Below are 265,295 nucleotides of genomic sequence, written 5' to 3'. Positions count from 1 at the left end.
AATCTTAACTGATTTTGATGAAACCTGATGGGGTGACATAAATCTATTGGGTATAAAGTTTTATTGACTTTCAAGTGAATTGGTTCACAGGGACCAGAGATAGAGCCAAAAAACAGAGTTTAAAGGTACAATTTCAGCATCTTTTTGATCAACTAGGCACAATTTTAAACCAATTTTGATAAAACTTAGTACAATAATGTAAACCTAATAGAAATAGAACCCTGTAGATTTTCAAGGGAATCTGTTCATAGGAACCCCATTTAGAGGCAAAAAACTGAGTTTTTGGGTATATTTCATTGTTTTTTATGTTGCAACTTGAAGAATGGCAAATTAGAAAGTCAAAATTAGATCTTTGCAAGCACCACTAGGTGCACGCTATTTTCTTAATACCTATAACATCAAATTTCTAGCCCAAATCAGATTTTTATGAGCAACGCCAGGTGTGAGCTACTTTTGCTCTAATACTTCAGTTTCACAATAATCCAAAATGTGATCTGATATGAAGGAAATAGGTTGGTGTAAAAAAAAATCAGTTCTGAAGTTTTAAGGGTCAATTTGAACCTTTTATGTTTTGTGTGCATGGCTCCAAAACCAAACAAATTTTGGGTAACAGTATCAAAGTGGGGTGTTGGCAAGCAGCAGTGTTAAGCAATGCAGACATAACTCAACAACTATGTGAGAAAGAGGAAGGAAAAAACACAAATATACAAGTATAATGTATTCACTGGAATAATACAAAGCACCCACAGTATTTTAAAAGAACACATGATAACATCATGAAATAAAAAAAAAAAAAAAAAACACTAAAAGCTAGCTAAAAGACCAAAAGCAATAATGGTTTGGAAGCAAGAGTGGTTTGGAGCGCAGCCTGTTTTAATTCCGCCTCATAAGAGACGTGTTTTGGCAATTGATGATATTTTAAGTTATATTTGGCTTTTGGCAGGTGTTTAAAAGAATCTTGATAGGTTTTAAGTGGTGTTACATCTACAGGTGTCAGGCCGTACTTCTCATATAGGTTTTTATATGTAGTGAGTGGTGTAATTTGGGTTTTGACCAAATTACTTTGCTTGTTGCTTTGCTGGTAACTGTCTCCCTATTGCTTACACACTCATCTTGAATGTTCAGTGAAAGAAGGACAGTGGACATGAAGAGGCTCCATTTTTGTCTAAGCCTTCATAGCTGCCACCAGGGTGGATTTAGCAGCACCTGTTATTAGTCTCAGAGCAATATTCTGGACAAGGTTCATCTTATATGCAGTTGTGGAACCGGCAGTGACTGTCACCTCACTTCTGTATTCCAGGACTGGTCTAATTTATGTTTTATACGTTGTCATTAACACTTCCTGGTTAGCTCCCCATTTTGCAGAAGTGAATCTTTTCAGAAGACAAGTCCTTTTCACTGCTCTTCCTATGCATTGTTCAACAACACGTGGTTTCCAGGTGAGTCATCAGTCCAGGGTAACTCCCAAGTATTTAGAAACGTTGCTTTCTTCCAGTACTTCACCCTTGTAGGACAGACTTATTGCCAGTACTTTTGTGGAAAGCGTGAACAGTTGGAATGTAGTTTTTGTGGTATTAACAGTCTTAGCGTTGCAGATTGTACAGATTTCAAGATTCAGCAATGTCTTATTGAGGCATTCTTCCAATGCCTTTACTTTACTACTAGTAGCCCAGATGAGATCATCTGCATACAGGAGGACTTCGACTGCTTTTACTTCTTTGATTGTGCCTGAGATGTCATTGATTATAATGTTGATTAGTGTAAAGCTCAGAACAGCACCTTACGTCAGGCCTTTCTTTTGACTGCGGAATTTGGAAGTACTGTGATTGTGGCACACTCGGATTAATCTTTAGCAAAGAAAAGATTTGATCCATTTGAATAAGCGTCCAGAGATATTTCATATGGTCAGTAAGGAACGCTACATTTCCAAGGTAACTAACCTATTGACGTCAGAACAAAATCAGGTGATTGAAGACCCGGTTCTTGCGTCTTGGCAGGAAAGGTGGGATGAATCTCCTAAAGGTCGCTGATTTAGGTGTGATTGGATGGGTCTCCCCAATCGGTATATTACACAGTTTCTGTAAGAGAATGGTGCCTTTCGGGCGAGTTTGGTTTGGTTTCGTTTGGTCAATTCGAGTCAATGCTCGGATTGGGAGACTGATGATACAGTGGACCACGTCCTCTACGTCCGTCCCCGATATGAAGTCGAACGTTCACGAGCTCCAAGGGAACTTGAGAGAATACATTCCTTCTTGGATCTCTGTATTAATTGGATGATCCGCGAGGAGCAGTCTATAGTGGCTGGTTTTCTCCGCGCCTTTGCGGTATGTAGATCTGCAGAGGGAGTTTAATCGAGGTACTCGACCACAGTAGAATCCCTAGTGGCTAGGGTTCCAATTTAGGCATTGGATTGGTTGGAGGTAGGCGCATTGGCTGGTGGGGGTGGCCGCACCGCCGGAAAAAATTCAACACATTGGAGTTAGTCATGGTTGACATATGGAAAAATCGGCAATACTTCACAGTTTTTGGCTTGTACAATCCTCCAGGAAATTGTTCTTCCTGTGAACCCTTGGCGAGAAACATTGAACCGAATACCATTCTTGTTGGAGACTTCAACAGCCCCTCTCCAAGATGGGGTTACTCAAGACTGATTCCGTCCAGAAAATGCCTTTAACTGATGATTGATAACCTTGTGGACATTTAGATACACCACCTTTCTTCCTCTCATATTCGGGACAACTATTTGTTATCCACCCACATTTGCCTGAAAAAATCAAAGCCCACTTGCTCGACGATGTTGGTGGATGTGGTCACAGATCGCTTCTAGTCATGGTGGCCACAACAAAGGTGCCATACAATGAAAATCGAATCCCATATTGGAATTTTAAAAAGGCAGATTGGGATAAATATAAAAAGCTTACTGATTCTGTTCTTCAGGACTCTGTGATCGCAGCCTCCCTGAAATAACTATTGCAGCTTTAAACTCAGCCATCTTTTGGTGTGTTGGCAAGTGTATTCCCCGGGATCAAATAAAGAAATTCAAACCTTTTTGAACTTTAAGGCTTGTTGATCTCAAGAAAATTTAATACAAAAGCTGCCATAAAGCGGAAAATCTCCAAGGCCAGTGAGAACCTTATAACCCTTAGAAGAGACCAAGCAAGACTACAAAAAGAAATAATAAGTGCCAAGCATGCTGCTTTTAGGAGCTTCTTATCCACATTAGACTATCGAAAGGATGGAATAAAAGCGCATCGATATATATCACATCTAAATAATGATATTATTTGGAAAGTACAACAACCATTACAATGTGGTATGAGATCCCACAGTGATCCCAGAGATGTTGCTAATGCTTTATGTAAGCATTATGCCAATAATAGCCATAATATAAAAGGAGACAAATTTGTGGCAAAAACACTTCTGAAGCATCCAAAAAGCTTATACACGATAGGAAAACCATTGAACTTTTCGAAAATTACTTTACCACCCAGGAATTGGACGATGCTTTGTCCCTAACCAAGCCAAACAAAGCAGTGGGATCTGACGGAGTATTTCCAGAACTATTAATCCACCTTGGGGGAAAAAGCTAGGAAACCCTGCTTGGCACTATAAACTTGACATGGCAGGGTCATGTTTCGCAGCAATGGCGAAAGGCAGACATTATCCCAGTGTTAAAAATTGGTAAAGACACCAGTCTAGCTGAAAGCTACAGGCCTATATCCTTAACAAGCTGTTGTTGTAAAATGGCAGAGAATATGGCTGTCAACCGTCTAAACCAGTTTATTGAAACATACTGAATCGCAGACAGTGCTCAAGTTGGCTTCTGCAGACATCGAAGCCCTATGGAATAATATTATTGAACTACTCATATTCATTTAAACATTCACGTCATCCAATGGTTTCTGTTTCAATTTTCAACAAGGGACCAACATTTTTTCACCAAACATTTCTTTTATCTCATCTTCCTTGTTAAAATTCATGTGAAGCATAATCGAGGATGGTTATTATAAACCTTCCTTTTATAAGAAATTTGGGCTTTTATTTTTTTGTATCATTGCATCTCAGAATTAAATTTCGATATTTACCTTGCAGTAACATCGCAATTAATGACAAACTACGAGATCGAAATGTTATGTAAGTTAATCAGTTATCTTAACTTCTGCCAAGTCTTCTTAAAGTGCCGGCCTCCGTGGCGCGAGTAGTAGCGTCCTGTCCTTTCATCCGGAGGTCCTGGGTTCGAATCCCGGTCAGGCATGGCATTTTCACACACGCTACAAATCGATCATCTCATCCTCTGAAGCAATACCTAATGGTTGTCCCGGAGGTTAAAAAAGAAAAAAGTCTTCTTAAAGTAATATTGATTTTTTTTACTCAGTTCACTAATGGAGAATGAATCTTATAATGTTAAGGAATAAAAATTGTACTACAGGTAAACAAACAATATTTTCTTCTTATGTAGATTTCATTGAGAAAGAGAATGTACTTTCATAATAAATTGTTGACGTTAAATTGGCGCGTCGTATTTGGTAGCCCTGTTTTCACAGCGCGTTATGTCGTCCTCTAATACTTCTTTTTTAAACAAAGAAGCATTGTATATCACTATTGAATATTACAAAATAAACAGATAAGACTTTATATAAGTTTTGTTTTAAGCTATTTTGGATTACTTTTTTGTATTGAAATACCCGATGTTTCTTGGGAAAATTGATTTTTTAAAGGGATATTATTTTTTGTCTAGTTGCTATATCAGCTGTAGTGGTAGTTGATAATCGGGAGTTTGAGTGTGAGGAGTGATGAGTTTATTAAGCTACTCCGTATTATTAGTGTCTTCCAGTTGTATGCATTTTTAACCAACAGAAAAATGGAGTGGGATGATATTATTTATTTAAGTCTTCTTTTATTTTGCATTGGATTCGGACATGTTCTTCGTCAAATTAGTGACAGAGAAACCAGAAAATGGGTAGCTTCCGGCGTTGGATTTGTTATTGTTTTCTTAGTTTCGGGAAAACATATTTTACATCCAATTGTCTGTACGTTTGTAAATGCTGTTATTATTATATTTGGTGATAAAAGGTGAGAAAATAGACGACAGTCTATTTTAGTTTAATAATAAAAGAATTCTTATTTATAGATTTTACTTTTTAATTCATTGTTTTGTATTGCAGAAACTTATTATTCCTTTTTTATTTTATTACTTATGTTTATTATAAATTAGAGAATGTGCTTTTAACAACATTACTCCTTTATATGCATGCATCTTTTAATTATGTTGGCCCACTCGTTTGTATTAGATTTCAAGGTTAAACTAATAAAAACATTAACAGGAACCATTTAAATGAATAATTTATTAAGTTGTTTTAAAAACTCTGTTGTCATGCCATATTTAATTGCTTGTTTTATAAATTGATACTTAAAACTAAATTCCTGAGTATTTGATTTAATTCACTTATGCAATTTATTTGAATTGTTAAATTTTTTCTTGCCTTCTTATATAGTTTAATATTGTTTTAAACTTTTCTAAAATATGTGTAGTTTTCCTTAGAGTTTTCACTATATTGTCTGTTACGTGAAGAGCTATTTGTACTGTTGTTTTTTTTAATTATTTGGGCCTTAATGTATATATATATATATATATATATATATTTTTTTTTTTTTTTTTAATATCAGTGTGTGTGTGTGTGTGTGAATTTTTTCTCTTGATAGTAATGATGTTTCCCAGTTATAGTGGTATGTATAGATTAAGTCCGTCCTACAAGTTTTAGAATCAAAAATCTTGTGTTTCCATTACCAAAAGGTTACGGCAACACAAAACCTACACTAAAAATCAAACAAATATGATTTATCTTGAGTGTACAAAGTAAACTGTTCCAACTATAATACGTTTTGCACAGAACAAACATAATATACATTTCACATTATAAAGAATACATAAAAGCATTAAACTTATCATTAAATCCACTCTTGCCAACCACCTCATTGAAACCATATGTAAATACATAAACATTAACATGACAGTCATATTTATAAACAGCAAAGGATGTAAACTAATACAGTCGTCAACTCAAACTATACAATTTAATGAAAACATTTTAAATGAACAGACAGTTGACATCGCTTAACATTTTGAATACATTACAGAACAATTCATCAATTCCAGTGCTATCCCAGAGTGAAAGCTGGTCAAGCAGAAAAAGTGTTTTCAATTTTCATGTTAAAATTAAGTGTACTAGTAAATTTTTAAAAACTTTTCAAACTGCAATGCAGGTTCGGTTAGTTAAGGTATTGAAAATAGTTCACACATGATCTGTTAGCAGAATCTCTTTTATTTTTATATGTTATTTGATGAAAATTTGTGCTTGTCCATATTGATTGAAAGATGTTTTTAAAATCACACATTTCCAAAATATTTAAATTTAGATTAATTTACAAATTTTATTTAGTTTTTCATATCAAACAATATATTGTAAATAATTGAAAAAAAAATAATAATAATTGAAGTCTGTAAGTTTACAGTCACATAAAAACTATTAATTTTCTAAATATAAAATTTGATTTTGAAAGAAATTATACTAAATTTTTTTCCTAAAATTATTCTGATTACAAGCAGTAGAGAAAGGATTACATATTAAACTGTCACATGAAATTTAAAGTATAAAACTTTTCTATTTTGTTTTATTTTGGTGGGGTAACTTAGAATTACATTTGTTTATTCATTAGATTTTAACTTTAATTTTGTATTACTGTTTTTTTTTTCTACACAATTATTATAATAATTATACAATTACTTTTTATTAAATCTGCATAACCTAGGAATCAATTTTGCGTTTGATTTATATTCAAATTAATACTATTGCTAGATCATCAAGAGTAAATCAACACACACGCCACAGGGATGCGTGTGTAAGCATTGATATCTTCTAAATTTTCTAAATCAGGTTGTGTATGTTTTTTTAAATTATAAGTTTCTGGCACAAGATATTTATTTTACATGTAAAGTAAATTTCTTATGTAGTTATTGTTTGTTTCAATTTGGTCATTAGCATTTCTTATTTTCTTCAGTTAATAAATTTGTTAAAGAAATTGTGGGTATAACTAAATAATGTTTACAAGGTATTAATTTTTTATTTGTATGTATTTGAGAATGAAACTGTAAAATAATTATTATTGCCGATTAGTTACAATCTTTTATTTTAAAAGATTGTTAATTGATGATTTTTTTTTATCTGACAGTTATGATAACTAAAATGAACTTTGGGCTGCAGTTATCTAGTCATTTACATCCTGTAATTATTGACCCAGGCTTTTAATTAGCAGCTATCAATGTTTTGTCTAGCCATGATGCTTCTTGGTGTAATCATTTTTAGTCCTTTTATTTCATTTTTAATCCTATTGGGCGTCAGTGATAGTCTGTTAGTTACAGTTATTAACTATTTACACAAAATTGTTATCTAACAGTCATTTTAAGCCTGTAACTTTTCTAATTATTATTAAATTATTTTATTGAAAAATATTATTATTGTGAGTGTCTAAAAATAGAATGAGTAAAAATATTTTTACAATTATTTTACCTTGAACAAGATCACAGAAAAAGAAATAGCCTACAGATCCAAATTCATCCCAGTCTAGCGAACTGCTTGGGAAGAAAGTTAATAAACCAGGAGGAGGCTTTAGTACGGGTAAAATGATTAATATAAAGCTACAGTGTAATGAAGGTTCAAGGATCCAGTGGCACATAATATTAGCTAAATTAGGTCAAATAGATAAAAAGTTAGAAAATTTGGCTGCTAAGGAGGATCTTCAAGTTATTTTGTCCGAGATTCAGGTTATTACTATTCAAAATGTTGCTTTGCAAAATGAAGTAAAGCAGTTACAGGAGCATAATTGTTTATTGAAAAATCAGTTAGTGAATTGGAAGACTCGAATTGTAAAGATTTATTTTTAATGGCCTCAGGTATAATAAAAAGAGCAGTAGTAAGAAATTAGTTTGGGATTTTTGTATGCATGTCCTTCAGACTAAGGATAATATTTGATGTAGTAGAGCGCACAACTTGACAAAAAAAGGGAAAGTCAACTCGTAGTAACTCATTTCAGACAAGATATTGAACAAATTTTATGTAACATAAATAAGTTGAAAATTGTTAGAAACAAAATAAGTTGGATATATTGTTCAAAGGGACTCTTCATTGGAACTAGAAAGAAACAGGCAGTACTTGCAAAAAGGAACAGTTGGCAGAGATTACCAAGAAAGAAGAATTATGTCACATTGGACCAAATGATGTTGAATTGCGTGCATTTATGCTTACAGATGATGTGAAGTTAATTTGTCAGAAATGGGATGGTATTACAAAACTCTCAGTTGTGTGGAATGAATGTATCTAATTTATTTGAAAACATTTTAAAGAGTGGTGCATACGGATGTGTTGTGTAGTTTGGTAGGGGAAGGGGTATATAAACGTATTTATATATAATTTGTCAAGTTTAGCTAATTAAAAATTTCAACTGAGATTTTGGAAATTTATTAAGAAGCATGAAATTTTTTCTTCTCTGTAGCAGTGGGGTTAAGTATTTTAAGGCCAAACTAAAAGAATTTTGAAGGCTCCAGTAAATGGGAAGGCACAAAACTGGTTGAACTCAATGAAAACTTAAGTTTGGCCACCCTTAATGGACATATACATTGGGATGAACAGAGAGTACACATTTTTAGGTTCTATGTGTACGTCAGTCATAAATTTTTGTTACATTATGTTGGATTTGAGAAAGTTAGTTCAGGAATTGCGTGTTATTAAATTAGCTCATACCAATTGTTTTGACATTAATAATAGACGATTACTTATAATGAAAATTACTTCTGTTGTTACCAAAACTCAATTATTGAGTTAAGGTGTTTTAGAGATCAGATGTGATAAAGGAGAATGTATATGCAAAGACTTATCAGCTACTGCTAAATATAAATGAAAATATAAGTGTGGGTGTATTTGTAATGCTATTGACAATAAGTCCAGTGTGAATCATTCACAATGTCCCAAAATTAAACAAAATTGGTTTGATCCTGAATGCAGGAAGGAAATCTTATTCCTCTTTCCTTCCTGCAGTTGGGTTTTAGGCTTTTAAATTTACAATGGTAATAATTCTGTTCTTTTAAAACAGGAGTATTATGATGGTAACAAAAAAAACTTAATGTTGTAAAAGTGACTCAGATACACTCGAAGGTACCTGGTAGTTTTACTTGTTAAAAATGTTAAGTCCGTGGTTAAATGCACATGTGGTAACAAGCCTATGTTAATCACTTAAAATTTCCATAATGTATTGGAAACTTCTGCCTTAACAAACTATGCTGTAGCATTTAATCAAGATCATTTATTGAATGGCTCAATTGATAAGAAAGGATTACAGGCTTCATTAAAAAAAAAATAAGCTCCCAGCCTGGATGGGTTCCAGGCCATTTTTAAACAGTTGTTGCCTAACAAATTTTTTGGGTTGGTGGTACTAAGTTTATTTAATTAGACTTTTAAATTTTGATAACATCTGTAGCAAATTTATGGAGTTGTACTAACTTCCTCTTCATAAGAAGGATTTTTTGAATTTGTTTGCTAATTACAGAGGTATTTATTTCATTTCTGAATATCTTTTTTGGAATCCTTTAAGGAAGCCGGAATTGTGTTCTTGTAGTAATAGTATAATTTATGAATTCCAGGCTGGTTTTCACAAAGGATCCTCTGCTGCTCATAACAATTTCAGTCTTCACCATACAATAAATTTAAAAGTTCGTGAGGAAGGTGTGTGGTTTGTTTAGTGATTTGAAAACCATTTTTGATAATGTTAATAGGCAAGAGGTCTTCTTTAAACTGTAAAATAATAAAAAAATGAGTTATATGCTGTTCTAAAATAACGATATTAGTGTGGCATGTAAGAGCTGCATTTGCCTAAAGGAAAAATTTATTTGCTGAGTTTTAACTACCGAATTTTAAAAATAATTTTCATTAATTATATCCATTTAATTACCTGGAATAATTTTATATGGCCTCCTCTTAACAGGGGAAGCCATTATAAGGGATAACTCTGTGCTACCACCTGATGTATGCTAAAATAGGGAAGAGAAAATATGGTTTTGTTTTGAATATACCATCCATGGTAGTAGGAGTTATTCTATAGTTTAATTTTTTTTTATTTTATTTTAAATTTGTGCCTTTTATTTATGTATTGTCTGCTTTTGATGTATTATTCCAAATCTATAATTTACAGTTGTCAAATAATGGATTAATTGTACTGGAAGTAAATAATTTTGTTTTCTTGTGTGTTGATATTTGGTGCCTCAATCTGGCAGGTGACCATTTGGCCATGCCTTGTGTATGGAAGTTCATTTATTTGATATAATAGTTATTTTTATTTTTTCTATTTCAATTTTATATAATGTTGTTTTTACTTTTGTCATTAAATAAACACACTATTATTATTATTATATATTTTTTTCTTTTTTTTTACATTGCTTTAAGTTTCTGTTTTCTATTGAAATGTGCCATCACTGAATATATCTTATTGTTTACTGGTTTGAGAAATAAATAGTTGTAGCATTTTGAATGAATGTGCTTTATAGAATGCATGATAGAAAATTGGTGTATAGAGTTGCAGTAATGTTAGGCTATATTGAAAATGCTGGCAATGCTGGTGAAATTTTTCAGCAATTGAATAAAATTTTAAAAAAATATTATGCTTAGCTAATGGTATGATTGAAAATCGTTATTATGTTTATATTTATTTTCATATCTACAGAAAAGGGGGGGGAAGACTGATTTAAAAATTCTAAATTTTTTTTTCACTTTGATTTATTTGACGCGCTTCTCATTCCTCTTTAGTCTATGCAGTCTTATAATAAAACAGAATAAAGAATCTATGTTTTTACTTTTTTTACTCCTAGAATCAAATTCACTAAACCTGTTACATCTTAGTATTTCACCCATCAACTTTGTGATTTTTGATTCAGCCTTGTGACAGAGCCTGCCCCAGGTTTTTTCTTTGTTTTTTTTTTACAGCAAGTCTGCCTAATTTCTTTTTATCTTCCTGTATCACCACATTTACGATGTCTTTGTTATTTGATTTTCTGATTTCCCTAAAGTCCATGTGCTACCACTTCCTATAAATATTCTTAGGATTTTTTTTTAAATTCCAAAATCACAGTTATCAGACGATTTTGCCTGTATTTTGTAATTTTAGCTCATAAATTACATAAATTTGTGACATGTGATGTATTTTATTCTTCTATCTTAATGTTCAGCTCTCAATATTGTTATTTATATCATATTTGGTTATCTTTGTTTTAACTCCTTTTTTTATAATTTCAAATTGAATTTATCCCTGAGGAATTAAGTTATACTGATTCATAGTTTCATCTAAAATTAACGAATTTTAATATTAAAAAATTTTTTTTTCACTGGATTGTTACTTTGCTCTCAAATTTTTCTTTTTACTTTATTGGATTTTCCATACCCAAATTAAAAAGCTAAGAGGTTACATTTTTTTCATTCCTGTACTGCAGTTTATCTTTCTTCATTTTTCCATCTGAATTATAGTTGATTGTTGTTCAAATGATGAATAATTGTTCTTTCCCTGTATTTCAATCTTATTTTAATTAAAATATTAACTATTCATTCAACATTATCAAATACTTTTCAGGTTCAACAAATGCCATTTATTTATGTGTTTTCCTTCAGTTTGAATTTTAAAAGTTAATCTTTAAATTAAAATTGCCCTTTGTATTTCCATACTTTTTCATAAACAAAATTAGTCTCATCTATTCAATCTTGTTTTGGAAACATGAGATTTTGAAGTTGTAGTTTTTAATTCTAATATTTATCAGCATATTTATTGCATTTTGTTGGTATAGTAAATAAAATATTGTTTTTTAAACCAGTAAAAATTAGTATAAGTTTAAATCTGTGCTAAGATAAAAAATTATTTAAACATTGAAAACTATTTCATCCAGGTAATGAAAATTCCTCATTTATAACACCAAGTTTCAAATTGATCATTTAAAATTGAAAACATGCATATGTAAAAATTATTGTAAGTCCTAGGTCTTTGAAGTCATTTCCACCTCATTAACTTATTCATCTGATTTTATGAAAAACTTAACTTTATCAGTGCCTGATTATACAAGTTGCTGCATCAAATGAGTTACTATAACAATTTTTGTGAAAAATAGATAATCCATTATAAAGATAAAAATCAAAATCAAGTGTGGACCCATGAATACTTTTGTAAGTTGTTTTATTTTTAGAAATGTCTGTTTCCTGACAGGTACCTCAGAATGATCAAATTTGAATGATCATCATATTCCCTCCGTATAGTTGGAAAGTAAAAACATTTCACGTAATGAACATGAAATTATTATTTTTTTTATGTATGAAATATTTTATATTTTTATGTGCGTGTATATAATTATATAAAGTAACAATGTGTATGCTGTTTTGTGTCTTGAATCAAAATATAGTGGGAACTACATTAGCAATTTATTATAATTATTCTTTACTTACATTGTATATGTATTTTTTTTAATTGTTTTTTTATCAGAGCAGACAACTTAGTTATTGCTTTGTTAGGTAATGAATTCATGGAAATAGGAATAACCTTCTGTATTTTAATAATAGATTAACATAAATTAAAACATTAAATTGTTTTACATTATGTAATTTTTTTAAATGATTGAATATTGTGTCGGATTTATAATCAAATTGTGTCATTCATTTTGTTTTATATATATATATTTGTAAGTTTAATTTTAAAATAATATTAATTATGTATTTTTGAGTACACTTATTTATTTTTTTTTTTTTATAAAGTTGTTTAAATTAAAATATTCTGAGTTAATATTTTATGACCTGTAATAGTACAACTATGTTTCTGATAATATATTGTGTTCAGAAAGTCACTGTGCAGTATGCATAAGAATTGTGTGGTGTATTTTCTGTTCTTTTAGCAATAGATTGGCATTGCTCAGTTATAAACCAAGACATCAGTTGTTGAGTATTGATTGAACATACTTAGTTTTGTTTATCAGAATCAATAATTGTGAGAAATGTAATAGTTCTTTTGATTGAGGAATGCGTTTTTCTCGTTTTATCATGTCTTTCGTGAAGGTGACAAGTATACAGTTTAGTAAAGCACAAGTTTTCTGAAAAGTTTTCTAATACTCCTGTTCCTCACTGCATTGCAGTTCAAACTCTTATAGAAAAATTTTGAACAACAGGCTCTGTTGTAGACGCTGATTGAAGTGGAAAACTAAACAAAAGCTGCTGTATATTTTGGATGCTGTTGCCGAAAAGTTCGTCAAAGTCAGTGTGTAAGTTAGTACAGCAGAAAGGTGTCAGTGCTGCTGCAGATAAAGCTGTAAGGAAAGAACCGAAATTTATCTCTCACAAAATAATGTTTATTCAAGAACTGAAACTTATAGATCATGCCAAAAGCTTATATTATTGTCAATAGTTTAAACATTCTATTAATCAAAATTCTGTAGGTATCCTTGACTTCATGTTTCTTTACAGATGAAGCATGGTTTCATGTGTGCGGGTGTATATTAATTAAAAAATATACGACTGTGGTTGACAACTAACCCCCATGAATTACACGAACAATCTTTACACAAAGCAAAAATTTGAGTCTGGATCAGTGTGAGTAGAAAGCACATTGTGAGTCCAATCTTTTTTGAAAATATAATTAATTGTGATCATTATTGTGCTGTTTTAACAAACTTCATTAGTCAGTTAATAGAAGTGGAAGTCAATCATAGTTGGTTCCAACAAGATGACACTGTAGTTCATACTGCTAACAGATCTTTATGAAACTATCTTTAGTTATGAAACAGACTTTATGAAATATCTTTGGTGAACCAATCATTTTGAGGGGTTTGTGGTCTGCACAATCGCCCTGTTGTGACCTGCACGATGGCTCTTTTCTGGGGAGGGTGGTTGGTGATGGGTGAGTGGATACTGCCATTGGCGATGGACTTTGCCCAGTTGGGAATACTGCTTTGCTCCTTTTGCGGGGATAGCTATCAGCATAGCAGTATTAAATCCTTTCATACAACAGACACATCAATAATCTAAGCAACTTGTTTGTACCCCATAAATACACAGAATATAACCAACCTTCACCACTGAATATGAAAAAGAAAAAAGTAAAATCTTGGATTTTGTATGGACACAGATACATTCAAAATCTACAGAAAAACTACCTCAACTGATAATCTCACACACTTGCTTGGCTTGTTGCTTGGCATTAATCATGCCAAGCAACAAAAACCTTCAGCACTCAGAAGCAGACACGTGACATTTCACTTTTCATAAAATGACTAGATAAATATTTTAATTAAAATAAAAAAATAAACTGGCCACAACATTGTATTCAGAACCATTATTAAACAAAATACATATTCTCAAACAAAAATTCACATGAGCAATTAACAAATTTTATACACCTAGTGTTACGAACTTCATTACTTAACCTGTCACAAGTTCTGTATAGGACAAATGAAGAGCTGTTTTTCATAATGATAGATAATACACACAAAAGTACTTCCACCATTGTATCCATTTTCACAAACCACTTCATTGAAACAAGCATTGCATCACAGCATTAACTGTGTGAAAATTGTAGACATAAAAATTACACATGAATGAAAAATTACTATTTATGTTGCATAATTTTTTTTTTTATAATTCTATAAACAACATAAATCCATCAAACTAAATCAGTCACCAACTGTACATGCTGCAGCACAATAATAATTTCAACATTTCCAGTGACAATGCTGAAGAAACTTGATTTAGAGCAAGAAAAATTGTATTTGTAAATTGTAGTCCGATTTGGCTCTATTTAGAATATATATATATATATGCAAAAACTATACCCGCTAGGTAACACCTGTGTCAAGATATTTATAAAACAAACAAATATACAGACTCTCTTCTTCTATATAAATATATATATATAAAAGGCAGTGTTCATATGTGTGTCTGCTATAGACTAAAAAACTACAGGACCAATTTACATGTGGGAAAAAAGGACAAGGGGAAAAAGAAAATGGAAGAGGGGAAAAGAGATAAGTAAAACGTTAATTTTGTGAAGTTATGTAATTTTCATTTTTTTAATGTTTTATCAAACTTTCAGTTATATTTTTTTAATATATATGTATATACATACATACATACTCAAATCTAGCAATATTAAAGTATAATATATTTGCAAGAAGTACACAAGAAAATTGCCATGTTATATGGTCTAAGTCTAGGTTTGAACTAGGTCTGAATTAAATCTGATAATTAAAATTATATGTGGTTTTAGTAAAAAATAAAAAATTAGTAAGGTTATTCAGTGATTGTCTGAAAGATGTTAAATTTAACCAGTTGGATTCATTCAGTAAATTAAATATACTTTTTTCCTGTTTTTTGTTTCAGATCAATTCATCTGTTCAGTTTTACGTTTACATTTTTGTATTTAATATTCTTCAGAACTACAATATATTTTGGTATACCATATCCCCCGCCACATACTAATTTAATACAAATGATATTAACGCTGAAAGTAAGTAATTAATTATTTGTTATTAATTCAGTATATTTTTAATTTTTGTTTTATTCCGTAATTTAGAATCAATTTGGTTGTGTTATGGTGTGTGTTTTCATCACTCTTCAATGCAAATGTCAGAGGCTTCTTTCTATCCCTATATGTTGCGTATTTTTCATTTGACTGTTATGAAAAAGAAATGTTTTACTTCAAAATGGTATTTTTTTTTCAAATAGTTGTTTTCTGAAGGAAAGTTTTTGTTTGAACTTTTATAAGAGAGTATGGAAAGAGTTAGAAAAATAATCATTTTTAATTCATTGGATTCATAATTAGATATAAAACAACACATGGTCTTACTGAATTAAAATTAATTAATAATTGTATAATTTTGGTAAGAAACTGTGTTTGAAAATTACTTTTGAAAAATTAATCTCTAAAAAACCACTCAACAGTAAGATTTACAGTTATATTAACTATGCAATACCTATAGGAAACAAAACTGTTTAATTTTGTACTGTTAGTTTTGTTTTGATTCTATATAACACTGATAAAAAAATTAGTCATAATTAATTATGGTATCAACAATTTTCATTGATTACTAGTTTAAATAATGAATGATTGTTTTAAATATGATCTTTATTTGTATATGTCTATACCTAATTATTACTAATTAGTTTATTTTTTTGGCTGATGTTTTTATTGGCTAATTCTTTGTTTGATAACATAGCAGACAGCTTTCTCTTGATATCAGAACTATATCAACACATACACAATGAATAAATAAAATACTTTTTTTAAGATGAATATTTATTTCCTGTTATTATTCATTTAAAAAAATTGTTTTTCCTATTATTGAAGTTATAACTTTAGTGTAATGATTCCAACTTTCATGATTACAATAATTTGGGATTAAAAACTTATATTAATTTCTTTAAATCTTATACTAAATTTTATTTTTTTTGTATTTTTTCCATGTTTTGAATAATGGTTACTCATTCTATCATTCATATGTTTATTGTTTTCATTTTTTCAACTGCGTAAATACTGTTGGAACTATTTTCTAAAGAAAAAGGTACAATTATTATTGCTTTATACTATATGTACCAGCATTTCTTATGGCTTTAATGCATGTAAGATATTAAGTGGGAATATTCAGAGTTGTCCATGAGAATATTGATATTCACTATATGCCTATGGTTAACAAAATGAAAGCGTCACTGTGACATCTTGGATCAAATATTACCTGCAATTTAAAGGTTTTGGCTGGCTGTTTAGTACATTTATCTTAGTGAAGAAGTTAATGGAAAACCTAATAACTTGGCATTAGATCTTGTTATTCCAAGGAATGGCAGGGCAACTTTTGTAAGCAATTTGTGTTTTGTTTGAGGTTGCTATAATCATTTTGTACGCATTATTTTAATTTTTCTTTTCTCTTTTGTTTATTTCAGCTTATTGGTCTAGCTTATGAGGTACATGACAGTGTAGCAGCTGCTAGAGAAAAAGATTTGAATGATGATTCACCGCATTCTGAACTGGAAAGCAGTCGTATTGCTACACCAGGTTTTATTGATATCTTCCAATATGCTTTTTGTTACATTGGTGTTTTAACAGGTCTGTATTTACATATTTCAGTTTTAATAATTAATTATTTTCTTACCAAATAAAAATATTATTATTTTTTTAAATTAACATTTGCAAAATAACTGTTACTTCAAGAAAAATTTAGGTCATTTTTCAGATTAATTATTTACTTATTAGTATGTTAAATAGTGAATCAACTTTTTTCTTTTTAAAAATAATAAATTACATGTTATAGAAATATTGTTGTAAAAATGATAATAAATAAATAAATTGCATTACATATATGGTTGTATTAAATATAATGATTCATTATATATTAGATTAATGGTAGATTTATTGAAGTACCAATTTTTTTCTTAAAAAGAAAGCATTAAATGCGATTAAGATTAAGTTTAATGAACTATTCTTAATACCTGCTTAAAAATTATGAATCAGTGGTATTTATCATTACTTTATCTACTTTATTTAACATTTAGTTATTGATTTAATAACAGTTAAAATTTTATTTTTGAAATAATGAATAATAAAATATATGATTCAATGTAGCCATTAATTAGAATTATATTTTAATGATTACAGAGCAAATGAATCCAGTTGTTTATGTTTAGGTGTTACATTTGGTATTTGATAGTCTTTATTACGTTCCTAATTAAATTAATAGTAATACCGAAGTAGTTCTTGCTGGAGAATCAGATTGTTTTTATTAACCTTTGCAGATCATGTAGCCTTGAAACTGGTTACGTACGGCGTCAGTTTTAAAACGCTGTTACAAAATCATTTTATATCACATCTAAGTCGGTTATTTTTTTTTTACAGTTTTATTACACAATTTGAACAATGTTTATACGATGTAAAATGTTTTATTTAGACCAGAAAGAATATGAACATTTTTTTCTCAGAAATGTGCTTGTGTGTGTGTGTGTGTGTGACTTGTGTATTATAATTGCTATGAGGATTACGGATTTACTTATTATTTACAAAAATAGCTTATCTTACTAGCAACCGATGTATTGAAACACATAATAAATTATGATTTACGGCACACAAAAAAAAAGGAATTTGTGGTCATAAATACGTCACATTTACTTGAGGTCTATAAATATCGTTTCAGACAAATGATATCGGTAAACATGTAACACATATCAATTCGTAATGAATAACAGTATACAGTAAAAATGGTTTTTTGTCAATCTGAATAGCCTTTTGAGTGGTGGGGATTTTTATAAAATGTAGTTTTCTGAATCTACTTTCAATTATACTAACATATGTTACTAATCTGTGATTTATGACATGGGTTTTTCATCATATTTTGCCCAATTTTCAACCGATTTGCTTGAAAGTATTATTTTTTAAATCAGCAAACTTTGTTTCATAAAGACAAAGCAAAAAAAAAATTTCGCTAATAAAAAACGCGGTAGAAATTTGCAAAAAAAGTTCTGCAATTAAATTATCGTAATTTTTGTACTTTTACAATTTTTTTGTTACAGTCATAAAAAATATCCAATCGTAATGGTTTTTTCTTGTCAGAATCTGTTAAATCTCTTTAATATACTGTAATATTTTGAAATTTTTTTCACGAGGGTAGCATAAGATTATGAAGGGAGGCAATATCAGATACCAACATATTTTCACGGAGCGCTAATCAACCATGGATCATGGTGATGGGAAAAGGTTAAAACAGATAATGATGAACTCGTCCTACCAAACAATGTTCTTTTGGGTTTTATTAATAAAGATTACCCCCCAGATAAGTCCTAAGCCTCAAGTACCAAGAGTGCAATCTTTCTACAGATTTCCATATTCTCTTAGTCTGGATCCATTGGTCATCCAGCTTTATTCTACAGAATACCACCTTCAAGAAAGTGATTAGAGATAATTAACGAGAAAAGATTGATCTCAAGAGTATTACCATGAAACAAGACGAAAACTCTATCCAAACTAGTTCTTCAAGACCTCTTCATTTATAGAAAGCATCCATCTTATTCGCGATCTATTGGAATCTGCCTTTATTCATGATGAGAACAGAACAATTAGTAATTAGCAAAAAATTGATTTTTGTCCAATTTCTGAAGTCCACTTGAAGTGAGTCTTAGGTTTCCTGAAGAGAAACAACTTTCACTAATGCCTATTATCATGTAGTGTGGGAATGCATTTAACTGATCTACAAACTCTTCAGCCTGAATCCTACTACAAGTTTAGTATTAATATGAGGGTTTTCCAGAAGGAAACTGAATTTTATAAAATTATTTTTTTTTTTTTGCTATATAGGTTATATCAGATTTATCCCCTTCAAAGTAGTATCCTCCACTGTTAATTATACACTGCTTGCAATATTTATTCAGCTGTAAAAATGCATTGCTATTTCATTGAAGAGTCTGTAGGTTCTACAGACTCTTATAATAGCTTTTATTGCCTAGAAACAACGTCCTTTTCCAAGATAGTGTTCATATTCAGAAATAGAAATAAGCCTATTAAAGAAGCTAGAGTAAAAAAATTATGTTATATTTCACTAAAAATCTCAAATGATAAACAGTTCAAACATATGGAAGCATTGTCATGATATAACATCTTTGCTTTAGCTTGCCCATGCATCTATCTTATTTCTTCTTTGTTACTGCTTCCCTCAAATGCTGCTACATTACTTACAAATAAAAGTGTTATATAAGACTATGTTATGACTGCATGAGTTTACTTAAAGACAGTGATATGATTCTAATCAAAAAAAGAAGATAGTCATAACACTGTACAGACTAAAATTCTTCTGCATACATTTTTGGCTACATTTTCAGAGTTTCTGGAAACATCTAGCAATATGAAGTAAAAGTTGCACAAACATATTACTCTTCTAGAATCTTCTTTTTCTTTACTTATCAAATTTGTCTGAGCACCAAATACAGTGTCACTTAAAACGTTTACATCCTGTTTATGAAACAACAAAAAATGAATGATATGTGGCAAGTGGTATATTGTTTATAAAGAATATTACTACTTAGTTTCACTAGCCAATAGTAATAATGAATGGTAAAACATTAGCATTAGGGGCTATTTTATTAATGTTGTTAGGTTTTTTTTTATTATTATTAATCTCATATATTGTACTATTTTACTGAAATTAATCTTTTTAGGATTTATATGATTTCTGTGTACTTTTAAATTCAATAAAAATAAACCATTTAGTACAGAATATTGAAATAAGACATACCTTCCCATGAAAGTACTTTGGCAGGATCCTGCATCCTCAGTCATGATTGAAATATTATATTTCAGTTTATATTCTGGTCAGTTATATATTATTATATTTGGTTAATACCCTCTACTCGAGGTTTATGTTTATTGAATTTAAAATATAAATAATGTCTTATTTACATACTTTACATAAGTTAGTTTATAGTTTCAATTTACAAACTTTGACAGTGTTTGTTTTTATTATAAGTAAATACCAGTTACTACAGGAGAAAAAATGTGTGTTTAAAATTAACTAATCAAAGTTCATGTATATCCATAAAATTCAATTTATAATTGGCAGAAGCATAAACCATTTAGTATCACTTCAAAGACAAGGATTATTAAAGAAAGAAGTTAACTGTTTTGGTAATAATTGTATAAAAAATGTTCACTAAAGTGAAAGTGTTTATAAAGAATTGTACTAGAAACATACAAATAATATAATAATTAAGATATTAAGGGATGAATAATGTTGGAGATTTTATTATGAGAAAATTAAATCTAAGAATGAGGCTATGACATTTTAAAGACACAACCATAGTAATTTTCATTAAAGTTTATTTATATGTTGCATACAAATAGATGTATTTATATGTGTGTATTATTTTGTTTTCAGGGCCTTATTATAAATATAGAATGTATTGTGATGCATTCAATACTCCGTTCTCAGAGTATGCTGATTGTTTAAATGAAACTTTTAATAAATTAAAACCCATTCCATTCTTCATTATCTCATTTTTGATATCTTCTTATTACTTCCCACTTTCTGTAAGTAGATTGTAATTGAATATTGTTTTTTTTTTTGTGTGTGTGTGTGTGTATATATATATATATATATATATATATATATATTTGTGCATGTTTTATGTGTCTGTTGAGTTAGTAAGTAGTATATGTTGACCAAAGTAAAGTCTATGATAAGTTGAACATTTTGTTCTTTTGTGAATATTGGTTGATAACTTTCTGATAGAGTGAGATGTCATCATCTGTACTTTACACTGAATTTTATTAAAAAATTAATTATTTAAGAAAACTATTGTGGTTGTATTCAATTAATTGGATTTATGTGCATACGTGCTTGGATTGTCTATTCAATAGAGTGCAGAATAATTTTTAGTCTGTCCAAGAAAGGAATGATTTACATAATAGACCATACGTGATGTAAAATATATTCACCTTGAAATTCAACAAACTTGCCATATATTTGAAGTTTATTTAATACTTCCAAAATTAAATTCAGTTATTCGGTCCCTAAAATACTACTATACTACTGGTATCATTTTAGATGATACCATATATCATCTCCAACAATATTTCTTAATGATTGGAGAATTGTTAAAAACAAATGTTCTTTCCTTTCAAGCTCTTTAATATTTGGAAATTAGAAATAGTCAGATTGAAGGAAAAACCTTGTAGTATGGATGTTATTTGCACAAAAACTACATTTTTCAAAGGCGCTTTATCTAGCAGTTGTTATATGTGAATGTATATAAGATACGATTACCTTAAAGTTAATACAGGATGGTGCACAATAAATTCACACATTTGAATTTTGGATTACATATTTATTTTTAAATTTAATATAATTAGAACTTTATTTACCAAATACATTGTTTGTGGAAAAAATATGTCATTGCATGACATGTTCAATATGGTCTCCAGTTACGCCTAACAACTTCTACAAGGTGAATGTGTAAGTTTCTGATAACTGTGAAACAAGTCCTCTTGAATCTGTATACACAACTGAACTATCCATGCACACATTTCTACAAGGCAGGTCTTAATGGAAAAATTAACAGCAACATTTTTCTTAAACATCCCTGTAAAAAAAAGCCACAAGGATTTAAATCTGGGCTCATAGAAGGTGGTCAAAAGAAACCTCAATTGTAGCAGCCCAGATAATGATTTGATATGCAATTACCAAAAACTGAATTTAAAAAATCCAACACATTAGTAGCATGAGGGGTTGCACCATCTTCATAAACCATTGAGTATCTATAGGCAACTCAATCACAGGCAGAGTTTGAGTAGAAAATCATTCCTTAACATATCCAATTAGCATGGAGAATTAACTGTATCATTGAAAAACAGTGATCCTGTCAATCTCTTACTGGATAAAAACTGCCCACTTTGGCACATGTTGTAGTTTTTCATGCATGACTTGTAGTGCTGCTGTCACGCAATTGTGGATATTTTGTTTAACAGTCCCATGAGTATGAACATAGGGCTTGTCTGAAAACCAAGTGTTGAACGAACAGAACATCATCTTTTTCTTCCGATCACTGTGTGAACTCCAATCTTTTTTGTTTGTTAGGTTGTGTTAACTTATGCAGGACAGTCAGTTTGTATGGAAACAGCTTGAGATCAGTGTGTAACATTCTTTGTACTATACAACGAAATATTCCCATTTCTTGTGAAGCTCACAATGTAGACTTTCTTTGATTACATTGCATGGCAACTCGAAGTGCTTTGATATTTTCTGGAGAACAAATGAGAGCTGCTTTAGGTTATTCTCTTCTTTTATGTTGCCTTCTTCCTTAAATGTATGGTTTAAACAGAGAGTGGTGTTTCTTTATGAGAGTCCATCAAGTGTTAAAATGAGATTGAAATTGTTGCTTAGTCACTGTAACAATTTTGATTCAGCATAGTAAAGTACAACTTAACTATGCTGTGAATAAGACAAATATCTGTGATCGGCCATAGCCCAACAATATCTGATGTGCTGCGGAATCAGAAGCAAATACAAAGGCTAGGCGACAACTCCGGTATTTCCAGAATGTAGGGATTATGCGTGCACAATGTAAAACACCGGTAAAAAACACTTATTTATATTCGACTTTATAGATTTGTCAATCTATCGTGTGCCACCCTGAATATAAAAATAATATTGCTTTTTTGCAGCTTCCTTTGTTATCTTTCTTTCAATACCTACTTTAATTAACAAAGAAATTTATAGTAATATCTTGAATTAACTGTTTGTATATTTGAACATCATTTACCTTTCCCCCAAAAAGTTATGGCCATGACCTTGGTTGTTGACATTTAAGTCTTGGAGATGTGAATTATCTAAATGATACCACTGGAAGAATTATTATCTGAATGATTAGTTGTGTAACATGTACCTATTCATTCAAAAAAATATATTAGATTTTTAAATTTTGAAAATTTTAATTGAAAGTGTTTCCTAGTTTATAATATTAATCTTACATATTCCATTGATATCTAGTAGCTGGCATTATTTGATCTGCTAAAATTAGTTCCTGAACATGATCTACAATTTCATAAAGTGACACTTTTGAGGAACTTTTAGATTTTACTGCATTTTGGGTCTCAAAATCTCCACTCTGATAGATCTCACAGTGCTTCTCCCACAGTTTAGTATAAACTAACTAAATCTGGACGGTTGGTATGTGGTTAGTTAACTGCATAGCCTTTTCCTTACAAGATTTTATTATAAATTTCTCTTCTTTTTCTATTAATCTTCACATACCTTTTCATTTCATATTTTATCAACTCCCATAATTTTCAGCATCCTCCTATTATTAAGGCTGTATTCATATTCTTACAGTTTTCCTTATTGTTTATGCTTCACTACCATGAAGCAGTGCACTCTGCCCTATACATATTTTTAACAATGTATTATTATCCTACATCTTTCTAATTCTGTGATCCATATCTGATTCTAGCAGACTTTTATTCTAAATGAAAGCAAATCTTGCTTCTCTCTGTATTTTTAGTCTCTGCTTTACTTTGTTTATAGTTTTTAATTTTCTTACTACAAACAAAAATTTGTGTAAATTCTTACCAGAAGAGTTCTATCATAATAATATCTACGATTCCTTTTCTTTATATTTAATTGCTCATTTTCTTCCTTTCTCCCATACATCCTTAAATTTCTTTCAATTATATCGATTTTCAAATTGTCTTTTTCTCTTAGTAATAAACTCATATCATTCAGAAATTCTTCTTCCTCATTTTTGTTTTATTTTTTCTTCTTGGATACTATTTCATTATCAATTCTTTAATTTCTGTATAATTTTTTCTATATAGAAGAAAAAAAATGGCAAAATAGTAAATTCTTGTTTCTTGTTTTACTTCTTAATCAGAGCTTGCCTATTTTCATTTTCTGCTCATTTTTCTAGTATCTGATTTCCCTCTTTTCTTTTATTACAATCCAGTTTTCCTTAAAATTTTAAACATTTTGTTCCATTCTACATTATCAAGTGTAGTTCTCCAGATTTATGTTATATTCCACTCCCAGAAATAATAATTCTTGTATATGAAATTAAAATACATCTTTCATATAGACTGTTCTATTCTTCTTGTTCTCCCTTTTAATATTAGTCTTGAACCAGAATGGCTTTCTATATACCTTTTTTCTTTCCTAGATAAGTTATCATCACCTAATAGTGCTCCATCAAACATTCTGTTCATCTGTAAATGGTGGGTATTTTGTGTGTATGATATTTTATATTAACATTGTGTAGTTCTCACATGTATCTGCTCCTGCTTTCTTTGGTATGGATTTATATATTCTCATTTATTTGTATCAAATTCACATTTTTAATTCTTAAATGATGTACATGTGTTAAGCGTTTCTATCGGATCGACCTCTGTGCTAACTGTTCAAGGTAGTCTGGGCCAGTCGCCTTCGAGATGCCGACTCAGACAGTCCAGTGCTGTTACTAAACGTATTTCTTAAATCTAAACGATATGCTGTTTCTTATACTGTACTCTTTCAATAAATACAACTTATAACTTATTGCGTGAATATCTATTTCACCTTGCCTTAATTCTCAAACATTTTTTGGTGACCCAACGTGATTATTTAAACGATTATATTAAACAAAGTTTCGAAACACTTCGCTTTCAAGATTAAGTGTGTATTTAAATGGAACTGTATTAAACTAGTTCGAGATTTTCCATATAATTAACTATTTAGTCTCGAGTGCTGTGTATATACGTGTTTACGTTCACCATTTACGCAAAGATAAACGTTCGACGTATGGATATTCAAAATCTGATCTTCCAGCAACATCATCTCAGATCGCATTTTGTTTCTACACTTATGTCTTCATTTATGCTTCCAGACATTCGCAACACATAGGTAGTCAAATCTTTCTTCTACTTACGTTAGTTTGGCCAACGTGTCAGGTTCTGGTGAGAAAAATATGCATTATTCGACGCAAGTCATGTCATATTTTATAATGTATATCTGTAAGTAATGAAAGTTAATTTATTGTACCTTAACATTGACGCAAGCCACTTACGTAAAGTATTTATATTTAAGCTTATGTTCAGTATTGTTTAAATATTCTATTATTTCTAGTTGGAAATCTGTTGTTACCTAAGTTTTTCACATTTCGATTTTTATTATTTACTTGTCTCCGTATACATTTTTGTTTAACACGTTTGTTACATTTTCGTTATTGTAATTTCAAGTTCTACCTTGTATGAGGTCAAGTCGTTTATTAAATATTAAGAGTTTAATGCTACTTAATTGTTATTGTAAACAGATTTTATTTTGTTTTTCTTAGTTTTTTGTACACTCAATTAATTTTAACGACCTAAATTTCTCTTATCAGTGTTTATCTTTAAGTAATGAAATCTATATTTTGGCTTCTATGCTAATGTTTATGACTCATGTTTATTATGTAATTTCCATTTTACAGTCTTGGAATTTGTGTATAAAACTTTCTTATCTTTACTTAATTGATCTTTTCCTAGAAATGTTTAGATGATGGAATTTTATTGCATTTAGAATAATTATTCTCTACTGAATATAAATTAAATGCTTTCTTTAAATAACATTTGCTATGTACCTATAGATATCAGTCTATTTTGTATTTCTTGTATTATTACTATTTAAATATTATTGAAGCGATAATATTTATATATTATAATATAATATTTTTTTTGTTTTTTGACGTATGTAATTTAATATATTCTCGTAGCTAGGTTTATGCATTGTACTATTTAACATTTTCTTTATCATTAATCATATATTTAGTGTACCTAAGTACAATTAGTTATAATTTCAGTTTGTAATATCAGTACTCTGTTGTTATATCTTTAAACATGTCTTCAAATGAGGAGAGCGAGGAAAAGGTCTCGGAACGAAGCATGAGGCTCTTAAGAGCTAGGTGCAGACTTGTAAAGGCACGAGTCACTCGCATAAAGACTTATCTCCTTACCTTTAATGCAAAAATCCAATCCTTATCCAATTTAACTTCGAGACTACAGAAGCTTGAAGAATGCTGGACCGACTTCAACGTCATCCAAAATGAAATTCAAGAAATTGCTATTAGTGATTATAATAAAAATGACGAAGCTGAGTACATCTCATTTGAAGAGAGTTATTTTGATATCCATGCTAAAATTGAAGATATTCTTTCAGCCCGTAAAATTCCTGAAACAAGTAATCCTTTTGAGCTTTCTCCTGAACAAACTGACGTGACTGGTGTCATTAAACTTCCACATATACCTTTACCTTCCTTTTCCGGCAATTATGAAGATTGGACAGATTTTCATGATGTATTCGATTCTATGATAAATAATTCAACAAAACTGACAAAAATACAAAAATTTTATTACCTTCATTCTTGCCTTACAGATGAAGCTCTACGGACTATCAAGGAAATCAAGGTCTCAGCATGTAATTACGATTCAGCTTGGTCATCTCTCAAACAAAGATTTAACAATAAGGGATTAATAATAAAGGCTCACGTACAGGGAATACTTAAACTTAAACGGCTAGATAAACCTTCATCATCTGGATTAAAAAACCTATACGATACTATTTCGAATCATTTAACTGCTTTACGAAATAACGGCGAGCCTGTAGATCAGTGGAGTACACTTTTATTGTTCCTAGTGGTAAACAAATTTGATCTTGAAACTAGAGACCGCTGGGAAACTTATAATACTAAACGAATTATAAACGAAAAAATTGAAAACTTAAACGATATTACAAATGAGACATCTTCAAGCGTCCTAAAGTTACAAATGACTCCATATGCCTTTAAAGATTTAATGACGTTTTTAAATGGTCGATTTGTCATTCAAGAAGTACGGGAAGAAAATCATCTATCTAAACCTCTCATCAAAGGAACATTTAAGACAAACAGTTATAAAAACTCTCGTGTCACTCAATCAGTACAAAGGACTTTCTGCAATACAAATATCAATTCTTTTAAACATGTTTGTGCCATTTGTAAACAAGATCATGCAACCTTTTCTTGCAATCAATTGACTACTTGTTCTTCCTCCCAAAGATACGCTAAGGTAAGAAAGCATAATCTATTTTTTAACTGCTTGAAGGAGGGACACAAGACCATTCAATGTAAAAGCCCATATTCTTGTAAACAATGTAAAAAACGACACCATAGCATACTTCATATTGAAAATTCACAAAAAAATATCTAATTCCCAAGCGATTGAAAGGGAATCCGAACCAAGGAATGCGCCTAATGTTGTAGCTACCTGCTCAAGAAAAAATCAAGAAGTAATTCTAGCAACAGCGATAGTGTTGGTTGCAAATTTTCAGGGTAATTATTATCCGGGTCGTGCCTTACTAGATAGCGGTAGCCAATCAAATTTCATAAGCCAGTCACTTGCTGCTGCGTTAGGCATTCAACAAGTCAAAACCTCAACATCAATAATTGGCATTGGGAACTCAAATACATAAGCTAAATATTCTATACGAACTATATTAAATCAAGGTTTGGTAACTTTGAAGAAGAGCTAGAGTTATTGGTGTTGAAAAGGATAGCCCATGATCTTCCTACATCTTCAATACACAAAGAATTTAATATTCCAAATGAAGTAAATTTGGCTGACAAACACTTTTATAAGAGTAGAGGAATTGACTTACTTATTGACGCTAGTATTTTCTACAATACAATAATAGAAGGACAAATCAAGCTTGGCTCTAATTTACCAGTTCTTCAGAATACAGAGTTTGGTTGGATTGTCAGTGGGACAATTACTTCAGGTAAATCACGAGAAATTGAAACTGCTTCCATTACTACTATTGCTCATTGCAATATTGCTGCATTAAACGATTTAGAAGATCTTATATCATCTTTCTGGAGGATAGAAGAACTACCAATAGAAAAGTCAAAAACGTATGAAGAAGAAGCCTGTGAACAACATTATACTAATCATGTTAAACGTCAATCTGATGGCAGATTTATATTCAGCTTACCATTTTCTACAGATCCTACTATTGCTTTAGGCGACTCAAAGGAGCATGCGATTAAACAATTAAGGTCTTTGGAACAAAGATTTAGTAGACAACCAGAGTTGAAACAAGCTTATACTGAATTTTTAAACAAATACTTGGAGAGTGGTGAGATGGAACAAACAACCAGCCTTCATGAACCGCCTTACATACTATTTGTCGCATCATCCGGTAATTAAGGAGGCATCTCCCAGTACACGGCTTCGCGTAGTTTTTGACGCATCGTCTAAAACATCTACCAACAACTCTCTGAATGATGTACTCATGATTGGACCTACAATTTAAACGATATGCTGTTTCTTATACTCTACTCTTTCAATAAATACAAGTTATAACTTATTGCCTGAATATCTATTTCGCCTTGCCTTAATTCTCAAACAACATGTTTTAATAATTGATATTTTTTAATGATTTTTTTTTTTTCAGTATGCACAATCAGATGAATTTTATTTCGAAAGATCAGTTTTATACAGGGTGTGGTACTTATATCCATCCTTTTTTATTTTCCGTATGAGAATGTATATTGGTATGCTGTTATCAGAATGTGTATGTACTATGTCTGGACTTGGTGCTTATCCTTTATTAACCGATCCAAAACCTGGTGAAGGACCTACTAAGGAACATGCAATTCTTGCTAGAATGTAATTATGTTAATATATATTTTTAAATTGTAATCTTATTAATTATTTATCAATATACTCATCGATTCTACTGCTTAGTACTTTTTATATCAGATACTAGAAATTGTCAATATATTAATGATTGTTATAAAATTGTCTAGCAAATTATATGACAATTTATCATAAATTGATTATATTGTAGTCTTTTGTAAGAATAAACAGCAGCTTACATTTTTCGTTCATATTGGCATACTCTAGTGCTAGTAAATTTATAGTTATAATTATAAATTTCCTACTCAATTATTAAAATAAAAAACCAGTTTTAATTTTAACTGTAATATTCTTTTGAACAATGTTAAGAAATTTCATTGCTGGTTTAATTTCTGATGTGTTGTACAGTAATAATAGTAATAATCATGGTTAAAATTAAAAAAAACCATTGTAATTTTGGTAAATATTGAAATACATTTTTTATCATTTAGATTTATACTAAAATTTTATTGATAAAACAGATTCCAATATTATTTCCTATAAAATCGAAGTATTAACAGTACAAAATAAATCTAAATTATTTTGAAACTTTCAGTGAAGTTCCTTCTTTCCTTAAAGAAATGGCTGATGGAGCTTATTACAAAATGTTGTATTACTATGAAAATGTGAATCGACAACATTTTTTATAAGTCTCTTAAGATTTAAAACATTTTACCTTATTTTGATAAATGATAAAACTAAAAAAAAATTCAGATTGTCTTTTAAATTTCTCTTATTGCAACAATATATCTATTTATGAAAGAATATTCTGTAATAAGAAATCAAAATATACCTTTATAAAAAGTGTTGCTTTAAAAAAATGTTCTGCCTTTGCTTTAAGTGTACTACTGATGATATTAAATAGTTGTCTATAGAAATTTATGTCTAAAACCATGTTTATATTTTTATAAATGTAGTTCAATAATGTCTCGTTATTTGCAGTTTCGCTTCTTTTCAGTCGCAAAAATTTTATAATAAAGCCCTTAACTAATCAAGTATAAGAGTATAATGACTACAAAGTTTCAGTTACTCTTATTAACCTTAAATCACTGAATGAGATTTTTAGTTTAGGGTTAACTACTAGTTTCTGAAATAGATCCTTTTCTAGAACATTCTATCAATTTTAGACATCAACTTGACATGGCATTGGCATTGTACCATGAAGAGTTTAAAGAACTTGAAAAAAGAAATAAATTAACAAACATTTTAGCAAAAAATGAGACAATTAGGTTGTTTTTTGTTCAAAAATAAAATTTTGTTAACATTAGTGTTACTAAATTTAATTTTAATCTTTCATAGTAAAGTTAAATGCAGAAATTACTGTAAGTAAAATCTTTATTTTATTTGCATATATTTGTAGTTAGCATCTTACCATTTTTTTTCTATACATAACACTCCAGTTGTTTGTTAATCATTTCAGAACGTTAACCTACTTCTTTCCATAAAGGTAACATTTCCATATTCATGGTTGCCACAAATGTAGAAAGTTTGAAGAATGTTAATACCTTTGAATAGCTTCAATTATCATCAAAACATAACTCACTAGATCACATCGAGAGTTGTAACTCAGGACCTAGTCCCACACAGGTGACCCCTTGACATTTGACCATGAAAGATCTTTTAAGAAATACTCTACCACTGGACCAAGCAACACCAGAGTTCAGGAGTTCAGAAGGCTTAAGTTGACTTCATCAGCAAAAACCTTTTCCTAAACAAGAAAGTGAACTGTTGAAATATGTATTATATTTGTAAAACCATTTATATTCATGAAGTATGCTTCTAAAACATTGCCGTAATGTATAAGGAAATACATAGTTCTGGTGCCACAGTGTACAAGGGAAAACCTTGTCAGGTTTTAACAAATAACAACTGTTTTTAATTTTTAAAGCATATTTTTCTGTGTATATATAGTTAAAATTTAATATTAACCTCAAATTAAAAAAAAAAAAGAAAGTGCACTGGTGCTATTCACAGCCTTGTAATGATGCACATATCATTCGTGTGCTATGAGGGTCACTGGCATTATTCTCCCAATTAATTTCTTCTAATAAAATTTAATCTTTTATTAATGTTGGGCTTAAAATTACAATGAACATATATATACATTTTCGAAGTAACCAAAAATAGTAACATTAACTACATACAAATAACTCTCTCACTTGACAACTGTAAGTTCATAAAATATGAAATTGAAGTGTCAGAAGATGGCGCCACTGTGCAGTCACATTGTCTGACATTCCTTATAAGTCACACACAACGTTTGTAATGGAAGCTTGAGTACCGCCAGCGCATCTCACGACTTATATATAAATCAGTCTTGAGTAATGACAACAGCAGCCAACATGTTAAGATATTTTTATGGCAAAAGTTTTACTAATGTTTATAATGTAAAATCAGATTATAGGTAATTTTATATAACATGATTTTGGGTATACAAAACTTGTTTATTAAAGCCATTTAAATCAGTAGACTACTGTATTAGTTTAAGAGATTAGAGTAAGAAGTGACTATAATTGCAAAACCTGTTGATGGAATGACAACTGCACTGCTGATGGGCATGGGATACCATGCACCCATGAGGTGTAGCGGCATCTCGATGATGGTTTATGAGGTGAATGTTATGCAGGACTCTGCTATGTAGCCGAGTGGGAGTATGAGGTCTGTCCGCCTCTCCCTAGTGGACCAGACTGGAGTCCTTAGTTTAATCCAAGTCTGGGGTTTGAACTAAAGTTGAGTTTACTAAGGGAACTAGGGCTAAATTTCATTGTTGCGATCAACATCTTTGGTGGTATGTTGTGATAGTTTGCCTCAAATTATGAGACATTCATGAAATTGGCTCATAAGTAGAACTAGGCGCAGGGTTTGCGCTTCTGCGAGCTCGGTTAACTAGTTCAGATGGATAGGATGTAGAACATTCAAGATGTTCAGACGAGGCTTACAGCGAAGGCAAAAACTGAGTTAATAAATCACCGATGCAAATGTCTACCGAGGCATTTACATCGGTGGAATCCCAACTAGGCCAGGCTTTTTACTATGAGATGTAAAAAGTCATAGACAACTCCCGTTAAAGCCCAACAGGGCTATGAAGGGGGGTGTCTTCCCTTAAGGGGTTGGGATGTACTTTTCTTCAAATTGATTGATTTTGTTGAGTTTTTTTGGGGAGGGGAGTTCATTTGGTACTTATATGCAAGTTTTTTCAGAAATCATAATAGCAGATTTACTTTTAAAAAAATGGCAACACCTGCAGAGATAATTAAAAATTTTTTTTGGTTTTTCTTCATTACTTATTAGTATGTATGTTTTCATTACTTATTACTTATTATCATTATATAATGATACTTGCATCCCTGTTGTGACTTTACCCGTGGTAATTGGTTACTTGCCTTTCCCATTACGGCCAATTTGTTTTTTATTTTATGTTTTTTTGTACATAACCACAGGCAGCTGCAGCCAATCGCATTGGACATATAGTAACAATGGCAGTGCTGGTTTAGCTACTGTATTGTATACCTTCTCACCCCTTAAAAAATCAAAATTAAAAAAACCCAAAAATTGGCTTTAGATATTTATCTGAAGAGTATTTGCAAGTTCAAATCTAATGATACCTTGTTTAGTAATAGTCAAAATGAGGAAAATTTGCATCATTATTCAAAATTGTTATATCTGTATACACCTCTTTCAAGATCGAATGTAGAAAAATCTAGAAATTGGTTTTTAGATATTCACTTGAAGATTATATACACCAATAATAATCAAGTTGATATCTTCATTTGTTATCGTGAAAGTAAAAAAAAAAAATATATGCATTGTTCATTAATAATTAATTTACTTATTTTAATCAATTTATTTAACTTCTCTTTTTTTGTTTAGTGTTGCCGATCCTGATTTAGCTAAGAAAGAAAAATATAATTTTGAAGCTATTCATAACATTGATCCATGGAATTCTGATTTTAAACCAACAATTAGAACTTCATTGAAAGCATGGAATATGACCATACAACATTGGTTAGCCGTAAATGTATATAAAAGATTCCCCATTAAGGCTTACAGGTTGGTATTACAATTTTTATTCATTTTCTTAAAAAAATATTATTTTTTTAATGTTTGTATCAATTTCAGTTTTCTGAATAGTTTATATTACTAACATTTTTGAGTCAATACTTTAGCAGAACTTGAAACGACACATTTTATATTATGGATATATATGAAGAGCATCATGTTGTTTTTAATTAATCCTGAGGTCCTACAGAATTGCGCCAACAATTCTATATTTAAATAGGCTAACAATTCATTCACTTAAAAAAAATATCAATAGTTTTTCACTGCTTAGAAACAATATAATTTCCTCTTCCTACAGAAGAGGGTGGTGTGAAATGAACTTGTTTAGTTCATTTCACACCAAACAGAACTATTTTTCACTTTTAATTTTTTTAATATTAGTGGAATATTATGAATAACTGTAGAGTATTACTATTATTTTAGTTTTGTTTATTTGTATATTAAAATATCCAATAAAAGTGAATAATAGAAGTATGGAATTAAAAAATTGATCTAGGGTAGGTGCAGTTTTTTTCTTCAGAAAAGTAATCTGTGAGCTCTTTCCATATATTTAGAATTCTTTTTTTTGTATACTTAATTAAAGACCAAAAACCAGCCTAGTTCATGAAAATAGGTCAATTTTATAGCATTTCATTAATTTAAATGAAAGAAAATGTTAATAAATTTCTGGGATATTTAATAGTTTACATTTCATAGATTTTGGTGTTTTGAGCTAATGTTTTAAAATGATTTAACTCTTGTTCTTTTTTTCAGGATGCCTCTAACATTTGCTGTATCTAGCGTCTGGCATGGTGTGTATGCTGGCTATTATTTGTGTTTATGTTCTGTGCCTGTATATTTACCTGCTGAAGATATGTGGAATAAAAGATTCAGAGATGTCACCTTTCCTGCTATAGTATGTATTTTTTTTTTTTATTGTATATTAGTTTTTTAACTTCTGCAAATTTTCTCTTTCATGTATACTTAAGATGTAATATTTTTTGTTCCTTAAGGTTTAACCTCTATCTACTTTGCTTTTTAATTATTACTCTTACCTAACTATCTGGCCATGGATATATAGAATATAAAGTCTGTTATAATGTTTCATAAAAATTAAAAGAAAATGTTATTAGTAGGAAAAGATTATTAGTGTGAAACATAAAAAAATTAAATTAATTTACATATTGATGATTCATAAACAAAAAAATTTAATTTTACCATTATATACTTTCCCAACTTTCTTTTGGCATTATTCAGTTGCTATGATTTTCCAATACTAATTAAACTCTATTTTCTTTTCCGTGTTCAAAAATAAAGAAGTCGCTGAACTGTGAAAATGATATTGTTTTTAATTATAGCTGACCTGTTGTTCTAAGGTTGTTGGAACAATAAAACTATTTGTCATCATCATCTAGTTTTTTGCCTTGCGGCACGTCCCCCACACCACTGTTGACGCCATCCATCCTTATCCCAAGCCTTCTTCTTGTAGTTTCCAATCTTCTTCAACTATTGACTTGCCCTTCTCTCTTGCTTCCTTTCTTCTTTTATTGACCCTTCCAATGTAGTTATCAAGATTCCACTTCCTCTAACCACATGTCATTTTTACTATATTTTATTCCATTATATTTCTTTTGTTTAGGTGTAGCATGATTATTATTAAAATTGTGATACATAAAGCAGTTTGCTATGATTTATCTTTTCTTTTTTTTTTGTCTTCAGTCATTTGACTGGTTTGATGCAGCTCTCCAAGATTCCCTATCTAGTGCTAGTCGTTTCATTTGAGTATACCCTCTACATCCTACATCCCTAACAATTTGTTTTACATATTCCAAACGTGGCCTGCCTACACAATTTTTTCCTTCTACCTGTCCTTCCAATATTAAAGCGACTATTCCAGGATGCCTTAGTATGTGGCCTATAAGTCTGTCTCTTCTTTTAACTATATTTTTCCAAATGCTTCTTTCTTCATCTATTTGTCGCAATACCTCTTCATTTGTCACGTTATCCACCCATCTGATTTTCAACATTCTCCTATAGCACCACATTTCAAAAGCTTCTAATCTTTTCTTCTCAGATACTCTGATTGTCCAAGTTTCACTTCCATATAAAGCAACACTCCAAACATATACTTTCATATGATTTATCTATCAAGTTATTTTGTATAGAAATTATATTATCTTATTTTTAATTTCCTTCAAAAGGAAATACATTTTCTCCACCGGATAGGTAGCTTCTTGATCCTGTCATCAAAAAAGTATGATGACTGCCTCAACAACCAATTACACGCATAATGTTCGACTACAGCATCATCTTCGAATCTCTTCCCTCCTAATGCTTCTTTCAGCATACCAAATGTGGAAATCACATGGTGACAAGTCTGGACTTACAGTGGATGTTCAAGAGGTATCCAATGCATTTTGGAGAGTTTATCGATAATCTGAGTTGCTGTACATGGCCATGCGTTGTGGAGCAGGATGTTGCGAATTGGTTGCCATCATAGTTTGTTAATTAAGCAGCCCTAAGGTTATCCAACAACCGGCAGTAGTATGCCATATTTACCATTCTTCATTTGTGCAGGAAATTAATCAGTAACACACCCTTTTGAGTCCTAAAACACAGTTGCCAGAACTATTCCAGCTGATAAGCATTTCTTGGCCAGTGACAGATGTCTTTCCAGACATTTCTCTGTGTTTCAGTGAGAAGATATGGAACCCACCTTGCCAACACTTTGTTGCAACCAAGAGTGCCTGACAACACTGTATGCACACTCTGTACACTTATGCCATTTTCGTAATTTCAGCAACGATTATGCAGTGGTCACCTTCCACAAGATTATGAATGAATACCTTGAATGTTGTCATCATTTACGCTGGTCTGCAGATGACATTTGTGATTTTCATTCTCCACTGCATTGTGGCCACTTCAGAAATTTTTGGTCCCGTCAAATACTTTAGTTTTGTCAGGATATCATCTCTGAACTGTGTTTGGAGTTGTCATAATTTTGGAGGATTTAACAACGTAGTAGGCAAGAAATTGGTTTATGATTCATTGCGCAACAGACGATGGTACCTCCACTCAGACTGCTACTGGTGTGGGAATTTGACCTACAGGCATGGCTGTCCATTTGCTCCCCTCCACACTTATCCACCTAACTACCTACAGCACCCCACCACATTTACTCCTCTTCTTCAGTCATAGCAGCAAAATTCCAGTTTATACTTGAGTGACCTCATACATTACTGTTAGTTTTATATTCGCAATTGTGTTACAATTTAAAGTAATTTGAAGTTGAAAACAAAAATATCAAGCGTGATTATTATACTTATAACACACCTTGCCAAATCGTACATATATCTAACATATTCCTGCTGCCATTTGTCAATCATTAAATAACTGATATCCATGCAGAAGTATAATTTAAGGCTTTATAATTTCAGTTCTTCATTTTTTTTTATATTAAATAAATATCCAACACGGTTATTAAAAGTTGTCAAAAATAGTCTCAAACAAGCTTGTGTTGAGTACAGAAAATGATATCATTACAGTCATGAAATTTTAACATTGTTCTTATGAGCTTTAGGGGCAGGAAAAAATACCATTAGCTAGAAAATTGTAAGAACTGATAATGCTAAAAACAAATTATACTTTTTACAAATATATTCTCGCCAATCTTCTCCAAGATACTGCCACAAGCTGATTTTTACCTTCTAATTCATTTTTACTTAGAATATATTTTTAATTCATTCATGTGTATTTGTAACAGAATGAAAGATGCAATTATTTTGGGTCTAAATGATTAATGCAGAGACTATTAACCTACTCCCATTACTTCTTGAAAACCTTTTGACCAGTCCAGAAAATGTTTTGAATATTCTATATTTCTTCGTTAAATATGGTGCATTATTTCTTAATTTTATAATCATATCGCCATACACTTCCTTTATCTACCTAAAAATTTCTAAAAGGTGAGCTTTTATATTAAAAAACTGATATACTTTGTGCTACTCACAAAAAACTTTACTTTCTTTATGCCCCTTTTAATATAATTATTTTTGAGACCTACGTAAGACTATATATTATGTCAATCAAAAATAGTCCTGTGTGATGATGCCGTCTTCCATGAATGAGTGTTATGCAAATTGGGTTAGCCATTACCCTGGTTCCATCTGGGATGTCATGCTTGTACGTCTAGTTGCTTTAATAGGGTATAAACTCTGTGCTCGTGTAATTGTCCGAGAACTCTATTTCCTATTTGGTCGTTGCACAAAAAGCCAAACAGCTTTTCACTAGTGTTCTCTACTAGGTAAAGCCAGGCTTCTTAAGCCTCATAAAATAAACAGTCTATTTTACTGTATAATAATAATTATGTGTATTTTATTTATGTCTGATTAGTACTTTGCTTTACACTTACTTATCATAAATATCTGTTTTTAATTAGTTAAATAATTATATTATTCATGCTACTTAACTGTATAAATGTCTAATTATATTATTCATTAATCTTTTGTTTTCATTTTTCAGCTTGATAAATTTTGGATTTTTGTTCGTTACTGGTGGAAAATGCTATATTTTTCATATTGGTCAATGGCATTTAATTTACTACGAGTTGATTTATGTTTCCGTTATTGGAGTTCTATTTACTTTTTACCAAATTTATTAACTGTTGTTATGTATATAATTGGACTTACATTGTTTAAAGGTAAAAAGAAATGTGTAGATGGCTCATCATCCAGTAAATTAACTTCTGAAGTTAAAAAGATTGAATAATATTAAAATGTTTGTACTTATTTCTTTCTGTGTAACAATTTTAATGAGACTGGCAGTCATTTATTAAGGAATTCTCTTTTATCGAACAAATATTTATCGGTAAAACTGTCATTATCATTGTTATCTAAAATTTATTTTTACTTATGTGTGTGTGTGTGTGTTTACATATGCTTGTGTAAATGTTTGTTTATGTGTTCATTTATATCTAAGTTTCTTGATATTTTTTTTTAGTATTTATTGATGGAAGTTTGTGTTTTTATACTAATAAAAAAATAATTTACAAGTGTTTTGGAAATTTTGTAGATACTTCAGGTTGTTTATGTAGTCATAAAACTAGTAGATGTATATTTGGAGGACCAGGCATTGAAAATGCCATGTAAATAGTCTATAAATAATAAATTGTATTATTTTAATTAAATATTAATAGTAGTGTACCTTAATAATGAATGTGGTGTTCAAACTAATAATGTATTTTATTTAACTAATAACATGTTTTAATATTCTGCAGTATGAATTTAGAAAATTAGGTTTCTCATGGTAGTTGAAGTACTCTTTTGATTGAAATAGACTGGCTTGTAGAAGTATAGCATTCATGGAAATGGTTGTATTATAAGTACAAAATTGGCTTTTACAAAGAAAAGCACTTGTAGATGGTTTTGTAATGTTGATTTTTTAGTTTTGACACATTGGTTGTGTAGTAATATATAGAAACGTCCTTTGGGAAGCTAGACGTGTAAATCAAGTAGCAAATTATTGTGGAAAGCAAATAAAAAATTCTGCTTAATTTTATATTTAGTCATGTTTAATAGCATTTGATTGTTCATATAAATTTTGATTGAAAAAATCATCTTTAATATAAAAGTGTTAATTTTGGTGGAATATACAGGCTAAGCATATTAAAAAAATGAACTCTTAGAATATAGTACCAGTGAAAATTATGTACTTCCATAAGTAATTTGTTTTTTTTAATTTTGGTGTCACTAAAGTGATTTCATATAAAATAAATTTTATATTGATGACATTTATAGTTGTAATATTTGCCCTTTTTTTACTTATATGCTATGCAAAAAAGACTGCACAGGATTTTTTTTTTTTTTTAAAAGAAGGCAACTTAATTAATTTAATGTAATTACTGTAAATTAAGGGATTTGTTAAAATAACTAAATAAATTGTTTAAAAATAGGTTTTAGAAGCTAATTAAAATAATATATGTTTAAAACTCCAGTAGTTTTGTCAATTGATGACAAAATTCACATTTCACTTAAACTAACTAGAAACGCTACAATATTTCTTTACCTATTTTAGCTGAATTTAACATACAAATGAAGTGGAATATACGTAAAATAACTTTAACTTTGTTTTTTAATTTAAAATGAAGAAAAAAGTTGAGACACAAAATCATGTCTCATAGCAACCATAGGTGGGCTTATACCCTGAGACATAGACAGTATGACTCACTGAAGAGATCTTGACAAATTTTAACAAGAAATCAATATACAATAATAGAAATAGTAAACTGAATTTACTTACCAATATTGTGGTGATCATATCAGAATTAGTTTTCAGACATTTTCATCACTCTTTCAGTTTAAAAATCCAAATTTGTTACACATAAATTATATTCACTTCAGTTAAAAGTAAAAATTCACTTCAATTACATTTGAAAAACTAAACTTCAGTTTAATTGCAAAGAATACTTCGAAAATATAAAATATTAGTCATGGTTTTACATTTGTGTAAAATATATATATATTAAATATTGCAAAAAAATTATTTATTGGAAAAAATAATAATTTCGGTTTACACATTGTTTTAACTTTTTTATGCTTTACTGAGCGGCAGCCCGTTCAAAAAAAATTTACTTTTTTCTCATAACATTGCTTGTAGCGTGATGATTTCTCTGTTTTAATTATTACATATAACTGTTTAACATCTTTATCTAGAGTTTCATCAAAGAGGACATGAACTAGTTCCTCTTTGAAGGCAGTAATTTTAGTTTTTTTGCCAGTGACAGCAATAAATGCTTAAAGCATTAGTAGTAACAGTTGTGCATATCAATAAATCAAACGCTACTTTTCGGTACCATTTTATGGTTCTTCTAAGAGGACTATGATAAGAACCCATTTGGTCACTTAAGTCAATTAAGGAATTACCTGATCGTAATTCAAATGATGATGGTACCTGATTCAAAGCCATATAAATTATAATATCAAGGAACTTCAACATTTCCCTAAAATGTACATTTATTTATTCTAGCATTAGGTTTTATATTACCCTGTAATATTCTTTTGCTGTTGAGCACACCAATTGGTCTTGGTAACCAATTTTTGAAAAATTTCTTCAGTTACAAAAAGGTTCCAGAAATCAAATTTAGAACAGTCAACCATTGTTTGAATAACATAAGGATTAATACCTAGCTTGTAATTTCTTTCATTGTATGTAATATTTATTAGATCATTTTTATTTTTAACGAGCCCCATGTTTGACTTAAATTTTGCAATCTTTCACTCAGCAGAATATCATCAATTGCACAACTTCAACATCTCAAACTACCCCTACATTCTGTTCATTCAAATCAACTTCATCCTCATTGCAAAATACTCATTGTTAGCAGCTACTGTTACAATCCTCATTTAAATCAACAACCTTATTATGCCCTTCATTATTGACAACTATAATGCCATCACCCAGTTCTTGTGAAACAAAATTATTACCAATACTTCCAGATATATCATCTTCAGAATTGCTGACTGAGTAATTAAATATTTCCAAATTGATATGAGGAATCGTAGGCAATACCTCCTTCAAAAATACTCTCTTGTTCACTTAACTGTGAGTTAGAAATATCCAGAATTTCTTCAAGTTTTTGTGCTCATCCATTTTGTAATAAAATTATTTAATTATGGAAACGATAGGCCTATTAATATTTATAGATGAAAATAATTATCAAAATGTTACAAGAACGCTTACTGTACTTCAATAAAAAAATCAAAAGAAGCCAGCCAAAAAAAAACATAAAAACATAACATATCAAAACCTTTGCCACGTTGATAAATTCACATTTCTAATAGTTCTTTCATACAGAAATAATAATTAAAAACATAGTTAAAATAAATGAAAAAGAAGAGTTTTACCATATTATAATGTAAACTAATAAAGCACTGACAAAACTCGCACAAATCGCCAACAAAAAAAGAAAAAAGCAATATATATCACATGAATAACTTAGGCTAGAATGACAAGAAAACAAGGAAAATAAGCTGCCAACTATATAAAGTAAAATTATTGTAAAAGTGAATGAGTTATAATTTAAAATATGTTAAATGTTTAAGATACAGACAAAATTGTCCTTTAAAATGAGACGTAGAAATATGTCTTAGATAGAAACATTGTTCACCTGAGACAGAGAATTATGTTTCACAACGTTCATGCAAGAGCAAGCGAGACATCAATTCATGTCACATAGTGGTCAACCTGTTAAGACTTTATTACACTATTAAGACCTCTCTGCAGACCCCTGCATGGTATTTTCTCATCTGTCCTGTTGTCTAGAGGGATGGGGCTAATTGCCACCATTTGTAACTTGGTTGCAGTGAGACTTGACATTTTTTATGTATTTTATTTATTCTTTAAGAAATTGTTTTTGTTGTAAATTAATGTAACCTGTTTTATAAAAATTGATCATTTTAACTTGTATTGGTTAAATGTTAAGTTTGCTTTAACATTTTGTTTATGTGTTTCTGTAGCTTCTATTTCTTATAAATTATATAGTGGTGAAAAAATCAGTATTGTAGAAACTATAAATAAGGTAAAACTTCTAAGATTTAATTAGTACAGGGGGGAAAGGATAAATGTCAACTTACTTTTGTTTGGAGTAAACAAAATTTTAATTTTTTTTTTTGACTGATGAATTAATTCTTCAAAGAAGCTTGTGCATGGGAACATGAAGATGGAGATTTGTAGCATATAAAAAATGTCGTGCTTGTGTCGGATTTGAACAAGACAAATACCAAAAACATTCACTTAGATTTAATAAGGCATACACAGTATATATAGCCTACTTAACAACACAAATATGTTGGACCTTCATCCTTTTTACCCTCATAATTGTTGGTACTTTCATCTTTCTTCTCCTTTACACCCATTTTAAAATTGTTAATATTTTGATACATCTTGACCCCATAGGGAAAGACCCCCTCCATGTGATACTTGCAGTCGCCATGCCACCCCCTCCGTACCTAGCCCTTATTGGTTTTACCAGAGGTCATCTTCAATACCTTGGTTATGATATCTTCCAGTCTTAACCTCAGCTAGGTTGGCACATATGTGAATGCCACAAACAACATTCACATCAGTGTACTACGAAGAATTCTAATGAACAAAACACATCTCAAGTCTTAAACGAGACTGAAAACTAACAAGTGAAAGAACTGAAACTACCTGCCCAGAATAGGTTAATTGAGTTTAACATATAACAGACAGAAGATAACAATAAATAACATAACACTAATGAAATAAAACATAAAATAAATATCATTGTATATCTTGACCCCATAGGGGAAGACACGCTCCATGTGACTGTTTCGGTTGCCATGCTACCCCCTTTGTACATAGCCCTTATGGGCTTTACCAAAGGTCATCTTCAGTACCTCGGCAATGACATCTTTCAGTTATTTTTCTTTGTATTTTTAAGAACAAGAATGAATTAATTCTACATTCCAAAGTATATATGAAGGAATTGAGATTTTGTAATAACCATAAAATGAACCCTTATCCTTTTTCCTCTGTGCTCTTCATTTCATAATGATACTAAGAGAAGGAAAATGTAAAAGTATATCTAATAAAAATGTTAACTTCATAGGTGGGTTTATAAGAATTTTAGGTACAACAACAGAATCAAAAACAGTTGAAGAGCTAATGTTGGGGATTGTTAGAAAGGATGGTCAGAAACTTCTGTACAACTACATTTCTACATCGCAAGTTTTTTGTTTGTTACTTTTTTTGTAAGATTTATTGAATTTTGCAATATATGTCCATGTTGATGATAATTTTGTAATTAAGTTTGAAAAGCATGATGATCCAGTGTCAGTTCGTACTAGGTAATCCCAAGCAATCTGATTGAATTTTAATAGTAGTCTTTTTTCATCATTCTTGAAAAAAATGATCATTATCTAACTTACAAAAGCATTTCACTAATGTAACTTAATTTCATTTAAATTTCTGTAGCAGAATTATTTTTCATCATTAAGAGCTGATTACAGCTTGAAATTTATTTTTAGTAATATATTTCAGTGTTTATTGTATAAATTGATATTATAGTGCTTGTAACAATAACACAACTGCTAAAAACTAACACTAGATAACTAGTGTAAACATAGCTACTTTTAATATAGATAAATATTTTATATGCCTATCTTGATTTCAAAAATAAATTTTTAAATTAGATCTTGCATAAATAAAAACACACTTTTTGTATGTTAATAATTGTTGAAATTGTAGAGAAGTATATTTTAGAAAAATTAATATTATAATTGTAACCTGCCCAAATTTTAAAACTGTGTTAAAATATTTTTCTATTATCTTATATTTAATTGCCATTAAATTTGTATATTTCTATGAAGTGTTTCTTCAAATTGAAGTGGATAGCAATAATGTGATTTCATTTACTACGATTATTTCATTATCCCTTGAAAACGTAAGGAAAAGAAAATGAGTAGTTATTGGTAACTGGGAAATGTACTATTGCTTCAATAATTTGAAAGAGGGGGACACAGTAATGTTAATTTTTACGCTAAGTTAATAAAATAAATCATGGTGTGTATTTGATATCACCGTATTATTTTGTGCTTTGAATCTCTAACATGCACTTTGCTGTTTTTTATTCTCTGATTTACTGACTATTTTGTCTCACAGTTTGTTAGTCTTCCAAGTTCTGAACTTCCATCTTATGGCGATTTATTGTACTTTATGATTTTCTTAAAAACTTCACATTGTTTCAGTCGAAGGAGTCAGTTATGTAGTAATTCTGAAGTCTGTGGAATACATATATCTGGATTTAGGATAATTGACTGACTAATTATGTCTTATTTCCTTGTGGAAGGTCCTGATGAATCAGGATTTTGTAGTATTTGTTAAATTTTAATTCTGTAGTTTACTCTGTTCTGTATTATAACCAGCTGATTCATAATTAATAATTCCTGTTCTATTGAAACAAGGATGTACATCTACAACTATCACTTTACCATAAGAAACATAGGTAGCTCTACAGGTTAGGACTTCCATGGTCTGAAGTAGATAAAGTTAATCAGTTGCCTGAAGGTATCTGGATTTATTTAATATTCCAGAAGTCTCTAGATATCTAGTGCAGCTTTCTTGTTTCAGGAACTGTAGGCAGCTACACCGCATTCCTTCATATAATATACCTTTAGCTTGCTACATCTATGAATCACCAGCTAGGATGTGAGCTTAATGTATATTTAGGTACTAGTACATTTTTAATTATAAAATTTAGATGGTTGTTTTTTAGGTGAATGTTAAAAAACTTTCAAATAATTACTTTTTTTTAAATTATGCAATATTTTTTTTTGTGCCTCTACCATTAGTGAAAACATCTGCTGCTTGTGTTTTTCAGGTGGTAATAACTTAATCGATTTTTATCTATAAAATCCCTTTCCATCTCCCCTTAACAAAAAAAAAGATGATAGGATGGTGGCCAGGAAACAGGGTCAAGATGCTGTTAGCATTAAAATATTTGGATTTTTATAAAACTCGTTCAATCTATACAACATAAAGAAGTTTAGTAGATATTTAGAAGCAGTTATTTTTGAGGAAGTTTCTTCTTGAACAGATATATTCTCCACTAGATTCTAGTTTCAAGAACCCTGTTATGCATTTTTTTTTTTTTTCATAAATTGTGTAAAATTTATCCATTTGGAGGGAGGTGTATGATATAGAACATCTGTTGACAAATGCTTATTCATATTTTCATACAAAAATAACTTTGTTCATTTCAATTTTATGAAATAGTCAATCATAGACAAATATTTTTTTAGTACACAAAAAACAAATGGAAATTGAAATGGAAAAATGGAAGATTGATAAAACACCTAATAGTTATAAAATCATTTATTTACTTAATAAAATTTAAATTATATTAAAAAATGACAACAAATGTATGAAAAACAAGGTACTAGTATTTGGCAGCAAGGCTATTTCTTCTTGTACATAAAAATGTAGAAAAAGTTTGAATTTGTAAACTACATCTTTTTTTTATGATGTAAGTAAAACTATTGATTGTAAAATAAAGAAATAAAATCAGCTTCTATAAACCATACAACAGATCGGATGCTGACCTTTTCTGGTTAAAGTTTGCTGCATTTTATATTGTATCGTATTCCACAAATTAGATGAGGTATAAAGGCATACCTGCTAGGCATACTGGTATAAAGGCATACATTAAAGGCAATCTACACATACCTTGGCCAGTATTTAGATTTTGTGAAATACTGGGTAGGACAGAATAATTTTCAGTGTGCTCCACAAACTGTGACAGTGGTTTTTTTAAATTCATTTTATCTAGCTGGGAAGAATAAATAAAAGGAAAATAGTGTTCAAGCTATGGAGGGATCATGCTGAGAGAGTTACCATTTTCTTCAGACCCATAAAACAAATCTACCTTAGATTGAATCTAGAATTTGATGATTATTCCAGAACAGTTGTAATATATCTGGGTGAGTGGTTAAATTCACTTAATGATTAACTCTTTGTTAACAGTGTACTTAATTTTCATGTCTTATTTTTTAGTACTATAACTGTTTCATATGTACTCTGAGATATAGTAGATTTATTTGTATGTTCTATAAGGTTTGTGGTTCTTTAAAATATATGATAGATTATAATTTTTTTTGTTTTAGTCGCTATCTAGATTTTTTAATTTTATGTGACTGATTAATTTTTCTTACATACATAAGTGTTGTTATTGTTAGGAAATGGCCTTTGTTTAGATAAAATTATATTTAATTCACTATTTTTTTATATTGATAGGATTGGGTTAAGAATGATTTGTATTAATGAAGTAGCCTTGTTTATATTGACCAAAAAATCTTTATTAATGATGTTGCTGATTAATTCAAAATGTTTTTGTCAGTTTTCCAAATCTGCAAATCAATTTTGTCAAATTATTTAAATTACGAACCATCTACAGTCCAATTCAAGATGTCATCTTTCTTATATATTTAAGTGAACAACTTGTCAAAAATGATTAATCTCTTGTCTGGCATTAGGTATGAACATTTAAGGTTAACTTCAAATTCAAAAACTAATAAAAATTTGTATATTTTTTCTTGAAAAATTCTTTTACTATTTTGCACGCTGTTTTAAGAAGTTCTGAGGGTCTGGGATTGGGTACCGATTACGAAGGAAAAAATAATAAAATACATCATCATTCAACTGGCGATCCAAAGTTGTATACATTTTATTGACACCACACAATTCTACATTCAAACAAACAGTATTAATAAACAATTCAAGATTACAATCTAATTTAGATTATGTAAATGCAATTTAATCATTAAAAATAATATTAAAGAAAGGCCGTTACTAGTCAACGACAAAAAGAGTTCGTCCAAAAAAAATATAATATAAAAAAGATTAAGAGATAATAATACCATAAACAATAACAAATTCATTAACCAATTCAGTTTGTAACATTTTTCTAAAACAAAAAAGATCAGCTGATACCAGTCACTAAAAACAAAGATCTAATAGCCTTGTTTTCAAACCAAAAAGTTAACATTTAAAGCATTGTCTTCAGAAAAATGGCAATTACAGGAAAATTAATGGAGCTATCAAACAGTTTGCTCTTGGCTTTTTGATACATATGATAAATGTCAGTGTACGAGCAGTTTTATAGTAGGAGAAACTAATATGCCACCTCTTATCTGCCGTTGTCACTTGGACACAAACAGTGTGTTTAAAGAGTATTATCACAAAATTGCAAAAACTTCACTTCATGTAACATAAAAAGCAATCATTAAAAAAGCATTGTCTGTTAACATTAGTAATGATATCCCAGTTTACATCGTCATGGTTATTGCTGTAAGAGAACAATGCTGTAAAAAACAAAACATTTTAATCTTGTGGACAAATATAAAAAAATCAATTATCACTTCCTAATAATGTCTTCCATCAGGCTATGTTAAATGTAAATAAAAAGGCAAAAACTGCAGACAATAATAAATATAATTATTCCTTCAACTATTCTTCCTTCTTTTCCACAGCTAATTAATAGGATAGGTGTAGTATGAAAAGGCTCAAACTTATTGTATCCAATTATAAATTGATGCTTGGTTTCAGTACATTTAGATAACTGATTGATTTGTAAATAATTAACACTGATATCCAAAAAATATTTTGAGAAAATATTGCCAAAAAGTTATTACAGATTTTTTTTTTTTTTAATAACTATTGTTATGTTAATGCTGTGTCATGACACATAATACTGTTCCTGTGGTTTATAGAAAAATAACTATTTATAAGTAGTTGTTCATGAATATTTCTTTTAATTTAGAGTATTTTTGGGATAAAATGAAATTATAAATTTTAATAGAATGAAAAAGTAATAAAGAAGAAACAATGTTTTCTTTTTTAAAATAAGATTGTAGAGTTTTTAAACATTATTGTTATTTTAATTATGATTTATTTAAACTATACTACAGAAATCTTATATTGTATTGAATCCATGACTTAAATTATGTTTTTAATTAATAAATGTGTAGAAGTTTTTCTGATAATAGTTCTTTGAATAAAGAAGTGTAAATTGATTTTTTTATTGTGCATTTGCTTGCTTATACATGTTTATTTATTTGTAGTGTACCATCATTGTCTCTGTTTATCTTGAAATCAGGTTAAAAACTTTATATCGCTTGACGATTAAAAAAATGTGTTCATCCATAATTTGTGTACTAAGTGTAAACAAAATATATATATTTTTTAAATTAAAACATATTTTGTTTTGTTTTTTGTTTGTGTTTTAATAGACAGAGTAGGAGGCCAAGCTTTAGGGTTTAGGAAGCCCTTTGATTACTTCCTTCTCAGTTTTATAGATATTTGAACTAACCAAATTCCTTTAATATGTATCAAGAAAGAAAGTAGGAGGGAGCAATTAACTTGCAAAGGAAGGTACTTAAAAAACCTGTTTGTTAGTTCCATGTGCAACAAATGAAAGTAAATTTATTGTAAGTTTAGCTAAAGAAAACGAGTAAATTAATATTAAAATAAAGTTTATTAATTTCGGTAATTAAATGATTTATAATTGGAATTACTTAAAGCAAAATACTTTCTTCTCACAAAAGATTTTGAATTAGTTTATCACTAAACATGAAATTTATGCTGGAATTACTCTCATTTCAAAAAAGAAAAAAATTAGGTATTACTATTTTTAAAAAAAAATCCTATTAAGAAATAATTATTTTAAAATCTATGCTTTTTATCTTTGAATTTTTTTTAATTACTTAGTTTTTGTTTCTATTCAACGTAAAATCATTCTTAGTATTTTAGAAAAAAAATTGTCTATTTTCACCACGGATGTTTGTATTTAAAAAGTGTGTAAATGATTCCAAAGGCTTATTAAGAAATGCTGTTTTTGTCATGTAAGAAATACACCACAGTGGTGTAGAATAATTATAAGTGGTTCTTTCTCAATAAATAGTATATTTCAGTAATTATGTTATATAATGTTAAGAAAAAATAATATATAGTAATGTTTTTGATTTTAGATTTTTTATTTCATTGATTTAATTAAATGTGATGTAATTATTTTAAATTTATTGTTATCAGCTGTGAACAAACGCTAATTATAGTTTCTAAATATGTAACTAGCAATGATTCTATTGTACGAATATATTAAATTATACAGCGATTACATAAAACATGTTTATTTTGAGAAGTTCAGGAAAATTATACTTTGTTGGTGCCATATTGATATACTGAAGTAAATAAATATTATTATCACTACTAAATTGGTTAAAAATTCAACAGGTTTCAAAGGATAAAAATATGATTGTAATGTTTTATCTCTTGTTTTTGGTTTTTATTTATTAAAATTTGTGATTTCTAAAAATAAACTGCTTAAAAATTAACTTTTTAAGTTAATTTTCTATGGTAGTAATAATTAATATAATGGTTCTAAATTAATCTTATTTTTATGTAGAGAATTAATTAGAAATTTTAATACTTCCCAATATTGGACACAGCTCAGTAACAACAATTGGTCCATTATTTAGAGACAACTCTATTCACAAAAATATGAATACAATATTATATTGTTATTGTACAGAAAAAAAACACTGAATAGAACAATATTATTGCGTGTGTGTGTATTTATTTTATGTAAATTAAAACTAAAAAAAAACATTAGTTTCTTATTAAAATGACTTGTAAAAGTTCATATTTTTTTTAATTGTTTTTCTTAAAATAAAACATTGATCTCTACATTTATATTTGAATATACTACTGTAATTGACCAACAAAATAAGAGAATTAAGTAAATTACTGTACTATACTAAAATGAATTAAAAAATAATGTAAGTACATAAATATTGATCAAAACACTTTTACAAAAAAATTATATGAAAATCAAAATACGGATTTGTACAATTTATTTATATGTAGATGGTTTAAAATTGCTGTCTATTTTAGTTCAAACTAAGTTCTGGCACACATTTTTTTTCAATAAGTGATTGCACTAATGATATTAAAATAACACCTTCTGGTAATCATTTGTGTTAGAAATATTGCTTTAATTTTCTAACCTTTTTGGTTGCTTCCTTACTCGTGATGGTAAATCCAGGTTTTGATAAGTATCATAATAACATTTTTTAACTGAATTTTAAAGCTCTGAGTGATCGATCCACTGAACATGGCTGACATACTGCAGTAGTATTTGGGGAAAGAAATGTCAATTTTACATTTTCTGAGCTAGCGTTAGGGTGGGATTTTGCATTATCCAAGAATAGTATAACTTTCCTATTTTGCTTTCCCATTCTATGATCAATACTTAATCATTCCATCATTATGTTTCTAGTCATCCAAAATGTTATATTTGAATACTATGCAGTTTCTGAGAATTTATGTTCATACCCTTAAAACATGGCTTTGCCAATTATTAATTGCTTTTCAAATTCACCTGACATATTCACAGCCAAATAACAGTCAGTCTTTTTTTTTAATATCTTCCTCCCTGTACATTTTTCCTCTTTCAAACACATTGTTTTGTCAGGCAAAGCTCAGAAAAAAAGACGACACATTTAAAAACATTTCTTTCATTACAACTCATGTGTATTCCATTAAACTTTTCCATCCACTCAGAAAACCCTAAAAATTGTTAAAGAACTCAATTACAATGAGTTCAAAGCAAAAAAGTAAGTATCAAGTAAGGGAAGTATCACTGCAAATTTTTTCACAATCTTTTTATTTTACATAGGTAGAATTTAGTTTAAACTAATAATAGTCGTGTAATAAATTATATTAATGTGTCTGTCCTTAGTCATTAAAATATAAATGTGCAAAATAAAATATGTTAAAGATCATAGCAGATTGTTCACATGATCTTTTGACTGCCTTATGAGCTCTCTCTTTATTTTTTTCAATTTAGCCTCAGATCCACCATAAGATATTCCTTCAGAGGATGATATGTATGAATGTAAATGAAGTATAGTCTTGTAGTCTTAGGTCAACTATTCCTGAGATGTGTGGTTAATTGTAACCCAACCACTAAAGAACATCAGTATCTGCGATCTAGTATTCAAGGAGCTGATAATTTACAAAATCAAAAAATTAAAGTTATGTACACATAAAATTAATTACTGTACATAATAATGGAGTTTGTTAAAAAAGAGATACATAAAATAAAACCAATCGCATATTTCTTGATTATGTATGACCTCATATTCTCTAGAAACAAGTAAAAATTATATTAAAAAAAAAGTCTTTGTAATAAATTTTAGTTTTGTAATCCACTAAGTAATAAAATTATACCTAAAATTGTATCAAATTCAGCAAATAATAGTACTGTATATTATAATATTTTTATTTTATTTTTTTTAACTGATGTACTGTAAAAAGATTTTTCTATAAGTTTTTTCAGATTGTTGAAAATATTCTTATCTCTGCACCATTATGCTGCATTGTTTGCTGCTATTAACGTATCAGAAGTTTATTTTTAATTTGTTATTGTTATCAAAAATATAATTTTTTCTGAGAATAGGTAACTAGATAGATAGATAGATCTTTTGAAACATTGTTTTGTATTTGTCACATTTGAGTTTTTTATATCCTTGAAGAATATTTAGATTATTTCTCAATTTCCTTTTTTTATTTTGAATATCAGGCTGATTAGTATTGAGACTGTTGTTTATTGAACTCCTAATGATCAGAAAATCCTAGTAAATATTATCTGGATTGAAATCTAATTAAAAATAACCCTACCTTAACTGGATGTAAGCCAAGATTCATTTTAATTAATCATAAACTTGCCAACCTAGCTGGTCTTGTAGTTATCATACCATTGTCACTAAACTGATTTTTGAAAGCGTAGTATGATGCTACAGGAGTCTTGTTTATTCTTGTTAAATTACATGAAACTAGATATTGAATGACCCATGCCCAATTTATTGGTTAGGAAAGGTAACATACTTTTCTCTGTAAAACATTATGTGTAATATGATATAAAGAACAAAGTATTGCATTATTATTATTTTTTTTAAAAATCCAATTTTCTGCTTTTTCAACTTTAATAATATTACACTGCTGTAGAACAATAAGTCCACTATCTTCAGATTTTAAAATTTAAACATTTAATTTACATTAATTAATAAGTGTAAAAAAATTGTTGTATTTAATATAACTTTTAAATCATATAAATGCTGTGATACTAACTCTTAATATAAAATTTTATTTAAAATAAATGTTTTTAACACTGATCTCTATATAACGGCATAGATTATCCTTTTGCGTAAAATACAATTAAGTGTTCAATATTGAAGCATACACCAGCGCTGCAAATGACCATTGTATGCTTGCACAACTATAATTGTGATGGGAGGGATGTTTATTTTACTTGTCAGATAACCTAAAGAACAGTAATTTTCGCAACAAGCAGATATTTATGGACAGTTGTAGAAAATTTATCTAGAGATCAGATATATAGTTATATAGAGATCAGTGTTCAAAATACAAAATCAGGACACTTCTATTGTATCGGATTAAAATGTGGTTTTATCCTTACTCTTACCTCTGTGCATGCGCCATTTAATTTTATTTAGTTCTAGCCATTCATTTGGTGGCGATAGTTTTTACCAGTTCCAATACATGGGAACCTCTATCCAGTTTTTTATTTATTAGGATTTGTGGTTTTAATGTACATCTACAGTGTCATTTAGATCTCTGCATCTGATTTAATGTTTAAAAAAATCTTAACAAGATTTATCATGTTAATCAATTTTCAGAAATAATTATATCATACTGTTAATTATTATTATTTTTATAAAATTAATATTAAATCTGTTGTAACTGTATTTTTCCTTTTTTAATGTAAATAATATCTTTATACATTTTGTTATTATTTTAATATATAACTAATCAGCAGATTTATATAAATGTTAATATGTTATTACCTTGAATAAAAGTAATTTATATTTGTTATTTTTTTTCTCAGTTATTATAGTAGTTTACCTATTCATAGTTTTATAGTTGATGTTTAATATACCAGAATGCCTGGATGAAGTGATAAATTGTACCTCTTACTAATGGTCACACAATAACTGGAGTATCTTGGAAAGTATTTTTTTTTTTTTAAATATTTAAAGTAAGAGTAAAATTTCCAGGAGCCAATTTTTTTCCTAATTGGCAAACTGTCAGAAAGTTTGTTATCACCATCAATGTAGATCTACTAAAAATTTATTTATTTTGAAAAAATTGCAAGCAGCAGTATACAAAGGGAAAAATAAAATATGCTAAGGGATTGAAAAGAATTCCTCTTTAGTGAAAACAAAAATTGATTCCATTGAAGATTGATTTAAAAAAAAATAGTAACAAGAAAATATTAATTAAAAGTTGATATATTCAAAGTAAATAACCAATTATGTATAAACAAAAAGTAATCAACTTGGAGTTTTAAGGGTTATCGCGTGAACGAAAAAGATTAAACTTAAATTTAGACTAGCAGATTTGGAAAATTTAAACAGTGTGTCTTCTCTAGTCACATAATTATCCAGAACACCTATTCTTAAAGCTAGTTATATTCTTAGTTAAATCACACAGTTAAAAAAAGTATGACAAATGTGCATGTTAATTAAGCATTGGACATATGACCAGGCCATCAGATGATATGGGCTAATCTTAGAAAGTATGCACAAGCAGAGATAAACATTTGTAACCATTCTGGTTTAATAATCTATCTTATAGTATGTTTACCTCGTGCAACTTATTTTTGACAATAACCAACCATGTATTTGGCTATCTTCTTTTAATCTGATGTGATGATGTAACCTATCTTTCTTTTTCTGTTTAGCCTCTGGAACCTCCGTAAGGTATTTCAGAGGATGAATGTAAATGAAGTATAAATCTTGTAGAGTCTTGGGTCGACTATTCCTGAGATGTCAACATAGGGAGAAGATCATGCGTATAACGCCCACACTGTCTCATCCCATCTGGCCTACCACAGGGCACCATGTTGTTGTTCTATCTTCTTTATTTCTCTAAAGTCAATTCACCAGATTTCTTAGCAACATAACACTGTTGCCTCTCAGATGCAATAAAGTCTATTGGTTTTACACCTGCGATCACAAAGATAGCCTCTCCTGAAATTGTAAGATAACCACCCATTACCATTAGCAATAAAAGGTGTTGTACCTGTAACAAAATATCCCAATAGCTTTTAAATTTTAGTTCACTGAGCTGGTCTAGTGGTTAACTAATTATTGCAAATCAGCTGATTTCAAAGTCAAGTGTTCTAAGGTTCAAATCGTAGTAAAGGAAGTTGCTTTAACTAGGATTTGAATACTAGATTGTAGATACTGGTTTTCTGGTGGTTGGGTTTCAATTAACCACACTTCTCAGTAATGGTCAATCTGAGACTGACAAGACTACACTTCATTTACATCCATACATATCATCCTCTAAAGTAATACCTTATGGTGGTTTCGGAAGATAAACAGAAAAAAGCTTTTAAATTTTAGCCTATCTGCCAAAACAAGCGCCACATAATAGCATAATTGCATTCCAGACACCCTTATACAAGATACTCATAGTCTTAAAATTAAGACTCTTTAAGGTGCTTCTTAAACTACAATTTCTCATCAAGAAACACACCGAGGTACTTTTGAACCTGAACATATCTAATATATTGGTGTGACATTGATATGCAGACTCACAGCCAAACGGCCTTTGAGGAGCATCATTGTAGTCTTCTCCAGGCTAAACATCATCTTATGTTGATGACCCCATATCTTGAGCATCTTGCATGCTTGAATGGCTCGGACTTTCAACTCCCCTCCGCAAACCTCCTTTGACCAGCAGGAGCCCATCGTCAGCATAAGCCATGATGCAATTGCAAGCAGAACTGCTGGGCAACCTTAACCGCAGAAATGAATTAAACAACACCACCCACAATAAGGGACCCAACACGCTGCCCTGTGGACAATCCTTGGACAGTGTCTTCCCCCCATCATGGCTGCCCTCGCAGAGCAGCACTTCCTGATGACTGAAGTAACTTTCCATAATCTGCAACGTACAGTAAAATCTCTCTTCTGTAATTGGTATATAGGAGAAGGCCACCATAGGTTAGTAAACACCCCAGGACATATTCCTCCTAACTGGAGGTTACCAGACAAATCACACCAAAGTATGGCGTCCTCAGTACCCTTTCTGGGATGAAACCCATACTAATTATGCATTAGTAAACCGCACAAGGTCAACCTCTCATTTATGCGAAGGTTCAGAACCTTTTCCAAGAATTGACAGTAACATCAAGGGCCTGTATGATGAACAGACAGTGGGATCCTTGTTACCACCTTTAAACAATAATTTCACAATTCCCCTTCTTCAAAATTTATTAAAAATTGTGGCAACTCCCATATCTACTCCTGAAGAAGCTCCACTATCCCATCAAAGCCAGGAGCATTATCTAGACAACAGATAGTTTGATGCATCTCAGCCTCAGTAATCTCCAAGAAGACTTGTTTTTCAGCTTTAGGATTATTGTGAGTGGTTATTTATACTGGTAGAGCTTTTTGTTTGCCAATCCGTATTTTAAGTAAAGATTTATAAATAAGATTATTGTTTTTTTATTTTGTAAAAAAATAAAGAATACTTAAAAACTTATAAAATATAGTTGGCCTTAATTAAGGGTTTTTAAGTATTCTGTAACAACAAGTAAATACTAAAAAATTAAAAAAATATTACTGCCAAAAAAAAAACCATTACTGTTTAATGTAGGATAACTATTATTACAAAATAATTATGAGCATGCAAGTGATAATTTTATATGTACTATTTGTATATATATATTTTTTTTCAAATTGTTTTAATGTATTTAAACATATATATAGCCAGTGACACTCAAGGTAACGTAAGGATTCCAACGCAGGGTCATACATCTAAATTGGTTCAGCCATTAAGCTGCTATAGTGGAACAAACAAACATACATACACCCTAATTACATTATACTTCTTTTTGGGCAGTTGTGTAATAACCATGATCTGTTAGATTGAGAGTGTACTTGATGCATGCAAAAGTTGGCCTTCAACCTACTAACAAATACCCCGTTTGAATTTTGAAAATCAGTAATCATAATTGTTTGCAGAGATATAATAACAATATCCCACTTCAACTCCCAAAATAGCACCCCATTGACAATGATGATGATTGGTCACCTTGACTCTTTGTCTCATATGCATTCCCCATGGGAAGCCCATTATTATTAAACAGAAATTTATTTTATTTTATTTTATTAAATATAAATTTAATTCTATTATTTTTTTAATACTGTGATTATTTGAAAAGGTACCACAGTTATTATTCAACAGCTATCAGTCCTGTCGTATTTCTGTTTGTTGACATGTATACCATTCTCGGTGGGAACCTTTGTAAAATTATTTTCAAAGGGGTGGAATCCTTCTCTTCTACACATACCTCAACTCAAAAATCTTAAATGGCAATGGTAATATTTAATTACATTAATTGATAACCTGAAAAAAGTAATGATTCTTGGTGAAAAGAAAATTAAAATCCACCCATCTGTTCCCTCAGAAGGTGTGAAAAACCTACAGTTTCATTTGGGATAGTACGTTTTTAAATTTCAGTCCAACAAAACTAACTGTAAAATTATGATATTACTTCTTAAACCATTTGAAATAATCATAATCTGTGGATTAAGACTGTGAAAAATATTTTTTAAATTACCAACACAAAATTTCACCCTTAAATGTTTTTTTAAATTTTCAAGGGTTGAAAACTTATTTTTTTTAAATGAGACGATGTTGTGACACCTCATTGGAAGGCCCTTTGAATGACAAATAATTTGGTTCAAATAAAATAAAAATTGGATCATTGATATTAAAGTTATGATTAAAGATGTGACTTTTTTATGTTAAGTTGAGATACAGTATATTACTGACCCAAAGCATTAGTTCTGAAATCGTCCATCCTTATTAAAAATATGGGTTTTAGGTTTCTCCAGCATTGAGAAAATGTACCAGTAAACACAGCATTATAATATCAGTTAATACATGGAGAACCCATCACAAAAAAATGATCTCAAGTACAAATAATACAAGATGTAGTGGCATATACCTCTCCGAACTAACAAATGAGATACTTTTGATTACAGCATTTGTAGTAGTTTTACAAGTTGTCTTTCCAAAGAGACTTATTGTTTGTAGATTATTTTATTATGAAGCAAGTCTTTTATTAAGCTTCAAACAACTCATTAGCAAACATGTATTGGGTATAATTTATAGATAGGATTATGATTTGTTTTGAAATAAAAATATCATTACAGCCTATAGGAAAAGATATAAGATTTACTCATTTCATGATTCTATAATAAACTTAAAACATAGTAGTTTGTCACAGAACTGTAACTATTGTAGTTCTGAAATACAGTTTCATGACAAACAAACAGAAATAATACAGTAATGATAACTTGAGATAATAAATAAAACTGTTCAAATATCACAGTTTATTTTATAGGCTTACAGCTCAGTATATTACTTACTCCTTTCTTAACAAGAATGAAAAATAAAATCTATTGCTCTTATCTGTCATAATTATTTAAAAAAAAGGTTATTTCTTTTCTGTTTCATAATAAATTAAAACTTGCAGAAGATCTAACAGATTATCATTATGAACTTTTCACATCTAAAAAAAAAGTAAATTATTATTAAAATGTTCCCACAAAATATATCTGTAAAAACCAGTCCACAGTAAACAAATGAAAAATGTTTATACTTTCCATGATCCAGTTAACATTATCAAGGTTAACTTCATGTCTGCTCATCTAGTGTGAAGTGTTCTTAACAATCATTTACCTTTGTATTTACATAATATCATGTGTATACCATAATACATTTATTCACAAGTGAAAGTGGAATTGTCATTTGTTGCTTTATACAGCGTGCTCCAGTCTTTCTTATTGCTGTAACACTTTAAAATGTAATGCACCAAAGCTGCAGAATTACTTTCTCAGAGAGTAATGATGTTTGCTATCCAATCATTCCATGTGGTAAACAGAGTGAAGTGAATATAACATAACCTTTGGTTATGTTTGTTTTGTCACAACCATTACAGTTATTGTTCTTAAAAATAAACAAAACATTCACATTAAAACCATTTCTTTATAATAATGTTACTATCACTCTTGAGATTCATTAATCATTTTGATTGTTGTGTTAGAGCTTTTTGAATTTCATTTATAGGGCTGAATTACCTAGCTTTACTAATGCAAAAATTTCAGAATAGTGTGCTACATGCAATAACAGTTATAGGTGACCTGACCTAAATCACTGGCATGATCATTTTTAAGAAATAATAAGCCCACTATGCCAGGATTAATGAGAAGGTGTAGAGTGAATTAGTTTCATGTTTGCTTCTTCACTGAATCAATATATTTCTGCAAGTCAGCAAGATAAATTCCCTGAAATTAATATATTCATTGCTAAAAGAAAAACTTTCACTTTGTTCACCAAGTGAATTGACAACATAATTAACATCATTATTCTTATAGAAAGCACATCTATTGTTGTCTAAGGTGCTTCACAAGTCTTAATGGTTATAAGAAAGACTGGAATAGATAGTATTAAACAACATATTAATACTCCTGTTTTTGTTGGGAAATAATTTTACTTAGTGTTTTAAATATAACTTCAATCAGGAAATAAGTGAAAATATAAAATTATACATGGGGTTTGCAGCCCTCCCCCCAAAAATATATTTAACAAATACGTTATTTGAATTATAATAAAGCTAAATTAATGATGAGAATCGGTATTGTAGCTCTTAAAGGAAACGAAAGGTTTATAAGAGGTTATTCCAGATAAATGTTCAACAAAAAATTATTTTACATATACTAGAGATAAATTGACTTACAAATGAAATAAATATTTATCACAAAATTAAAAAAAGGAAACAAATCACAAAAAAAGAATCTATTAGTAAATGATGGACATGTTTACAGTAAGAAAAATATAACAGAAACCTCGTTGGGTTTTCGTATAGCTAGTGAGATGTCACGTAATACAATAGTTCCGTGTCTCGTTAGTCGCCAGCTGAGTAATTAAAAACAAAATTTTATTACTGGGCAACACGACCTCTGTCAACAAATTACGAAAACAGTAGTATCCAGACATTACGTAGCGAACAGCACGTGTAGTTTAAATGAATTTTGTGTTCAGTTTATAATACGTAGATAATGTAGCCATGTTCAAAATCATGGTGTAATAACATAGACAGATCATAAACTAATTAGGTAAGTATTATAGAATATGTTATTCATGTGTAATTGTGTAAAACTTATAATTAAAATTAGTGATTCTTATTTCGTACATTAGGTTAGAAGAGTTCGATTTTTACATCTTAGTCAACAATAGCAACTTATCTTAGAAACATTTTTGTGCCACTTATTCAAAGAAAATGTTTTGGTTTGAGATAGGCTATGTCTGTTCATTTTTCAGGTTAATTGTTATTAGATTTAGTGTAATTCTTTTCTACTTTGGGTTATGTTTCGATTAAATTTACTTTTTCCATTCCCCACAGAATCTATCATCAATTAATAATTGTTACTGGGCATTGACTACTGCTGTGTTATAAATAAAATTAATACTGTTTTGTTGTAATAATTTTATTTTGTTAAATAAATGATTTGCATAAAAGTATAGCCTAGTTTATGATACTTATTAAATTGTTTGTCACACAAAAATGCTTTAAAACGTAGCTATATTGAGTTTTTTGTTTTTAAACTTTGCTATTATGTATCAACTACCTACTACAATTTCAATTATTTTTTTATTAATATGTGCAAATTGTTGATTAAAAGAATGTTGTCACATTTAATTTTAACAATTAATGTTCAGTGATAAGTAGATTTCATAACAAAAGCTACCTATTGTAATGGGTACCATGATTCGACTTCCGGAAAATTTCGATATATCTTCGCGTTTAACATCCCCTCTGACCCCAAAACCATCGTCAGTTCAAAAGTTTATATATACAATTATATATAATTTACTTTCTTGTGGATACGATAACTGCCGTAATTTTGCGCCAATCACATAAAATATAACGATCCAAAATCTCGGTCGAGTTTGTTAATGGACAAAATCGGACCATGGAGTGGAAAAATTACATTTACATTTACACATGCTTTTTTATTATTTCAATACCTACCAATATAAGGTTGGGTTGCGTTTTATATGGGACACTCTGTATGTATATATAGCAAATATGCGTAGTAGTGGAGATTTGTCAGTTGAAGAACAAACTTTAATGAATTGAATTAATGAACTGTAACCGTGAACCTCTCTTATCACTGTGAGTTGGGTTTGAACGAATGATTTGAATCAACCGAATGAATAATGTTACAAAAATAATAGAAAATAAATTTGAAGTTAAATAAAATAAAATAATATTAAATAAATTTAAAAGAATTTCTGTTTAATAATAATAGGGACTACGTGTGAGGCTAGAGTAGTGAGGTGATGCGAGCATCTCGTACAAGGCTAGACCAATCATCATCAATTGGTGACAAACGGGGTGCCCCTGGGGCGCTGTTTTGGGAGGTGCAATGGAATCTTATAATACATCTGCAAACAATAGTCCGATTTTCAAAATTCAAACGGGGTATTTGCTAGTATGATACAAAATCACGATGGAACCAAACTTTTTTTTAAAGTTTTAATATTTATCTCTTGTTTTTTTTAATTTTTGTACTATTTATTATATTTTTACACAATGAATTTCTTTAGTTTTTCGTTTTTACTGGTGTGTGCGCGTGCGCGCACACATACATACACACACACACACACACACACATACATACATACACACACATACATACATACACACATACACACTATAGTATAATAAAATTAGTTTAAACATGTTTTAGATTGTAACTGCTGAGGTTGCATAATATACTATCAAAAGTGTTATAAAAAATAATACTTTCTCTTTTGAAGGGCAAAGTAAAAATGCAGGCGTTTAAAAGGAAGAATCCCACTGTTTTTTTTTATTTTTATAATTTATGCCTTTTCTATGCAGTAGTAAGGAGCTTCTTGCTATTTATGATAAACTTGTTTATAATTCTTTCCATGCATTAAAGAACGTTCATTTATGATGCTGCATCATTAAATCATTTAACCTTTACACTAAACGGTTATTATCTTTTTCAATTTTACTATGGTTTGTTTTCTAAACTTTATTTAACTTAACATAAATCCAACCCAGTCTGTTAAACATCGACAGAAAATTTCCATTTGCAATTAGTTAATTATAATTAATAAACAGTTATAATAATAATTATCATTAATTATTTAGTATAATTAATATTTTAATTATTATACGTCAAATATAAAAAATACAGGTTTTTTACCCCAATTTATTGGTTTTCACCCCAGATTTCTCAAAAACTATTGCATATATGGTTTTGGGAACTATTTTATTCAATTCTTTAGATCAAAACCCATAAGAAATCACTAATTGTTTCCCATAATTAACGTCCTTAAAGTTTCATTTCGACCTCATTTATCCAGGGTAACTGAAATCCGAGCGAAGTATTTTAGGACATAAGTTTATCTAAACTATTTCAATTATTTTAACGAATAGAATAGGTTATGAAAGTCTCGGTAGAACTTCGTGATACATTATATAGAATGATGCGGATTGCCTTTACAAATATCATTAAACAATAAAACAAAAATCAGGAAAAATGGACTTAAACTATTTTTCTCTTAAAATATTAAAGCTCATAAAATTTGAAAAAAAATTTTCTTGTAATTTTACAAACAGTTCTGTCAGTCCTTCGGTTAAATATCAAATATACAGGGCGTTTCATAATGTTCTTCGGAGTTTCGAAAATTCATAATTTATTTGATAACTTTTAAAATAACTGTTTACTCATTAACTCTGCTGATTATTTGGCAAAGTGTATTTTGTATTTGTTTGTAACCTTGTTATATAACATTTTTCTTATAGTTTGGCCGAAAGTGGTTATCTTAGGGTGAAAATTATTCGTAAAAATCCATGTTTTATTTTCATCTCTTTTTGTTATATCATAATTTGTAAATAAAATGTTCCTTTATCAGAAATGATCCCCCCAAAAAATGAAATCACCTGAAAAATCAATATGCTTCTCAATCGGTTTTTTGCTCTTAGACCAGGAATCAGGAACACTTAATTGTTGAATAACTATCATTTTATCAGTCTGGAAATGTAAATTAAATGCAAAATTCGATCAGAAGTATCTAACGAAGCACCACGATATAGGGAGATATTTAACGACGGGGTCTTTTGACAAAAGCAGAGAAGAGATGCAGGTAGAGGATATGTGGGCTTATGATTCTCGTATCTCAAAATTTTAGTCAAAGAGTAGATAATTTTTTACTTCCGGGTACTTCGTACTAGAAAATATTGTAATCGCGAAAAATTTCGGTTTTCAGATTTCAATGGAAATGTCCATTTTGACCATCTCTGAATCCATTTTGACTAGTTTCGGTGTTTGTACGTATGTATCTCGCATAACTCAAAAACGACTAGCCGTTGAAAATTTGGATTTAAGACTGTTGTAACATCTGGTAGTGCATCTCCCTTTTTGATTGCAATCGACTGAACCAAAATTGTAAAAAAAGACCTAAAATCCAAAATACGTTGAATTTTGAATTTTTCTTAACTGTATTAATGCCCATTGAGAGCTTTTCAATGATATATCACAAGTGGTACTTATTTTCATTGGTTCCAGAGTTATAGCCAAATGAAATTTTAATTAATGAAATATTTGGATCTTAACAAGAGGAAGGTACTTCGGTTCAAATCCGACTTCATCTTCTTTTTTTAATTTTTTTTTTTTTTAATTTAAAAAAAAATATTTATTAATTAACATCTGATTGTAAAAAAGTTTTACAATAAATAATAATTCAATAAAAATATAAAATATGAAAAAAATATCAGAAGTTATTAATGAAATAAAATTTTATATACTTTTCATTTTTCTTAAAAATGTGTATATGTAATTTAATAGACGTACAAGAAAGTCACGGTGGTGTCTACATCAGATTTTTTAAAGTAGATTTGTGTCCAAAAACGCTTTCAACATGATGGTACCACCGCGAAAAACAGCTGCGTCGATTGCTACAAGATTTATTTCATTCGGATTAATAGGAAAAACGTTATGTGCGAACAAAAAATATATATATAGCTAAAAGACAAAAGCATTATATTTAAACAAAAGACAGACAAACGACAAAATATAACGAAGAGGGCGTTTAAGGATGAAGAAAAGAAAACAAGATCTGAACGGATGAAGAAATACTGGGTAGCTCGGAAGAGTAAAATAACACACTTTTCTCAGAAAAGATCCAACTAAAATTGACTTAAGTGGTCCCATGTTGGCCGTAAAAGCATAATAATAATAATAATATGTATATATACGGGTTGAATATATAACCTCCTTTTTTAAAGTTTGTTAAAAATAGTTAAACAAGTTTTTGTTTCTTTTGTTATAGGCATTTTTTAGGATACAGTGTAAGTTATTCAGCATGTGAAATTTAAGTCGGGTACCTGTACAGGCTATATAAGATGGGGACTTTAATGGCTTCCACTTTTTTAAGACTAATGGGCACCCGAATACAACATAAAATTTAGAAGTAATATTAAATTTTATGTCGCTGATTAACTTACTGTATCCTGGAAAAATGCCTCTAAGAAAAGAAAAAAAATTTGTTTAACCATTTTTTGTTCGTTTTCATAATTATTTTTAGTAAATGTGTATGATCAAGTCGGTCTTTTTTATTTTTAATAATTATTTACTTAAATACTCTAATGTTCCACTTAATTTTCCTCGTAAGGCGAAGCCCTCAGTAGCCTGGCCAAGCCGAGAAAGTTATGCAACTCTTTACTAGCTTTTTTCAAGTTAGTTTTAAAAAAATTGTCATTTTTATTTAGTAATACAAACGGTGTATTCGTTTAATTATTAGTTACCAATTAGAGAATATACAGTGATATTTAAGTGGAAAAGAGCTTTATAGTACATATCTGAGAGAAATTTAGAGGCAGAAAGTAATTGGGGGGGGGGGGGTCTATTTAAATAAAATCTATATTATGGTGTAGATTGTCCGCCATCTTGGATCCGCCATTTTGAATCACTTAATTTTTTTAAACAGGAATGTAGACATATGACATATGATTTCGATTTAAAATTTTACAAGAAAACCCGTTTTTCTGTTAATGTCTTCGTTATCAAAGAATTCAAAGTTGCAGTGACGGAAAAGATCGTGGTAAGCGAGGTAAAACGCGCTGTATGAACAATTTTATTGCATTTTACATTCATAATGCATACAATAATGAACTTTAAACAGTGTTATAATATTGATAATAATAAACAATAACTAATAATTAACAACACAACAAATTAAACGGCTATATCAACTGATCACGGAGTTCGTTAGAACTTCGTCGGTAAGAGGCGACGAAGTCAACGAACTACGTTTTAAATATGACCTAACCTAAAAGTAAAATGAAAATGGAACAAAGTAATCGTGAAAACATTATATTTCAGTTCAATTAGATTAGTAATAAAGAATACTTTCAAAAAATACCTCTAACTTTGTTAGACAACGTCATTTTTCCCATTTGATGAACCGCGGGACCCGATTATGCCATTTTATTCATTTTTTTAATGTACCTTTACGAATCGCACCACTAGATAGCAGTACTTGATAGTACTAGGTAGCGTACAAAAACTTGATAATGTACTTAAAGTTTAGTGGTGTCGTATCTAATTTCTTGTTACTTCTCTTTCTTTTTCTTTTTTATTTATTAACTTTTGTTTTGTGGACTATATGGTGCTGAAATTATTGGTTTGTGATTTATGACTGAGCTTGAAATTTCATATTGAACTTTAAGTTTACTTGCAATTATTTATTGTGTATTACTTATTTTGGGGGTTTCTTAAGGACATTCTTATCACGTGCTTTTGTCAGGCAACTTACTTATAGCTCCGCAGGAGAGCCGATTGTAATTATAATTGTTATTAAGCAAAAAAAAATTACAGGTTTGTTTTAACAGTTAATGCTGTTATGTAAATAAAAGTACTGAAGATGAAACAATTTTTTTTAATTCTCAACACTTCTTTAAAAAAATAAATAAAAATTAGTTTACAAGAGATTATATTTTATTAAAAAAGGAATTTATAGAACAGATATAAATTCGATTGGTAAAATCGAGGGTTACACTTAAAAACTAATAAGTGCAATATTACATCACTGATTTTCGATTCGTAAAAGTCATAATAGTTTTATTAAAAAAGCAAAAATATGATATGAAGTGAATGATATGACTATCAACAAAAAAAATTGGCCGTGAAATTCAATTTGTTTGTTCTAAGGCAATAAATTTTAATAATAAATCCATAAGATAACAATCAGTAATTCATAAGAATAACAAAAGAATAAGCCAACAAAATACAGTAATATGAAAAAAATGACAAAGAAATTGCAAACCGTACGGTAAGAATCTCGCAGATATCATTTCTTCCACTCAAAAAACGAAACTTTCTGTAATATAAATAAAACTGTTTTTAACAAATTATACTGATATCAAAAAAGGTAAGCCACTGCATTTCTACGATCTAGGATCTAGTATCTAGATCCACGATCTAGTATTCAAATCCGTATAAAAGTAATTACCTTTACTAGGACTTGAACGCTGGAACTCTCGACTTTCAAATCAGCGTCTTGGGAAGACGCGTTCACCACTAGATCAACCCGGTGGGTTTTGTGTTATTAACTTTATCTAATAATAACTTAATCTTGTCGACGCGTATCATAAATGTAGTGTATATATCAATAAGTGGCATACGTGTTTGAACTTTTGTAACAAATGTGTTTATTATATTATAAAACATACATACATCGTGACTTCTTTATTTGTACCCTGTAAAACGCGCAGTAACAAATTTATTCTTGCTGAAAGGTTCTTTAGGATTTCTGTAAATTTTGGAGCCTTTTGGATTAAAATACCTAAATAAGGGGACGGCGAATTTGGGCTACGCCCCGGGCGGCTGAAACCTACGCTACGCCACTGGGTACAATTTGGACTTCATCAAATAGTAAAATTTGATAGTGCTAGTAAAAATTAATTACAGGCTTAGTGGTTTAATTTTTTTTTTGTGAAGGTTTTATTATTAGAATTCTCGTTCATTTTTTAGTTTTATTAAATATTAAATCTTCAAATAATAATTAATGCTTTCTTTATGTAAAACCGAAAGAATAACTCTGTTGATGACATACGGGTATTGTGACAGAGTTCGGCTTTTACAAGTATTTAATAATAGTTTTCCAGACAGAGAACCAATAAGTAAATGGACTGTGATCAAGACAGTACAGCGATTTGAAGAAATCGGTATTGTAAAGAATCGTCCTTACATCGGTAGATCAAGAACTGTCACAACTGATGCAGTCATTAGATGTATTGCAGACCTTTGTTTAAGACCCTCATTCATCGATTCGGAAAACTGTGGTCCAACATGACATCGGTTATTTTTCAGTTCAAAAAATTCTTAAAATAAATAAATTTCACCCTTCTAAGCTACACCTGGTTCAAGAACTTTCAGAAGATTATTTTGTCCGCTGAGTTGAGTAATATGATATTATAATGCAAAAATTAGACATAGACGAAAATTTTTCGAATTCAATAATATTTACTGATGAAGCGACTATTATGTTAAATAGTAGCGATGTGAATAAGCAAAACTATCAATATTTGAGCGATAATAATCCCAGATGCATGTTGGAAGCTCATACACAACACTCTCAGAAAATGAAGGTTTGGGCCGGAATCGTTGGTCATTCTATTGTAGGGCTATTTATTTTAGATGACTATATTACAGGAGATGCTTACTGCAACTTGTTAGCCGATAGGATTTTACCGAATATCCGGGAAAATGTTGGACAAGAATTAAATAATAACATATGTTTTCAGCAAGGTAGGGCACCAACTAATTATTATCTAACGGTCCGGCAAATTTTAAATGAACAGTTTCCAAATCGCTGGATAGGTCGTAGAGGAGCCATAGAATGACCTGCCAGGTCCTCAGACCTATCTCCTCTTGATACTTTTGGTGGGGGGGGGGGGTGGGTGCCTGAAACATAATGTTTACAAAACAAAACCTGCAGGCATTGACGAATTCAAAAGAAGAATAATCGACGAATCTGCTCATGTATCACCAGATATGATACACCATGTTGTAAACGGATATTACTTGAGGTTGCCAAGCTATAGAGGGGAAGCATTTTGAACATTTACTGTAGAACGGTACGCTTTCAAAATTTATTTCATAAGTAATCTACAATCGAAAATATTTATTTAAAATTTTAAAATAAATATTGTAGTATTTAAAATAAATATCAGTTGATACAGCCGTTTAATTTTTAGTTGTATTGCTTGTTTATTATTAGTTATTGTACATTATTATCAATATTAATATTATTATCAATATTATATCAATAGTATATATTATCAATATTTGAACTTCGATATTGAATGCATTAATAAAATTGTTCGTGCAGCGAGTTTTACCTCGTTTTGTTGTTAACACGATTTTTCCGTTATCGGAACTTTGAATGCTTATAACTCAACAACAAAGGCATTAACAGAAAAACGGGTTTCACCATTGTTTTTCTTGTAAAATTTTAAATCGAAATCGTGTGTCATATGTTCACATTCCTATTTAAAAAAATTAAGTTTGATTCAATATGGCGGACAAATATTAAAAACCCACCATAATGCAGATTTTTAACTATGTAAAACCCTATTTCTTTTTGCTTCCAAATACCTCTCAGGTATGCAATATAAAGTTATCTTCATACTTAAACATCACCCGGTTTAAATAATACATAGGAACTACCGTTAGAGAAAATACAATAATCAAATTGAAGTATATGTTAAAACGTCTTTATTTAAAAGTTTGATTTAATTCAATTTTAATTTTTAAGTATTATTTACTTCTAAAACTTTTATAAAATATAAATTTATTATATAATATGGTAAAAAAGTTATTATACTGAACTTTTTCAGTATAATAACTGAAAAAGTTATTATACTGAACTTATATGAACTTAAGCTAATAAAAAGCATTTTTTTTATTTAACAAACTTATAACGGGATTGATTATAAACTTAACAATGTTGTTTATTTTATATAACTTGATTTGACCGCTAAAAAACTGTAATGAATTTAATAGTTTATTTAATAAACTTTCATCCTGCTCTAACTCACGGGATTTTTATAATTAAACAGTCATTACAAAGTATAATTACCTCACATAAGCATGAAGACACGCAATCATTTTTGTATGTATAAGTTAATTTAGATGGATGGAGAAATTTGTTTTTTGCTTCTTGAGAATTGTTAAAGTTAACACCAGTTTATTTTTAAGTAAAATTAAATTAATCTGTTTTATCTCATAAATTTATGTATATTAATTTATAGTTAGAGAAAGAGAGAGTGAGAGAGAGAGAAATCAACCATCCCCCCCTTCGATTCTTTTGCTCTGCTCCTTTCGTTTTAAATATTGTTTTTAAATTTTCATATACAGAATGATTCAGGAGGATAAGGCAATACTTTGACAACTCATTCTAAAGGCTAAAAATAAGAAAAAAGTTAATATAAACATAGGCCCGAAAACGTTTGTTTTTGTTGTTTGATCTTTTATTAATATGTGGGTCATTAAATATAATACATTTTTTTTTTTTATTACATGACTGCCCAAAAAGGAGTGTAATGTTTTTAGGATATATATATGTATGAATACGTTTGTATGTATGTATGTTTATTCCTCCAAAGCAGTTCAACGACTGAACCGATTTAGATATATGACCCCGCGTTGGAATCGTTACGATACTGGGAGTGTAAATAAGTATATATGTATGAAAATTTGATACTAATGTACAATATTAGAATTAACAATAAATAAACACAGTTAATATTTAATCGAATTGAACGTAAAGTGGAGAACATGAAAACAGACACAAAATTACAACATCAATTTTCTGCCATAACTCTGCCATAAATCTTAAAAAATAAGATAAATAAAGATAAAAGATAAATAAATAAAGATTTAAAAAAATAAAACATCATTTTGTTCAAAATAAAAGGCTTAATATTTTAGCCATCACATACATTTTGATAAACCTTATATTTATGGAGATATAACGGATTGAAAAATAAAAATGGCCTCCATTTTGTAATTTGCGAAGGTATTTAAGTACTAATTTTTTTTTTAATTTTAAAATTTTATTACAAAGACGCTTACAGAAATATGATTTCTCTATCCGAACTAGAGATATAACTTTTTATATAAAAATAACAAAATGGCGGACAGCGGGAGAACGAAGGAGAAATTTCCATTTTTCCTAAGGATATTTTTTGTTTAGTTTTATAAGTAGAATCCGAAAAAGTATACCCAGCCCACCACTTTAGAAACACTTTGTATGTATATATATATATATATATATATATATATATATATGTATAAATTCCCGGTAACGTAAGAATTCTAACGCTGGGTCATACATCTAAATCGGTTCAGCCGTTGAGCTGATACGGTGGAACAAACATACATACACCCGAAATACATTACACTTCTTTTGGGCAGTCATGTAAATAAAATAATGGTATTATTAGTTAATATTTATATTAGCAATAAGTTTCGCCACAAAGCGGATCAATGGTGGTGCGCCGGACGGTTGCACACTGCTCCTTTATGGCTGTCTTCCACTAGTAGCATCGGTTGACAATTAATTTACAGATTATTTTACTTAATTTTTAAGCTAGATTATTTATTTATATTTTATATTTGTATTTTTATTTATTTATTAATTTCATTAATAAAAGAAAGGAATTAATTTTTAGCATTAAAAAGAACATGCTTACATGATCGAACATAATACCTGTCAAAAAATCATATGATTTTTTTTCTTAATTGTTTATAAACAATAAATAACAGTAATAATAATTATAAAATAAATTAATAAATCTTACTATCGTACGTAATTCATTCATTCAATATCGTAGCAGATCTTAAAACACAACTATTTTCTATACAAATAAATCGATACTGAAAATATTATCGATTTATAATCGTATATATAATTTTTTTTTACTTGTATTTACAATTAAACATAAATATATACATGTTTATATAGCCTATAACACTCCCCGTAACGTAAGAATTCCAACGCGGGGTAATACATCTAAATCGGTTCGTTCGGTCGTTGAACTGCTTTGGTGGAAAAATTGAAACTTTGATTCATTTAAAAAATATATTAATTCCAAAAAAAATGTTATTTTGTCATCTGAAATTTCTTAGGATTTATTTGTAAGAGTATAACTGAATCAAATTTAGGTATGAATTGGATTTTATCTTGGTCTTAATCTATAGTGGGTCGAATATTCGTTGTAAAGATTAAAATTATTTAGATTAATTAATTATTAAATTATTATTTATAATAAATTATTTAGATATTAATTAAATTATTCCTAAATAAAAGATTAAATTATTCCTAAGGCAAGATAATGAAAAGATCCTTAAATTTGATTGAATCCAAGGTATAGGACACGTTGACAGGAAAGAAAATTAATGGTATTTGTACTATTTAATTTGACCTAATATCCACTTTTATTTAGTCAGAAGCCATTGAAGGACACTTTTTGAGGGATGGATTTTAATATCCAACCATGATGTAAGTTTCTTTTGTACATAATTAATACAGACATCAATTATACCAGAACAACTACTCCTGTTTTTTGATGAGGGAACTAGCAAACCTCCTGTCTTCTAGATGGTTTGTTATTTAACATTATTAGAGTAATAGAGCAGTAAATAACTTTTAGATAAGGTTACCTTGGTCATTTTATTCTTTACAATCAGGAATGTTTAATTTCCAATTCATGTAAATAATCACCTCCACCCCAAATTACACTGTTATAATGTTTTATAATGTTTAACTCTTTCTATAATATTTCTCTTAACTAGCTTAATAGAAATTATAGGTCGTTTATTAGATTGATTTTACTTTATATCATTAACCTTCACATTTAATCTGTTATTGTCAACTATGTATACAGTTTGTTCATTGTTTTAGATTGAATTAGGAATTACTAGAATTTAAATCTTCTTTATTAATTTATTCGTAAATATTCCTACCCTAAATGCATTTATAAGAAATACTTTAAAAATATTGATTTTTTTTTTTAATCTGAGTTATATCATCAAGTATACAAAATAATAATTAAAATAGAATTAAATTAAAATGTATCTTGAACACTGAATATGTAATGTGTTAGAAGGTTTGTAATTATCAGAAGGTACTGTCTTCTTGGTCTGTAACAAAAGTTTACAAACCAAGTAGCTATAGAGATTATTTATAGAAGGTTGGTGTAGTAACTTATTCTGTATTTTATTATAATTAATTCTCTCTAATGGATGATGAATGGATTCATATGTTTCAACAATAAGTGATGATTACAGTATTATTAAATCTTTTTGAGACATTCAACTAGTTATTTAGTACTTCACTATTTTTAACTACTTTTCCTGTTGACAAACATATTTAATTTTTTCAAATGATTTTTGTTTGATAATATCAGCAGTATTTTCAAACAAAATAATTAAGCTTTCATTGCATTAAGTTTTTTCTGCCTTCTACCATTTCAGTATGAAATTTATATTTATCTTCTTACTAGGTTGTGAAGTTGCTTACAGTCTTAAAGTATTTATTTTGTAGGAACTTCCGTTACTTTTTCATCATCAAGAATCTTATCATTTTCTTCATTGGCTAGTAATTACTCTCTTTCAACTGATTTAATTTATCACATTCAGAGGCATCTTGCTTCAAAACTCTCCTAATGGATGTATTTTTTGGATTACAATTCTTAATATTAGAAATAAATTAAAATCGATCATTTTTATAATAAAAATAATAAATTAAAATTACTTAGATAATATAGAAGTGTTCATGTGTTATCACGTGAAGTGATAATATAGAAGTGTTATCATGTAACCTGTATAAATGCTGTATAAGTTGGATGAATTTACTCTATAAAGAGTTCAGTGCACTTTTGAAATAAATAAATCAAAATGTCAGCTAAATTATTGAAAAATACCTGAAAGCACAAAGCTATGGCATGCACTCTTAATAAATTAACAGGAAAAAATGTAGTTTGTAAAAAAATACAAAGTTAATGACTAAGGGTTAACGTGTAATGGTCTACCCTTGTATGTAACCAATATTTTTGTTATTGAGAACTGTGTAAATAAACTGATGTCATTTGTACAGAATATCACTTCATTTCATAGGTTGACATCCTGATTTATAACATAATTGTCTCAGTGAAGAAGGTAACTGAGAACCACTGCATTCCTCACTCTCTTTAGTTAGCTTTATTAAAGTTTGAGTATTTGATATTTTTGTCATTGGCTATGCAATTTTTTAGAATGATTGATTCATATCAGATTTTCTACAAACATATTGTGGTTGTAGTACATATATTTAAAATTTGGCTGAAAAATGGAAAAATCAATGAAATTAATTCACAGTTTTATTAAAGGAAGAAGAATGATCATTTTAGAAAATTTAGAAATCTTCAAATTAAAAAGTAACAATAAAATGATCATTAATGTAGAGATCAACTATCAAGCTATGTCCTTTTCAAGAACCTCAGTTTACTGAAAACAGGAAATAGATAAATAAAATCCAAAGCTAAGTATAACTGTTAATAAAAAATAAAAAAGGCTAGATAAGGCATGACATTATAAATAAAGGAAAGGGCATTGACTAAACGTTATATAAAGACTAACAGAAATTTAAAAGTACCAGTACTATAAGTTTTGACAATGGAGTTGTTCTGTTACACATCAACATATAATAAAAGAATTGAAGCTAAGAGGTAAACAGTACTCAACGTAGAAAAAATAATATAATCTACATTATCAGTTATTTTTTGTCCATACCAGTCTCTGTATCTCCCTGCAATTTTTACCTTCTTTATATTACTCAATTAAAGAATAACTTATGATTAAGCATCACAGTAGGAGAATTATTATAACTATTAGTCAAATAAAATGAAAAAACAAAATACCAGTAAATGTTCTTGTTTATTTGATTGATAGTTATAATTCCTCAATTTTCATATTAACTATACCTGGATTTTTTGGTACTCAAAATCATCTTTACCAGATTCTGCCACAGATTCTCTCATATCCTTTTAAGATCTCTTCTTCATTTTAAATTTTATAAACCCTTACAGGAAGATAATCTTCATTATCTTCCTGTAACACCAGTCCTGGCCTATAGTCTTTTTTTCTTTTTCTGATAGTCTTTGTTTTACTACCACAAAGATCTACACTCCACACAATATTTTCAGGAATTCTGTTTTAATTCTAAGATTTATTTGTGGTTAAGCGTAACATATTTTTTGTATAAAAGCTCTCTTTTCATGTATTAGTCTGCTTTTGATATCAAACTTAAAACAATCCTTTACAATTTTTCATAAAAAATAACAAAATTCCTCAGTTTTTGGTTTGTTGTGTTCCCTCTTTCTTAATATTTAATTTCTCAATATGTTGCTAATTTCATTAACATAATAGTTACATCTCTGCCTTACATCCAGAGGTTCTGGTTTCAAATCTTACTCAGGCATTGTATTTTCAAAGTTCATAATTTTAAAAAAATTGTATGTGCGAGTCAGGGGGTTTGTCTTCTTTCTGTTACATTTCATTATGCAATTAATTTCTTCTAATTAATTTTTGGTTATTGTCAAAACAATAATACAATCTATTTTAAGAATTTTATTTTTTCCCTTGGGTAGTTACTCTGCTCACATATTATTCCTTCAGATTCTGTATTGCTTCTTCTAAGTGTGATTTGAAAAGGAAAAACTAGTTTTTCCCTGTTCTTTCATCTTTTATTCTTATAACTGGCACTTTATTTTTAATAAATTGTAAATAACTATTTTTTCCTATATTTAAGTCTGATTTTGCTGAAATAATTTTTTTTTTTATTCCTTAGTATATTATTAAATACTTTCTCCATATCTCGAAATGCCATGTAGGCTGTTTCATTCTTCCTAATCTGATATTTATAATTATTTTGTGGAATAGTGCTCTTATACCATTCTCTTTCTGAAATATAACTACTTTTCATCTAATACAACCACTACCATAAATTCCTTTTGCCAGTAAACAATTTTTTGAATATTTTTTTGTGTATGAAATACTAGATTGATAGTGTACTATTTTTAACATTTATCTAGCCCTGCTTTTTTTATGATTTTGCTTCCAATTAAATTATTTTAAAGATCAGAAGGTATTCCTGCAGTCGCAAATTTCATAGTAACATAACAAATATAAATGTTTGAATTTTATACCATAATTACTTTTAATATGGTATAAAAATGAAAATGGTGTTGGATTGAAAATGGTCCTGGTGGGTACAGTTAATCATCTGCCAACTATATTTGAATTAAATATAAAAGTAATGAAATGTTTGTTGATAACAATGCATGCATAAAAATGTTATGTATTTTAAACTTCGTAATATCTTTTATCATTTGTATTATTTAATTTTATAAATAAATTTAAAAAGTATATAATAAAAAGTAATAAAATTCTGTTGTCAATTAGAAAGGAATCATGTTCTTGCAGCTTTAGCAGCTGGTTAATTCGTTATTAATAATCCTGTGCTACCCCTTTTTCATTTGGGAGACCCAACAGGCCTATAGTAGATTATTTCCTAATTATCTTGAGATAAAATTGATGGGGGGGAATATCATGAGTCCCAAGAGGGACTCACCATTATATTCTTTTTAGGATTGTGCTCCTATTTTATGTCTCTTGCTTCCAGGAGAGTCTACTCTCTCTCTCTCTATTTCCTCTCCTCCTTTTCTTATCCTTGTTTTCTTCTTCCCGATAATATAAAAAGGAAGTACTAATTTCCAGGGTAACATTTATGGCAACAAAAGGTCCACTCTCTCTAGGCTTGTATAGTGTGTTTATGAAAGACACTATAGTGTATTTTATAAATGCACTATAGAATTTCATAGCTCTGGACTATGATCCTATCAGTATAACACGTTATAAAAACAGTATCATGTTAATAACTTACATTACCCCTTTACATCCATTTTAAACATTCACTTTGAAATAGTACAATTTTAAATACTTTTAATGCAGATTGTGGTGTCTAGTTATGGATATTAACACATTCTTACCATTCTAACCAATTTCATTCACGTTTACTTACATACGGTTTAGGAATTGAATCGAAGGATCTGATAAGAATAATGTGATGGAGGAAGAATGTGAAGAAATCCTTGCTATTCTCTTAAATGAAGTTTTAGATTATGATAATAAACAAAGGTTGCATTTAGAAAATAACCTCATGTTAGGTAAATTACTCCACAGGTAAAAATATGAACAGCCTAAGCATTATGATGGAACAAGAGAAACTGTGGAAGAACCTTTACCAGAATAGAATTATAAAAAACACAATTAATCGCAATAAGAAATACACATATATTTTTTCTGGTAGTTGGAGCAGTGTATATAAAACCTATTACTTCATTACAGAATATGGTGCTCTAATTTGTTATTTTATACTACCTGTTTTCCTTAAGGCTTCTACACATGGAAAACACCCATCTGAAGTTTAAAGGCACTAGTCAGGAATTTATTTCTCTGAGAGTAATAATGATCACTATACACACAGTCCCATTGATGTACAGAGTGAAGATGTCAGTTGCAGGGACAGATTATCACTTTTAATTCAGTTGGTTTGGCCTACTGATATGCAACTGGTATATTTAGTTTGGTAAAGAAGAACAGGAAATCACTTTATTTCTCATTTTCCTTAACAAGCCTAATATAGGTTGTTTGTTATTCTTAGGAGTGGTTTGTGACTTATGTCAGGTACCCTAAAACTGTTATATTTATATTACTTAATTTATTTACATACAGGTTATTAAATTCTATATTAATACATAAAAATAATCAATATTAGTATATAAAGTAACAATAATAAATATGTGAAGATATAGAAATAAATGAAACCAATGCAAAAGTAAAACATTACTTAGATGACAATTATAATGATTTAGATTGTGGATAACAGGAAGTGACATTAAAACACATATTTATTTCTTTCATTTGTACATGTTAAAGAAAAATCTTATGTGGACATGACATGCCTTCTTTGTACGCTTATGAAATTACACATACACATTTTTTTTTAAATGAAAAGTACATAAATTTTATTTCATTAATAACTTCTGATATGATTTTTTTTTTATTGTTATTATTGAATTATGTATCATAAAAGTTTTTTTTTCAATCAGAGGTTAATAATTATTAATAAATCAATATATTTAAATTAAAAAAAAAAGTTAAGAAAAAAAGGAGATGAAGTCTGATTCAAACCGATGTGCCTTTCCCTTACAAGATCCAAATATTTCATTAATTAAAATTTTATTTGGCTACAACTCCAGAACCAATAAAATTAAGTACCACTTATCATATATCGTTGAAAAGCTCTCAATGAGGGCTTATTATTGTAGTTATGGAAACGTCTAAGATCCAAATTTTTTTGGATTTTGGCTTTTTGGACACGTTTGGTTCAGTCGACTGCAATCAAAAGGGGAGGTGCACAACTAGATGTTACAACAGTCCTAAATCTAACATTTCAACATCATACGGCTAATCGTTTTTGAGTTACGTGAGATATATACGTACGTACTTACGTACATACATCCATGCATACATACATACAAACATACTACGTACAGACATCAAGCTGAAACTAGTCAAATTGGATTCAGGGATGGTTAAAATGAATATTTCCGCTGAAATCTGAAAACCGAAATTTTTCGCGATCACAATACTTCCTTTACTTCATACAAGGAAGTAAAAATGATAAAAATTGAGATTTTTAAATAATCTTATTTATTAGTTTTTTTAAAACTTCATTTTTTTAATAAAACGATTCAAGATTTTCAACAGTGTTATGTGACTTTATAAAAGAAAATATTTCATTTTAAATAAATTGATGGAAAGTTCTTTATATGTAATTAAATAGGTATTAATAAAATAATTATATATGCATATAAACCTGCTGATTTTTGAGGGATAATAATTAAACTGTGTTTCGTACTATTAAAACATTTAATATATCAAATTAAGATCAATTTTTGCAATTTATAGTGAATTACTTACATAGTTTTTTTTATTTGAATATTATGTCGTCCAAATGTTTTCCATTACTCCTCGTACACTCACTTAACCTCATTCTAAAATTTGACATTGCTCTCTCAATCATCACTTGTGGAACTGCTTCAATTTCTCGTTGAATGGCCTCCTTGAGTTCTGCAATTGACTGTAGTCGACTAATGAAGACTTTATGTTTGAGATACCCCCAAAGAAAAAAATCACAAACAGCCAGATCATGTGAACGCGCTAGCCAAGGAATGTCGCCAAATCGGGAAATCAAACGTCCAGGAAAGGTTTCTCGCAGAACATCCATTGCGATTCTCGCCGTATGGGCGGTTGCATCATCCTGTTGAACCCAAATTTCATGTCCTTGAAAGTCATTCAGTTTCGGTCGCAGAAATTCATTCAACATGTTTACGTATCGATGAGATGTTACTGTTACTCTGCGATTTAACTCCTCAAAAAAATACTGGCCAATTATGCCGAACTTTGAAACCGCACACCACACTGTAACATATTGACTGTGAAGTGGTTTTTCAAGAATTTGCCGTGGATTATGCGAAGCCCAATAACGGTAATTTTGTTTATTCACAAATCCTGACAGATGAAAATGCGCCTCGTCACTTAAAAGAATAATGGCATCCTGGTGGGCATTTTCGAGGATGACCTCGCAAGCTGCTTTGCGAGACGCCCAATCATTTGCATTAAGTTGCTGCACTAACATCATCTTATACGGATGGAATTTCAGGTCGGCATGAAGAATTCGTCGTGCACTTCGATCAGAAACGGCTAGCGCAGCAGCATGTCTCGCTGCTGAACGTCGTGGAGACCGCGTAACAGCTAACCTGACAGTGTTAATGTTTTCAGGCGTTCTCACAGTCTGTTTTCGTCCTGTTGGTTTCATTTTTAAAGTAGACGATGTGTTCCTAAAATTCTTCACCCACAACAATATCGTATTCCTACTAGGAACAGACGCGTGTCGATTTAAATTAAAATGTCTGCGAAATAAACGCTGTGTTACAATAATCGAGCCATTATTTTTAAAATAAGCTTCAGTCACAAACGCGTGTTGTTCACCCGACCACGACATACTGGCTACTGAAATAGTATGAATAGACCTGTCGATGTACAACACTTACGCCTTCTCATTTTCAGTGGTGCCAACATACAATTACAAAAAATTTGTTAGATTTATATGCCGGACCCTGTGTATACTTACACCATAATGGAGTAGTAGCATCTCTGCCTTTCATCTTGAACTTCTGGGTTTGAGTTCAGTAGGCATGTCCTTTTTCATATTCTTAAATATATGATTTATAATCTAACACAGTAACTGTTACTGGGCATTAGCCTGTTATTGCTGATAAATAAATAAACAAATGAATAATAAGCCTCTTTCTTCAGCATATTTTCTCATGCTTACATAAAAATAGTTCTGTTATATGATTTTATAGAGATAGATCTTGTAATTTTTGTTAGGACTTTTTTCTTTTCTAGCACACGTCTGCCCAAAAAGGAGTGTAATGTATTTAGGGCATATGTATATGTGTATGTATGTTTGTTCCACCGTAGCAGCTCAACGGCTGAACCGATTTAGATGTATGACCCCGCGTTGGAATCCTTACGTTACCGGGAGTGTCATAGGCTACATAAATATGTTTTATATATATATATATATATATATTTTTTAAATAAATTTAGAAAATTTGAAAATCTATCAGATGAAGGAATAGTTTTTTAATAACTCGTATCTCAACGGTTCATTCTGAACGATTCGGAAACCTCGTATCTCATATGTGTGAAGTTGTTGTCTTACTAGTGTTTTTACATGACTGTCCAGAAAGTATTTATTGTGTATGTATGTTTGTTCCACCGTAGCAATTCAACGGCTGAACCGATTGTCACCCGCACGCTCTATAATTATCCTATATTAAAGAGTAATGTTTTTTTTTACTTGGCAGTCGTGTTTTTTTTAATTTTTATATTTATCTCTTGTTACATTTATTTATAAATAAACGTCATTTAGTTTTAGTGTGTTATTTCAAACTCTTAAATATTATAAATCAATTCATTTAATTTTAAATATTTATTTCATTAGTAACCAGGTAAATTATTCATTTCATTAAGAAAAATAAAATTTAAGTAACCGCAATTTTATCTGGGCCCTTTGCTGACAATTTTCTTCATTAGTTTTACTGCTTAATTTTTTTTTCTGATGTAACTCATGAAGTAATGGTACATACTAGTAGGTTTTTGTAATTATAATTAAAGTATGAACTCTTGCTGTATTCTGAGCCTTATGGGAAATTCTAAGGATGAACGAACTGTTTACACGTTTGCAGTCAAATGATCTTAACATAATTGTGTTTCTCGATTATACTTGTTCTGTTAAGCGTTTGTTAAAATCTGTACGTCAAAGCACGTGGCTGATCTTATCTAATCGTGGCTAAGTTGTCATACATTAAAGATATTTTGTTACCGTTGAAATCGTCATTTGAAATCATCGTGAGGTAGTCGTTTTACCATCTAAGCTTAGAGCTTATTATACATTTCACAATAAATGGTTAGATCTTTTGTTTCATTATTTTCAGAATGTGAATTCTTTTACAGCCTTTCTTCGGCTTGTCGGTATAAATTTCTGTTACAACCAGATCAGTCCCCTCCGTCGAAATATTATTGCTGTGTTCCTCATATTTTTTAATGTCAGCAACAACGCTACTGGGACTTTGTGTAAAAATACAGAATTTTCTTCTTATTTCCAGAATCTTTCTTGTTTTACTCTAGAAAATCTTTCTCCCAACTTTTCAATTTAATACGTTTATTTCCTGTTAAATTTCAGTCACTTTTCTTGTGATTAGTAATTAATCTTTTTATTGTTAGAATTCTCGTTAAATGAACTGTGCTTACTGTCTTCCCGAAAATATGACTATTGCTAGGTTTTCCCAAGCATGCTTTTTTCTTTTAAAATACCAGGTATTTTAGATTACTATAAAATATTTAAACCATATCAAAATAAGCTGTCTAGGATTTGCAGATGAACTAGCGTTTCTAGCCGATAATATCGTTGAAGGTAGAATCCAAGTAACTTCATTGGAAGAACTAGTAAGAAAAATAGTCCTAAGAATATCGTATGAAAAGACTAGGATAATGGTCATAAATTCCATGGTATTGAACCACGTAATCAAAAACGAACATAAAGTCGAGCTAGTTAAACAGGAGAAAATATCACACATGACCTCAAAGAAAAAATAAACTTGAAAGAATGATCACAAAAGCTCAATTATGCACAAAGTACCACCAAAACATATAATAAAAGATGCATCTCAATAAATACCAAACATTACAAAACTGTAATCAGATCTATAATATCATATGGAACGAAACACTTCAAACTAAAATCCAACATTTCCTACTCAGCAGAGATGCAAAGAATAGAAAGAAGAATTCTAAGAACATGCATAATTAAGAGACGACTTGCTGATGGGGAGAATGGAGACTCATAGCAAACCAAGAGGTACATAAAGATGGAACCAGCTCTAGATTACTTTAGAAAGAAGAGAATCTCCTTCTTTGGACCCATAATAAGAACAGAACCGAACAGGCTCGTCAGGAAACTGGTGTCAAGAAATACTGGAAAATGTCCAAAACACCGACCTGGATAGCCGAAATTAAACAAGATATGCAAGAACTAGAAATCACAATAGAAGATTTACGAAAAAACTGGCAATATAAATATACTTTTTTTTTTTGGTCTTCAGTCATTTGACTGGTTTGATGCAGCTCTCCAAGATTCCCTATCTAGTGCTAGTCGTTTCATTTCAGTATACCCTCTACATCCTACATCCCTAACAATTTGTTTTACATATTCCAAACGTGGCCTGCCTATACAATTTTTTCCTTCTACCTGTCCTTCCAATATTAAAGCGACTATTCCAGGATGCCTTAGTATGTGGCCTATAAGTCTGTCTCTTCTTTTGACTATATTTTTCCAAATGCTTCTTTCTTCATCTATTTGCCGCAATACCTCTTCATTTGTCACTTTATCCACCCATCTGATTTTTAACATTCTCCTATAGCACCACATTTCAAAAGCTTCTAATCTTTTCTTCTCAGATACTCCGATCGTCCAAGTTTCACTTCCATATAAAGCGACACTCCAAACGTATACTTTCAAAAATCTTTTCCTGACATTTAAATTAATTTTTGATGTAAACAAATTATATTTCTTACTGAAGGCTCGTTTCGCTTGTGCTATTCGGAATTTTATATCGCTCCTGCTTCGTCCATCTTTAGTAATTCTACTTCCCAAATAACAAAATTCTTCTACCTCCATAGTCTTTTCTCCTCCTATTTTCACATTCAGTTGTCCATCTTTGTTATTTCTACTACATTTCATTTCTTTTGTTTTGTTCTTGTTTATTTTCATGCGATAGTTCTTGCGTAGGACTTCATCTATGCCGTTCATTGTTTCTTTTAAATCCTTTTTACTCTCGGGTAGAATTACTATATCATCAGCAAGTCGTAGCATCTTTATCTTTTCACCTTGTACTGTTACTCGGGATCTAAATTGTTTTTTAACATCATTAACTGCTAGTCCATGTAAAGATTAAAAAGTAACGGAGATAGGGAACATCCTTGTCAGACTCCCTTTCTTATTACGGAATCTTTCTTATGTTCTTCTATTATTACTGTTGCTGTTTGGTTCCTGTACATGTTAGCAATTGTTCTTCTATCTCTGTATTTGAACCCCAATTTTTTTAAAATGCTGAACATTTTATTCCAGTCTACATTATTGAATGCCTTTTCTAGGCCTATAAATGCCAATTATGTTGGTTTCTTTTTCTTTAATCTTCCTTCAACTATTAATCTGAGGCCTAAAATTGGTTCCCTTGTCCCTATACTTTTTCTGAAACCAAATTGGTCTTCTCCTAACACTTCTTCCACTCTCCTCTCAATTCTTCCACTCTCCTCTCAATTCTTCTGTATAGAATTCTAGTTAAGATTTTTGATGCGTGACTAGTTAAACTAATTGTTCTGTATTCTTCACATTTATCTGCCCCTGCTTTCTTTGGTATCATGACTATAACACTTTTTTTGAAGTCTGATGGAACTTCCCCTTTTTCATAAATATTACACACAAGTTTGTATAATCTATCAATCGCTTCCTCACCTACACTGCGCAGTAATTCTTCAGGTATTCCGTCTATTCCAGGAGCCTTTCTGCCATTTAAATCTTTTAATGCTCTCTTAAATTCAGATCTCTGTATTGTGTCTCCCATTTCATCCTCCTCAACTTCCTCTTCTTCTTCTATAACACCATTTTCTAATTCATTTCCTCCGTATAACTCTTCAATATATTCCACCCATCTATCGACTTTACCTTTCGTATTATATATCGGTGTACCATCTTTGTTTAACACATTATTAGATTTTAATTTATGTACCCCAAAACTTTCCTTAATTTTACTGTAAAATATTTTCATAAAAATACTAAGAGAAGCAAACTCCAGATTTAAAATTAAAGAAAAGAAAACGACAAAAAGGGTTTGTTCAGAAGAACTCAGAAAAGCAAGATCTGACAGAATGAAGAATTATTGGGAAGCAATCACGAAAAAAAAGAAAAAGAAAAGACGAACCAGCATTGACTAAAGTGGTCCACTGTAACCTAAAAAAAAAAAAAATCTTTCCAAACAAATGTCAGATTTTCTTTCAATTTCAACCTCTTCTCCGTCAGATGATGACAACTTAACGAGAACGGTTAAAGAGGGAATCTGCAATTGACATGACAAAACACAGTCTGTGCGTTTCTAGTAAAGACCAGCTGACTCGAGAAACAGGCGAGCAATTATATCGTCTAGCAACCAGTACCGGATTAAGCCTCTACCGGGCTCTAGACAAAATTTTAATTTGGGGTTCCATTTATATAAGTTACGGATAATTCCCAATGCTTTGAATAATTCCACATTTAATCCATCCACCCCTGCATCCTTTCGGTTCCTCTTGGAACAGATCGAGTTTGTAACTTCCTCTATCGATAATAATATAGATTAATATTTCTGATATAGCCGGACTCAAAATTTAATCTCTCTAAGACAGTGGTGTTAGATCCCAACTACATTGTAAAAATATATAACTTAAATATACTAATTAAGATTTTGAAAAATATCATTCTTCCTTATAGGATGTAGAAATTTTCTAAATAAAGATTATTGCTTGAATTTCTTTACAAAAAAAAAGAATTGGAAAAGTGGAAAGGAAGATACTAAGAAAAATTCATGGTCGGATTCTAGAGGAAGGAATCTATAAACTTAGAAAAGGAGATATTTACAAAAACTGAGAGAAGATTTGACATCTTTTAAGGAAATTAAGATTAGAATTTTACAATCATCTGTATAGAATGAAAAACAGAGATTAACTAAACAAATAATTAACTTCTTTTTTAAAAACAGGTAAACTAAAACGAAATGGTTTTAAGAAGTGTAGAAGAATCTTAAGCTGCTTAAAATATCAAAAGAGCATATACTGGACAGATATATTTTCAGGACGTTGATTTCAGAAGTTTCCAGAGGAAAAGAACATCTTGAAAAGACTGGCATGGACAGTAGAAGCACCGAAAAAGTGTGATTAAATGTTGGAAGAACAGGAGATTGAATGCTTAGACATTCGGACATCGTATTCTTAGGTGATCCAAACGAAAAAATTAATTAAAAAATAAAAATTATTTATTATTTATTTATTAATTTATTTAAGTACTATTATTTACAAAACTATTATCTAATATACTTAATATTATTATCTATTAAATATTTCATTCACTCCTTTTAACAGAACAATACTACAAACAAACAAATTGGTACATATAAACAAACCGCTACTCATACGTAAGTTAAATATTTTTTCTACTAATATTGGAAAAAATATCAGTATATACAAATTTATTTTCCATGGTCATTTAATGGGATTATTATTATTATTAAATTATTTTGCACAGACGGCGAATTAGATTAAAGAATATCTGACCTGATACCCAATTCGAAAGTATTTTACTTAAAGGTTTCCCAAACTGTTTATGTTGCTGTATCTCTAGATTTCTATAAGAATTAAGAAGTTTCTTTAGACTTGATTCATGTGAGATATATATATATATATGCTGTTTTTTTGCCGGAATAATTAAATGAATGACGTTATTACACAATAACTGAAAGACAACCTTTACAGTCATTCCTAATTACTATTATTATTGTTATTTTATGTTGATTACATCAAATACCATCGCCTAATATGGACTATTACTTTCATTTATCTAGACGCTGGTTCACACAGAGAACGTTACAATAGTTGTGGAGAAGTGTTAAAATGAAATTGAAACTGCAAAATAGGAATAAGATTTATTTTACAAAGCTCACGTATTATTAAGCCATTATAAAATGCATAAAGTCCTAATAACATAATTTTGAAAGAAATAATAAAATTTTGTAAGTAGGATTTGTGATTAAAAATATTAGTAGAAAAATCTTACGGGCAGCGGTCCGTTACCACAATAATAATAATTTTATATACAGGTCATTGAAAAAGGTTGCAGAAATTTAAAAAGATTCTATCTCAGAAACTAATAGAGATAATCAAGCGAGTATTTTTTTATAAAGATTCACCAACTCAAAAAGTTTTTTTAGATACCATAGAATGTTTCAATATGAGTTCCGCTGGTTGCTCTGCAAATATCCAGCCGATAATAGTCTTCTACCCAGGTCCACTGGATCTTCGCAGCAGTAACTGTGGCAATAGCAGCGATGATCCTGTTTTAAATGTTATATATCCCTGATTTTTTCACTATAGACAATTTTTTTAACGTTTCCCGGTAGAAAAATGTCTAGGGGGTGTCAATTCTCCCTGAAGATACCCTACAAATCCTATTACAAGGTGAGGCACAGTGGAAGACTGTGGAAAGATTCGTCAGGACGGTCATGAGGAAGCTGCAATTATATGAAGAGTCCCGCAGAGGAGAATGGCGCCGTAGGGCGCGGGGGCGGACAGGTTCTCGGCTGAGCGCCTAGGGGGGTCGTCTGGGTGCGATGAGGCCGGGGACACTGTTGGTGGCCACTGGTAAATGGTGTGACTATTTGAGATTTCTGTCTTGATTGCTGTGTGGTATGGATGTTAGAAGCTTTGTCCTGTTTTCTGCAGGATTCTTGTGTGATGTCGTTGTCGATGTTTATATTTGACGGGCTGTATGAGTTGTTTCCAGTGGTGCTGTTTGTGTGGTGTGACATTTGTTGGTTTGTTATGACTGTGTGTGTGAGGGATTTGTCGAAGGGACGAATCCCTTCTTCTGATGAAATGTTTTTATAAGCAGTCCCAGGAAGGGGGAAGCTAGGGGTGGAGGTTTAGTCGGTAGTGTGCAAGTGTACATACGCCCTTGGTTATAACTGGCGGAACCTTTTAGCGAGCCCGACACTTTTAGCTTAGACTCCCGTAAATGAGATTTCTCCACCTCTTAAAAAAAGGGGGTGTCAATTCTGGGCTTCTCGGAGGTCAAAACACAGGACCGATCCACAACAATTATGTTGGGAATCATATTCACATACTGGGAAATTTTTCGATAAAAGCTCTCGAACGCTTTGGCTAAAGTGTGGGGGCGCACTACAAATATTGCAACAATGTTACTTCCTTGTTCAATGTCAACTTATGAAAAAACTTAAAGTTGTAATATGTCTAAATAAACATTCCCTGTGTGTTAGTAGGCTCATGAAAAACGAATGAATGGGCCAATTACACGATCGGACATTAAACGTTTATTTTTGAAGAATATCTTACATACTGGAATAATTTCATTGGGTTGCTGAGATCCCCATATTCTACAATTATGCCAAAACATTTAAGAAGACAGATCACCGCTGCTATTTCCACAATTACTCCTGAGTTGATCCATCTGACCTGGGCAGAAGTCGATTATCGGCTGGATGTTAGCGGAACTCATATTGAAACATTGTAAGATATCTAAAAGACTTTTTGAGCTGGTGAATTTTTTTAAAAATACTAGTTTTATTATCTCTTTTAGTTTCTGAGATACGATATTTTTTTTTAAATTGTTGCAACTTTTTCGATGACTATATATATATATATATATATATACATACTGTGTATGTATATTCATATACATATACGAATTTAGTATACATATATTAATAAATTATACATAATCATAGTTATACTTATTAAAAACTAGAATATTATGTATTATATTATTATTAATTCTATCATCTGTACATATATGTTTGGGTGCGCATACGTTTAGAATACATTGATATTATTTTGTAATATTTTTTTATAGTGAATGAGCACAAGCATCAAAATATTTTTAAATGGGGGTTTTTGGTTCTAATAATTAGCAAAACTATTAAATCAAAACGATAACCTTCATCTTTGAAATTATTTCACTTATAAATATGTCACGTATTGAAAGATCTTTCAGATCGATTCTTGATCTATTCGTTCTGATGAACTACTACTGAATCAGGTTGTGTAAAAGCAATTTATTTTGAAAACAGACTATATATTTAACATTTCATTATCATTTTACAATATGGAATTGTGGTTTCGTTATTCTTTTAATATACTCGTATACATCGCCTCAATATTTTTTTTTTTTTTTTGAAGGGTGTTATTTGAAAATTGTTTTATTCTTAACAAATCAATTACAACTCGTACATAACAAGAGATTAAAAACACTGAACAGGAAATGCTCTATCGAATGTTACATCGAGAAATATATATCGATTAATTGAAAGACTCAAATTTTAAATCAACTTTCAAATTTAATTTAATTCCACCCGTGCGCGATTGTATGTGAAGACGAGCACGTGTAATCTAATGGTAGCTATTTATATAATTTGAGTTTTGTTTTTTTAAATAAGAGCTATTAATTTTATAATCATTATGAATTTGTCTTTTCAATTAAAATTTCTTTCATTTCTAAGTAAGTTTACGAATAAAGTTTATTATTTAAAAGTGATAACTTTTTATTTTATTTTTAAAACCGTTGTCTCTGCTCATCGAAGGTAAATTATGATGATATAATTACCGTATAATTTTTATATGTGTTTTATGCATTGTAATTCTTAATATTACGTAAAAAATTTCTTTAATATTTTTGGTAACTATTGGTAACATAACGTCAAATCGAATATGTTTTGGTAACCTAATTCGACTATTATTTCATAATTAAAATACGTATACTGAAATTTATTTTTGATTATCTTCCAAACCTGAATCTGCCTTTCCTGGATCAAGGGAACAATGGAAAAAGATGATTTATCTCTTTCAGAAAATTTAAAATAGTTAAAAATAAAAAAAATAAAATAATTTAAAAATAAATAAAATATTCAAGCCTGGTAATTTAAAAACCTAATAATGATAAAATTACAAAATCTCCGTGACTGTCTCCGTCTCGACCTTTCATCCGGAGGTCCCGAGTTCGAATCCCGGTCAGGTACGGAAATTTTCATTTTCACATTTATTCTTACAAGCTTCTTTTTGTAAGCTTCTGTGGTGAATTAATTTATCAGTCGAAAAATAATTAAACAATTGAGCATATTATAGCATAAATTTTTAAAATGTACGTATATAATTTTTGTGTGGTTTCACCTTCAAATATTGTAAATGAGATTATTTTTTGGATGAATATCATTATTTATTTTTTTCTAATTTGTTTATAGGTATATTATTATTGTATCATTTTTCGTATTTTTTGATAATACATTCGAACCCCAATTCTATTTACCTATTTATTATTATAATAATAATAATAATTTGAATTTAAATTCAGCAAGCTTCTTTCTTTTTTCTTTTCTTTCTTTTTCCTGTTTAGCCTCTGGTAACTACCGTTTAGATAATTCTTCAGAGGATGAATGAGGATGATATGTATGAGTGTAAATGAAGTGTAGTCTTGTACATTCTCAGTTCGACCATTCCTGAGATGTGTGGTTAATTGAAACCCAACCACCAAAGAACACCGGTATCCACGATCTAGTATTCAAATCCGTGTAAAAATAACTGGCTTTACTAAGACTTGAACGCTGTAACTCTCGACTTCCAAATCAGCTGATTTGGGAAGACGCGTTAACCACTAGACCAACCCGGTGGGATAAATTCAGCAAGCTTATAAAATGTGTTAACTAACTTTCGGTTATACTGATTTTATTTAAAAGTGGTAATAGTTTTAAATACGACTAAATATATTTGTCGAATTCAATAAAAAACATGCTTCAAGATAACTTTTATTTTAACTTTATTTATTCGCTTGGTTGGTGAGATTCATATTTTTATTTCTTTCTGTGTTAATTTTTATTTTTTAACGCAGTGATGGCACCCCGGGGAGTCGAGGCCTCTTCACAGGGACGCCGCGAAATTTTGTAAAAGCTTCATAATTAATTGAACCATAACATTTATAATTACAAATTTAATTTTAATAAAGTAAAAAAATAATGAAGATACACGAGTCTTATTTATTTTTATCTCTTAATTACGAGTAGTCATACTTTTACTTAGGGAGGGTAGAGCGCCATGGAAAATTTTAATTGTAAAAGGATGCCGCGACTTGGGAACGTTTGGGAACCACTGTCTTAACGTATTTCATGACTCCTACATTTTCAGGTAATTTCTGAAATTCCTTTCATTATTAAATTAACTAATAATTTTTGAACAGAAGAATTCAGTCGTTTAATGTTGAATTCATCAAATCGAGCTAAATGACGAAAGTAAATCAATAAATAAAAACTAAAATCAAGTGTAAAAATGAACAGAATTTTTCATTATTATGACAAATTTAGTCAAAGGCAGTGTTAGTATATTAGCAGTGTAATTAGCACGGTTTCAAGGGACATCAGACTACTGACTGACTAATGGACACTTTAGAAAAGGATCTGCTACTATATCCTTGCGTTTTTTTTTTTTTTTTTTTTAAATTTATTATTATTTTGTGTGTTTTCTTTCCTTTTTTTATTTTCAAATTATTTTTTAAAATATGTTTCCGAAGTAAAATAAAAAAAAATTTTATAGAAAAATAACGATTAAAACCTAAATTCTAAGATTTATTATTTAATTGTGAACAGAGAATGTTGTACAAAAGTAGAAGTATTCTTAAGAGAAATGTTAGGCTTAAAGATCGAGTAATACGTGGAAAAGTAATGCATAGCCGCCGAGTAGATTGGAAATGATATGTGATAACAAAAGTAGGTTGTACCAAATTAAGAGGGGAGAACACACGGGTATATTCAGTCTGCGCAGCAGTGTCTCGACAACGTAAACTTCTCCCTCCTTCGCACATCGTCATCTCTTGTCTAAGAAAGACAGAAACCACCAATTTAAGTCATGAAACTTTATGAAAAATTCATCTCATATACGAGTATATACCGTTTCGCCTATTAGTAAGGAACCTAGCCGAAAGAAAGTATCAAAGAGTCGATAGTGTTAACATGTTCTCAAACTATCAATATCCAACACAAAAGGATTAGCGCCAAATCGTTGCACAATTTATCAATTTGTTATTTAGATAATTTTAGCCTTTTTAATGTTAATATACGATTTCCGATTTCGGATTTAGAAATAATTTTACGTATAATTTTAAAAATTATACGTAAATTATTTAATGTTTGTGAATGTTATAGGGAAACATGTGTCACCAGTTCCTTAGGAACGTTGTATGGTCGAATTGTAAAGAAAAAAAAGGAAACGAATAGTTATAAAGGACAGAAATTGAAGTAGTAGTAAAAATGGAGGAACAGAGTAAGTCCTTTCCTGGAAACTTTGGATATTGATATTTTTTTGATTGAAAAAAGTAGTTAAGAACCGCACAGAGAGAACCGTCCCATCAGTATTTCGATTTGTAGAAATTGTGGTGTAATGAAGCTGTAAAAATTATTTTTCAGTTGTTGGAAAGTGGTGATGGTTTAAAGTTATTCACAATTTCACAATTTATATAAGATGAGATATTCGGCAAAAATAGGAGTTTAAATAACAGAGCATTTCCAAGCCTAAAATATTATTGTTACTTTTTTCTCTTCTACGCTCTAAATTATACGTGAAATAGGTATCAAAATAATAAGAACAGAGAAGATATTATTGTTCGTAGATGACCAAGTAGTTATAACTACTAAAGATGAACTGGATTTAACGGTTACAGTGACAAAATTTGAAGTAGAATTTCGAAAACTTTGGACTGAAATTTATTAGAGAATTCGGAGTAATTGATGGACGAGTCTTCGACTGATTTATATTGTGTGGAAGATACAGGTCAGATGCCAAGTATAATTATTTTAACACTTATTACAGACGATGTAAAATCCGTTAGTGACATTTTCCGAAGATTCGCTTTTGCTATATGTGTAACTAGAGGTCTTAACATTCATAGATCTTTAAAAATTAGAAGTCGAATTACATAAAAAAAGAGTTACGTAAAGTTGTAGGCTATGGTCAAACCATTAATAATCGAAAAAGTGAATGTTGAAAGCCTTACGAATGGATTACCTGTGACTTTCAGGTGATATCTCACGGCTAATATCATCTGAGTCAATGAAAGATATGTGTAAAATCGAAAAATTTATCGTTAACAAAATTAATGGATGTAAGCCGGTATGGTGTGTGGTTGTGTTACGAGGATAGAAGACACTAAGCGGCCTAAGTATTGCTATACGGATCCTATAACGCACTGAAAAAGAAAAATGGTAGTCCGTGAATGGGTCTTTGGTGAACAGACTCAGGTTTCATTCATATTATTTAAAATTCACTGCTGATGAGAACCATTAATTTTAATTTAAAATAGGACTTTTAAAATTTAAACTTTTATAAATCCCACCAAAAGTAAAGTAGGATTATAAGATTAAATTATTTTCTGAAAACTTGGATTGCTTTTTTCATTAGTTAACCTTAATTAAATAATATTATTAAATAATCATAGTAATTTATTTATCTTTTTACGAGTAATATATACTCAATAATAATTAATATATATTCATTTTTACACATAAATATTTAATACACAAATAATTATCATATTAAAAATTATTATAATGGTTAGAAATTTTAAAAACGTTTTTTTGTTTAATCTAATTTTTTGATTTATTTTTAAATTATTAATATTATTATGAAATCGCTAAGTTGTTAGACTTCTACCAATATTTCCTTGTTTTCTTAAATTATCCCACCAAGATAAAAACCAGTCTCTTATTACTATACGTGGTCTTCTAGTTTCATTTTTTTTCTTTTCAATTTTCTTGTTAGATGTCGTTGTTGAATTTTTTAATGTATCCTCTAATATTTGATTTGAATTTAATAATGCAATATTATTATTATTATTACTATTACTATTAACTAATGTTGTTTGTTTATTATCTTTGGTTATTATTTTGCTACTATTATTATTTTCTAAAGGATTGTTTATATTATTCGTTGTAGAAGTTAACATTGAATAGTTATTTTTTAATGGAATTTGTTGTGTATTATTATACACTACCAAACTATTTGGTAATCTGATAATTCTTTTTGTTGTTGGATTAATAATATACTTATTTGTCGTCTCTTCATTTGTTTGTTGTTGTTGGTATAGATATGATTGTTTTTCACGTCCGTTGTTGGTTAATAATGAATTCTTCAGTGAGGTATTCTTATCGTTGTTATTATTATTATTTGATTTATTCTGATTGGTTGTTTGGTCGAAAACCTGCAACAAAAAAAAACAAATTAAAAATTTATCATGTATTTTAACCACTAAGAAGTAAACCGATTTATTTTAACAAAACTGTTATTTTTATTCTAATGAAAAATTTCTCCCAATCCGATTTATGGTTGCTTAGTAGGTTCACTGGAATTTTTCCTGCATCTTCCTCTAAGTTACACAGCTGCTGGTCCGGATGAAATCCATTATAATATGATCAGGCAGCTGAATACCACTGCAAAACGCAGATTATTAGAACTTTATAATCGAATATGGCGGGATGGAATGTACCCGCAGCAGTGGAAAAAAGCTCATGTTGTTCCAGTACCAAAGAAAAATAAAAATTTAACAGATCCCAATAGCTACCGTCCTATTTCCTTGACGTGTGCCATGGGGAAAATACTGGAAAAAATGATTAATAATCGACTCGTCTGGGTTTTAGAAAAATAAAACCTGATATCACCATATCAAGAAGGTTTTCGACAGTACCATTCCACCACTGATCAAATGATCAACTTAGAAAATATTATATATAACAGCTTTATTACAAGGAAACATTGTGTCGGAGTCTTCTTTGATCTTCAGAAGGCTTTCGATATGACCTGGCGTTATGGAGTAATGCTCCAGATATATGACTGGGGCATTCGTGGCAATCTGCCAGTACTGCTCAGCAACTATATGAATGACCGTACCTTCCAAGTACGCGTCAACAATGAATATTCATCTGAAAGAATCTTGGAAAATGGCATACGGCAGGGTTCGCCGTTGAGCGGTACCTTGTTTACCATCGCCATTAACAAATTGATATTAGCCATTCCAGTAGAAATCAGCAAAAGCGTCTATGTTGATGTTTTGGCAATTGTGTATGCCAGCAACAAGACTGCTATGATGAAGTACAAATTGCAACGAGCGATCAGTGCTCTAAATGAAGTTGCAAGGAATAACGAATTCCAATTCTCACCAGAAAAAACGTGCTGTGTACACTTTTGTAGGAAGAGAATTCCTCATCAAAGGCCTGCGTTGACAATTGATGATAATCCAGTACAATATAAAGACAGCGTAAGATATTTAGGACTAGTATTAGATAACTCCCTTACATGGGGATTACATATACAGGACTTGAGTGATAGATGCAAAAGAGCCCTAAACATTATAAAATGTTAAATAATGTTATATAATGTTAACTTAAATTGGGGCTCAGACAAAGAGACATTATTGAGATTGTATAAAGCATTGGTTCAATCTAAAATAGACTACGGATGTATCGTATATTCATCCGCTAGAAAGTCGCATTTAAGAAAGTTAGACGTAGTTCATAATAGCGGAATAAGATATGCAACAGGCGCTTTCCGCACAAGTCCGGCGGCTAGTCTGATGTCTGAAGCCGGAATAATGCCACTACATTATACAAGAGAGATCCTTTTGTTAAGATACGCAGCAAATGTATGGGCTTTCCCTGCTCATGTAAATAATAAATTGTTTACGAATCATCCTATGGCTGCAGTATATGAACACCGTGCTACCTATTCCAGACCAGCCGGAATTAGGTACCACGAATTAAGAAGAAAATACGAAATTGCTATACCAGAGACACTAGCAATTTCCACAAGAGAAATACCGCCATGGCTCTTGCCAGCGGTAAATACAAGGTTCGATCTCTCTCAAGGAGAAATAAAAAAGAAACCAGCAGTGATTATCCAACAGGAATTTTTGGCGACCGTCAGTAGTTACGAAGAACATTAGAATTTATACTGACGGTTCTAAAACCGAACGTGGTGTTGGATGCTCAATATATGTAAATGGAGAAGCCCACTTTTGGAAACTGCCAGATGTGGCCAGTATCTACACGGCAGAACTCACTGCAATTCAGCAAGCTCTTCGCTACACTGAACACTATTGCGAAGAGAGAGTGCTAATATGTTCCGATTCTTTAAGTGCACTTGTCACAATTCGGAACAAGAACATTAAGGATGTCCTAATTGCAAACATCCTGTCCATTTTATACGTTCTATATCAACGAGGCCAGCGATGCGTATTTGTATGGACTCCGGGGCATGCTGGTATTACAGGTAATGAAATCGCAGACGAAGCTGCCAGAAAAGCAACAGTCTGCGATGATTTGGATGCATTTCCTGTAAGAGTGGCAGATGTTAAAAACCGTCTAACAAACATAGTAAAAAACAAGTGGAATGCTGAATGGAGGAGTTAAAATACAAAACTAAACTCAGTAAAAACTTCTCCATATAAATGGAAAAGCGACTTTAAGTTGACTCGCCGTGAACAAGTAGCGGTGACCAGACTTAGAATCGGTCACACGCGATTAACAAATTCATATTTGTTAACCGGCGAAGTGTGACCAATGTGCGGTGTTTGTAATAAAACACTGACAATCAAGCATCTAATAGAAGAGTGTACCATATATGAGGACCTCAGAAAGAGGTTCCGTCTAAAAAATGACATTACTGCTGATCTGGATAATGGAAATGAACAAAAAATAGTTGCTTTTTTGCACGCCAGTGGACTTCTTAGAAGTCTGTAAAAGTTTGAAAGTTTTAAACAGGTGAGAGAATCTCTAAGATGGAAATTTTATATGTATGGGAGTCTCGAAGCGTGGCACGTGTAGTAACGGAGGTAGCCCTCTTGCCTAGGCCATTTTGGCTCACCTGCACTCAAGAGCAGTGAGTCGGGGTGTGTCCGATGATGGCATGGGGGACCCTCAAGGGTGGATTGAGGGTGCGAGGCTATGGGTGTGCGCGGTGCATACCTGTAGCCTGTTTATAAGAAGGATTCAACTGCCACAGCACCCTGGCGCGACTGATATACTGCTCAACGGCGGTTCTGGTCGCCCCAAGGTTGCTTAAGCAAACTATAAACGAGACTTGTAGAAGAAAGAAAGAAGGATGTGGTGGTATAGATTGGTTGAATTTTTAATTTCATGGTCTTTTGAGAACCTTATCTCAAATTTTAATATCGGGGTCCTTTACACCCCGTAAGTGTTGTGTGTTGTACTTGTCTTTTGTGTTTTGTGTCTTAATGTTTTGTGTAGTTTGTGCTTTTAAATAAAATGTAAGGGCCCTTTACACCCTTACATATGACGATCCAGATGGTGATAGTAATTTCTTTTAAAGATTGTGACGAGGGCAGTCGATGCCCGTAAAAATTCAGATAAAAAAAAAAAGAAAAGTTACCTAATAATATTGGATACAATAAAATATGAAAAAATATCAGAATTTATTAATGAAATAATATTTTATATATTTTTCATCTTTTTTAAATGTGTATATAATTTAATAGTCGTACAACGAAATCATATGGTGTCCACATCTGATTTTTTACTTTTAATGCAAGAGATGGACATTAAATTAAAATTGTTTAAAAATAAAACCTGAATTTTATTGTTATATACGTTACCTCCTTGTATAGTATTAAAAATCGCTTAATTTTATTTTGTAATTTACCATACTCCCGGAAGAAAATTTGTCTAAAAATTATATTATATAGTTTTTAAACATTCGATGCACTCTCTTTTTCTGTTTAGCCTCCGGAACTATCATGAGGTATTACTTCAGAGGTTGAATGAGAATGATATGTATGAATGTAAATAAAGTATGGTCTTGTACATTTTTAGGTCTACCAATTCTGAGATGTGTGACATTCGACACACTTAATATTTTGTAAACTACGGCACAAAAATAAGCCTAAATAGAAATTTAATGAAATAATGCATGAAGGAGATTGTTTTTTCACAAGCTATATTTTAAGAATGAATAAAAATAGAATTTCCAAGAAAATCCTCACTTTTTCTGTTGAAAGAAAAACTAAATCGTGATAAAAGTAGAAAATACTTAGCGAAATTAAAAATTTTGGATTTAAAATTTGAAATTAATTTAGAAAAAAATTAAAGAAATTTTGCAAGAAGGCTTAGTATTTTCTACAAAGAAGAAACTCCCAAAACAAAAAAAAAAGTGGTAAAGGAAGAATTCAGTAGAAAGGCAAATAAGAGACATAAAAAGTACTGCCAGGAAAGGAAGAAGATGGATGTTAAGAAAAACAATAAACTTGGTCCGTAATTGACCGTAAAGAAAAAGAGTTGATCAAAATTAATTTATTAATATTAGAAAAAATTCCTAATAATTGTGTTTAATAAACAACTTATAACTAAATGAAAACTTATAATTATCCAAGTATACATCTTATTAAATTTATACATCATGATTGAATTGTTGAAAATATTGTAATTAAAGCTTTTCTTTAACTAATTGAAAAACATAGAATTAAAAATTAATTACTGTTTTTATTTAAATGTTTTTTATCGTTATTTAATATACACATATAACTGGTTTCGTAACAAGTTTTGTGAAAAAAAAATAAATGGACAGTGTTTCTTATGTCTAATTTTAATAATTTATTTACTTGCTGATAAATATTTTACATTAAAAAATTATAATAGATCTTATTTAAAAATAAAATAATAATTTTTTTATGAATATTTTATTTAATTATTTTATGTAAGTAATAAAATAATTAAATTCAGTGTAGAAAGTTCCTGGTATTCCTGATTCTTTTGATAAAGCTATTGAATAAAACATGTTCTGAAATTACTGTATTTATTATTTATGTATTTATTTTTAATGATAAAGTCTAGATTTAATATAAAGATAACACAATTACTTAACGTATAAATTGTAGTTTTGCTTCACCCAGATCTTTCTTATTTTATACAGTATGCACACGCTCACATCCAGAGTTGCATAGAGTAAAATCTTTTTAACGTTTCTTATCAATAAAAATGAAAGCTTAACTCTTTGTTAAGCCAGCATTTTTTAAAAGTTTACCCAGTTTTAATGAAAACGAAAATTATTATTAATCTGGGTTAATAGAGGTTCTTTATAATAGCCACCAAGATCAACGAATTGTTTATAAATGATAGGCTAGAATTAAAATTACTACATAGGCTAAATTAACAACAATAGAAACTATGAGATTGAATTTCAGTGATAAATATTCTGAAAACTTAGTTTTTCAATGTTTAAGTGTGTGTCTTATATATATATATATATATATATATATATATATATATATATATATAAAGCCTAAAGTTTGTCTGTCTGTTAATTTCTTTGTTCTGGCATCATACGAAAACCAACTGACCGATAGCTTTCAAATTTGCAGGATAACAGTCGTGTTATCCCAGGGAAGGTTTTAAGCCTTAGACCAGTGGTCTCCAAAAAGGGGTACTCCAGAGGGTACGCAAAGTGTTACTTGGGTACGCCAAAAAAGTAGGCTCACGCTCATTTGCGTGTGTATGATCGTGTATTACATGAACGCAAGGTTCTGTCATTGTTCACTGTGTCTGTTTTCACTAGCGTCTGGGGAGCTCGATACCATAAATGCACCGGCTTTAAAGCGCATGCGCATGAAGAAAGAAAGCAAAGCGCCCTACCTTTCGAGGGAAGATACCTCTTAACGTTCAACAAGAAACTGGTATCTTCGTACGCATGCGCTTTAAAACCGGTGTATTGATGTTGAGCTCCCCAGACACTAGTATCTCGTTTCACGTCCCGGCCGCTCAGTGCCCCATTGTGTATGTGGTTGGTAGGTCGTGTATTTGTATCATCACCCAGAGAATTATATGAAATAGATAAACGGTTAAAAAAATTACCCGTAAAGAAACCGCGGGTTGAAGATTATTCTGATAGTGTTTCTACTTTTGATGCGCACAAGTAAGTAATAGTGTTGATACTGATAATTGTTCAAGTTCGTTAGAAGTCATTCCAAGAGATAAAAATATTAACGATATGGCATGTACAAAGAAATTTTACCAGAAAGTTTGAAATTATTAAGCCGACTACTTAAAATTTGGGTTTACATCAAACGTAGTCACCAATGAATCTCGTGGTACATATATATAATTTAAGATGCTATCTAATGCTTGTGTGAACCTCTAATCAGAAAAGAAGAAAAAAAGACAGATGTTATCTTGAATAAATAATATCTTGAAAATTGAATAAATAAAATGTTCTACTTTATTCTACTATAATTTGCTTTTTTTACTTGCATACCTAAGATTCAACACGGGTCCCTTCGGATCCAGGTCGGTATTCATTATAGGTTGGTATTGGAGTGTTAAGGCATTTAAAAATTAAACATCCGGAACATGAACCCCTCCAATTTTTTGAACAACGTTTAAAAGCATGCAATACTCAAGCTAGTCATTTTAAAAAAATTCGTCACACTTAATGATAAATAATTAGAAGCCTCTTGAGCTTTCTTTCTTAATAGTAAAAGATAGAACGCCTCACACCATTGGCGAAACAGTTGTTCTTTCTGCTGCAATAAAAATGGTGCAATAATTCACGGAGGAAGATATTCTGAGAAAGAAAAATGTATTCCCTTGTCAACCAATATCGTTTCTAAGCGTAATAAATTATTCCCGATAATTTAAGGAAACAATTTTTAAAACAAATTACTCAGTGTGGAAAATTTGCTATACAACTAGATGAAAACACAGATTTCGCCAACTTTGCTCAATTAGTGGTAATTATTAGATATTTTTTTAATAATGAATTGTGCAAAGAACTAATTTTTTTTACTTAAAGAACGATGTACAGGAGAAGAATTTTTTTTTTACAAATAACATTTTTTGGGAAAACTGTGTAAGTGTAACCAGTGACGGACCAGCTGTTTTAACCGGAAGAAAAAAAGGATTAAGGCAAAGTTAATTGAAATAGCACCCCGAATGAAATTAGTACACTGTATTATCCATCGATAAGCTATTGCAGCAATGAAATCGGAGCCAGAAATAAATCGTGTGTTGTAGAATGTTATCAGCTTAGTTAATTTTGTAAAAACAAGACCCTTTAATAGTAGAATATTTCAATAATATGCAACGAAATTGGCAGCAGCCACGAAATCACCTGTACCGCACAGAAGTTCGCCGGTTATTTCTGAAGAAAATGCTAAAAAGAGTTGTTGAACTGAAAGATGAATTATACATTTTTCTTTTGGACAAAGATAAGAGTTCAAAGTTTGCCTGTTTTTTCAGTGACGATGACTGTTGTTAGTATGTTACTTAGCTGATATTTTTGAAACAGTAAACATGCTCAATTTGTCTCTTCAAGGAAAAGGTGACATTTTCACAATAACTGAGAAAGTAACTGCATTTCGAACAAAAATCGCGATATGGAGGGAAAATGTAGAAAAGGAATGTTTAGAAATGTTTCCATCATTATTTGATTTTGCTTCTGAAAATGAACTAAATGTGGAACAAATTAAAAGTCTACACATTTAAAAACATTGGAAGCAGAATTTTACAACATACTAGCAGACCCGGTAATGCTTCGCTATTGCTAGATTTCAATTGTGTTCATTTAATCTATATATATATGTATAGATTAAGTGAACACAATTGAATGTTTGAACTTTACAAAATTTTTCCTTTCACTTTATCCATTTTTTCCCTACTTTTCTCTTAGCCTTTTTGCCTTTTCCCCTATTTCCCTTTTTCTTTTTTCTCTTCTTTCCTATTTCCCTTTTCCCTGTTTCCCTTATTCACTATTTCCGTTCTTCCTTAATTCGATTATTCCATTTTTCCCTTTTCCCGCGCTAAATCGGTCCAGTACGTTTTTAGTCTACAGCAGACACACATACGACCGTTTCCTTTTATACATATAAAAGAAGAAAGTCTGTTGTTTTTTTTTTTCGTAAATATCTCTACACCGGCGCCACCTAGCGGGTCCATTTTTCTAAAAATATTTCTTTTCACGTAACTAATATGTATTTTGAATATGAGCCAAATCAGACCATAAATGCAGTTTTTCCAAATATCTCGACCCCAGCGCCATCTAGCGGGTCCATTTTTCCATATAAGTAACACATATTCTGAATATGAGCCAAATCGGACTATAAATACAATTTTTCAAATATCTCGCCACCAGCGGCACATAGCGGATCAAAAACTAATTCAGAAATCTTCGCGGGCGTACGCACACAACTCACCAAATTTTGTCGCAGTCGGATGATTGGTATAGGAATGTATACGGGACAAACAAACATTCACTTTTATATATATATATATATATATATATATATATATATATATATATAAAATATTTACAGATATTGCAGCTCAAGAACAGTTAGTTGATATGAAAGAAAGATCAACGTTACAATCCGGATTTAAAGGAAAATATCTTCATAATTGGTGGTGGGATTGAAAACCGAATATTCAGATTCAGTAAGCACAGCACCAAATGTAATCTTACCACGTGGATCTACATAACTGTGTGAAGTAGTATTTTCAGCAATGACAACAATTAAAACCAAATATAGAAATAAATTAGAGTTAGAATCAGATCTTAGAATTGCTTTAACACAGGGCATCAAACCCGGTATTACTAATCAAATTCAATCGCATTGCTCACATTAAATTTTAACTCAAAATGTAAATTGTAATTTAATTTAAATGTATGTATATTATTTAAAATAAATAATTTTAATTTTGACTACGCGCGCTCTCTCACACACACACACACACACACACACACACATACACACACACACATACATATATAATATTATATTTATGTGGGGTATAACTTATAACTATTTTCGTCTTAGGGGTACGTGATCAAAAAAATTTATTCATTAAATATTCATTAAAGAAAAAAAAAGACTAATCGTTTCCTCGGGATCGACTCCGACGTTCGGTTAGGCTGACTTGGACCCAGGAGTTCCAGGAGGCGGAGCCCCGACCGGCTAGTATACGTGTGTATATATATATATATATATATATATATATATATATATATGAGTTTGAAATTCTAGTCTGATTAAAAAAGAGCTCGTCTAATGTTCTATAGAGGACATATAAAATAGAGAGCAGCAGCTTTAAATTACGACACTCATAAAACCACTTCATAGAATAACTTAAACGTTTGTTATATAATCACTACTCATTGAAAACGGTCGCAAAAGTTACTTATTAAAAACTTACTACGCGTATTTTAAAAAAATTTATATGAAATCAAATTCAATTCGGTCTGTCAATAAAAATTGTAAAATATTATAATACTCTTAGGATAAGAAATCTTAGGAGTTGGGTTTAATTTATTTAATTGTTTATGCCTTTAATCAGGAAGTCCCGAGTTCGAATCCCAGTCAGGCATCGCATTTTCACCTACTTGTCATTCATCTCTTCCTTTGAAGCAATACCTAACGGTGGTCCCGGAGGTTAATAATAAAAAAAGAAACAAAAAGAAAGAAAATTGTTTATACCTTGTAATTTTATACAAAATTACAAGGTATAAACAATACCAAGGTAATTACACCAAGGTAATCTCTATCATTAACTATTATTATTTTTAATTGATATTTCGAAGAAAGGTATGATATTATTTTCGGTTGCATGGTGAAATTAAGGGGGGGGGGGTGATAATGGATTTCCGTTACGTTTTGAGGTATGCGGAGTACGAAAATACCATTCACTTAAGTTGGGGTTTTCTTATATATGTATAGGCCTAATATAAAATTTTGAGCTGGAAAATCTCCAAAACTATTGAATAAATTTCATTGAAATTTAGATACGTTGTAATAGTGTATCTGGAGTTGTGTGTGTGAAAATTCTATAAAGATTGGTTGAGTCGTTCTTGAGTTACACTCAATTTAAGATTGAAAAAATTTGAGCGGGGCTGGTTAGAAGCGTGGTTCGTTTTGATGCTGCAAGTTGGAATGTTGATGTTTCTTTAAATGTGTTATCTATTGTTAACAATATTAAACCAAATTAAAAAAATATTTAAACCAAATTAAATTAACGAAAAGTTGATCTTTATAAGTTTTATTATAAGTTGACTTGATAAGAAGTCTTTATTACAGTAATAAAATTGTTTATAGCAAAAATGAAAAAAAGAAACAGGAAATATATAACAGTTTTGACAAATTAGGGAATAGTTACGTCGTAAAACACGAATATAATTACATTAAAGTACAGTCGTACCATAATAAAACATAAATTACTTAATAATGTTATTTTAATTACGTTTAAAAAAAAGTTATAGTATTCTATTAATTCGTACAATTACCATAATAAAATTACGTGTATTAATATAAAGCTGTACTGTAAATTTTTTTTTTAAGTTCAAATTTGAATAATTTCCAATTATCAACCTAGGCATTTCTTTTGCTTTTATTGTTTGTATAATACAATGGTTTCGTAGCCATAAAGTGGTTATGCTACGGATCGGAACGCAAGGATGTCGGAGGAAATTTTATCTCCCTATTCATTGCAGAACCTAAAACCGATGGACCTTTCTATTTATTTGGGAATATTTATTTTTTTAATAGCGGTTATGTATTTATTTTTAGTTTAAGACGAACGGAGTTTCGGACTGCATTTCGATCCTTTGTAAATGGTGTATGTAAAATATTTTTTAGTCTGGTTAATCCTTAAGCGATTAGTAAGGTATTTGCGTCCTTCTTCCGACGCGATTCTCTTTCAGTCCATCTTCTGAAGGCCTTTCGCTGCTAGTGCCTTTTGGTCTAGCAGGAATTGGGCCTTAGTTTTATGGAGGGTCCGATGCTGTCCCTTTGCAGAAGAAACTCACACATTGTATTTGAAGGCGGTTGCCTGATTATAGTATTTATACGATGTTTGAAGGGCTTACGCTATCATAAAATTGAGTAATTTATGTTGTTTTTTTTTTACAGATTTTCCTTTATATATTGACCTGCTAAATGTCCTCTGACCGTGACGGGAAACGCAAGTAACCATATAGCGTTGGCAAAGCTACGACGTGGATGATAGTACTGAGTAAATATATACAAATTATAATACGATTTTATGAATTTTCACCTTTTCTTATTACCAGCTTCTGCCTTTTACTGACAAGGATTTAGGCGTAACATTTTTCTATATATATATATATATATGTATAACAAATAAAAATAAAATTAAAAAAAGAATTAAATTATATAAAATAAAATTATATATAAAAATATTTCTCCTTCGTTCTCCCGAAGATTTATAACATAAAATTTATATTATTTTATAAAATATTAAGCCTTTTATTTTGAACAAAATGACATTTTATTTTTCGAAAATCGGTTAACAAATAACCGAATTATGGCAGAATATCGATGTTGTAATTATGTGTCTGTTTTCATGTCCTCCACTTTACGTTCAATTCGATGAAATATTAATTGTTTTTATTAATTGTTAATATTAGTATTGTAAATTAACATCAAATTAAGTAATAATTTTCTTATAATAATAGACCTAATAATTATGACACAAAATTACAACATCAATTTTCTTCTATAACTCAACTATTTGTTAACATATTTAATAAAATAAAATATCATTTAGTTCAAAATAAAAGGATTAATATTTTAAAAACATAACATACGACATAAGTTTAGATAAAACTAATATTTATTAGTTTTAACATTTTCTGATCATGTAGCCATTAAACTGGCTATGTACGGCGTCAGTTTTAAAACGCTGTTACAAAATCATTTTAATATGGTATCTAAGTTTGTTATTTTGTTTCATATTCACAAAGAAATCAGTTTTATTACACAATTTGAACGAGGTTTATACGATGTAAAATGTTTTATTTAGACTAGAAAGAATATGACCATTTTTTCTCAGAAATGTGTGTATGTGTGTGTTGTGTGTGTGTCTGAGAGAGAGAGAGAAAGAGAGAGAGAGAGAGAGAGTGAGAGAGAGAGACAGAGAGAGCATTATAATATAGCATTATAATTGCTATGAGGGTTACGGAATTATTTATTATTTACAAAAATAGCTTATTATATTAGCAACATATCGATGTATTGAAACACATAATAAATTATCTTACACGGCACAAACAAAAAAAAAAATGTTGTGGTCATAAATATGACACTTTTACTTCAGGTCTAAAATATCTTTTCTGACAAAGATATCTGTAAATATGAAATGCATAACGATGCGTAATGAATAACAGTGTACAGTAAAAATGGTTTTTTGTCAATCTGAATAGCCTTTTAAGTGGTGGGAATTTTTATAAAACGTAGTTTTCTGAATCTACTTTCACTTTTACTTTTTTTTTTTTTTTTTTTTGTCTTCAGTCATTTGACTGGTTTGATGCAGCTCTCCAAGATTCCCTATCTAGTGCTAGTCCTTTCATTTCAGTATACCCTCTACATCCTACATCCCCAACAATTTGTTTTACATACTCCAAACGTGGCCTGCCTACACAATTTTTCCCTTCTACCTGTCCTTCCAATATTAAAGCGACTATTCCAGGATGCCTTAGTATGTGGCCTATAAGTCTGTCTCTTCTTTTAACTATATTTTTCCAAACGCTTCTTTCTTCATCTATTTGCCGCAATACCTCTTCATTTGTCACTTTATCCACCCATCTGATTTTTAACATTCTCCTATAGCACCACATTTCAAAAGCTTCTAATCTTTTCTTCTCAGATACTCCGATTGTCCAAGTTTCACTTCCATATAAAGCGACACTCCAAACATACACTTTCAAAAATCTTTTCCTGAGATTTAAATTAATTTTTGATGTAAACAAATTATATTTCTTACTGAAGGCTCGTTTCGCTTGTGCTATTCGGCATTTTATATCGCTCCTGCTTCGTCCATCTTTAGTAATTTTACTTCCCAAATAACAAAATTCTTCTACCTCCATAATCTTTTCTCCTCCTATTTTCACATTCAGTGGTCCATCTTTGTTATTTCTACTACATTTCATTACTTTTGTTTTGTTCTTGTTTATTTTCATGCGATAGTTCTTGCGTAGGACTTCATCTATGCCGTTCATTGTTTCTTCTAAATCCTTTTTACTCTCGGCTAGAATTACTATATCATCAGCAAATCGTAGCATCTTTATCTTTTCACCTTGTACTGTTACTCCGAATCTAAATTGTTCTTTGACATCATTAACTGCTAGTTCCATGTAAAGATTAAAAAGTAACGGAGATAGGGAACATCCTTGTCGGACTCCCTTTCTTATTAGGGCTTCTTTCTTATGTTCTTCAATTGTTATTGTTGCTGTTTGGTTCCTGTACATGTTAGCAATTGTTCTTCTATCTCTGTATTTGAACCCTAATTTTTTTAAAATGCTGAACATTTTATTCCAATCTACGTTATCGAAAGCCTTTTCTAGGTCTATAAACGCCAAGTATGTTGGTTTGTTTTTCTTTAATCTTCCTTCTACTATTAATCTGAGGCCTAAAATTGCTTCCCTTGTCCCTATACTTTTCCTGAAACCAAATTGGTCTTCTCCTAACACTTCTTCCACTCTCCTCTCAATTCTTCTGTATAAAATTCTAGTTAAGATTTTTGATGCATGACTAGTTAAACTAATTGTTCTATATTCTTCACATTTATCTGCCCCTGCTTTCTTTGGTATCATAACTATAACACTTTTTTTGAAGTCTGACGGAAATTCCCCTTTTTCATAAATATTACACACCAGTTTGTATAATCTATCAATCGCTTCCTCACCTGCACTGCGCAGTAATTCTATAGGTATTCCGTCTATTCCAGGAGCCTTTCTGCCATTTAAATCTTTTAATGCTCTCTTAAATTCAGATCTCAGTATTGTTTCTCCCATTTCATCCTCCTCAACTTCCTCTTCTTCCTCTATAAAACCATTTTCTAATTCATTTCCTCCGTATAACTCTTCAATATATTCCACCCATCTGTCGACTTTACCTTTCGTATTATATATTGGTGTACCATCTTTGTTTAACACATTATTAGATTTTAATTTATGTACCCCAAAGTTTTCCTTAACTTTCCTGTATGCTCCGTCTATTTTACCAATGTTCATTTCTCTTTCCACTTCTGAACACTTTTCTTTAATCCACTCTTCTTTCGCCAGTTTGCACTTCCTATTTATAGCATTTCTTAAATGCCGATAGTTCCTTTTACTTTCTTCATCATTAGCATTCTTATATTTTCTACGTTCATCCATCAGCTGCAATATATCGTCTGAAACCCAAGGTTTTCTACCAGTTCTCTTTATTCTGCCTAAGTTTGCTTCTGCTGATTTAAGAATTTCCTTTTTAACATTCTCCCATTCTTCTTCTACATTTTCTACCTTATCTTTTTTACTCAGACCTCTTGCGATGTCCTCCTCAAAAATCTTCTTTACCTCCTCTTCCTCAAGCTTCTCTAAATTCCACCGATTCATCCGACAACTTTTCTTCAGGTTTTTAAACCCCAATCTACATTTCATTATCACCAAATTATGGTCGCTATCAATGTCTGCTCCAGGGTAAGTTTTGCAGTCAACGAGTTGATTTCTAAATCTTTGCTTAACCATGATATAATCTATCTGATACCTTGCAGTATCGCCTGGCTTTTTCCAAGTGTATATTCTTCTATTATGATTTTTAAATTGGGTGTTGGCAATTACTAAATTATACTTCGTGCAAAACTCTATAAGTCGGTCCCCTCTTTCATTCCTTCTGCCCAGCCCGTATTCACCCACTATATTTCCTTCCTTGCCTTTTCCAATGCTTGCATTCCAGTCTCCAACTATTATTAAATTTTCATCTCCTTTTACGTGTTTAATTGCTTCATCAATCTCTTCGTATACACACTCTACCTCATCATCATCATGGGCGCTTGTAGGCATATAAACGTTAACAATCGTTGTCGGTTTAGGTTTTGATTTTATCCTTATTACAATGATTCTATCGCTATGCGTTTTGAAATACTCCACTCTCCTCCCTATCTTCTTGTTCATCACGAAACCTACTCCTGCCTGCCCATTATTTGACGCTGAGTTAATTACTCTAAAATCACCTGACCAAAAGTCGCCTTCCTCTTCCCACCTAACCTCACTAATTCCTACTATATCCACATTCACCCTATCCATTTCCCTTTTTAAATTTTCTAGCCTACCAACCTTTTTTAAGCTTCTAACATTCCACGCTCCGACTCGTAGAATGTTATTTTTTAATTTTCTGGTGACCCCTTCCTTAGTAGTCCCCACCCGGAGATCCGAACGGGGGACTATTTTACCTCCGGAATATTTTACCAAGGAAGGCGCCTCCATTATTGCTATGTGAAAATGCAGAGAGCCACATTTTCTTGGAAAAAAAGCAGCTGTAGTTTTCCATTGCTTTCAGCTGCGCAGTACTCAGAGGACTGAGTGATGTTGATACGGCCGTTTAAGTCATTGTGACTCACGCCCCTAACAACTACTGAAAGAGCTGCTGCCCTCTTTCAGGAATCATTCCTTAGTCTGGCTCTCAACAGATACCTCTCCGATATGGTTGCACCTTCGGTCCAGCTACTCTGTATCCCTGAGCACTCAAGCCCCCTCACCAACGGCAAGGTCTCATGATTCATAGAGGAGGTCACTTTTACTAACATATGTGATTTATGACACGGGTTTTTCATCATATTTTGCCCAATTTTCAAACGATTTGCCTGAAAGTATTATTTTTTAAATCGGCAAACTATGTTTCGTAAAGAAAAATTTCGCCAATAAAAAACGCGGTAGAAATGCGCAAAAAAATCCTGCAATTAAATTATCGTAATTTCTGTACTGTTTCAATTTTTTTGTTGTTACAGGCATAAAAAATATCCAATCGTAACGGCTTTTTTTTGTCAGAATCTGTTAAATCTATTTAATATACTGTAATTTTTTGAAATTTTTTTCACAAGAGGGTAGCATAAGAATATGAAGGGAGGCAATCAGATACCAACATATTTTCGCGGAGCGCTAATCAACCGCGGATCATTGTGATGGGAAAAGGTTTTAATAATTAATATTTATGAAAACTTCAATATTTTATTTGATAAAACGGATTGAAAAGTAAATATGTCCGCCATTTTGTAATTTTCGAAGGTATTTAAGTCCTGATTTTTTGCTAATTTTAAAACTTTATTATCAAGACGCGCTTACCAAATATTAATATGATTCGTCTATCCAAACTTAACATATAAATTTTTATATAAAAACAACAAAATGGCAGACAGGGAGAGAACGAAGGAGAAATTGCCATTTTTCCTAACAATATTTTTACTTAGTTTTACAAGTAGAATTAGAAAAAGTAGAGTCAGCCCACCATTTTTCTGTATATATAATGAAAAAAATTCAATAATTAAACATTTAAAAGTATTTTTACCGGAAGATAAACAAAGAGGAAGTATATCAGGTTCTTCTGAATTAATTTTTTTTTCTTGCTGAATTGAAATAAAGTTATGAGGATGATTATGTAATCTTTTTTTAGATAAAAATATATATTCATTAATTTCATTATTATTATTATTAACCTGAAATTAATTAATAATAATAAATAAATTAAGATTTATAACAAAAATTAGAAAAAAAATTTGTTGAATGATTAATACGACACTTCGATTTTATAACAAATATGTTGTGAATATTCTTTACTTTTATCAACAGCGAAACTATATATAATTCGTATACAAACCAAAACTATTTAATTATATCTTCTTGTACTTCAGTTAAAATACATTATTTTCAATTTATCTTAATAATTATTATAAATTAAGCTTTCTATAAAACACAGTAAATTATGTTACGTGTTACATTAACTGATTAAAAGTGTTAGTCTAAACGTGTTACGGAGATTAAAATCAGCTGTTCTTTGAGGTAGTCGTGTGTTTGTGTATTCTACCTAAAATTTATTTTTTTGTGTTATATTGAGTTATGTTCCGTTCTGTTTTATATCTGCCGTTGCGTTTTGGAAGTTAATTCTCATTAGATGTAAGTTACTTTTTTTTCCAATTATAATCTTGGAAGATCTTTTCGTTTCACTGCTCCGTTGTAAAAGAGTGTTCTTTGTTTGTTTACTTTTCGCTTATTTTTTGTTTACTTTTTACGGTTTCTAGTTTCGTTTATGCTTATGTACTCTTAGTTCAAGCACGATATAGATCAGCTGCCTTCATCAAATATGGTAGACGATGGCCATTTGACATTGTAGGTTGTCATGTACCGTCCAGGAAACGTCGTCCTCTACCGTCGTTGGGGACAAGAGTCCGGGAAGAGCCCAGCAGAGATGCGTCCTGGAGGAAGAGCTTCTACTTAACCGTTTTCCTACATAACTTACAATTAAATCAAATTAAATCAGCAATTGCGACTTCCGGAGAAGGGGGCGCATTGCTCCCTCCAAATAACCAATGCCCCTTTGTAGCGTGTTCCTGCTAGCCAATAAACCGTTAGTGCCGAAAGGACTTCAGTGGACGGACTGAAGGGGAATCACGTCGGGACCACGGGTTTTTAAAAAAGCTTAGCCTCCTGCGGAATGACCCAGAATTGGGTGTGATAACGCTGGACATGAACGGACACGGAACGCTATACTAAGTCCGTCCATAAAACTAAAAGAAACCATTAAAATCATACCCGACATTAAAATAAACCCATAAACACGCCCGAATAATAGATAGATACAGCAGCAAGGGACATTGTTCAGGCTCTGCGTTCTCGAAGGGAGAAATGAAACTTCCGCCATCTTTGCGTTCCTTTCCGTTCCGTCGTTGGGTAGGGATCCCAGGGCTGCGCGCAAGAAGCTTATTAGAGACGACTTGGCGAACAATCTGTTAGGTGCTTCGAGTGATAACGAGAGTGTAACCATGGAGTCCCAGCCTATTACTAATCAGTGGAGGACGATAACTGTGCCAAGGAGGCAAGTAGTGAATCGTAGTCCTAGCAAATGGCGACTTACCACTATTCAATTGGTTCAATGGCCTTCCACTAGAGGATACGGATGTTGTAAACCTACGTGGGAGTGTTGCTACGCGGGTCAAAACTTTTATAAAAGTAATGAAAAAGATGTTTCTCACTTTGGATCTGGAATATAATATAGTTGCCAAAGCTACATTAATTTTAATAGCCCTTTTAAGTAAAGAAAACCACCAAAAAATTATTTAATGATAAAGATTAAAAGAGCTAAGCGACAATAGACAAAAAACATAATAATTATTTTCAGATATGGAGAATAAATTTTAAGAAAAAATTTCCCAAAATATTCATATAATAGGTTAAGCTTAACAGCTTAACAAAGTTTCTTAAGTAATTTTTTTTCTATACTTAATACCCTCTACAATAAAGACTAAAATAAGAAAAATAAAATTTCCCAAAATTTTTCTGCATTTTAGATCCGGGATTTACAATTTTTAAAAACTTATAAACATTTCTTGATAGCTCGTTATATGAAGAATAAAATGTCAAAAAAATTTTTTAAATATTTAAACCAAAGTGTGATAGAGCAAAAGAACAAAAACATAACGTAATAATAGATGGGGTTGATTTTTTAAAAAAGGTTTATATATATATATGTATGCATTGTAGATAAATTCGCTTTAATAAACTTTATAATGTCTGAAGAAAATCAAAATAGGTTTTTCGGGATATTCCCCTAACCGCTTAACGAATTTTGAAAAAAAAAATTAATATGATCAAAATTCCCTGTATACAGAAATATTTCAGTCAAATTTGAAGAAAATCGTTGTGGTCAATCCTGAGATATAATGTCACAATTCAGTGTGAGCGAAAAGTCCCTTCTTACATGTTAATAGAGTAGTACAATTAGATATGTGTATAAACATTATTATGAATACAAAAAACAGTATTTTATCATTTATGTCTGGTTAAAATTAATATTTATTGTGAATAACATTGTTACAAAGGTTCAAAGTTAATTTGTTGGTTTGGAAACAGTTCATTTATCCGTGTGCGGATACTCACAGCAAAATGTGGTGAAGCGCCGTCTTCTTGAAGTATAACTATGTCATCTATGCCTCTTGTCGTTAATTCTGGAAGCAACCACGTGTTAATCATGTGAAGATAGTTGTGCTGCTTAACAGAACCATCAAAGAAATACGGTCCAAGCAGATAGTCTGCCGTTATCCCTGTCCCAAGTCATAACATGCGGCGGATTGTATTCGATTTCCTCATAAAACTGCAAATTGTCTTTTGCCCAAAAAAAGACGTTACGATTTCATGAGCTCCGATAAATTGCACACTCATCACAGAACATCACCTTTTTTTGATCATTTGCATGTGGAAAGCGTGCTAGCAGCATTTCACATGCACACACATTGTCTCAAGTCACGATCACTCCTCATTTACTGAGGATGGCCGAAAACATGAAACATTCCAAGTCTTTCCGCATATGGTTTCGCATAGTCGGTCGCGGGATGCCTAATTCTGCAGACTGCTTACGGGTTCACTTTATCGACGATCGTTCAATTGATTCCGCCACAGCAACACAAGTTTCAGAGCGAGTCGTAGACCTTCTGCTATGTGGTGCATCGAGAACACTTAACCGTCGCAGAGGTTTTTTCTCCCATACGAATAACGTTGGTCGCGATGGCGGCGGTTTTCCAAACCGCACAGCGAAGTCCCGAAATGACAGACATTTTGATGTCTGTCATTGTCTTCTTTGTGTTCTGACGTTCGTGAACCCACACAAAAGCCACCAAACGCCCTTCAACACTTAAAGCACTTGTATACGCTATGGTTTAACTCGAAACTGTCAGGTCCTTCCCACATTAACCGAAGTGACATGCGCAGGATTCAGCTTTTGGCGGGAAATTATAATAAAGAGTCAATCTGCTCAACAATAGTAAAAAATATACCGTTTTTTGTATTGTTTTTTATTCATAACAGTGTTTATATAAATGTCTGTACTGATCAGTTTGTTTACAAAGAGGTAAAGGAACCTTTCGTCCATACAGTACATACTTACATATGTAGGCACGTAGATACACATACATATGTTGTTTTGGTCTAGGTAAACTAGTTAAGATTCTGAAACATTAGAATTGAAAAACCGGCAATACCCTATTTGTGACATGATTACCATACGTCACCATAACTCCCCCAACTCCGTCATTTATCATTTGCATTATGCGATCATAAATGCCTTTCTGTTCACGCGTTAATTTGGGAATGTTTGATTGGACATATGACTGAAGATCACCAATGTTGTAACTCTGTTAACGGCGTAAATCCACAATGAAGCAATCGCAGCTCGGGTGGCTGCTGGCATTCCCAATTGGCTAAGAACTTTATTTGCAATAGCTAAGCACTTGTCTTCAATATTTATCAATGCTTCGTTGTAAATGCCTTCTGTAAATTCCATGGTCATATTGGTATTTTCTAGGCGTACTCTATGCAAAATATCCTCAGCCATATACGATCGATATCTTTCCCATAACTCTGTGGGAGATGAAGGGAAGCAAGCGGTCAATATAATTGCGAATAATGCGCGAATTTGGTTTGGATGTGCAGTGTTGCACGCGTCATTAATACATATATCCCACTGTTGGTCGTTTTCTTATAAATTCAGAGCTTGGTGAAAGGCGCAGCTCAATCATGACACGATCACACAAAAGTACCTTGATTAAAGTGAATATTTAATTCAGATTGTATAATAATCTGAATCAGATGCAAGTGGATACATGTTTTTTTTTTTTTTTTTAATAAACAATGTAATTGGGAACAGGTATTGTTTCACATGTGACTGCGGTTCGTAGGTCACAATTGACCTGCACCCGCAGGTCAATTGAGAAAAAGAGGAAATTTTGATAAAAACGCGATCGTAAAAAAATTACACGAATTTGAATTATTTAGAAATAGTTTAGCGGTGTATTATGTCCTTTGGAAGAGAATTCGGTTATTGTCTTCGACAACGTTTCTTATCATTAAAGGAAAAGAATTCCAGCCGTGTTATAGAAAAACAATGATATCAAAATGTGGCTTAGTTCAAAAGGAATAATTTTTGAAGAGGTTTAAGTTAATGTTCAATCATTGCAAAGGGTTTCGCGTATTAAAAGTAATTATAGTCCGTATAAAATTGGTTTGACACACAACGCCATATTGGTAAGTCGTGTTTTTATTCGGCTCCTAACGAATATGTTTGCCGGCCTCCGTGGCGCGAGTGGTAACGTCTCGGACTTTAATCCGATGGTTCCTAGTTGGAATCCTGGTCAGGCATGGCATTTTCATACGCCATAAATCATTCATATCATCATCTGAAGCAATGCATAACGGTGGTTTCGGAGGTTAGAAAAAACAAAAAAAAAACGAATACTTAGTTGTGTGGTTTCAGTTGTACTATTTGGGAATTTTGTTCTTTGCTTTTACATAGCAAAGAACGCTAAATGACCAAAAAACGATTGTTTGGTCATATATATGGAAAAAATAACCTAGCAAAGGATTTTTTGGTCATTATGTAGGGATATTAATTTTCTGTGTATTTGGTTTTTTCGACTTTTTTTGTTTGCATAGTCTTAAGTCTATCTGGGCTATAAGAAAGTTGGGTGTTTTAATTTATTTACTGTAAGTCATCGGTGGCTTTTCTTTTTGTTTTGGTGTTTTTTTTGTTTTTTTTAATAAAATACAATGTTTTAGCTGTTAAATATAATTCAAAGAAATTTGTTACTTAATCAGTTGTGATTTTGTTTACATTGGCAACGGTCATACGGGCTCTTTGTGATTGGTTGTTAAGTTTCTCAGCGGCCATCTTGCATTGATCTGATTGGTTTTTCTTTATTTACATTTCCATCTGATTTATTAGCCTCTTATTTATTAAAAAACTGTACAAATTAAAAATATATAGATGGATTTATTAAAAATAGATGAAAACAATCTTTGATGCGGGTTATATATCGTGCTAAAATTTGAGCTCAATCGGTGCAGAACATTTTGAGTTTTTGAAGCCGTACACAAACGAACTTAACATTTATATACATATTATTAGATATATCTTACAAATGTATTCTTAATCAATAAATACTATATCGATCACGTAAAATACCAACGGAAAATAACATTAAAATTTGTATAATCCTAAGGTAAAGGTAATAATGGTTTTTTTTTAGATGTATCAAAAACTTGGTTTATAAATCCCTTTCAAGGAAATGTATATATTTTACTGGCATACCCGGCAATCCTTCGCTATAACTAGATTTGAGTGTATGTTTATATATATATATATATACAAATTAAAAGTTTGTTAAAAGATTAAAAAACTGAACATTACAGAATTGCACAAAATTTAACCTTTCACTTTATAAAAATCATAATCTAAATAAATCCAATTGGAAAAACAACAGCACTACCTATCGCATTTAAATCAAACTACTATCTAAACACAGTAGTCGGTTCAAAATACCCCTAATTTTCTTTCTACTGGTCAGATCGAGGATTTCAATAGCTTTTAAAACTTCTCCGGACAACCCGGACCATTTTACAAAAACGCGCGCGTAAATCGGTTCAGTAGTTTTTTAGTTTATAGCAAACACATATACAAACATTGTCTCTTATGTATATAGAAGAAGAAGTTTACGTATTTGTTTGTTTCATAAATATCTCGACACCGGCGCCACCTAGCGGGAATAGGTTTTGCAAAACTGTTTCTTTTCACGTAACTAATAAATATTCTGAATATGAGCTAAATCGGTCCATAAATACAATTTTTCTAATTATCTCAACCCTAGCGCCAGCTAGCGGTCCAAACTTATTCAAAAACCTTTGCGGGCGTGCGCACAACAATTCGCTAAAGTTTTTCGCAATCGTATGAATGGTATAGGAACGCATAAGGGACAAACAAACGTTCATTTTTATATGTATAGATTTATTGCTAATAACAGTACCGGGCTTCACAGGGTTGAAAATATCCGTATTAGCCTCACCTCTTAAAAAAAATCTGACAACAAAGTTGTAATACTTTTCTGGCAATGGCTATCATTTATTTAGTGGAATAATGGAGATTCTTTGCAGTGAAAAAATAATTATACATGAAAAAGTTACCTATGATTTGTTTTCTGGTATGGGATAATTTATGATGTTTTGTTTTAAAAGTATCATTATATGATTAAATAAATCAAAAAAAGTTTTAAAAATTCAAAATATTTTTATTTTTTTCGACTCTCCCACCTCCAAAATAATTTTCTAAGAAACGTTTTTGATTTTTCTACGTTTACTATGTTAGATGGAAGATACTAAACAAATTCTTCTAAAAAAATGTACAAAGAAAAATAGATTGCTTAAGATTTTTTTTATTTATTTTTTTTTTTTTTGGCAGTGGGTGGTGAATTATGATGAAATTTTATTGTAACATTACTAAAATTAAACGATTTTAACTATTAAAAGGTTAAATAAACCCAAAAAAAGATTTTAAAAATTCAAAAAATTGATTTTTTTTAAACATTGATCGGCTCTCCCATCACGAATATTTCCCGCAAAGTATTTTATGCAATAAATAAAAAGATCGGTTTTACGATTTTTGGAAAAGGGGGAAATCTTTTTTTTTTTAATGATAAGATAAACAGACACGCACGTACTGAGCTTAACATAAAGTGTTAAAAATTGTTGTTTGCAAAATTATGACAAAATTAACCCCCCAAAAACCAACCCACCTCCTTAAGATATTAATTCCAGATTATACCAACAAATTTTCCCATGTACACGAGCCTCTGTACAAAATTTCATCAAAATCGACTACGTACGAACACTACCCCCTAACCCTTTTTTTTTTGTTTTTTGGGATCTCTGGGCCGTGAAACATCGAGAAATGCAAAAAAAAACCATACCCCATTTTTTGATTGATTACCATACTTTGCTTCTTGTAACATAGCTCTACAGCATTGATTCTCAAACCTTTTTGCCCAACCGCCCCCACATTGAATATCAAAAGTTTTTCTAGCGCCCCCAAAACTTTTTAACTTACCATCTGTTAAAACTAATAATACAGTTGCTGTTTTTAAAATGCGCTCTGAAGAACAGCAATTGCAATTATTTGTTTTAAAGTGGCATATACTATTTTATTTCAATATTTATTATTATAGTATTGATTTCAAAAAAATTACAATTGGATCTATGTAGCTATATAACGACAATAGTGATATCATATTCAGTATAACAACACAATAATTAAAACAAAGCTTTCAATTGAAAACTTACACTTTCCTTAATGTGAAGGATGAATCTGATATGCTTTAACGAGTTTGTTTAATATCAGGCTCGAATTTACTTAAAAACAGCGTAAGTCGCCGCGTTCGGTAACGTGCAGCCGATTTCATAAAATATAAGTGTCACTTTCATTTCTTGTACTAATGTAGTAGATATTTAATTTTAGTTTGAAATATCAGGAAAACAAATTTTTTAATAAACCATCGACTTTCGAAACCGCCTGAACGCCCCAGGCCAATTTTCTGTGGGCCTTCTACCCCCCCCCCCCCAATCCCGAAAGGGTTCCAGCTCCCATAAAGGGGCGTTATTAACCGATTTTAGAACGAATGCTCTAGAGCTATGATGTCAGTAAAGTAAAAATGTTATAATAATATTCTTGACGAAAATAATCTAATAACTTTTATTATTGAAAGAGGGAATTTCAAACCTCTTTAACACTAATATGTTATTTTACTTGTCCTTTAAGGTAGAATTTATCGTTTTGAAAAAAAATACAATTTAAATATCTATATAATCGCTTTTCATCGACTAGAAATGCTAGAAGGTGATATGGAGGTGTATACACAACAGCTCAAAATATTACATTTTTACTGAAGCCAATAGCAGAATTTTTTTTTATAAAAGAAAAATTAAGTTTCATTTCATATAATTTAGAAGTTTACATTACCTGGTAGGCAATTCAAAAAAACAACGCTACTTACTTTTTAGTTTCCCATCTAGATAGCGCTATAGCAGAACTATAGCTCTAGAAAGGAAATTATTGTAATCGGTCCAGTTTGGGCATATGCGGTTATCACCGGATCTCGATGTTTTGGCACCTAAAGAACCCAAAAAACTGAAAAACCGGATGGATTTTCCGGATGTTAATGTTTGTATATACGTGTGTGTGTTTGGTGTTGGCCTCTAAATCACCTTATATATTCAGAACTACTGGGCCGATTTTGACAAAACTTGGTTAGATTACTTCTGTATATGGGATATGAATACAATTACATTTTCAACTTAAAAAGTCAAGGAAGTGAGACCAAGGTAGTGCAAAGTCACACTTAGTAACTCGAGATTTCGCCTAATTAAGGTCATATTTTTCTTAGGCACATTTGTTAAAAATTAAAAATAATAATATTTGCAAAAAAAGTTTTACAAAATCGCCCCTCCCCAAAAAAAAATCTCTAAAATTCTGCTAAGTTGTAACGTCACAGATAAGAAGTGAAATTAAATAAATGAATAAAATTTAAAGTATAAAAACGTAACTCCGTTTGAATGAGTTTCGAACACGATCGGCCGATTGACTCGGTACCTGGTGCTATAAGCCTCGCGGGTATACCACTCTGCCGACTGTACAAGCGAAATTTATTCTATGTAAGTAGTGAAATTACATTAGTTTAGTTAGTGCCGACCGTCACCGCTAGTACCGCCACACCCGCACAAATTAAATACGGTATGTGCGCGCGCTGTAGTTAAAAACATGAATTAAATAAACGAAAAAATATTATATTTAAATAAAATTATAATTATTTTAGATTAAGTTGTGTGTGTAAGCCGTGCAATCAGAACACCAATGCTTTCTTGTAAGATTTGCAAAAGACGGAAATTTACTAAGATGATTCAGCTTTTTATATTTTTTTTAATGTAGAATGTATATTGAAAAAGAACGATCAATAGTATTTCATTTTGTTATTTGAAGAGAGAAATTTTCAACCAAATAGAGTGCCTGTGGGGGGATAAAGGAACTCGAATATTTGTCATATCATTTTTGAATTTTTTATTTTTACACTTTGACGAGCAGCAAGTCGAAAATCATTAAAGTTACTGTTGCCAACCTAATTTTTCAAAGCTCTAAATTTATGGTACTAAAAACAATTATTTTTGATTTTTACAAATTCATAATATTTTTCTATTAAGTTTTGTTTTTTAATAATAAAAGTTGATTTTTTTTGTTCTTCATAGACTTATTCATCAATTTTCACAGAATTTAATTCTCTTCAAGTTTTGATATTAACGTGTACGCATTTATTAGGCATTTAACAAAGATTTTGTACTAAAAACCTAAAAAAAAATGTGTTTTTATCAGAGTTTTTCTGTTTTACGTTTAATATCATTAAAGCCATCAGATATACAGTTCTGGGACTTGTTTTATTCGATTTTCAGTTCAAAAGATGTAAGAAACAATCAAATTTATCCCTTAAATAACGCCGAAAAAATTCAATGTGTCCTCATTTCACCAGGGGAACAGAAATCTCGGCAAAATTTTCGCTAGCCAACACGATAACAAAGCGTTTTCGGACATATGTTAATATGAACTTATTTTATTTATTATAACTATAGAATTAGCTCCCAAATTAATTCCCCTTTCCTTATGAATCACTCTGTTTATTATATATATATAAATATACACTAGCAGACCAGGCAATGCTTCGCTATTGCTAGATTTGAGTAAATATGTATATATAGATTAAAGGAACACAATTGAGAGTTTGATAAGACATTAACAAAATGTACTTTACAGAACTTCACAAAATTTAACCTTTCCCTTTTCATTTCCCCTTTTCTCGTTTTATTTTTTTACCATATTCCCTTTCCCCTTTTCTTCCACCGTTTCTTTTCCCCTTTTCTTCCACCGTTTCTTTTCCCCTTTATTTCCCTTTCCCTCATCCCTTTTCTTTTATATCCTTTCCCCTTTCCATTTTCCCCTTCTTCTGTTTATACCTTTTTCGATTTTCCCTTTTCTGATTTTTCCCTCTTTATCTTTTCCGATTTTTCCCTTTCTCCGCACGCGTCCAGTAGTTTTTTAGTCTGTAGCGGACATACATATCGAAAACATTGAAGTGGAATACAGATAGCACTCTTTTTCAAAAAAGCATGTTTTACTTGTCACAGGTGTGACATCTTAGGTATATAAATAGTAGGTATATAAAAAACACCCGCGTATTCGAATGCAACGTTGTGCCAAAATTCCAAAGCCATCGTTGAAGAACTTCTGGAGATTTAAGATTTTGACCAAACGAACATTTACATTTTTATTTATATAGATATATAAAAAAAGGAATGTTTGTTTGTTTGTCCCGTATGCGTTCCTACACCATTTATCCGATTGCGATGAAACTTTGGTGATATGTTGTGCGCACGCCCTCAAAGGTTTCTCAATTAGTTTGAACCCGCTAGGTAGCGCTGGGGTCGAGATATTTAGAAAAATTGTATTTATTGATCGTATTCATTATACATTAGTTAGATGAAAAAAAAAATGTTTGCAAACACTATACCCGCTAGGTGGCGCCGGTGTCGAGAAATTTACGAAATAAGCAAACAAATATACAAACAGACTTTCTTCTTCTATATACGAGGGCTATTCAGAAAGTAAGGAACGTTTTGGAATTTTAAAAAACCAAGTACAAGAAAAACGATTTTATTATATACATGTTAAAGAGGGACTAAAATACTACTTTTCAACATAATCACCATACAAATACAGGCACTTATCATAGCGGTGGACAAGCTTTGAAATTCCTGTGTCATAAAATTCTGCCGCCTGTGATCTCAACCACTCAGTGACGCACCCATCTTGCACAAAATTTGTGGTAGCCTAGCTTCTGTGAAACAATTTCAAACAATAAAGTCCGTGAAACTTGTGGGAAACATAGAGAAAGCTCAGTTATTGTGAAACGGCGGTTTTCACCAATCTTTTCGTCAACTTTGGGGACCAGATCGTCAGTCACAATGCTCGGACGTCCACTCTTTTCTTTATCGTGAACGTTTGTTCGGCCATTTTTTAACTGAATGCACCACTTCCTGACAGAAATTTCATTCATTACGTTGTTCCCGTACACTTCACACAGTTCCCGATAAATTTCTATTGGTTTTAAGTATTTTGCCAACAAAAAACAAATGCAGACCGCACCTCACAACTGGCAGGATTTTCGATTGCAGCACACATTTCAAATTTGTATATAAAAAAATGGGCAGTGCGGAGATGTTCCCGTTGTCACGGCTGGACGCTGACTGAGGTGCCGGGCACGAGCACGAGCACACCAATATATACGCGATTGGCGTGCGCCTGGCGGCGTCAGGTGGAAACGTTCCTTACTTTCTGAATAGCCCTCGTATATAAAGGCAATGTTCGTATATGTGTCCGCTACAGACTAAAAAACTACTGAATCGATTTAACAGTGGAAAAAAGGAAAAGGGGGAAAATCTAAGAAGGAAAAAGGGAACAAGGGAAAAAGGAAAAGTCGAAAAGTGAAAGGGGGAAAGGTAAACGGGGTAAAAAGGAAAAGGGGAAAGGGAAAATGGCATGTAGAAAGGGAAAAAGGGATAAAGTGAAAGGTTAAATTATGTAAAATTCCGTAATGTTAAGTTTTTTTATATTTTATCAAACTTTCAGTTGTGTTCATTTAATCTGTATCTGTATATATATATATATATATACATACATACTCAAATCTAGCATAGCGAAGCATAACCGGTTGTGCCAGTATCAGATAAACGTTGTATTTTTAATAATAATTTAAGTACGAGTATAACCAAAAGAGTGTTGCTTTTTAATTACACATTGATATATTAATAACACACATAAAAAAGTATTACAAAGTAGTATTAAAAACATACCATGTTTGACGATGATGTTAGCTTAAAGATTCATTTTTTAAATGATTTTCTGATACTAAATTATAACATCGAAATCTGTATTACAATTTTTTCTCTTTACAGATTATTCGTTCCCTCTTAACACATTGTTCGTTAATTATTTATTCTTATTCATTTTTTTTTTCTTTTATTCTACACCAAATTAATTTTTTAACTACTTCCTTATGTTATTGTGATGTACAATTTTAATAAATCTGAAGAGCCATCTACTAAAACTATGAAAGTAGTAACAAGTATTTTTAACTGAATTTTTGTATGAGATGTGCAGGCATTAACTGATGTGATCATGCAGCCCAAATGGAAATTTGTAGCGTATGAAAAATTCTATGCCTGACCGGGATTCGAACTCGAGGCTTGGAATGTAAAGCCGAGACGCTACTACTCGCGCCACGGAGGGCGGCAACCGCTTACTTCTCAGCTAAACTAACTGAATTCATTTATACCATAATTTTCTTCCTTACAAAATCGTACCCACACTTTAAACTTAATAAATTCTTAATAATGGTCCCCGCTAAGTAAAAATGTTTAAAATAACTGCTGGCACTAAAATGAAAACCTCTTACTGTTTAAATTTCATGATAATTTTAATAAATGTAGTAGTAATTCATTTTTGTTAATTATTTTTCTTTTAAGTTAAAAGTAAATTTAAGTTTGAATATACTCGTACGCGTGTTACAGCACAATTTGATGATGTAAATTTCGACTATAAATAATACCTCATATAATGTTTTGTGCTTTTACGCTTCGTAAATGTTATTTAGCGTGACAAATAATAAATTTGAGATATAAAAAAAGAATAATGTTGCAATTTAAATTACAAAAAATTTGAATAATAAAATTTACATTTTTTAATTAAAAAAAAATTACAATATGAATAAAAAAAATAATAACTTATGATATAAAATAAGTATATATAAGATATAAGTATAAATAATAAGTATAAGATATAAATAAGTCATTTAATATTATGAATATTTGAGCTTCCAGCAATCATAATACGAAATTATTTTTATCTTAATACAGGCAGTTATTGGTCGTTAATAAAAGAAAGTTATATCTGATGACTTATTGGATAATACATTTAGGACTCAATTTCTGGATAATTGAGGATTATCCAGTAAAATCTTCAATAACATTCTACGATCTTTATTCCACCAATTATATTTCAATTTTCGTTAACATAGTACGACTTCAACTATTATCATAGATAACTTTTATCATAGGTTTAAAGTAAACCTTTAACAATCTGAATACTGTCCCTCTTTATCTTTAAATATAGCTGCGTCAGTAGAGATTTAAACCTCGAAAATATTTACTTCAGAAAAAAATTATTAGAATTGGTTAGGAAAAAAAGTAAAATAAAAGTAATACCCTAGAGGATATGAGCGATTAACTATTTAATTTGATAATTAACAAATTAAGGAAAAAAATTTAGTTTTTGCTAGTAGCGGCTTTATTTTTAATCGCATGTAAAAATAAAAAGCACCAATAGATAGCTGAAGAAATCTCATAAAAACCTTCCAGGTACTTTTTTCTACGAGCAGACTAAGGACATTCTCATAGTCTGCATATGTTATGCGGCGTTGCGTCATAAATTTAATCTACCCAGAAACATCCGTGGTATCTTGTACAATAATAACGAAATTTTGAACCGGATGTTTCTGTTTTTGCGTAGTACCAGGTTACTGCAAAAAATTTAATATTATCATATATATTTTTATGCTAAAAGAGTTTTTGATCATTTTTTCCTTTACTTTAAATTTTGATTTTTTTGGTTCTATGTCTTTAATTTTATAATCCGAGAAGGAAGCCTTTTGCACAACCTATCGGAATTAGGTAAGTTTTATACAGTTTCTATTTTCTATCATTTTCTTTTATATTTTAAAGACTCCGTCTGTGATATTAGTTTTGAGTTTTATTTCACTTTTAAGGCTTTTGTTTTAATAAATTTTTATTATATGATTTATATTAATTTTAAACCTTGTAAGTTTTATTATTTTAGAGTTATTTTACCTTTTTATTAAAGAAAATTCTGGGCGATATCGCACAGGCGTTTTTCGCCCCCAAGCAAAAAAAGAAAAAAAAAGGACTAAGGGTGCTAGCGAATTTTACAATAAGCACCATAATCGCGCAGTAGTTATCATACATGGGTACCATAACTCGTGGGCGCTAATAAATAAATTTCCATTGAAACTCTGTTCCTATTAAAAAGGGATAATGATAATTTAAAAATTCAAAAAGGTACGGATTCATAAGACCCAAGAAAAATAGTCTAATTTTTAATTTCTGAAAATTTGCAATTTGTTGATAAAATGCCTATAACAGTAAAATTGAAAAAAACCTGATGTGGACACTACATACTTCCTTGTCCGCCTATTACATTACATATACACATTATTAAAAATATATAAAATTTTATTTCACTAATAACTTCTGATTTTTTCATTTTTTTATTGTTATTATTAGATTATTATGTATTATGACAATTTTTTAACAATCAAAGGTTAATAATAATAAATAAATCAAAATATTTAAACAAAAATAAAAAAAGGAGATGAAGTCTGATTCGAACTGATGTACCTTCCTTCATTATTTCATTAATTAAAATTTTTTCTAGAAATTCTCCAGATTCCAGAAAAAAACCGATTTATTTTTGGATTTTGGGCTTTCTTGGACACTTTTGTTTCATTGGATTGCAATCAAAAAGGCAGGTGCACAACTAGATGTTACAACAGCCCTAAATCCAAAATTTCAACGCCCTACGGCTAATCGTTTTTTAGTTATGCGACGTACATATGTACATACAGACGTTACGCCTAAACTAGTCAAAATGGATTCAGGAATGGTCAAAATGGATATTTCCGTTGAAATCTGAAAACCGAAATTTTTCACGATCAGTTTTTTTAATTCGTACAAGGAAGAAAAATTAAAAAGTCAATATTGCATTCTTAATCTTACTACCTACTAATTCCATAAGGAATATCTCTATATCTTATTTAATTGTTTATTTATCAAATTTGAAAATAGAATTTTTAGAAAAAGCGTCTTTTGATGCCTTTTTTTACCTCCGCATTTACCGTTAGGCATTCTTCAGACGATGAGATGAAATGATTTTTAGCGTGTGTGAAAATGCCATGCCTGACCGGGATTCGAACCCGGGACCTCCGGATGAAAGAACGAGAGTGTTTTGGTAGCTTGGCTAATGCTGAAAGCACATCATTATTTATTTTGTCTTTTCAAATATAAAAATATTTTAATTATTATTTGCAAGGTAAAGCATGTACTTTAAAATAGCAGAGATGATTATTCGAAAACTTTAATTTTTCAATGAGTTGAGGATACTTCGTAAACACATGGAAATTACGCTATAAACAAATAGTTATAAAAAATTAATGAAAATATTAATAAAGATATTTTTATTTAGTTTTTCGAACATGGCGCCGTTTGATATAATAACTATTATATATAAAATTTAAAAAAAAACAGCTTACCAAATTCCAATTTGATTTTTTCAAGCACTTTCGGCTATTCTGCCATCTTCAGGAGGATAATTATGATTAACATATATAAAACTATAATCTTACATAATTAAATTATATATATATATATATATATATATATAACAATTAATCGTCATTTTGTTAAAGTTGGTCAAAAGTTAAAGTTTCAAGTCTTAACGTCACTAAGTAAGACGTTTGACGTCTTAAATAATTTACGTCCTTATGGACGTAGAGACTACGTCCGTATTGTAAAAGTTTCTCAATTGTTATCTTTTAACAAAATGACGATCAACTGTTATATATATATACATATATATATATATATATATATATATATATATATATATATACATATATATATATATATATATATATATATAAAATTTAATATGTAAGATTATAGTTTTATGTATATTAGTATAATTATTCTCTTGAAGATGGCAAAACAGCCGAAAGCGCTCAATGAAATCAAATTGGAATTTGGTAAGCTGTTTTAAAATTATATATAACAGATAGATATTTTCATGCAACTTCAAAGATGGCTGTAAAAATACGTCACTTATCAATTTACGTCAACTTATCAAAATTTTTGTTGTTAGTGGAAAAAAGTGGTTTTTTGAAAAAATATCTAGTTTTTCGTACCAATATTTTTTTATTTTTAATCTTACGAAAAAATAAACACCACCAGTAGAGAAGTAAGATAATTTTGCATAAAAATGCTCTCGAACCTTTTTTTTTTACGGGAAAAATTAAGAAATTACGTATAAATTATTAATATATCCGTTTAGTCTTACTGTATACGAGAAGGTACCCAGTTTTCAAGCGCCCAGTCTATCGCAGCGCGATTTTGGTGCTTATTGTAAAATTCGCTAGCGCCCTTAGGTTTGCTCGTACAAAAAAGTACCCGGGAGATTTTTTATGAGAAATTTCTTAAGCTACATATTGGTGCTTTTCATTTTTACATATAATTAAAAATAAATCCACTATTGGTGAAAAACTAAAACTTTCTCCTTAATTTCTTAATAAACAAATCAAATAGTTATTCACTCATGTCCGTTAGGGCACCCTTTTGTTCTACATACTTTTCCGAACCCATTCCAATAATTTATTTTCTGTAATGAATTTTTTTGAAGTTAGGCGTTTTTGAGTCTCTATTCACTCAGCTAAAACCAATTTTTTAAGCTTGATCGTTTTGATTATCATTTCAGTTCTCCCTTGTATTATTAACATAATGTAAAACACATTAGTTTATATAATTAATTTTATTTAACCGAAAATCTGTTTTAAATGAATCTCATCCTTTTATAACATATAAATCATAAAGCCATAATCCATTCACGCTTTTGACTCTAACCACCAAACTACGTGCGCCAGCTATTGCTGGAATATCTAGCCGAGCAGAGGACCAGCCGATGCGATCTAGCCGCTAAGAGAACACTCATCAGATTCTTTGGCATGAGGAGTAGTTAACATTTAAATATATATATATGTATATCGTATAATTTTAGAAGTCCACTAAAGTATCCACAATCAGATGGAAATGTCCAAATTAGGCAACCAGTCCAGAGCACTGGAGTCACTTGATATAGAGCCCCCAGATCACCGTCAAACGCTCGAAGTGGGCACTGCGTAACAATATGTCCTATTGTTTGATCCTCTGTAACGGTTCGTCACTTATTAATTGTATACTTTATACCGTTTGATGTAGTTTTAATTAGCTGCAGTTTAGCGCCCGCAGAACTGGAGCCTATTTTATGTGTTATCATAACCGAAATTAACAAACATTTAAATGTTTATCAGTTATGTTTTTTGTTTGAATTGTTATACATATTTAATCGTTGATCCGTTAAATAGTAGAAGCGCTACACAGTGCTGTTTTAATTAGATTATTTCCTTTAACGTAATTTGTGTGTGTTGTGAAAGTTTTTGAACGTTTTAAATTAGATTTTTTACTGATTATTTTTAAAATAGTAGTTGCGTCAATTTATATCATTGCTTTTCATCGCTTCTTTGTAAAAAAAAACTTGTAAAACAAGTTTACTTATTGGTTGGTTTGTTCTTCTAATCCTGTTTTTTTTTTTTAACTTTTAATTCTTAAATATTTAATAACAATTTGGAACTTCCGTTTCGGTTTATAATACGGACAAATTTTAGGAAAGAATGAAAAACCTGTTATTCTTTGTTGAAGTATAACTTCTTTTTATAAAAACTACTTTTTCACAAAGGCAGACTAATTGTAAGTAAGTAAAAAGTAAATATCAGTTTGATCATATTACATTACACAGATGATTTATTAAAATTTGTTTACAAATTTATTTTTAGATATTTTAATAATTTTTATTAAAAAGTACTGATTGATGATATTGCTCTACACATTTATTTTACTTAAAATTTGAAATTAAATTTTGTAATTTAAAAAAAAACATTCTAAACAAAAAATTTACACAGGTTTTCTTAAAAAAGTAGTTTTAAACACGTATTGCTGTTTTTTTTAAAAGTATTGTGATATAGGAAGTATTGTGATCGCGAAAAATTTCGGTATTCAGATTTCAACGGAAATATCCATTTTGACCATCACTGAATCCATTTTGACTAGTTTCGTCGTGAAGTTTGTACGCACGTATGCATCTCGCATAGTTAAAAAACGATTAGCCGTAGATGTTGAAATTTTGGATTTAGGACTGTTGTAACAACTAGTTGTGCACCTTCCCTTTTGATTGCAATCTACCGGACCAAAAGTGTCCAAAAACCTTTCCTTAACTGCAGCAATAAGACCTCAATGAGAGTTTTTCAACGATACATCATAAGTGGTTCATATTTTTATTGGTTCCAGAGTTATAGCCAAATGAAATTTTAATTAATGAAATATTTGGATCTTAGAAGGGGAAGGCACATGGGTTCGAATCACATTTCATCTTCTTTTTTTTAACTCTTTTTTTTTCTAATTTAAATATATTGATTTATTAATAATTATTAACCTCTAATTGTAAAAAAAAATTACAATAAATAATAATTCAATAATAACAATAACAAAGAAAAAGAAAAATATCAGAAGTTATTAATGAAATAAAATTTTATGTACTTTTCATTTAAAAAAAAAAATATGTATATGTAATTTAATAGGCGTAGAAGGAAGTTATATGGTGTGCACATCAGATTTTTCTTACGGTATAAGTGCACACTAAGCAAGGAAATGTTGAAATTCTGAGTTTAAAGAGTTAAAATGGAGTAACAATGAAATTTACTTTTTTTTTTTTTTTGTTTTTTTTTTTAATTTCTCTGAAGCAAATGAAGATATAAACTAGATTTTTGGTGTTGTAATCTTCATACGAATACTTAAAAATTAATTTCTAGGTTTTTGATATTTCGACTTTAAAAGGTTTGAAACGGATTTTTGAATTTGTTTGAAACCCGGCTATTTTTTGAGTTTCTCGGTGACAAACGAAGATGTCAACTTGATGTTTGCTGTGTGTAATTTTCATATAAATAATGTAAAAACCAATTTCTAGATGTTTCAATATTCGACCTTGAAAGGGGTGAAGAAATGTAAAAAAAATTTGAACAATGACTTAAAATTTTTGCTATTGCTAACTATACTTAATGAGATGTTCACTAGATTGGGGCTTGCAAATACTCTCCAGATAAATATCTAAAAACCATTAACGAATTTAATTTCGATTTTTTAAGGGTTGCGACTATGTACGACGCGGCGGCTCAACCAACATAGCCACTGTTAATGTGTACGAACTCGACTGGCTGCACCTTCCAGTCCGGAAGGTGACTAAAAAAAACATTATATAAAAGTAATTAAAAAATTGTTTTAAAAAAATGAGGAACGAAGTATGGTCTCCTCCTAGTGGTGTTTGTTGGGTAACGCTGACAACCGGACAAAATACATTTTTACCCGTACGAAGTACGGGTAACCAGTTATAACTAATATTTTTAAGATGAAGGCCGACTGTTTTGAAACCCACATTCTTAAATCACTCAAATTCGGATCCTGTACTGACTAAACGTTTGCTCTGTAGAAATTGCAGTACATTGATATTTTTATAAACTGAACAGGTTTTAATTTTTATTTATCATTATTATTCACAAGCATGGGTTTAATGAACATTGGGGGGTCCAGGTGGCAAAGCCCCTTGACTACAAGAGAAGGGAAAATAAAGGGAGGCCTGATCGACTAAACATCCCCTAACCACGACGGGAATTGCAAATAACCGTATAGCCCGAGCGAAACGGCGACAGGTCTACCAGTTATCTATTTAAAGAATATGCCATGAGTGAAAATTTATTAAAATTTTTATACACGTTCTTCTTACGGTGTAAATATACAAAAGGGTTAAAATGGATTTATGAATTTCTTTGAAACCCGGCTATTTTTTGAATTTCTTAGTTACAAACGAAGAAGATATCAACTTGAATTGTAGTGTGTGTACCTTCATGCGTATATCTAAAAACCAACTTGATGTTTTGAAATTCGACCTTGAAAGGGGTAAAGATTTGTAAACAATTTCGAACAATGATTGTAAATTTTCCCATTTCTTAATTTACCAAAGGATATATTGACTGGATTTGGGCTCTTAAATAACTAAATAACTAATAAATAACTAAAAACAAATTTCTTTTTTTTTTAATCTACTATTTTAAGAGGTAAAAAAAAATATATATATTTTTTTTCATTTCTGCCGTTCTGTTGAATTAATCTATCAGATTTGGTAATTTGGTAATTTTATGGTTTACAAATTTATTTTTGTAATTCTGATTATGTATTTTGCGAGCGAAGCCGTGACGGGAAATCTAAAAACCAATTCGTGAGTTCTGAACTGACTAAATTGCTCCGAAGAAATTACAATACACTGATAGTTTTTATAAACTGAACAGGTTTTAATTTTTATTTATCATTATTATTCTCACAGTTTGAGCTTATTGAACGCAGTAGGATCCAGGTTGGACGGGAAGGGCTCGCTTCGCTCGCCTTGATGGCGACGGAAAACGCAAGTAACCTTATAGCCCCGGTGAAGTCCCGGCAGGGATGCTAGTATTATATAGTATTACAAATACACTTCCGTTAAGATTCCCTTTACAATTTTTACCAGAAGGAAATATCACGTTTTATTTAACAAATTTCTGAGTGGACTTAAGTAAAAACAGTTAATTATGATAATTTATCTTAATTTACGAAAAAATAAATTAGTTTTGATATAAAAATTAAAGGAATGACAACTTCATAATAAAAAAAATCTGATGTGGACACCATATGTAATCCTTGTACGCCTATTAAATTACATAAACGCATTTTTTTTTTTTTTTTTATAATCAGATGTTAATAATATTAATATATCAGTATATTTAAATTAAAAAAAAAAAATTAAAAAAGAAGAAGATAAGTCTGATTTGTACCGATGTACCTTCCCCTTGTAAAATCCAAGTATTTCATTAATTAAACTTTTATTTGGCTATAACTCTGGAACTAATGAAAATAAGTACCACTTATGATATATTGAAAAGCTCTCAATGAGGACTTATTATTGCAGTTAAGAAAAAGTCCAAAATCCAGTTTTTTTGGATTTTGGGTTTTTTTTTTGGATACTTTTGGTCCAGTCGATTGCAATCAAAAGGGGAGGTGCACAATTAGATGCTACAACAGTTCTAAATCCAAAATTTCAAATTCTTATGCCTAATCGTGTTTGAATTATGCGAGATACATACGTACGTACAGACGTCACAACGAAACTTTTCAAAATGGATTCAAGAATGGTAAAAATGGATATTTCCGTTGAAATCTGAAAACCGAAATTTTTCGCGATTACAATACTTTCTTTACTTGGTACAAGGAAAAACAAGGGTTTTGATGGTTACGAGGACTATCGAATTTCGATACCGATCCCAACTTCTCAGACTTGTAAAATGTGATCTAGTAAATCAAATCTAATCCTAATGTACTTACTATAAATTATCATTTGCCCGGCGCCGTGGCATGCCGATGATTAATTTTTTTTTTAAATTTTAATCCGTCTTTTTTATTGATGTTAATAACGATAACATCATTTGTAATGCTTCAAACCATTATTGCACCGGAAAAACCCTTAAGTATCTCCGGAAAAAATAATCAACAAGATAACCCTGAAACTGCAGTCAATAAGATAAGACGTTTAAAAACATGTTGAGTTTTTAATCTTGATCACTGTGGCGGAATGTTAGCTTTTTGGCCTTTCATCCGGAGGTTCCAGGTTCGAATCTCGGTCAGGCATGGCATTTTTTGCACGCTACAAAGATTCATTATCATCTATCAGTAAATTAAGTAGGCGTAAGTCTGTTGCTGCTGCTGTATAAACAAATAGATACAGATTAATATTGCGGGAATCTCGACCAATTTGTGAAAAGATTTAAGTCTGTACAGTGTTTTATTACATGATATGATTATTATTATTCATAACTTTTATTAAGCTTAATACATAATAAAATATTAATTCTTGTTTGAGATAAAGTCCCAATTGATAGAATGAATTATATATCACTAGTTTTCTAACTTTCACTGACTTTTTTTCCCCCCCACCACTATTATTTCGTGATTGTGGCCTTGAATGCGTATCGTGTTCAGCGCATTCCAAAATATTCTTCAAAGTGGTATAACTGTATTTATAAAATACAAGTTCTGGTATGCATATATATACAAATTACTGTCGTATAAAACATGTTAACCTTTTTTTTATTATTAAACTTAAGTCTTTATAAGTACTTTAATATTAGGCTTTATGCAACTATTACGTAATCATGTACATTACATATAAATTCAGTGCCGTATTGCAATGACAAACATTTAAATGTGTATATATATATATATATATATATATATATATATATATATATATATATATATATATATATATATATATATATTAGTTTAATTTAAATTAAACTTCCTGTTAGATATATGAACATGTAGCTATAAAATTCGTAGTAATTATTCATTTACAAAATTTTTTTATGTATTTTAATTTTAATTATGTCCGTCAGGTGTAACATATTACTTTTTTTGTAATCTAGGTCATGCTGTATGTTTTTTTTATTCATTTCCGATTTCATCAATGAAATATTGTTTGTTAATTAATTAAACTAATTCCGCAGTTAATTAATTACTTGGAAATTCAGATCCGGTGTGTTACAAATATTTCTCATTGATTTCGCGTTAAGATAATTTAGATTACAGATATACTTATCTTATATCTTCTTTAAATAATAGGTTAATAAAATTTTAATGAAAATAATTATGCATTTCCATTTTTTTTAAATACATATTTCCCGTGATACGAGTACGTTAAACTCTCTGTTAATTTGATTTAGTAATAAGTAAAAAAAAATTAAATTTGTTTAATTTCAATAACAAACTCAGATATTACCTTAAAGTATGTATTTTTATAAATGTTGTTTATTAAAATTTTATTAACGTATTTTATGTAGAATATGTTTTTTAATGTTTACTAGGAAAAAGGCTGGCCTTCGCCGCGAAAATATAACATGGTTTGTTTCATTACACTTGATCTTGTTGAATATTTTTGACAACTGCAACTAAATAACGTTAATGAATTTACCGTACTAAAAACAAAACCTTTTACAACGAAAAGCTTCCTTTACAACGAAAATCCTGAACAATTTTATCTGTTTCTTGAATTTTGATTTTTTAACACAGATTTAACTCAATTTTTTACTTTTTTATCCCCAAAATACAAATATAATTTTAGATGAATCGTTCGAAAAGTATAAATCGTTCGTGCGCTGGGCGCAGCCGCCCTGCGCACCACCATTGGGTTCGTTTTGCGCCAATAGCAGCTAAAATAAAATGTGAGTACATATAACAAAAAACCCACGCACCCCTTTTTTGATGGGAAAAAGGTATAAAACTATTTTTTGTGTTTTAAAATATATGTTCTCATAATATCGAACTTTGGGAATATTTATTTAAAATAAAATCACTTTCTGAAAGTAACAGAAATTTTTATCCTGAATTGATCACCGAGAAAAAAGTGATTTCTCTTTTTATTAATTTTTCTTAATTATTTAAATAAAAAATAAAATTAAAATATGATTTCTAGTTGTGATTTATTGTTTTATTTCTTGTTCATAAAACGAATTTTTAATTTTATATTTTTTTATTTTATTTTTATTTATAGCAATGAACAATTAAAGTCATTAGTGACTGTAGTTTAACTAGAAATGTACCGGTAAACTTAATTTTAATTTATAAAAGTAATATGAAAAGGTACATACATCTAAATTGGGAAAGCGCCATTAGGAATGTGGTATATAGATATTAAAATTTAGCATTTTAGTTTAGTGAAAATAAATTTGCCGACAAATCATTTATTCTTTAATAATATAAAATAATATGGTGTCCAAAAAGATTCATATCATAATTTCTAAAGTAGAAATTTGTTTTTTATAAGTTTAAATGGCATTAATACTACGGTCATTAGCCATTAATTACACAAATAATATGCAAGGAACCTTTACCTCCAGTGCTATTTAAATTTACCGTGATATAAGGAAATTGTTTTAGTAAAGCTGACCCAGCGTTGGCATTTTGTTTTTATTTAAAATCTTTTAATTTCAGGGAACCGTTAGGTTCCTGTATTACGGAACCGTTAGGTAGTAAGGAAGTAATTTACTTTCTACCTAAAATTAAAAAAAAAAATATGTTAGACTTTTTTTTAAATTGTTATAATTTACCTGCTGTGAAGTTGTTTTTCCCAAAATATAATTTTTTATTTCTCTCTATCTTTTGTTTCCTACTTTATCTTTTATTATTCCCCGATAATTTTTTATAAGAATACTCGTACATATAAAATTCTTATATTTTGGAAAGTAATATAAACACGATTTGGAGAGCACATCTACTGTACTCCATCATAGTAGCTTCTCTTTCTTTTATGAATTGAAATGTTTCACCGACCAAATTAATTATAAACACTTAACTTTGAATTCATTCACTCATGATTATTTAGAAAATAGTAGGCTTTATATTTCATTTTTTATTACATTTTAAGTAAAAAAAAAGAAAAACTTTTTATCTTGTTTCCAAACTACTTGTACTCAACGCGACTACCTAGAAGGACATTTCTCTCAGGTGAAATATAACCAGGAGTTGTCCACGTTCTTTGAGATCAAGTTAGGAGTCCCTCAGGGCTCTTCTTGTGGTCCATGTTATACTCCATCTTTACTGCAGACCTTCCGACTACAGACGAGATTACTGTTGTTTTTCTTTGAGATTATTGTCGCCTTCTTCCCTGCACTCGCTATTGATGCCAGCCCAACTACATCATCGAATAACCTACAATTTGTGTTGGATTTCATAAACATTGAGAATCCTTGTTAACCAGGCAAAATGAAACCACCTTACATTCACGATGAGGAGCGGTGACTGAATGCGAGTTCCCTTTGATGGCGTTGTAATTCCGCAAAGTGAGAGTATGAGGTACCTAAAATAAAAAAGATCCTTTCTCTGTTATAAAATTCAACTGTCGACTAACGTGGAAAGTTCATATAAGAGAGAAGAGAAGACAATTTCATATAAAGTTCAAGGAAATGTTCTGGTTGTTGGACAGACATTCTCGTTTGTCATTGTCTAATTAGCTGCTAGTGTACTCAACAATTCTGAAACCTATCCGGGGACCTACGGAATCAAAATATGGGGCACCAAGAGGAGAAGCAAGGTCCAGTTTCGTTTCAATTCAAAGTACGAACAACGGCTTAAATATCTCACAGATAACTTGGCAATAAACCAACTAGACAATGGGAATGACATTAGAAGGTTGAACTGACTGCACATTCTAGACCTAAATGTCCCTATACTGTTTTAATATGTCTACAGTAAACTCGGATGTGAGTATTATTCATTACCTATTTGACTTTTAATTTCAAATTGTTGCATATACTTTTTCCTTTGGTTCGTCTTTTTTTTACTTTTTTTATATCTTATTTTGCTTTCTGTTGTTCTATTGGTGTTGAATGTAATTGATAATTACTTACTGTATGTGCTTGGCATAAAAGTTTTTTATACTAATGTATCATTTTTGAGTTCTTATTACTAAGGATTCCTTATCATGTGATTTGGGATGTGATCCAATTTACTAAAGATTTAATTAGTGTAACCGATTATAAATAACCTTTGAAACAATAAAAAAAAAGTTGTTCCGGTTAGTGTTGGGAGAAGTAATTAATAATGAATTGAGGACGAGATTGCTCGATTAAAACACGTGAGCTTTGTCTTGGAGTTTGAACGCAGATCCTCCTATCTATTGGGAAAACATTAATTATACTTTCATATTAATCGTCAGATCGATTATATTAATATGATTACTAATTTTCGGTTATCATAATAAATTTTCCAATAAAAATATCTTTAATAAAACATACCTTCTGTCTTTTGGGCTGTATATAATTGAAACCCCAATTCCTTGAAGACGATGGACGTCTCTTTGATGCTAATGATGGAGAAATAGTTGAAGTCGACACATGCCTTCTAATTCCAGGCAGTGTATCATCTACATCAGCTGATGGGCCCGGTCCAAGTGGTAACGTATTTGTCTGGGGACCCAGTTCAACTAGGAACTGAAAATCAGCATTTGGTCCTACGCGGAAACCCGCACCAAACCTTGAATCTTTACCTGTAACATAAATATAATTTATTTTAGTCTAAAGATATCATTAATAATTTTTATTAAATTTTTTTTTTAACGTTTACGTCTTGTATGTTAAAATAATTGGGCTGTAAACTATTTCCAATCAGTGTGAGAGTTCTACTGGATGGATTTGTTTTATTCTGCTCAGAATGACCTACAGATATGTCATCAAGTGCCATCGGACCCCAAAGTTGAGTCTGCTTTGAGAGATCCTCAACAAATTCTTATTTATCCCTTAATTGAGGAACTTTCCGAGGTTATTCCTCAAGGAAAATTATTTTGAAGGTCTGTCAATGTTTAATGACATATCTTCGGGCTACTCCGAGCAGAATAATAAAATATCAGTGTTATCATTCTAGTAGAACATCTGGAAGAACTGGAAATAGGTTTTGAGCACACATTTTACCTGTGATAGGAAAGGAAAGAAAAAAAATAGTAATCCAATCCAGTAGTAGATAATCCATTCTTCCATCATCGATTTTATTTTTATTTTTTTAAGTACTTAAACCTTAATGGAATGTCCCGAGATTAAATTTCCACCGCACGTTATGATTAATTTTCACCGCCTATGATTACTTTTATTGTGATGTTAATTCAAATTAAACAATACAAATATTATATATTCTAATTTATATTTAAAATTAGTCAAAGACCGGATATATCACTCTTCAACCTAAATATGGGGACGAAAACTTGAATTTTCATACACATATATTTGGTCAAAATCTAAATTTGTCATAATAGTATTATTAATTATAAAATGTATTACAGATCAGATTTATGAATTATTTATTAGACAATTTTTCAGTATATCTTTTGTAATCAAGTAGTGATTTTACACATATGAAAATAAAAAGAAAAAAGTTAGAATTAAAAGAGGAATCATTTAAAATTTTATGAAAATTTTAATTTTTGATATTTTTTTTACAATTCAGCAATAAGACGGGTAAATTAAAATAAATGTCGTTTATGTTTCAAAAAAGACTCCAAAGGGTAGCTAAAATATTTTTTAATAATGTTTAAAGTAAGTTCCAGCTAAGATTTAATTAAAAGTCGTTCACATTTTATACTTTCAAAAATAAAAGTATGTTTTATATATAATTTATTGATTACGAATCTAAAATAATTTGATGGATTTTGATTCCTTTCACTTTATAATAACTCATATTTCTTCGTAACCTTAACTATAGTAAGATAGTTTTCTTTATTATAAAAATTACATTGGTCTGTTATAAAATGTTAACATTACTTTTTTTCTTAAGTAATGATAATAAATTACATTTTTAGAAAAATTTATCGTAAACTAAAATAAACTATTAAAATATGACACCGTTAATAAATAATCCCTATTTATTACCGGTTGAGTAATTTGAACGTTTTTTTTATTATTATTATTATTATACTTTACCTTTTACTTGGGCGATAACAGATTTCATCCGACCATCTATGGAACATTTTTTATATTTATAATAAATGTAATAAATTATAAAGAACGTTACTTTTTTTATTTAAAATAATTTGTTATTCCTTATTTAAAATTAATATAATTAGATTAAAATTAACGTATTTCAATATAAATTGACACGTATAACTTAAATTGGAATGTAGTTCATACAAAAGAATTAATTAACGATTAAATTCTTTTGAGTTTAATGAAGGAGGGCATACATTTTAACTATTTTTTTTTCCATAAAGACAGCAATCATTATGTCGAAGTACGGGTAAATTGTTTTCATGTACCCATTTTAAGATTTATCAATACATAACATCTAAAATTTATCAATATGTTATTAATTATTACTGGAAAAACGAAATTAATGTTTTTTTTTTTTTATTTTTAAAAATTACTATATATTTTTTTTTTTTTCAGCATTATTTTCAGAATTATATATTTATTTTATGTGAAATTTAATTATTTTTGTAAGTTTTTATAAACATTTTTTAAGTTATGAATTACCAATCAAATAGTAGTGATGTTATTTTTTGAAACAATCTGATTAACGTAAAGTTTATTTTTTACAGATACATTTAAAAAAGTTAACTAAATACTAAGTTTAAATGAGTTTTCTAGACCCAAAAACGGATTATTAGATCATTGTTTGGCGCTCATAAAGTAGACAAGACGTTGTTAGGCGCTTGTCACGTCAAGACAATCATGGTATGGCGTGACGATATATATAGATGGGCATATCAATAGACTCAAAACAACTAACCGGTGGGCCGACCTGCCATGCCGGACATACAGCCGGTAGGTAGGAAGGCCCATTTGAGTACAACAGGTACTCCCCTGGGTGGCGCAATACCAACCAGTCGGACCAGCCCAGGGGAGGAGAGTCAAAAAAAAATTTAAAAAAAGGGTATTATTATTTATTATTATTAATTAATTACTATTTTACAGATTTTCCTTAAAGAAAAAACTAATCTGTTATATTTCTGTTACATTACTAATATCATGATATTCTAATTGGAGATAATGAACAACTCTATAAGGTACAAATAAATCTGCAAAGTTTTATTAAAATCTGTCTTGTGAATTTAAATAAATTGCAGTTTAGTTAAATTCTCGATTACGAATTATCAGACACGAAAATTCAGATAATTAAATATTATAATTTTTTAATATGTAACATATTATTGTAAAAATCATGTAATAGTTAACTAAGTGGTGGAATTTCATTACATTCGGACTCTTATATCGATCACGTATTAATTCGTAAATGGAGTGAAATAATAATATAGTTGTAACACGGAAAACCTTATTGCCTCAAACCTTCCGGTATTATAAGTACAAGATTTGCATTCATTTAATTGAATAATATTAAAAGTTTACTTTATAACAAGTAAACACACACACACACACACACACACACACACACACAAATATATATATAATTATCAGACTTCTTATTTAAGTTCCACATTTATATAAAAATAAAATTTCCTTTCATGGTTATAATTTTCAGGCCATTTTAATTTAATGTTAGATCCTTTCTTTCCAAATCAGGCCAAATTGATGCTTGATTTTAAATTAACTGGACTGTTTTGAATATATAACGGCTTAATTTAATGTTTTATTATTTTATTACTGTTTTGATAATGCTAAAATTAAATTATGCCAGTTTTCATTATAGAAAGTAAATTAGCTTTAAACGCGGCGTTTCTTATATAAGACTCTTGTTTGTTTATAGGTAATTAAATGAAATTTTAACTGATTAAAAAATTCCAAGTCCAAGCCGGTTACGATTTTGATCAGAAGAACCTTAAGGCGATGCTTTACCAGCTAAGTAAGAACTATGCGTTCCTTCCAGAAGGTGAGATTAATAATTTTTTCTTTCTATTTTGAAGATATTCCATTTTTAATTTTGTGTTTTTTTTAAATTATTAATAATAAGTAGGAATACTTATTATTAAACAATGATCAGAAAGTGATAGAACTGTTAACCGAATTTAATCCATTTCAACTTGTTAAGATCAATTGTATTGCTACGGATAATTACGTACGTATTTTGTTACAAATTAACAAAGAAATTTTAAACTTTCAAGGAAGCAATTAAAAGGGTATATAAAATATCTGTAAGTGTATATAAAATATACATATTCCCTTGTCAGATGGGATGCATCTGACAAGGGAATATGGACATACAAGTTAATCAAATGTGTCATGCCGGTAGGAGGGGATTTAGAGATCCCTCTAAATATCATAGAGTAGGGATTTGGAGAAAGAAACTATTTCCTTACTCTCAGTTCCTGTCGGGTTATGGCTGCACTAGGAGGCGAAGAGAAAACGACTTGTTCCCGTAGTGCCCGTATTGGGGCGTCCTTGATGATGTCCATTACGTGATTTTCGTATGCGATAATATCTTTAAAATAAATTCTTTCTAATTCTTTCAGTTAGTTAATTTTGATTTTTGATTTGGTGTAGTCATAGAACTTTATTTCATTTTCTCTTTTAAATAAAAGTTGACTTTATTAAATTTTATTTGATTAACATAAATTTTAAAAGAATTAAACCACTAAAAATGGGTTAGTAAGTTTTATTAAATTTTATAAAGTTGTATCGAAGTAGCACAGATAGTTAGTGCTAATCTTTTCGTACTGGAAGATGGTTGAGCCCAGCCAATAAATTATATGTTAACGCGTAAGGCTCTTCGATTCTGTCCTCGGAAAGATTTTTTATGGGTTCTAATTAATAGCACTTCCTAGTTCGGCTATCCAGGGATGTAACAAGCTACAAATATGTTCATTATATGAACAACAGACAGATGGCTTTTACTCTTGATTTAGATATCTAGCGACTTTTAGAATACCAAACGAATCAGTCAGTCTGAGCTAAAACTACGAGTAAAATCGTGCGTTATTCGACTATTGTTATTTGTCCTTTAAAAAAATTTATCGGAAACATGCAGAAGATACAGTTGTGTAGGAAATCTTTATTTTATGATAAATATTATATAAAACCGCTCGCTTTGCCCTATAATTTATGAACGAACAAACTTAGTGTAGAATTATTTTATCTTTGAATTAGAAATCAAGGAAAAACTTTTCGATAACCGGAACTCAAAAGAAAAGCGTTTTCAAGTACATGTTTGCTTGAAAACATGGACGACTGTTATCGGGGAGGGAGGGAGAATAGGGCGTCCTCTTACGGTGTTCTCCTACACTGGTGACAGTCCAGATGGGATGCATCTGACAAGGGAATATGGACATACAAGTTAATTAAATGTGTCATGCCGGTGGTAGGGGATTTAGAGATCCCTCTAAATCTCATAGAGTAGGGATTTGGAGAAGGAAACTATTTCCTTACTCAGTTCCTGTCCGGTCATGGCTGCACTAGGGGACGATTGTGGCGTCCTTGATGATGTCAGCACGTGATTTTCGTGTGCGATAACTAACAGATCCAACTCATCAGGTTGGTCTACTGGTGAACTTGTCATCACAAATCAAGATTACATCAGTCAGCTGATTACGAAGTCGAGATTTCTAAAGTTCAAATTCTAATGAATGTAGTTACTTTTATACGGATTTGAATACTATGTCATGGATACCGGTGTTCTTTGGTAGTTGGTTTCAATTAACCACATATCAGGAATGTTCGACCTGAGACTATACAAGAATACACTTCATTTACATTCATACATATTCTCATTCATCCTCTGTATTTACTACCTTACGGTGGTTTCGGAGGCTAAACAGAAAAAGAAAGAAAGGTGAACAGATCCAAAGGCGTGGTAAGGGCCCGCTAGACACGAACATCATAATTGGTATCATGCTCGGTAGCTGCAAGAGGTGGAGTGCGGTCTTCGAGATGCATCATTGCGGTGAAGGGGGCTGAGGAATAGAATAGGGGCAGCCTGCCGGAGTGGGGTAATCCATCTGCCTCAGTTAAATTAGATTAGGTTAGATTAGACCAGGTTGACTTAGGCCCGGACGCAGATATGTGTTACCTCGACACCCGTGGGACTCCGCATAGTTCCTTGCCGCCCCTTTCTGACAGGTTATCTTGCGATTCCCACCGGAGTCTGTGTTTTACTTATGGCGTGTCCGGTCTGCGCGTGTCGTAGACGGGGAAGAGGCTTTAGTGGATAAGAGCCCGACCCTACCATCTGTGCGGGCGGATGATGTCTGATTGAGATTTCCCCTCTTCCGACGTAAAAAAGTACATATTTACTTTTCTTCAAAACACTCCTGGGAATACCTTCTAGGAGGTGATAAAACTTCATGAATTACCTGTGTATTTTGTACGTAATACGGCCACCTTTAAATAACATTTAAACTTTTAAATATAAAAACGTGAAACACAATAATTCATCTGCGTGAAAATGCATTTTTTCGGTATGAGACCACAGCAAACATCCAGAGAATCTCACGCGGGGAACTCAGGAATTTTAGAAATAGCAAGAGTAGAATCGTACCCATCATTTTAAAGGCCAATGAAAAACAAAAATTTTTGATGTTATAAAACAAGGGGCTACAAGTTTTAGTAAAGAGGCGGTCATTTAATATTTTTAAAGTTATTTTCTTAATTTTCTGCGGTGACTTAAATAACTTTTCAATAGGGAAACACCAAACAAATAAAATTTAGGAGATTTTTATATTTTGAAACGATTTAATCGTTAAGAGACCAAAACACAATGTAGAAGCTGTAAAAGGGAATTAAATAATTTTAGATGGAATGAGTGGATAATGATATATCATTATCATGATACTGTATTATCAAGTTACTGTATGTCATTAATGAAAATCAAACAATCTATATCTATATATATATATATAAAAATGAATGTTTGTCCTCTATGCTTTCCTATACCATTAATCTCATTGCGATGAAGCTTTGGTGAGTTATTTTGAGCACGCCCGCGAAGGTTTCTGAATTAGTTTGGACCCGCTACGTGGCGCTGGGGACAACATATTTCGAAAAATTGCATTTATGGTCCAATTTGGCTCATATTCAGAATATATATTAATAACGTGAAAAGAAAAATTTTTGCATAAACTATTCCAGCTAGGTGGCGCCGGTGTCGAGATATTTACGAAACAAACAAATGTACAACAGACTTTTTTCTTCTATCTGTATATATAAAAGATAATGTTCTTATGTATGTCCGCTATAGACTAAAAAATTACTGGACCGATTTACGCGCGGATTTTTAAAAAAATGGTCTGCGTTGGCCAGAGAAGGGTTAAAGCTATTGAAATCCTCGATCTGACCAGTAGAAAGAAAATTAGAACTATTTTGAACCGAATACTGTGTTTAGAGAGTAGTTTGAATTAAATCCGATAGGTAGTGTTTATTTGACAATTGGATTTATTTATTTAATTGTATTTAGTTTTATTAGACTTTTATAAAATGAAAGGTTAAATTTTGTGAAGTTCCGTAATGTTAATCTTTTCAATCTTTTATCAGACTTTTAATTGTGTTCATTTAATCTACATATATACTCAAATCTAACAATAGCAAAGCATTGCCGGGTCGGCTAATTTAACATAAAATATATCTGTTAATAACAAACCTAACCAAAACGGCAACCGTTTACTCTTTTTCACAACTAGTTTCAAAAGCGCACCATTACTTGGAATGTATCATAAGCCACTTTAAAGCTAGCTGTGAAATATTCATAATTGGCCGTAATTTTAAAACTATGTCACAACTCTACCATTTCCATTTAAAATTGTTGAATTGCTCTCTATAGAAGGTCCCTGGTTATTTGGAGTGTGGTTAACCCAGTGTTCTTCACTGGCGATTCACCCCGTGTTCTTTGGTTGTTGGGTATCAATCGCGCATCTCAGGAATGGTCGACCTGAGAGTGTACAGAACTATACTTCATTTACACTCATACATACAATCCTATGAAATAATACCTTACGGTGGTTCCAGAGGCTAAACATTAAAAAAAATAATGTCTCATATCGAAAAAATAAATTGTTCGTTTTCTATCATTTACATTTGAAAGGTTATTGAGGAATTGTTAACTTTATAATTTATGAAAACTGTATAAAAATATAAAACACCAACACAAACACACCATTAAAAATTCAGCCCGTAGGAGCGATGTATATTTTCCTAACAGATAGTCGTAATGAAAATTTTCTTCCCTATATAATCCTTTATTTATCAATTGTAAATTAGAATTAAATACGTAACGTAATAATGTGATAAAATAAATCGTTCAATAAAAAAGTCTCTCTTTACTGAGAACCGAAATATACTTTTTTTAAACAATTGCTATACTGAAATCTCAGTATTGTATAAAAAGACAGTCTTTTTCGTCGTTCCGGATAACCTGAAAATTACTGAACCAATCATTATGAAATCTTAACTGTAACTTTTTATGATCCCCTTAATCTTTACCGCAGTTCAAACCTCACCAGTCTCACTACTACATGAATCGTTGATAAAAAAATGTATGCGTAGTTCTGAGCAACAAAACCAACGTTTAGTTTCCGACGCCTTCACTATTTTGTAGTCATAAATGCACTGATTTTCTGGGTACAACCCACTACATACTTTCGATTAACAAATCGTTCCTACACAAAACCATCAAGTTTAGACTCGCTCACCACTGTTACTCATTGCATATTGCGTATGAAAAATACACCAATACAAAGTCAACGTAACCTCAAGTTGAAATTATGTTGTCTGTTGTCGACCTTTAATTGAGCATAACTGAGGATCGTCTTAACCAATCTCCCTCAAATTTTCACATCCAAAACTTGAGATTTACTAATATAACGTATTTAAATTTCAATAATAGTTCTGAAAATTTTAGGGCCACAAATTTTATACATAAGTCTCTCTCTCTCACTCTCTCTCTCTCTCTCTCTCTCTCTCTCTCTCTCTCTCTCTCTCTCTCTCACACACACACACACACACACACACACACACACACACATACATACATACATACACATACATATATATATATATATATATATATATATAAATGAGGATTACATATTAAGTGAATGGTGTCTTCGTACATCAAAACGTAAAGAAAAGTCAATCTTACCCTACCAATCCTACCATGTGAAAAAAAGTAATACCGTACTTTTGTTCAAAACGTCGGTAAAAAATGTATAAATAATTAACCTTGAACTTCTTTTAATAAATTTAATGTCATGGTTTATCTCGATAGCTATTATCCTTATCGATCATTTTCTATGTCAATATCGACTTCTTCAGACAAGTTATGTATTTTACTGAATGTAATGTCAGAGTTTAATGTGGTTCTAGCGGCTACCACGAGAACTAATCCTCACGCGAACAATGTAGCACTGTATAGATTTTATATCCTGAACTAAGAAGTTCCATCAGGGTAAAGCACACACATAATTTGCATAGATTCGATTTTCAATTTAGTATTAATAATTTCATCATACCTATGTCGTTAAAGTCACAGATATGAAAAAGAACTTCTTTGGCTACTAGAATTTATGATGGTAGGCAATGTGAACATACCCCAGAACGTTCTCAAAAACTTGAAGAGCAACACTGAAAGTGTTCGAGAAAATATGTTAGGTTTCAAATCTGCATTTGATTATCACTCTAAAATTGAGTATGTGAATTTATTCACATAGCTAAGAACATTAAAATATGTAACCGTTGTAATGCTAAAAAATGGAATGATGAAACTCCTGGATTTTTGTTGAGATAGGAGCAAATAGTTTTTTAACAACTTCAATATCCTTCTGATTTCATTGAAAATTTGCGATTACGGGAAGAAATTTTTTATCTAAACAGTTTATTTTACGTGTTAAGTTGTGAGTAGCGATTAACTCTGATAACAATAGTAGTCCACATTTAATTAGTAAAAAAAACTATTTCCAGTTTCTGAAATTCCTTCTTTTTTTTGAACTCTACTCCCCTGGGCCGGTCCGACTGGTTGGTATTGCGCCACCCAGGGGAGTGCCTGTTCTACTCTAATGGGCCTTCCCACCTACCGGCTATAAGTCCGGCATGGCAGGTCGGCCCACCGGTCAGTTCTTTTGAGTTCTTTTGCCCCATCCGTATATCGCCACGTCACGACAATACCAGCATTGTCGCGACACGGCGATTGGGACTTCTCAGATCTTGATATTAACCTAACGATGAAACCCTTAGGAGTCCCCAGTGGATCATCAAAACCGACACACCTCGGCATGTCAGCCCTCACCACTGAGGCTGTCCACCCTGCCCTATGCTAAAGTTTAAAAACCTAGTCTCCTCTCATCATTGTTTTTCTGCGTAAGTATTCTTTTGATGACCAACTCAACTTTTTTCAAAGTTTCTTCACTGTTTATCATGTTATTGATTAGTCTCCCAGTTCCATCAGATGACAGGTCAATACCGTCTGTCTCTTCCCTCCATTATGACATACAGTGAAAGTATGTTCGACATCATCATCACAGTCACAGTACATACAGGCTGCAGTTTCCCTTCTACCGACTCTATGCAGATAGTAATTAAAACTACCGTGTCCTGTAAAATACTGTGACGTGTAAAAGTTTATTTCACCGTGTTTTCTATATATCCAGTTCCTTAGATTGGGGATTAGCCTTCTGGTCCTGTCTCCAGGGCCTGCTGTGCTCCATCTCTCTATTAGCCTATGCCTCGCTTCATGTACTTCAACACCTTGATCTCTTTCGACTCTGAAATGAGCCATAAGGTCGATCGGAGGCACTCCTGATAAAACGCATAACGCCTCATAAGAGACTGTCCTGTACGCGGAAACCACGCCTAGCAACAGTCTCCTATGGGTCCTAACTAAGTGTGCCAAGTTCTTCTTTATCCGTACTGAAGGCCACCATACCGGGACAGCATAGAATATCGATGACATAACCGAGGACGCAACAACCCTCCTTTTTAGACGCTTTAGGTGCTCTTTGAGAAGTCATAATAATATTAAGAGATTTAGTCATCTTATCAGCCCTATTGCAAACCTCATGTATGTGTTCCGTAAATGCACCATTTCTCTGAAAGGTGACCCCCAAGTACTTTAATCTATCTGTTTCTGCTATTACTTGTTCATTGACCTTGATATTTAGCCCTTCGATGATCCTTCTGCCAGTAAATGTAATAAAATTACATTTACCAGTATTTAGCGTTAGATTCTATCCGAGACGGGATATGCTAGTCTTTATTAAATAAAATGTTATCAGTTTTATTAGTATTCCAATTAAAATAAATTTCCTTACGTAGTTTTACAAGCGAACACTAATTCACTTAATTTAAATTGATAATGGCTATCCTTTTTAGTGTTATTTATTATTTCTTCAATAATGTCAATTAATTAAAGTTATTTAATTATATATATATATATATATATATATATATATATATATATAGTTAAAATGACTATTTGTGAAATATATTTGTACATTTATACACACTCAAAAAAAAAATTACTCGTATTTGCTTATATAGTCGTGCATGATAGAAACTATCATGTAGCTAACAGATTTCACAACACTACACATTTATCTGCATCTGAATATAGTAATATTAGAATAATCACTTTCTACTGATGCAAGAATATGTTTTGCCGTGTAGCGATGTAATAATATAGTTTTGCATTTAAATTATTGGAAAATAATATATAAATATAGTACATAATATCATGCTTTATATTATTGTACAGTTGTTACAAACCATATACAAACTTATATTTTTCACACACATATATATATATATATATATATCTACTAGCCAGTATGGAGGTTTCATCCCTTGGACTCCCATTGTGTTCATTAGCCTCATGCTTGTGAGAATAATATTGACAAATAACAATAAAAGCCTGATCAATGTATAATAACTATCAGCGTATTTTATTTTTTCAGAGTAACAGTTTGGTCAAACTGTCAAACATAATTTAAACATGGTTTAAATTTATCATCTATTATTCTTTATCTTTTCAAGAAATCTTTTTATATAACCTTTTCGTAAAATTGAATTCATCAATATATCGATACATGCTTTTATTAAATTTCGAGTGCGGTTTTAGGAGTAAATTTATCCAGATTCATACATTATTGCTTGAGCAGTAATACTATTATTATAATTACATGTATTTATATTTTTTTTGATTACTAAATTTACATTACGTAAAAAATAAAAAGATCATGGGTGATTGCGAGGGAATTAATGAAGAGTTCAATGTTAAACAGACATATATACAATTTCAGAAATGGAAAGTCAATTTCGTGGTAAAATTACAAAGGATTCGTGAAATAAAGTCCACTAGAAATAGAATTTTTTAATTTTATCAAAAATTAAAAAAATTAAAATTTTAAATCAGGAGAAAAATCTTGGAAATATTTATGTAGATTGTAATATTTATAATAATGAAACTGGAAAAAGAGTTAGGAAATAATGAGACCTTTATTAAAGGTGGATATAGAAAATAAAATGAGGCAATCGTCCTCATATTCGCTCAACGTAATGTAAATGAAGAATCATGCCAATATCATATGATTAAATTTCCCATCAATGTCAACAACTAATTCTATGAAAATGAATAAGCTGAAAAGAGTAAATAACATGCCGGACGGGTTTACTTGGGATAATAAAAATTGAAATTGAAATTGTCTCCGATTGGTTTTTGTTTTAGATTAACGAGAATCACTGAAATATACTTCATATTTAGCTGTATAAATAAAACTGGACTCTGTTGATCAGAAAAACCTAGTTTAATGAACCAGTAGTGCCGTAGGAAAAAAAATACCTAAATGAGATTGTTACCCACCTCCGCGATCAGATTTTGTGTTTATAAAAGATAATCTTCTCCCTCTCTTTTCTAGGTTATGGCATTAGCTTCAGCCATCAGACTACATGAAGATTCCTCAATTTTAATATTCTACTACTATTAGTAGTAGAAGTCAAAGAAAACCTCATTGCTCCTCTAAATTAAGCGTAAAAATTCAGTAATTGTTTATCTTTTTTTCTGGTGACTGTAATGATATATTGGTACTTTATAGTAAAGGAATTATTGAATATTTTATATTTGTAAAAATAATAATTTCTTTAGACTAAGATGTGATTATGGCAGATACTTGCTTAATTATTCGATATATTACTGAATACAAAAATTAAGTTTATTGTAAGTGTAAGGATCAGTAACCATGAAGGGCGTTCTGAAAGTTCACGGCTGACAGAAAAACAAGATTTTCTTAAAATATGTAATAACTTTGTTTTTTCATGCGGTCACCTTGCAATTCCGTTTCACAAATCACATTTAGACCGATGATTTTTCATATTTTTATACTCTTAATATCATGCTATTTGTCCAACTCTGGGTAAAAGAAAAAAATTGGGCGAGATTAGTTTCTGTGGTCTTTATTCATAAATTTTACTTAGAATTAATTGAGAAAATTAATTCTCTACAAGTTTTATTAAAAATAATTTTTATGTATTATTACCCACCTGTTTTAACAGTTTTTTTTTTTTTATATTCCCACCTACTCCTCTGGAACGGATCTACAATCAAGTTTGACTCGCGCCAGAGGAGTGTCCTTTACTCTAGCTCGCCTCCCCGCCCGCCGGCTGTTTTAACAGTTATTTTACGCCAAACATACTATAGTTTTTATCTGATTTTTATCCCATATTTCTTGAAAAGTGCTGAAAATAAAATTTTGGAAGCTGTTTCAATAACTATCCATTTATGAACCTCTGTTTATAGCAACTTTCTTCTTTGTCCTGAAAGTTTGTTACATTATTTACGAATCATACCATATATAGTGTTTTATATATACCAAATGTATTTTAAGGCCTGTCATATTCCTTTCATTTAATAAGTATTGGTGATCTATTTTTCTTACAGTACATCACACAGAATAAAAGACATAAAACAGCACCACCACAGACATTATCACCACCACCACAGACATCATCATCACCACCACAATCACCGACAACAATACACAATTGCAAACTACACAAGAAAACAACAAATTACAGTAAGTTACTTAGTGATGTGAAATTTAATATTACTTTACATTTTATGTTGTAGTCTGATAACTGTTTAGGCTGTATGAGTTAGTGAATTTAATGGCCTCCACATTTTTAAGACTAACAAAACTTGTTTAACTTTTTTTCGTTTTTCATAATTATTGAAGATAGATTTGACAATTAGTAGTCGGGTTTTTTTCGTTTTTTAATAATTTTATTTCTACAACTGTTAATTCTAGTACAATCAACCTGCCTAAATCGAACGTCCTTAATTCGAATAACTCCCTAAATTGAATATTTACTTTGTCCCCTTGAAAATCCTCTTAAAATCGAATTAAATCAACTCTTTGTACGAAAATTTCAAGGATTTGATGTAGATATTATTTCTTTGGTGAAAACGGTTTTTAAACGTACACGATTTCCAGAGAAGCATAGATAACAGTAAATTCAAGTTAATGGTGTATAAAATCAAGATGAATTTTTAGACCCTTTCTCAATTTCAGAACAAGAATAGTGTAATTTTTAAAAACCTTTAAAATTGGCATGGACGAAATTTCATTTTACTTGTTCGAACATGTTAATGATGATATTGCAGTTAGTGTCGCTCCAATCGATGACGATATCATCGCGTCTGTGTTACATTCAATCACTGGTAAGGATTCTGAAGAAGACGAAACGGAACAATTACAATTACAGATAAAGACGCGGAATCGGCAATAAATAACCTAATATTCTTCGGAAGGTCAAGAGAAGTAGAAGAGTATATTTAGTAAATCTTAGAATTAAAATTAAATTAAATTCTGATATATATATCAGAATTAAATTAAGTTTTAATTAATCGTTTAATAAAGTTATTGAACTTCAAACCTAAATAAAAACGTATTTTTCGTCAGCGAATATTTCATTTTAAGTTTGGTATCATGAAAATCGCCGGAGATAGTTTTGTTTTATTCGATTTTTCAGGTTAAAAACCATAAGAAATCAACAGTATCCTTATATAATTCCTTAAAAATTACTCATTTCACCGTACTTCGCTCGCCGTAATTCGATAACAAAACGTTTTCGAATATATGTTTGTATGAAGTTTTTTCCTTATTTTTAGTTTTAGAACCGGTTCCCAAATTATTTTTCTTTCCTCCTGAATCATTCTGTATATACAGAGCGAGTTCAGATTGCCAGGCAATCTTTCAGGAGATGATTTCTATTGATGATTTTAACTGAGATGAGTATGTGTCAATATCCACTGAATGAGTTTGTGTCAATATTTAAATTTAAAATGTTAATTTAAATAATTATCTATCATTAAATATAAAGAAATAAACTGCTGAGTTTTGAAAAAACATACCATCATATTTGTAATCATTAAACATTAAATATTTCAAATATAATTACATAATTTATTTTGACATTAAAAATAACAGTAATTTTTTAATGAAATTACACAGTAATTAACACACAATTATGTGCAATTTAATGTTAATATATCCGACACTTTAATTACTAATTAAATTGAATATTATTAAGGTCAATAATACAAAACTCATGGTGTTATATTACGAAATAAAAACAAAAGTTCACTGTTAAAAAACTTTCACCTGCAATTGGAAATCCCATTAAATCATCTTACCTAATTGCAATACTGGTGTTTTTTTATTATTTATTTTTTATTTTATTTTATTTATTTACAATTTAAAACTTACATGATCATCCGTCAAACCTAAGTCTGTCGACAGATATACTTAAATTATTATTATTACATTATTAAGTGGTTAATGCAATAACCAATTTTATGTAACAACTAAAGATATTATTAGTTTTTATAATAGTTATAATAGTAGTACAATTATAAAAATTAATTTAACAAAATTAAACTATATATTTAAAAACTAATGAAAAATTATTTCTTTAATATTTGTAATGTATTAGATTTAATAACAAAAACTATATTCAAGAAACAAAACTATACTTTAATATTTGTAATGTATTAGATTTAATAACAAAAACTATATTCAAGAAACAAAACTATAATACTTAATTACAACAACGAATTACACAATTAATATCTTGTTGCAACAATTACATTAAGAAAATAAATAACTAAGCTTTAACCATTCAACAATACATTATTTATTGATTAACAATAATTATCAACATTAAAATAATAACTATAATCATGTTATAATTTTCTGGACTGCCAGTATAAATCCAACATGAATCCTGTTAGTACCTATTACGTTATAGTGATTCGGTAAAGAATTAAGTAATGCAGGAACAGCGTACTTCTTTAATCGTTTACCGTAAGTATTATTATATCTATCTGTAATAAAGCTCATTGCTCTCAAATTGTATCCACTTTCTACATTTACCCTGTATTCACTGTTGTAAAAGTTCTTAAAAATAATTAAGAATTTAAATAGACCTCTAGCTGACAGAAACCTTGTAAGATTATTTAAATTAGTGTCATAATTGTTATCAGAATCATAAAGAGCAATATCTTTGAGGACCCTATTTTGTATTAAATTTATTTTATTTATGAGATAATCTGCGGCTGATCCCCATGCTGTCAAGCCGTATCGAATAACAGATTCAAACAAGGATGAATAGAGTAAACGTTTACAGTGAATTGGTAATACATTAATACATCTGTTTCTTAGTTAAAAAGAAATATTATTGGAAATGTTTCTGTCATGTTTATTTTTTGTTATTTCGATAGTGGGCGTTAGAATTAGTATCGATATCAAAAAATATTGAAAATGATTTTCTCCAGTTATTTCGATAGTAGGCGTTAGAATTAGTATCGATAATCAAAATACTTTTCACCGGTTATTTCGATAGTGGGCGTTAGAATTAGTATCAATATCACAAAATATTGAAAATGATTTTCTCCAGTTATTTCAAAAGTGGGCATTAGAATTAGTATCAGTATTTAAAATGCTTTCTTGCCGTTAATTCGATAGTGGGCGTTAGAATTAGTATTAGTATTAGTATTAGTTAGAATTAGAGCTGATAATCGACTCGCCGAGTGAGTCTAATGGTGAACTCTCACCGTAAACTCGAGAGTTACAATTTTTAGTAAAGACAGTTACTTTTATACGAATTTGAATACTGAATCGTGGATACCGGTGTTTTTTGGTGGTTGGGTTTCAATTAATCGCACATCTCAGGAATGGTCGACCTGAGACTGTTCCAAGACTACACTTAATTTACATACATACATAACATCGTCTGAAGTAATAACTTTTAACAGTTACTTTTATACGAATTTGAATACTGAATCGTGGATACCGGTGTTTTTTGGTGGTTGGGTTTCAATTAATCGCACATCTCAGGAATGGTCGACCTGAGACTGTTCCAAGACTACACTTAATTTACATACATACATAACATCGTCTGAAGTAATAACTTACGGTGTTTCAGGAGGCTAAACAGAAAAAGAAAGAGTTGATAATCATTATATGGCGTCCCTTATTCTGTTTTCTCTACCCAATTTTGTTTTCTCTACCCAATTTTGTTCCAACCCTTTTCCTTGTCCCCCTTGAGAAATCTATTTGGTTTTTTAAGAATGGCTGACTAAGGATCATGTGAAGCAACTTTTTTATTCGTTTCTCTTTCTTTTGAACGTTTTTTTTCCTAATTCTTCATTTTTTCATTTCTTCTGATCAGATATGATTTCGTTTTCTTTTTTCTCCGTCTCTTTGAAAATATTGAAATCTTGAACAGTTTTCTGAACGTTGTACTGTTTCTTCTGATATTTTCATTTCTTTAGGTGCTTTTTTTTTAACCATTGAAATCGATTGATTTTCATTCTTTTCATGAATGTGTTGAATATTTGTTTTGTGAGCCTATTTATCAATCGTTCTCGTAAAGTGGCCAAATAATTTGAGTTTACTTTTCTGATGGAATCTGACATTGCCACGGTTTCATTATATTTTAAAGATTTATTACTTCTGAATTTGTATTCAGTTTTACTTATTTTTATTAGTCCTAAGATTTTTCTCAAAATTTTCCTTTTTTTTCTATTATAATGATTTCACTTCATTTCAAACTAAAAATGCATTCTGATGGCTATGGTCTTTCCGGTTAGATTACTCTTTCATAATGGCCTTAGAAAAATTTGGCTTTTATTGATATAAAACTTGTAAATTTTTTGTTAATAGCTATACCATTCTTATTTAATTGGCTTCTTTATTTCTAAATCATTATTGTTATTATGTTTCCTAGTTATTTGGATTTATTGATGTACAAATTTTTTTTTAGCACTTTAGTATAGTAAGCTTATTATAATCAATTTTATTATAATCAATTATAATCCACTTCCATATCCCATATCGTTTAATAACCAGTCAAAATCTGCCATATTTTGATATGTTTTGTTTAAAATAAACTTCGAAATCTTACGTTTGTATTTAGTTTCTGTGAATTTTATGCATACCATTTATCTTGAAATCAAATTCTCTACAAATTTTATTAAAATCTATCTGTTTGTTACCTATTTAACAACCCCAATATTTTGTCATTTACCCACATTTCTCTAAAAATATAGTTCTGTGACTTTTTTACAATTTTTTTGTCAGATTTCATATAAAATCATTAAATTTACCCCATAGTTTGGGTTTCAAGAAATAGTCTCGATTAATTTACCAAAGGCGGAGAAACCAGGTCAAAATCTTTTGCCGGTCGACCCTTTCTAACGAAACGTTTCCGAACCTGGTGAATACGGGCTGGGCAAAAGAAATGAAAGAGGGGACCGACTTATAGAGTTTTGCACGAAGTATAATTTAGTAATTGCCAACACCCAATTTAAAAATCATAATAGAAGAATATACACTTGGAAAAAGCTAGGCGATACTGCACGGTATCAGATAGATTATATCATGGTTAAGCAAAGATTTAGAAATCAACTCGTTGACTGCAAAACTTACCCTGGAGCAGACATTGATAGCGACCATAATTTGGTGATAATGAAATGTAGATTGGGGTTTAAAAACCTGAATGAAAAGGTGTCAGATGAATCGGTGGAATTTAGAGAAGCTTGAGGAAGAGGAGGTAAAGAAAATTTTTGAGGAGGACATCGCAAGAGGTCTGAGTAAAAAAAATAAGGTAGAAAATGTAGAAGAAGAATGGGAGAATGTTAAAAAGGAAATTCTTAAATCAGCAGAAGCAAACTTATGCGGAATAAAGAGAACTTGGTAGAAAACCTTGGGTTTCAGACGATATATTGCAGCTGATGGATGAACGTAGAAAATATAAAAATGCTAGTGATGAAGAAAGTAAAAGGAACTATCGGCAATTAAGAAATGCTATAAACAGGAAGTGCAAACTGGCGAAAGAAGAGTGGATTAAAGAAAAGTGTTCAGAAGTGGAAATAGAAATGAACATTGGTAAAATAGACGGAGCATACAGGAAAGTTAAGGAAACTTTTTGGGTGCATAAATTAAAATCTAATAATGTGTTAAACAAAGATGTACACCAATATATAATACGAAAGGTAAAGTCGATAGATGGGTGGAATATATTGAAGAGTTATACGGAGGAAATGAATTAGAAAATGGTGTTATAGAGGAAGAAGAGGGAAGTTGAGGAGGATGAAATGGGAGAAACAATACTGAGATCTGAATTTAAGAGAGCATTAAAAGATTTAAATGGCAGAAAGGCTCCTGGAACAGACGTAATACCTGTAGAATTACTGCGCAGTGCAGGTGAGGAAGCGATTGATAGATTATACAAACTGGTGTGTAATATTTATGAAAAAGGGAAATTTCCGTCAGACTTCAAAAAAAGTGTTATAGTCAAGATACCAAAGAAAGCAGGGGCAGATAATTGTGAAGAATACAGAACAATTAGTTTAACTAGTCATGCATCAAAATTCTTAACTGGAATTCTATACAGAAGAATTAACAGGAGAGTGGAAGAAGTGTTAGGAGAAGACCAATTTGGTTTCAGGAAAAGTATAGGGACAAGGGAAGCAATTTTAGGCCTCAGATTAATAGTAGAAGGAAGATTAAAGAAAAACAAACCAACATACTTGGCGTTTATAGACCTAGAAAAGGCATTCGTAGACTGGAATAAAATGTTCAGCATTTAACAAAAATTAGGGTTCAAATACAGAGATAGAAGAAAAATTGCTAACATGTACAGGAACCAAACAGCAACACTAACAATTGAAGAATATAAGAAAGAAGCCCTAATAAGAAAGGGAGTCCGACAAGGATGTTCCCTATCTCCGTTACTTTTTAATCTTTACATGGAACTAGCAGTTAATGATGTTAAAGAACAATTTAGATTCGGAGTAACAGTACAAGGTGAAAAAATAAAGATGCTACGATTTGCTGATGATATAGTAATTATAGCCTAGAGTAAAAAGGATTTAGAAGAAACAATGAACGGCATAGATGAAGTCCTACGCAAGAACTATCGCATGAAAATAAACATGAACAAAACAAAAGTAATGAAATGTAGTAGAAATAACAAAAATGGACCACTGAATGTGAAAATAGGAGGAGAAAAGATTATGGAGGTAGAAAAATTTTGTTATTTGGGAAGTAGAATTACTTGGGATGTCGCTTTAGAATTACTTGGAATGTTTGGAATGTCGCTTTATATGGAAGTGAAACTTGGACAATAGGAGTATCTGAGAAGAAAAGATTAGAAGCTTCTAATGTGGTGCTATAGGAGAATGTAAAAATCAGATGGGTGGATAAAGTGACAAATGAAGAGGTATTGCGGCAAATAGATGAAGAAAGAAGCATTTGGAAAAATATAGTTAAAAGAAGAGACAGACTTATAGGCCACATACTAAGGCATCCTGGAATAGTCGCTTTAATATTGGAAGGACAGGTAGAAGGAAAAAATTGTGTAGGCAGGCCACGTTTGGAATATGTAAAACAAATTGTTAGGGATATAGGATGCAGAAGGTCTACTGAAATGAAACGATTAGCACTACATAGGGAATCTTAGAGAGCTGCATCAAACCAGTCAAATGACTGAAGACAAAAAAAAATTATTATTATTATTATTATTATTATTGTTGGGTAAAGTTAACTAAAAACACAGCTCGTATTTGCCAAAAGAAATTGGACTTTAATGAGAAAGAAAAACAACTGAACTTATGTTAAATTATAACCTTAAAAACTAAAAAGAAATTATGAAAATAACATAATATAATGATACATAAGAATATCAACTGAAATCAGCATCTGAACAATGATGTTAAATGAAAAAAAAATACATGAATATACACTTTTAAATACAGATTTTGACAATATACATTTTTGACAAAGCCTGAAAAACAAGAGAACATGAAACACCTTAATTTTAATTGTAAAACTGGCAAACAGTTGTACTACTGCCATATACTATAATGTGACAAATAGCAATGAACGGATGTCATTAACTTAGATAAACGAATTACAATAAATCTTAATTAGCACTGGCCTTTTCTGAATTAAGAACATCAACAAACTTAACGTTAAATAATTAATACATGTAATTCTAGTTTAGTGTAGAAAAAAGGCCACAATGATATTCTAGTACAAAAAGAGTTAATAACAATAATCAAATTGTGATAAGTAAACATAAAAATAAAGAGTTAATTACAATATAATCGCATTGAAATTAATTGAGCACGTAAAATAGGTTGCAGCTGAACAATGACAACCATATGTAAGTAAGCAGTCGTGACTGTACTTAAGTGAAATTGAAACTTGAAAGGCATAGGAATGATGAACTGAATGTTCCACAAATTTTAATGATAACATAACGGTTTAACGTAATAAGTAATGAAAAATTAAACTTGCCTGTAGCACACAAATATTTGTAAGACAGGAACTCATGAATGAAGGTAAAACGAATACATACAGTAATTCCTGGGTGTAGTCCGCCGTGGTGTATCAGGAACGCAGGGGTGAGACGTGGTGTAGAGTTAGACTAATACGTAGTAGATATGTAGCAACGAAGGGATGCCGTTTATAATATCTGGCAGGAAAGATGGTCGCAGGAAGCTGTGGGTCGATGGACGAGAACCCTCATCCCCATCATCAAGCCATGGTTGTCGAGAAGATTTGGTGAGGTTGATCATCACCTATCGCAGTTTTTTACAGGACATGGTTCCTTCAATAACTACCTGCACAAAATAGGCAAGAGAGAAGAACCAATTTGCAACTACTGCAACGAGATAGATGATGCTGAGCACACCTTTTTTGAGTGCAATAGGTGGGACACACTTAGACATAGTAAGGCACTCACAGGTATAACTCCAGAGACAACAATAGACTACATGCTAAGAAGCGAGTCAAACTGGAATAATTTTGCTAGTTTTGTTAGACAAGTTGTTCTACAGAAATACTCCGATGAGAGAAGACAAGGTGTTGGCTAGAATAGGACTGGGTGGACAGCCTTGCTGGTGAGGTCCAGCATGCTGCGGTGTGTTGGCACTGATGAGCCACCAAGGACTCCACGGGTAACAGTCAGGCAAGAGCACACTGAATACTGAAGGGACCCGGTACCGCGTCGCGGCGAACTGGGTCTGGCGTGGTGTATTAGTATTGCCCTTTTGGGTCCCCAAGGGGCCAATATTTATAAAAAACTCTCAAAAAGAGCTAACCGGTAGGCCGACCTGCCTTGCCGGTATATAGCCGGTAGGTGGGTAGGCCTATTTGAGTTTAAAGACACTCCCCTGGGCGGCGTAATACCAACAAGTCGGTTTGCATAGAGCATTTAAAAACAAGATATTAAATCTCAAAAGTCCATTCGAAGTTTCATCTTCTACAAGTTGCCTGGTTTTGTGACACCTTTCATTCCGAAGGATGCCACTGAAGAGGCGCGTTATGCATTCGGTGGCCCTAATGGTAACATAAACAGCCTCTTATGAGTTATTAGGTCAAAACCAGGAGCCTTGTTGACGCCTTCTACTTTCCCGATCCCTTGCAACACTTCTGCATGTGAAACGTCGTATAAGACTTTCCAGGTAGTGTTTGATCATCTCGTTTTCGATAGCCTTTATCAGCTTTTTTCAGTTACGAGCACCCCTATTCATAGTTGACCTATCTTCAGGTCTCATAATTGCCATTTTCACCGAGCCGAGATTTCCTTTAAATGAGAATAAGAAACATTGCTTCTCTTGGATAGTATGTGATAAACGTCAGGTTGCCTCCTGCGTAAATAAGGTAAGTCGTGGGTCCCATCATCGATGTAATTTGGATATTTCAACTATAGGCAGCCTGTCCCCCAACCAACTACGATGATTCTCAATCTGTGTCATTATTATGCATTAATGGTGATTTCTTCTTTATAAACATCTAATGGTCAGAAAAACTGGAAAATGATCGGATTAGTCGGGCACCTTTGTTACATCTGTAGGCCAGTATGTAGGCTGCAGTCCAGAAATTACATTACAATCGCTGGATGTCAATAATAACCTTCAAGGTCCTCCTTTCAGTCCTCATAAGCTGAGAGTACGTGTTTTCCATTCCAGTCATGACCCACAACAAAACGGGAACCCATAGTTGCGAAGAATTCCAAAAATAAGCCATCTGTGATCGCCTGACAAGGTGGACAATAAACTGCAGACAATATGATTGGTCCAAGCCAGTCGAATATTTCAATCAAGGTCGCTTGAATACGGTCCATTTAAAACTTGGAAGGAGGTGATACCTTACAGCAATCTTAACCAGAACCGTATTACCGCCATGTGTTTTAACATCTTGGTGATTAGTGGTGTAGACCTTGTAAACTCAAACACAGAAATAGTTACGGTCAGTGAAGTGCGTTTCGGAATGTTTAAAAATTCCGTAACTATCAACGCCTTCAATTCCTTCCTTCGACTTACTAGGCCACTGACGTTGCAGGTCAAAATTCTTCGATACCTTGCCATTAACAAATCTTGATAATAACTTTCGTCAGTAGGCTTATCAGACTACCAGTTTGTTGTAACAAGAATTCAGTCTTAGCTACTAAATTATCTATTTTATATTTGCCATCAGCACCGAACAAACACCAATGGTGATCGTCAAATATATAATATAATCAAATTGAGTGTTTATGAAAAGTTAAACTTTTACCGGTAAATTAAACCGGAAAAATTTATCGGTTAAAGTAAACAAAAATTCTGATGTGGACAACACATGAAGGAACTCATGAGTTGTCCACAAGGGGAAGGCACATCAGTTCAAATCAGATTTCATCTCCTATTTTTTTTTTTTAACTTAAATATATTGATTTGTTAATAATTATTAACCTCCGATTGTAAAAAAATTTACGATTAATAATAATTCAATAATAATTAAAAATGAAATAATGAAAAAATATCAGAAGTTATTAATGAAATTTAGTGTTATGTACTTTTCATTTTAAAAAAATGTGTATATATAATTTAAACAGGTGTACAAGGAAGTCATGTAGTGTCCACGCCAAATTTTTTAAATTAATTTTTTTTTTTTTCCAGTTAACTTTACATTTAGACAGGCGCACCCAAAGTACTACACATACAACAGAAGAAAGAATACAACTAATACAAAGATTAAGAAAAACACAAACACAAGTAGATGGTACAGAAAGAACAAAAATAAGACAAACAGGAAAATTCAAAGTTCGCTGGACGATAAGTATTTCTTTTTTTTTACCTTTTTCTTAAGTAGTCTTGCATCACATAGAAACTAGCATACATAATCGGCATAGATTCGGTTTATGTTGATAAAACACAATGTTTTCAAATATTTGAAATCCGTTAAAACATGGTTTAAATTTATCATCTATTATTCTTTATCTTTTCAAGAAATCTTTTTATATAACCTTTTCGTAAAATTGAATTCATCAATATATCGATACATGCTTTTATTAAATTTCGAGAACGGTTTTAGGAGTAAATTTATCCAGATTTATACATTATTGCTTGAGCAGTAATACTATTATTATAATTTCATGTTTTATGTATATATTTTTTTTAATTACTGATTTTACATTACGTAAAAAATAAAAAGATCATGGGTGATAGGGAGGTAATTAATGAAGAGTTCAATATTAAACATATATACGATTACAGAAATGGAGAGTCAATTTCGTGGTAAAATTACAAAGGATTCGTGAAATAAAGTAGACTAGAAATAGAAGATTGAAGCGAAGAATAAATCTATTAAATATTTTAAAAAATTAAAATTTAAAATCAGGAGAAAAATCTTGGAAATATTTATGTAGATTGTAATATTTATAATAATGAAACAGGAAAAAGAGGTAGGAAATAATGAGACCTTTATTAAAGGTGGATATAGAAAATGAAATGAGGCAATCGTCCTCATATTCGCTCAACGTAATGTAAATGAAGAATCATGCCAATATCATATGATTAAATTTCCCATCAATGTCACCAACTAATTCTATGAAAATGAATAAGCTGAAAAGAGTAAATAACATGCCGTACGGGTTTACTTGGGATAATAAAAATTGAAATTGAAATTGTTTCCGATTGGTTTTTGTTTTAGATTAACGAGAATCACTGAAATATATTTGATATTTAGCTGTACAAATAAAACTTGACTCTGCGATCAGAAAAACCTAGTTTAATGAACCAGTAGTGCCGTAGGAAAAAAAATACCTAAATGAGATTGTTACCCACCTCCGCGATCAGATTTTGTGTTTATAAAAGATAATCTTCTCCCTCTCTATTCTGGGTTATGGCATTAGCTTCAGCCATCAGACTTCATGAAGATTCCTCAATTTTAATATTCTACTACCATTAGTAAAGTCAAAGAAAACCTCATGGCTCCTCTAAATTAAGCGTAAAAATTCAGTATTTGTTTACCTTTTCTTCTGGTGAGTGTAATTATATATTGGTACTTTATAAAAAAGGAATTATTGAATATTTTATATTTGTAAAAATAATAAATTTGTTTAGCCCAAGATGTGATTATGGCAGATACATGCTTAATTATTCGATATATTACTGAATACATAAAATTCTGAATACATAAATTACTTAATACATAAATCAGTAACCACAAAGGGCCTGCTGAAAGTTCACGGCCTGACAGAAAAACAAGATTTTTTTAAAATGTGTAATAGCTTTATTTTTTCATGCGGTCACCTTGCAATTCCGTTTCACAAATCACATTTAGACCGATGACTTTTCATATTTTTAATACCCTCAATATAATGCTATTTGTACAACTCTGGGTAAAAGAAAAAAATTGGGCGAGATTAGTTACTGTGGTCTTTATTCATAAATTTTACTTAGAATTAATTGAGAGAATTAATTCTCTACAAGATTTATTAAAAATAATTTTTATATATTTATTACCCACCCGTTTTAACAGTTATTTTATGCCAAACATACTATATCGTTTTTCGACACCCGCCTTCTGATTCTTATCCCATATTTCTTGAAAAGTGCTGAAAATAAAATCTTGGAAGCTGTTTCAATAACGATCCATTTATGAACCTCTGTTTATAGCAACTTTCTTCTTTGTCCTGAAAGTTTGTTACATTCTTTTTTAATCATATCATATATAGTGTTATTATTATTATTATTATTAATGCATATATCCAATGTATTTTAAGGCCTGTCATATTCCTTTCATTTAGTAAGTATTGATGATCTATTTTTCTTACAGGCAATCACGTCGAAGCAGAAGTTGTCCATAACACAACGTTTCCTGTGTTCGTTAACTGGAATGATAAAACAACATCAACAGCAGCATTCATGGTATCAAAGGCAAACGCTCATAAAAATGTTTTAACAACAGAGTTGTCTTCAGAAATACCAGTAACACCATCAGAAAAAGCAAGCATTTTACCTCTACTACCACCAACAACATCCTAAGCATGATGAACCTATCCTTCCTATCCTAAAGATAGGAATAACATCCTGAGATGTTATTCCTATCAAATACAGGTTTTTGGGGTGTAAAGCTAGTTCGCCTCCACGTGGTGCACCCTGGGTAATGCTAAATGAGCTAGTAGATACTGGCAGTCAGACAAACCAAGAAGATAGGTTCTCCTAACCACGCAGACACAAAGCTTACAGTATTATTTCGGGTGTTGCTTAGCGAAAAGGTTCGCCCTGATTTCTGCAGCTTCGGTAAAATTAAGCCAGACTGTATTTCTTAAGATCCAAAATTAAGGTCTCAAAACTATATTTGTAGTAAGTTTCGATAAATCTGAGCTAAAAGACAAAAGATTGGGGGTGGAAAATACAGTATTTATTATAAATAAAATAATTTTGTTAAATAGGTAATAAACACATAAAAGTTTTAAACAAAAGTTGTAGAGAATTTGATTCTGAGTAAAATATTAAGATTAAAGTTCATGTGGCAGATTTTGAATAGGTATTAAACGGTACAAAATTAACTCCTTAGTTTGGTCCCAAGGATTACAATCTGCCTCAATTTTACCGAAGACGCAGAAATAGGGAATCTTTTGCCAGCCGACGCTCGCTAACTGGTTTTGAATTAAACATTTAAATTACGTTTTAATATTTTCAAACGTTAATGATTATATTCTGCCTCAAAGTATGACAATTCTAAATATAATAAAAATAGAAATACAGATTTCACTAACTGAATTAAATTAAAATAATAATTTTAAAGAATATAAATAATAAAAGTATTTCATTATTTTATCACTATAAATATGATTTTTGTTTCAGTGAAAAGAGTATTATGCATCTTTATATTCTCCCCTCCAAATTATAAATACTAGTTTGTTATGTTTTATTATTTTATCTCTCCTCCTGTTATATTTTTTAAATTAGTTATGCTTAAAAAGAATCATTAATGATCGTTAATATTTTTGAATCATAATTTTTTTTTGTTTTATTTACAAGTAAGTTAAAATGCAAGTTAAATATATGTAATATTTCACTATAAAATAACTGATTTTTAATCATTTTAAAAGTTATATTTCTTTAAAAAAAATTATAATGCTAATTTTTAAAAATTATTATTTTTTTAATAAATTATTTTTCTTAAAAATAAAAAAAGTAATTTATAATTAATTTCTTTTTAAATTAATACCTTTATAAAATATATATACAAAAAATTGCGGTGAAATAATAAATGTTATTAATAAAAAATTACGTAAAATATTTCATTATAAATAATAATTTAATACAATTATAAAATATTTTTCTTTTATTTACTCATTTACACATTATTTAATTATATTATTAAGTATTAATAAAAATGTTGATTATTTTGGATAAATAAAGGAAAATTGCATAAATTTAGAATTGTGAAATTTTATTCAACGTATTATATTTTGTACAAAGATATATCATGCAAAAATGCATTCTGTGTATTCATAGATTAAGAAATAAATAAATTAAGAAGTAGCAGAAAACATAATTATTGTTGTTAACCTAGAAGAAATAAATGATTTAAATGTAGTTTGCATAATTTAAATGCAAAACTTAACGAAGACACTTTGTTACATTCCGTAATAAAAATTGGAATACGGCTTTTACTGAGTGAAGTTAATTTATATTTATGGTTAATAAATTTAATATTTACTAACTTTCGTGTTGTATATCGTTTTCATTTAACATAAAATTTAACTTATTAATTTAATAATTAGTATGATGTTCCTCCACAGATGATCAGAACTAAGATGGTATAAAGAAATAAAACTTCACCTCCCCAGATTTGACTGGGGAGGTGGATTAGTTTAAATTTGTTCTCAATTTTTTCAGTGAAATGCTATACTAAATTTCTTTTCGATTATAAAAAAAAACACGAATAAAGAGTGTTATAATAGACAATTTTTTAAGTAATTAATTGTATCGGTAATTAATTAACAAGTATATTGTTTTAATTTGCAACCTTTTTCTTACGGTGAAATTAAAAAAATAAAAATATGCTTACTGTATTAAAGATATAAAATATGATAAATAAATTTGACAATAAATAATAAGTAATTGAAAACAAATTGACTTTAAGTAACATAAATAATTTTAAAAGATTAAATTTAGTGAATAACACAAATAAAGAATAAAAAATACACTAAAACCATATTAAGTATACTAAATCCGAGACACATGTCTTCCTCAATATTATTTAAAGTTATATTAGGTGAAGGATCAATTTCAAAAACCACCAATAAGATCAGCCCATATTTATTTTAATTTCTATTTGTAACCCAAAAATATATAGCATAATAATCTTAATATAAACTAACAACATAACCATCTTTTGGTAGCTAAAATGATTGCATTATGCTCGTTTTCCAAGAAAAACAAATTTTTAAATAAATAGCGGACATACAGAAAAATATGCGTTTTCGGATCTATGTTCGATGAACATTTTTTCATCAGTTTATTAACTAGAATCACTTCCTAGAGTGTGGCCTCACCTTTAAAGGTGTGTATAGATATACTTATGTATAGGTACTTATATATAGGTACTTATATAAGTACTTATATATAGGTACTTATATAAGTACTTATATATAGGTACTTATGTATAGGTATAAAGTATGTAGATATACTTTAATGGAAAAACCGAAATTACTTGTCTACTAAACAAAATCGTCTACTTTTCCGAGCAGTACTACCAAGAAAGATGAGAATTAAATTACAAAAAAAAAAAAAAATGAATGATGAATAAATACTATTTCTTGAATGTAGAAACTAAAAGTTAACGTATCAGTTAGAGTATTTCAAATATTCTGATGTACATAAAGCGATATTTTCAGCGAGTTCTAGATTCGATAGAAAAGCGTAGGGCATGCTCCCAAAGCTCTAAAACCATTTTCGAATACTAAAAAAATAACCGTCGGTTAAAAAACAAAAACTTTAAAACCAGTTTAATAACACTGCCTTCAACAGTTTATTCAGAGCAATTCTTCAATACTCGTGGCTTAATTTGCGACAAGAAAAGAATATCCAATAGGTGAGATACATTCCAGACAATTATTTTATTAAAACTAACTATAAAAGAGTATCAAAAATTAAAATAAAAAGATTTCTCTAAGTTTGTTTTATTTTTTATTTCTTAAGAACGAGTATATAACTTGTTTTTTACAAGTTTAAAAAAAAATTGTTATAAACAAGATATGTATATCACAAATAAAACACAATACAGTAAAATCTCCTTATTCGTGGGGGTTAAAGAACGTAAGAATGCTACGAATATAGAAAACCGCGAATATAAAACGTAACTAATATTCATTTAAGGAAGAATGGTTAGGTTCTATGTAAAATGAAAAAAAAATCATGCTACTTACTTAGGGCGATGTTATTGATGAAATACAGACGGCGACATCAATTATAAGCGTTGGTTTAGTACAGTACATAGGTACACTACACAAAAAATATTTAACAAAATATATTTCCTAATTTTTTCGTAAGCACTTACGGAACTGTTTGATTTAAAAACTCGCTATAGTACATGTATTAGAAAACTATATTACAAAACTATTAGAAAACTATATTACACGTTCAAATCGTACTCGGTAATCGCCTTTAAAGTCAAGAAAACAACACTGCAGTACTACGTATGCTAAATCTAAAATTACTGTAAAGGAAATTTACTAAACTAACCTACAGTATTTCGGATTGAATTTACAAAAGTTTGTAATTTTCCTTGTCTCGATCTTATTTTTAATCCGTGTGAAGTTCAGTGTATTCTTGCATGGAATCTTCAGTTTTTCGGTTAAAGACTAATCTTCTATTCAAAGATGGATCAGCATCTATAAAAAAAACCGGTTAAGATCATGGGATAGTTTAATGTCTTCGGCAAGCGTTTTGACATTTAATTGTTTTCAAAGGGATCGTATCTTCTATCTCTTTACGTTCATAATCCACCTGCGCCGTTATTCTTCTTGATAAGAACGATTTGTCTAAAATTATATTTGTGTTTTGGGGAAAACATTGAGTCGAATTAGAGTTGTGTTAAAAAATCACACGTCAATAAACAGCTAAAAATGCTCAGGATTTTGAAAAATTTTTCGTTGTAAAAGATTTTGTTGTTAGTACGCTAAATTCATGAATTTTATTTAGTTACAGTTCACAAAATCATGTGTATTGAAACATATACCAGGTAACATTTTCGCGGCGGGCCTCAGGCCTGCCTTTTTTTCTAGTAATTGATAAAAACAAAAATGAAAACTTAAAAAAAATACTCACGAAGGAACTCAATAAGCTTTACCACCTTTTATAGATAAAATATTAAATGAAACACTGAATGTTCAAACGGTAAATCAATCATATCTCATTTAAACAGATAATTCTTATTAGTAAACGTAATTCGTTACAACTGATTAACACAATACCAAATTTTATCTCTAAAGAAAAAATTTTGTTTGAAGACTTCCCTATCCTACAAATCGCTTAATGGAAAAAAATTAATTTTATGTAAAATTAAATCTTGTTCTTTCATCTGATTTTTTTGATTTTTTTTAAAAGTTAAATTTTTATGTCCATAAAAATTACGAAAATTATAATTCCATTTTAAACGGGGATATTAAAAAGTTTTTAACCTGTTTTTCCGGTAGTGTGTTTTAATCTTAGTTCTTTAAGAAATTTTTTAAATAAATAAGTTTCGTAACATGTTTAGGAACAGTTTTATATCATTTACGTATTTAAAACATTTTTCTGATGGTGTTTCAATACGGCGAACGTTAAAGAAAAATTTTTATTTGATTCTTATTAAAGTAGCTACTTTTACTAGAGCTATAGCTCTATCTAGACGAGAAAGTATTGTAATCGGTCCAATTTGGATATATGCGGTTTTCAACGGATTATGACGTTTTGACACCTAAGGAACCCAAAAAACCGGATGGAAATTTTCCGGATGTTAATGTTTATATGTACATGTGTTCGGTGTTGCTCTCTAAATCACCTTATATCTCCAGAACTACCGGACCGATTTTGACCAAACTATGTCAGATTATTTCTATATATGAGGCATTGTGCCATTAAATTTTCGATTTAAAAGGTCAAGGGAGTTAGACTGTAGAGCAAGATTACCCTTAGTATTTCGAGATTAAGCCTAATTAAGGTCATATTTTTCTTAGGTACATTTGTTAACAATTAAAAAATAATAATTTTGCCAAAATCCCGCACCCAAAAAATGCTGTTAGAGTCGTCTGCTATGTTGTGACTCCACAGGTGAACGGTAGAATTTAATAAATTAATAATACTTAAAGTCTAAAAAGTAACTCGGTCTGGCTGGATCTTGAACTCATCGCCCGGTTGACTCGGTACCTGGTGCGTTAAAGTCTCAAGGCTACACCAGTCTGCCGATCGTACAAGCGAAATTTGTTCTATGTAAGTTATGAACTTACATTAGCTTAGTTAGTCCCGACCGTTGCCGCTAATATTGCCACAATCGCGCTTATTAAACACGTTATGCGCTTGCGCTTTAGTTAGACTCGTTGAATTAAATAAACAAAAATATATTATATTTAATAAAATGATAAATATTTTAAATTAAGCTGTGTATGTAAGCCGTGGATCAGAAACAACCCACAGTTGTAGGACTTCCCGGGAACGCGGCTTAGCCGCGTGACGGGAAAGTCCTATAACTGTGTTTAGGTAACTGTTTATTTTTTTCTTTACTGAACTATTTATTTTAACAGAACTATAGTACGAACGTACTTTCATAATTTCATTGAATAATAGGAATGGTAAAGGGTTCTGAGTGAGAGAATTACTAAGATTAATTTGAAATTTTAAACTTTTGTGAAAAAAATACTCTTTGCTGTAATATTTATTAACTAGTGTTTTTTTTCTCATTGGCATCAGCTGATGTTATTTCTGGTGTTTTTTTTGTCCTAATTAGGCAAACACGTATTAAGAAAATGATCGAAAAGTGAGTTAGAATTGAATTTTTTCTGTTCACATAGTTATTGTATGTTATAATAAAGGATATTTTACATGAACACACAACAGGATTGTTTTTAAAGCAACATTTAATACGAACGTGGTTGCTTAATTAAAACAAAAAACTTGTCAGCAATAACAAAGGCTGGCACCAATGTGAAAACAAAATCTAGCACTAACTTGGTTGGAAATATTTTGAAATAAGTTTAAAAAAATTCTATGATAAAATTTGTTTCGGTTTGTTGTAACCAAAGTTTAAAATTCAAAGTAATATCATCGCCATCCGACGCAGATTTACAAAATTCGTAACATAACTTAAGAAAGAGTTCACAATATTTAATTTTATAAATCCTTTCGTGAGAAATTTAGTTATTTGCTTAGCACGATCAATTTTAAATTACATCTGGTGAGAACTGATAATCAAATGTGTGAAAATATGTTACCTTACAACATTTTTATTTATGCATACATACCACATTAACATTTATTTAAATAATGCATTATCATATTGTGATTATAGCAATCGAAGTAATTTATTACTGAATTAATTGATGTATTTATTAATAAATAATTTATGTATTTAGCCCTCTCTCACACACACACGCGCGCATACATAAACATATTTTGTTAATTAAAGTTTTTATTCTACGAAAATGAGTTTAAAGTTTACTGTATCTATTCTCAGGTCGACTAGTCCACATAAAGCGCCTTATTTGAGACATATCGATTAAAAAAGAATTAATACTGTCATTGTAATCAATATAGAATTAATAACTGAAATGATTGGATATATTAAAGCATAAAAATTTGCTATAAAATTAATATCGTTAACTTTCATGAATAATATAAATGTATTTTTTCTTATTAGGATTAAAATTAAAAAAGAAAATTTGGAGTGAAACGACCGGAATCAAAAATTGTTATTAAAAGTAATAATTTGATTATATATATATATAATTTCGCTTAACTTAAATAATTATTTTCTAAAGATCCAATTATAGTGATAATAAAAAAAGTAAGAAAGTTTCAAATACTAATAACTTATATAATTCTCGTTTAAATAATAATTTTAAAAAACACAACAAAAAAAGACTAAAAATATAAATTTCAAAAAATTATTATTGTTGACAAATAATATTATTAAAAAACGTTTACCTTTTTTTAGAAATGCGTTAAAAAACATTTTAAAAGCCCATTAACGTTTAACAAAATAAAATAATAAGTTTTAAGAATTTAGAAATCGACTTACACATAAAAATCAATAAAATCTAGATAAATTTTTCGAAACAAACCGGGTTGGTCTAGTGGTGAACACGTCTTCCCCAAATCAGCTGATTTGGAGGTCGATAGTTCCAGCGTTCAAGTCCTAGTAGAGTCAGTTATTTTTACACGGATCGTGGATGCCGGTGTTCTTTGGTGGTTCGGTTTCAATTAACCACACATCTCAGGAATGGTCGAACTGAGACTGTATAAGACTACATTTCATTTACACTCATACATATCATCCTCTGAAGTATTATCTGAAAGGTAATTAGCGGAAGCTAAACAGGAAAAAGAAAGAAAGCAGATAAATTGTTCGAGATATTCGACAGTTTTAAATACTTTTAAAATTGAACTACGAACTATACAGATTAAAGTATGGAAACGGCTTCATTTTTCAAAACAGAGGTACAAAAAGGTAGAAAGAACCCCGGATCAATATAGTTGCAATATTACTACTATATGGTGTGTTTTAAATTTGTTTGTGCCATCTTGAATCCGCCATATTATATCAAATTTTTACGTTTTAAGAGAAAAACGATGGTGATAACTGTTCTCGATAGATGCCTTCGTTTTAAGTTATATTCAATCGAAGTTGTAAAAACAGAAAAATTACGGTATTAATAAATGCTTCATAATAATTATTTTATTTGGTATTACCCTCAAAATAACATCTAGTTACAAACTTTAAACAGTTAATGTTTCAATTAATGGCCCAAACACTAATAATAACAGTCTTCACAGTAATAAATAGCATTAATAATAATAAAACTAATAATTTTCAACACTGTTTCAAATTAAATGGCTAAGTCAATTGATATTATGTACTTTATCACAATATTTAATTTTAAAATTTAGTTAAATATTATTATCGATCCTAAATTAAGAGCTGGACTTTCTTTTTTTTGGGCGGTTTTGAGTTCAGGTAGGCAGTTTTACCATCATTTCGAGTTGTTGATTTTAGTCCGACTCGAAGGCCAGAAGGCTAGAATTTCCGACGCTGCAGAATTTTATGAACAATAACAATACTGGAACATGTTATCATGAAATTGGATAATTTCCTTTGGGCGTGAAGTGGGAAAGTCTGAAAGAAATGATCCTTTACAGTTTTGCTAGTTATAAAATTGTTTGAAAAACAATTGCTACGTTAAACGTAGTAGTCGATTTAAAAACGGAATAGTTTATGTGCAAATGATGGAACTTTAATGAGTCTTAAGTTGGTCGAAGAAGAAAGGACGATCCTTGAAAAAATTTGTAATAATTTAAGAAACTAAGTGAGCAGTTAGGTGGAGAAAAATATATTACTCTCCCTATAGCAATTATTGGTGTAAACCTTTTGTTGAATAAAATAGAAAGAAAGGTCCGGAAAATGAACCAAACGAGGATCATTCCATGCAGATGAAAGTTGGTTCTCCGATTCCAGTAGGCTAGAAATAAAATTTTAAAAATAATAAAAAACCAATTGGATTGTGTGGAATAATTTTAACAATTGACTCCAGAAGCTTTCGACTTTACACTATGGGAACGAATTTGAAAAACGAGTCTCTTCAGAAGTTCTAAAAAATTGTAAAACTACTGTAGCAGAAGAAAGGATCGAATTTTCGGATTTGGAATCCGATAAGAAAGACCAAGTGGATTTTGCTTCACTATAAAAAAAGGATGAAAATGAAAACTAACTACGATAGCAAATTCCTCGATTATTTAAGAATCTCACAAAGCGAATGCACTCAATTTTTTGAAGAAAAATATTAAGTGCTGCAACCACTAAATGTAATCCTGCTACACCAGTGCCATTGAACAGGCTATTTCCAACAGCCGGTCAGATTGTAAGAAAAAAAAGAAGTAAGCTAACACATGAATCAACCCGTACTTTATTGTCCCTCATTGCGTGAGTTCAAATTTCTTTTCTTTAACGCAAATTAGAAACAAAGACTTTTAACGTATTTTTGAATTCAATTATTTAAGAGTAAAGTTTTTATTTTGATTCTCTGAAGCCTGTCTCTTTAATTCCTTTTTAAATCAGGAATCTCAAAATGGTACCCTAATACGAGGTGAATTGGGACAGCTGGGGCAAATTCGGATACTGCTATACAGAATATTCGATATTTGCACGCCTATCCCAGATTCACTGCAGCTAACCTAATTCATCCCCAGTTAACGATACATCGGAGCAAGCTTTTCTTTAATTTTTTTTAAGTTGAAGGGTTTTGATTCAGTAAATGGATGTTTTTTTTAAAAATAAACCCGTTATTAAGATGGTGAATTCAGATTTTCATATCTTGCATTCTCAAATCTCATAATTTCCAGGAATTCTTTCTGAAAAATTCGCTCGCGAAAAGTTGAGCGACACTATTTAAATTTGGCTCCACCTTAAAACAGACTAGATGTAATAATCTATTTTTTACTTCAATATACAAGTGCATCATTCAACTGTATCTAAATTAATTATGTATTAAAGAATTAAGTTGTACTGCTTTAAATCTTTGTTCTCTAGTGCAATTTTTATTATTATTATCTTTACTATACGCAAGATCAATAGGGTCAACAGCTTCAAGTATCTTGGAGAAAGGATTCAACCAAATGGATTGAATAAAACGGCAATGCAAAAACGGATTAAGAAAATGGAAAAAGCCTATGGAATAACGAAGAACCGGTAAAACAAAAAACATATATCCATACAACCGAAGATAAGGTATTACAACACTGTCATCAAGCCCGAAGGATTTTACGCCGTATAATGTTTATCCGTGAACAGAAAAATGCTTACGGAACATTTTAGGATCACGGTAAAAGAAACAAAAACAGTGGCGACTACGGAGCAACAAAGAACTCTACTAGAAAACAGAAACTTTCAGAACGACGGCAAGAAAACGAAGAGCTAAATTTTATGGTCACCTAAAGAGAATGGACACAAACAGTTTGACGAAATTGATTTTTGACTATCCTGAGAAAATCAGAAACACAGCAAATTGGATTAAGGAAATCAGAAGTAAATTGGTGGAGACGGGCATCCTGGAAGAAGATATAGCTGACAGGGATGTTTTCAGAAAAAAGATAGATAATTGGAAGCAATTTAAAGAAAAAAACAGGTAAAGTGGAAGAACTGGAAGAACAGAAGTAGGCTTGTAGTGCGTGAATGAAGAAAATCTGGGAAAAAGAAAAATGAAACTCAGAAAGCCAAGGTTCATCGTGGTCCAAAGAAGACCTTAACCCTTCAACCAAGGTTAATCGCGGACCAGAGAAGATCTTAACGCTTCAAAAAAAAATGGTCTTTGTTTACTCATTTAGATTAATCAAATAAAAATGCATTCTTTTAATTGAAACCAAAAGAATACCTCTGTTGATGAAAACGTTAAACACTGTGAAAATTAAAGTAAAATTATTATTATTATTATTCTCTTCTCGATGGAGGAACTAGAAGGAGTCCTACGGTCGCTGAAAGGCAAAAAGCCCCTGGTCCCGACGGTATACCGGCCGAGATACTCAAACTAGTGGGACGCTGCAGGCACCGTCTTGTACTAGACGTGTATAATGCATGTCTGAAGGCTGGGTCTTTTAGCACCAGGTGGAAGACCGCGCGTCTTGTGATAATTCCCAAGGGAAAAGAAAACCCAGAGTCGCCGTCCTCCTACCGCCCATTGTGTATGCTTGACACAGCTGGGAAGGTATTGGAGAAGCTGTTAAAGAAAAGACTGGTTGCGGCGATGAATCAGGCAGGTGGCCTGTCACCTAACCAGTACGATTTCCGGCAGGGTCGGTCGACCCTAGACGCAATTCAGGAGGTTGTTGAGGCTGTGCGGCGAGCAGAGGATCACAATCATTTTTCGCGACATGTGGTCTTCTCGTTACGTTGGACGTAAAAAAAGCGTTCAACTCCGCACGGTGGAGCGATATGATTCGAGCCCAGGAGCATTCGTTCAATGTGCCTCAATACCTTCTCAGAATGGTAGAAGCATACCTGAGGAACCGCGGTCTCATTTACTAGACCGCAGCAGGCTGGCGTAGGACTACGATCACGTCAGGGGCGGCGCAGGGGTCGATTCTCGGCCCCGACCTTTGGAACGCCATCTACGATGGCTTGCTGAGGCTGGAGATGCCTGAAGAATCTGCCTTGGTTGGGTACGCTGATGACGTTGCGCTACTTGTCGCAGACCGCGACGTGGAGCGCGCCCAACTGAGGCTCAGTCGAGCCATGCACAGAGTCGGTGCCTGGCTGGACGACCATGGATTGTCTCTAGCCCTCAGCAAAACGGAGATCGTAGTTCCCACGAAGAAGCGTATCGGCACCCTTCTCTCCCTGCGGGTCGGGGTAGAGGTTGTCGAGACCAAGCGGCCGCAAAGTACCTCGGTATGATGATTGACCGGAAACTCAGCTTTGCTGAGCAGCTTCGTACAGCCGCCGACAAAGCTGCGAGAGCCGTAACTGCTCTCAGCCGGCTTATGGCGAATGTTGGCGGACCGAAGGGCAGCAGACGGCGATTGCTGATGTCCACGGTGCATTCCATCCTGTTATACGGGTCGGAAGTGTGAGCCCAAGTGTGAGTTGCAAGAAACCGGAAGCGGCTCGCGCAGGTGCCTTGCGAGTCGCTTCCGCGTATCGGACGGTCTCCGAGCCTGCAGTACTTGTGGTCGCCGGCGTCATACCCATTGCTACTTTAGCAAGGGAGCGCAGGTGATCTACAGGAGGCGACAGGCAGGCAGGCGGGTGACCATTGCCAACGAGGAACGCACTCGCACGTTCCTCGCATGGCAAGAGACCTGGGACCACGAGACCAGAGGACGATGAACCGCAAGGCTTATCCCTCTGATCAGACCGTGGATGGAGCGACGGTATTTGGGTGGAGCGACGGTGGATGGAGCGATGGTCAGACGGAGCGACGGAGAGGTGGAGTACTACATGACCAAATTTTTAACGGGTCACGGGTACTTCCGCGCTTACCTCCATATCACAGGGAAAGCGCCGTCCCCCGACTGCCTGTATTGCTCCGGTGTATGGGATGACGCTGAGCACACCTTTTTCAAATGTGCTCGATGGGAGGCAGATCGAGGGACACTAGAAGCGGATCTCGGAGCACTGAGTCCCCACAACGTGGTTGCGATGATACTCCGTGACCTGAGCAGCTTGCTGGGAAAGTGTAGCCCGATTCGTCGGCAACATTCTCAGAGCCAAAAAGGTTGACCTGAATAGTCCTGAAAATTAGGTAGCACCTAATCAGGCTAGTATAGGAGGACTCGACCGGAAGTAATGTGTTAAACGATTCCGGGTCGAGTCCTGGTAGAAAGGGTTTTAGTCGTTAGTCTGCTGATAGTGATTGGATAATACCATCAGCGGGAGCCCGACACTACGTGCGTCCCTCCGCAAAAAAAAAAAAAAAAAAAAAAAAAAAAAAAAAATTATTATTACTATAATGTTACTTATTTTTGTGAAAGCTGTTATTATTAATTTGAGCCATTCATTTCAACATTAGCTGCTTAAAGTTTGTTATTGGATGTAATTCTGAAGGCAATACGAAATAAAAATGTTATTACAGGGCGTTTTACCTCGTTTTATTTTTACCTCAACTTTCCCGTTTTTGCGCCTTTGATTACTTATCTCAAAGCAAAGGCGTTTACAGAGAAATGTTATTGCCATAGTTTTTCTCGAAAAGTCTAAAAGCTTAATATAATGTGGTGGAAAAAAATTTCAAGCAATAATAAGCAAAAATAAAGCAATAATTTTGTAACTATGTAGATCCGCACTTGTTTCTACCTCCTAGTATCCTTCAGTTTTGAAATATGAAGCCGTTTCCATAATTTAAAATCACCTACAGTATATGTATAAATATACAGATTATATACTCGTATTAGATAAATTAATTTGAAAGGACATAGAAATGAGTTTGCCAACATAAAAAACTGTAATAACACTATGAAACTGATCTGTCAGTAAGTAAATTGCCTTGTCTGCAAATTGTAATATGTTTATATTTATATATATTAAATAAATATTAGAAAAGAAGAAAGCGTATTAATAACTTACAGCGCCTATAAAAGTTATTAGAAAATTGTGTCAAAGAAGAAACAAATTGTTTTAGTAAGGTAACAAAAGAGGAAGTGAGAGCGAAAATATCATATTACACTATCAACATAATATAAATAATACATCCAGCTGATAAGTATAAAATAACAGAAAACTGGTTTTTCTATTGGCAAAAAATGCATAATGCGAGATATTTTTTTATTCACCTTAATTATAGAAAAAAAGAACAACGTTCGCTTATTAGAGGATTTTTTCTGAATAATTCTACAAAAAAAAAACTATATTCTTGTATATGTTGCCTCATTTAATAAGTACAGCACTTTTTTTTATATATTAATATATACGAATATATATATATATATGTATATACGAATATATATATATATATATGTATATACGAATATATATATATAAACTTTTAATAATCATTTTTATTTAATTAGAAACAAGTAACGAATTTTTTATGAATAATTATTAATATTAATATCTTATATAAATTCAATAAAAAATTAACTAGTAGAATGTAAATAAATATAGTAGCGGCTCCTGTGTTACGTGGAAAATTACTTAATTTTTTTTAATTAGAATAAAAATTGACATTTTATTTATTTATTTATTTACAATTTAAAACTTACATGGTCATCCGTCAGACCTAAGTCTGTCGACATATTTAAAAATATATTACCGTAGTTATCTTAAATCTTCTGTATTTTAATTATTATAAATTAAGCAATTTCACCAACAATAATCATTAGGTTTCAAAACGTGTCTTGCACGTGTCTTTTATTGAGGGAGAAAATAGACCGAACGGTTTAGCCAGTACATTTTCAGAAATATTCACATATTTTTGTTTTGCAATGTTTTCTTTCCCATTAATTTTAGAATGATCATCCATGAAATTGTTTACTTTGTGTCTTTTTACTTCCTTGATCGAAGTAAAGGAAGTATTGTGATCGCGAAAAATTTCGGTTTTCAGATTTCAACGGAAATATCCATTTTGACTATCCATGAATCCTTTTTGACTAGTTTCGGCGTGATGTATGTATTTCGCATAACCTTTTTTTTTCTTTAGTTTGTTTTACCTCCGGATCCGAACTCAAGCAATTCATTCCGCAGAGCATGAAATGAATTTTTTGTAGCGTGTGTGAAAAATGCCATGCCTGACCGGGATTCGAATCTAGGACCTCCGGGTGAAAGTCCGAGATGCTAACACTCGCGCCACGGAGGCCGGCATCTCGCATAACTCAAAAATGATTAGCCGTAGAAGGTTGAAATTTTGGATTTAGGAATGTTGAAACAACTAGTTATGTACCTCCCCTTTTGATTGCAATCGATTGAACCAAAAGTGTCCAAAAAAAGCCCAAATTCCAAAAGAATTTGGGTTTTGGACTTTTTCTTAACTGCAGTAATAAGCCCTCATTGACAGCTTTTAAAGGATATATCTATTATACGTGGTACTTATTTTCATCGGTTCCGGAGTTATAGCCAAATAAAATTTTAATTAATGAAAATTTGGATTTTAGAAGGGGAAGGCATGGTTCGAATCAGACTTCATCTCCTTTTTTAACTTTTTTTTTTAATTTAAATATATTGATTTATTTATAATTAACCTTTGATTGTAAAAAAACTTTATAACAAATTTTTTTTTAATATATATATATATGAATAAATAACAGAAGTTATTAATAAAATAAAATTTTATGTACTTTTCATTTAAAAAAAATGTGTATATGAAATTTTATAGGCGTACAAGGAAGTTATGTGGTGTCCACATCAGATTTTTTAAATTTACAAAGGATTTTATTCTGCTAAAGGTAGATTTGTTTTATACTGGGTACACTCACTGGCTTCCGGGAACATTCGTCTAGAGCAACGTTTCTGATACTGGTGGTCGCAACCCCCGTGAAACTTTACACGTAAACAATAATGAAATCATTTTATGAGAAAAAAATAATTATTAATAAACATTTTACTTGTACCTAGTACCCATGTAAAGAAAATAAATTTGTGAGATTGTTGTATTTGTTTTTCATTTAAAAGTTTTTCCATACGTAGATTTATATTAAACACACACAAAAGAAAATTGTTTTCAAGTGATAAAAGGCGATTCCTATATTTAGTTTTTAGCGCAATCATAGATGAAAAACCCTTTCCATAAAGATAAGACGTGGCGAAAGGGATTATTTTTTTCAATGATTCTGTGTCTAAATATCCATATTTACTTTGACGGGCAAGACAAAATGTATCTAAATCTTCAGATATGTGAATGTTGTAAAATTTTATCGGCAGACATTTCGATGAGCTCATGAATCTCAACAGGTAAGTAGCAGCTGTAACATTTTCACTAAATGTAACATTTTTTCATTTCTTCGAGTAATCATTTATCTTCCGGGAAATACTCCGCTAACTGAATTTTTATTTCGCGCAAATGCATTTCATGCTATCCAAATTGTAATTAATAAGTGTATTTTTCTTAATATAATCGGAAGTGAGTGAAAACATAAAATCAACATTTTAAGGAGAATAATCCAGATATCAAGCTTGAAAGCATGAACTTTGTCTGTCATTAATAAAATGTTTTCATCATGCCTTGTAAATTTTTAAGTAGTTTAAATGCGAAAATACATCAGCTTAGTAAGCCAACGGCAGAATTATTCTGTAAAAACATTGAGAATGGCGTTTGTTTACCCTAAAAAAATACTATTAATTTATTTACCAATTCCAATAACCGGGTTAACACTTTCCCCCGTGATAACCATCTGACTCCTGATGGAAAAAACCTTTTTCTTTTCGCCCATTTTATCGCATAGTTTAGCTAACAGTCATTCTGTAATGGTTGACTTTAATAAAATTAGCCATTTTTACAACTTAACAAAGAATTTGTTTGAGATTTTCCGGCATATTTTATTTTTGTGGCAAGATCATGTCTGTGAAGGAAGCAGTGCGTCCATTCTGCCCTTAGTATAAGAATTTTTTTTTTTTCAGAAATTCCATACAGAAATGTGTTCTTTGTACCAATCAGATAAAAGGAGAATAACTAGAAATTATTGTAATAAATGCAGCAGAGCTACTTGTGTAGAACACTGGACAAAATACTGTGTAATTTGTCCTGGAAATAATTGACGTGAGCAAAAAAGTATTTATAATTTCGAAAACTTTCTTTAAAAATCATTATTTATTCAATATTTTTTTGTAAAATAGTTGTTTTGTAATATATTTTCGAACTGCCTATATTGTATTGTTAACGGATTTCCAAAACAATTGGAAATTGCTACTGCGCCCAGTCATTTTTTTATAAATATGTATGTATCTTTAAGATTTTTTCGTCCGCTCTACTGGATGCATATTATCCGATTTTGACGAAACTTGGTAAGGTGATTTAAACCTATTAAAAATAGATCTCTATTGAGTTTTTAGGCGAATCAGTAGACAGGAACCAGAATTAAAGCCAAAAAACGGAGTTTGGGAACATTTTCAGCTTTTTTTTCGCTCTACTAGGCGTAATTTTTAACCAAATTTAATGAAACTTGGTAGGATGATGTAAACCTAGTAAAAATATAATCATATAGATTTCCAAGCAAATCGGTTAACAGGAACGGGAGTTAGAGGTAAAAAATTGGGTTTTTGGTTATGTTTTCAAGGTTAACTAAAATTAGAAATCCACCTTTGTGACGCAGTTACTGTGACAGAGTTTTGTTATTATTCTTTTTTCAGTATTAATAAAAAAAAATTACAAAATGAGAAAACCAATTAAAAGGTTTATAACTATTCAGAAGAATACTTTTTTTAATTTTTTTTTCTATTTCTAATGTGTTCATTAGGAAATCATCAGCTCACGATTCTGGTCTAGTGGTAAACTCGTTGTTTCAAACACTTGTTTAACAGCAGATTTTTGAAGTTGAAGGAACTTAGGTTCAAATCCTAGCAAAATCTGGTTACTTTTATATAGATTTGAATACTAGACAGCAGATTCCTGTGTACTTTGTAACTTAACTTGGATTTAAATTGTAACTATTAAAAAAAAATCACTGAAATAAACTAAGAAAGCATTTATGCCTCTTTCTATATACAACATTTTTGTCTTGTTCCAATACAGCCATATATAATCTTTATATGAAATAATTTAATTAATTGAGTTATGTTATTCTTGTATATATTGCTATTACTTAACATATTTATTTAATGTAAACTACTACATAGAATATGTTTATTTATCACAATTATTGATTTATTTGATAAAATGTTGAATATATATTTACATCCAATAAAATTCAACTTCAATACGTTTGGATATTAAGAGACATGGTTACCTTATCATGCTATTAAGAGACAAGAGGATATCAATCTCTCCCAGCTAACAGAATGAAATTTCTAATTCATTCTTATTTCACTTCAGTAATGTAACAGCTGACTAGATTTGATTATTTTCTATTTCTTTCAAAAGAAACGTATTTTTAACCTGATATTGAAAACTTAAAAAGGCTTGAGAGAAAAACCGAAATATATTTCCAAGTGCCTACTTACTACTAAGTAGTAAACCTAGCCTACACATTTACTGGGTACTATTTTAAAACCATATCTATACTAATATGAAAAGGGAGAAAATGTTTTATTTTACAGGACTGTTGCAACAGATATTAGATCTAAAAATAAGCAGTTTCTCACCATTTAGTTCTGTAAGCTGTTTTTCGTACTAACTGCGTGCGATTATTTGAAGTCATAAAAAAAATTCTGAATAAATTTTATAAACAAATTTTAACTTTAAATTAGCCAAGCTCTGGTGGAGTGGTGAGCATCTCTTGCCTTTAATACGGAGGTTCGGACTCCTTTCTCTGCTTTTCATCTGGAGGTTCTGGACTCGCATCTCTACTTTCATTCAAAGGTTCTGAACGGAGTCCCAGTTAAGCATGACATTTTTTCATACACTATTAGCGACTTATCAGTGTAGTCTTGAACAAACACAGGCCGACCATTCCTGAGACGTGTAGTTAATTGAAACCCTACCACCACAGAACACTGGTATCCACTTTATTCAAATTCAATTAAAAACCATTAACTATCTTTTATTAGGATTTTAACCTGAGAACTTCGACTTCAAAATCAGCTGATTTACGATGACGAGTTTACCAGTAGACCAGCTTGGTGGGTTACGTAAGAATTTTATTTGAGATAAAAATAAACATTCAGATATTTGATAGATTTATACATCCTTTTTTTCTATTTTTTACTTTTTTTTGTATTTTGTAGGTTTCAATGTTAAAGGTTCATGTAAGGACAGAATATAATTTATTCATAGGTTTAATTTATAGTGAAACTCTAATAAAACTACTTCTCCGCATATATCTTAATCTATGAAACAGTGATTGCGTATACTAGATACAGGAGTAAGGAATTCTTCGGCACTATAAAGAAAATTGTGGTGTAATCTAACGTCCAAAAGATTCTAGGTTTAATTCTTGGTCAGGCTTGACATCTTTTCATATATTGCAAGGTTACATTATAAAATGGAAGTTAATCGGTGCAGAACATCAGTTAAACAAATAAATTATTGTGTACACTAAGTAAGCTACGTTTAAAGTTTATTTGATGAGTTAATTACGTTTACGCTCAATGATAGTTTAGAAAAAGTAAAAATAAAGGTTTATATCAGCAGTTATTTCTGGTAGTATCAGAATCCTATTTCCAGAGATCCCAGATCCAAATTTTATTCTCCTTGTTGCTGCGGGCTGTCAGCAGGTAGATGGACCGGTACGCAAATAGACATACATACTGTACCAGACGTATACATTACTCAGTATGTGTCTGACTGCAAATATACATCAGGAGATTTTTCTTTTTCTGTTTAGTGTATGAAACCACCTTAAGGTGGAGGCTAACTGGAACCACCGCTTTGGAATCAGGAACCGAATTCTGGAACCAGAGTAAGGTAGTTCCGGCAGAGGATGATACGTATGAATGTAAATGAAGTGTACAGTCTCAGGTTGACTATTCCTGAAATGTGTGGTTAATTGAAACCCAACCACCAAAAAACACCGGTATCCGCGATCTAGTATTTAAATCCGTATGAAAGTAACTGCCTTTATTAGGATTTTAACTTTAAACTCTTGACTTGAACCCTCGAACTTTTGATTTTGAAATCACCTGATTTGCGATGTCGAGTTAACCACTAGACGAGCGCGGTGGGCATACATTAGGAGATCTATATCTGATAAATATTACCCTTAATATAGCATCTATTTATTTTTTGTCCTACAGATAAAAATAACAAACCTAACAATTAAAATAAAAAACATTATACTGTTAAATCGTGGTGAAATAGCTGGATCAATTCAATCGTATTTAATGAAAGAAAGTTATACCTCTTTACCATTTAATATCTCCATATTTTATCATACTTTTTTAATCTAAACAGTTAGTTTTTTTTTTTTCAAATATGTATTTGCAGGCCAACGTAAGAATGAAAAGCTGTATTGTACTTAGGTATCCTTCAGCCTTCTGATACTTTACAGAGTATAAATTTACTGCTTCGTATAAAATATTTTATGCAATATTACTTTATTATTATAAATTGAGCAACATTTGGCATGATTTATAATTTGGATAACATTTTGGCACAGACATCGATCTGCAGACCGGCGTAGAAACACGGCTGAAAACACAGGCCGCTCCGTTCTTTGACGAGGGTATTGGAAAGTTGGTACCACGCTACGACAAATGTCTAAATCGGAGTGGCGACTATGTAGAGAAATAGCGTAACTGTGCAAGTACTTGTTACAAATAAAAACTTTTTTATTTTCACTGTGGTATTAACTTCGTGACCGATCGGACCTTGAAAAAAAATAACCCTCGTATTAACTCCTTAAAAATATCAGTATTACCTTATTTCACTTTAGGGAACTGAAGTCCGGACAAAATACTTTACTACCCGTAACTTGATAACAAAGCGTTTTCGAACGTATATTTGTATGAACGTTTTTCCGTATTTTAAGTTCTAGAATTAATTCACAAATTATTTCCCTTTCCTCCTGAATATTTCTGAATATACTGAATGATCCACGAAGAATATAAAAAATTTCCAGATATGTTCTACTGGTGAAAATAAAGAAAGAAATTTCATGTAAACATAGATTCGGAATAGCTTCGCTAGCGAGTGACGGTTGGCGAAAGATTTTCCTCTGTTAGCGCTTTCGGTAAAATTAAGCCAGATTTTAATTCTTGGGATCCGTATTAATAGGTAAATTTTGTGGTTTTATTTGAAATCTGACCTAAATAATTAAAAAAGAAAGTCCCAGAACTTTATTTTTAGTAATTTTTGAGAAACTTTTTTTAGCATTTCGTAACTTTTTTTTAATGACTATTTTTTTATCAGTTTCATTGTAACTACTGATGATTTTTATTAATAATTGAAATGAGCATTTAATTCCTTTTTTTTCAGATAATATAAATAATTAGTATGTTTAGTTTAGTTGTTATGTAGATAAAGGCATAACACAAATTATTTATAAGAAAACTAATTTGTAATTTAATGTCATAAATCATTTATTTCATTTATTTTTCAATTTTAAACTCTTGGAACTTTCATCCAGTTACTTAACTACTTAATAGCTTAATTACTTTTAATTTTCTGTTTTTCTAATTTACGTTAAAAATTACTCTTTTCCCGCTTTATCATTTATTTAAGTTGCAACATCTTTAGTAATAAATAATTTCATAATGTTTAATTCTTATATTAATTTTAATGGTAAAGAAATTTTAATGAACTTTTTCTTCACTTTTTATTTGTCCTACATCCGTAAAAGGACTCAAGCTACTATTGGTGAATGAAGATGAAGGTAATTTGCCAAATATTTTATTGCTGTAAACAATATTTTTATTTTATTTTTAGCTCAACATACTATAAAAATAAAATAAAGTCTAGTATTCAAAGAATTATAATGTTTCTTTTTTTTTTTACTGCTGCATTTTATTCAACGAAATCTTTTTATGTAAGTATAATAACAATTTATATTACAGTAATAAAACATTAAAATTATACAGCTTCGTGTATATAATTTTTAAGTATTATTTTATGACACAATTAAATTTATTACGTCGTCTGGAATTTTGTAACTGTATTATAATAATGTAAACTAATAAGAAAGACCGTATTCTGTTATATTTTTCTAAATCCGCACATTTTAAATATAGTAAACAATAATTGCTCTTCATCATCGTACATCTGCTCTGAGATAGATCCCTTTTATCATGTCCGTCTCCTGACATGATACTTACTCCTAGCTAAACTTTTAGGCGATCCTTATAATTCCTAACTCCTTTTAGATCAGCTATAATTTTAATTATTTTTCGGTATTTTCATTTTTGCACCTTCTACGGGTCCTTTTAACATTAATTTATCAACCCTCCTTTTCTTAATTATTTCCCATCCATTTAGCTTTTTTCTTTTGAATATTTCCTTAACCCTTCTCATTACTTCTTTATTCTTTCATTCATTTGCCCAATTCGTTTTGTCTAATTTCCTGTATATCAACATTTCAAATGTTTTAAGGCTTTACTTTTTTATTTTTCTTACTGTCCATATAAAAATATACTTCAAAGACAGCACTTCACAAGGCGTTTCATTCACTGTAACTTTATTTTATTATACAGAGTGATTCAAAGAAACGGGAAATTTTGAAAGTGTCGTTGGTAGCCGTGGGCGATTGGTATCACTTGATAAGTGGCGCCAGCCTCTCTAACCTAACCTGCCATTTAGTTGTCATGGATCCTTGGAGTGGTGCACAACTTACATTTGCTATTTCAGCTTTTGACAAAAACAATGACAGTGTGGAGGGAGCGCGTAGAGAATTTCGCCGTCATTTCAATTTGGGACGGCACGACCGTGTTCCATCAGCACAAGCAGTTAAAACATGGATATCTAATTTTGAGGAAACTGGTTCGGCAATGAAAAAGAAACCTCCAGGCTGTGAGCGAGCGTCCGTACACCACAGAATATTCAAGCTTTACAAGATGCTGTCACACGAATTCCACATCGGTCAATCCGTCGTCTCTCAGCATCTTTACAATTGCATAGTTCAAGTGTTCGAAGAGTGTTAGTGAAGGACTTGCAATACCATCCATACAAGTTGCAGATCGTCCAGGAACTGAAACCGAACGATGCAGTTGTGCGAGCACAATTCTGTAATGTAATGCTTCAGAAGATAAATGATAACGAAGAGTTTGTTCACGAACTGTGGATGACAGACGAAGCGCATTTCCGCCTCAGTGGATTCGTTAACAAGCAAAATTTCAGATACTGGGCACAAGAAAATCCTACGCAACTACACCAGCGTCCGTTGCACAGCCAGAAAGTCACCTTGTGGTGTGCTATGTGATCTTACGGTGTTATAGGCCCTTATTTTTTTGAGGATGACAACGGTCTTGCGATTACAGTGACGTCGGCTCGTTACGTAGCCGTGCTTGTTGTTCCACAACAAAAGAGATTTCCACCAATTCTTAACACAGCCTGGTTTCAACAAGACGGAGCAACGTCACATACTGCACGAATATCGATGGCAGCTGTACGCCGATTGTTTGGACAACGTGTCATTTCACGAAATGGTGATATTAGATGGCCTCCTAGATCGCCTGATCTCTCAGCTTGCGATTACTTTTTGTGGGATCACCTTAAAAGCAAAGTGTTTGTTCCACAGTAGACCTGCTACAACGGAAGAACTGAAGGCAAAGATCCGAGATGCAATTGCGGAAATTCCAGTTGAGATGTTACGTCAAACCATGAACAATTTAACGAATAGACTTCGTGAGTGTTTAGGTAGAAGAGGAGGTCACCTGGAAGATGTTATCTTTAAAAAATAAACTAAAATGTATGTATCCTAAAATGGCAACATTTGTACAATTACATGAAATAAAATTACTATTTTTCTTTACCATATGACGCGTTAGTAGGATTGGAAAGGTTTAATCCTTTATATAAGGTTTAGAAGTAATAAATCCTCCTTAATAAAAACCCCTAATTAGAAACCAAAAAACCCGGCTACAAATTATACACATCTACCTAGAATAATTATGAAAAACCAACAAAAATTTTCATTTATATTCTTACAGGCATTTTTTTAGGATACGGTTAATTTATGAAAAATTGTAAGAAGGAAAAAAGAAAAACTTGTTCGTATCTCATAATTATTATTGGTAGATGTGCACGTTTGGTAGTCGGTTTTTTGTTTTTCAATAATTATTTTATTTAGCGCTTTTTTATTGTGTACATAACTTTACCATTCAATATACTAGTCATCTAGATACGATATTGGTATAAGTCTTTCCCCTTAGAAAGTTGTATTATTTAAGCAGAAATTATAATTTCAATGAATGATAAGGTATATGCGTGTAACGGATGTATGAGCTAGCCAGCCACTATGCATTTCTGCTTTCTTTTTTTGAGCAGATTTTTCGCTTTTATCTCAAGAACGATGAATTTTTCGAAAACATTACAACAGACAAAAAACATTTATTTTTTATTGTTTTATGGAATACATCATTAAAATTTGAAAGTAGTTACTATCCAAAATTTGATTGTAATTTGTTGGATTTGTGAAGCTACAGAACGGAACAACTGGCATGACAGTTAAATACAATCCACTCCTGTAGAAGAGTCGGCCAAAAGAAAAAAAAAAACAAAAATTATTAAATCTTTAATATATCATCCTGACAACTTGAGTATTTTCTGATTTTATATTTTCCTAAATTAAACGTTAAAGAGATGAAAGAGTTTTCAAACTTTATTTAAGGAATAGATGGTAAATTTTAATGAATTAAAAGTGTTTTTTTTACTGGAATGAATTCATATTAATTTCATTTAAAGTGTTTATTTTAATAAATCTTTAAATCATTTAAAGCAAAATAATCGATACTTTCCTATTAAATAATCGATATTCCATTTTTGTCATACTGCTGCATATTGTATATTACAGAATTAATATTTTAATTTTATAATACACCTGCTAAATTTATTACATAAGTCAATCGAATTTTTATAAATAATTCTACGTCTAAATTATATTAATTTAAGATTAACATTCCACACTGTGTCCATTTTATCAAGTTGAATATATAATTTCATAACGATTTTATATATATATATGTATTTTATTTTTTTTTTTTACAGTCAAGCAATTTAGTAATTAGCTAACAAAATAAGTTTTCTTCACAATAAGATATAAGTATATAAGATATAAGATATAATATATATAGATATATATATATAGATATAAGATATAAGATATAAGATAAGTAATAAAAAATAATAGTTCGAAAAATACCAATTTAATCATAATTTAAATTATAATTCGAAATTTTTAATGTGTGTGTGTGTGCGCGCGCACACACACGCACAAATACTTTGAATGGCAGATGTAATATTTTGATTACAAATAGTAATTTTAGTTATTAAATAACCAATTTCGATTGACCAATTACGAATGAAATACGTAATTTATATTTAAGTTCAAAGATAATAATGTTAATAAAAACAATAATTTTAATAATAACAACAATAATTTTTTTCTGAATAAACTGTAAATTACATTTTAGATTTTTCGTATTTTTATTTAATTGGACGTCTGAAAAGTATAGTATTGCATTTTGTTTTGCTAACACTATTACTTAAATTGTTTTTTTTTAAATACACTTTTATTTAACTTTATAGGTTAATTCATTTTTTTTTTTTTTATATAACCACCACTTAATTTTGAATATTATTCTGACATTTTTTCTTTTTAATTTTTTTTTAATGAAATATATTACAAAGCAAATCATATTGCTTTAAAATAATTTCCGGTTATTTCTTATAAATATAAAATGATTGATATGTATGATTAAAAAAAGTTGTTCTTGTCAGGAAAAAATAAAGTAATTTTATTATATAAAGCTATATATATATATATATATAAATGCGAAAGTTTGTGGCGGGTTCTGTCTGTATGTTTGCAACAGCATCACGCAATAATCAACCAACCGATTGCTTTCAAATTTTCAAGATACATTTGTGTTATCTTAGAGAATGTTTTAAGCCATAAATCGACAGTCTAGCCCCCTTGGGGATGAAGTTATGGATTTTTCCTGTTGGACGACGACCATTTTACCACAACAATATTTTTGATTTAGTTTTTCGACGAAAAAATAATACACTATGCGTTTTATAACATATCCGATTTTCAGCTCTCTACCTTTATTCCTACCTAGATATTGGGCGTTCTAGAGAAATAAAAAGTGAAACCAAAAGGAAAAAGTTCGTCTATAACAGAAGCTTCTATGTCAAGAACGAGGGAAACGATGGAAGAAAGACAGATTTTAAGACGTTATTTTGTTATTTATCGGTATTATTTTCCCAACCATGAAGATAACGAACACATCGGTGGTCCAGGGGACGGAGCATCTTTGCTAGAGTATCGTACTGTTAGATAACACTTAAATGCGACTTCTTTAAACAAATAGTTTGGACGTGGCGGACCGATCAATTGAACCCACCGGATTGGTCTAGTGGCGAACGCGTTTTCCCAAATCAGCTGATTTGGAAGTCGAGAGTTCCAGCGTTCAAGTTCTAGTAAAGGTAGTTGTTACTTTTATACGGATTTGAATACTATATCGTGGATACCAGTGTTCTTTGGTTGGATTTCAATTAACCACACATTTCAGGAATGGTCGAACTGAGACTGTACAAGACTACACTTCATTTACACTCATACATATTATCCTCATTCATCCTCTCAAGTAATACTTGAACGGTAATTCCCAGAGGCTAAACAGGAAAAAGAAAGGACCTATCAACTGGCCTCGGAGGTCGCCTGACTTACCATCTCTGGACTGCTACCTGGTGTGGTAACAGTCAGAGATAGTAGATCAATATATCATTATATATGAATTAGTTTATCAATTATCATTAGTATATGAATTTTCAGTGCGGTAGAACTAACGTGAAATAACACTGTTAAAATGTGAAACCCCACCAAAAAGGTTGTTCGTCGGGCGGAGTATTATATCCACTATAACGGAGGACATTTTTTACAGTTTAATTAATTATTTGTAAGTTGGTTTTATTGTTTGTGTTAGTATTTATTATTTAGCTAAATTAATTTATTTGTTTTGTAATATTGAAAATTTTGTTTCATTTATTGCCTGATTAAATCTACCACATAGTTATATTTTTGTTTTTAATAAACTTCCAAATTCTTATATTTGTATTTAATTTCTGTGGCCTTACTAAGAATTAAATTGATTGTTGATTTTATTCTAATTCAAATTCTCTACAAGTTTGCTTAAACTTTTATTTGTATTTTATTATCCATTTAAGAAAGTTATTTTACGCCAAGCATAAAATAGTATGACCCCAAATTTTTCGAAAATTAATAGAAACAATATAGTTTTGAGACCTATATTTATTTTTTTTTCAGATCGGATTTCAAGTCACTAAATTTATCCCTTAATTACAGTTAAAATTTGAATGATTTATCGTTTCTTAGTTAGCAAATAGTAATAAATCAATTTGAAATATTTTTACCTACGCGGTTGATACACAAGTTACAAAATCCTTAATCTATGTGTTAGCATTAATTTTGCCTGATATTTCAGAAACGGTTTATCACAAAATTCTGTTTGTTAGATTGTGTATTTTTTGAATTGATCCTATAAACCTTTTTAATGGAGAAGGGATTGGGAGAATTGAAGGCCGATATATGTTTTAACTTACATAAAAAAAAAGCTCTCATAGATATTACTGACCTTTCCTTGCATTTACTTTGAGCTTAAATTTACCTCACCTCAGTAACAAAGTAGAAAATTATCAGCTTACTTATTCATTAATTCAGTGATAGTAACAAATATCGGTTTTACTTATTATACTTATTTTACTTATTATTACTTATAATACTTATTATACTTATAGTATATAAACTATATACTTATTTATAATACTTATTTTACTTATTATTATTACTTATACTCGTATGTATCTCGCGTAATTCAAAAACGGTTAGCCGTAGGATGTTTAAATTTGGATTTAGGACTGTTAACATCTAACTAGATGCACGTCCCCTTTTGATTGCAATCGACTGAACCAAAAGTGTCCAAAAATGCCCAAAATCCATTGAAAGAGTAAAACAAAAGTTATAAAAACCAAACTTTTACTGATGGGAGAGTTTAGAAAACTTTCTTCAAAAATTTTTAATGGAATTATTTTTTGATAAACTAATTTTTTTAAGAATAATTTTCATGTTTACTTTTTTATTTTAATAGAATCAACATACAAGCTGCCGCATAAAATTTCATTACTACTGGATAAATGTTATCTGAGCGTTTTAATATAATATACAATACTTAAATGAGTTTTCAATCGTTTAACGTAAAAAAATTTAATTTAACAAGCACCTATCTCGCAAACGATCTGTTTTTCGATATGAAACTACCACTCTCTAACCCCCCTCCCAAAAGGTCCCCGTGGCGGAAGGGCAAATGAAAACTTTTATATGAAAAGGGTAGAATTTTGACACATTATTTTAAAGGTCATTGAAAAAATAATTTAGATGTAGAAATGTCCGGCTATAAAAAAATTACCAAACTTTTGCCCATTTAATGTTTTTCATAGTTAGTTTTAAAAATTGGCGTATAGAGCATCTTAGTTAACTCCAACTAAATTATATGACACGAGTAGTCGGTTTTCATACCGATAAATAGATTGTTTTGAGGTAGGAGTATATGTTAAATTCTATTTTTCTTGCGTTTCCCTGTTGAACAGTTATTTAAAAGGTATTGGAGACCAATTTTGAAACTAGCTGTGAAAAACGTTAAATGATCGCTATTTTTATTGTTTGCCTTAAATTTTTTATGTCAAAATTTTTATTTTTCGATTCCCTTTAAAATGATATTTCACAATCTTCCATTTCCATTTATTTTTTTTTTAGTTTTCCCTGCATACTTCCTCGGGGCTTAAATGGAGTGAAAATTATATCGTTTCGAGGTAAGAAAATTTGATAAATTATTATTTTTTTTATTGTTTAATACTTCAAAGATTATTTATATTTAAATACTTTAGAATCGGAGTCTAACCACATATAGAGTGACCAGTAAGGGTATCAGCAGTACGATTCGTGTATAAATAAAAAACTTAAAATTTCTTTGATCATTTATTTATGAAAAAGTAATGTACAGAAAATGTAAATTTATGAGCCGAAAACTATATTGTCTAAATGATGTCCGTTGTATCATATGCACTCTTCAAATCAAGAAGGAAGGTTATTGAGAACGCGTCCACACATTTCCCTCGAGATCAATCTAATTTGCGCCTCGATATTTGCCTTTAATTGATTTGTATCAGTTGGATTATTCTCGTAGACCTTTCTTTTAAGGTAACCCTACAGGAAATAATCAAGAGGCGATATGTCGGGGCTCCTAGGAGGCCATTTAATTAATATTGCCTCTTCTTGAAATCAATTTATTTGGAAATAATTGAACAGCTTTGACTGCCTGATTTGATGTGTGACTTGTGACACCATCTTGCTGAAACCAAGTTCCTAAATTAAAGCTTTGAAGGTCTTATAGAGATGGCACAAGAAAATCTCGCAACATTGCACAATATCGCTGGGTATTAACGGGAAATGGTCATTCATTATGATTCTCAAAACGAACGGTCCGATGATGTCATTAGAAAATATAGCAGCCCATACGACCATCTTGGGGCTGTTCAGTGGAAGTACCACTGTAGAACCAATAGCTTCAAACATTCGGGTCCATTTTCTAATAACATCAGGGTTAGCTAATCTCGCACAACTGGTATTCTGCGCGATACTGATGGCGTATTGTCACGATAGAATTATTGTTTTGGTAAAATGCCAGTACGCAAAAAGCGCATTGCTCTCCGGTAAACGGCTCCATTGCAACTAAAATTCCTTGTACCGCTTTACAATTCGACCCCCACCACGACTGCCGCTGTTCCCGCATTTTGCAGTAAATAGTCAAACAAAGTGCCGATACCCTTTTTTGTTACCTGTTGTATATGTACTGAAATGTAGTAGAAATAACAAAGATGGACCACTTGAATGTGAAAATAGGAGGAAAAAAGATTATGGAGGTAGAGGAATTTTGTTATTTGGGAAGTAGAATTACAGATGATACTTTACAAACTTTCGTTTGTTTCCTATAGGGAGTACTGAATTATAAATATCGCTATTCTAAAGATAAAAGAACTATGACTAATATTCTTCTATCTTAGGTTTACTTGTGCATTGTGTTGTAGTCATAAGAAATAGTAGGACGTATAAGAGTAAAACAATTAACTGTCCCTTTTTACTGCGAAAAAATGTGCTATCTGCATACCTTGTCTTAACTAAGCAAGAGAAATCGCACCTAGACTGCAATAAAGAGTTTGAAGAATAAAAACATGAAAAAACATTGTTTTATACAAATGGATTTCTATACGAGTTTTTTTATACGACTATAAAAATTCTTTTATACTTAAAATTTTCATACTTGTTGGGTTACATATTTTTTATTTAAAAAATATTTAATTATAGTAATTAATAATAATATTTATGAAATTAAACGCTATTTAATACTATCATAAACGTTGTACGCTTCGTGCTTTTTCATTTATAATAATGCAAAACATTTACTTTAATGAAGCTATTCCTCTTGAGTTTCATTTACTTTTTATTTTGTTCAACGATTCTACTACTAGATGTCCATTATTCTCTCTCACTCACACACATACATAGGTATATACACACTCACACACACACTCTCTCTCTCTCTCTCTCAATCTCTCTTTCTTTCTCACTCGCTCTCTCTCTCTCTCTCTCAACATATATATATATAAATACATGAATTCCTTCACGTTGTTTATTTTACCTCCATTTCTCTTTATTTCTTTTTAAATTACATTCGATGTTACGTAAATGCCAAAAAAGTTATGTGAAAAAATACACTAAAGATTATAAATGTTTCTCCTTAGATAAAAATGCTAATATTGTATATAGTATAGAAAAAAAAATCATAAAATAATCTCATATAACCGAATCAATATTAATTGGAAGCCTGATTAATCGAACTAACTAACATATTACCTGAAAATCTAATCAACCGAGAAGCTATGTTTAAGATTTTTTTTACTTTTTTTTTCAAAATCATATAGTCTCATAATTTCAGATGTAGTTTGATGGTTGATCCTATAATTTTAGATCAATTTTCATTAAATAGTATTATTAATTTAAGCCCAAATATCCAAGTAAACAGATAGAAATAAAAATCACAATAACGATTAACTTTCACTGGAATTGAACCAACCAGAATTTTTTTTTTTCTTTTTAACCTCCGGATTACAGTTAGGCATTCTTCAGAGGATGAAGATGAATGATTTGTAGCGTGTGTAAAAATGCCATGCCTGACCGGGATTCGAACCCGGGACCTCCGGATGAAAGGCCAAGACGCTACCACTCGCGCCACGGAGGCCGGCTGAAACAACTACAGTTTGCAGTATCATAAAATAACTGAATGATAATTCTGTTATTGTGCAATTACACTGTTTGCTGCGGTGGATTGGTTATTTTATTATATTTCAAATTTTTGTGTAAGATATTGTAACATCGAGGTTGTGTATACGTTATTTATGAAAATGTTCATTATTTTAACCGATTTCAAAAAAGGAGGTTATTAATTCGACAATGTTTTTCTTTTAATATATGTTACGCAATATCTCCGACGTCAGTAAACCGATTTTAATAGTTTGTTTTTAATCGAAAGCGTATACATTCGGGATGGTCCCATAAATTTTAACCAAATCCGATGATAATCTGAGAGAAAAAAAATCCCTTTCTGCACACCGTAAGACGGAGATAGATCTCACTGGTGCTAAGTAGGGGATAAAAAATGTTTCCACCATAAAGTTAGGAAAAACTTCAAATTTACTCAATACGACAATAATTGCATGTGAAAAAAAGTTTCACATATTTAGCATACGACAAGTATGTATCTTCTTACAATTCCAGTAATATTTTGGTCATCCCTTGCCGTAAAGGCTGATCATATCAAAAATTGTTTCAGACAAAAGTTTTAGATAATATTTGGAGGACTAACGACCACTTTAAACCGATTCGATACTGTGCCTATTAAGGGAGTTATGATTCTTTTTTGTCTTCGAAACCCCATTTTTTCAATCCCCTGGGCCAATGGTTGGTGATATAAAAAAATTTACTTAGTTAAGTTTTAGGCCCTTATCCAAAGAAAAAGAAATTAAACGAATTCGATACTTAATAAGAAATTTATAGCGACATTTTGTTTTTTTTTCAAAAAAAGCTTGTTTTTTTTATATCGTGACTCACTTGATAACTAAATCAAATTTTCTGATTAAAATTGCTAAAATTACCAGTTTTAATCAGAAACCACGGTAATAAATCACGACAATGAAAAACAAGATGGCCGCCATATTGGTTTAAAACTATGTTTTGCAGTAACTCTATTGTTTGTCGTCGGATTTTTACGACTAAGGTATCGTTTTGTTCACAAAAAAAGTTTCATAATTTTTATAACACAGTTTGATAAATCTAATAATTACTAAGATATCTAAGATTGAAAAATTGACCGCCATTGAAACGACCGCCATTTTTAAATTTATCAGTGAAGAGTATCGTTAATATTTTTCCTATTAAAAAATTTTAGTTTAAAATAAAGTACAAAATTTTACTGCGTTATCTGCAACCGTTCTTTGAAAAATAATTTATTTCTTAAGAAAAAACAAAGTTGTGGACAGACAGAAAAATATGCGTTTTCGGACCTATGTTAACTGGACATTTTTTCTTCAATCTGTTATGTAGACTCACTTCCTGGAGTTTGGTCTCACCTTTTAATGACATCCTGCATATATAGGTATTAGATACCACTAAAATATGTGAAATAAAATAATTTAAAAAACAAAAACCGACTTCAAAAATTAATAGTACTAAAATGTTACAAATAATTATATTTTTATTTATTATATGAAAGTATTTACAAAAAATAACTAACTATTCTTAAAGTCGATGCTGGCCAACACAGATTAAACACAAAATTAATAATAAAGTTAATACCTCAACCGACCGCTAGGCGGCTAATAGGGATTCCCACATATAAAATGGGATCTCAAGAGAATGTAAGAGAAAGCATTTCACGATTATACCTAATCTGGAGTTCACTTAGGCATATACTTGGTGATAATAAATATACGTAAGCATCTATAAAGTATTCTTTTATCATATTTTTGTATGTCACATTTTATTGTTGTATTATATTTTTGTAGATCTCATTCTATAGTAGTAAAACTTTTATTACCAATTTCGCATTGTTTGAAGTAGGATTTGTTACTATATAGATCGTAAGTTTTTTTTTTAACTTGTGTTGGTCGGCACCGACTTCAGGAATAGTTGTTGCAAATACTTTTACTTAATAAATAAAAATACAATTATTTGTAACATTTTAATGCTATTATTTTTGAAGTCGGTTTTTATTTTTATTCTTTAAATTATTTTATTTATTTTTAAATCTGGCAACGATGTCGCTGAATTTCACCGGCCATTTGATTAAAGCAAAAAATTAAACCCTTCCTGAATCTTCTAAGATAAAAATTTCTTTATTATCTTAAAAGACGAATTATTTTCTTATATTTTTTATCTAAGTATTTTCTTGGCAAAGCAAAATAAAAATAAATAAATATTTGTAGTATTTGTTATATTAGTAAAAATTAAATCCTGTTTAAATTATGCTATTTTTATCATCATAAAATATGTTTAAACACATTTCAGATGCAATTTTAAGTTATTTGAATAAAAAATTAATTTTTGGAAATATTCCAAAATTTTCTCCAACCTCATTGATAAAGTCTGCAAATAAACTATTTTCATCTAAATATATAACACCTTATAAAAAAAATTAATGAAAAAATCTCAAGTTAATAGTTTAAAGGAAGAGAAAGTTAAAACAAGCTGACAAGTAGTTGCATAACTTTCCTGGCTTTGCCCTTGAAAGATTTGTATTTCAAATACGCCATATGGTTTTTAAATATTAACAAATTAATTATGTAATATTTAGGGTACGATAACGAAAAATTCGAAATGTTAAGGCAAAAAGATTTGGGTCCGATTTCATACATTAGAGCAAATGATGATTTTAACTTAAAAATTTTGCAGTATTAAAGTATATTTGAGAAAAAAAAATCAAAATTTTAGTAAAGAATTTTGCGTTCTAGTTGATGAACCCCTTGACGAATTTTATCATAAAAATTATATTGTATTTAGAATATAATTTCTAAAAAGAAATATATAAACTTTTGGGTCCCATTTGAAGACCTTTTTCTCGACAAAACTTACTGTACAACATTAAAATCATTCACTGAAATCGATTCGTTTGATGAAAAATTTTAATGTATGTTAAGAAACAAAGTATACAGGTTGAACAAGAACTTTTTCTTTTTTGAAGTCGGATAAAAACTGAATAGTAAATTTTTATTGAATTAATAAAATAAATATTATTCATCATGTAATAAGTTCTGAAAGATTCTCAAAGATTACAGGTAAACAGGACGCACCAACTAATACTTTCTTTTCCTTCCTAGATCCTCAATTTCGTTTGAAAAGTTACGTAGCGTGGGATAATCCTTTACGAGAAATAGCAATGAACGTGATCCAATACTAGCTGCAGCAAGACAAATTTTACGAAGTGATATAATTCCACCAGCGCTGTGACGTCATGCGATTATAATACCTACTCTAGTCACTCAATAAATGTGAAAATTACTTTTCAATTTATTACTTATCAAATTTTCGACGCCAATAATAATTATAAATTATCTGTAAATATGGTATTTTATGCTATTAATATAAAAATTACTTACCGACACGAACTGGTGGAACTATCGAATATAATAGTGAAAGAAATGAAGGTAATTCTTCTGGAATTAATATACCGCATTCTGCTGGAGGATCTGAAAATTAAATAATTACGTTATTTTGAATTATTATACTTTTTTCTCATTGTTAAAAAAAGTACATTTATGCATTAATTTTCAAATACTGTAAACCCTGATTAACTCTATTTTATACACACACACACACACACACACACACACACACACACACACTCACACACACACACACACACACACCCACACACACTCACACACACACACACACACACACACACACACACACATATATATATATATATGTAGTGATTTCTGTGGGTTTGTTACTCTTTCACACAAAATTACTCAACCAATGAGCTGAAAATTTGCAAGAACATAGATTTAATACTTAGAAAGAACATAGGACTATTACCGTTACGAAATGTTTCAAGATGGTGTCCGTTTTAATGGCTTGCGAAAACAACGGATTCTGTTCCTTGCCGATATTCAATTTTATTATGGACAAACCGTTCGTCAAATCGAATTCAAAACCACTAGCAACCTGAAACTAAATTTTCTACAGAAAATTTTTTTTCAATATCTCTTTCAGTTACGAGAAAGTAGCTTTAAACTTTCGACAGTGTATGGCATACATTCCTTTAGACTTGATCTTCACTTTTAAGAGTCACCAGTTACCACTTAAAGTCGCTTTTTCGATTACAATAAATAATTCACAAGGTCAGATGCTTCAAGTGGGTGGTCTCTTCTTGAACATCCCAACCCCGTAGGAGAAGACACCCGCTTAGTGACGTTCCAGTCGCCACACCACCTCCCCCCCATTCCTACCCCTGTTGGGCTTTAAGGGGAGTCGTCTATCGCTCCTCTGACATTTTACATCTCATAGTAATAAGCCTGGCCTCGTTGGGATGTCACCGATGTAAATGCCTCGGTAGACATTTGCATCGGTGATTTGTTAACTCAGCTTTTGCCTTCGCTGTAGGCCTTGTCCGGACATCTTGAATGTCCTACATCGTATCCCTCTGAACTAGCTAACCGAGTTCGCGGAAGCACGAACCCCGCGCCTAGTTCTACTTATGAGCCAATTTCGTGAATGTCTCGTAAATCGAGGCAAATTAAACACAACATACCACCAAAGATGTTGTTCGCAACAACGAGATTTAGTCCTAGTTTCCCTTACTGAACACAACTTCAGTTCAAACTCCAGAGGTTAAATTATGGACTCCGGTCTGGTCCACAAGGGAGAGGCGGCCAGACATCCTACTCCCACTCGGCTCCATCGCAGAGTTCCGGGTAACAATCACCTCAATAAACCATCGTCGAGAAACCGCTACACGTCACGGCTGTATGGTATCCCATGCCCTCGGCAGTGCAGTCGCCATCCCGCCGACAGTGTCGCTTGCTCATTCTAATCTGCTCTTGTCAAAACGCCGCTACACCTCACGGCTACTTGGTATCCCATGCCCATCGACTGTGCAGTCGCCGTTCCGTCGACAGCTTATATAATTTTAGTCACCTTAAATCTAACTAACGAGCTTTGGCTCGCTGTCAAAGCGCCTACCTTTGGCCAGTCAAACTGTCCAGGCGAACCCTAGTCACCCGGGTTCCTACTCTACTAGATCCACTCGGCCGTCTTGCGCAGGGCGAGGAATCGAAGGAAGCCAGCAATAATTGCCCAATCTCTGCGAGTCCTCCAGTTGACTCGCAGATCAAAGGAGTTTATTCTGTCAATTTCCCTAACAACTCTGGTACGCTCAGCTTCGTACTTGGGACAGACATACAGGACATGGTCCACCGTGTCATCGACCCTACAGTCCGGACACAAGCCGGAGTCAACCAACTTAAACCTAGCCAAACTATCCCTAAAAGCACCATGTCCCGAAAGAAATTGAGTAATATGACGATTGGGGGAATCCCAGCTAATCGCTTGCAACTCCCTAACATTTGAAAAAATACCATGCGTGTATCGACCAGTAGAAGAATCATTCCACCTAGCTTGCCAAGAGTTAAAACTTTGGTCTTCAATTTCTCGCATACGCCCTGACGTTAGAAGGCCTCCCTTCTTGGAAATATACCGCTGACTACGTTCCGTAGCTAAAATGTCAAGGGATTTTATGCCGGCGATCACAGTGACTGCCTCTCGCGAGACAGTTCTGTAGCAACCGACAACAGTTAACAATAGAAGACGCTAAAATCGCAAAAGAATACCCCTATAACATAGGAATTGTAAACGATAAGCCCAGACGGTCGCAGTGTACAACAGTATGGCCTCACAGACACCTTTGTAAAGAATTCGCATGGTATGATAGTTCAACCCCCAATCGGGATGAATGACTCTACGGACACCGAAGAAAGCATCGATGGCCTTCTTCGCTACAAACTGGAGGTGCTCCTTGAAGAGAAGTCTCTCATCAAGAATGAAACCCAGATACTTCTGAACGGTAACATAACTAATCGGAAGGCCGTCCATCACAACCCGCAGATGACGGGTTGCGGCTGGACGACCCTTCAAGAACATTATAGTGGTTTTCTCCGCACTGAAACCCATGCTGAAGACTCCACAACCTTAATACCTTACACGCCTGTGTCGCTCTGAGCTCTATCTCGGCACGCGAGTTGCCCTCGACCAGCAGCAGCCCATAGTCGGCATATGCCACGATGTTTCCTCTTGGACAGTCAATGCTTCTCGCATGGGCAATTAACTTGCTCTATTCTCATGTGGAAACAATTTGTGTATATACACACACACCAGAGAAGAAAGCTGTAAATATTTTATATAAGTTCTTTCTTTAGATTATCTTATTCCACAAAAAAACCCAAAAAAGAGTTAAAATCACGAAATAAAAAAACATTAAAAATTTATATTTTTTAAAAAGTGAGAACTGATTACGGTCACCTCCTGATAGAATTATTGGATAACGCTAAGAACCGTGAAAAATACGTTTTTACTCGTGCGAAGGACTGGTAACTAGCTATTTTTAAAATGAGGCCGACTATTCTAAAACCCGCACACTTAGGAATGTTTCGCGTCCTGTGGAAACCAAACTTGCTCTGAAGAGATTACAAAATACTGACAGTTTTTTTATAATTTGAACAGGCAAATTGATAAATTTATCAGTATTATTCACACAAGCATAAGGATAATGAACACAGTAGGACCCAGGGGGCAGAACCTACTTGCTATACAGGAAGTAAGACCGGCTAGTAAGAAATAATTTTGGTTCAGAAAACTGTATTAACTCCGGCCTACCTGTTTAGTATTAATCAAATAATTAGCTATTTAAATAGTTAATACCTTTAACAATTTAAATAATATCTTTATAATTACCTAATATCCTTTTGTTTATATTGTTAAACGTATGCGATGAGACAAATTTTTTATTATTGGATTGGAGAGATTCGTTAACTGTCTTTAGACTGTCTTTAGGATAATGTAATTATTTCAAGAAAACTTAATTATATCCATAGTTGTGAATGGCTATATTTGCGATGAATCCTGATGTTTCATGAATTTTATATAATTAATGTAACTGTAAAATTGTATGAAACTGTTGTTTCGTCTGTGAAGTCAACTGATACAATTATTTAAAGTAGTTGGTATAATTTTAATTACTTTTAAGAGAATTTTTAAATTTAAATTGGCATGTTTTTGTTTTACAGTATTCATTATGGATTTATTATCTTTTAAATTAAAAAACAAATTATTCGTATTTGCACAACAATGGATTATTATACGTTTGAATTGAGTTCTACTTAAGAGTTTTTATAAATTTATTTGCTGAAATGAATGAAGGTCCCTATATAAAAAAAACAATTAAAATATATGTTACTGGTAAACTTTATTGTAAAATAATTACTGAGTTAAAGCAGTATATCTAACGGATTAATTTTTGCATCACATAGTGTATTTCAGTCTTCTTGTGTGTTTGATACAAATAAAGCTCGTAAGATAACTTATTGCTTTCTCTTAGAATAATAATGAATATATAACTCCAGTTCGTGTGGTTAAAAAAGTGAAGATGTCAATAGTAGAATTGTAGTTTTTTGGATTTTCCCTGCCGATATGCAACCATAAATTAGGCAGTTAGGAAACCACTTTATTCCCAATTTTCCTTTGTAATCCTGGCATGAACCACTGATTATTCTTGAAAAAGACTATGACATTAAATTTGGAACACATGTTAGGTTGCCTAGAACCATTACAGTTCTGGTACTGAACATAAATACAAAATATTAAGAAATAATCTTGGGATATTAGTAAAATCAAGGACATAACCAGCCAATTACTGAGACGGGTGTTTATTTACTCAGTTCCGAACATAAATGAAATGGACTTTGAAATTTATATTTTTTTTAAATTTTATTTTTGTAGATATTATGTTTATTATTTGGATAATTAAACTTATGCCTGGATCTTACAATTAGAATTTATTCCAATATTTATATAAATATATTATAAAAAATATATTTTATGAATGAATAAAAGTAAATTATTTTATGAAGTAAAAGTAAGTAATAGTAAGTATGTTTTTTTTTTTTTAATAAAACACTTTAAAAAATCAAAAGTCAAATTTCTAGCAAATTGGACACAATATCTGCTACGACCCGATGAGATGAGGATAATACATATGACATAAATGAGATGTAGTCTTGTACAGACTCAGGCCGACCATTCCTGAGGCCTTTGATTAATTGAACCCCAACCATCAAAGAACATGGATATCCACAGTCTAGTATTCAAATCCGCACAAAACAATTAACTATTACTAGGATTTAAACCTCAGAACCTTCGATTTCTAAAATCAGCTGTTAGCAACTGATTTACGCCGACGTGTTAACTACTAGACCAGATCGGTGGGCAATTAATTAATGGAAAAAAAATCAATAATCCGTTTGTTGATATATCAGCTAATTCACTTGATTTACATCTGATCTTTCAGTGAATTAAATTCATTGATCCTATCATTTTTTATGTACCATTCGAAGTATAATAAAATATGCCTGTGATCTATTTACTTTCATATTATTATAATAATTATAAAAAAAGACGCTGTGATTTTTAAAATTAATAAACAATTTAAATATATAGCATAACCTTAACTGTTCGGTTGGGGCCATTACACTGTAATAAAATCATTTATATGTAATATAAATACAGAACAACTTTCTATTGTTTATGCTGATTCAGTTTAAATAGGTTCTTATAATAGATTATTTCTCACAACTTTATAAAACACATACAGTTATTTCAAAACATGAAAGTAATAAATATTGAATCATTAAATATTACGCCTAAAATCTGTGTAGTTTTAAATAAAAAGTAGAAATGATTTAATCCAGGAAGGAAATTTAATATTTTTAAATCTCAATTAACAGGTTATACAAAGAAAAAAATTTGTTAAGTGTAACACATTCTTTAAATAAATAATGTATGCACCATATGCAAATTAGTGTTTATTGGGTTTTCTTAATATATTCGACAAATGTTGCTATAAAAGTCTTAAACTTTTTTTTCATAATGAGATAAAACAAGAAAGTTATTCAACAAGTAATGTAATAAACTAAGTTTTACTTAATACAATAGTAAAATTTTATTTAAACAATTATATATATTTTTTGTAGCTGGATCTTTGTATATAAATTATTACAATATCAGTAGAACTATGTTTTTTTCATTTTTTATTATTATTACTATTATTATTATTATTCTGGTTATAATTCATTAAAAGAACTTACTACATAATAATTCAGTTTAATGATCATTGAATACTAGATCAAGGCCTGTTTCTATAGATTTACAACTATTATTTCTTTTTTAATCACCCGGTTTCTTATATTTAGTAATCCGTAAGTAAGAAAGTTTCTCAATAGTGTATTGGATGTAAGATTGATTGTTAGTTTTTTATTTCTTTATTTATAGAGTTACTTTTTATTCATTCATAAAATATATAATTTATATTATATTTATATAAATATTGGAAAGAATATTTAGGATATTATTACTAATATATTAAATAAAATTAAACTATAATTTTAAGAAAAAACTATAAAAATAAAAAAACAAAATATGTGGTAATTTGGAAATGATGACAAACCTAGAAGACCAGCCAAGCGAAACAGAAACAAAATTTGGGAAAATTAAAGCCGTGAAAAAATTTAAATATCTAGGCAAATTAATTCAGAAAGTGGACTAAAAATAACGTATTTAGAAAATTGGGAAAATAAAATAAAATGATTTTCTAACCAGAAATCTATATAAATAAAAATGTAAATGTTCGTTTGTTCAAAATCTTAAATCTCCGAAATTTCTACACCAATTGCTTTGAAATTTTGACACAACGTTGCATTCGAATACGCGCGTGTTTTTAAATGTCTACTATTTATATACCTAAGATTTCGCACCTGTGACAGGTAAAAACATGCTTTTTTTTAAAAAACAGCGCTATCTGTTGGACGTAAAAGCAACACATATTATACTAAATATTTTACGATTCCATTACAGTGTTTCCGATATGTGTGTCCGCTATAGACTAAAAAACTACTGGGCCAATTTACGCACAGGGAAAAGGGAGAAAGAGAAAAATCGGAAAAGGGAAAATTCGAAAAGGGAAAACGGGGAAAAGTAAAAACGGAAAAGGAAATGAAAAGGGGAAAGGACAAGACAAATAGGTGAAAGAAAGGGAAAGGTACAAAATGGGGGAAAAGGAAAGGGAAAATGGTAAAAATGAAAATAGGAAAAGGAAAATGAGGAAAGAGGGAAAAGGTAAAAGGGAAAAAGGGAAAGGTTAAATTTTGTGAAGTTCCGTAATGTTCATTTTTTAATGTTTTATCAAACTTTCATTGTGTTCATTTAATCTATACATATAATCAAATCTAGAAATAGCGAAGCATTGCCGGGTCTGCTAGTCTATAATAAATATTCGATTTCTTACTCGGATAATACAACACGGTTATAAAACCTGATCGTCACGCGGCAGAAACTTTAAAATTAAATAATCAAGACTAAAGAATATTTTGAATAAAGAAAGAAAAGTTCTGAGAAATATATTAGGCCCGAAATATGAAAATAATAAAAATGTTTAAGATAAAATAAGGAAATTTATAGAAAATTTCAAAACATGATTGTCACAATTAAAAAACAGAGATAATTTTACGTTGTTTAAAAAAACAATAAATTAAGAAGGATTGACGAGAAAGATTTGATAATTTCAAAAACAAAAACAGTTGGCTGTACAGTAGGAAAGAGATCAAAATAAGAGAAGATTTGATTTTAGGCAGGGAAATTTTTAAGAAAAAAGGTTACAAAGGTTATACTTTCAAAAGAAATTTCCAAAGAAACTTTTCTACCTCACCCTCTACATTTATTGATCCCAAACGTTTACCAACAAACCCCATACAGACGATATTCTGTACCAAATTTCATCAAAATCGGTGTACCCAGCCAAATGTTATTAAGGTTCAAACACGCCAACTATAGTTAGTTCATTTATAGATTTTTATATACGAACGTACGAATATTACCCCCACCTTTTTTTTGTTTTTTGGAGTCCCTGGATCATGAAACTTCGAAAAATGTAAAAAATACCCATACCAATTTTTTTGTGACTGATTACCAAAATCTCTTTCTTGCAGCATAGCTTTAGAGCTATGAAGCCAGGAAAATAAAAGTGTATGTGTTAAAAAAAATTGAAGTTGCTCAAGACGGAAGAGGAATCAACGAAAGAGAATACAGAGAAAGATTAAGAAAAATGATGACCGAGGAAGATGGCAGAAGAGAAAAGCCTCAAAGAAAAAAATAATATTTGTTCACGCGGTCCAGAAATGGCTAATTCGAAAAAATGAATGCTATTCAATTCTTTTTTAAATTTCAGTTTTTCATTTTATTTTTTTTGTAATCGTGAAAAATGTCCGTTTTCAGATTTCAACAGAAATATCCATTTTGACCATCCCTGAATCCATTTTGACTAGTTTCGACGTGACATCTGTACGCACGTTCGTAAGTACAGTCGTACGTACGTAATGTATCTCACATAACTCAAAAACGATTAGTCGTAGAATGTTAAAATTTTGGATTTAGGACTGTTGCAACATCTAGTTGTACACCTCCCGCTTTGATTGCAATCGACTGTACCAAAAGTGTCCAAAAAAGCCCAAAGTCCAAAAAAATTTGGATTTAATATTTGGATTTCAATAACAAAAAAAAAAAAAATGAAAAAATACCAGAAGTTATTAATGAAATAAAATTTTATGTACTTTTCATTTTAAAAAAATGTTTATATGTAATTTAATAGGCGTACAAGGAAATCATGTAGTGTCTACATCAAATTTTTAATGGCTTGTTTCTTTTTTAAATGGCTTTTGATTTTAAAGAGCAGTATTTTTATAAGCGTATCCAAATTTTAAATAAAATTAAGATAAATGAAAATGCAATAAAAGATTAAAAATTATACGTTTTTTCAATTCTTGTTTATTATTTTTTTTTTTTTAATCGTATGATAAATTAAAACAAACAATTTACATATTTGGCCCATATTTAAAAAAGTTGTTTGCAGAACTATAATTTTTCACTTTTTATAGCTGTTTTATTTTCTTTTTTTTAAATTTAATATTATTTTACTTTTTTTAACGACTTCAATAAGATAATTATTAAAAAACTAACAATCCTACTCCTAATATCAAGGTACATACCTTGAATAATTATAAAAAACGAACAAAAAATAGCTAAACAAACTTTTTTCCTTTTCTTACAAACGTTTTTCAGAATATAGTAAATTAGTCAGGGATGAGAAATTGAATATTACTTCTACATTGTATGTTGTATTCGGATGCCTGTTAGTCTTAATAAAGTAGAGGCCATTAAAGTCACCATTTCATACAACATACGAAGGCACTCGACTTAGGGATGAAATGTAAAAATATAAAATTCCTACTCCTGTCTTGGATATTAGTAAAATTAAATAGGAAGAAGAGTATCTTTCTGAAACAAGAACGGAAGAACAGAAAAGTGGAATCTTTCGATTGGAAAGGAAAAAAGTATGTCGAAGGAATTGTGAAGGAAGAGAAGAAACGATTGGCAATTCTTTTAAGATTTGAATCAAGAGTATTTAAAAAGTTTTAAAGAAATTTTAAAAGTATTTAAAAGATCCCGATTATGTAAAATACCGGGATTTGATAAATAAGAATTAGGTATGTTCGAGTTGCTTAAGATATTGTCATCTGAAGAGTTTTACCAACGTTTCATGTTACTTTAGGTCATAACCTACCATAATACAGTATTAAATTTTGTATTACATTTTATTCGTTTAACAAATTAATTTTAATGTTATTTTAATTAATAAAATAAAAGTTGTTAAAAGTAATAATAATGTTAACTTTATTTCTGAAGGAAAAATAAAATTTCAACATCTTTGTATATGATGGGAAATTTTAGTTAAAATCATTGATAGATTTTCTTTTTACTGACTTTTCGAAGAAAAGAACTGAATTACTTTTGGTCGATTGGGGGAGTAGGGGTGAAAATGAATTTTCTTTACGTTTTTAGGTATGAAGTTTACGAAAATATGATTCATTTAAAATGGGGTCTCCTTATATATTTATATACTTGTGTACAAACTTTTGTGGCTCGAAAATTTCCAAACCTATTAAATTAATTTCATTAAAATTTAGATATACTGTAGTAATGTATCTGAAGTTGTGCATGTGAAAATTTGATAAATATTGGTTGTGTCGTTTTTGAGTTACGCTTAATTTAAGATCGAAAAACTTAGAAATTAGAAGCATGGTTTGTTATCATGTTGCAAGTTGGAACGTTGACGTTTCTTTATCTGCCGTATCTATTGTTAGCAATATTAAACCAAATTAAATTAATGAAAAGTATGTCTTCTTGCGTAGATATGCGCAAGAGTATTTTTTAATTTTATTGTTCTCAAAGATTACGTTGAAGTAACGGAAATTCAAATGTTAAATTACACGTATAGCCCATTCATTCAAAATCAGGATGTTGTATTCATTTAAAATATACCGAAGAAGGAAATTTCTTAATATTTTAGACAACACCGATTAAAGAGGACGTTCACGCGAGAGTACAAGTTTCATATCGTAGTTTATCTCTTATTCAATCATTTTGTATTTAATAAAGAACACATATGTAAGTTGTATCTGGTACTGTTATCTGTTAATGTTACAAATATTAAATAGTAAGTACGTGAACAGAATTACAAAAATAAAAATGTACGTAACACACTCATCAATAAAATATATAAATGAAATCTTCATAATTTGTATCCAAATACATATATATATATATATATATATATATATATATATATATTTAATTGCGTAATTTCATCTAGTCGAAGTTTTTCTCAATTTGTAATTTTAAAGATACTATTTTACTGAAAATAGCGAGATACTGTTTTAACGACCTTCTGTCATTTTTTTCTGTTTGTAACGCTGTTATGGCCAAACGCCTTTTTTTTCTTCCTTGTACAAAATAAAGGAAGTATTGTGATAGCGAAAAATTTCGGTTTTCAGATTTCAACAGAAATATTCATTTTGATCATTCCTGAATCCATTTTGACTAGTTTCGGCGTGACGACTGTACGTACGTATATATCTCGCATAACTAAAAAACAATTAGCCATAGAATGTTGAAATTTTAGATTTAGGACTGTTGCAAATCTAGTTTTGCACCTCCCTTTTTTATTGCAATCAACTGAACCAAAAGTATCCAAAAAAGTCCAAAATCCCAAAAAATGTAGATTTTGGACTTTTTCTTAATTGCAGTAATAAGCCCTCATTGAGAGCTTTTCAAAGAAATATTATAAGTGGTACTTATTTTGATTGGTTCCAGAGTTATAGTAAAATAAATTTTTAATTAATGAAATATTTTGATCTTAGAAAGGGAGGCTCGTCGGTTCGAATCAGACTTCATCTCCTTTTTTTTGGTAAAAAAACTTTTCTTTTTAATTTAAATACATTAATTTATTTATACTTTATTAACCTCTGATTGTAAAACAAAATTTTACAATAAATAATAATTCAATTAACAATAAAAAGAAAACATGAAAAAAATCAGAAGTTATTACTGAAATAATATTTTATGTACTGTTCATTTAAAAAAAAAAGTGTATATGTATTTTAATAAGCATACAAAGAAGTTATGTGGTGTCCACATCAGATTTTTAAATTTTAATAAAATCTAAACGTTGTTTCTATTAGTCGAAAAACAATTTTTATAAAAAAATATTTAAACATCTCTAAAAATTTTCAGTTTCAAAGTGACCGCAAATATTTTTCTCAGTTAAACAGACATGTTGAAATTTCCCACTGAAAATCCACGTGAACTAATTATTCGTGACGTCCCTCTTTTTTACTATTATCTCTCAGACACTACTTGTTTACTCTTCATGTTTTAGTCTTATTTATTAGATGTGTCTAAAACCATTCTCCTGCTAATTTATATTACCGTACCTTTTTCACTAAGTTGTTTAATATTTAATCTTACTTTGGAGTTCGATAAACTTGTTTTATTTAACCTTGTTCTTCAGACAAAAAACATGGTAATCTAGTGTAGTGTAATTAATTTTATGACATCAATCATTGATGAAGTTCGTTGTTCGTAAAAACAATACTTACTAAATTGCTAATACATAAAGATTATTTTTGGCACAGATTGTACCTTTTACGATCAATTAGTATCGACAGTTTCGTTATATACTTTATTCTAACTTTCACTGTATTAATTTAATTTCATTATAGAGTATTTCTTAAACTCAGTACAAATGAAGGAGGTCAAATGTTCATGTAGTCGCTTGTTAAACTTTTAATTTACGTGTGATTTACTATAAAATCTAATTAAAATGTTTCGCCTTTTTAAAATATATATATATATAAATCAAACTATGATTTTTTCCCCTCTCCCATCTCGCGGAAAGAATTTTCTTTGATTTGCAAACTGGGAATGTATTTTAATAAACTTTTCAGGGGATAATAATTTGATAAAATTTGAAATAATGTTTATATGAAACATTTATCGGATTTTGACGTATAGTTTTCTTCCGGAAAATAAATATGAACTGGTTACCGGTGGACATCGAGTAAATAGTTCGTATACGTATTGGGCATGAAATGTTTTTCTAATAGTACTATTTTACTTCATTATGGTATTTAATTAACCTAAATTGACTAATAGATAAACAGCAATAAAATTTACGCACCATACGAGTGAAAATACATTCATACATATTTATATTACGTAGATGAGAGTGAATGGGAATTAATTTTAAAAAAAAGAAAGAATGTTAGGAACATACACCGTCCAGTTCAGTAGCCGCTGCAAAAACAAGAGCATCGACCATTTGGTCAGGGACAAACCTGTTTTATGTCCTAATTCTATGAAACCAGTCTTGTTAGTATTTAATTTACACCACACTATTTCATTACAATGAAATTCTTTAATATATTTCATAAAAATAAAATTAGTTAAATTTATTCATAACATACCGCCTTAGGAAAATTTATCCTTTAATTTCAGAAAAAATTACTAAAAGTTGTTGCTGTTAAGAGTTAATAGAAAAAAAAATTAGTATTTTTATTTTACCTTCGCAATCGATTATCTAATATTAATCTTCATTCAATTTTTAATTTATTCAATTAGACGCATTTGTCATTGCTGACAGCTTAGCTAATAATATAATATTTTATAATATACGAATTATGTATATAAATACCTTTACCTCCTCTTTTTAAGGGAAAAAGAATTTTTTTCTTTTAGTTTTCCGGCAAATATAGCGAGAACAGTTGGTTATATTAAAGGGGAAAAAAAATCTTTACGTATTAGGATCCGACTAGTTCATCTGTAACAAAACAACATATGTATGAATGTATACAGAGTGATTCCAAATTGCATGGCAATCTTTCAGGAGATAATTCTATAGCCAAAAATAAGAAAAAAAAAGTTCATATAAACATAGGTCAGAAAAATTTTCGTTAGCGATTATCGGCTCGCGAAATATTTAGCCCTGTTTTCTGTTCCTCCTGTGAAATTAAACCGTATTAAAATTCTTGGGACACAAATCGGTGGGGTAAATTTGGTGCTTCCTTATGGTTTTTAATCAAAGAAATAGAATAAAAGTGATCCCAGACCTCTATCTCACTTAGGTTTTAAGAAAAACGGGATAAAACAAGAAAACGCCTTGTCGAAAAATACACATACCACATGCATATATATATGTATACACACACACACACACACAGAGAGAGAGAGAGAGAGAGAGAGTGATAGAGAAAGAATGATTCACGTAGTGTTACCGGCGCCTTCTGAGCTCATTCCACTAGCAAAAATAATAAACAATTTCGTATAAACATTGTCCGGTAACGCTTCATTAGTGAGTTACGGCTAGCAAAAGACTTCGCTCTGATTCCCTCATTTTTCCCTGATGAGTGAAATAAAACCACATTAAGGGATAAATTGGTAACCCACCGGGTTGGTGAACGCGTCTTCCCAAATCAGCTGATTTGGAAGTCGAGAAGTTCCAGCGTTCAAGTCCTAGTAAAGTCAGTTATTTTTACACTGATTTGAATTCTAGATCGTGGATACCGGTGTTCTTTGGTGGTTGGGTTTCAATTAACCACACATTTCAGGAATGGTGGAACTGAGACTGTACAAGACTACACTTCATTTACACTCATACATATCATCCTCTGAAGTCTGAAAGGTAATTTCCGGAGGCTAAACAGGAAAAAGAAAAAGGGGTAAATTGGTAAAATTTGGTAAAGTATGGTTTTTGACCAGAAAAAATTGAATAAAATATGTTTCATAACCATATTTCCAATAATGTTTATAATATCCTACGTAAAACAGAAAAATTTGTTGCCTACAGATACGTTTTTTTTATATTTATAAAAAAAAACTTTGTTAAATGACTAATAAATGCGTAAAATTTATTATGAAAACTTGTAGAGAATTGCAACAAATTAAGAAAGTAATTTGTACCAAAAATTCTGTGGTAACCTAAAACTTATTTTTTGGTTTCCATATCTAGACAATTCACGTATATATTGCATAAATCCTCTATTAACTAAGAGGTAATGTAAAAAAATGCAAAGTTTCTCCGGAAAAAATGATAATTTTTGGCTTTAAAAGCCAAACATTTACACTTTTGGCTTTTACTCCTGACCTAGTCTTTTTTTAAGGCGATGATGCATGTAAAACACTTAAAATACAAGACACACTAGTTGTTTTCTTTGAGAGTATTGAATAGAATAAAGATGTAATATGCGGTTGAATATTATCTACATTGAGACGGATTTAGCAAGCGATGTGCAAAAATAGTTAGTTTCAGTAATGAATGTTAAGGAAAAAAACAACTTTCACTCCCTCAGTTTGGTTAGTAAACTTGGAATGAGATATTTTTTAACTTGAGAATGGCTTTGTCAGTTTTACGGATGGATTTCAGTTTCAGGTAAAATCGTCTACAACTGATTTAATTACATACATAACGTATAAAATGTGTATGCGTGTAAGTGTTTGTATTGCAAAACATGAACGTAAAAAAACTTATTCGTTTTACGTTATTGTATTAAAACATAATTATATCATAATTTTTTTATAAATATGATGATGTAAACATTTATATTATTTTTGTGAATTATGTAATAACTGAAATGCAAATGCGGTCAACAAAAGAAAACAGACAACAGTATTTCAAACAGTTAAACAAGCCCGGTCAGGAAGATAAACACAGATTGTTTTCTCTTCTTAAAATGCCTCTACATAAAAGCCCTCACGCAAGCGCACACACATATTCACGTATTCAAAGATTATACTGCCGTAATGATGGAAACTGCTGTCTGGTATATACATATAACAGCAGTCATATTGGCAATCTTTCATTTTATATTAATATACTATTCTCATAAATGTAAAAGCAACCGTACTCGAGTTTAAAATAATGAAAATAAAAAGTGTGACGCGATTTGTAGCCCTACTATAACTGTCGTTAAAATCAATTTAATAACACTAATTTAAAAAGACCACAAAAAACTAATTAGTTTAATATTATATTAACAAATTTTTTTTGTAACATTAAAATGAAGAAACGTGTTGAAATTTAATTTAAAATAATTTTAAAGTAAATGGATTTATAAATGTAAAGAACTAAGCAACATATTTTTTTTAAACAATTAACTGTGGTTTATAAAATGTAAATAGAGATATGTATAAACGAGTTATAATTACATTTTACTAAATTAAATAAAATAAAATTAAATCATAAAATAATTAATGTAATTCGACTGTATTTTTTTTTTTTTTAATGTATGTTACGCAATATCTCTGAAGTTAGTAAGCAGATTTTGATAATTCTTTTTTAATCGAAAGTGTACACTTTCTGAATGGTTCCAAATAAATTTTAACCAAATTCCATTGATAACCTTAGGAAAAATACCAAAAAAACCGAACAGCTTGACACCTTTAGCCGTTACCGTTCGCACCAGTACCGTGTTGTTCTCTTCCCTGTATGAGTAGCATATTAATAAGTCTATATTATCGTTATTCACTGTGAAAAAATGCCAGTAAGAAAATAAAAAAAATTTAACTATCTTTTTTTCGTTTTTCATAATTATTATCGTTGTGTACAGTTAGTAATCAGGTTTTTTTTTGGTTTTTTAATAATTATTTTATTTAACACTTTGTTTCCATAATTCTATCATTCAATAAACTAATCATCATCTAGTTACGATACTGGTATAAGTTTCTTTTTTGTCTTTTAGAAACGTTGTGCTATTAAACAGAAATATGAATGTTAACAGCTCAATGAAACTCATATGAGCAACATACAGTACAGGTGACACTAGTTGCGATGCATTCCTGATTCCTTTTGCTGAGTACATTTTTCACTTATATCTCGAGAACGATGAATTTTTTGAAAAAAAATCACAAGAGGCAAAAGGTTTTTTTTTATAGAATATTATCATTAAAATTTGAAATAGCATAATTTTTAAATTTCCCCTTCCAGTGTAGTGCTTCCCCCTTTTTGGTGACCTGAGTAGCGAATTCCTATCAATTAAGAAGAAGTAGAAAATATAATAATGGGAGGAATCCAGAAAAGGACTAAAAGAAACTCTTTTGGTAAAGGTAGCATGTTCGTCTAACAATCGTCCTTTGTAATATGCTGCCCACTGACACACCTAAATAGATTTTTTCCGTGAGAAGAGTTACCAGGCCAGAGGTTAGGAATTTGATAAGGATATGTGAAGGCGGACGATCATTCTCACGCTTCGTGTTGGGTCCGGTCTGGCAGGTAAAGAGGATAGGAGTTAAATACTCCGGGTAACACCAGTTGAAATCAGTTTGCGAGAGAGTGTTACGATAGAGTTCTGCGAAAGAGTATCCTGCGAGGAATTATTATGCGAGTTGTTCGACGCGATTAAGGTGATGTTACAAGTAATTCCAGTACATGAAAACAAGAAGTAGTTCGGTGAGTTACTGTTAGACTATAAGTGAAAGAGATAATGTACTAAATTTCATTCCTAAATGGTTAGGGTAGTTTTATCTGTGAACAGCAAAGGTATTTGCTGTGAAAGAATTTTATATTTCTCTTATCTATTGTACTATTGTTGTTAATACAAGACTAGTTGTTAAGAGACTAGCTATTAAGATTAGCAGTAATGCTAATGTCTTTTGTTAATGGGACTGAATTCTGGTTTTCAATATTTAACCTGTGAATAAATCCTAATCGTTACTTTAAATTTTGCTTTGTATGTAATCACTGTCTATTATTTTTATTATTATTATTATTATTATTGTGAGTTGTTTATTATTAATATTACTGATGTCATTATTGATTTGTCTTATTTTATTTATGTTCTTAAACAAATTTTAATTATATAAACATTTCCAGTTGTCAATTTCTTAATATCCTGATCGAGCCGCAAACACGAAACAATATACATATATTGTGACGCGTAGAGAAGCTTCTAGTAATGGAAAGTTCGAGAAACAAAAATAGAGAGAAAATGAACAAAGCAAACCAACAGATAAATTTAAATAAAGAAAAAATCCAGAAACAACAGTAAAGAGGAACAATGGAAAAAATTTCAAGAGTAGTATGAAGGTTCGGATTATTTATATGTAATGGCTTCGAAAAATCCAAATCCGAATGAATCCGAACATATAAATGAATTAAGGGATTGCGATTCCTGTTATGACAGAATAAACTCTAGGGCCTACCATAAATAATAAATAAATGCTGTAGAGAGTCAGTGAATTTATATCGCTTATAACATACTCGCCGTTTAATAAGCAAGATCTAGACACAAGGAATAAATTTATGTCTAGGCTGTCCGATGTATAAGGAGTAAAGCACAACCGGCAAATTTAAGTTTCGAGTGAGAGAGTACGATAACATTCGGTTTGCGTATATGAAAAGAGTGCGTCATAATGTATTCCAATTTGCGATAAAAGTGCGATAGTGTTCTGTTCTGCAAATAAGTTCGAGAAACTATATGTTGTGGAAGAGCGAAGTATCGAGGTAAATAATTTTATTTATTCATTGATGAAATTATCCCCCAACCCCTTCTCAGACACACGTGTGTCTGAAGGTTAAAAATTACGTGGAGTGAATAATTACTGTTTACTTCTTTCCAGAAAATCGCCGCCCCAAAACCGCGATCGCGAATAGGTATCACCATCTGTAAGTTCCCTATTACCTTCCTTTCCCTTCAAGAAAGAAGAAAGAGGGAACGAGCCCAGCAGCCATCAGCCCAGCAGCCACCTGCCCAGCAGACACCTGCCCAGCAGCCACTGACAGCACAGAAGAACGAAGAAACCTGCACTTTCCCCCGTTCAGCCCTTCGGGGCCCCGGGAATTTCAAGGTTAATGGTATGTAACTTCGGTTACTACCAATTCTTGGAAAGTGCAGGCCAAAGAAGAACGAAGAGGTCTTCGGAAGAAGAAGAGGGAGAAGATGAAGATGAAGAAGAAGGAAGACCAGCCACTCGTCTCAACATCACGGACTGGAGTCCGGAACAGAGCCCAGCAGAGATGCGTCCTGAAGGGCAGCCATACCAGAAGCGGATGAAGAGCTTCTACACAACCTCTCCTATTTCAAAACTTACAGTAAGATAAAATAACCTAGCAATTGCGACTCCTCCGGAAAAGGAGACGCATTGCTCCCTCCTTACAGGTAGTGCCCCGTTGTGGCGTATTCCTGCTAGCCTATTAAAGAGTTAGCACCGAAAGGACTTCAGTGGACGGTCTGAAGGGGAATTACGTCGGGAGGACAGGCTTTATAAGCCTAGCCTTCCGCGGTCGGCCCATGAAATGGGTTCGATAACGCTGGTTTAACAACGGATTGGAATGCAATTAAATCCGTCTTAAATTCACTAAAATAATAATAGACAAAACTTGAAAAATTATATCCGAGATTAAAAATAACCCTTTTAAAAACAAGCCCGATTAGAATGATCCAGCAGCAAGGGACTCTGTCCAGGTTCTGCGATAAAGTAGGGAGTAATAGACTCCTGCCAACTTTGCATTCCATTCCATGAAATTATAATGTAGTTTCCTTTATAAATAATCCTTGTATAAAATTTATTATAGATCTTAGAATTGTAGTCGCACTGTCATAAAAACTTCTTAATTTTAATTAATTTTTATTAGTTTTTTAATTCTCATAATAGAATCAGAATTATTATTTGTGACATAATTATCTGTAAATAATAGGTTACTTAAGAAGAAATAATATATGTTAGTAAGAATCTTAACGTTGTAATTTCTCCTCAGTATCGTTTATCGAACCGATAAGATGACAACATATGTATACGTGAAAGTACATTATTTTTTGTCGTGTGTACTTTTTAATAATAATTGTAAACTCTGGCAACACTGAGTGTTTTACTTATCCTTAAAAGGTTTCCTGGAAAAGAACTTTCAAATATTTCTTCCCTTCTATATTTCTTGTTAGGGAGTTATGGAATATAGCCCAGGTTTATATCTTTGTTAAACCTGGACAACATTTCTTTTTTGGATTCAGAAAAATTTATCAAATTTCATGGATTGTGATGAACAAAGCATAAAATACCTTTAAGCCTAATTATTATTTTTAAAAACATAAATCAAATATATATAAAAGACAATTACAATTTTTTTTTTTAATGTGAACAGTTTTAATTATTATTCCCAAAATCGTCAATATAAATATATTTTATCTCATTCTAAAACTTATTCACTAATTTCCGAAAACTTAACGTAACTTAAAAAATTATATTAAAAATTACTTGTGATGATGTTAAGAAGGCATAAATAACTCTCTTACGCCTTTAAGACAATTTTTTTTTGCACGTTTATCACCATACAAAAAAATCTGATGTGGGAACCACATGACTGCCTTGTACGCCTTTTAAATTACATATACACATTTTTTTAAATGAAAAGTACATAAAAATTTCATTTCATTTCATAATTTCTGATATTTTTTCATTTTTTATTTTGTATTATTTTTTTAATTTTTATTATTGAAATATTATTTATCGTAAAACGTTTTTTACTATCAGAGGTTAATAATTATTAATAAATGAATATATATTTAACTAAAAAAAAGTTAAAAAAAGGTGATGAAGTCTGATTCGAACCAATGTGCTTTCCCCTTCTAAGACCCAAATATTTCAATAATCAAAATTTCATTTGACTATAACTCTGGAACCAATGAAAATAAGTACCACTTATGATATATCGTTGAAAAGCTCTCAATGAGGACTTATTACTGCTGTTAAGAAAAAGTCCAAAATCCACATTTTTTTTTTTTAATTTTGAGCTTTTTTGGAAACTTTTGGTTCAGTTGATTGCAATCAAAAAGGGAGGTGCAGAACTAGATGTTACAACAGTCCTAAATCCAAAATTTCAACATCCTACGGCTAATCATTTTTAATTAATGTGAGATAAATACGTACATACACACATGCATACGTAGGTACAGACGTCACGCTGAAACTAGTCAAAATGGATTTAGGGACGGTCGAAATGGATATTTCCGTTGAAATTTGAAAACCGAAATTTTTCGCGATCACAATACTTCCTTTTCTTTGTACAAGGAAGTAAAAATAATACATTTTAGAAATTTAATGTCAAGATATCACATAATAAGGATACATGACGGATTGTATAACACTACTTTACTAATTTACTAAAAAAGGAATGTACATAGTTGACTTCTTGCGTAAATTTTTACTTTTCACGTGAATTCATAAAAAAAATATATATATTTTATTGCATGCAGTGTTAACAATATGTTCGTTCTTTTTATTAATTATATTTACTTTAAGTGATATTCGTGAGATCTCTCTAAAGATATTTTTTTCTGTCATTTTTTAAAATTAATAGCCAATTGTCTTAATCTTTTATGTATTCTTGTCACGTATTTTTTTTTTTTAGATTTTTTTCCACTTTCTCGTTTTTTTTTCGCGCGCGCGTGTGTGGTTGTGTAAAATTTATTTTAATTTACTTAAAATAATTTTGTCACTAATAAAACTACTTTTAAAATAATAATAATAACTACTAATAACATTTTATCGCAAATGTTTTTTTGTGGGGCGGAGGGGAGAGAGATAACGTTAATTGAAGGTCTTTAACAATTATTACTTATCATTTTGTTTATTGATACAGACAGTGTAAACTCATGTTTACAATTGATACTAACAAAATGTTAAAAGTTTTATAATTTTATCTAATCGGATATTAACAACGCATTTTTATATCATTTTAAATTCACTTATCGTTTTGTTTATTGATACAGACAGTGCAAACTCATGTTTACAATTGATACTAACAAAATGTTAAAAGTTTTATAATTTTATCTAATCGGATATTAACAACGCATTTTTATATCATTTTAATTCGACCATTAGTGTAGAATGATATTAATTAAAAATAGTAATATTAAAAAAAAAATTTAATTTTAACATTTCGTATTTTAAGTGTAAGATAAAATTAATTACTAGCTGTAACAGATTAAATATAATTTTTTTTAAATAGGGTAATGTATGTTTTTTAAGGGACTATACTATGTACCTGCTAGATAATTAATAAAAAAAAACCTTTAAAATGATTTCATCATTAAATATTTCTTGTTTTACTTTTCCGGCGAATATTGCTAAAATTAAACGGGGAAGTATGATAATCATGTCAGAAATGGGGCATCGGGTTTTTTTACGCTTTAGTTTCCAACTGATTCTTCTAGATCAAAAAACATACGTACGTATGTGTGACACTGCGTTTGGCCTTATATCTCATGATTGTCCAAACCGATTTTCTTCAAATTTACCTCAATTATACGTGACATTGTGCATATTAATTTTTTCAAAATTTGTTAAGAAAGTGAGGGATATCGCGAAAAAAGCAATTTCGATTTTCTTCAGAGGCATTTTAGAGAGAACTTAATTAAAGCAAATTTGTTACCTACAATGCATACATAAATTATACAAAAAATTATACAATCAGTGGTTAACAATTATTAATAAATTAATATATTTAAATTTTTTTAAAAAGTTAAGAAAAAAAGTCTATATGAAGTTGGATTCGAACCGATGTGTGCATGGTTACGATCCAACACGTTCTCACTTACACCACATACCTACCTGAGTTTGTTGAAACAAAATTAATATATAAACTAACATAAGGAAATTTTTGAGGTCATTCTTCTTGAGTATAATTGAATATTGCGTGTTAGTATTTTGTGATGAAGACACGTAAACGGTAAACTATTCACACACGCAATATGGTTCAAATCGGTGCCCCGAAGCCTGTGCCTTCCCCTTGTTAGCTATACTAACAAAGGGATCTTAGCTGCTTTATACTGATTAGATAGATATAAGACGTTACATTTACTTAAAAAGTAATAAAGGGATTCTATCCTAATATTTCAGGTAAGATTGTTGAATTAATAATTGTATAAATATTTGATGTTAATAAAAACTAATATTTTAGCAATTGTGTAACCGTCCACTTTATTAAAGAATTGGAGGATCGTATATCACTTTCAAATGAGATAAGTTTAAATGAAGTGCAATAAAAAATGTGTAAATATAATTTAATAGACGTACAAGAAAGTCATGTAGTGTCCACATCAGATTTTTTATTTTATTTTCAGGAAAAATTTAATTATAAAAATAGTTCGTTACTTACGTTTATAATGAATTACTTACTGTTTTTTTTTATATTTCTTTCATATTTAATTTTATAACAGATAAATCGGCTTATAATAATCAAATATTTTTGCTTTTTTGTACGAAGGAAAGGAAGTATTGATCGCGAAAAATTTCGTCTGTACGTACGTATGTATCATAACTCAAAAACGATTAGCCGTAGGATATTGAAATGTTGGATTTAGGACTGTTGTAACATCTAGTTGTGCACCTCCCCTTTTGATTGCAATCGACAGAGCCAAAACGGTCCAAAATCCATTTTTTTTTTTTTGGATTTTGGTCTTTTTCTTAACTGAAGTAATAAGTCCTCATTGAGAGCATTCCAACGATATAATAAGTGGTACTTATTTTCATTGTTTTCAGAGTTGTAGCCAAACAAAATTTTAATTAATAAAATATTTGGATCTTACAAGGGGAAGGCACATTGATTCGAATCAGACTTCATCTCTATTTTTAACTTCTTTTTAAATTTAAATATATTGATTTGTTAATAATTATTAACCTCTGATTGTAAAAAAAAATTACGATATATATATATAATTTCATATATATTTAAAAAAAATATATATATATGAAAAAATATCAGATGTAGTGAAATAAAATTTTATTTTCATTTAAAAAAATGTATATATGTAATTTAATAGGCGTACAAGATGTCATGTGGTGTCCACATCAGATTTTTTTAAATTTCTTTTTAAGTTACATCAAGTAAAGTCTCTAAAGTCATTAGCGACTACGATGAGATTTACTAGTTAAATATATTTTGGATTGAATCTAATATTTTTATAGGTAGTGAACATTTAATAAAAAAGCTGTAACAAATAATGGTTTTTTGGGGTTTTTTTTTACCGAATTATATTCACATCATTTAGATGTAATTAGAATAATTTCTGAAGAGCCCTCAACAGTATCCGTTGTTATCTTATAATTTCTAATTTGTATGAACTTGTGATTCTAATGTTGTGCGTAGAAAAACAAAAAAGAATAAAAATTTTAATTCGTTGAAAATAATACGTTCAACATATGTTTTACGTAGATCTTGGAAACTAATATTTGTTTTTCTGTTGAATGACTAATCGATTCGTGTAATATTTCCTAAGTCTCAGATATATTATTCAGCTTTTCTGCTTCAGTATTCCTGGATAACTGCGTTCCTTGTTTGTTTAATGAACGTATTTATGAATTATTATCAATTATGGATCGCCAGATCAGGTTACGTAGTCAATTACAATCCAACAACAGAATAATGTTACAAAGATGGTAAACGTTACAATATTATTGGTTAGACCGAAGGTTGAACACCCACCGGGTTGGTCTAGTGGTGAACGCGTCTTCCCGATTCAGCTGATTTGGAATACGAGTGTTCCAGCGTTCAAGTCCTAGGTAAAGTCAGTTATTTTTACACGGATTTGAATACTAGATCGTGGATACCGGTGTACTTTGGCGGTTGGGTTTCAATTAACCATACATCTCAGGAATGGTCGACCTGAGAATGTACAAGACCACTTAATCTACATTCATTCTCTGAAGTATTATCTGAACAGTAATTACCAAAAGCTAAGCAGGAAAAAGAAAAGGCCGACCCTTGAACTATCAACGTCCCACAAGGGAAGAATAGTGTTTATCTACCTAAATCAGTCCGATTTTTGCTACATTTTTAAACGGCTTGTAAATTCTGATTAAAATTAAATTACAGATTTTAGAAGTTATATATTTTTTTTATTATAGGTTTTTTTAAGGGAAGTATCTAGTTAATAGATATGTTAATCTTTTCAGTTTACAACTCTACATTTACTGATAGATAAAAATTATTACTGTAATTTAAGGAAAAGTTATATTTTTAGTTAGGAATTTTGGAATTATTTATTTATAAAAACTATAAATTCATTTCTTATAGATTATTAAAAAAAATACTTTAATGTTTACGGATGTTTGAATTAAAAAAAAAACTAATTACATTAAGGAAGACATGTCCACTTCTACCCGCTAAAACTTCCTAGCAATATCTACTTTCATAAGACGAGTTATTCAAGCCAACATTATTCCCACTTACGAGTATCTGTATCTCAATTACTTCTCTCTCTTCCAATAAATACGCATATGTAAAATGGTCACGTATGAAATTATATTTAAAAGTAAATCAACCGTGAACTGGATTTTTTTTATCTATTATTTTTTTTACTTTTAACATATTTGTTTAGATTAGTAAGAAAATTGGAAAGAATGTATCCACTACAAAGTGAATTTTATTTAATAAACATGATCATAAAGAACAGTTGTAGGTTGTCTAAAAACGTTACACTGTTGGGTAACGTATCGGAGAAGCACAGATTATTAGCTATAACTTTCCCATGCGGGAGGTTGATAATTCGAGACCCGTCGAACCAGTTTATTTTTATGCTAATGACTCTAAAATATTGTTCCAGGCGGCTATCATTCTGTTGTTTAGTTCTAATTATCCTGGTCTGATAATTCATGAACGAAACTAGGGTATACAGATACACTCACTGCACGAACAAGGGACTCAGCTGCCAATCGGGTCCGATTCAAGAAAGTTTCATATATCTGAAGTAATATAATTTATCCAAAACATCATACCAATTGATATTAGTTATTGTCAGTTAAAATATAAATATCTATTAATATGTTATTATGGTAACAGCGTTAGATTACTCAAATTTTTATTTTTGAAAATAATTTTTTAAATTATTTTATTATAAATGCATGTAATGAATACTATCAAAAAAATTCTTGACAACTGAAATCTGAACCAGAATTATTACTAATTTGTTTTGAATTTTATTTCAAAGAAGTATTTTTTTCATGGTTACCTTGGTGCAAAAATTAATAGTTGCTCAATCAATCAGCCGTAGGTTGCTATGTTTCCATTCACAACTGATTACCTTAGGCATTATTGAAAAAGTAAATATCCTAATTTAAGTTGTCGTAATTTTGTAAAAAACCATTACAATAAAAAAAATTAAATATTGTGAAAAAAAATTAAATAATAAATCCCGTTCTTTCCCCACTTTTATTTTGTTACAAACTCTTTTATACAACAAAAAAGCATTTATATTTTTTTTTTAAATTCAGAAAAATGATTTTTTCTCCTTTTATTCAAGCATTTTTTTGCATAGTATTGCAACGATAAGTAAAATATTGTAATATCCCATTTTTGACGTAATTTCACCATACTTTCCTTTTAATACAGCTATTCTATCTATATTCGCTTGGAAATTAAAAATAATAATTACAAAAATTCGTGCAAATTTAACACTGAACTCTGTCCTACAGTATCAAAAACGTGTACTTAAAACACTTCTAATCCCAATTTTTTAGCTATTTTAATTTTAAAAGATCCTGTGATAGAGGTTAAAAAGTTAATTCCTTAAACGTTTAATACTGTAAGATGGGAAAAAATTAGTTTCCATTCAATTCTTTTGCGAAAATGAAAGGTTACAAAATCTGAAATAACGCTTATTTTTTTAGTGGTAGTTTCTTACATGACCAGTACATTCCGATATAGCAAAACTTTTCCTTTTAATAACAGTTCAATTCGAGCTTAAATCGAGCGTAACTCAAGAACGACACAACCAATCTTCATCAGACTTTCACGTGCACAACTTCAGATACATTTCTACAGCATATCTAAATTTCAATGAAACTGACTTAGTACTTTTGAAGATTTTCGAACCACAAAATGTTATATACGAGTCTATAGATATATATATATATATATATATATATATATATATATATATATATATATAAGAAAACCACAACTTAAATAAATGGTATTTTCGTACTCCTCATAACTCAAAGCGTAAAGAAAATTCATTTTCACCTCTCACTCCCACATGCGACCAAACGTAATACCGTATTTTTCTTAGAGTCGAAAAATCGGTAAAATGGATGAAAAGATGCATAAATTTGACGGACTGCAATATCTTAAAGAGAGTTAGACCTAATTAAATTTTTTCTCGTGCGTGAATTTTAGTTTGTCAAAGAAATACTTTTAACGAATACTATTAGAAATAATACCATTAAAACTTCTTTTTTTTCTAGATGATTAATTCACCGTATAAGCTTCGAAGCTTTTGCATGGGAATATGAAATTGAAATTTATAGCGTATGAAAAATGCCATGCTTGACCGGGATTCGAACCCGGGACTTACGGATGAAAGGCCGAGACACGATCACTCCGCCATTGGCGGAGTAAAAATGTAGTTTATTAGTAACCGTTATCGGAAGGTCAGAGTGTAATAAAATAATTAACTTTTAAATAATTCTATTAGTCTTTTAAACTTATGCCGGTCGAACAACTAGAATTTACGTCCAATTTAAGGTTGAAAACTCTGGAGCGGGGTAAGTTAGAAGCGTGATTCGTTATGATGCTGCAAGCTGGAACGTTGATGTTTCTTTATTTGCTGCATCTATTGTCAGCAATATTGCTCGGCGTATTCAGGTAGCGTTACCTACTTTGAAGATCATGATGACTGGACATGTGTTTTTTATCTACAGGTTAGGTTGTCTATATAGTGTTATATTTTTCATACACGCTTATGCAGTGAGTCGCAGTGTTGAGTTAAAACTTGATGGTTTGTAGAGTCTACTAGTTAATCGAACATATATATTGCATTTTACTCTGAAAATCGTGCGTTTTTTTAACGGGAAATAATGAGGGCATCTAAATTAATCATTTATTACTAATTTTCTTGTTAGAGTTTATTAAAATTATTTTTTTATTTATTTATATTTGTGTATAGTTTTATTTTAATTTTATTTTCGATTATTTATTTATTTCTGTTTCTTATTTACTTCTTAATTCGTTTTCTTTTTAAAATTTTATATTAAAAAGAATTGAAACTTTTTCAAAAGGAAACAAAATAAAATAAAAAAAAGTCGGTTTCTTGCGCAGAACTGAGCAACTTTTTTTAAAATTTTAATAGAATCAATAAACGGCCTCACAAGGTACCACAATAACTTTCCCGATTATAGGTTAAAACGTTCCTGAGTTATAAAGAAAACTGAGGAAAATACCCATACACAGTAAGATTTTTACTGTTTTTGAATTCAGGTTACCTCAAAATATAAAGAAATAAAAAATCCCCTGAAGGATCTTTTTTTCGGTAGCACACTTATAATCCATCTTTTATGAAATCTGAACTGTTCGGTGTTCCTGCGGGAACATTCTTATTTATTATCCAAAATAAATCCTCGTTCAAAATTCCGAATGCAATTTCATACAAAAAGTGTTTTAAATATTATTTTTTATATCATTTTATCCTCCCTCACGATGTTTTTTTATAAAATTCATTCTCAGCATGTAAACCACAAATACAACTTTTCCCGTATGATGAAAAAGGAATCATTTTAAAAATATAGTTAAAAGAAGAGACAGACTTATAGGCCACATACTAAGGCATCCTGGAATAGTCGCTTTAATATTGGAAGGACAGGTAGAAGGGAAAAATTGTGTAGGCAGGCCACGTTTGGAATATGTAAAACTTACTGTTAGGGATGTAGGATGTAGAGGGTATACTGAAATGAAACGACTAGCACTAGATAGGGAATCTTGGAGAGCTGCATCAAACCAGTCAAATGACTGAAGACAAAAAAAAAATATTTGAAGTGAAAAATTATAAACATTTCAAAGAGTTCAATAAATTATAATGTCTAATTAAAATAAATTCATTTACCAAGTTTCATTAAAATAGGTTGTCTTCTTTGCGTAATTACGTACACATAATAAAGTAGTCGCACAGATTCAGGTAATAGGCTCACAAATTAAAATAAAAAAAATCGATGGAGGTAAAATTCTTTTTTTGCATTAATTAAAAAAAAAAAACTTAGATATAACATGAAAACGAAATGCATCTTCCCAATTACTTACAGATTTATTTTTTTTTCTTGTAAATTTCATTTGAGGGAACTATAAAATTCTCTTTTACAAAATATTCTCTTATTCAAAATAATATTCGAAAATTACAAAGTACTTAGGCTTTACTGCTCACCCACTAATGAAATTTTCTGGTTATCCATAAAATCATCTTCAATAAAAAAAACTGGTAAAACCATAATTCAAATCGGTCCAGCGGTTTTTTTTTTTAGTTTTAAGCGAACAACGGTACGAACATACATGCTATGAATTATTTTATAGTAACAGCCAGGAAAACAATAATCTATGTCAGCATCTACGTTGTATTTAGAAGTCGAGAGTTCTAAGGATCAAATCCTAATAAAGGCAGTTACTTTTATAAGGATTCGAATACTTGATCGTGAATACCGGGGTTCTTTGGTGGTTGGGTTTCAATTAACCACATGTCTCAGGAATGGTCGACCTGAGACTACACTTAATTTACATTCATACATATCATCCTCATTCATCCTCTCAAGTAATACGTTACGGTGGTTCCGGAGGCTGAACAGAAAAATAAGCATTTACGTTAAACTTTTTTTTTATCAAGCACATAAAATTATACCCATTTATAATATTTGTATTTCAAAAATGTATAAATTTTGAATATACTTACAAAATGGTATAAGTAACGAAAATATCCAGCAGAGTTTGAGCATTTCGCCGATGAAAATTTAAGTAAAAAAAAATTAAACATACAACTTCACGTTACAAATAAAATAACAATATTAAATTAGCATAATTTTTTTAATAAGATTTAATAATAAAATAAAATACACTTAACACTTTGTGTTTATTATTATTATTTTTAATTTATAATTTATTTTTTTAACTTTAAATAATAATTCGCAAAGAAAAAAAAAGAAAAACACTACACTTAAAAACTAAATCACTTTTAACTTATTTTTTAACGAATAAATTGCTAAATAAACTGAAGTAGTCGCGTCTGTTGTCCACGATACATTGTGTAACTGTGTCTTAGGTTAGAAAGATACTAAAACAGTTGTTTGTCCTGCTTACTTTCTGTAGAAGAGGTATAACTAGTCCTTCAGTAAGAACTAATAATATAAAAGAGAGGGGAGGATAAAATTATATCCAACTTGTTATTACCATAGCAACAGGACGCTAAAATATAATCAGTATAATAATAAAAATAATAGTTAAGCAAAACTTGCACTTTCTAAACACATGCCTTAAATATACGTATGTGCAAACATCTTTAAATAAATATATTTTTTAATACTTTTTAATGGAATACATCCACAAATTAGTTTTTATAAATAATTAATATGAATAGTCTTTTTTTTAATAAATCCTAATCCAGTTATCAGGAAGTCCATTTAATACGTTACACAAAACGATTTTTATTCCCAAATAGATTGTCAACGTGTCTGATACGCAAGATCTTCCCTTTTTAGTTAAAACTAATCGAGTTTTCATTTAAGTAGAAGTAATTATCTATTTTAAATTTAGGTTATCTCTCTCTCTCTCTCTCTCTCTCTCTGAATGTGTGTGTATTGTGCGCGTGCGTGTTTTATTTAAAGCAATGTCCTTAGAAGTATGAGAAAGTCATTGTGGTTATATATTATGTCACATCGTAATTTTCAACGAAATTGATTGAGATTTTGGAATCAATAGTATACTGTAATTGGAATAAAAGAAAACAGAAATTAAAACATTTTAAATGTTAATATGTTAATTAATTAAAATACAAATTACCATATGTATACAAATTAATTACAAAGGTGTTTCAGTCATATGAATAAGAACTGTCTATATATAAATGATAAACAATAAGAATTAAAATTTATTACCTACTGGATTTAAGTATAGCTTCCGTCAATTCTAAGGAAACAATGAAGAGATTTTAAATTCCAGTCTCGAAGAAGTGTTAAGTCTGCTTCTTAGAGTTGTCTGCCTATTGATTTAATCAATGATGCCACTTTGTGTGTGTATGTATGTATGTATGTGTATGTGTATGTGTATGTGTGTGTGTGTGTGTGTGTGTGTGTGTGTGTGTGTGTGTGTGTGTGTGTGTGTGTGTGTGTGTGTGTGTGTGTGTGTGTGTGTGTGTGTGTGTGTGTGTGTGTGTGTGTGTGTGTGTGTGTTTAAAATATTTTGGGTCGAAAATCTCCAAAATCACTAAATAAATTTCACTGAAATTTAGATATGCTGTATCTGAAGTTGAGTAAGTGAATATTGGTTGAATTACGCTCAATTTAAGATCAAACAAATTTGCGGTTATGTTGACAGTCTAGTGGTGTATTTTTCATACCCGTTTAAGCAGTAACTCACAATGAGTGAGTTGGAATTGTTTTTTTTTTTTTTATTGTAGTACTTTTATGACAAACTATTTTTTTATAGGTGTTTTTTTTAAATCTTAAATTAGAATGAGCTGATACTTTTTCAAAAGAAAACAAGATAAAATAGCAAAAGATGGATCTTCTTGCGCAGAACTGCGCAAGAATTTTTTTTAGTTTTTGTTGCCGTTATTAAAAAAACCATTAATATTATAAGGACCATGATTTTGAAGGGACGAAATTAAATCTTGCAGAATTTTCCTTCTGGGGTGTGTTACTGTCATTATTTTAATTCAGCAGAGTTGAATAACGCTAAATATTAATACTTTTTAAGTTGCAATGAAATTCAAATAAACAACGTCCTTTGAATCCTAAGACACGATAGCCTACATAAATATGCCTATTATGATTCTTACAGAAAGAGAATAGAATTAACTCCGATAATTGAATAATTATACATTAAATTTTAATTTTTTGCAACCAAAAATGATTGTCTTGTAACATAATAATGAACAATCTTAGTACTAATAAAGGTCAGAAAAGTAAGTTTAGTAAGTTATGAGAATTACTGTTTGATAAGATAAGCAGTGCTTATCAGTACGCCTAATAGCGAAATATTAATCACTCTCGAGATCATGGACTCGAGTAGTTCGTACAATCTGGGTAATAACTGTAAACTTTCACTTTATTTGTATAGCACGTGAGCGCGTAATAAAGAACGAATGGATAAGTTTTTAACTAAACACAGTCCGCACTAAGGACATTTTTATCCTTAGAGCGGGAATTTTAATTTAATTTTCAATATCAATTTTTCATTTCAATAAACTTTCAGTTTTTACATTTCAGTATACTAATCATTTTTTTTAATAGCAGAAGGTAATGTCAAACCAGTACAATTCATAGTTATCACAAAAATTTCAGAATATATTTTTCACAACACAGTTTTTCTTACAATATCATCTTCTGGTTTGTTACCTTGATTACCTGGATTTCTTTACTACCTCCAAGGTAAGATTTCTGTGTAAGGACTTTTCATTTTGTTCATATGTTGGTTGTTGTTTTACATTCTCCTAGATTTTTACATTAAAATAAAAAACAGTAAACCTAAATTTGTAGTGAAAATACAATTGTGGTCAGTTATTAGAGAGAGAATGGATATTTGATGGTATTCAGTGTGACACTAAGAATTGTTTTCTGATCCTCATCGGTACCTTTAGCAGTGAGAAGTTACTGCAAATTATAGAAAACATTTTACCATGCTGCCTGGTAAAATATTAAATTACTCGTTTAAGCAATTGTTGATAAAAAAATAATTTCTAAATATCGAAGGTTATAAACATTTAATTGCCAACCATAATTACTACCTTTTTTGTAAACCGCAATAATGTGCCTACGTACAAAATATTGAAAAGTTGCTGTGGTGTGAGGTTCGTACAAAGATTCTGAAATATGGCCCACAAAAAACATAATTTTATTAAGTATTTTGCTGTTCTCCACTACATTTTTACTAACCACTGCTCACAAACATATCACGTATTTAAATGTTATACGAAAAACAGAAGATACTAACTGTTCTTACAATTTACAACCATGATGTCAGAAAGCCATGAGTCAGCTAAACAAAACATTGAAATACAAAGAGAAAAGTGACAATGGCTTTCTTTTTTTGGAATTGAAGTGTTGTTTGTTTCCATTAAATTATTGTTATTTTTAATCAAAGATAAAAAGATAGACAAATTCTCATCATAGGTTACGGTAGAGTTCAAAAAAATTTGTCTCCTCTTCAAAAAACTGAAGATAAGTTCCAGCTACGGAGTGTTTTTCCTATTTTCTGGGATAAGTAAATGATTGAGACCTACTTTGCAAACATTTCTGTGTATGATCTTATAATTTCAAATAAAAATTTTTCTCAATATTTTCAACATCAGTTTCTAACTTCTGTGACTCTAAGCTTGCAGTGTTTATCACCAATTATCCGCACAACCACAATCTCATTGCTATGTTGTCAAGTGCATCAGAAGTTTTTATTCACTATGCAAGTGAATTAAGCTAGATAGTAATACTGTTTTTAACTCCTTGCAATACCAAGGACCTTTATTTAATCAAAAGAACATTTATTTAATCTCCAAATAGCCCTGAACTGAAATAACAGTGAAATTTACTGCGAGACATTGAAGAAATTGAGAATAGCCATACAAAACAAAAATCAGTGACTGCATGCTGAGTTTCTCTTCATGACGATGCTCATCGGTGTACTGCAGTACGAATTCAATGCCAAATCAATTCAATTTTGAAATGGGAATGATTAACTATCCTCCATACACCCCTTATTTGGCTCCCAGTGATGACCTTTCCTCAAAAATGAAGAAATGGTTAGCGATGCATCATTTTAAAAATGATGAGGAGTTGAAAAATGGTGTTACTACCTGGCATAATTTAAAGGTAGTAGAGTTTTACGACAAGGGCATTCAAAAATTTGTTTACAGATGTGACGAGTCCCTTAATTTAAACGGCAATTATGTAGAAAAGTAGCTAAAAGATGTATGTAATAAATTGTTTTTTATCAGTTTGTGTTTTTTAATAACAAATTGAAAGTTACTATCCGAATAGCCCTCGTATATCTCTTACATATATCCTCAACAGTTTAAAATTAAGAATTAGTTAACAGGTAATTATTAAGTAGTTAAGAGATAGTTTAGTAAAAATTTAAGAAGGTTTGGTCTCTTCATTCTTATCTTTATTATGATTCATTGTTCATCTCTACTTAGTCCATCGTGTTTAGAAACTGTATCAGTGACAGACAATGAAGCTGGAGAAAACTAAGTCAATATGATTTGCAAATTTGTCTGAACATTTAATAATAAACATGGCATTACAGATGCATTATGACAAGGAAAAGAAAAATTCTTCTTTATATTTTAATCAACTATACATTTATTTTATTTAGATTTGTAACAAATGGTTTAAAATGTAACAACAATGGACTTCCAATTGGTATATATGAGTGCCCAGTTTGTTATATGTTTATCTAATTCAGGCCTACTCTAAGTCTTTTACATGACCACATAGAATAATGCTCAAATATCTACAAACATATATATTCAATTTTTTTTTGAGATAGTAACTTTTCATTGTACTTAGCTTGTATTTTTTTATCATCTGCCTTCAACACTTCCCTTTGAGGAAAAAATCAACTTAAAGATCATTTAACTTAAACATAAAATTATTGATAGATTTTAAAAAATAAAAGAAAATATACAATTCAGTTATGTTTAGGGTTTTTTAATATAAATAAATGATTCAACTCAAATCACTTACTCGTATAAAAGTGAAACTATAATTTATTTAAACTAACCCTACTTTAAACTTCTTCATCCAATAGTGTAATGGTGTTATCTCCCTGAACACTTTGTACTCTACTGTTGATGTAGAATAGACTGCAGCTCTCCTTCATTAATAACTGAGTGATAGCACATTACTTCTGTTTGGAATTCTACTATGGATAAAAGATTCTCCTACAACCACACCTTACATACTCTTTCCTTACTTTACTCACCCCTCTCTGTCACTCTCTCTCTGTCTCTCTCTCTCTCTCTCTCTCTCTCTCTCGCTCTCTCTCTCTCTAACTCTCTCTTCTCATATTTTTAAATTGTTGTCCATTATTATAGGAGAACATTGAGAATGCTGCAAATTGCAACATAATACTTGTACATCCATTTGTAAAGAAATTAAGTACTTCTGGAAGAGAAAGCTTATTTTTATTAACGTAAAAGTTAAGTAAACATTATAGAATTAGGTGGATACAATTGCATCCTACTTATATATCATGAAACACGGTAATAAAAATGTTTTGTTGCAATTAACTGCTGCAGTGAAAACAATTTTTTTTAATATCAATTCAGTTGTATTGTCAAATAATATGCTGCCTTGGTTCAATACCTCAGTCAGGTTTAATTATTCTAAATATTTATTATTTGCTGGTTCAATCAAATAAATAAAAGTCTTTATTTCATTTATAATATAAATTATTTTTATTATACTTTGAACTTATAATTCATATATATATATATATATATATATATATATATATATATATATATATATATATATCATTATTATATCAATTAATTATATTCATAACATACACAAGTTGAGTCTTTGGAGAATGGAACTAGACTAAATAAAAAATAGAGTATTAGACCAACTCAATAAGCGTAATAAAAATATCTGATGTGGACATTAGATAACTTCCTTGTACCGTCTGTTAAATTACATATACACATATTTAAAAGTACGTAAAATTTGATTTCACTAATAGCTTCTGATTTTTTTCATATATATTTTTTTTTTTATTGAATTATTATTTATTGTAATTTTTGTTTACAATCAGAGGTTAATAATTATTATTAATAAATCAATATATTTAAATTTTAAAAAAGTTAAAAAAAAAAGGAAATGAAGTCTGATTTGAACCGATGGGCCTTCCCCTTGTAAGAACCAAATATTTCATTGATTGAAACTTTATTTGGCTATAACTCTGGAACCAATGAAAATAAGTATTACTTTTGATATATCTTTGAAAAGCTCTCAAATTACTGCAGTTAAGAAAAAGTCCAAAATCCAAATTTTTTGGTTCTTGGGCTTTTTTGGGAAACTTTTGCTCCAGTCAATTGCAATCTAAAAGTGAGGTGAACAACTAACTAGATGTTACAACAGTCCTAAATCCAAAATTTCAACATTCTACAGCTAATTGTTTTTGAGTTATGCAAGATACATACATACACATGTATGTACAGATGTCATGCCAAAACCATCCGAAGTAAAAAGTGAGAATTTACAAAGAATAACAAAAAAAGTGAAAATTTATAGAGTAATGAAAAAGTGATAATTTATGAAGAGTCAGAAAAAGTGATAATTTTTATTTTTAAAATTTAAAAGTCCTCCTTTTAATAAAAAAGTAGTAAATGAAACGTGAGTCTGAACAGAATAGAGTTGCAGGAAGTTTTAAAGAAATGAAGAGAAATTTAGTATAATGAGACAAGGAATCCAATTTACTATTGTACATTAAAAAGTATATTTCTTAAAATATTTTGTAATTTTACCATTAGTGCAATAATATTGCATGATTTCTTAATATTATTTATAACTGCATTTTGTGTTTCATGGTTTTATTTTTATAATTTTGTCTCTTTTACTTTATTATGTTTTGTAATTATTTTTTTTAAACATATTAATTATTACGAAGGAAAAGATTTTTACTGGAGTGTTAAATCTGGATTACCTAAGAGATATAATGTTTTACTATTACTTACTATTTCAAAATTAGTTTTACATTATAAACGTTTTATTAATAAATCTTTGTTCTTTCATCTATAAATTAAATATCTCAAAAATAAAATTAACATTAAAAGTGCCCATAATACATGCAGACATCTGACACAAATTTTATTTCTTATACAAAACTTATTTCTTAATATGGCCAACCAAATGTTGAGTCACTATGCCAAGACAAATTGATTTAGAAGATAGATGGCTCCCAATCATTTTGTCTGACTTCTTCATGAGATATTCTGTGTAGTTTTTATGTACTATACAGTGTAAAACATGTACTTGCAGTTTAGTTTACATTTAAATCAAGTACTGCATCACAAGATAAAAGATGAAATCTGTCTGTGATACAGTGTAGGAAAGTAGAATAAAATAAGTGTGATGGTGACATCTCAAATTGTAATTAAGTAAAATCTTAAAAAGTTTAAATAACAGAATATAGTTTCAGAGACATGAAAAAAAGCAGATGACTTATGTTTATAGTTAACATTTGTGTCTTTCAAGTTTTTTTTATTTTGCTGGCCTCCATGGCATGAATGGTTTTATTTTGCTGGCCTCCATGGCATGAATGGTAGGATCTCAGCCTTTCATCTGGAGGTCCCGGGTTCAAATTCCAGTCAGACATGGCATTTTCACACACGCTACAAATCATTCATCTCATCCTAACGGTGAACCCAGAGGTTAAACAGAGGTTTTTTTAATTGTTATCAATATATCTGTAAAATAATTGTTACAGTAGAATTATTACACTTAATTTAACATAAATGAATTTCATAACATTTGGGTGTGCTTGTTAAATCTTAACTACAAATCCATCATGAGGTATATAGTAAGTAATGAAGGTCCCGAATAATATAACTTTGAAAATATTTTCTGGTACAACTCACTGCATATTTTGCTTTGGTACATAGTATTCTATTTCATTTTTTTCCTGCAAAATGTCCATTCTAAAATGTTTTGCTAGCTCAACAAGCAGTCTCTATTTCTCAATTATCACTTCTTTTTGTTCAAATAATTGTCACAAATCAAGTATTTTAATTATAATTTAATTACATATGATTCTTTTTTTGGGATAGAAAAAACAGATTTTATCTGCTTAACTTACTGATAAAAGATTTTGCAATATCATTTGAAACTTATCTCTGCAACTAAACTGATTAAGTATTACATAATCATAAATAATAATCGAATGCTCAGATAAACATTATTAATTACGTAAATGCACTCCAAAGAAAAGTCACAGAAAATACTGCTTGTTCCCGTCATTACACAGCAAATGTTTTAAGTGTTTTCATAAAATTGGATTCTCAAAATTATTTTTTTTTTTTTTTAATTTAAAGAATTAATACGATGACTTTGCGTGTTTAGCTCGTATCATTGATTAAAAAGTTAACTAGTTAACATAAAAAGTTTATTTTACGTCAAGGTGGAAGATGATATAATATGGATTACAACATGATTGTATGACATTCAGTTGCACGTTTGACTCTCTCTATACTTTGTGAATTTGTGCGTTTTGAGGTTATATGTGCTTGAGGGTGTTTAAATTTGTATCATTAAGTCGTAATCGTATTAATTACATTATTTTGTTGGATTTGAGCAGTTGAAACTTATTGTACTTAGAAATACAGCATTAATGGCAGACACAGTTGGTAAAGTAAGTAAACCTGTTGTTCGGCATTAATGTGTTTACAAATCAGTAACATCCTAACGTTTTTTTGCTTTTTGACTCTCAAGATAACTTTTGTCACTAGAGTTTAACTAACTAACAAAAATACATATAACGATTAAAGAGAAATATTTTTGTTTTGTTATTTTAATAAAAAGTTTTAAGTTGTCTGAAAATCGAGTATTAGAAATGATACTACAGTACATCGTGTTGTTAAAAATCCAGGTGATTTCTGGATTAGCTCTCTTCGGTTCGATTCCCGGAGGGAATTGTAGTGACTTCACGTATTATCTCACATTCATATCTTCCTGCTTCTTAATTAAAATACATTTTTAGCACACAGGTACGTCCTAAACAAAGCAGTTTTATCCACGAAAAGAGACTGATATTTTTGCTCCTTTTAGTTTATAATTATAAACAACTTTGTGATAAAATTTCGTTACTATTTGATCTTCTTAATAAAACGAATGTAAAATGTGTACTCAAACATTCAGCTTTTTGATATTGTGTTTTGAACTCAAATTATGTTTTCTGTAAAAAGGCAGACCCATTCGCTTTGCGAGCAATTCTGCTTTATTTTATTTAACACCGATATTCGTGTAAAAATTTGAATTTAGAAGCAGTGTATTACATAATTATTAATAGTAGAACATAATAGGCATATTTATCAGAATGAAACAAGTTCACATAGAAAAAATGTAAACTTGAAAAATGTTATATTTTGATTAGCTATAGTTTTTAAGGATTTTATTTTACAAAAGGAAATTTTAAAAATAATAAAGTTAAAAGCTTTTGATATTTTATTCATAAAAACTGTGTGAAGCAGGTAGTTGATTTGTAATTAAATAAAGGATTTTGAGTAAATTGAATTTTAGGATAAAATCATTGTTGTTATGAGCAACGCTTGTTTTGTTGGTATGAGGATATTATTTTTGGTATTTAAAGACCCAATAAAGTAATAATCTTGAGTGCATAGTCCAATTGAAATTTTATATAAAGGAAAAATTTTTGTGTGAAATCTTTGGTGTTAGAGAAAAGTGCAGGGATTGCCCTTCAGCGAAATAATTAATTTGATAGATGAAGGTTGTAAGTTATGGTAGGTGGTCGTAGTTAGAAGAGGCCATACAAAGGTAATAGGTTGTGTAAATATACTGATGCAAATATCTGCCTCAGCAGATATTTGCATATGTTTGGCATTGCCAAACTGATGACCGCTTTGTATTATCAGGTTTAGAGGGTTTAAAAAGACAACCTCCGGTTAAGATCATTAGGGCTAGGAACAGAGTTGGTGCTGTGGCGACTGGGATCGTCATAAGGTTAGTGTCTTCCCCAGAGGAAGTCAGGATGTACATGACTTAAACTAAGAATGGTTTAATTCTTTAACCCTTCTATATTAATCAAAATGTTAAATCTATTTATAGAAAGTGTAAATTTGTAATTTTTTTAAAAATTTATCTGTAATAGACATTGTGCATAATATGATGTATTTTTGCGTATTTATTAAGCTACAATGATTGATATCTGAGTACACCTACCAACAAACATAAAAGATTATTTAAATATAAAAATGAAAGCATTATTTATTTAAGGATATTGTTACTGTTTTACATTAATTAAACACTATAAAAATTAATAATTGTCTTATTCTGTAAATTTTTGTTCTTATTTTTTTCATTAGATTCCCAACTAAGATTGTCTTAAATGAATGGTGATTTTTTTCTTACTAGTGGAGTCCTTGTATACTAAATGACACGTTTAATAAAGACTATTGTTTAAATGGAGATGACTTGAAATATTATTCATTTTAAAAAAATTGCATTTCACAGTCAGCCATGGGAAAAGGAAATGAAATGTTTACATTTGATATCACACGTTGTTTAAAATTTCCATGTATATCTATTTTTTAATAACATGTATTTTGTCATTCTTTTTAATACATATGTATTTATAAATCATTTGACAGTTTTTGACAATTAATTGTGATGATTGATTATAATGTTCTGATTCATACAGAAATCCTTTACATTTAAACCTCCAATCATTATTTTTCAACTTTGTTATATTATTAGGTGATACTGTGATAAACTGCTGATAACTGAATATAATGGTTTTATTGTGAATAGTGGTTATCAACTCCTGTAAGAAAGTCATAGTGTATGCTACTGCCTAGTCTCAACTAAATTGAGTATATTTTATTCACAATAGCCGGGGGATTCAAGTATAGCCTTTTAATATTTGATTATGCCTTAAGGTCTTCTAGTGGAAGAATATATATCGCCCATCATTGAAATTAGCCTTGTAATTTATCTTACACCTGGAATGTATTTTAGTCTGCATATGCCATCAATACTTAAGTTACCTGATTTTCTTCCTAGTCTGACTGATGTAAAGTTAGATTTTTGTCTATCATATTGCTTGAAAACCATATGGACAACTTTATTTACGGTGTATGGCTATTTGCTTTTTGTCTTGCACATTTACACAACGTAATCAGATGGTGCATTAGTGACAGCTTGAAAAAATGTTCTAAGAACTATGGACACACTATTTGCTTCCATTATCATGACCTTTCTATAAAAACAATTGTTTAATTACAATAGAATGACTCATAAAAAGATCACTTAGGCATTTTCCAAGGTTGTGTTTGTTCCTCTGTTTTGATTGATGTACCCATCTGATATCAAAACAATGCTTTTAAAATTAATGTTCATGATAATAATCTACAATACATGAGAATAATATGTTGCTTGATACACTTTCACTACTTTCATGTCACTCATAAATTTATTTCATTGCCTATGTATTGTAAAATTGTGGACATACAATTTTTATCTATAACTCATCAATCTTTCCACAATAATCAGAGAGATCATAGCACTTTGCAGATTCATTGTTGGATACTTCAGAACTGCTCTTGGCAATTTTTTTGATCTTATATTTCTCAGCTTTAGCAGAATCTTTCAATTATTATTGCAATGGTTGTTATATTCTTCAATAGCCCGGGTTTTAAATTCATAACAAGCATTGCACTGACCTTTTCATTGCGAGAATGTTTCCCTTTTTTTTAAATTTCTAAACATCTTTTCATGGAGATCTGTTGTTTATCTTTACACAATTCTCTAAAAATTATAACAATATGCAATACTGATAACAAAACTGATTTAAAAATAGCTTCTTTGTTGATTTTCTTGTTGATTATATGTATATAATATACTATATATATAGGTATATATTATAGGTATATATTAGTATATATTATAGGTATATCTTCTTTTTCATTATAGCCTTTATTTTTTCGCAATTCTTTTTGTATTTTGAAAATTTTTACCACTTCATTTAAATGAATCTGCTTCCAAATCTTATATATTGAGGAGAAATTTTCAACAAACCTTCACCTTTTCACCATTACTTTTATCCAGAAAAATATTATGGCTTTCTTTTCTTAAAGATTGTTTTTTACTCTTACAACTTTTTTTATCTTCAATATTATATCTATTTTCACATTTTCTTTGCCTTTTAATTTTACATGTGATCATAAGCCCTTGTATATACTTTCCTTTCTAACCATGTTGTAGTAACCAAAAAAGTTCAAAGTTTTTCCATTTTTATAAAGAATTTGACCACATAAAAATATTGTTTGTGTGTTTCTTTGCTTCAAAATTGTGATTCCAGTTTATTTAATTTTTCTTAGCTCTTTAGGACCTTTTATGATGAACAACTGTATCTGTTTTTTAACCAGTTCGTGCCATACCCAATATTCCACATTTCTGCTTTCTTCGCAGTAGCTGTATTGCTGCTGTAGCAGCATAACTATAAAGGAAAAGTATGAGACCGCCCAACATTTTAGGTATTTTAGTTTTTACAATTGTCAGAATTTCAAGACCTCTTCACAAAAAAAAGTTAGATATTAATCTTACACAAAAGTTTTTGCTATTGAATTTTATAAATATTTTTATCTTACAGATTATGCGTACAATGTAATCATGTGTTTCATGCCATCTATTTTATATGTATATAATAAATTTTCAAATAGTAACCAGACTGCAGATTAACTTGCTGGGTTGTCTTTTGGTTAAACTTGTCATCGCAAAATCAACTGATTTTCAAAGTTGAGAGTTCTAAGGTCAAGTGAAGGCAGTTGCTTTTATATGGCTTTAAATGCTAGACTGTGGATATTGGTGTTCTTTGGTAGTTGGGTAACACATGTCTCAGGAGTGGTCGTTTTGAGTCTGTTCTAGACTGCATGTTTACCAGTACATTTTTAGTTACACTGCAGCTACATCAGGCCTGGCAAACCAGTAGCGGTAATGGTATTTGCCCGTACACACACATACACACACCCAGACCCAGCAGTAGCTGGAAAACTGGTAGGAAGATATATATATATATATAAAATAGTAGTATTTTTTTTAAATAAAAATAATTAAGAAATTCTTCAAAAGACCAGCACCTAATTAAAAGAATAGCACCAGGAATAATTGATTAAAATAAATCTTTTATTTTGTTTATCTATATTCTATTCTTTAAATAATTTACTGTGGACAATTTAAACAGTTTTATTTTCTGCCTACTTTTTATTTAATAATGTTTTCTCTGGCCCTTGTAAATTTTTATTTCAACAAAAAAAAACACTTTATATTGATAACTAAAATAAATTCTATTAATATAAAATGTTACCAACCACTGTAGTGAAGTGGTAAAATTTTTCTTTGTAACTGGAAGATTTTAGAATCAAATACCATTTATTCTTGACAATTAACATTTTAAAATTTATTTACTTACATATATATTTATTTTTATTTTCATACAAATTACATATTTTATTTTTAATAGCAATAATAATAAAAAGAAAACTCAATAAAACAATTTCTGCAATATTTTTTTTTATGTTATATTACAGAAATTATATATATATTAATATAATTGTATTAATAATATAATATATATATTTATTTATTTATTGCAGAAATATATTCTACAAAAATGTTTAACTGTATTCAGTCATGTAAGTTTGAGCATATGTTGTGAATCAGTCATTTATAAAACAAAAAAAGAATAGTAGTAGAAAAAAGTATAGTGGTATTTCTTTCTTAGTTTCAAAAGTATCTATGATTACAATCTAATTAGACTCAGTTTTTCTTAATCCATGACAGCTCTCTTGGCATTTTCTTATGATATGTATTTTTTATCCTAAACTTGAAAAAAAAATGTATTAGTAAAATATATGTTCATGTGGTGGAAGCATTATGTAATGAAATATGGAAATTATGTAAACATTTAAATATAATATTATAAATAGTATGACTGTGATAATGGAGTCATTTATAATCTATTATCTAATTTAATTGTTCTACTAAATAAATTTAATTGTTAATGTATTAAGATAATCATTGGAGCAGGAAGTTTTGATTAAGAATAATTAAGATAATTTAATGGTTTAAATAATGAAAAAATTTCAAAAGATTTTATCAGGAAGCTGACAAGGAATGTGCAAAGGAAAAAGAGTATTTCTTCAGAACTTGCTTTGTTTTTTATATTGTATTATATATCATCTAGAATGGTGTTGAGTATCTGCATGAAAATTTCCACATGCTACTCAATTTTGGGATGAGGTTGTGTTTTCCTTCAGGAAGCTTGAGCCTCTTCTTACATGGCATTACTTTAAGAAAAATCAGTTTGTTACAGTATATATCTAAGCAGATTTTTGTGGAAATTATTGATCAGTAATGTGTTTCACCCGTTGTGGTTAAAGATACAGCAGTCTCCCAAGGGATTTTGAGCAGGCTGGAGGAGACCAGAGATACTTTTTAATTGGAGTTTTTTGTCTCATTTACAATCGCTGGGATTAGTTTACCTCTTTGTTACTTACTATCTTCCCCTTTTTCTTGTTTCTTGACCCTTTCCTGCAAGTGGTTTTCTATTATGTTTTTTTTAAATATCCACCGGATCTGTGTTAAGAATATGAGAACGTGTTACAGTTATTACATTCATAGTATTTATGAAATTAAATGGATGCAGCTCTTTTCATATAAGACTGTGTTTTCTATTAAGAGGCTGTTTAGAAATCCCACCATGAAACAGATGCTTATAAAAGGAACATGTCTCCTTTTCTCTTTTTTTATGTTTGGAATCAATGTAAACAAAGCTGTACAGCATGGTTGGGTTAATAAAACTATTCCGGCTGAGGCTGATAGACTTCTGTACATATATTATTACAAATGTAAAGTGCCAGAGTAAAAAAGAGAGAAAATGAAGAATGTAAATTGAAAAAGAAAATCCAGAAACAATAATAAAGAAGGAGCAATAGAAAGGATTTCTGGAATTTTAAAGATGATTCAGATGAGACAAAATGGATTACACTTGGATAGACCAAAGGATGGGTAGATTGCTGTTACTACAGTGGAAGCCCTAGACTGGGAACTATAAGTGCTGCCGAGGACCAGTGAACTTGGGCTAATGGACAGTAAATTCAAGAGCAGTTGTTTAAATCAGTTGCTTACAATTGGAATGGACTTTATCCTTAGTAGTGGCACTAATAAACTTCTGTATTACCAAATCTCTTTATTGAATTCTTTAGGAAGTAAGTAGGTTTGGTTATAGCATAAGTTAATAATGCCAATAAATTTGAAGATTATTTCTTTAATTATTATTATTATTTATAAACCGTGTAAATATAATATTATATCTTTCAGAATTGAGGAAATTAAAATATACAGAAGCACAAATTTGTTTTTAGAATCAAATTGAAAATTTGTTGCTACAAAATAAAAAAATGTGAAATATATATTTTATAAAGTATATTTTTGTGGTTGCTTGGATTTCAGAATATTTGACTATGTAGAAAATAAATTACAATTTACAATGGGAGGAGATCTCTGAGATAGCATAATAATAAGATAAATTCCCCTTGCATAAAAATCTAATTTTTATTTTATTTACTTGTAAGTTATTTTTTTGGTCCATTTACAGTTATTATAATCCCACAAATTCTTAGTGTTAAGTAACTAGAAACCATTCAATATTAATATACAATTCGTGATTTAAGTCATTCTTATATAAAAGTAATCAGTTTTTTTTTTTAATTTTTATGAATAAAAAGTAAAAATAAAAACAAATTATATTTGTATGATATGTATATGTATATATATATATATATATATACAGATAAATCTGTGCATTAAATTGAGATAAGTTTTTACGTTACAATATTAACATAACTGCTGTTACATTAAAATGTTTTCATAAAATTACAGATACCTCAAATAGAGTTCAGTATTCCATCAAGATTAAAAATAGCAAAAAATATTGTCACAACATGCATCAGAACTTACAGAAATAAACAAGTATTGATTTTTTGGCAGTTCATTACATTTTGATATGTACCACATCCATTGAAAAGTCAAAGATTTCCATTTTCAGCATTTATAAAATAAAGGCATTGAGTGATTTAAAATTTTTACATGATTCAAAATGTTTATTACTTTAATACTGTCAACCCTGACCAGATTTAAATCCCAGTCAGACTTGGCATTGATGCTATAAAATTCAGCCTACATCAAGAAACTAATTGGACATGAGCCTGTTGTTTCTGAAATAAATAAGTATGCAAATATATATATATATTTTTTTTTTCTATCTATACATCAAGCATTTTATTTCAGGTAATAAGTTGTCAAGCGGCAGTTGCATGGGAAGAAAAAAAACCATTGTCTTTAGAAACTGTTGAAGTAGCACCCCCAAAAGCTGGTGAAGTTAGAATTAAAATTGTATCTACAGCTTTATGCCACACTGATGCTTACACTCTTGGAGGTAATGATCCAGAAGGAAAATTTCCGTGTGTGTTAGGTCATGAAGGCGGCGGCATTGTAGAAAGTATAGGGGAAGGAGTTACTTCATTTCAACCAGGTAATTTTTAAGACCTGATTCTTTTTGAAATATCATTTTAATAAGATTTCTTCATTCAAAATGTAATCAGTATGTTTCCTTTTAAGATTTTTTTATTTATTTCATTACAATCACATTTATAAACAGTTCTCTGAAATCTCTTCATTTAGGAATTCTGTTAGGCTTTATGATTATCAACATCCTTCTATAGATCTATATTTTAAAGGCCTCCAGTTTTTTCTGTTCTTGATTAGTGTTTCCAGCATTTCACTTTCTTACAGCAAGATATGAAAATCTAAGCCAATTTTTTTTCCATATACACTTTTAAATTTAATAATGTCTCTTCCCTTTATACATCTCATCTCTATTCGCATTATTAAAATAAGTAGTTCTGAGCAAAATAACTCAGTGTTAATGGTATTCGTTGTTTTTTCATACCACTATTTTATCTCCTCCTTTTGATCAACTATAGACCAGATTTAACACTTTTCTTACTGCCCTCTTTCCTTTCCTGTCAATACATTTTAAGTTTCATTGGCCTTTTTCTGAATTCATCTATTACTGCAATTTTTTTATTTTGGATCTTCTTCGATCCAAGATCTCCCTTTAATTTTTTCTTGATTAATTCCTGGAATTTCTGTCTGTGTTTAAATCTTTCTTAACTTTGTTACAATATATGGTTTTAGTAAAAAAATAAGGATTTCTTGGTAATTCTATTATTACTCATCTTAAAATGAGACATATAAAAGCCAATCTTCTCACATGCACCATATTTGATTTGCTATCTCTTTAAGTTTCTGGTACAGTATTTTGTGGAGAGTTCATATACATTAAGTGTATCGTCCTTTATAGGATTAAATATTTTCCTTAAAGATCTTTTTTTACTCAGAATTTTTTTAAAAGTACACTGTAGTTCATAACACATCTGGATAAATCACCATTTCAAATACTTTAATTTTGCATTTTTAGAGATATATTTTTTGTTAATGTTTTATGTATGACAATAAGCCAGTTATATTTTCTTTGTCTGACTTCTCAGGCTATTTTTTCTTGGCTGTTCCATTTTATAGTTTCTCCAAGGTATGAAACCTCCTTTAATCATTTTGTTTTTATTATTACCTTTTTTTTAAATCTCAGTCTTTTTTGTTTGAAATGGTTTCATTTAATAAAAAATATTGAAGGTTAATTGCTAAAACATTTACTCTCATTTCCTGCAGATATTTGCATTCATACTTTCACCAAGTAGACGTAAGAGTTTTATACCATGTAAAAAATTTGAAATTGATTATTTAGAAATTGTTGTAATTTTTCCATTAAAACTTATATTTGTTTGCAAAATCTGTTTTCTGAATCTATTCTTTTGTTATTCTTTGATGTATAGTACTTTCAGAGAAGATCTACCTCAGTCTGCTTTATCAAAATGATTGTGTATGATTTTTAATTAAATTATAATTTAACATTATATAATGATATATTTACATCTCAATTACCAACATAAAATCAGTTGTCATATTTCTTTTTAATATATTGATCACATCACATATAAATAATGCCACAGAAAAGTATGCTTTGTCTCGTTAAAAACACTTTCCTTAAGTCCAGTAGCAAGGTAAGTCAAATAAGCAGGCTTTTGAATGACCACCATTGATAGATTAATAGCAATGTCACCTTGTTGTCTTTAGGTTTTTCATGGACCTTTTTTTTTTAAATTTTCTTCACAATGAAAATACCATGAAGTAAAGAGAAGCCCTCAGAATAAAAAAAAGTATATGAACTTCACATTAAAAATTAATTACACACTTGATTTTTTTTTCAGTCCTAATTATCTTGATGTACACTATCTGACTGAAATTTTATTTTCTTTTAAAGCTGCATTCTGAAATGCTTTTTCAGAGAAGCTTAAAACATCAAATATCTGTGAAAGGATTTCCTCAATTTGCCAAACAAATCTATTGTTTATAAAAAAATTGTAAGTGGAAAAAATTCACCTACGTTTACTTGTTTTGCAATGATTAAGCAAACATTTAGCATTGTTTTACTATTTTACTTCCCACTACTTTTTCTAAATTTAAATGAATTAATAATGATAATTATTTTTTATAATTTATTTACTTATTTTATTTTGTAGATTAATTTAAAAGTAATTGTTGAATATATATTTTTTTTTTTTAATTTTTGGTTTAACAGCAAATTTAAAAATTATATTTTTATTTGTAAATAAACATATAGTTCCAAAAATTGGGCCCAATAAAGACTGTCTTTCCCCTCATGTAGTAAATGTAATAATAAACTTAATAAAAATCGAAAAAGTGTTGAAGTGTTTAAAAAAACCAAAATTTTGTTTTTAGAATCAAATTGAGGTTTGGTGATAATGCAAATTGTAAGGTATACATTTTACTGAGCATTTTTAATAGTTATCTGAAATTTCAAAACATTTGAATATTAAATAAATATATATATATATATATATATATATATATATATATATATATATATATATATATAAGGAGGAAAGTTTTGTAGTGGTGTATTAATAAGCCTTTTTTGAATATAATTTTATTTTCTGTTTGGATTTACCTGTTCTTAGTGTAATATTTAACAGAATATTCTCTGTTATCAGTATGCAGATTTCTTTTTGTTCAGGAAATTTCCCAGAATACATACTCAGAAGTAATATTCAAGTAATCATCCTCACTAATATCTAGAAAATCAGAATTGTTACTTGTACCATCACTATATTCATGTTATGAAAATGCAGCATCACTTTGTTTTAAAAATTAACCACACATTTTATGGATAAAAAGTAATTAAAAAAAGTTATGACAAAGAATATGCTATGATACTGATGTTCCTCAGAACATTTTCTTATTTCTAAAAGTAAGAAAAATAAAAAAATTGTCAATTTTCAACAGTTTTACGTTAAAAAAAATCTGTCAAAAAATTGACAGTTACCATTACTAGATTAAAGCAAAGGTAGAAGTGACAGTTGATTCCTGACAATTCATGTACAAACTCCTAAAAATTATTGAAATTCATATATTGTTTACAAACAATTTTTTTTAAATTAATTTAATGTGAAGTATTTATTTATGTATTTTAGGAAGTTTACTTACTTAATAAAATGAGATGCATAGTAAAATTCAAATTATATATTATTTTGTGAAAAAGACATCTTTTTTATGTAAAGTTGCTGCTTATAGGTAAATAATAAAATAATTTTGAAGAGAAAAAATTTAATTAGGCCTTTTAAAAATTAGTTGATTTTTTCTTATGATTATTTATTCTTTATTAAAATTTGTTGTAATTTTCTCAACATATGAGAAATGCATAACAGTGATGCCACCTAGCCAAAATTATTCATCATTAATTGTGTATCCTTGCGCTTATCCTAAATCCTAATCAGTTTATCAGTGCCAGAAGCTTTTTTAAAACTTTTGAAAATTAATATCACCTTCTTGGTGATATCAATTTGCAAAAGTTAAGATAAGATAATCTTTAAAATTTTTAATAATCTTTTAAATTTTTTAGGTAACTAAAATACAAATTATCTGCATGAAAACTGTTGTGATTTGACTGTTAAGTGGAAACTTGCGCAATTATTTGAAATTTTTATAAATTGTTTATTTCTGCAAATAAAAGAATCATATCTTCAGAATAGAATAGTCTGCAGTTAAAAAATGTTATAACAAGGGCTTTACTGCATTTTTTTTGGAAATTTTAAACTAATCTGTTAATGTTGTAAATTTGAAATTAATTTATATGTTTTTATTTTGTATAAAACAGGCGATCATGTTGTCCCATTATACATTCCACAATGTGGTGAATGCAAATTTTGTAAATCTCCAAAGACAAACTTGTGCGGCAAAATAAGAATCACTCAGGTAAATTGCTAAATTAACCAAATAATTATTTTTATTTTATATAAAAAAAAAAGTTGACAATGATTTGTATAATGTTCTCAGCAACACTCATCAGGTTATGTAATTCATTTTTAATTCAATCATTTTAAGCTCTATTTGTTTTCTTTATGATAAAATAATAATTTTTTATTGCAATCAATAAACAAAATTATGAATTTTTTAAATATTTTTATGTAAAAATATTTAATTCTAATTTTATGATATATGGTTAAATAACAAATACAAAAAACTGATTATTTTATGCTTGTTAAATATAAAATTACTTGTTTGATTACATTTAAATGATTTAATTTTAATTTCTGAAGCCAAGATACTCAGAAAAATAAAGAAATAACCAAAATATTTAATAAATAGTATATTAGGATCACAATTTCAAAAATATGTTTTTGATTAAAATAGTTAAAATTTTTACTAAAATTCATTTTAAATAAATTAAAAATTAAATTTTAAATAATTCTTTCTAATTTTTTTTTAATTTAATCATCCATGGAGAGGTATTAAGTATTGTAACTTTATTGGTTAATGAAATATGTTTTGACCATTAAAAATTTGAAATGCAAAAAAAAATTATTTCACTTTGGTGGCTTACATACTCAAGGGAAAGCATGTAGGTAAAAATAATTTTTAAGAAAATAATCCGTATAATAAATAACTTCTTAAAAAAATACAAAGATAAAACTACAATTCTAATTCGTGTAATTTTCTAAGAAGGAAGTGAAAATTTTTGGCTTTGTTTTTTAAACATACTAGAGAAAAGATTATGAAAAATTGAGATTTTATAATTTTAAATGTTACATATATGAGTAACTTGCTTGATAGATTTTAATTAAAAATAATTTTAGAAAAATTATAAAAAATATTTTTTGTTACTACAGACCATTGGAGTGGGATGAGAAAAAACTTTTATAGCTGTTTAAAGGTGTAATGATATAGAAAATGTAGATGCAAAAAACTTCCATTAACTCCTTTTTTGAAGCAAGATATAACTAAAAAAAGAAAATATATAAAGTCAATCTTTGGGAAGGGGTGAATGTTGAATAAAAACCTTTGGTCATATGTTCATAAAAAATTTCAACTTTTGTAAAAACAAATGCTTTTTGCAAGTGTTCTAAAGATTAGAAATTCTTTTTCGACCAAAACACCCCCACCCATTTTTCTACTTTTTGCAAAAATTTAATACGTTCTTTTCCACCAAAGGTAGTACCTCTCTACCAAGTTAAAGAAAATCACTCAACAGGGTCCTGAGTTATAAGACCAAATACAGGCCTATATACATACATATGCGCAAATGCCCATCTAACAAAAATAGATTTTGTTGACTTTAGCATTGTAATAAAAAAACGTTTTTTGCAGTTTATTTATATTTACTATTTACAATTTTAAGCTACTTCCATATGTCTTACTGATGTCAGTAAATATTGATTAAAAATTACCAAAAATGTTTTTTAAATTATTTCTCTTCTGTATTGAAATTAAGATTCAGTAGCAAATATTTATTCTTATTACTGTTATACCTCCAGTATGACATCATAATCTTTTTTTAATATCTATAATTGTTACACATTTGGGACTGAATTATTTTGAGATCTAACAATAATGTTTAATTACTAGGGACAAGGAGTGATGCCTGATGGTACAACCAGATTTACTTGCCGCGGTAAACAACTTTATCATTTTATGGGATGTTCTACATTCAGTGAATATACAGTTGTGGCTGAAATATCTCTTTCAAAGGTAATCACAAATATATATTAAAAGAAATATTTTGTGTATAACTAATATATTACTCTGACAATACATTTTAAAATAATTTTAATAAAAAAATAAAAACTTGAATTAACTGCATCTCTGTTTGACGCCTATATTACATAATGAGGTCTGTTGAAAAAGTATCCAACCAATTTTTTTTACTCAAAAAATATTTGAATGCAAATAGTAAAACATTTTGTTTGTTGTAGTCAAACAACAGATAAGTGTTTTAGTGTTACAGGTGCTTCTATTATTGCCAAACATTTTGAAAAATTTTTGCATCAATTCTGCTAAATGCTTGGTAAAAATTAAACTGATACAGTTTGTAAGATTAGACACAAGCAGACTTTCAGGAACAAGATTAAGGAGATTACATAGATTAAAAAGTGGTATAACCTTTTTCAAATGGTTGAACTTCAGTTGATAGTGGCCGGAGTATGAATAGGTTGTCAAAAGGCGAAAATCTAAATGACAGTAAAGTTGGAAATCATCAGCTGACCTTTCAAGAAATTCCAGATGGGATTAGTGATGGTTCCATATATGTGATTTTAGTGGATGATAAGAGTCATGCCAAAGCTGCAATTGAATAGAAGGAGATTTGACATTACATAGGTCATGCTGGAGTTTACCTACAGTAATTCTGACTTCCTTAAGACTAATTACTGGTGATGAATCTTGATTGTATGGGTATGACCCAGAAACCAAAGTTCAGTCAGCACAGAATTGCAATAAAAATATCTATCAGAAGACCAAACTGGCAATAAAAATTATTACCTAGAGGTTCTGTATCATCTTGTGATGCAGTTCAGCTCAAGAGGCCAGATGTGTGAGAATAATAAGGTGGAAATTGTGTTATTATAACATATCACTCTTGGATCAATCTATATTATTAATTTAAATACATATAATATTAAAATAAATAAGTGAAAATGTTAAACATAAAAAATAACTATAAAATAAATAACAATTCGGAAATGTGTAATTGCAAACATGCAATTCCTCAGATTTTTCAGGTTCCTTTCTCACAGTTATGCTTTCTTTATGAATTCTGGTTGTTCGTCGATCTGTATATGCGACTCAAAGGGACCCAATTTGTCATTTGGAAGAACGTAATTATAAACAGAATACCACAACTGAGGTAGCTATTTGAAAAGGAGAATACAAAGAGTTTCCTACAATAGTAAAACCATTGGGTTAATTGTGTGGAGTAACAAGAGGACTACTTCAAACAAGACTAGGGTTGGAAGACACTTTGTAAGCTATTTTTTTTTCACAGGCTATGGTCAAATATTTCTTGAACAATTCTCATGTGTGCAGAAATAATTTTCATTTGCACTTCTGAATTGTTATTTATTTTATAGTTATTTTTTATATTTGACATCTTCATTTATTTATTTTAATATTATTTGTATTTAAATTAATAATAGAGATTGAAATTGACTTTTTTATTTTATAATTTATTGCATTTTGTAATGTTGCTTTAATAAAAATTTTTGTAAAACACTTTCCCCTAATATATCCAGCCAAATTCCAGGGCAGTTCATTTTTTTATCTGTGGAGTAACACACCTACAAATTTCTGATCCATTTTATATTATGTATTAAAATATAAATTAACAGAATAAAATATTTATTTATATTTGTTTAATAATTTAAATGCACTTTTTATTTCGCTAATTTATAAATATATGTGAAATAGCATGTTACTGGTTAAAAGAATTTTTTATTACCTTAAATGTTCTCTTTTTTTCTTTATAAAATATTTAATCATTTCTCTAACACTAAATTTTTTTCTCTAACACTAAATATGTATTAGTTTTACTTTCAGTTATTTACTTTATTATTGTGTTTCTTATTTTTTGCTTTATTAATCTGATGTAGATAAAACAAGGAGAAAAAATCTGAATCCTGTGGGTTGCAAAGCAGTTGGCTTAAATCTTATCTTTTTTTACATCATTATTAAATGTACATTGTGAGTTTTAAGTTGGATTAAATTAGGAATATTGATTTTTTTTTAATTAAATCATTTATAATGTATTATGTCAATAAAGTTTTGTGAGAGGACTTGTGAGCCTTGATTATAAATAAATAATTTGATATATCACATGACAAGTATTTGTTAATTATAAGCATTATAAGTTTTCAGCTAAATTGTCTAAATTGTCTTTTTAATGCATTGTAATTATTTTTAGTCTCATTCTTTTTCATTATATAAGGTTTGTTCAGAAAATAACCGAACATTTTTAATTACATACCAGTGGAGTTATTTAGTGATGTGCAGCTGGCAGCATTGTGTTCTACATAACCTCCCCTGTAACCACATGTTCTTGGATTGTTGATGTCTTAGTTTTCATGTTATTGTTATTTGAGTGCAACGTATTTAAGTGTTAAAAGCGATTTTTGTAATGTGCGATTTTCAGGAGCAGCGATACAGCATAAAATTATGCATGAAACTGGGTAAAACTTTCACAGAAACGTTTCAACTTTTGAAACAAGCTTACGGAGATGGTGCTCTGAATTGTACACAATATTACGAATGGTTTTTATAATTTAAAAGTGCTCTTCAGTCAATTGAAGATGACCCTCGACCAGGCCTTGATTGGGCCATCCAATTGAAGGATGGCCTTCAACTTCAACTGATGTCACATATGTTCAGAAAATCAACAATCTGGTGTGTGCAGATTGCTGATTGACTGCCAGAGAACTTGCAGAAGAAGTTAGCATCTCCATTGGATCATGCCATGATATTTTGACTGAAAACTTGGACTTGCATTGAGTTGCTGCAAAGTTTGATGACCGAACCGCAGAAAGAACTTCAAGTGGATGTTTGTCGGCAACTTCTTGAACAAGCCAATGATGATGAGACATTCAAGCAAAGGATCATAGTGATAGACGAAAGCTGGGTTTACAACTACAACATTAAGTTCAACCATCACAATGGATCGGGAAAGGATCGCCCCAAGAAAGCACATCAGTCTCGATCCTATGTCAAAGTGATGCTCTATGTTTTTTGATTTTATTGGAATTGTGCATTTTGAATTCTTGCCTCTAAGTGAAACAGTGAACCATGCATACTATCAAGGCGTTTTATAATGGTTATGTGAAAAAATCCACAAAAGGAGACCAGAGTTGTGGCAAGACAGTTCATCATTGCTGTGGTGAAGAAACCACAGCAATGCACCTGCACACTCAGCTTTCTCAATTTGTCAGTTTTGTACCAAAAATCAGATGACTGTTCTTCCTTGGCCTTCCTACTCGCCAGACCTAGCTCCTTGTGATTTTTTTTTTCTGAAATGAAAATAGGTGATGAAAGGATGCTCTTTTGGAGTATTGATGACAATAAACCAAATTCGTCAAGGACCTTAAAGGACATTTCAAATGAAGCTATCCAGGACTGCTTCGTGAAGTGGAAACAGCTGGGAAAAGTGTGTGAATAGGGGAGGAGAGTACTTTGAAGGGGCCAAGGACCAATAAACTGTAAAATTATAAAGATTAAAAAAATAATAAAGTTCTGTTATTTTCTGAATAGAACTTGTATTTATTTTGAATTGATATAGAATTTATGATAAAAGAATTTAATAGAAATCTTTTTTTTTTAATTTATCTTTTATAATGTATCTATATAGTAAATAATAAATTATCTTGGATAATATCTTATCTTGGTTCTATTAGTTATTTCTGATTGAACTTAGTGACTGATATTGCTTATTATTTTGTATACACACATATATTAGTGATATTTGCAAACTAGCTGTAAATTTTTCTCGTGTAAAAAAAAAAAATATTTTTTAGATTGATGAGACTGCTTCATTAAGTAAAGCCTGTCTTCTTGGTTGTGGTGTTTCAACTGGTTATGGTGCTGCTTTGAATACAGCAAATGTTGAAAAAGGTTCAACTTGTGCTGTTTGGGGTCTTGGAGCTGTTGGTCTTGCAGTTATATTAGGATGTAAAGCAGCTGGTGCTTCAAGAATATTTGGAATTGATTTAAATGCTTCAAAATATGCCATTGGTAAATATAATTGGATGAAGTGGATTCAGATGTACTTTACAAAATTGTATGGAAATAAATAAAATATAACTATCTACTATGTTCTTGACGATGGCAGTCAAAACTGTTTAAAACTTATCATATTTTTGACAAGAAACTGAATGAAATTTAATAAATAAAAGCACTTTCAAAGCTTATGACATAATATTTTTAAAACACATATTGTTTTCAGTTGCTGTTGCAGACGCATTCAGTTTCTGGTATTGTTCTCACTTTAGTGTCAGCTGACATTGTTGTCAGTCTTGTTAGGTAGACATGTATTTAGAATATTAATGTTGCCAAAAAATGAGTTTGATTTGTATCTGTTCATTTAATATATCATGGCATGTTTTAGTATATTAATATGTAATCTTTTTTTATCATAAAAACATTGGTATGTGTGAATATGTGTTTTACAAACTGCTTTGATGCTGTCTAACATTGCTGCCTTCATTGTTGTTCTCTGAGTAAAAATTGAACAATTTCTAATAAAATCTCTTGTATTCTTTCAGTAGCTTTCCATAATCTACCTGCAATTTAAAAATGTTGTTGCTCTAGCTTTACATTTTCTCAAAGATTGTAATAGTTCATATGTGATGGATAAATAATTGATCCTTGCTGTTATTTGATATAGTGTAGATCCTCAAAAACAGATTATTTTACTCTAGAATAATTTCATGTCTTGATTAAGTCTAATCTTCTGTTTTGAATGAATTCCATATTGATGTAGGATTTTCTGTATCGAATAACATTTTTTCTGATTACTTATTTAATTTATTCAATTTTTGTTTGTTTTAGCCAAGAAACTTGGTTGTACTGATGTTGTTAATCCAAAAGATATTAACAATAAAACAATTCAAGAATATTTAATTGAACAAACTGATGGTGGTCTAGATTATACATTTGAGTGTGTCGGAAATGTTAATTTAATGGTATTACATATTTATTATTATATTATAGTATTTTCTTTGAATATTTATGCTTACTTAATAGTTGTATTTCCTGATTTTTGACAACAAATAAGATTATTTTTTAGCATTTGTTTAGTGTTGTGTGGTTGTTAATTATTTGTATTTCACAAAAGTGACTTTGAACAATTTTATGCCCTAAAATATTACCTTTAGTTACATTGCAGTATACTTTAATTAAAATATAGATTATTTTTTCAATATGCTGCAGTGAAAAAAATAAAAATTTAAATAAGAATTCTGATTTCTGATTCTGAAAGGTAAAAAATAAGATGTTTTCAAAATATAAGTTTTATATTTCATTGTATTTAAAAAAAAGTATTAAAAGTTGTAGGGTGTAAATTTATAATATGGTAGTATCAATTTATAAAAAGGTAAATAAAGAAATGCAACTGTATTTTAACAAAGTAGTATACATATTGTGTGTGTGTTTTAATGGTTAATAAAGTTATTCAGTTACTATAACCAGTATTTAGATAATAGAATTATAATTAAAACAACAGAAAAATAATCAAATCGTAAACATTACTGTAATAAACCTAACTCGGTGAACGTAAAATAAAACCTGATAATTTTAGATGTTATCAAATTAATTACTTCTCAGAAAGTTGATCCAGCAATATTTTTATATCTGTATTTCTTTTGTTTAACTATTTATATAGAAAATTAATATTACAACAAAATTTTAATAATATACATAATTCATACGTGATGAAAATAATATTAGTAACATTAGCTGGCGTATAGTTCTACATGACTGGAAATAAAGATCATATCCAGCAATTTTAGAACTTCTATCATCAACTACCTTTCTGATTTGAAGATTTTATATTTGCATAATAGCTCAAATTATACATTTTTTGAGCTTTTTTTTTAGTTAATATTAAATTTAACATATTTAGTTGCTATAAAGTCCTTCTTTTTCTCTCCCTTTTTCTTATATTTCATCTTATCTTCTTAGATAGATTTCTGGAAAATTGTATCAGCCACCATTCTGAGGAGATGACTTATACTAATTGGTGAACATACAAAAAAACCAAACTGAATTTAGGTTGAGATGCTTATCAGGTCAAGCCACCTTTCCTACTTCTCTTAAAATCTGAATTGCATAAACATTTTTGAATGCATTAATTTTATTTTTATTTTTTTAATTATGTTTAGAGAGCTGCATTAGAATCTTGTCATAAAGGATGGGGTGTATCTGTTATTGTTGGAGTAGCTGCTGCCGGTCAAGAAATTTCTACTCGTCCATTTCAACTTGTCACTGGACGTACATGGAAAGGAACTGCTTTTGGAGGTATCTGTTCTCTATAGCATATGTTTTTTTTTTAAGTATTGATGTATACCTGTAGACCTGTAGTCTTTAAAAACATTTTTCTGCTACAAACTTTAAAACAGCTCCATCAGCATCAAGACAATACTCTTTTTTTTGTTTCATAATATATTTAGTACTGGTTCTATAAGAAATTAAATTTTGATTCTTTAAAAAATGTTTCCTTTCAGCAACTTTGTTCCCATTTTCTTCTGCAAATAATATAATTTCTTGTTTGTTCCAGCATCATAATGTATTGTTTTGAATAAATTTCATTATTTTTAATAAAATATTTTTATATAATTTGTGTGGCTTAAGATATGTGTGTTGCATGATATAGCTGAAATTGCGTGAAGATTTTCTTATCATGATGAATTCTACGATCTTCAGCATGAGCTACAATCATAAACATATACATTTCACAGTATCTCACGATTAGCAATACTTGAATCTCTTCTGACTGCATAGCTGTTTTCTCCATGTATCTGATCGGTTGCATGTGCATTCTCTCGTTACATGTCAAGACTGTTATTTATAACCTCACTATACTTTTTATTGTTATGTGAAAGTAAATTCGACAGAAATGGGGCAATAATCTGTGTGAATTTATCACGTGGCAAGTTATCAGTTTGCACAAGTGAAGCCATATCAGTTTTTTTAAGCTCTGCAAAGTGGAAGACCACCAAAACCTCACCTCTTCGAAAACTTTTAACTTTGAGTCATAAAAACTGAAATGCAAGTAGTAATGATTTATTGTCTGTTATGCAGGAAGATGACAAAGACAATATTTGTGTGTCTTCAAGGTTTCAGAAAGTAGGTGTGAACTCTTCCTATACACTCCACAAACCCTTGCTAAATGATCTGACTAAGAAGCAACGCAAAATTTGGTGAAAGGCCCAACTTGGCTGGCTAAAGGAGACTTGGAGACATGTTGTCTTCTCAGATGAAAGCCAATTTGAACCATTTCCTGGGCTGAGAATCAGGATCTGACATACAAAGACTGAAAAATGTTTGCCTGCTTGTGTTGCTCCTGCAGTTCAGGCCGGTGGTGAGGCCATGATGATCAGGTTTCATCACATCAGAGGATCCAGGGAAGCTTTCTTTTGTTGAAGGAACTATGTATGATTAGTGTAAAATACTGCCTAATAATGGAAGTCATGCTACCGTCTGTTAAAAAATTGTTGATGAAAATTTTATCTACCAGCAAGACAATGCACCTTGTCACACCTCTCACTACACCAAGGACTGGTTTTGTAAGCAAGATATTGAAATTCGTCAATGGCCAGCGAGGAGCCCTGATCTAAACCCCATAGAAAATATATGGAATATGGTAGCTCAATGTGTAGCCAAACAAAAGCCTAAGAATAAAACTGAGCTGAAGTTTATGTTGGCATAGATTTGGCAGAACATTACCAAGGATGAGTGACTGAAGCTTATTGACTCCAGCTGAAGAGGATGAAGGAATGCTATAAGGCTCAGGGAGACCCCATTAACTACTGAATTATGTATTGTCAAATTGCATAATTTTCTTATTTTGTATCTTTAAAACTACCTGTCTTCAAAAGTTGGTGTTATTTTAGGCCAGTCCCTAAATTTTCTGGCAACACTGTAGGTGTATTGACTGTGAATTCAAGTTGCCATTAATTGTAATGAGCACCTGTTTTAGAAAAACAAGGTATTTTAAGATATTTGAACTCTGCATATGGTAATAGAATCTGTTAGCAGCACTGTATATTAAGATTATGAATAATATTATCACACTAGAAATGTGAATAAAGTTATTCAAAGGTAACATCTGAAATATTCAACTCAGGAAGGATCAGTTTTTTTTTAGACAAGGCCAAGAATATCTAAATTAGCAAATTATAATCCAACTTGTTTACAAGTTTTTCTTAGCTGAAGGACTTATTTAAAAAAATGCAAGTGATTAACATCATTTTAATGCAATTTTGTTTTTAAGTAAAGTAATTTTTACTTTACAATTTGTTTTCCTAAAAAACAAACCATTTAAGAAAAGATTACAGTGCTAGGTGATACTTCTGTACTTTACTCTTTATTTCATCCAACAAAATTAAGATGGCATGATGCCTAAAACTTACAGAATGGATCAGTTGTTCGGAAAAAAATTAGAGAAAGAAGAAATTCAGTATTAATTTAAAAAGTATTATATTCCAGATGCAATTTGATAATGGAGAGATTGATGTAGTATGACAGTACATAATGTATGCAATAGTAATAATGTTTGAAATATTTCTATGTAAGCATTCTAGATAAAGTACCATCTAGTAGTAATGATAATTCCAGCTGATGACATGGCAGCTCATTATTGGCAGAGAGTGGATGGTAATGTTAATTAAAGGATAATTAAATAGCAAAAAGTTAAAAAAGTAAATAAACCTTTATTTTCATTAATTTTACATTGTTTTCTTCATATTTATCCTAATGTCAGTTTCATGTGTAGTTTTTTACACTTGGAAATATCTTTTTACTTTTTTTATGTTTGTGTTTGTGAGTTTCTCAGGCAATAAAAGTTTTTCAACTGGATTAAATAATTGTATGAAATTTTGATTAAATAAAACTAAATTGTTAGAATAATTGAATTTCATAAAAATAATTGCCGATGTAAAAACTTTGATCATGATAAATTTAGATTATAATTTTGTTCCTTTTTTTGTTTAAGGTTGGAAAAGTAAGGATAGTGTACCAAAGTTGGTACAACTTTATTTAGACAAAAAATTACCTTTAGATGATTTTGTGTCCCATGAATTACCATTTGAAAAAATTAATGAAGCATTTGAATTATTGCATTCTGGCAAGGGGTAAGTATTTTATTTATTGCAGTAGATTTATCATTATATTTTATTTATTATCAAGTCAATAATCTATTATTGCCCAAAAATGTGTATCTGAAGGAAATAATCCAGCTACTAATATAAAAGATTATTACACAAAACAATGAATATCAAATTTCTAGTTCCAGGTTTAATTATTGTGAATGCCTACTTAAAGTTATTATAAAATGTTCAAAATCTAAAATAATTAGTCATTGTGTAAGTTATAATAAATGAGTAAATATCTATAAGTTGGTAAGAATATTTGTAAGCAAGTAGCAAAAATCATGGCACTCTACTGTTACATGGGTTCGTATGACAAGGTTACTGGCTTAGATGAGTTTCAGGTAAACTCTTCAGTTTCTAATAAATTTGCTCAAAGTAATGATGAGAGATTAATTAGATATTCCAGTTTGAATTTTCATATTCATGACACCACGTTTAAAGAATTAAAGAAAATTTTTGTAAATCAGCTGAAGTACACTGGCTTTTATTATAAGTTACATAAACTATACCTTCACAGCTAACTTTTGCTGTAAATAGGCTTCTTCCTAGACTGCCACTAGGAGGATGATTTTGATTATGCCATTGGTGATTGGATTATTGATGTATTATTACTACCTCAATAAACAATATGATTATAAATATTATATTTTTTCTTCTAACTTTGTCTCTTCTTTACAGCCTAATTTACAACAGCTGTTTCATCAATAAAAAGTGGCATCAACAGTTATTGTATTTTTCACATTATATTTAAAAATAAAAATATGATAAAAAAAATTCATGATTGATATAAAATATAAAATACTGAACCCCATTTTATACATGCACATCAAGATGTATCCGTCAAGCAATCCATAAATTGTTTAAGTAGGTATTTAAATAATATAGGGCTACATGAATTTAAAACATAAATAACTCTTATTGCATATCTATCAGCTATGCACCTATTAAAATATAGTTTATTAACATTATTTTGCTTTACTTCATTCTATTTCTGCCCCCTCTCTCTATTAGTGCTTATCATTATCAGTCACTTCAAAATATCATACATTATGTTTGAATTAAAAATCATCTTGTTATTTAACATTAACAAAGGATTCCTTTTATAGTTTTTGTTAATTTTGAATTCCTCTATGACAGTCATCCTGCATCCTTATTTTGTAAAATGTAAACTTAACTTGCTTACTACCTTATATTTTCCCATATTCATGATTTTCATTGAGTTAAATTGCTGCTTAAATGTTAAATTATGTAACCTGTGTGCTATTGCAGCTATGTACACTCTGTTTTTCATTTCAGTCTGAATATTGTACTTTTTGCAGTTTTTTCCTACACTGTTAAGTTAATAGTTGACCAGTGTTCTCAAATGGTTGGATTTGACAATATTGCTTATTTTCTATGATTTGCTTCATTACTTCTCATTTACCTGCTGTTTCTTTTTTTGTTGAATATTCATAAATTTTGTCTGTAATTAATGGTTTATATTTCTAACCTACAATCTTCTGTTATTGCTATTGCAATGGTCCAATTTATGAAAATATTGTAATCAACTATTTTGTTCAGGTTAGAATGGTATGCATGAATATCATGACTTATATTGTTAGTGTTTTTCTATATTGTTAACTAAAAACGCACTACGAACATGAATTTTAAAGTAGACATAGACAGAAAAGAAGATATAATGTCAGACATAGCATACCAGTTTTTTAAGATTACTATTTTATATTTATGTATTTTAAATATCTGAAGTGTAGTTACTTGTTCTTTAAGTATAAGAATTTTTTTTGTTAATGTGTGCATGTGTGATTTGTTTAATTGAAATGATTTGAAAAAGTTGTTTCACTGGAGAATAGGAGTATTTTTATGTTTTTTTATTGTTTTGAAAATTTTAATTTTTTCTCTACAGAATTTATTGCAGTAATAGCATTAAAGTTTGTTGACACTTCCTAAATAAAATTTGTTTTTGACTATTCTGTTGGTCATCCACCAGGTTATGTTATTTTATAATGTTTGTGACCTGTAAAAATTTCACTTTGGTTATTTTTACTGTGTTAATTTATATTATTATTTTTGTTATAGCATTCGAGTTGTTTGCAATTACTGAAAAAGAAAAAAGAAGAAAACTGTTAAAATTATAATGATAAGTGCTCTTAGGAATATTGAATGAAGTATTAGTTCTTTTTAAGTGTCTATTGTCTTTATCTCTAACAATCTAGATTAATTCCTTTCCGTATTTTTATTTATATAATCATGTTTTAAGGAGAAATATTTATTAACGGAGTAATTTTTTATCACTGCATATTTTAAATGATTATTTATTTCTTCTGTAATGTTAGTTGAACTATTTTGCAGTGTTACTTGATTTATAATTGCAAAATATTTATATTTTAAATATGTTATGAAAAGAAATATGGTACCTTATTTGTATAATTTATAATAAAGTGGATAATAAATATTCCCTCTATTTATGTAATATTTTCACTATTGTAAGTTGCTTATTTCCTAATATTTACTCATAGTTATTCCAAAAAATGTATATAAAATGCAAACTTTACATAATATAACATATTCAAAATTATATAAGTTTGATATATATTAAACTTTAAATAATAAAAGAGCAGTATTTTTTCTCTATTCTAAAGTAGTTCTTAAAAACAGTAATTGAAAGCCTCCTGATGAAATAACACTAATAATTGTTGTTATTTAGATAATACTTATTCCAATTATATAAATGCTTTTATATAGATCAATGTATGGATTCTCTGTTTTATGAACTATTAATAGTTTTGATGAATTAACCATACTTAAATGTTAAAATCTCATCTTAAAGCACAGTAATTTTTACTGATAATTGAAATACACCATTATACAATGAATTATTTATTAATATATTATAATTATATAAATACCTTAGTTAATCTAATTACAATTTTTAAAATATTACAAAGTTGAAATTTAATTACAAGAAAGTAAAAATTTGATAAAGTTTGCCTGTCACTTTATCACCAACATAATAATGGTTATTTAAAATAACTGGACCAGTATCTTTTTCAGCTTTTAAAACCCACAAAACTGAACTAGGATAAGAAAGGATTAAGGTTAAGAAAAAGGAATTGGTTGTAAGGAAGGATAATTTTAAGGCTCCTATTCCAGCAGCATCTACTTCACATTCTCTTGCTCTATCTGAGCATTTTTACTCTGATAGGAGCAGCAGATTATTGACTAATGTTACATTAATCAAGTTAAATATACAGTAAAACTTGGTTATAATGAGATTCAAGGGGCCGATCAAATATGCTCGTTATATAGCTAAATGCTTGGTACTTCCGACTTGCCACCTCATAACCATAAATTTTTATGCCATCATTATCTATTACAATAAAAAAAATGTACTGTATACCTAAGAAGAAGCAGTTTTAAAATAAAATATCAATGTGTTTTGTATTATAGATTAACAAATAAAATTTAGATGTAATACAATTTTTAGACACTAGTATGTTTTGCTTTTGATCAAAACTGTTAGCGTTCAATGAATTAGAAAAAAAATGGTAAAAGTGTGCAGTAAAACTTACCAAAATCATTGAGGAAACTAACAAATGAACGCTACACAAAAATTTGTCATGTTTGTACGTTCAAACTGTACTTATTAAAACTAAAAAATGATTCTAATCTATTTTTTCTTCATTCTAATAGAATACATCAAAATTTAATTGCACATACAAACTAATTAGCCTTAAAATAATCGTTTATTTTTGTTTTTTTAATAATCTTATATCTGTAATTATCAAAACAGTTTTGTAGTTTATTCAAGTACTCCACAAATTCATCACTTATATTATTAGTCTCGCTAAATTCCATTAATTTTTTTAAATATTCTTTGGCGTTAATCATTGATACAACTTGGAGAGTAGTAGATTCATCTTTGTTTTCAGTTTCAGCTTCATTATCACCTGCATAACTATGAGTTACCTCAGTAATAATGTCTTCATCAGTCGGAATTTTTGTAGTATGCACGTCATCATCGGCTGTTGCATCTTTATAGCATAGTCTGAGTTTTTTTGCTTGCATGTGATTTTTTTCAAAAGCACTCTAAGTTTCTCACGACTCTTCCATACTGTTGAAACTGTGAATGAAGAAAGTCCACGTTTTTTGCAAACATCTGAATTTGATAGGCCTCGTTTCATTTCTTGGATAATTTGGATTTTATCACTTACTGACAGTTGTTTCCTTTTGAAGCCTGACATTGTTCACTACAAATGAACAGATTTAATAGAGTATACTTATTTTTTAAATACACTACACAGTATTTTTAACAAGCAACACTAAAATGAAAATGCATTCACTACAACAACTACAGTATTACTGTACTGTATTTGGGCACTGGGTATCTGATTGATCACTTTAACGCAATTCTGTTTGTTTAACTGATTCTATGGAACAGTACTGTATTTTTAAACTGAAAATTATGACTACTGAATTTACCAGTGGGGGGTAGGACAGGTAAAATTTATCTTTAACCATGCAGAATTTCACTTCATTTAAAATGTGCTATAGAGTTCGATGAACCTGTTTCGGCAGTTTTGACAGATCATTGTTTGTTCCCACCCTTTCCTGGAATTTTGCAAACAGAAAAACCCGAGCAGTTAGAATAACTACCAGCCTTTGTAATACCACAATGGAACTTGTATATTACATACTTGAATTGTATGTACTGAACAATATCCTGTTGCCTTTTGTTCACTCTTCAGACCTGACCTTGACAGTCCTAAGATAAAATGTTACAATCTTTACATATAAGTTATAAATGTATATTTTGTAAATTTAGAAATGAAATTTCCCTTGCGTTAAGATTATTTGGTTGTTATTTACCTTTTTTGAATTATAGTATTTAAAAAAATGAAATTACTCATAATAACCAAGTTTATGTGTTGATACCTCACTAAAAGCAAGCTAATTTATCATTAATGAGATAGAAAACCAAACAAATCACGGAATTTTGCTCGTTATTTGTGAGTTCTACTGTATGTTCCAATAAAAACCACTTTTGTTTGGAATCAAAGCGCCATTAGAGAACTGGTACAGGGTTGCTAATAAAACAACTTCATATATTAGTGGAATTATGCATCATGAAGAAATAGCTGACTTAACTGTAAGATATTCAGTTGGGTATCTATTCATGGTAAGACTATACTGGATATTTTATTATTGTTTTGTAGCAAATGATTGATCTTCAAATATATTAGTAAAATAATATAAGGTGATTCATTTACTGAAATTAAAAAAGTAAGTTTATCTCCAAGTAGCACTTGGCCTTTCATTGAGAGGTCCTAGCTTCAAATCCTGGTTTTAGCCATGGCATTTTTTATATCTATAAATTTCCATTTTCACATTCTTCCCACATATAAGCTTTGTGGTGAATTAATTTTAATTTATCAGTCAAAAATAATAATCTGATATTTGGTGTAAAGAAAGTTTTTGCTTGATTATATGGTTAGGATATTGTACTTATCACAAAAATAATAATTGTTTTATATTGGTGTAATTATATTGAATATATTCGTGAAAATAAAAATCAAAGAAAGTAAGAATTCTTTCTTTTTCCTACATGGAAATTAATCTATAACGAAATTAGCTTTTTAAATAATTAATTTTTTTAAATACAACCTTTCTTCTTTATTTAGGATATTTATCCTTTATTAAGCATATTTAACTGGGATTTGTTTGACATTGATTAATTTGCTTTTAGATGCAACTTAATGTCAGGTTGCTTATAACTATAGTTATGGTTTATATGTAACTAACAAACAAACAAAAACTAAGTGTTAAAAATGATAGAATGTTAATAGAATTTTAAAATGCTAAATGGTAGAATAACTGATAAAAAAATGTAAATGACGAGATGTGGTGTGGCATATTTTTTTTGTTGATTAATATTAGAAAGTTTAATTTCTTTTATAACACTTTTATTCTTGTTGCTTCAGAGTTAGTTGTATTCATTACACAGATCAACAAAAAAAAAAAATAATAATTTGGAACCGAGATAAAAGTAGGTGATTAGAATGTATTTATGCAGAAGATTAAAATGAAATCTGTTTTTCTTCATTATCCTCAGATTTTTAGTTGTGACCCTCTAAATTATTGAGAAACTTCTTATATAATAGAATACAAAAATAATAATAATTACAATTAAAATTCTTACCTTTATCTTGTAGAGATTTACTTTTTATCTTAATTTCTTTTTTCTTACTTTCCTTTTGTGTGAAGTGAAGTCTTCTCTATTATCATCCAACAGTAGTCATCATAGATTCATGCCATCTGCCTTGATAACGTTGTTCTGTCTGCAATATATCTTGGTGGAACCTTTGTTTGTTCATCACTGATGTCATCCAAGTTTAAAGGAAAAAGTCCAAATGAGAATGTCAAAAATCAATTGTAAATGACATTCTGCAGCCTAAATTTTTGTAGTTCACTAAGAGTTCATTTATAAGCTTTTTGTTTCCAAGAAAACTTGGTAACGACATCTTTGAATGACTTCGATGCTACTATTTCTTTAGGATTCAGTTTGCTGTCAAATGTATTTTCACAAATTAATTTTCTTATTTGTGGCCCAATGAATATTCTCTCTTTTAATTTGGCTTCACTTAATTATGAAAAAAATTTCAGCTAAATATTTAAAGCCGTCTCCATCTTTATCTAATACTTTTACAAAATTCTTCATCAGGCCTAATTTTACGTGTAGAGGTGATATAATAATACGATCTACTTTGGCAAGGGAAATATTGACAACAGTTTCCTTACCTGGGGTAAACCGATTTCTTTCAGGCCAGTCTTTAACTGCGTAGTGTATATTTGTAACTCTACTATCTCACAAACATATGAAACATACGTTGTGTAAAGCCACTCTGGAGACCAAGAAGAAGCCCTATTGCTTTCAGGTCAGCGATGATTCGCCCTGAATGTTCAGCATATTTAATTTTTTTTTTTTTTTTTGTCTTCAGTCATTTGACTGGTTTGATGCAGCTCTCCAAGATTCCCTATCTAGTGCTAGTCGTTTCATTTCAGTATACCCTCTACATCCTTAACAATTTGTTTTACATATTCCAAACGTGACCTGCCTACACAATTTTTTCCTTCTACCTGTCCTTCCAATATTAAAGCGACTATTCCAGGATGCCATAGTATGTGGCCTATAAGTCTGTCTCTTCTTTTAACTATATTTTTCCAAATTCTTCTTTCTTCATCTATTTGCCGCAAAGCCTCTTCGTCACTTTATCCACCCATCTGATTTTTAACATTCTCCTATAGCACCACATTTCAAAAGCTTCTAATCTTTTCTTCTCAGATACTCCGATTGTCCAAGTTTCACTTCCATATAAAGCGACACTCCAAACATTCCAAGTAATTCTAAAGCGACATCCCAAGTAATTCTACTTCCCAAATAACAAAATTCTTCTACCTCCATAATCTTTTCTCCTCCTATTTTCACATTCAGTGGTCCATTTTTGTTATTTCTACTACATTTCATTACTTTTGTTTTGTTCATGTTTATTTTCATGCGATAGTTCTATGCCGTTCATTGTTTCTTCTAAATCCTTTTTACTCTCGGCTATAATTACTATATCATCAGCAAATCGTAGCATCTTTATCTTTTCACCTTGTACTGTTACTCCGAATCTAAATTGTTCTTTAACATCATTAACTGCTAGTTCCATGTAAAGATTAAAAAGTAACGGAGATAGGGAACATCGTTGTCAGACTCCCTTTCTTATTACCGCTTCTTTCTTATGTTCTTCAATTGTTACTGTTGCTGTTTGGTTCCTGTACATGTTAGCAATTGTTCTCTATCTCTGTATTTGAACCCTATTTTTTTTTAAAATGCTGAACATTTTATTCCAGTCTACGTTATGAATGCCTTTTCTAGGTTTATAAACGCCAAGTATGTTGATTTGTTTTTCTTTAATCTTCCTTCTACTTTTAATCTGAGGCCTAAAATTGCTTCCCTTGTCCCTATACTTTTCCTGAAACCAGATTGGTCTTCTCCTAACACTTCTTCCACTCTCCTCTCAATTCTTCTGTATAGAATTCTAGTTAAGATTTTTGATGAATGACTAGTTAAACTAATTGTTCTGTATTCTTCACATTTATCTGCCCCTGCTTTCTTTGGTATCATGACTATAAAACTTTTTTTGAAGTCTGACGGAAATTCCCCTTTTTCATAAATATTACTCACCAGTTTGTATAATCTATCAATCGCTTCCTCACCTTCACTGCGCAGTAATTCTACAGGTATTCCGTCTATTCCAGGAGCCTTTCTGCCATTTAAATCTTTTAATGCTCTCTTAAATTCAGATCTCAGTATTGTTTCTCCCATTTCATCCTCCTCAACTTCCTCTTCTTCCTCTATAACACCATTTTCTAATTCATTTCCTCCGTATAACTCTTCAATATATTCCACCCATCTATCGACTTTACCTTTCGTATTATATATTGGTGTACCATCTTTGTTTAACACATTATTAGATTTTAATTTATGTACCACAAAATTTTCCTTAACTTTCCTGTATGCTCCGTCTATTTTACCAATGTTCATTTCTCTTTCCACTTCTGAACACTTTTCTTTAATCCACTCTTCTTTCGCCAGTTTGCACTTCCTGTTTATAGCATTTCTTAATTGCCGATAATTCCTTTTACTTTCTTCATCACTAGCATTCTTATATTTTCTACGTTCATTCATCAGCTGCAATATATCGTCTGAAACCCAAGGTTTTCTACCAGTTCTCTTTATTCCGCCTAAGTTTGCTTCTGCTGATTTAAGAATTTTCTTTTTAACATTCTCCCATTCTTCTTCTACATTTTCTACCTTATCTTTTTTACTCAGACCTCTTGCGATGTCCTACTCAAAAATCTTCTTTACCTCCTCTTCCTCAAGCTTCTCTAAATTCCACAGATTCATCTGACACCTTTTCTTCAGGTTTTTAAACCCCAATCTATATTTCATTATCACCAAATTATGGTCGCTATCAATGTCTGCTCCAGGGTAAGTTTTGCAGTCAACGAGTTGATTTCTAAATCTTTGCTTAACCATGATATAATCTATTTGATACCTTGCAGTATCGCCTGGCTTTTTCCAAGTGTATATTCTTCTATTATGATTTTTAAATTGGGTGTTGGCAATTACTAAATTATACTTTGTGCAAAACTCTATAATTCGGTCCCCTCTTTCATTCCTTCTGCCCAGCCCGTATTCACCCACTGTATTTCCTTCCTTGCCTTTTCCAATGCTTGCATTCCAATCTCCAACTAAATGTAATTAATATCTATTATTAAATTTTCATCTCCTTTTACGTGTTTAATTGCTTCATCAATCCCTTCGTGTACACACTCTACCTCATCATCATCATGGGCACTTGTAGGCATATAGACGTTAACAATCGTTGTCGGTTAAGGTTTTGATTTTATCCTTATTACAATATTTAATAGCATATTTAATAGCTTTTAAAATTTTTGACATACTTTCATTTGTTTCTTTTACTCCTACAGCATGTGCTATCAGTATAGAAGAAAATTATTCAAGTTATGTAACTGCACTGCCTTCAAGCTTCTTTTTGATGAGTCCATTAATAAATGCCAATCATAAATAACATATTCAATGTCCAGTTGAGACATTAACTCCCTAACATCATGGCAGGAACAAATTAAACCATCTCTTCTAAAGTATTTCAGTAAATTTTTGTTTTCTTTTCTATATACTGAAATTTTAGTATCCTTGATTAATAAATTCCATTCTTTAAGAATTTAACGTAGGAGTTTTGCATGTTGTTTCAACAAATACAAGTCACAAATTAGGTCGCTCAGTTCTGCTTGTGTGATTTGAGCTTCAGTATTTGAATCATCTGGAATGTAATTAATATCTATTGAAGTTGAGGATTCATTGGTTGAGCCTTCGGGGAATCGGAAATTCCTGTCCAAGAAGTTGGAGCAATCGGTAAATCAACACCATGAAGTACTGGTCTCATCGCTGAATGAACATTTGGGCATGCAATACTACTTTTATTGTTTGAATTGAAACCAGTAACATTTGTTAAGCAAAAATAGCAGTCATCATAATGATTAATAGGCTCTTGTCAAACACACCAGGTTGGTTAAACTTGTCATCATAAATCAGCTGATTTTG

General features: G+C 30.3%; 4 protein-coding genes across 5 annotated transcripts; 3 read left to right on the top strand and 1 right to left on the bottom strand.

Annotated features, from left to right (window-relative positions):
• Window positions 1-4,772: 4,772 nt before the first annotated feature.
• Window positions 4,773-39,080, top strand: frj (membrane bound O-acyltransferase domain containing farjavit). Its single transcript, XM_075375855.1, has 8 exons — window positions 4,773-5,073; window positions 15,450-15,576; window positions 17,007-17,169; window positions 20,981-21,132; window positions 29,033-29,247; window positions 33,127-33,306; window positions 34,069-34,210; window positions 37,816-39,080. The coding sequence occupies exons 1-8, from the start codon at window positions 4,862-4,864 to the stop codon at window positions 38,059-38,061; spliced, it is 1,437 nt and encodes a 478-aa protein (XP_075231970.1). The 5' UTR covers window positions 4,773-4,861; the 3' UTR covers window positions 38,062-39,080.
• A 19,877-nt stretch (window positions 39,081-58,957) lies between these two features.
• LOC142330272 (uncharacterized) lies at window positions 58,958-162,019 on the top strand. 2 transcript variants are annotated; one of them, XM_075375462.1, is made up of 5 exons: window positions 58,958-59,084; window positions 102,502-102,604; window positions 137,763-137,885; window positions 158,436-158,595; window positions 160,597-162,019. In XM_075375462.1, the coding sequence occupies exons 3-5, from the start codon at window positions 137,868-137,870 to the stop codon at window positions 160,803-160,805; spliced, it is 387 nt and encodes a 128-aa protein (XP_075231577.1). In that variant the 5' UTR covers window positions 58,958-59,084; window positions 102,502-102,604; window positions 137,763-137,867; the 3' UTR covers window positions 160,806-162,019. The 2 variants fall into 2 exon arrangements, with proteins under 2 accessions (XP_075231577.1, XP_075231578.1); XM_075375463.1 differs by lacking the exon at window positions 102,502-102,604 and having other exon boundaries at window positions 58,971-59,084.
• On the bottom strand, window positions 91,121-223,862 carry LOC142330271 (uncharacterized). Its single transcript, XM_075375461.1, has 4 exons — window positions 223,748-223,862; window positions 194,984-195,073; window positions 134,309-134,559; window positions 91,121-91,803 (listed from the first exon to the last, which is right to left on the bottom strand). The coding sequence occupies exons 1-4, from the start codon at window positions 223,788-223,790 to the stop codon at window positions 91,237-91,239; spliced, it is 951 nt and encodes a 316-aa protein (XP_075231576.1). The 5' UTR covers window positions 223,791-223,862; the 3' UTR covers window positions 91,121-91,236.
• An 8,130-nt stretch (window positions 223,863-231,992) lies between these two features.
• Fdh (alcohol dehydrogenase class-3 Fdh) lies at window positions 231,993-257,574 on the top strand. The gene is made up of 9 exons (XM_075375208.1): window positions 231,993-232,416; window positions 240,090-240,333; window positions 244,096-244,193; window positions 245,844-245,966; window positions 249,773-249,989; window positions 250,806-250,939; window positions 252,137-252,272; window positions 254,968-255,106; window positions 257,201-257,574. The coding sequence occupies exons 1-9, from the start codon at window positions 232,396-232,398 to the stop codon at window positions 257,223-257,225; spliced, it is 1,137 nt and encodes a 378-aa protein (XP_075231323.1). The 5' UTR covers window positions 231,993-232,395; the 3' UTR covers window positions 257,226-257,574.
• Window positions 257,575-265,295: the final 7,721 nt, after the last annotated feature.

The sequence above is a fragment of the Lycorma delicatula genome, chromosome 9 (genome assembly GCF_047948215.1).
Source record: "Lycorma delicatula isolate Av1 chromosome 9, ASM4794821v1, whole genome shotgun sequence".
In the NCBI taxonomy this organism is placed as follows: domain Eukaryota; kingdom Metazoa; phylum Arthropoda; class Insecta; order Hemiptera; family Fulgoridae; genus Lycorma; species Lycorma delicatula.
Note: the sequence above shows the minus strand (reverse complement) of the source record. Positions and strands in the feature narration are given on the sequence as shown.

Excerpts from the sequence above, each read along its gene's own strand:
- LOC142330272 (XM_075375462.1), top strand. Across the intron at positions 158,596-160,596 it reads CAAAGTTCGCTGGACGATAA|GCAATCACGTCGAAGCAGAA; the intron begins GTATTTCTTTTT and ends TTTTTCTTACAG.
- Fdh (XM_075375208.1), top strand. The coding sequence starts at position 232,396 with ATGGCAGACACAGTTGGTAAA. Across the intron at positions 245,967-249,772 it reads CTGAAATATCTCTTTCAAAG|ATTGATGAGACTGCTTCATT; the intron begins GTAATCACAAAT and ends AATATTTTTTAG. Across the intron at positions 249,990-250,805 it reads TGCTTCAAAATATGCCATTG|CCAAGAAACTTGGTTGTACT; the intron begins GTAAATATAATT and ends TGTTTGTTTTAG.
- frj (XM_075375855.1), top strand. The coding sequence starts at position 4,862 with ATGGAGTGGGATGATATTATTTATTTAAGTCTTCTTTTATTTTGCATT. Across the intron at positions 21,133-29,032 it reads CTTATTACTTCCCACTTTCT|TATGCACAATCAGATGAATT; the intron begins GTAAGTAGATTG and ends TTTTTTTTTCAG. Across the intron at positions 29,248-33,126 it reads CATGCAATTCTTGCTAGAAT|TGTTGCCGATCCTGATTTAG; the intron begins GTAATTATGTTA and ends TTTTTTGTTTAG.
- LOC142330271 (XM_075375461.1), bottom strand. The coding sequence starts at position 223,790 with ATGCTCAAACTCTGCTGGATATTTTCGTTACTTATACCATTTT. Across the intron at positions 195,074-223,747 it reads TTCGTTACTTATACCATTTT|ATCCTCCAGCAGAATGCGGT; the intron begins GTAAGTATATTC and ends TTTAATTTTCAG. Across the intron at positions 134,560-194,983 it reads AGTTCCACCAGTTCGTGTCG|GTAAAGATTCAAGGTTTGGT; the intron begins GTAAGTAATTTT and ends TTTATGTTACAG.